Source organism: Platalea leucorodia (assembly GCF_965183815.1).
Source record: "Platalea leucorodia genome assembly, chromosome: 14".
NCBI classification, from domain to species: Eukaryota; Metazoa; Chordata; class Aves; order Pelecaniformes; family Threskiornithidae; genus Platalea; species Platalea leucorodia.
Genome location: NC_138836.1, coordinates 5,957,907 through 6,238,231, shown reverse-complemented (window position 1 = coordinate 6,238,231; position 280,325 = coordinate 5,957,907). Strand labels below are relative to the sequence as shown.

The 280,325-nt window shown below is 57.3% G+C and overlaps 8 protein-coding genes across 16 annotated transcripts; 3 read left to right on the top strand and 5 right to left on the bottom strand.

Annotated features, from left to right (window-relative positions):
* Nucleotides 1-47,953: 47,953 nt before the first annotated feature.
* Nucleotides 47,954-164,808, bottom strand: SLC39A11 (solute carrier family 39 member 11). 6 transcript variants are annotated; one of them, XM_082326882.1, is made up of 10 exons: nt 164,245-164,808; nt 144,833-144,946; nt 143,737-143,775; nt 135,750-135,908; nt 117,634-117,778; nt 92,201-92,371; nt 72,983-73,052; nt 50,918-51,016; nt 49,698-49,856; nt 47,954-49,526 (listed from the first exon to the last, which is right to left on the bottom strand). In XM_082326882.1, the coding sequence occupies exons 1-10, from the start codon at nt 164,476-164,478 to the stop codon at nt 49,448-49,450; spliced, it is 1,269 nt and encodes a 422-aa protein (XP_082183008.1). In that variant the 5' UTR covers nt 164,479-164,808; the 3' UTR covers nt 47,954-49,447. The 6 variants fall into 6 exon arrangements, with proteins under 6 accessions (XP_082183008.1, XP_082183012.1, XP_082183013.1 ...); XM_082326886.1 differs by having other exon boundaries at nt 164,737-164,806; XM_082326887.1 differs by lacking the exon at nt 164,245-164,808 and adding an exon at nt 153,157-153,223.
* Nucleotides 153,464-154,579, top strand: SSTR2 (somatostatin receptor 2; the record flags this gene model as incomplete). Its single annotated transcript, XM_082326656.1, has 1 exon — nt 153,464-154,579. One exon carries the CDS (start codon nt 153,464-153,466, stop codon nt 154,577-154,579), a length of 1,116 nt encoding a protein of 371 aa, XP_082182782.1.
* COG1 (component of oligomeric golgi complex 1) lies at nt 161,851-171,226 on the top strand. Of its 3 annotated transcripts, none has more exons than XM_082326881.1 (14): nt 161,851-162,192; nt 162,271-162,509; nt 162,957-163,138; nt 163,501-163,671; nt 163,777-163,930; nt 164,818-165,028; nt 165,190-165,978; nt 166,300-166,446; nt 167,426-167,587; nt 167,906-168,033; nt 168,627-168,735; nt 169,204-169,313; nt 169,404-169,479; nt 170,890-171,226. In XM_082326881.1, exons 1-14 carry the CDS (start codon nt 161,878-161,880, stop codon nt 171,028-171,030), a joined length of 2,934 nt encoding a protein of 977 aa, XP_082183007.1. In that variant the 5' UTR covers nt 161,851-161,877; the 3' UTR covers nt 171,031-171,226. The 3 variants fall into 3 exon arrangements, with proteins under 3 accessions (XP_082183007.1, XP_082183006.1, XP_082183005.1); XM_082326880.1 differs by adding an exon at nt 169,867-169,906 and having other exon boundaries at nt 161,895-162,509; nt 170,890-171,020; XM_082326879.1 differs by having other exon boundaries at nt 161,895-162,509.
* An 87-nt stretch (nt 171,227-171,313) lies between these two features.
* Nucleotides 171,314-180,174, bottom strand: VCF1 (VCP nuclear cofactor family member 1). 2 transcript variants are annotated; one of them, XM_082326888.1, is made up of 4 exons: nt 179,982-180,174; nt 178,243-178,339; nt 174,002-174,064; nt 171,314-172,317 (listed from the first exon to the last, which is right to left on the bottom strand). In XM_082326888.1, the coding sequence occupies exons 1-4, from the start codon at nt 180,026-180,028 to the stop codon at nt 172,075-172,077; spliced, it is 450 nt and encodes a 149-aa protein (XP_082183014.1). In that variant the 5' UTR covers nt 180,029-180,174; the 3' UTR covers nt 171,314-172,074. The 2 variants fall into 2 exon arrangements, with proteins under 2 accessions (XP_082183014.1, XP_082183015.1); XM_082326889.1 differs by lacking the exon at nt 174,002-174,064.
* Nucleotides 180,175-180,318: 144 nt separating this feature from the next.
* Nucleotides 180,319-184,087, top strand: MTNAP1 (mitochondrial nucleoid associated protein 1). The gene is made up of 4 exons (XM_082326817.1): nt 180,319-181,732; nt 182,145-182,252; nt 182,461-182,577; nt 183,090-184,087. The coding sequence occupies exons 1-4, from the start codon at nt 180,322-180,324 to the stop codon at nt 183,116-183,118; spliced, it is 1,665 nt and encodes a 554-aa protein (XP_082182943.1). The 5' UTR covers nt 180,319-180,321; the 3' UTR covers nt 183,119-184,087.
* Nucleotides 183,842-187,591, bottom strand: CPSF4L (cleavage and polyadenylation specific factor 4 like; the record flags this gene model as incomplete). Its single annotated transcript, XM_082326545.1, has 9 exons — nt 183,842-183,873; nt 184,541-184,565; nt 185,080-185,274; nt 185,374-185,473; nt 185,824-185,917; nt 186,174-186,269; nt 186,533-186,685; nt 187,120-187,170; nt 187,489-187,591. The coding sequence occupies 9 exons, from the start codon at nt 187,589-187,591 to the stop codon at nt 183,842-183,844; spliced, it is 849 nt and encodes a 282-aa protein (XP_082182671.1).
* A 2,782-nt stretch (nt 187,592-190,373) lies between these two features.
* On the bottom strand, nt 190,374-192,276 carry CDC42EP4 (CDC42 effector protein 4). The gene has a single exon (XM_082326628.1). It carries the CDS (start codon nt 192,158-192,160, stop codon nt 191,231-191,233), a length of 930 nt encoding a protein of 309 aa, XP_082182754.1. The 5' UTR covers nt 192,161-192,276; the 3' UTR covers nt 190,374-191,230.
* A 12,132-nt stretch (nt 192,277-204,408) lies between these two features.
* SDK2 (sidekick cell adhesion molecule 2) lies at nt 204,409-254,353 on the bottom strand (the record flags this gene model as incomplete). The annotated part of the gene is made up of 45 exons (XM_082326878.1): nt 204,409-204,762; nt 205,862-205,988; nt 206,377-206,515; nt 207,184-207,324; nt 207,666-207,830; nt 208,675-208,800; nt 208,942-209,103; nt 209,200-209,337; nt 209,823-210,009; nt 210,755-210,870; nt 211,105-211,206; nt 211,469-211,525; nt 212,244-212,379; nt 212,525-212,595; nt 212,726-212,829; nt 213,058-213,259; nt 213,352-213,546; nt 213,880-213,978; nt 214,218-214,407; nt 214,670-214,785; nt 214,867-215,104; nt 215,239-215,389; nt 215,478-215,587; nt 215,656-215,777; nt 215,867-216,058; nt 216,238-216,336; nt 216,599-216,794; nt 217,516-217,631; nt 217,944-218,125; nt 218,209-218,349; nt 218,419-218,566; nt 218,804-218,940; nt 219,027-219,203; nt 219,460-219,562; nt 219,828-219,995; nt 220,188-220,304; nt 220,509-220,703; nt 220,775-220,858; nt 221,025-221,215; nt 221,411-221,522; nt 222,600-222,733; nt 223,571-223,718; nt 225,127-225,233; nt 233,478-233,637; nt 254,275-254,353. The coding sequence occupies 45 exons, from the start codon at nt 254,351-254,353 to the stop codon at nt 204,409-204,411; spliced, it is 6,534 nt and encodes a 2,177-aa protein (XP_082183004.1).
* Nucleotides 254,354-280,325: the final 25,972 nt, after the last annotated feature.

Sequence of the window (280,325 nt, the reverse complement as noted above, 5' to 3'; positions counted from 1 at the left end):
CCCCGGCCACCGCTGCGGCTCAGGGAGAGGCGATGCACGCTCATGAGCTTCAGGAATGAGATGAAGAGAGAAAGACAAAAGGGACGCTTTGTGGAGAGGCTAAATTAATTCAATTTCATGCAAAAGGAAATTTGTTCCCTCTGCCAGAAAGAAAATAAAATGGAGCAAGCGGCACAAAGGAGCGGCTCGGCACGGCACGGCTGCCTGCAGCACCCCGATGGCAAATCAGTTCCCCATGTCAATGCAGCCAGCGCTGACCCAGTGCCGCACGCTGAAGCCACCCGGTGTCCCCCCGGACCACGGAGCAGCAGGGCTGGGCACAGCACCTCCAATTAGGATGCCAGGGGACAGGGAGTGAAAGGCAAGAGAAATTCTGCTTAATTGAGAAACTGCAGCCAGGCCATGCTTGCCTAAGATTATACAGAGGAATGCAAGTCTCCTTTACAGCGGGTTCATTCGCTTGAAACAAAAATGAATAGAGCGGACTCCAGGCGGGAGAGGAAAAGAAAAATAAAGATTCATATGACCTGGATTTAGGGCTGGGATGAGAGCTGGTGACTGCCTGGGGACCAGAGAGCCATTGCACACTCCTGCCCTGTTGCAGCCCCATTCGGTGTCTTCCTCCAAAAGCCTCAACCCCGGCCACAAAACCTGCTCAGTCGGCCACAAAACCTGCTCGGTCGGGAGCACCGAGCTCCTCGTGGCCCCCCGGGAATGTCATTAACGCTCCCCCTGGGCCTGCAGCAGCAGCCAATCTGCAGGGACCTCCCAGCCACCCAGAAGAAAGCCATCTAGTTTTCTCCCTGGCCCATAAGTCCAGACAGTCACCAGCTGGAAGGAGACAGCTCAGGCAGGAGCCAGCCCCAGCTGCAAAGGGACACATGCCTGTGCCTATCCCGTTGCAAAGGGAAGGCAAAAAGCACTGGCTTCCCCCTCTTCCAGGCAGTTTTACCCAGGTCCCATTCCAGTCGGAAAGCTGAAAGCCCTCAACCATCCTGCAGCTCCACGTCGTGCTCTGATAGCCCAGGAGGCACTCGCTTATTCCTGCATCCAAGTAATCTCTGCTGGTTTACTCCCACAGAGGAAAATTCATCCTTGGCATGGACAGGGCACACAGCATCTTCAGAACAGACCACTACTTCAACACTGGCCAACAGCCACCTCGCACCCATGAGCCCGATCCCCAAAATCGGAAAGCCTATTAGCTCCTCCTTCGGTGCTTGAGCTCCCAAGGAAATCAGTGAGCTGCAAAGAGCCCAAATCCTTCTGTGGATCTTGGCCGAAGGGACTATTATTCTAGCCCGGACTCAGCAGGCACAAGAAGGCCATTTTGTGTGCTCTGGCGGGGAGGGCAGCACCACGGCAGCATCCCTCCCCGGCAGCCCCTGGCCCCGCACCGCCCGCTGTCCCGGCCTCCCCGGCAGTGACCTCGCGCTGCGGCACGCCAGCGTGATTCGGGATTTGCACCAAATCACACCGGGTATTTGCACTTCCAAATACACCTTTTGGTCCTCGACCTCCCACCCCTAAACCAGGCAGGGCCAGCGAAGCTGCCTGCAGAGACACGCTCAGGGGGCCAGGGTGATGCTATGGAGGAGGCAGGGAGAGCACGCCAAGGGACTGCATTTTCACACCTTTTACCTGCCCTCTATGCTATTAAAAACCATTTTGTTTTGTGTAAGCAGGTCTGCAAATCTTCCCCTTCCCACAAACCTCATCATCATCCAGGGCCAAGGACAGCATCCATTATTATCTACAACCCTTCTGCACTTCCTCAGATTTCAAATCCACCAGATTTTTTTCCTTCAGAAAAAAAAAAAAAAACAGTCTTCAGAGAGAGGGAGCAGCGTGCAAAGAAAGAGCAGCACCAAAATCTTGCAAAACTGCATTTCAGAGAAACGTTTGGGGAAAGCTCTTTGGGTGCCAGGTTTGGAAACGCGATGCACAACAAGCCTGCATTACAGAAAAGCCCATGAGCATTTGGCACTTGCAGAGACTGGCTGTCTTGCGGTGAAAACAGACTTCTTTCTTTTTTTTGCACATCTTATCCTCCTTGGAGGGAGGAAGAAAGCGCACGTCACAACCATCCCCACCAGTACTACGTACACAGATGTCCCTGCTCAGGATGAGCCTGGTCTCCCCCATTCACCCATTTCCGTGATGCTTGTGGGGAACAGGAGCAAGATCACATTTCAGAGCGATTACCTGCGTGGCTTCAAACTTCCACTAATGATGCAGCAGCTTTTAGGGCTCTCGCTGGAGAACACTGAACTTGTTCTACACTTCTAGGTGTAACAGCAACATATTTCAAGAGTATCAGCAACTTTTGCTATGAAAAGTGGTCCCTCCTGTCTCCTCTCCTTAGCTCCTCTCCTCAGCTCTGCAAAAAAATGCAGAATCATCCTTAAAAATTGCTATTGCCCAGCCCCATCTCAGGGCATCGTACGCCTAAAGCAGAGGGAAGCCAACCCCGCGGAGCAGCCCTTGGCCGTACTGCACTGAAGCGCATCTCGTATTAATGCCATCTGCATCGGGATAAAGGCGCTTTGTGTAACGCACATCTCTCAACACATTCCCATATGGAATTTGATCAAATTGGACTTATCTCAGCAGAGCTTTGAAATCCCCCCAGCTCCTCCGCTCCTGACACAACCGCAGATGTCGGCTGTGACATTAAAGGGAGGCTGGCACACCGGCAGCCCCGGCATCGCCAGCCCAGCCGCAGGAGGCGAGCAACGCTCCTGTGTGAAAGATTAAGCCCAGTTTAAGCTCTTGGTTAGGGGCAAGGCAATGCAGCAGAAAACGAACAGGACCTCAGCTCGGGGAGGGCACGATCGGGGCTGCGGTGGCCTCATGGCTCCCGTCCCGCGGGGCTGGTGTGCACCGGGCTCCCCCCGATCCCCTCGTGCACCCACCCCCCTTCACCCAGCGCGGCTGGGGATCAGCAGACAGCCTCACACAGATAAGCATCTTCCCACCAAAGGATCTCAAAACATCACCCGCCTCACTGCCCCGTCCCAAAGCTCCTCCTATTCCTCCTCCTCCGCAGGGACTGGAAAATGGACCTGGTCTGCAGGGACCTTGAGGTGCTCACAATAAAAGCGGTGGCTTAAAGATTCACCAGGATCCAATTTAAAGAACTAGAAGGTTAAACGAGCAAAGAGAAAGCAATTGTGAGTCTATCCAAGAGCAACACCAATTGGCAACTTTGTTTGGAAAAATTAATAATTCTGTAACGTTTCAAGAGAAGGGAAGTGGATGGAGAGAGGGAGAGAAAAGGCAGTCTGGAAATCCAGAAACTCCCGTCAACTTTCTATCCACAATCAAAAGCAAGGCTGGGAAATAAAGAGAAACACAACATGTTGTTGATGACTTTTCCATTAAATACACAGGTTTAAACCCCTTCTTTGTATTCCAGCCTTTGCTTGCAGCCTCAGCAGGCCCCACTTCTTTTTTTCCTCCCCTCCCTCCTTTTTAATAATAATAAAAAAAGTTATATGACTTTAATTAAATGCACTTATTAAAAGGGTGAAATATTTGGAGAGGCTGTTTTTACGCTGGAGGCACATTTTCCAGCATGCTGCAGAGTGTCTGCATCCGCCCGCCCCAGGCAATTTTTAATGCACAAATAAATCCCCACCTGAAGTGCTGACAGGTTATTATGCAGTGTGGCAGCCAACTAAAGTAAACACAGGGGCAAAGTTTTAACCTCTTGCAGTCGCAGAGCCTCTCCCCCGCCGAGTCCGGCTCAGGTGTAAATGACCAGCAGCAAAAGCATCTTCCTCCAGGTCCTCCCCGCGCCCAGCTCCCCGCCAGCCCTTAGCAGGGACAAGGCAGGTCGGCGTTTGAGCATCGACCCGACCATCCAGCACACGCTAAACTCTCCAAGCATTTTCAGCTGATGCACCAACTGATAGTAATCAATAAATAATAGTAAACAAATATTAATAAAGTAATAGGAAAGGGCTGCCTGTCCCAGCCGGCATGCAACACTGGAGAGGTGGCAAGTGATGGAAAATATGGGGATGAGCAGCAGAGATGAATGTTTCCCGCTGAGCCCTGCTGTGCTGTTCCTGTGTCAGTGTCCAGAATGAAGAAACGCAGCTCACCCGAGCTCTCCCTGAACAGAGAAAATATTAAACAAACCAGAGCTCAGCAAGTGGCCGGGGCATTGCTGACTCCCAGCGATGCTGGGCAAGCTGCAGGGATTTGGGGACAGCAAAGGAAACTCCCACTGAACTGCTCTCTTTCTGTTCAGCACTGGATCGTCAGGGAGGAGAGGACGGGCAATTTCCACGGCTGCCTCCCACCGCCGGGCTGCCGGTGCCGCTGCCACCGGCCCCGCGCTCACCGCAGCGGGGCTCGAGCGCCCGGGATGCCAGGCTGCAGGAGGACCTGACCTCCTGCACGGTGGCGACAACATCTTCGAGTTAACAGTGTTCGATTTGCATCTGTGTTTCAAAAGCCAAGCCTGGGGTTTGCATATGCCTTTATCAGCAGTGAAGCAAAGATGGAGCAGATAATCGACAAACTACAAACAAATAACCTACAAACAAATACAGGGAGGAAAGGAACCAAACCTATGACAAGTTGCTGCTTTATTTCCAGAAGACACGGAGGGGGACACGGCAGCTCCCCCATTCCTGTGCTGGAAAGCATCCCGGCCAATCTGGGAAATACAGGAGTTTCACCAGGGCTCCCGCATTCGCAAACAGCAGCTTTTCATGCCACACGTCCACGTCCAGGCATCAAACGTGCTCAACTCCCAAACCTCCTACCGCAATTAACAGCAACTAATAACTCCGTGCGCTCAGGCCCTGCGAAAGCCAAACCATATGGGTGTCGTCACAGCTCAACTGCCAAAACCAGCAACTCCCAAAGCCAGTGGCCACCTTTTCCAGTTTGCAGTTGATGCATTAAGCTCTTCTTTCCTGGGGCTGAAAAGATGCTGCAGCAAGGAGAGAGAAGACCCTGGTACAAAAAGCAGCATCCCAATTTCTTGCACGCCGTCGTACCAGGAATTCTCTGCCAAATTAAGTTATTTACACAGAAGAGCTGGAGCTGGAGGAGGCAGCCCAGCCACCTGCGAGGCTGCCTTTCACCACGGTCACACACAGCCCAAGAGCAACAACTCGTCCTCCTCGGATGGGACAAGGGACCTCAGCCCCTTCCAGCCCACGGACCCTGCACGGGTCGCTTGGCCAGCAAGCGGCGAAGACAGGCTCGAACAGAAACATCTCTCTTGTCTTAAAAAATTAAGGCCTCCGCTTTGCTTCCACATCTGACAAGACGCCGCATGCTTTGCTAATCCTTGGAGAAGATTAACTTTTTATTTAGAATTCCTTCCTCTAAATGTGGCAATTATGAAGGGTGTTTTTTTTTTTTTTCTTTTTTAAGCTCTTGGCAAGGAGAACACTTTCTCCAAGTTGGCTGAAAAGGGTTAGTTAAAAGCAGATCTCGAGTCTTACTTTCCCTTGCTGATCAAACCCACGGGAGCCTCTTGCACAAGGGGATGCCCCTTGTCTCATAACCCCAGTCTGTCATCGTGCACGTGAAAATGGAAGCTACAGTCCATTTTTGAAAGAGGAAGGGAGAAGTTGTCCCAATCCCACTGGGAGAAAATTTGGTCCACAAACCTAACACTGCAGAACAGATGCGCTGCCAGCGGACCCTCATCAAAGGCATTTTAATTGTTCCTCCTTCACTGGGCTTGGGAACCAGCAAAGTGCCATGTTTCACCCCAAAATGGCTGCAGCTCCCCGGTGGAGAAAGCCAGGCCTGGAGCATCCACAGGGAGATGAAAGGCATCTTCTGCTTCAGGGAATCCCTAAAACCCGAGGCTTTCAGTTACCTCTCCCAACACGAGAAGGGACTGGCCCTGCCGAGCCGGCCCCTGGGCACAGCCCTCCCCTCGCCCACCTCTGCCCGCGGGCTCAGATGCCGGACGGCCGCTGCCGACTGATGCTAATTCCTGCCGCTTGGGCTTGACCATCTTGGGAGCTGCCGCTGGAGCTGTGTGACCATGAGCTTCACCTGGAAGGAAGAAGCAGCAACCTCCTCACCACTGGGGATGATGCAAGGATGAGCTGGGAAATGCACCTTTTATGACCCACATAGATATATATATAGCTAATCTCACTTCTCACGGCGGTTTTCAGGGCTTGACATCACAGCTGAAGGGCTGCCGGCACCAAATTAGAAGCCCCGATGCAACACCGCTAACGCAGACCCACAGTTATTACGTGATGTGAGCCGTGGCCAACCAGCCCCGTGCCCCGAGGACAAGCCCCATGCTAAGGAGACCTCTGGGTGCAGGGAGAGTGACCGATCTCGCTGCCCCACACTCAGCCAGCACATCATTTTCCCAAAACAAAAATTCAACCCAAACTAAGACATCTATATACGCATATAAATCTCAAAATACGAGGACACAGTATTTTTGCATGCAAGCGCCAAGCCCGCTCCCACGCAGACACTGGACCCTGCGCCCGCAGCCACGCTCCAGGGCAGCTGTTTCCACTCAACAGACAGAAAGCGACTCCAGCAGCGGTGGAGCAGTTTATATGAAACTCGAGGAAGGATGCCCCGAACAGAGCAACGGCAACCCTTGCTGTATACTAAGAAAAAAAAAAAAAAAAAAAAAAAAAAAACACACACACGTATCAAGTGCCTGTAGCTGTCAGAAAGCATTTCTGCAGCTTTGGCAAGACAGACACAACTAATTTAGCGCGGCCTCGCTGAGGTATATTAAGCTGTCAGTCTGGATGATACGAATTTAATCACTCGGAGCAGATCAAAGCTCCGCAGCACTATTGGTGGTGGGCCGGACACACAGGGATAAAGCAGAGGATGGATGTGCACAGAGTGCGAGGAGCAGGAAAAGCCCGTACGACGTGCAACAGCCCCGGCATGCTCCCGGGACGTCACCTGCCCACGGGGATCGTCTCTCTGCGGGATGCTAGATCTCTACTGTACAATAGGCCAAGGGGAGCTGGAGCTGAGCAGTCCCTGTCTGCGACCCAAAGCTGTCGGCAGGGCTTAGGGCTGGCCCCAAGCAATAAAATGCCAACAGAGAGGGAGGATGAGCCACTGCCGCTCCCAGTGGTGAAGGCTCAGGGCTGTAGAGACCTCCTCTGCACCCCGACTCTGCCATCACAGCACTGGCAGCATCAGCCTGACCGACCCACCCTTGCGAGGAGGTCCTGCTTCAGACCATCCCCTGCTTCCCAAGCCACCCCCGACACTGCAAGCTGCAGCAGGAGAGGTGCGTGCCACCAGCCTGAGCACTGCTCCCACCTACAACTCATGCATGCCATTAACAGGGGCCTCACCCACAGCCACCAGCCTCTGCTCCTGCTCAAGCCCATTCAGCTCCTCCAGGGGGTACAACCCATGGTGGGGGTGGCTGGATGCTGCCATGATTAAGCCCACCCCCAGATGAACCTTGCCTCTGCTGGGGAACGTGGAAAGCCCAGGCTCCAGGAGCACACGCTGCAAACGGGCAGCATTCGTCCCCACACAAGCATCCACCCAGAGGGGGGATGTTTTCCTGGAGGGCAGTTGTAACGTTCCCACCAGACCTGCTATTTCTAGACATGCCCTGATTTAAATCCCTGAGGTTCCCTCCAAGCCCCCCACCCCGACCCCAGGGGCTCGTAGGATGCCCGGGGGGACAGCGCGGCTCCCGAGGGGGTTGCACTGCAGCTCGGCTCTGCAATGTGCTGATGCCCGCAGACCCCTGCCCGCCGCACCGCGCTGTCGCAGGCTTGGCATGCAGGACATGCAGGACACGCCTCACTGCGTCCCCACCTCCACTTTCCCATTACGTCTTGCAAAAACTGCCAGCTGCACAAAGGTTTTTCTCCCCTGCCCCAGGGCCCCAGAAATATGCCCCGGCGAGCAATCCTCAGCCACAAGCTGATTGCAATCTCCATCCCACCTATGTGCAGGAGTGGCAGCTCAGCCTCTTGCTATAGATCCCACTGAGCTGTCACAGGGCCGGCTACCTTCCCCTGTCACCGCGATGCCAGCGATGTCCCTTTGTGCCACCCTCCCTCGCCACTGCCGGCAGACACGGTGGAATGGCAGCCAGGGAGGCAAAGGGAAAAAATTCACAATTCGATCACAGCTGGAAGGAAAGTCTCCTATTGCTGCAGGGATTTAATCTACATTTCCCTGGGATGGATTAGCCTTTGACTACTCCATTAATTTTTACTGAGGTTCGCTGGGCAATTTTTACTAGGGTTTGTCCAGCAGGAGGGAGCGGGCTGGCTGGGCCATCCAGATGCTGCACACTGCCTACCCAGCCGGGAAATTGTAACAGCATCAACAGACCCGGGAAACAAAGCATCTCCCGCAGGAATCTGCCCACATCTGGGATCCTGGCAAAGCCCAGACCTTGCTCGTGGCTGGGAGCTGGACCGCAGTCTGCCGTACGAGGGGTCCCGCCATGCCCAGCTGCTGCATGCACCCACGGGCAATGCAGCGCACTGCCATCGATGCAGTGCCCTGCTCACTTCAATTAACCCCGCAAAAGGAGGAGACACCGACCGGACAACCACCTCCCACCACTGCTTCACCTTCTAGGAGCACAGACACCTATTACTGCGAGATGGGCAGAGGTTGCTCGGCGATGGTGAGCAGGGCCAGGGAGCAGCAGCAGCCTCTGCTCTGCCAAGGTCCTGAGGAAAAGGCATCTGTGATACAAGACAAGAAGTCGGAGACGTCTCCGATCTCAGCAACAAGCAGCTAAGAACAGTAGCTTGATTGCACAGCACATATTTCTCGATACTGCTGGCAGCAACGCTTTGTAATGCTATTTTTTTTAATTTGCAGAAGTTCAGCCCTGACTTCAGCAGTTCCAGGGGCCACCAGGGACCCCAGCGTGCTTCCCAATTAACCAGCGCAGCCGTCCCGGCTCTCCCCCCGCGCCCCTCGCCGATTACAGAACGCCATGCGAGCCCGTTACATAAACCTAATTAGCAGGGCTCCACTTTCACCATGGCAAATGGCTATGCTAATCCGGGATTTGTTCTCCTAGAAACTAATTTAATCATACAGTGCCAGCCAGGCTGTTCACGTGGCTGAGGGCGAGAGCAAACCCAAAATCTCACTGCCCTCAGTAATGAGCCATTATAGGTAAGCCAGCCTCGCATGCTGCCTTCCCGCATTGCAGCAGAGCAACACGCACTTGGGGACCTTAATTCTCTAAAACAGCCCCAGACAGAATCTACTACTTAAAAAGAGAAATCTTGACAGATGTGGGGAGAAAGGCCCGGCCATGATTAGACGGGAGCGACCCTGCAGCCTGCCTCAACGCTGCCCGCGTCGGTGAGCAAGCAGCCAGGCTCCGACAGCTCCTGCTTGGGACGGTGAAGAGATTACGGCCACCTCTGACGTCAAGTTGTCACCTCTGATGGGACGTGTCACCTCATCCCAAAACGGGCAGCACCTCTGCTCCTTGCTTGCCTGGCGTGCAAGCTGGGGCATTAAAGCAACCAAAGCGGCTGCGGGTTCAGACGCAGCCACGCTCCCTGCCGGGGGTGGGCACGCGGGGGGCTAAGCCTGGGCACCCCCAAGGGCTACCACGATGCCCAGCCGCTGCAGCGACACCAGCCTAAGCAAGGCTGGGGTGTTGCCTCTTTGGCACGATGACAGCGCTCAGCCATAGAAGCATCCTTCAAAAGTCCTTCCAAACAACTTTTAAGCTTGTGGTGTATGAAAGGGAAGTTAATGTGCTGCCAACTTCAGTAGAAGCAGCTCTTATTTAAAACTAATCTTAATTAGGTATCTCCAGGATTACCCAACATCAATAGCAGGCTTCCCCAGGCACTAGAAGGTATCACCAGCACCAGCGTATGGTAATTGTATCACTCCTCGAGCTCATTTCTCTCTGAAAATCATGAGACGAGTTTAAAAAAAAAATCCTGAGATTTGAACGGATAGAAAATTTTGTTTACATTACTTTTGACTTGCTTTCTGGCTTTTGAAATTTCACGGTTGTGTTTTTAAACCTGACTTTACAAAGAGAAGAGCTATAAAGTTACTTAAAAAAAGTGAGATTACAGGGCACTCACCCGACATCAAATTTTAAGAAAACACAAATATTTCCAAACCTCTAATAAGCATGAAGTTCCAGAAATTGCCATCACTGCAGCGCTCGCTGCTCTGGCTCGGAAGGGTGCAGGGTACACGGACTGTCCGGGGCAGGACACCCCTGAGCCATGACGTGCTCCGAAGGATCCCCCAACTTGCCTGTGTTACCGAAGTCTCTGTGAAAGCCGGAGCGAGAGGAGGAAGCACCACATGACGCCAAGACCAAACTATTTTTAATATGAAGTTTCACGAGCACCAGGGGATGCGGTACCTACAATAGCGGGGGCCTGGACCCCGTCACCCCAAAGCATGCCAGCACCGAGATCTCATCCTAAATGAAAGAGGAGTTAATTCCTGCATTTTCTGCAGACCCGTCCTGCCCAAAGCACTTCAGCTATGAGAGCTCGGACCAGGCTGGCCCCTACACACATCGTCCCCAAGCGCAGGGGCAGTGATGCCTCCATCCCATCCCCTCTAGAGCACTGCTGGGGACCGGGCTCAGGGTCTGGCTGCATCTCACATCCCCAAGGCACAGCCTGGCCATCTGTCTGGGAAGCCTTCTGCTGTCTCTTGGGGGTTAAACGAAAGCCCTTTGCTCCCTGCACTCTGCTTCCTTCCCGGCTTCTTTCTTTCACCGACTTCTGAGCCACCGAGGAGCCCAGGGTCTTTGGCAGCCCGGTCACGGAGCAGCTTCCAGGGTGCTGGCCCAACACCCACCGTGTTTAATTTCCTCCCTCTCATTTCTCTGTAGTGTCTATTGAGCCTCCCTGAAGGAGAGCCTTTGAGCCAGCTCAAGAGGTAACACAAGCTTCAGGAAGGAAAGACAAAAGGGAGCCCATACAGTCAGCAACTTCATTTCAAGTGCACGGGCAGGGGGAGCCGGGGAAGGCTGCCAGAGCCCTTTGCAGGTACCAAACAGCGCGGGGGGGTTGGGGAAAACCGCTGGTGGGGCTCCTGCCTGTATCCCGAAGGGGTGGGATGCTGGGGGAGCCACTGGCCCCCTCCCAGGTGGCTCCTGGATGCACCGTGCCGAGCCAGGCTTTCGTCCCCCAGCACCCATGGGGCTGTCGCTCCCGCTTACCCAGGGCATTAATCTTGCCAGGAGCAGAGCTGTGCGAGCAAAGCCCCGCTACCCAGGCTCCAAAACACAATGCACATAATTATGGGCTTATCATCTTACAGGAGGAGGAAGAGGGCTGGTTAACCTCTGAATTCCTTGCAGCTGCAGAAGGGAGCATGGGGTCCGCATGCCTCGCTCGATCTGCTGCATGGCTCCTTTTGAAACCAGAGAGAAAACCTGCAGTCAGAGGCATCAAGGAAAGCCCCATAGACACAGCTCTGGGATCACAGGACAGACCTGAGTAACATAGCATAGAAATAGGCTTTAACTGAAAAAAATTAAGAGCTGGGGAGAGATGGGTGGTCTCGCTAACGGCAGAGGAAAGTAGAAGCCATACGGCGCTGCCTTCAATTTGCTCTTCAGCCTGCAGCATCCAGCACCGCAGGAGCAGCCAAGCACAGGCAGCTCCAGCCTGGGGCAAACCCCTCCACGGCAGATCCAGCATCGCCGTGTCTCAGGATCCGTCCCGGGTGCTGGGCCAAGTCAGGCACCAGCCGAGAGCCAGGTCTGCACTGGAAGAACGTCCCGGCACAAACAAGGCTCCTGGGCCAGCCCGGCTCCTTGCACTGAGCCCAGCCCGCGCGAGCAGAGCAGGGCCAGGCTGGGGGGCCCAGCTACGTGATGGGTTTCACAGGGCACCAGCTCAGTATTTTACTGTTTACACTCTCTTCTCTAGCCAAGTGTAAACGGTTTTTTCCCTCGACTGTGGAAAGGTGAAGCAAGGACATCTGCAGCCAAGCAGCATCCAAACTTCGAGAGCTCTGGCAGCAGCATTCAGTTCTGCAGCAATTTTAATTTATAACTGCGCTCATGGTAACCTTGGAGAAATGCAGAAACTGGACTCCTAATCCCTAAATTAAAGAGTATCCAGAAATCATAGTTTGGGAGTTTTCTTCCTTCTGAGCTTTCCACTAGAGGACTTTGTTTCTGGCTTAAGAAAGTTGGCTTTCACAGACTTAAATAAGTATTAAATAAGTATTAAATCCAACACTGACATATGGCTCATCATCCCAGAGGATCCCAAAGCCCTCTGGAAGGGAAACTCCGCCTCCTGGGCAGACCATGTGGACCAAGTTCAGAGCTCCCGGGATTTAAAACCTGACTTGCCTGTTCGCTTAGAAGTAGTAGCAGGTCTATAAACCTCTTCATGCTGTCCAAGCATGAAACTATCCAGCACCGAGGGGTTTAACACAGAGCCACCGGCACCTGAACCAGCGCTGCAAGGCAGCCACCCCTGGGCAGGGGGAAGGGACGATGCACAGGCAAAGCAGCCGTGCCACCAGCCCTCTGCCTTCCCCAAAGGTGAGTCTTATCACCCCGCGGCACAGCAAACAAGCAATAAACAGGGCCCGCGGTTTGCGTGTCTGGTAGGTGACAGCTGTAGTCCATCACCGCTGGTCTCCCCGGGTGTGCTCCAGATGGGGCGGCTCGCTTTCATCCCAAGGCACCGTGTGTAGCTTAAACCCTGGCAAAGACTTGAGCGCGACAGTAAAAAAACAGGATGGGCTTTCAGGCTGACGAGGTCCTTAAGAATTTTTTCTCCTCCCCAGCATCCACACATTGGGCAAGCTGGGCTCTTTGGCACACATGCCACGTCCCCTGCCCCATCCCAAGGCATTAAGGATGGCTCTGGCGAGAGCGCGCTCGGCTGCAAAAGCCCCATCACCATTTCACAAAGGAAGGACCTGGCCCATGTCTCCAGCACATGGCCCCTGCGGGGCACTGGGCAGGCGGGAGAGGGAGAGCCCAGCCCGGGCACTGGCTGTGGGACCATTTCACATGGGTGGAGAAACCACCGACCTTCCCCTCACGGCAGAGATACAGCTGGGATGGACCAGCCTCCACAAGGGAGCGTGGGTTCACCAGACATGGCAGCTTCCAGCTCGTCTGCTCCAACCCTGGCACACAGCTATAGGACATGCAGCAGAGCCCAGGACCCCCCGACCCTGCCCATGATGAACATTTGGTCTCTGCTTCCTCCATCCAGGACCAACTGCTGTCTCCACTCCCAGCCTACTGTGGGCAGGGGGACAGTGGGGACACCAGCGCTTGGTCAGCTCTCCTGTCCCAGACTTGGGTGAGCATCTACCAATAGCCTCAAGCTTCAGGAAAAAAAAAAAAAAAAAAAATTCAAACAGCAGCTTAGAATAAGCAAGGAAAAAAATTATAAAAAGTGGGAAATATAAAAATATAAGAAGTGGAACCTCCCTTCATGGCTAGACTTTTCCTCTGACCAAAGTTTCTGAAGACACAGCAACATTGGTATTTAACTAATCAGGCCATAGTAGAAGCATATCCAAAGGGCAAAGGTTGCTCCAGACACATCCCTTTCAAGCACCGGCCGCAGGTGCTGGCTGCGCCCCATGGGAAGAGCTCTGCCACCGCAGCCAGATGTCACATGCAAACGTCACCCCATGGCCTGGTGACTTGCCCTGTCTGGGCATGAGCTGCCCATGTCCTTGGTCTACAGCGAGCAAACATTCAGTTATCTCCCCTTGGCAAACAACTGGGCCATTAAGTGACGGGACTCAGACAATATTTAATTACCCCGATCGTGGGAAGGGGGCAGCAAGGGGGAGGCAGAAACTGCAGGGGAAATTCCACAACCAGAGATTAAACGGAGCTGCAAAACAGCGCTGACAGGTTAACAGACAGGTAATATCCCAGCAGTGTTTGCTTAACCAGGTGAGCTCCCCGGCAGCCCGGAGGAAAGGTGCACGCTGCATCCCAAACACCAGAAGGAGAGTGCACCAAAACCAGCACAGGAGAGCTGGATGTCTCTCCTCCGCCAGGCAGGGAGCTGCCTGGGGCCGGGACTCACCTCCTGGGAGGTGGGAGCTGACCCAGGGGGCAGCAGGGTCCGTTTCTACGTCAACTCGATAGATCCAGAAACCTTCAGTGCTGGATGCCCATCTGAGTGGGGCCAACCTAGACGACCTTCCTGGGACCTGCCCTTTGAGGTGTTTGTTGACACCCTAAAACCTCACCCAGCGACTCCTCCATCCCCAGCTCCTGGGGAAGAGCAGAGCATGGGGAGGGCGCAGCACGGAGCACGAGGGCTGCAGAGCCTCCCTGTTCTTCATGTGCCCTGTCGGGCCCTCCGCCAGCCCTCGCTGGGTCCCCCGGGGAGTCTGGAAATCCTGGCACAGCAGGTGAGGTCCACGGGCTGCTGAGCACCATCCAAGCCGCATTCGGCGGCAGGAGCTAACGAGTGACTAATAGAGGTTACAAGGCCGCATCAGACAGACAGGAATGTGTTATGAAGGGCAACGAGCACATCAGCGAAAGGTGTTAAAGAGCCCGACAGGTTGTTTATAACCCTCCATGAACAACCGATTAACCATTAATCCTCTGTTAGCTGCTCTTTATGAGCGAGGACTCCCCGCCACAGGGGAGCTCGCCAGCTCTGCAGAGAAGCAGAGGCACTTGGGCAAGAAAGCCTGAAGAACACAGAAACCCATCAGCCTCGTTGGGGCTGCCCTCTCCCACTGCCCAGCGGGGCTCAACAGCCATGTGCCGTTTTGAGGTCAGACCATAAGTAATCAGGGAGAGTTAAAAAAAAGCAAGCAGCCCCCGTGGTCAGATGTTTGTCATGTAGCTCCCACTCGGGGCTGGAGATGGACCGTGTCCAGGGGAGGAACTGACAGCAGGGCCCTGCTCTAAGGGGATTTCCTGGTGAAATCCCTTTTCAGATGCCCACGCTCCTGACCCTGAGCTTCCCAGCATCACCACTCCATGAACACCACACTCGTGCTCACCCAGCTTCTTCCCAGCAGCTGGACCTGGCCTGGCCTTGGGACCTACACAGCCCCTCTCCACCAGCATCCTAACAGGGATGCTCTTGGCAGGCCTCAACACATTTTAAGAATAAGGAGTCACTTGTTAGGTACATTCTAGAAATAGCTCCCTCTGCCCCCATTCTGGGCTCCAGGGAAGCAGCACACAGCTGAGCTCCCTTCTGCAACCAGGGACAGGGTTGAACAAGCAGGATTGCAGCTGAGGAGCGTGGCAAGGGCTTCACATGGAGGGTGGGAAGCCACCCTCCAGCTACCACCCTCCAGACGCTGCTCCCTGTTGTCTTGCAAATGCTCATGCCTCCCAAAACCAGCCAAAGCCTCTTAGAACAAGTTTCAGGAGTCGGAGAAAGCAGGTTTTATGAGCATCCGGATAAGTCCTGGCCAAGAAGGGGAAGTCAGCACAGATCTTGCTCTACCTGGACTGACATCACAGCATCCAAGTGCTGGAAGGGATGCCAAAAACCATCAAAACAAAATACAGCTCTTAGACAACTTTAGCCAAGTACTGGACCAGGAGATGCCCTGGCAGGAACACGCAATGCGGCTGCTCAGCATTGGCAGCATCGGTCTCTCGCCCTCCTGTCTGCAGGCTCCTCTGCCCCTTTGGGTTTTTAGCTGTATAAATTGGAGTTATTTTCCAGATATCCAGCTTCATTGCTGCCAGCAACAGCTGTTTCCTCTCACTCAGTCCCACCAAGAGACTACAAAAGAAAAGACCAAACCCTCCGTCCTCAGAAGCTGGACCATTCCCATCCTCAGCGCCCCAAGGCAAAGCACTTCCCAGGACCAAGGGGAGGCTATCACCACACAGCACTGCCCTTGCCAAGGGTGCCTGGCTCCATGGCCAGCTATTCCCATATCCCAGCTGGAAAAATAGCCAATGCTAAAAACTGATGTCAAGTTTACTTCGATAAAGTGGCACACACAGCTCTCATGCCTCGATTCAAGGGGGGCAGTCTGAACACAAACCAGCTGTAAAAAAATAGCGTACAACAGTCCTGAAGGTAAAAAGTTGCATTTGCACATGGAAAAAAGTACAGGGGGATACAAAAACAGCACCTACAAAAAGCAGGCCTTCCATGTGAAGAATTGAGCAGGAAGGCAATGGCTACAACACAGCAAGAAGCTGCGTCACCAGTAAGGGGAACCTGCTCTCCACTCAGACATATATTTACCTGAACTTTGTTTTCAAAGATTTGCTTATCACCCCCATCCCGTGACATCTCCGCCCCCCTCCTGCCAAGCCTCTCCCACCCTGTCCCAGCTCAGCCACAGGGTAAACATCAGGAAAGGAAAAAAAAAAATAATAAGCTCGAAACCTCGCCAGGTGAAAGTCAAGGGGAAAGAAGTTGTGCTCTGAAAACGTCCTAAGCGATTCGCAATCATTGTGGTGCCTGACTGCTTCTGCTGCTGAAGAGCTTGGATGTACTGGACCGTCACAGACCCGAGCTCAATATCGTGCTCCAGCCAGAAATTTTACACATGGGCTCTTGAGTAACTTAAGTGACTTGCAAGTCCCAGTCTTCTTAACCAGGAGGCTTTAGAAAATCCCAGCCCCTAATCCTTCTGTGCTGTATTAGCCGCCCTTCCCGTCTGTAAAAAGGGGATAATATCTTCCTGCCCCAGAGGAATATTGCTAACGCTGTTTTCGAGCTGCTCAGATGCTGCACTGATAAGAGCCTCGTAACAAGCTGAGCACAAAGCTCTGCGAGGAACTGCTCCCCAAACGCAGCTTCGGCAGTGCCCTTCCTTTGGCAAGAGGACCCCTCTGCCCCAGCAGCTACGGTGTTCACAGAAAGGAGAAAATTGCACCCAGAGATACCTGCATGTCTTGCTCAAGACCAGGAACAGCAAGCCCGGGTCATGGCTCTGCCCCTCTGTCCTAAATACAGCACGGGGAGGGCTGCAAGGAGCAAAGCCATCAGCTCAGCCATGCCAAGACCAAAGATGCAGTCTCCGTGGGGCTCTGTGCTTTGCCACCATTTCCCTACATGACTTTAGATAAGTTACTTCATCTTTCAGAGCCTCAGTTTCCCCTCTTGAAAAATGAAACAGAAGCAAATGCCGCTTCACCTGCCTGCCCAGAAGGGTTACCAGCCTGAGTCCGTCAGTGGTTTACAAAATGCTTGGAAACCATGGCAGGGAAAGCCTGAGAAAAGCCCAAGACACGATGGTTGGTTTTATGATGAAGAAATTCAGGCTGAGTCACGGAGTCAAAGCTGCGCGTTCCCAGAGGCAGGGAGCGTGCACCAGACACTCAACAAACTGGTTTCCAAGGAAGGGATTTCGGTGCTTGTCCCAGAAGGGGCTGCACAACGGCGCATGGCTAACGGGGACCCTGCATCTCGAGGGTCCCATCAGCACAGCTCTGGCCCCAGCAGGGCTGGAGGCAGCTGGAAGGAGACTTTGGGCCATCGCTTGCAGGGGAGGTGGGATGCTCAGGGGACGTGCACCACATCCACGCACGTGACAGCTTCACAGATGAGCATTCCCAACCACGCACTCAAAATGAGTTATTTTATCACAGGTGCCTCCTGCAAAAGAGGATATAAAAGCTCGACTCATCCCTGCAAAAGGAGTGTTGCCCATGGGGAACGCACAGTTTTCCTGCCCTTTAAATCACTCTTCTCCCTCCCTCCTGCCCACACCCACTCATTCAGCGATATTTATTATCGCTACCGATTTCCTAATCTCCAGCACATGATGCAAGCACCGAAGTCAGAACAATGTTACACATTAAAACCCAGCCACAAAAGAGAGATGTGGGAAAACTCTTCTCTGCACAATAAAGCAACTCGGAAAAGCGGCATCAGGGCAGCAGCTCGTCTCCCTGGGCAGGAGCACTGGCAACAGGCACAGCCCCAGCCTGGCTGCCTAGGGAAGGATGTCAGGGGTAAAAATATCCAAGTTGCTTTTCCCTGCTTCCCCTGGGAGCATCTCAAATGAGTCAGTGTCCCATGACAGAGGGCAGAGCGAGCAGCCCTGCAGGACTCCTGGCCAGGGACCTCCAAGGCAAGCTGGAGGTTTCCATCCCTTCACAGACAGGATTTTTACTGGTGAAAGAGTTAAGAGGATGCTGGGGCAGATAGAGGAGATCTCACCCTGTACAGGGGGGAACAGCTCTGCAGCAAACTCCATCTCAGACACCATCGCAGCACTGTGGGACACTGAGGCAGTTGCACCCTTTATTCTTTTATAGCATTTATAAGTTTGGTCCAAATCCCAACCTGCCCTTTCCTCCAGGGAAAGGTGAATCCCCCTGCAGCTGGCCCAGCCAAAGCTCCTTCCCAGGAGCAGAGAAAAGCCTTAAAGCAAAGGAACTGCAGAAGAGCAGGTCAATAAAAGCCTTTGGAGCCTTGATGCAGTTCCTGCAAATGCAGCGAAGCTTCAAAAGGAAAAGCAAGTGCCAGAGTTTGGTGGCCAAAAGACAGTACCACGAGCCCTGGAAGAAGCCAAATATGGCAGATGAAGGAAAACACAGCAGGAAGGACAGGGAGGGAGGGAGAGGGCGAGTGGGACAGACAAGGAGGGCAAGGGATGGAAAAAGAGGGTTAGGATCTGCTTGAAGCAAGATCTACAGCCAGTTCCTGAAACTTCCCGCTTGTGTGCCAGGCACTCCCGAATACTAATCAGAACAGAAAAAATATCAAACAATTAGGAAGGAAAGTCTCTTGGCAGGGTTTCTCCTGGAGACGTCAGGCTGGTTTTGTTTATGAGCTAGAGGAAGTGGTAACCGCTCCTGTTTGTTCTTCTGAAGAAAAGAGAAAGCTCCAGTGTTTTAATTTCTCTGCTGAAAACCCTGGAGATTTTGGCTTAAATGGATCAGAATGGCTGATCTAGATTCACCCTCAGCCTTTTGTTACAAGAAAATATTTTAGTCATTTTCTCCCTCCCCTTCTGCGTGGGGAAAGAAAGGGACAGTGGATACAAAGCAGGCATTTTTGTTCTCAGAAAATATCAATGAAAAGAGCATTCCAGAGGACAAGGGCGCAGCGCAGCTCCCGAGGCACAGGAGATGTCCTTGCAGAGCAGCTGGGCAGATGCAACCCCAAGGAAGGGCAAATACATAAACCCAAAACCTCCTTTGCATTATAAAGACATGCAAGGCAATGCACGGGAAGCCTAGATAAAGTTTTTAAATAAGTTTTTTTGCTTTGCAGATGATACACACAAGGCCGGGAGGGAGCCAGGACAGCAGTGCAGCACGAGGCTCCGGCCAGGGCTGTGCAGAGCAGTGGGGTGGGCACACACACTCCCACCCTTGCAGCTCATTCAATGCAAAGTCCCTGTATAAACAGTTCATTTGGTTTTAATGCAAGTCATGTCAGGAGGGCTTGAACTAGCACCTTAGCAAATTAAACCAGGTTTATTGCGGTTTATAACAACAAGTGGAAGGCGCAAGGCATGCATGGAAGGAGTGCGGTGCAGCAGGCAGATGCATTTGCAGGGACAGGTCCTGGCATGAGAAAAAACACAGATCCCAGGACAGACCCATACCTCAGCCTCACACCTCCCTCACGCAGCACCCCAGAGGCAGAGGGGTGTGTTGGAGTCCCCAGCAGCGTGAGAACAAAGCTCCTGAGCTTGTCCCCAAGGCATCGGCTGTCAGAGGCCTTTAAAGCATCTCTGCTGGGCAGGCAGCTCTCCCCCCAAAGGGAGCAGCCAGAGGACCTCCTCTGGCATAACAGGACAGACCGACAAGCAAACTGTGACCCTCGTGGCAAAAAACTTCCCAAAAGCTCCAGGCTTTTAGGTGCAAAGCCAAAATGCATTCACCATGGAAACCCAGCTCTAGGGCTGGTAGCACTGGTGGAATTTGCAATTGGCTCCAGCTATCAAGGAGGCAGCCTGGACAGTGAAACCTTTCAACGTGAATGGTGCCGACCAAGCAGTCTGTAACTGCTCTGGAAGTGCTTTTCAAGGCAGCCAAACATGCTGGTTTATCCAGCAATAATTCACCCGCTTCCAGAGTGATGTGGAAGTGGAGCCAGACAGCGCTCCCAATCCCTCTTTTCCCAGGGGAGTCGGAGAAGGGAGGGAAAGGACGATAAGAGCAGGAGGTTTCCAACACCTTTTCTTTGGGGGAAGGCAGCATGTTGAACCACCCCTGCATCAGCCACACAGCTCCAGGAATGCGGTGTAGGCGGCCTGCTCAGAGCGCGCTGCAGACAGGCGGGGACAGCAGATGCCTCTGCATCACCCCTCAGGCCACCATCACCCAGACATCAGCCTCTCGCTCTCCCGGTGTCCTCCTGCCCCTGCGCGCACCCGCCCCGATTCCCAAGGTGATGCCTGGGTATGGCCCAGAGTTACCATGCGAGGTGTCCCCAGGACCAGCCCTGCCCTCAGCACCCACATTTCCAGCTCACACTCTGGATCAGCAGCTTTTTAAATACAGCCTAGCAGCTTTCCTAAGTGCCAAGTGCTTTTGGCTAAACCCAGGTCGACAGGTATCACATTTATAGACCCAGATCTGCTCCCTCCTCATCCCTTACTGCCTTGACACCCTGGTCTCAGTGTACTTGCTTTTGGCTAGGTACCTCCACAAGCATCCCAGGACGTTAGGAACTGCTGGTAGCCCCAAAAGCTTGAAGAAATCAGGCACAGGCACACAGCCCGGGAGTGGCCTATTTGAGTGCCCACCATCATGGAGGATGCCCTCATAAGAGATTTAATTCGGGCCTCAAAGCACCAGCGAGTGCCCTCAGCAGCGGGTCAGCCGCCCCGGGAGCTACCGTGCTATATCCTCCACCCCAGCCGGCACAGGGATGTTCCTAATCCAGGATCACCCTCCCCTTCCCCTGCCCTCAAAAAGCCATTCCCCATCTCTCTCTGCAGCCACATCCAAAGGGAAACCAGACCCTAGGCACAGCTTTGCCAGCTACACCCTTGCAGGGATGCCACCACAGGGCAGCACTTTGGGGAGCAGAGGGGAGGACATCGCACCGCCTGCTTTGCACGGCTCCAGCCTGCCCTTCACCCGGCAGCAGCACCCACTCCCACCCATCTTCCTCCCCCAGGAGGGGTCGGAGCCCCCTCCCCCGCAGCCCAGCCATTTTGTGCGGGTGGCTGGGAAGAGGCAGGCGATAAAAGCCACCGGCGAAGCCGAGCGCGGCGGCGGGAGCGGGGCCGGGCGGGGATGCGGCGGGATGCGGCGGAGCTCCGCTGCCATCCAGCGGCCGCGGGCCGGGGCTCCGGGCAGCCCCCGCCTCCCGGGACGCCGAGAAGCGGCTGTCATTCCCCCCCCTCTCCCCGACTTTTCCCATAGCAGACACCAACTCGATTCCGCCCCCCATATCCCACTTCAGCTGTCTGCTGATGCAGCAGCCCTGCTGTTTAGTTTCTGCTCTCCAGAAAGCCGGTCGCTCCATGGCCTTCTCCACACTTTTTTCCCAGCTCAGAGAGGAACAAGGACAGCGTGTGGCATTTGCAGTGGGGATATGCGTAGAGACAGCAGCAGGAGGTTTGCTGCGATTTCTTTTCCTCTCCTATAATAACCCCCCCACCCTCCAGTTTGCCTCCTACTTGCCACCGAGAACAATCCAAGCAGCATTCAGGCTCCTTCTGAAGCGGCAGTTTCAGGCCCTCAGCGTGCCTGCGGCTGGGGTGAGCTTCTCTGCGCGAGAAGCAGCCTGGCCACGGGCTCCTCGGGCAGCCAGAACAAGGGCACCCACGAGTTCCTGCAGATACGTATGGGAGGGGCTGAGAAGCAAGAGGAAGGGTCAGGAGGGCTCCCGAGATGTTCTCCAGACACTCAGGTGCAGCACAGAGGCTGCCCAGGCTGTGGCCGCGGTCTCCAGCCCCTTGCCAGAACTGGTGCCATTCTGGCTGTTGGAAGGAGATACCAAGAGGAACGGAACACAGGGAGAATTTGTCCCACCTGTGAAAGCACCAATAAGCATCAAACACAAGCGCATGCTGTTCATCCTTTCTCTCAGCCTCATTTTTTGAGCTGAGATTCACCTTAGAAATCCACTGGATAAAAAAATAAATCTGTTCTGCCACCCCCTTGTGTTGACATTTGTAGTTTCCAAGCACAATGCGCTCCCCGCAGCCACCTTCTCTTCTCTCCTACTGTCCGAAATGCCTACGAGGCACTTTCAGCCTAAACTTGCTAAGAACCCCTCGGATAAATACCCGCCATCCGCAATCATCACCTCCCCTTCTCCATTCCCCTCCAGTCCCTCCCAGGAGCCCCACCACAGCGTGCAGCCGTTCCCTCGCTCCAGCCGCAGCAGCTCACGCCACGGAGGCACGGCTGAGAAGGGGCCCCACGCGGGGGGGGGACGGCCCAGAATTTGGGGCCGTTTACCCGGAGTGGGGGGCAGAACTGGGCTCTTCCCGGGCCGGGAACAGAGATGCTCTCCCGGGGTCTCCGCACCGCGCCCCCCGGCCGTGGTGCAGGCAGCGCTGCCTGCCCTTGCCCGCCCCCTGCCGGCGCTGCCTGGTGCTGCCCGTCCCCTGCCCGCCGCTGCCGGCAGATGTCAGCGCGCACCCAGGAGCGCTCCCGCCGGGGCCTGCCGAGCCCCGGGCCCGCACCCCCTGCTCGGGGGAGGCACCCCCTTCCCGAGCGCAGGGCAGGCCGCCCTCGGAGGGGCTGCACCCCCGCCAGAGGCTGAGCCCGGGGGGCTGCCACGGGCAAGGGGCCGGCCGGGGTGGAGGGCGAGCGGCTGAGCAGGGTCCCGGAGTCCCTAAAGCTTTTCGGCAATTTGCATGGGGGTTTCCCCGGGGCCCAAACCCCACCGGCCTCCCAGCAGCACTGGGCTTCCCTGGAGCATCCCTCAGGCCAGTTGTACCGGACACCAGGATCTCTGGCAGGGGACAGATTCTGCTCTGTGGTTGCCCAGGGGCAATTAAAGGTGAGCAAGTGCCTCTGACAAGGCACAGCTGACAGGCCAGAGTGCATCACAAGGGATTGCCACTTAAGGTCATGTTAAAAAGCTCTTGCTGCCTGCAACTAGAGGCAAGGATCTCTGCAGCCAGATTGCAGTTTATCCTTCCTACAGGATCCAGGAGGAAGCACAGTGCCAGAACAGGACTGTCTCAGCCACCCGAGCCTGCCTTGCCACGCAGCCACCATCAGCCACCTCTCAGGGGGGCTGAGGTCTGCACCGGGGACCCAGGCTCCCAGCAAGGTCCCCAGAGCAAGCAGGGCTCAGTACATCACTTACTACACATACACAGAGAGCAACCAAGCAGACAGCAAAGGCATCCATTCACAGGGCATCGCTCAGAAAAAGCTGAAGATGCAAAAAATAAAACCAAACTCCAAGTAGCAGCCTGGCCCCTTATCAGAGAAGCTGGTGCAGCGCCAAGCAGGCCTGAGCTGCGTTATGGTAGTTCGGGGTGGAAAGCCTCTGCCTTGCCTTAGCCCAGGATGCTCAGCACTCAAGAATCCACTGTATTACGAACAAAAGCCCATGTCCACAATCTCATCCCTCCTCCACCCTGCGTTTCAGAGGCAGGGACAGGACGCCAAGAGACTCATGTTGCAAAGGGATGAAGTCAAGTACTTGGTACATTCAGATGCTCATCAAGGAAAAACCACAATCCCAAAGATCTGGGAAGAGACTGAGCTATAACACCGCCAGTCAGACACTGACAAGGGAGGGAAATGAAAACACCCCAGCTCTGTTCAGATAGTTCAAGTTTGCAGTTCGGAAGAATAGAAATCAAGTGAGCTGCAGCCACTTGGCTCTTCAGGTTTGCATTTGCCATCTCCATCCATCCTGAAGAGCACCCAGCTGGCAGAGCTCTCTCTGGGGAGGGCAGACACCACTTCCTCCTGGATCTGCATTCCGTAGAAGGGAACAACAGCAGCTTTGCAGGTCTTCCCAGTTTCTCTTTAACCATACTGGCACAGTCCACTGCTCAGCTGCTGCAGAACACGTCCACAGCCGCACCGCTCCCAAATGGACACTGGTGTAGACCTCACATTCCTGCCAGCCTGCATCAGACTTCTTGGACTGACTGATCACCAGCAAACAAGAACAGATGAGCTCTAACCAAAAACAGAAATGTACTTCTAAAAACCAAGTCTTTCCCAGCAGCAGTTTTCCCTTTATTACCACATTTCTCAGCCTCGTTCTCCCAGAGGAAAGTTCACTACAAAAAAAAAAAACCACCACACATGAGAAAGCAGTCTGGGCAGGGTGAACTGCAGCACCTTCCCACGTGAGAGCATCAGTTCTGCTCCGTGCCCCAAACCCAAGCTGGACCCATCCCAGTTCAGAGCAAAGGGCGCCAGCAGTTGTACGCTTAGAGCCTGAACAGGGAACAGGGACTGACGGGGAATGTCCGCACCAAAACAATGAGGACCACGAAAGCCAGGTGTCACTAGCAGACCAGTCCAGCGGAAAGCTAGGACAGGACCACTGCAGACAGCACAAAGCGCTGGTGAGGGCAAACCCATCTTCACCAGCACAGAGTCACCAGCTCATTCTCCACCCAAGCAGAAATCCCCACATTTAATCCTCATTCTCCCAGGCCACGCACCCTCACACATCCACGGCTGCTCCTGCAAAGCCCCTTGGGCACATCTCCCAGCATCACGCCCCGGGATGTCAACGCTGATACAATTCCCTTTAAAATCCAAAGCCCTGGCATCATTTTCTAGCAGTCCCTCACCTTCTCCAGGAAAGTGGATTTTTCCATCCCAAGGAAGCTTACATCTCACTCCCCTCCGAAGGAGCCTTTCAGCTCATCCCCTGCATCCGTCCCGGCACCGGGAGCCCCGCGGTACCCTCAAGACAAGCCACACATTGTTCCCAGCCAGCCTAACAAGCGGCAGGCTCCCCATGCAGCCACCACCACTTGCTTCGACACGCTTTAAAGTGCGGAAAGCCAGCGGGGTTCCCCCTTGCCAGGGAAAGAAAGAAAAACCTGCTTGGGGGCTGCCTCGCTTTAACTCCTTTGTCCATTACTCGGCAATATAACCCCAGGAAGAAAGCTCTTATTAGGGATTTCAGGCTCAAATGGTACTAAAAATTTAGTGCTTTGATTAAAGCAGGAGGGGAAAGCTGCTTCAGCTTTCAGAAACAAGCCTATCTACTCTCCTATTCCCCTGGAGCAGCAGGTCACTAGATTTGGCATTTTCTTCAAGTGGGGGAAAATATAGCTTTCTAAGCAGCCAGCCCCACAGTAAGGTTTGTTGTTTGTTTGTTTATTTGTTTTAAAAAGGGAAGAAAAGTGCGTATTCTTGACTCACCTAAGACCAGCAGGATTTGTCCTACACGTGCACGTGGACTCCTTCCTCCTCCAGAGCCATGATGCTCGGAGTAAGTAGCCCAGAAAAAGAGGATTGTAGCATTGGGCTGTAACAGCTGCTTTTCCACATCTGTCAGTTGGGAGATTTCATGTAACGAAGCCAGTTCCACCAGATTAGTAAAAGCCACAGCGCAGAATAATGCCAAAAGTAGTAATCCACCAGATTTTGAGAGAAGGAGGTGTCTGCAGCCTTCTGGCCGTGACATTCCCAGCTACAGACAGAAGGGAGCATCCAAAACCCACACCAGTCCACGAGGGCTGATGACTCCAGCGATTGCAGTAGAGAGGAACCATCCAGAGACAAATCCTCTTGGCTCAGGACCATTTGCTTGGTGGAGGGGGAGAAGTCCCAAGCCTGCACATGGTCAGACTCTTGTCTCCTCACTTCTAGGTATGAGGACAGTCCAACAGCTATTGTGGCTGACGGCATCTGCCCCTTTCAGTAATGACAAGCTGTAGAGAAACGAGCGTCAGGATGAAGGAACAGCAGTGACCCTTGGCCACTGCAGCACAGCCAGAGTTGTTCTCCAGGTCTGCTGTCCACTGCAGGAACATCTGAGGGCATCTGAGCACATCCCACGGAGAACAGCTGCAAGATATTCCCAAATGCAGCATTAAGCAGCCAGGACTGCACCAAGATGAAGGACCACAAAGCAGGATCTTTCTTGCTGCTGCTGAGCAGAGGTACTGGCCATACTGGTGGACACAACCTCAGGGAGCAGGTAGCACTGGCCAATTCCTTGCTTAGATGTTACCATCCCAGTTGTCTGGTCAGTACTGGTCACACTGGTTTTCTGACACGTAGGACTACTGTTTTTAAATCCATCCACAGAAAAGAGACAATGATTTCTTCACAGGGCAGCACCTCTCCTTCTCACAGCAGCAGTGGCAAATGCAGCGAAGGCAGCCCCAAGGCTCACAAAACCGCAATGATTCGCACCGATAGCAGTGCACCAGCTGCAAGGGCGTGCAGCGTGGTCATCTCCCATGGCAAAGTGCCCCGCAGCAGGGCACAGAGCTGAGTTCCCCTCCTGCAAGAGTTTCCTGATGAAATCAGCACCTGCAGCAGAGCTCAGCTCTGCTGAGCCCTTCCCAAGGTCTGGTCAGAGCTCAAAGGGTCTGCTGAAGACACGGCTGACCACAGATCCCCGCTGTCCCTTACCTTTGGTGACAACCTCATCAGAGGACCCAGGACAGAACCAGCATCTTCCTCCCCGCACCCCTCTCCTAAAGCAAACCCACAGAATTCACCGACGTGCTGTCAGAGTCAGCGGTGACCGGCTCTGCCTAGAAAGCAGCGGGCACGCAGGATGGCCAGTACTTGCTTGGAGGGATTTTGATTTATTGCTCGTCTGCCAGGTCCGTGCACACACTATCACGTGTGCATGCACACACAATTTTATTAGAGATACATTAGTACGCGCACTACCCTGCTTCGTTAGGGCGCTGCTGCTCTCCAGCACAAAGTCCGTATTTGTTTCCCTGCAGGGGTGGAAATAAAGGGGGTTTTGTATTTTCTTCCTCTTCTCTTTGCAGGCTGGAGTGAGTTTATTTGACACTCCAGCACTCTTTGTGAGCTGAGTGCCCGAGGATAAATGCTACCCTTAAGAGTTACTTGGCGTTAGACAGAGGGACCCTCTTCAGAGGAGAATGGGGGCTTGTTGGGATGGGGTGGGAGGGGGCGCGGGGAGGGGGCCTCCGAAGAGCGCCTATGCAGCCCTCATAGAAGGGTCTCTGTCCTGGGCTCACAATAGAGCGAATTCTTAAAGATACCGGGAGCTGAAAGGAAGGAAGGAACTTTCCTCCTTTTAAAAAGGATTTTCAGGAACAATTGAAGAAGCTATAAAAAGGGATCATTATTTCCCATCCAGTCTGCTGGGCTGGGAAGCCCTCCCTCCCCCTCCCGCGTCCTCGGCTGGGAAGATTTGACATATACCATTCGGACAAACGTAAGAGGTAGGACAATGGTCACTGTCCACTTTGCCTTCGCCAAGGGAGCTGCCCAGATCCTGCGAGCAGGAGATGTCCTCCTCCCTCCCACAGACAGGTACCAGTTACATCAGCCACCTTCTCCTCCCCAGGACCAGCTGCTCTGCTGCCTCCAGGTCCTCCTGCCTCAGAAGCAATAAGCTGCAGAGAAGGGAATCTCCCAGGAACGAGGGTTGACTCAAATGTCTACTGATGGACCAGGTGGAGCAGGATGCCACCATCCTGCCAGTGATACAGGAGCAACTGTGTGTACCCCCGTGCCCCCAGAGATGCAAACCTGCACCATATCCATGCGGGAGAGGCTGGCACTTCCATGGCTAACACACAGCCTGCCTACCGCTCACACGGACGGAGAGACCTGCCAGCCAGCTCTAGGTGAGCAGCCATTCCTCCCCAAGCGTGATGGAGAGATTTCTGCAGACACACTCAGTCTTACACGGCCCAGAAAGAGGAGCTAAAGCCACAGCAGTTGGGCTGGTGAGCTTCAGCTCCAGCTTAGCACAAACACAGATCCCAACGACTTCTAGAGTGACTGGTATCAGCTCTTGCTACCCTCATGTCCACTGGTGACCGAGTCCCCTCCAAAGTGCAGCCAAGCAGGACACTCATGTCCGTGCACCCCCAAGGGCTGCATTGCAGCATTTCTGGCATCTCACACAGCAGCAACCACAGCCCAGAAGCTGACATTTCCCACCCCCAAACTGAGCCCTGCTCGTCACACTGTCACCCCAAAGGCTTGCTAACATCTCACCAGGACCTCGCTCCACCAGGCTCCCTCATTTCCTCCTCACCTCCAACTTGCTGAGGAGATGCTGGAACCACATGTGCAAAGTCAAGTCCATAGCAGAGCTCTAGCTCGCCATAAGAGAGCTGCTAGAGCTCACGCATCGCCCCTCCCCAGCAGACAAGGGGACCTGTTCTCCATAGTCTTGGAAGTATAGAGAAGCTCCTGTCAGCTTTAATTCCCAGAGTTTACTTCCAAGTTCATCACATCAGAGATAGGCATTTGGCCATCCAGCTACAGAAGGAGTCCGACTGCCTCTTGGTGTCACTGGCACCCCAGGTCCCAGATGCTGGCAGCAGGTTCCTGTCCCTCCAACAGCAGGACAGCCTGTCTGGACATGTGCCAGTCCTAGTGCTGAGCTTATCTGCAGAGAACAGAGATGGGCAGAGGAGAATGCCACCTGACAAAGAAACACCACGATCATTCAACCTACAAGTCCTAAAGGGACCTTCTCTGCACCTTCTGGCTGCCAGCGTGAGCCCAAGCACCAGAAATGTGTTTTCTCATATCAACTTAGGAAAAAACTTCCAAAATTCAGAAGCCACTCCTAAAACATGCTGGCCTGAAAGTGCAGTTTAAAGGACCACCAGCAGGAGCTGAAGTGAACTTGAATGACAGCAGCGCAGCCCCCATCCACCCCAGATGGAAGAAGTGTGACACTGAGGTCCCACAGCACCCTGCCTCCATCTGACCCAGTACAGGACACATTCAAGCAGTCCACAGCAGCACTTCAAAGCCAGTCTAAAGCGCCCGTACAGTACCATGAAAAACCTTTTGGCCCTTGTGACCAAGTCATGTTGCTTGAGAGGTTCAAGGTTGTCTTAGGCTGAGCTTTACTTAGAACAGAGCCATCGCTGCTCGTTTCCTCCTTCGCGAGGCAGAAGGTGTTGCTTCAGCTGTACCAGCCAGATGACAGCTCTGATCCCCTCCCAGGGAGAAAAGGCAAGAATAAAAAACCCCAGAGGAAGAAGCTTTAAAAGGAGCCTGACTAGATATCATTTGCTCCTGATATGAAACCCATTCTGGTTTGGGTTTTGTTTTTTTTCTTTTTTGCAGGAAAGCTGCACAACCACCCAGCGATCAAACACATTTATTTAAAGGCTTAGATTTTAGCCCTCAAAACACATCTGTGGCTTGGCAGAAAGAGCCAGCCAACCGAAGGAAAAAATGTTACCTTCTTAGGGCATGGGTGCAGCACAACCCTGGGGCCAAGGTCTTCGCACCTCATCAGCTCTGTTTGGGAGCAGACACACTTACAGATGAACCAGAAGTGAGAACAACCGCCCTAACCACGCTCATTCCAGTTTTCCTCTTGGGTGCTGGTCCAGGAAAGCGCTGCCTGCAATTCAGATGCTGCCACAGGGGGGAAAAACCCAAAAGTAAGAAAGGGGGAAACCTTGAAGCGCTGAAACCAGGCTGCAGAGCAGGACATGAAGCCGCGCTGAACGTGGGCTCTGTCTCCAGGGACTAATAAGGCAACGCACTGTAAACCCTAATCCTGCGTTAAGAGTTTTCATCAAAAAGAAACAGTATTTATTAGGGAGTTATAGGAGGTAATAAAAGTGTTTTCATGCAGTGTTTATACTAACATGGGAGACTTTATGCTAGCATTTGCCCCTTCATTTTTGTTTTAAATACATCTTTCTGATGAAATAAGCCATTCTGAACAAGGCCGCCCTTTGTAATGCAGTTATAACTTTCTGGCCGGCCTTGGTAACTGGCAAAACACTGTGCTTTTCTTGCCCTCTCTTTTGTTGCTTTGCTTTTCTGTTCAAAGTTCAAACAAACAAAAAACCCCCCAGCAAGCGGCATTGTGCTCTGGGCATTATCCCCCATTGTCCGGGGCTCCGGAGCCAGAGGGAGGGGAGCGGGTGTGGCCCAAGACATTTGATCTCCTAAAATTTAAGACACTCCAATCATTTCTTATACAGAAGAACCCCCAGATAGAAGAGCTTGAGTCCAAAACAGTCTAGATCTGAGCCAGTTGCTACTAAAAACCACCCATCGCCAAGGAGAAGTGATGCTACTATATCAAATAGATTTAAAACCAAGCACAAGAGGAATGCACACCAAAATCCAGCCCTCGGAAAAGCCGGGTGGGAGCCCAGGGCTTCCAGATTTCACAGCTGTGCCTCGCTGCAGGCAGGAGCATTCGCTTCGGAAAGAGTCAGGTCCCAGCCCCAGGTCACAACATCCCCGAAGTCCTCTCTGCTCTGCACCCTGTAACACACGGAGCCCCGAGCCAGGCAGGCCTAGACGAGCTGGCACCCAAGTCTGCTTTGGAGACTACCGAAACCCCCACAATATGTAGTTTCATTTCTAGCTGGTCCTCATATGATGCCCACTGCAAGTGACAGTGTGACCACCAATTTTCCCAGCCTGTTTTAGGGTATCCCTTCTCTTCCAGCCAAGAAGGGGCGAATCCACCTTCCCCGGGTCACACCTCCAGCACGGCCGTGGCAGAGGGCTCTGCCAGGGTCCTTTGCCAGGAGAAGCAGCACCAATTCAGCACCTCTGAACTGGGTCCTGACAAAGCCCAAGAGATTTGGGGTTGAGACCATTTGGGTTGTTTCCCCCCCAGCCCTTACAGCCCCATCGTTGCAGGCAGGAGGATCCATTCAGGACTCCACTGGCACTGATTTACCAGCTCAGCGGAGGCGGCTGGGCAGGGACACGCACCGCTGCTCCCAGCCCCTTGGGCAGGAGGAGCGGCTGCAGCACCAGCATCTCCAGCCGCTGTAATCGAATCCGCCAGAGCGCAGCACCCGAGCCCTGCGGAGAAACCCAACGACGACTGCTGCCTGCGGCGGCCAACATCTCACCCCTCCGGCTTCGGGCTTCCCCACGCTCCGCAGCGGGTTTCTGCCGTGCAAACGGAGCTCAAACTCCTGCAGCCCACAGCACAGCCCTCCTACCCCGCAGCTTGGGAGGCACCACGAAGAGAACGCTCCTGGCCATAAGTGCGAGTTTGCTTTCTCCTGCCAGCGCAAGAAACAGATTGTATTTCTCTTCACATGCGTTGTGCTTGCAAAGCACCTTCACACTTCAGTTAAGGACCCTCTTCCCATCAGAAAACTTTACATCCCCACTGTCGGGGGGGCTGCAGCAGGCAACCCTGCTGCCATTCAACAGTGCCCCAAGAAAAAGGTTATCACCAACACACCAAATCTCAGATTGGCTTTTGTTTGAGACACCTGCACATGGAAAGCAACCAGTAAACAAGCAGCTTTACAGAAGGAGCAAGTCTAAGCAGTTCTGGCTCTTTTTGCAGCAAAGCCTTTGAGAAAGGAGAGCACAAAAATATGGCAGCACCCTTCTGGCCCATGATGTCTCCCTGTCAGGGGGCTCCAACTCACCACACATGTTTGATCCCACACTGGTGGGAAGGATTGAGATGAACTGGGGAGACCTGGGAAGATTTCTCCGCCCATCCCTAGTTTTACAGGGAAATGAGAAGCTGATGTCCTGAAAACAGCACCTGCCAGACAGTAGAGAAGCAAAGCATCCTTGCGTACACCGCTCCAGCCTCCAAGCTGGAATCTCCCCTTCACGGTGCCGGGCAAACTGAGACTCAGCTTCTTCCCAAGGCCTGAGTCACGGCACACCAGCCCTCTCCCCCTGCTTTCATCCCACCAGCTGTGACCGTGATTATAAAAAGATGTCTCAATTAGCAAGAGAGCTGAGCAATTCCTCCAGTCTCAAAACCCTCCAGAGGAAACGCATTCCAAGCCAGCAGAGAGCAACACTAACAATGTCTGGGCAATAAAAGCTTCTCTTGTTTATATCAAAGTAACCTCAAACATCCTTTCCCCAAACAAGCATCCCTCGCCCTCCGTACGGATCAGCGGGCTCGCACGCTGGAAGGGCTGGTGTTGTCCTCAACACGCTGGGTCCCTCGGAGCAGACAGCACTAATTTTCATGTGTGTTATTGGTTGCAGGTCTAGACTGGTGTGGTCTTTTTGTTGTAGCGAGCAAAATAAGGGAGCCATTCATATTTTTCCAGAATTCACACAAAAGTGCTCTTGTGCATCACAGATACCTTGCATCCCCAACCCCAATCAAGTGTTCCTCGCTGCCGGGCTCAGGCCAGGCAGCACCAAAGGCTGGGGAGACCCCTGGGGCCCCCAGCAGAGCAGGGGAAGGGGCTGCCGAGGGGCTGCCGGCTCCCCAGGGCCATACCTCACCCACCACCTCGGCCGGGCACCTGCCCCTGGCACACGGAGCCGCTGCGAGCCTTTCGGACAAGGCTTTTCCCACGGGAGGAGAGGGGAAAAGCCGTGTCGTGTGTCCCGTCGTGTCCCCCCCTCCCCCGAAAAAAAAAAAAAAAAAAAAAAAAAACGAAGAAAAATAACATCCACACGGTTTTTCTTCGAGAGGACTCCTGCCCTTTCTCCGCTCGCCCTCCCCTCCGCGCTCGACCCCCGGGCGAGGAGCATCCCCGGGCCGGAGCCCCTCGCCCCCGGGGGGCGGCCCGGGCCCGGCGGGACACAAAGGCGGGCGGGACGGGGAGGCAGCCAGCACCGGGGGGCCCGCAGCCCGCCCAGCCCCGTGGGGCTCAGCCCCCCCCGTGCCGGCACCCCCGGGGCCCCCCCGAGTAACGGGACCAGGAAGGGCCGCGGCAGGGGCTGCCCCGGGGGGGCTCCCGCAGTCCAGCCGGGGGGGGCCGAGCCCCGGTACCCCCTTCTCCCCCTCTCCCCGGGCCGAGCAGGGCACCTACCTCGGGCGGGCCGCGCCGCTGCCGCCTCCCCCCGCATCCCCACGCTGCGCTGAAACGCTCCCGGGGCTCCGGGCCCCCCGGCGCGGGGAGCGCCATCCTCCTCATCCTCCACCTCCATATCCACATCCCCCTCCGGGGCTCCGGGCACGGCACGGCCCCGCTCCCAGCCCCCCAGGACGCCTCCAGGGCTGCCGGTGCAGCGGCCGGGGTCCGGGACGGGACCGGCGCCACCGCGGCCAGGGATGCTCCGACTGCGGCGGCCGGGCCATTCCCCCCTTATATCGCCCCGCTCCGGCGGGCGGGCGGCGCGGCTTCACGGGACTTGTAGTTCCTCCCCCCCGGGCCGGGAGCCGCCTCCCTCCGTCCTTCCGTCCCTCCCTCCGTCTGTCCGGCCCGGCCCGCCGCGGGGAGGGGACGGCGCGGGCGGTGGGCGAGGCCCCAGGGCGGTTTTGCTCCTCACCGGGCCCCCGCTGCTCTCCGCGGTCCCCGGGGGCGCGGGGAAAGCCGGTGGGTTTGCCTGGAAAAGCCCCGCAGTTCACGGGACTCCAGAAGTCACGTCCCACCGTGGCGGGGCAAAGCCAGCCCGACGCCAAACCGGCCGAGTGCAGAATCCGTCCCGTAAACTGCTGGGTAAATGAGTAACCCCGCCAAATACTTAGCACGAAGACCGATTACTTCAATTGTCCTGTGTATTGGTTATTGTTCAGTTTAATTATTGTCCCAATTATTAATTTAACTTAATTATTAACCCATCTGTGGCATGAATGAGCAATTAACTGTACTGTTGACTTAGGGGCTAATTTAAGGCCCATTCTTGCAGGCACGCTCGGGCCAGGCAAAGTCACCCGTACGTCCTGGCGGGACGGGGCCTCGTCCCACACGTTTCCCTGCTGCTCTGTGAACCCCCTGTGCTTCTGACTCCGTCCAGGGCTTTGTACAGGGAAACGCCCTAAAGGGGACACCGGGCACAAGGCAGGTGGCAACAGCAGGGCCAACGTCACCGTGCCTGGTGCCCTCTCCAGGCACAGCCCCTCTGCCAGAGGAACGACTGAATTTTGGGCAGGGGAGAGGGTGGAGGGTGCAGAAGGTGCTGGCCAGGGGGGATGATCCTGCATGCCCCTCATCTGGCTGGCCACTGGGCTCGGCTCCGGGTGGGCAATGTCCCACCCCATCGGCTGTGCAGGAGCAGGGACCCCGATCCAGCATCTTCCCACCTGCGTCGGGTGGGGATTTATCCTCACCCGCTCGGGAGAGCTGCCGGAGCAAAACCGCAGAAGTTTTCTAGGACGCGTGAGCAAGGGGGCTGGGGTAGAAAGAGGGAAAGCGAAGGGGAAGGGAAAAAAACCCTCCTGGCAGGTTTTCAGGGCCCGAAGCCGGAGTGGAAATGCTTCCCTTCCCTTAATTGCTTCGAGACCAGATGAATTTCTTGAAGAAACCGCAACTGAAATGCTGCACAAATCACATTGTTGTGCTTGTGTTGGCTGCCTTCTTAAGGAGGCAAAAGGTCATCATTTATGGTATATTAAAAAGAAAAAAAAAATACCTTTTAGCACTGTGGAGGAGTGGGTTGTGTTGCTTTTTCATACCCACGTTCTGGAAATTAAAACCTGTTTGGCAAGGGCCAGAGCGCGACTCGCAGCGAGGAGCAGAGCTGGGAAAACGCGCCGATGCGGGGCTCTGCCGCAGCCCCCGCGCGTCCCCCCGAGCCGCCCCGTCCCGGCTGGCGGGGCGATGCCGTGCAGAGGAGCGGGGCTCCGGGCCCTGCTCCCGCGGGGTTCGCCGGCCCCCGGGGGCTCCTGTGCCAGCCCGGCGCTGCGCCTCTGCAAGCCTCTGCAGCTTCAGGGCCCGAGAGAGCGCAGCACCGTCTGTCTGACGGTCCTTCACTGCTGGGAAGCGGCAGGAAAGTCCTGATCCCAGCCTCCGAGAGCTCCGCTGCTTTTAGTCAAGCACAGAAACTTGGCTGATCTCTTTTTCTCCCTCTTCTCGCCGGTCAGTAAAATGATGGAGCTTATTTTCCTCCAGCTGGCTGCTTGTGAGCAGATGCTCGCCGCTCTGCCTCTGAGTCACGGGCGGAGAAGCGTTGCCGGCTCCTCTCCCCTCCCCTCCAGAGCCCCGCTGGGCTCCGGCTTCCCTTGGCTTTTAGGAATCCTTCACCCGTAAGAGGCTGCACCTTCCCGACTGTGGCAGGACTTGAACCAGCAAATGAGAAACACAGGCAGGCAGCCTGCCCTGGGCACCAGGTGAGAAACCTCAGGAGCAGCTAACGAGCGTGGAAAATAATAGCATCGGTGCCAGAAACGGCAGATGCGAATTTGGTATTTATAGCAGGGAGGGAGGTGCTGGATGTGCCAAGGTCCGGCGTGCCGTCCCTCACCTGTCTCAGCCAGGAATGTCCCCCAAAGTGGCTCAAACCATAAACCCAGGAGTGGGTTGCAGACGAACAGACAGACACAGGGATGCAGAACTGGCCCAGGCGCTCTGCAGCAAAGCCCCATCATGCTGGGTGGGATGGGAGGACTTGCCCTTGTGATGCTGATGGGCAGGATGAGACCCAAAGCTCACCGAAGTCAATGGAAAGGCTCTTGTTGACACAACAAGACCTGAACTGGGTCTCCAGAGGGCTCCTATCGGCTGGGAGCACGGAGCTGGGTGGTTGGGTGGCCTGGGATTTTGGAAGGCAAATTACCATTTTTATACCTTAATTAAGAAGCTTTGCTCCCTTTTCTAGTGGCATTTTCTTCAGAGCCGTGCACCCACAGGGCACGGCGCTGTCAGACATCATCACCCGAAGCGACTCGCAGCGCTGTAAGGCTCTGCCGCAGCTCCACGGGCTTTTGCCGGCAACATCTGACCGGTGTAAAGGGCTGTGCAAAGTACCCAGGTGCCGGTGAGGTCCCTCTGCTCTGCGCGGAGACCCCCAGCCGGCCTCCGAGGACGGTCTGAGGAAGGAATTGAAATGGAAAGGTGAGCTACTCATTCACAGAGGAGCTTGGCATTGATTTATGGGATGCTCCCAGCCCTGGTTTTGCAAGAATATGACGTGATGGTAAAAGGGTTTGGAAGATGCTGAACTCTGCCGTGTCGGTGCCAGGTGAGGCAGCAGGCGAGCAGGCGCGGGGCGGGCGGCTGTGCACACCCCAACACGGCCTTGCGTGACTACAGCTGGAAACACAAAGACATTGTTTTTAAGTGATAGCCAACCCCCCCTTCCCGGGCTCCTTGGGAGAGGACAGCATTCCTGTGTCACATTCCTCAGCCACTGCTGAGATGGGGAGGGGAGACCTGAGCCAGAGGAAGAAAGCACAAAGTTTTAATTAGGAAAGTGGCCCGTGTGCTTGTGTGAGGGTGGTGGGTGGTGCGGGCAGGGAGGGAGAGCAGAATTGCCCATAAAATAAGATAAAGTGCATGCGAATCAGGTAATAAGGATAATTACACAAGAGCCTGTGGACATAAGAATGTCAACCAGATGTTTCCAAGTCATGGAAAATCAGCGGTTTCCCAACAGATCCGCTTAGAGCAGCTGAAAGCATCCTTTATCCCGCGAGGGCAGGGACCCGGGGCACCCCTTGGCGAGGAGGACAGGGCGGTTTGGTCCAAGGGCTGCAGAACACAGGGCAAAACTGCCTGCAGCCACTGGCCACGCTGGCTCTGAGTTGCTTTGTGAAAGCTTTTAAGCAGAGGAAATCCTCAGCGCAACGGCGAATAGAAAGGGAAGAGGGTTTTGCTGGAGAGGCAAGTTCTGCTCCTTGCACCAGGGCCGGCTTTGGGGTTAGGGTCTCTGCGTCACAGCTACGCTGCCGAATGGGGCTGAAATACCACCGGGAGGATGGACGGCACGGATTCTTCTCCAGCTGAGAATATCCTCGGGATACTGAATGCCAACGGTCAGTATTTGGCAAGGAGAAAAACTGGGTTGTTGGCTCCTCCAGATACAGGGAAAGCGCCACGAGGCGCTTGGAGCCCATCTGCCCTAACCTGCAGCTGCACCAGCCTTTCGTGGGAGGGTGGAGCCCCAAAACTGCTTATTCTTGTAAAAGTTTTGTTAGTACAAACACATTCTCGGTAGCACGGTTGGGTTCACAGCCCAAGGTTGTGTTACTTTTACCACGCGGGTTTGTGAATGGCACATCTATAAAGTTCACCGTGGACTTTGCTGTTGATATTTTTTTTTAAAAAAAAAAAGGTATTTAGTGATGGGCACCAGCATCGGCAAAATAAAAGAGATTTGGAAAGGGGGAGCTGGGAATGCGTTCCCACAGAATGGCTGTTCCCAGGGCCTGGCCAGCACGGTAACCTCTGAGAGTCCTCTGACCTTCAAATACCCTCCCCAAACCAGTTAAATATATATAAATACATTGAAATATGGAAACAAAAAGCTTTTTATTTCATGCACTGAGAGTGCCAAGTGTCTGCAAGAGCCAATAAAGAACCGTTGCTCCAGGGAACGGGGAGCTGCGTTTCAGGTAAAACACAAACAACCTGAATCTTCACCCAAAACTTGAACCAATCCCAAAGTTCAAAAAAAAAAAAAACAACCCCAAACCAAAACCCTGAGGTTTTGTAAAAGAGGAGGAAAAGTGTGGTTACATGTTTTCAGTTTTCTCCCGGGTGCTGGATCGCAGCCTGGCGCACAAGCGTGCGCCGATGCGTCCCTGGGAAGGACGGGCTGCTCCTGCACGGCACCGCTCCGCACGCTCCGGCTGCCTCGTCCGCCTGCGGGAGCGGTGGGAAACCTCGGAGGCAGCTGGAGCAAAGCCGTCCCTGCAAGCAGCCAGGAGGCCGCGGGGAGCAGCGAGGGAAGGATGGCTACGCCTGGGGAAACACTCCGTTCCCTGCTGGACAGCCCCTGATGGCGTGAGCGTGCTTTGCTCGTGGGCTGAGGTCTGCGAGGTGCAAAGCCACGCTGAGCGATGCAGGGGCTGCGGCGCACGGCGGGGTTTGCCCCAAGCAAGCGTGGAGCAGGGACGCGTGAAGGATCTTGCTACCGTCACTGGTCCTGATACGTAAGAGGTGCCGCAGCCGGGTGGGTGATGGGGCTTGGAGCACTCGCATCCCGTGATGGACAGGAGATGCGGGGCCAGGCTGCCCCGTCCTGCACCCCATGGCATGCCTGGGGGGCACGGGGGATGCCCAGGACCCCAGAGCGAGAGCACAGCACTGAGCTGCAAAGCAACGTCGTCTCAGTCCGGCTGTGGGGACCAGGAGCAGGGACTGGGACCTGAGCCACGTGGGGACATCGGCTGGGCGGTGTGATGCTCCCTAGCACACAGCAAGCCCTGCAAGCACACAACGGGCCCTGCGAGGTGCACAGCTGGCCACGAGAAGCTCAAAGGTTGACATGAGCCAAAGAATTACGGAGCCACAGAGAGAGGGAGAGACATTTCAAGACAACCAGGAGCAATTCGGTACCCTGCTCCCACGGCTTTCTGCCTGCTCACAACATCCCATCCACCCTCCACAAGCTCCCGCCACCCTAGGAAAGAAAAAGCTGCTGCCAGTACGAGCAAAGGCAGATCCGTCACCTGTTTGCATAGCAACAAAAGCAAAGCAGGGAAGAGAGGTGTAAATGCCATTGCCAAGGTCACACAGGAGATCTGGGGCACAGGACCCGCTCGCCCAGTCCGCTCGGCCCCATGGCTCGCGGGCCTCCGTCTCCTACCTGGCCCATCAGCCTGGCACCCTAGGGAAGGCAAAACAGCCTTTAGCCCAGAGGGCAAAGACCCCAAAACATCTCCATATAACAAAAGCAAAGGAAGGGAACAGGTAAAATTATGAACCGTAAGAGCAAAACCTGCTCTGCACTGGGACTGGGACAAAGAAAATCCACACTCCTGTGACGCTAACGCCATGGCAGTGTATGTATAGGCTGTGTGTTTTATACTTAAGTTACTTAAAAAGGACTTTAAAGCCGAAATGCTGTTAAAAAGCACAGTGTGCTCTGTTGTGAAGATAAATTCATTATTTAAACTTGAAAAGGTGACTCATCTAACATCTATTATAAAAAGGAATAAAAACACACACACACAGAGCGAGATTTTCAAGGAGTCCAGTGATTTAGTGTCTTTTTCTTTCTCTCCCCACACTTCTTGCCTCCCGCACAAGGATCTATTGAGAAGCTGCAGAACAAACGTTCCCTTATGCAGCTCCAAAAAAGTCTCCATCAGTTTGTGTGAGACAGCTGCCTCCAAGCACACTATGGTTACTCATTAACCGGGTCTCCCAGGGCAGGGGAAGAAGGAGTAAACTTAATAGACCTTAAACCAGAGGCAAAAAAAAATAAAAGAAAATAAATACATCAGGTGTCCTGGAAAATAAAGTGGGGAAAACAGGTGGCACCGTGAGCACCTCCAAGGCAGAGGGTCCGGCCACGATGGGCAGCCAGCTACCGGAGCAGAAGGGGACAATGACACGGAGAGTAAACGTATGGGGACAAAAGAGTAAGATTATTAAAGGGAACGAGAAGAAAGAGACGGGACAGAGAGGCACTTGTGCTCCGCCGTGCTTTATATGCTCAGGGTGCCGGGGGAGGATTACTTCATTGCGGCAAAGTTGCCCGGCTCTGCTCCCCAATGGAGGGATTCATTCCCTCCCCCTTTGCACGTTTTGCATGAGAATGAGGGGCTGCTTTGGCTGGGGAGCACTTTCCAGTGGGTCAGTCCACTCCCGAGGCCTCTCAGCTGCCAGGAGAGCCGGTCGCCCGCTCCACGGCCCCGCAGCGAAGCGTCCCTTCTGGCAGGCGAGAAGGACGGGCAGCTCTCCTCCTGCTCCCCAGCACACGCACACGCTTGGGTTTCCACCTCCACCACCGCAGACTGATCGCTCGTTCTCGCGCTGGATCTTAAAGATGAGATGCCTCATCCAGCCGAAGGGTGGGTTGGATTCTGCCCTGCCCACACGAGAGCAGACGCTCTCCTGGCCATCACCACCTCCTTCGCCTGCTCCCTCCACCATAGCCCTTTGCAAGAAAACACTTCCCCAGGGCACAGGGGACCCACAGCCCTGGGCTGGCTGCACCTTGCGCCTTCAATTGCTTCCCCGAAAGGGCTGTCAGGCCCTGGCCCAGGCTGCCCAGGGAAGGGGTTGAGTCCCCATCCCTGGAGGGATTTGAAAGACGAGCAGACGTGGTGCCTGAGGACATGGTTTAGTGGTGGGCTTTAGTATTAGCTTTATGGTTGGACTTGATGATCTTAAAGGTCTTTTCCAACCTCAGCAATTCTATGACTCATTTCTCACAGAGAGGAAGGCATCCCAGAAACATGCGCTCATCTGCATGGCAGCTCCCTGGCAAGGCAGGGGGTTGCTGCCTGCTGGGAGCCGGCGTGTCCCAAAACGCCTGGGGACACGGGGCAGCATCGCCTGCCCTCCTCCGCCAAGGTGGGACGTGCCGGGAGCAGCCCTGCCTGCCCAGCCCTCGGCCCACGGGAGTGGGGAGAGGCTGGTGCCAGCCTGACATCTCCGCAAGATCCTGACGGAGAACAATAATTATAGTTGCAATAAAATGCTGAATATAGCTGCGAACAACGGCAGTAAATCAGCCCTGCCTGCCGTTCAGAGCCTGGGCCACGGAGTCTCGGCCGCCGCCAGAATTAATTCTGTTTTCTATTTGCCCAACACGCTCTCCCCGGAGATAAGGGGGGGCAAGGGACTGTAATTATCTCCCTGCCTTTTGTCATGTGCTTTTTTTGAAACAATTAAGGGATTGCAGTCAAAGGAATGGGGTGGGGATGGAGCAGAGCCAGGCAACCACTCTCCTGCAGGACCGCAGCCCTCAGGACTTTGCAGGATCCGTCCCGAGCTGACAGCGGAGGCCTGGGGCCACCTTCTCGAGGAGGAGCCCCGCACCTCGGGCACTGCGGCAGCGCGGCGAGGGCAGGGGCACGGGGGTCCTTGCGCAGCCTCGGCACAGGGCCGTGCGCTCACCACGCAGAGCAGAGCCACGGAGCAGGCGGACGCCCAGGGCTGTGCCAGAGCCCCTGGGGACAACCCAGACCTGCAGACCGCTCTCCCCAGGGCCAACAAAACCCCTGGTATGGATCTTTCCAGCTCTCCTCCCTGGAGCCCCTTGCAGCACGTGCTGCTCTTGCTGAGGCAGCATCTCCCATCCTGGAGATGCCCATTTCCCATGGGTAGGGGCCACAGGTGGGAAACAGATATTCCTAGCTGTGGCCCTACCTGTAGGCACCCTCCAACAGAGCCGTCGGAGGCTGAGCCGCTGCAGAGAGTCCCTGCAAAAGGATTTAGCAAAAGGCAGCAGCCCCTGCAGCCGCTCCTGCCAAGCGCCTCAGGCAAAGCCGTGCAGCCCCTGCGCCCCGGACAAGCGCAGCACGAGCCGTGACTCCGAGTTGCCTGCGATGCCCCGGGTATTCTCGGCTCTCTCGAGGGCTGGGGTCTGCTGGCAGCTGCCTGTGGAAGGGAAGGCGAAGGCTGGAAGGCAGCTCTCCCTCCCCATCCAGGTCAGCTGGTGCTCCCATGAAACAGGTACCTTATGATTAAGTTTTTTGTGAAATGTTAAACATCTGGAGCTCAGCGGCACAAGGCAGCCTTTGTGCAGCTGGTAAATTATCTGCAATAAAACAGCACTTGTTTCAGAGCGCTTCAAGGAGAGGGGGAGGGAAAAAAAAAAAGACGAGAGAGAAGCCACCCCCACCAGAGGAGGAACCTCAGACCTTTTCCCGGGTCTCACCAGCGTTTTCCATGCTGTGTGGGGTGAGCGGGCAGCTCGCTGCGGTAACGGCAGCCCGAGACCCTGCAGAGACCCCCTCTGTGTTCACTGTGTCTCAACCCTTCGCAAAGGGGGGTCTCAGCCCAGCCCAGCCGTGCCCAGGCAGAGGCACATGGTGCTAAGCAGCCTCGTGGAGCTGGTCCTGGCCGTGTTAAAGAATTGTGATTAAATATTCTGCATTTGGCTCTGGAAGGGACATCGTCTGCTCCTGGCTCACAGCTTTGCAGCAGAAGGTGGTGTTTCCCGCTGGTATTTTCAGATTTCTTGATTTGAGAAGCACTGATCAAATAATAATTGAAAAGGACCTGAAAGGTTGATGTCCTTAAGAAATGAATGCCCAGCCTGCGCTGAGCACACAGGGCTTGGGGGAGCTGGAAGCAGGGGGTCCCCGTGCCTGGCGGAGGCTCCCGCGGCTCCCGAGCCGCAGCATCCCGCTCCTGCTCACCAAGGGAGACTGCAATGCTCCACCTTATCGGCTTGTCACCTTGCCTGAGCACAGCACGTGTCTAACCCTGGAAATGAAGGGGCAGCTGCGTTTGGGAATTTTGCATCTTTCCTTGGATGAAAGGAAAGAAAAGGCAGCACCTCCTCTCTTTCTTTCTGGTGAAGCTATACCATGCTGGCGGGTTGGTGTGGAGGTGGACTCTCAGCTCACCTTTGCACAAAGCAGAAGGGAAAAAGATTTACAGAAGGAAAAAAAAAATCCCTTTTGCTCACCAGCCTCTTCTGAGCCTCTGGAAGCAACAAGAGCAAGGAGCAGTCTCAGAGGCAACAAAACTCCTCAGGGGATTTGGAGCCAAGGGCCATTTAAAGAAATGAAGCACACTTGGGAGGGCTGGGGGGTCTCTCCCTCTGCCCCATCCCTAAGCCCAGGGACAGGACGGCACCTCGCTGGACCGCAGCATCACTTCAGGCGTCCCAGCCCGGTGCCAGGGTGGCCGAGTCCCCAAGCGTCCCATGAAGCCAAACCAGGCTGGAGCTGCTGCCGGCTGCGCCAGGGGAACCGGGCGAGAGGAAAAATCCCCCAAAGTCTCTTTGTCTCCTTTCCACCCACCAGTGCTGCCTTATACAGCAATTACCGAGGCCTCGGGGGCTTTCACACCCAGTCACCTGGGCCTCCTTGTTCTAAACAACTTAATTTGTTTAATGACTTGTGAGGCCCTGGGGCTCCCTTGTTGTCTGGATTTGTTTCCCTGGTCTCCGAAAGGTTTTTCTCCCTGGCGCAGGCAGCCACCACCCAGAACTGGAGGGCACTGGAGGGCTTTTGTGAAACCTGCACCAAGACAAGTTTTAAGACATCTCCCCCAAATTCCCGAGGGTCTCTGACCTCCAGGGACATGCCAGCGACTAAGGATTCAGGGAAAAGGACCTCCAAACCCCCCCCCGGAGGGTTTGTTCATCCTCCGGCAGAGCCGAGCCAGTCAGTAGGGATGGAGGCAGAGCAGCTCCAGGACAAATTATGGCCTGGAAAGGAAGGGGGAAAAGAAAGCACGTTGTGAGATGCTGCTTCGCACTCTAAGTCCCACCTCATGCCTGCCCCGGCTGCCAACCGAGCTGGGAAACAGCAGGTTGAAACACCAGGTTGGGAGAAACTGGGATGCTCCAGCCCTCGCTGTCGTTTTAACCTTGGGAAAAAAAGGGAAATACGAAGGGCTGGGAGCGCTGATGCTGTTTGCCTGTCCTGCCCGGAGCCGGGGGAGCAGCGCTGGGGCTCGGGGCTGGCGGAGGTGGGGGTCCCGGCAGAGCTGGGGTCCCAGAGGAGGTGGGGATCCCCAGGGGAAGCCCGGGGCGGTGGGGAGTCCCCCACCCTGGCCGTTACCGGCACCTCCCTCCATTGTTTCCCAACCAGCGTTTTTCCCGATGACCTAATCTTCCCTTGGCTCTCACTGGTAATTTTATGGCAGGGAAATTATTTTGCAGTAAAAGGAAAGCAGATCCAGGCCATCCTCTTCCATCCTATTTTCATAAGGGTTTTGGAGCAGCGGTTTTGTTTTCTGCTTCAGGCACGGCAGAAGGATTGTACGAGATGAGACGGGGAGCGAGTGTGCGTCAGGTCTGTAGTGCTTTTCTCGGTCCTGTAAGAACACGAGAAGGCAACTGCAAGAGACAGAATTAAACAATTCCCCCATGCAAACCAGCTCTGGACACAAAAGCTTTTTAGTTATCATCAGCATTTTGTAAGATGATATTAAAATAAACCTTCAGGCTCAGTTTCCTGCTCTCAAGAACCCCCTCATAGGATTACAAGGCATATAAGGCACATATCCCAGAAATCTCAACCAAGGATGTACTAAGAGCCTAGAGAATATTTCCTCCTCATCCTTGCAGAGACAGCTGCCCTCCACACTGTAAAAGTCTTAAGACAAGGAAAGAGGCGCCAAGATCAGAGCTGTGCAATATGGAGATCCCACAGTGTAATTTTCCCTCTTTTTCCATTAGGAACAACCCTCCAGACTGAAGAAGTTGCAGCAGAGCCGTTGCTGGACCGATGGCATTTCACCCTCCTGTCACCATTTCCCAGCTCACACAACACAGAAGAAACCGCGTGGAGAACGTCCCTCTGAGGCGGCAGAGAGGAGCCTTTCCCTTCTGTCGGTCAGCTGAAATGAAGTTTTTTAAGTAAAGCAACCAGGAGAAAGGCAACCAGGAGATCATCCATGAGCTACAGTCCCAGCAACCCAGCATGGACACGAGCTCATTGCTTTTCAAGGGCTGGTTGGCCATGCAAGGCTAAACACATGTACTTAGAGATATATACCTAAAAAGAGAGACCGGAATTAAATCTCCGCTAGAAACTCAATGACCCCACAATATCTGCCCTAGGAAAAGGGCACCCTGAGCCGTAATTTCTCTTCTTCCCTCCACTGCTGCAGAACCAGGCTTGTTCCTGGGGCTGGGGGGTCCGTGCGGGGGACGAAGCAAGGCGATGCGGCACGGCCAGGGCCAGCGCGATGGGCTTGCGGCACCTGAGCGAGCTCCAAGCAGGAGAGGAGCCGCTCGTTTGCTCCCGAGCTCAGAGCCGGGAGCCTGCGTGTGTGCGCACGAGAGCGAGCGTCTCAATTTTAATTGCGGCCTCGTTGCCAAGTACAACAAAGTCCGCGTACAAAGAATAGAAGTCATTTTGTCTGAAGGTTTGAATTGTTTCTTTCCTAAGGGGAGGGGAGGGAGGTGAAATCCATTCCTTTATAAGCAATGACTCAGGTGCCACGCTCTACCCTGGGCACGCATCTCGCAAGCCCGAGTAATGTTTTGTGCTGTGTTTTGTTTGACGGCATGGGCCCTAATAATGGGATTATTGTTCGGTTGCGTGCAAAGCCCTCGCTTGGGCTTTTTCTGTCCCCGCCCAGCCCTGCAAACTGCAGCCGCCTTTGGCTTCCCCAGCACCGCGGTGTGGACCGGCGAGCGCCCAGCACCTGCGGAGGGCCCATTCCTGCTCCCTGACTCACGGCACCGCGCACGGGGCGACGTGAGCCGTGTCATGCTGGCACGGGGAAGGGGGTGCTTTCCCTGCTCTGGTTGCACAACCATAACCACGGCCCTTCACCGCGCTCTCCCCAGCCGGGAGTGAGCTGAGCCGGGCAGGGGGAAGGAGCTGCCGGGGAGGGAAGGGCAGCAGCTGAGCAGGCGTCGTGCCGTGCTGCCAACCTCCATGCCCGCCACATGCCGCCCTGGCACCGGCCGGGAGCTGCCTGGCATCACACGGAGGCAGGGAGTAAGGTGGGATTTGCTCAGAGCAAAGGGGACAGCACTTTCTCCTTGCACCACAGCTCCGGGAGGGATGGCTCAGCCGCATCCCCAAAGGGAGACGCCCAACGCTTTGCATTACACACTCGTAGCCCCAGATAATCCCCTCTCCAAAGCCCTAATCCCCCGGCAAACACATGTACAGTACCACGCACCCGAGCTATCAGCAGCCTCTCCATCCACCACTTAGCCATAAGCACAACCCGACACTTGTCCCGGGCAGCTCTCCCGGTTGCAGAGGAGTTTTGCCATGGACTCCTCCACCGTTTTCTCACCAGCCATGAACTGCCCGATTGCATAGTGCGCCCATGGCCGTCCTACAGGAAAGCGTCTCGGTGGTTCAGCCTCTGAAAGGAAAAAAAGCACAAGAAAAGCAGCAAAATATACCCAGTGCTGCATTGCCGGGCTTTTTCGCAGGAGCTTGGCTTGGCGAAGCTCTCCAAGCACCAGCTGCGCACCTGGGACACGCGTGCTTGTACACGCAGTGCCAAACCGCCTCCGAGCTTCGCCCGCTGCCAAACGCAGCCACCTCCAGGGCTGCGAAGAATTGGGGGATTTTTCGAATTAGCTAAGCACTCAGGTCACCCTCCATCATTAGCAGGGCCTGCAAAACCCCAAAACAGCCACAAAAGCATCAGGAAGCAGGCCACGAACTTGTACCGGGTTTTGGGTTATTTTTAGGCTCTATGGCAAAAGCAAATATGCATGCTGTTTAGAAAAAGATCTTTCTCTTTACCTTTTGGGGTTTGAGGCTTTGGGATGGAGGAGAGTCACAGTTTAAGTTTTCCTCCAGCCAATGCAAAAAATTATTACCATTTTAAGATAAAACCCAAGAATCTAAAGTTTTTGTATATGTGAGATTTTACTGAAAAATGAGTAGCGGGCAGGGGAAATCACCAGCATTGATGCTACAATTTAATATTACACTTGTAAGGGGCTCAAAGGACACTGCAAACCGGGCCAGGCACCGCTGTGCCCCTCCGAAGGCTGGCTGCCACCCATCCAAAGGATGGAAAGACAGAACCCCCCGCTCCGTGCTCACCGGGAGCGTACACCCTTGCGTGCTGCGGGCCAGGGGTTCCTCCCCGTTTCACAGAGGCAGAGACACAGGACAGCGTCACCAAGGGGGCTCAGCGGCCGTCACCCGTGATGGGGAGGGACCACACCGCTGCCAGAGCCCCTGGGAGGGCAAAGCCCCAGCTGCATCCCGGCACCCACATCCAGGTAAGGGTTTGGGGCCAAGCACACCCCAGTCTCCTAAGACCCAGCTCCAACCACGGGATAACTTTCCTCTTTTCCCACCAGCTCGGTCTCTGCACGAGAGCCGGCTCCTCCCGGCCGATGAGCAGAGCCCGTCTCCATTTTGCAGGCTTAGCTGTGTGTTTATATTGCCTTTGCTCCGAACTCCACCTTTTCATTGACAGCTATTGTTTCCACAGGTAATTTCAGGCCTGGCCCCCAGCCAGCTTTTCAATCATACCAAGGAATAGATATATAATTTCATTCACCTCCAGGGTACAAACAGAAAAGAAGGATTTTCATATGGCGCTTTCGGCATCACCCTCCCCACTCGCTTCCTACGAGTCCAATGTATGTAATTATCTCAGCTGGCTACATCTAAGCAGGATTAAATGCTTTACGTGATATTATCTCACAGCAATCTGATTACAAGGCTGCCTTTAAATGCATAATGTGGTTTTTTGTACCAACTTACACCACACGCCAGAAATCAAATAAGAAAATATCACCAACAGTCTGCGAGAAATCCCGACCTGTGGACACCCCTGAGGTTAAGTTTCAGGTGAAGGCTTTTGGCTGAAAACAGAGGGGTAAAAGCTTTACGAACACTTCTAGTGTGTCTAGAAACAAGGTGAGGAGCGGTGGGAGCTCACCCAGCCTTTCCAGTGGTGGCACTGGGAAGGAGGCACCGGCCGCAGTGGCAAAGAGCTCTCGAAGGTCCCTTCCCTCTCCCTCTGCGTTCCTGCCCCAGGACGGCAGGGACAGCTCTCACCTGCTGGTTTGAAAAAGAGGGTCCTGACACCCCTCACTTTTCCAGCTGAGGGCCATAACCCCAAATTTCCCCTGTACCTGGAGAGACCCAGCTCATCTCCACAGCCCCACGGATCCCAGGGAAGGTCAGGTCCCCCTTCCCGTCCCCGTACCCCGGGACTGCAGTGCTCCGAGCTGCCCCAAATGAGCATCACCCCCAGGTCAGCGCAGGCAGAGCTGCTTCTTTTCCCCCAGGGATTTCTTGCGGTTGCTTTTTTCTGAGTCATAAGGCACGAACCAGTGTCAGGCGTTGGACCCGGGGGTGAGCTGCTCGGCTGCAGCAAACCCAGTGAACAGTAAAATGCACTCACGGGTGCGGCACTGCAAAGCTGCCTTGCTTCAGCTATTTTTTCCCTTTTTTCTCTTCCCCAAAGAGGCTGCCTTCCTGGCTGAGAGGCAGGACCTTTGACAAGCCAAGAACAATTACGCTGGAGAAAAGAAACGTTGCAGAACAGAGGGAGAAGAAGCAAAGCTACAGCTTTATGGCGTTAAAATAAATCAGTGCAAACTCTGAATTTCCCATTTATTGAAACCAATCACAGTTAAAAGGTCAAATCCATTGGCAAACAGTAGTTTTGTATCATCCAGAGTGACACACAAATGAAGTACAAATGAAATCCAACCAAAAAAAAATTAAAAAAAGAACCAGACAAAAATGCATGGCTCTAGCTTAGTTTGTTCAAGACTGTTCCCTTCGGCTGCCCTTCCTGCAGCTTCTCCGGCAGGACCGAGTGATGGTCCGTGACCCCCGCACTCGCAGCCCTGCTCCCCCGAGAGCCCCGTGGCTGCGGGGGGACGGAGATGCAGGCAGCAGCCAGGCGATCCAGTTATTCCTGCTGAAGGGGCTAATAAACCCCTTCGTATTGAAGACAGAAGCATCTTTAGCGAAGAGGGAGGTGCGGTTTGTGATATCTTTCCAGCTTCGGTGTTTTGCTCCTTGCTCGAGCGTGCACCAGGCACAGGCTCAATCCTCAGCCTGGAAGGGACTAATCCTGCCTGCTCAGAACAGCCATTCAACAAGAGACGCTTGAAAAGCAGAGGGTGAAGAGGCAGGTACATACAGTGCATGCTTCTGGCTCTTCAGGTAGGTTAATTAATTCACCCTGATGAATTATTTTATCCTGACGCTGCTCAGGAAGACGAGAGCTCCCGGCACGCTCAGGTCCTGACTCAGCTCCGAGCTCTTCTGCAGGGTGAAGCGCGACCAGGACCACCACCGGGAAAAACCTGCGTCAGCTCTTCGTGGAGTTACGAACCAGTGGAACCAGCAGCTGTAACGCAGCAATCGCTCGGTAAGGCCAGACACAGTCACGGGCCCACGTGGAAACATACCCTGCTGTATGCCAGGCGGGCAGCACACCATCGACGTGGATGACCACACCTTGCCTTTTCAAAGAGTACATGCTAGAAAACACAAAAATTCTTCTTTCCTGTTTTTTTTTTTTTCCAGAGAAAAACTCGGGGTATTGGACACAATGCATTGGATCAATGCCCCACTTAGGAGATAAATTTAGGAAAAAATGACATTTCCCTCTTACAGAGATCCCAGGAAAATTCATTTTTATTTGCCTGGACTATTTGCATCCATCAAAACACCCTAAAACATTCCCAAGGACCAGCAGGATACACGAGACCTGCGATCCTGCAGAGTGCCGTACGTGTTATCTTAGCCCTAACGCCTTCCACCTGCCTTTCAAAAGCAGCGTGGAAATCGAGACTTCATAAGTTTACTCCATTCAAATGCCTTGGTACTTAACCACAGACCAGCTTAAACACGCAACTGAATTTCTAATCTTCTACAGAACAAAGATGATCAAAACCCAGAGTGACCCGACTCAGAGAAACCAGCCCAGCGCGGAAGGGAAAGGACAGGGTGACCCGCAGCCCGGCCGACGCATCGTCCGACGACCCTCCCGAGAGGAAAAGAAAATCTGGTGGTGAAAAGAAACCAGGACCTGCGAGGAACCACCTGTCTTTGTGCTTTGAAAACCATCGACATGACGTTGGAGGGGAGGAAAAGATATAAAATTATAGGAAATCAACACCAAACCAGATCCAAAAAAATATATATACAAAAACAGTCTAGAGGATAACGCGTGTCCAGTTCCAAATGCCGCCGCACATTTTGCTCTGAAGTCTTCTCCTGGGGAGCGGCACGCTGCCCTACCCGAGCCCAACGTCCAGGGACATCATCACCACAAATCCTAATATCGAGGTCCAGGACGCCAGCTTCCCGTTGCCACTGCAGGGAGAAAAGGGGAGGGCGTGAGTCCCTAGGAGCCGGGACTGCCTTTTCGGATGAGGGAAGTGCTGCTTTGTATCTCATCCGGGCAAGGGAAGGGATCTTCCAGGGTCCTCTGCGCTTCCCCCCGTGTCTACCTGCCTTTAGTGGTGGTCACCACGGGGGTCTCACCTGGTCTGTGCCTCGGGGATGATATCGTCCATCACCACGTAGACCATTGCTCCGGCAGCAAAGCCCAAGGCGTAGGGGAGGAGAGGCTCTGCCACCACCACGGCGAAGGCACCAAAGACACCGGCTAAGGGCTCCACCATGCCGCTCAGCTGCCCGTACCTGCAAAGGACCGAGACTAAAAGCCACCGGGGACGTGGCGTGAAGGGCGGCACAGCCCTCCCGCGGGGCTGCCGGGGCTCTGCAGCTCCCCATCCCCACGGTCCTCCCTAATGCCGCCGTGCCCAGGAGGAGGTTGGCCGCCCGGCCACACCAAGCCAAGTCACCTAGATTATTTTACACAGGCGATGAAGGTGATTTGACCTAACCTAGCTGATTTTTCCAGGAAAGGAATTAAGGCACAATCAAATTCCTTCCCCTGAGAGCTCTGTGGGATTTGGGGACCCAGCTCATGGGCAGGGATGGGTCAGAGAGGAAACCGTTCCAACCAGCATAGCTCAATCCCGAAGAGGAAATCTGGCCACGGCCTCAACCAGGATGAAATTGTACTCTTCCCCCTCATTTTTTTTCCCCTCTAGGACTGTTTTAACTCTCCGGACCATGGGAACTCCCTTCCCGGCAGCAGCAATCCCGGTGCAAGTCCCAGCACCGGCTGCGCTTACTGAATTGGAGGTGGGTGGGAGGAAAAGAAAACAAAGCTTTGGCGGGAGCAGTTTCCAAGCCACCCCCCTGCCCTCCCATCCATCACCCGGCCGAGCACACGTGCACGGGCAGGAACGCAGCCCTGCGCTCGCAGGGTTCATGCCCTTGGCTTTTTTACCTCAGGGAAAAGGGAAAAGAAAAAATAAAGTGCGTTTGAAATCCAGCCCAGAGAGAAGTGAAAGAAAAAAATGAAACAAAACTAAAAGAAAAAAAATTAAGAAAAAAACAACTTTCTAGTGCAGAATCTGGGAGCACACCACAGGCGCTCAGCAGGCAGCTGACGTGGGATGGGGTGACCCACTGGGATCACCGATGGATGCCCCGGGAGCCAGGGGCTCGGACCTGAGCTTGGGCACTGCAGAGGGAGCAGGACAGCACTCACCGCCCTTCCTCAAAGCTGGAAACCAGCAGCAGCTCTCCACTGGGAGAAACAGATATGGGGAGGGACGCTATAGGCACCCGCTTGTCAGGAGCTGCTGGCAGAGGTCTCGTTTCCACGAGCAAAGAGAAGCTCGGCTTACCAGAACGCTTTCCACGTTGAAAATCCAGCGCCGCGCAAAGGCAGGCTGACGGCCAGGCCCTCGGGGAAATTCTGAATCCCAATCCCGATTGCTAAGTTCCTATCCACACAAAAAAGCACAAATATATATACATTTATTAGGTGGAAAGCACAGGCTGGGATAGGCTGCTAGGAGCTGGGGGAAAAAGAGAGACGTTATTAGAGATATGCCTTTCAAATGGAAGTGCAGCTAGCCCTGGGGCTAGTCATGCTAATATTTAACATGAACACAGCAAATTTCATCTTCAAAGAGCTCCACAGCATTTAATCAGCTTCAGCATCACCCCTGGGAGCAACAGAGACCAGATGGAGGAGAAGAGACCTCTCCAGGGAGGCCCCACAAGGCATTTCCAACCTGAGGCTTCCCGGGAGCTGCAGCATCCCTGGGCCCCGGTGCCTGGGGCAGCCCCGGGCTCGCGGGTCCCCCAGAGGGTCGGGGTTCCTCCCTCCCAGGGGGGCTTTGCCAGAGGGGCCCCAACGCAGCCCGCGGTCCCTCTCCCGTAACCTGCCCCAGCTCTCACCCCTGCACGAGCCTTACAGCCGTGGGGCTCGTCAGAAGAGAAGTAGTATATTTTAGCCACAGGATTTCACTTTCTTTCTCTCTATTTTCCCCCTCTTGCATCCCATGGAAAGGCGGCACTTGGACTTCCAGAGCCGAAACCAGCCAGAGGGGAGAGCTGGTCTGTCCATCAGTAAAGTAGCAGAGGAGGAGGCAGGCTGCTGTGAGGACCATTTCTCCAGGCACAAGAGATAAAAAGCCTGATAAAGGGGGTTAGGCAGGCAGACACGGTGAACTTGAACTGCTCCAAGTATAGCCCCATGTCCCCAGTGGCAGAAAACACAGCTCTGAAGGACAGACAGGAGAGGTTTGAAGGGATGTTCAAGGGTAGAGAATTAGCTGAGGCTTCTCCTCACTTTCCCTCTCCCCTTCGATACTTAGACCCAATACCTGTTTCAGCAACCACCTTCAGAGCACCCTGTGCCCGCCCGCTGCGCTCCTGCCCAAGCCTCTCCCGTGCAGCAGCCCCATCGTGGGACCACCCCATCACCCAGAGCTTATCCAGAGGAAAATTTTTCACAATGAGAACAGTCAATCATTGGAATAATCTCCCCAGGGAAGTGGTTGACTCCGCTACACTGAACACTTCTAAGACTCAGCTGGACATGGTGCTGGGCCATCTCATCTAGACTGTGCTCTTGCCTAGAAAGGTTGGACCAGATGATCCTTGAGGTCCTTTCCAACCTGGTATTCTATAACTCTGTGATTATCCAAAATGGAAATAGCTCTGCAAACAGCTGGCAGTCACAAAAGCTGGATTTGCAGTGGGAGGGTTTGTCGGATCGTCTATGCGGGAGGCAGCTGCACCCCAGCCCCGTGCACCAGCACCTCATTGAGCAGAGGCTGCCCCTGGTACCCCCCACCCACACCGTCACCCATCCTCAGCTGGGATTTGCTCCAGCCTTGGGAACGGTCCTTCCCCTATGCTCCAGGGTCCCTTCCAGCTCAGCGGGAGTTTTGGATTTTTGGTGAAAACCAGGAAATCGGGATATGGAGTTTTCTCCTTCACTCAAGGAACAAAACTGTTGCAAGCACCAAACCAAATGGGGCTCCTTTTTTATGGCGTGAGCTCCTTAGGCTGAGCGGCTCCACGAGAGCGAACAAGAACTTGTTCCACGGTTGGAGCATTTCTCCCCTCGTGGCTTCGCTGGTGTGTGTCGGTGGAGCTGGCCGTGGCCTGTCCCAGGGGCCACCGAGAGCGCAACCATCCCCGGGGGGCTCCAGGCTCCAGCAGTGAGGTACCAGGCTGCAACCTGCCCCAGCCCATGGCTCCGAGCGGGACCCCAGCACCTCTCTGCAAGGTCAGTTATTCCTTTGCCAGCAGCTGAAAGCTCCCTTTGCTGCTTTAAACACTTGTTTCCTATTAGTAAAATAAGACTGGTGAGAAAAATCTCTCTAGGTTGTTTAAACTTCTACCAGGGTTTACAGAAGAGGGGAGGGGAAGGGGGAGAGGCTGTGGGTTTCCCTAACCAGGACAGGCTATTACAATCAAAAACATTATTCAAGGGAAAGAGAGAGAGAACGGAGGGGGAAAAACATCCCTTTTAGAAAACACTGGAGCCGCTGTCTGTGCGCTGGGTTTTTTTTCCTCCTTCCCTCGCCTTCGCACAAAGCAGCTATTACTGGCCCCGACCACAACAAATTAATGGGGTGGGAGAGGGAGGTGTGAATGGAGGGGTCTGTACGGGAAGGGCAGCAAGCCCCCCCTCGCCCCCAGGAGGAGGGAACCCCGCGCTGACCCCTCGCCCTGCAGCAGCCCCAGGAGAGAGAAAGCCCCAAGGGGCAGGAGGAAAGGGATTTTAACCTGGGGAAAGACCCAGCAGGAGAAGCCCAGACGGGTGGGTTTGTCCCTGCTCTCCTCCTCGCACACACCCCTAGCAAAAGCCATCAGGGGGCCCCGAAACAAGAACCTGCCCCAGCCCTACAGCTTCGGCCACCTCCACGGCAGCGGCGGATGGCCAGCGGGTCCGGCATGTGCCGGGGATGGGGCTGCAGCCAGCTCGGCAAGCACAGCAAGCAATAGGCTGCAGTGAGCAACGTGCCACGTGCCACAGCATGCACACACTACGGCAAGCAACGTGCCATGGTGTGCAATGGGTCACAGCATGCTCCCGCACCGACAGGGACCCTCTGGGGTCAGGCCACCCAAGCCCCCCAGCCCTCAGCACGGAGGCAGCAATGCGTTCCCCGTCCCACGTCAACATTTTAACCTCTTTTCCCAAGAAATGCAGGTGTGCGCATCACGCCGCGTGGGTGCCAGCAGTCAGGGCAGGCACGCAAAGCTTCAGCGTGTGGCAGGGCAAGAGGCAAAGGCCACCAGAGACCCAGTGCCTGGCTGCAGGAGTCCCTGTGTGTGTGGTTTCTCACACCTGCCTTGGGACATCCACAGGGCAGAACGGACCTTCTGGGCTCAGCGTCAAGCTGAGAAGGTCCCCATGTCATCTCCTGGACTCCGCAAAGGTCTTCTGCTCACCCAGACCATGCTCCCCCGCCCCTAGGACCACTCGTTCCTTCAACGCTTCCTCCCACCACAGCTCTGCCTGAACACTTCTTGGACTTTGGGGCCTTCTGAGCGTTTCCCAAGGACACTAATCTCATCAGGATGAGGATAACTCCGTGACAACATGGAGGCCAGGAACACATAAGCTTTCCTATTTGCTTTGCCTTGGTTCACTGCACGAAGGGTACCTCCACTCGCTGCTCAGGGGCCACCTCTGTTTGCCCAGCGCAGCATCTCAGGAGATGTCCGGGTGCTAAGGCAAAGCAGATTTACCTCCGATGCCCTAAACGTGAAATAAAACCATCCCGCGGGACATTCCTCTCCCCCTTCGCCACGGAGCCGTGCACACCTCACACCTTCTCCGTAGCTCCCGTGTCGAGCTGACGGCAACGCGGTTGGTGAGAAAGCAACTGAATCAAAGCTGCATTGTGTACGAGGAAAACAAAGGCGTCCTTATTACGGAAATAGGTGGGGATTCTTGGAAGGCTTCCCCCGACTGCAAAGAAACACATTGTAAAACAGATGCACAAAGACAAACTGGAGCAGCCTGGCCAGGGGAGCCAAACCTCTGGGTGCCCACGGCGAGCTACGGCACACAGAGGAGACAACGGGGCGATGAGCTAACATAGACAGAGGGACAATGACCCGAATGAAATGTTTAGAGACATTAAGGTCTCTAAAGTGAGGAAGGTGAGGAATAACTGATAGAGAGGTGTTAGAAGCAGATCCCATCTGGTCTGATGGGTCACCGGTGTCCAGCTAAAAGACATTTTGTAGCCAAGGAGGATAACCCGTGGCTCATCCCCAACGTACAAACACGCGTTGGCCTAAAGTAATAGCAGCCCAGGGGAAACCACACCAAACGCTGCCTGGGGATGCGTGTGCCCCGTTAGCGGCTCTACCACTGGCGCCCTGGCCAACGCGGGAATGTCCCTTGGGTGTCTCCTCCATTTGGGCACGATGGACTCAGGTGTCTTAGGAAGCATCGAGGATGAAGAAGCCAACATGCATTGGGCATGTTACCTTTCCCAGCTCTCTGCCTCAGCTCCCCCATCTGTAAAATGGCAGTGATGACAGTGATGTCCTCCATAACCTTCTCCATCTGGGAACAGAAACGCCACTAGGACATGTGCCATCTACACGTGAGCTCTGCAAAGAGCCAGCGATGCTGGGACGGGTCTGCCCTTGCGTTGGCTGATCCTCTTCTGCAGCAGAGCCCAGTGCTGCGGTTTTAAGGAAGAAAAGGTAAAACCATGGCATCCTGGTGGAGCTCCACCAAGGACCAGCTCCTCGTGGCAAGAGGGAAAGACTCTGTGTCCCCCAGGAACATACCAGGGCTGGACCTCCTACCCCCAAGCTCGCCTGCCAACTGCTGTGGCACCACGCTGGGAGACTCCAAGTTCACTTTCAAAAAAAGTTGGCATCTCTGCATATTTGCAAGGTCAAGGCACAGAAAGCCTTCTATAAGCCTAAACCCTTGTTTTCAAGGGCCTATTCTTTTACAAACTGATTATGAAAGCAGGCTACATATTCTTAACAAGCCCCTTTTCACTACGGCTTTCAATTCCCTCCAGTGTATAATGTGCATGTGTATTCTTGCATGGCAGGCCCTTACATACTGTTTTGATTGTTATCGTCTTGCCATGAAAGGGCCGATTGTTTTGGGTTCCCAAGATTACATCATGGCTCCCACTCGGGCCGCCCGTCGAGGTGTTTGATCAGGGCTCGCAGGTGGGAAGGAGCTCTGCGGTGAGCGCAGGGCCCTGAGCGTTTCCCCATACCTGCCCTACCTGTTAAACACAGCTGCCGGCACGCTCTGCCCGCTGTTACGGGAGGCTCTCACGCGAGGAGGCGGACAGGGAGCTGCGGGGGGGAGAAGGGTGGCAGCGGTCCCCCCCATCAGCCCCAGTGCCCACCGGACCAGGCTCCCACCCTGAGTAGCAGCCTGACCCATCCACGGGCACACGGGCTCCTGGCGACTCCGTTGCTTTAGGTGCTTGGCCTTTTAAAGGCCAAATCTGCAAAAGCAGGCAGGAGGATGTTATTCCCACAGATCTGTCCTTTGATAATACAGTATCTTTCATCTCAAACACTCAAAACCATTTAAAAAAAAAAAGTGGATGCAAACCTACCATGCCTCCTCCTCCTCTTGAGCACAGCCACCAGCCTCATCGCCCACCGGAACACAGAAATGCAGGGAGCAATGAGTGAACCCACCCCACTCAGGGCACGCGGCGTGTGCCCCCGTCCCGGGCAGGGGATGCAGCGTGTGCCCCCGTCCCGGGCAGGGGATGCAGCGTGTGCCCCCATCCCGGGCAGGGGATGCAGCGTGTGCCCCCGTCCCGGGCAGGGGATGCAGCGTGTGCCCCCGTCCCGGGCAGGGGATGCAGCGTGTGCCCCCGTCCCGGGCAGGGGATGCAGCGTGTGCTGCCCATCGCACGATGCCTCGAGCCTGAAAGCCCTCAGGTCTCCTCCTTACTGGCAAAGAAACAACCAGGCTGGTAGCCACTACACGATTTCCCAGTTGTGCAGACATACAGACAGATTGTCAACAGCAGGGCCTCCACCCAAACCATGCCATGAGCAAGGTACTTTCCAAATGGCACCAAAGACAGCCAGTACATCTGAAAGGAAGCAAAGGGAAGAGGAGAAGCGGCAGGGAAGAATTTGGGGCACAAACCAGGGGAAGAGCTGCAGAGATCAGGAGGCAGGAACAGGCTGGAGGGTCGCATGGACACCCATCTCCAAGGAGAACCGCAAAAGCACAAGATGAAAGGGGCATGGTTTTGAGTGGCCATGTAGCCAGGGCACAAGCTGCTCCACCAGCCTGCTCCCGGGAATAGAGAAGCTCACGTCGGGTCTCTGCTAGAGCCGTGCGTGGTAGGCACACCCCAATGGAAACAATGCCTGCTCCCCCGGTGCTTGGCCCTTTCGGCGCTGCTCCTCGGTAGCCACTTCCATACCTCTTCCTACCCCTTCCCTCCCTCTTCCCATTCAATCGCGCGGCTCTTAAGCAGCACGCCGCCTGGTCTGTGTCACATCTGCTTGCCTGGCCCTCCGCCAGCCTTAAATATACGCCACTCTGGATCCACATGCAATAAACATTTACAATTTTAGGAAATTTTACCCTTAATTTATCCCAAAGGTGCGTAAACTAAGTTCAAAGTCATAAAACCTGCTCTCCCCTCTGACTGCGGCAGCCGGGACGTGAACTTTAGCTGAAGAGCAAGAAATTCTCCAGCTTTCCCAACACAAATCCCCATCGGTGCCAGGCCAGCCCGGGACGGGGCTGCCACCCACCTCCCCTCTCTGGGGAGAGCTCTGGGGAAACCTCAGCTCAGGCAGGGCTTGGGTGGGCAGGATGGGGAAGCCCCTGAGTCGCCCAACCGGCCGCATCTTGTGCGTCAAGGCAACGGGGATGGGTCTGTGCATGAAGCATCCCAACACATTCACGTGCCTGAGCTGGTTCCATCTTCAGGTTACATCACTTAGCTAAAACACACAAGACTTTGGTTTTGTGCTCTCCTTTCCCCCAACCTGCTGCGTGCTGGTGCGCTCTGCGTCCTGCCCGCGGCACACGTGTCTTTGCTAGGCTCGCACGAGCACTCAGGCTCTTTCCTACCTCCCTTCCCGAATCCTACTTCAAGCGACAGCAAACACAAAGCTCAGCTCCCCCTGCATCTCTTGGTCACTTCATCCTCCTGCGCTCCCCTGGGAGGACTGACCCCCCAAACCCTTCCTGCCTGAAGGACCAAGTCATTATCATTACAGCTTAATTGGCCAGGGAAACAGGACTGGCACGTGAAGGTGGGCAAGCCCTCAGATGCAGCTGGCCACGGGTGCAAGAACATCCCACAAGATACACGGTGCAAACAAGGGTCATCGCTCTGGGTACCAGGGTGCTGCCAGCCCGGGCTCGGATGCCCCATGGGGCTGGAGCATCTCCTCCCCATCCCAGCAAAGCCAGGGGGGGCTCAGCCAAAAGGACACGAGTCCGGACACCCTGCTCCAGCTGTGCCCGGACACAAGCGGCTACCAGCAAGAGCAAGTTCAAACCCTCGACGGCGGCCGGGGCGGGCGATAAGTGATAGAAACTGCGGCTGTGCGCGGCTGGCCGGCGGTCATTGTTCTGTTCCGGCAGGCGCGTATCTACCGCTGGATCGCACGGAGGGGTCCCATTGTCTAGGGGCTATTCATTCCTCTGGGGTTTTAAAATCTTTATTCTTATCTGCCCGGTTATTTATGTAACTGATTTATGAGTCAGACTCACGCACAGGGTAAAAGTTCACAGCTCCCCCGATCTGGGAAGCACAAAGACACGTTTCATGAGCTCTGCGCGTTCCTGCTCTCTTCTCTCTTTCGCCATGTTTTGACCTCGGCTGCGCAGCAGGAAAGGCTCAGGGAGCCTCGGCGCTTTCTCCTGCTGCCAGATAAGAGCGTGAACGCGACCTGCGAGCGCAGGATCCAGCCAGCGTCGGCCGAGCCTCGGCTGGCTCCAGCTCTCCAAGGCTGGTATCTGCAAAACGAGCAGGAGGCGTGACCGAGCCTTGGACTCGCTCCCTGCAAAACCACCTTTGCAGGAGTCACAAGCCGGGAGCGATTGCTCTTGTCCTGCCGCTTGCTCTCGCGGCGCGTAATGAAAAGCAGAATCCATCGCACAGACAAATTTCCGTTTGCACAGTTATGGTCTACCTAGCTAAAAAGTTAACAGATACTTGTAAATGGATGAAAACGTTACTTCCCATTCCCAGCATCACTTCCCTGTTGTATTTACTGGGGTTAAATTCATGCCCAAGAAAAGGGACCAGCGCAGGACCTGGCTATTCCCGGGTCTGACGCCGGTGACATCACCCGCGCACAAATCGGCTCCCGACAGCCGGCGGGCAGACCCCGGCTCTGCCCAGCCAGGTGGGGAGGTGGGGACCCGGCCCGAGGTGGGACGATGCTCTGGCTGCAGACGGGTGGGTGAGTCCCGGGAGAGGCTCAACCCCTGCGACAGGCACCCGCCTCTGCCTCAGTTTCCCCATTCATAAGATAATGATATGAAGGCAGCATTAAAAAGCAGCGTGCAGAGCTGCAGGACCCCCACCGTTGCTGTTATTCACAGCATCTTTCCTTTCTCAGAGTGGTATTGAGAGAAAAGCTCTGCATCATTAGGGGCCACCCCAAGCCCTGCGGACACCCAGCTCCGAGGCACCCTGTCAATCCCACCAAACTGTTACAAGCACAACAGCAATGACCATAAAAACAAGAGTCTGCAGGGACGGTGAGGGCTCGCACCTCGTCAGAGCCGGCTCCCGAAGGCGATGGCTCGGACACAAATCTCTATTTTTGAGCAGAAACCAAGATCACCCTTCCCCGGCAGCCACCAAGGAGCCCCAGGCAGCACCTTCCACTCCAACCATCACCAGGAGGTTTTGGTTAAGACCCTACGAGTCAGAAGCACCTATTTTTGAATACCTTAAAACAACCCTCATGTGAGACCTCGTTAACTCTATTTTAAACAGCGTCAGGCTGCAGAAATTTAAATTTTTACATATTCATATAGGCACACCCATAAATAAAGCCAGATTTAACGATGTGGCTGCACTGATCTCGGGTAGGGCTAGAGCTGGAGGGAGATACAGAACCTTATAAAGGTTATTAAAATATTTTTTAAAAAATTAAACACACAGAGAAGCTGGGTGGTCTAAAAGCAGGGCTGGGATTATGGCCCACCTATAAAAATTCCCAATAATACCTGCCAATTAATGTTTATAGCTTCATGCAAAAACGCCAACCCTCTCCCCTTTGTACGAATCTTCAAATCATAAGCACATTTCACATAGAAAATTATTTTACATGCCACGGAAATCTCGGTGCAAACAACACGCTGGGCCAGGGGAATGGTTTAGGGGAGTATTTTTAGGGCTTTTTTGCCTCGTCCTCCAGAGCCGGGCAGCCACCGGCACGCACGGGCCCCATCGCTTACAGAAAACAAAAGCCTGGAGCAAGGCAAGGGAAGAAGGATGAGTGTAGTTAGTAAAGACACTATTCTTCTTCCTGCTAGGGGCTGAAAAGAACCTGAAAGGACTCAAAGCCCAGCTATACGTATAGATAAATACACACGCGTATTTCACTCATCCTCTGAGCCGCCTGCAATAACATCGTGCTGGAGCTCAGCATCCCGCTTGCTCCCACCCCACGGCCGGCAGCTCGCCGGCCACACGAGCAGAGCTCGCTGCCGTGCCAGGGTGGCATGGAGGGGCTCAGGAACGATTCCTGTCTGTCTGCATTTGCATCCTGATGGGGATCATTAGCTAAGAGCAAAATTAAAAGTACTAAAACGGTTTCTCCTCTTCCCTCTCCTGCAGCATCGCTGCTAAAATGTGCCGGGGTAGAGTGTGAAAGTGCCAGAGCGGCTCCTTTATGCAGCCTGAAAACCTGGAACTAAACAATTTACTAACAGCTGTAGCTATAAAAGGCCCTATTATCGCATCGTGTATGGTAACAATGTCTTCATTCAAATTGCTTCCCCTCCTTGGAGGGTTTATTTTTAAACCAGGCTGCTAAAGAGAGGAACAGGCCACTGGGGCTGCAAAGACTGAACCTGGTGTTCAAAGTGAGCCTTGTTTGGCATTATCTTGATAAGATAAACACGGATAATGGCTTTTTCTTTCTCTGTTTTTTTCTTTGTCCTCTTTCTTTTATTTTAAGGTGAACAGGAACTGAAGGTGCACTTTGCAGATCAAAGCTGGGGCAGGAGAGACCTTTGCAATAAGGTCCTGGAGAACATGTGATTGCCAGGTTTTGGCTTTTGGGGCCCGGGAGGGAGTGGCGCCCGAGGCTTTGTCCTGTGCGAGCGGGGACCAGGTTCAAGGGCAGGCGCTTGCACAGCCTGGCCCCACCAGCCCCAGCTCACCTCCCGGCTAACCCATCCTCTACAGCACCCGCCGCGACTGCATCGCTATCCGTCCTCTGGCCGGAGCATCACGCACAGCCTGGACCACCATGGAGAGTCGGCCCTGGGAACCCTCCATGGTCCTCCCCAGCTCTGGGCAGCCTCCCCAGCCGCTCTCCTGCAAAACGTCAGAGGATGATGCAGACACCCAATGTGGTTGCATTGAAAACCATGAGTGCCTCACCTCCAACACGGGGTGCGGGGCGAGCTGTGCCCCACGGAAGTATTACAACGCATTCAGCAGCTGCTGCTCACAGGTTCTTGCAAACGCAGAGCTGAAGCCTTCTCCTCTTGCAAGGCCACCATGGGCTGCTTGGCCATTGCAGCACCCAGCTGTAGCGTGGCCAGAAACCATTCACTTGGCCAACAGTACACTCGGGGAAAGGGCTGGGCAGCTCCCCGTGAAGCCCTCTCCCAGGGAGCTGAGAAGCCAAAGAGCTTCATGTGGGAGCTGCTCCGGGCATCCCCTGTCCCTTCATGCTGTACCTGCAGACGCAGTGACCACCACAGAAAGAGAAGAAAGCAACCATTACACAGACTTTCCATGGAGCCAGATGTTGTTTGGGAGGCCAGCTGTGTCTCATAAGTATTACAAATCAACCAAAAACCCTCCTCGGTCTAGACACTTGAGTAAGGGAGAAGGAAGAAGTGAGAGAGAAGAGAAGGGGAGACTATTTATACAAACGGTGATGTAAATGCCGACAGCCAGCAAGGGATTCACAGCCAGCAGCCCGGCTCCCAGCCAGGCTTTGGAGACCTCCCGGCTGACTTGGGAGGTCTTCTCCTCCAAGCCAGAGCAATGAATAAAGGCTGCAGCACCCATCCAGCCCCAGGAGCTGGGGCCCAATGGAGGCTGGGCTGCCACGGGCTTTCAACCAGCCCATTTTGGATAAGGGACAGGCGAAGGAAGAACAAGTGTTGCCATCAAACCTGCCAGCACCAACGCAGTGAAGGAGCCTCTGACACACAGGCACAAGCCACAGAGCCCAAGGGATTCTGCTCAGCCTGGCTCCACCACGGGCTGCACCACTTCGGGCAGGTTTTCCCTGCTGAGGCACTGACTTCGAGTGCCTGCAATTCTCATTTCTGAATTTCAGGAAAACACAAAGCACCTGTTTTCTCTAGCAGCCCTCCGCCTTCTGCAATTTGGCTGCTTTTGGAAGATGCTCCCCATCTCCCTCACCCCCTGTCCGGCACCTCTATGGGACCCAGCAGCTGGTGCACAGCTCTGCTCCGCGATTCCCTCCTCGGCATCTCCAGGTGCTCCTCAGCAGCATTGCTAGCTGAGAGCGACCTCTGACAGTCGGCTGCCTCAAAAAGAGCAGCTGCCCCTAAACACAGCCGTGCAAAGGAAAACCACCCTCGGCCAGCCAAGCGCCTGTTTGCAAGACTCAAAGAGCAAAAAAAAAGCATCCTCCAAAAAGGGCAGCTGCCTGCCGCTCCCCAGCCCCGGAGCTGAGCCCTAACCCCATGCGGGTGCACAGGGATGGGGGGAACGGACCCACCCCGACCTCCCCAGCCTGGCAGGAGGCAGGACCAGCATCGCGAGGCCAAGGTAAACCACTCAAGACGCAGTTTGCTGCCAAGAACTACCGAGGAGCCGCTCTCCCAGCTGGAGCCCTGCCTGATGGCAGCTGTGGATCCAAAATAGCAAGGGGGGCTCAGCATGGCTCCCCCCGTGTCTGCTTGATGGTGGGACACAAGCACCTTCCCACCACCCGTCCATTACCCGGGGGACCTGCAGCGCTGCAGGCAGGCAAGGGTCCTTGCTGGGGTCCAGAGACCTGGTTTGCATTAGGGAAGTCTCCCCCACAAATTTAAATTCACCCTGAACCCAGTCTCCAGCAACCTGGATCGCTGTGACCAAACCGAGCTACTACATTTTTTGAGAACCAGAAAAATGTTTGCACTCTGCTCCCGATTCCAGGATGGGAAAACAAGGTCTCTGCTCCCTGCCCGTGTCTCTCCGCATCAGGGATTGAGCAGCAAAGCACTGTAAGACCCCAGATTTAGTCCCCAGCATTGCACCAACATGGGAAGCAGGTCCGTCTGCGGGACGATAGACTATCCAGGCACTGCAGAACAAATGTTTTCCTGGTGTGGAAAACATCTGGTAGCTTTGAAGGCAGCTCAATAAAAACACTGCAGGCCACACAGCTTTCCCACCACATTTTTTTTGCCCATCCCGCAGACCTGGCCACGCAAGATGACGGGAGCTGTCGGTAATTCTGGAGCTGCTCCGGGAGAGGCTGGACACGCTGTTTTGTTTGGTGTCATGCTGATTTAATTATTCACACAGATAATTAATAATTTTTCTTGGACACAGGATGAAGCCAAGACATTGTGGTCAGTCTGGCTTCTGTCTGTCGGTGGTGTACGTTTGTTTATCCAGGGTAAGAGGCGGGAAGGAAGGCTACGCCACTCCGCGGGCCTCGGCCATCCTCCGTTCAGCCTTGCACCAGGGGCTGCTTTGTGAGATCTCACCTACACCGCAAACCAAGCACGTCAAAGCAGTCCTGCAGCATCTGCTAAGGCTTCAAACAGGATCCGGGGAACTCCATCCAAGATAACAGAGATGCTGGGAAAGGCCTCGGGAGGGGGAAGCGCAGGCAGAGGTGCTGCCTGATACTGCGCAGCCCTGCAAACATCTCCGGGGGGAGAAGCGGCTTGAGCCCACCTCACCTTGCTTCCCAGGCACCCACTTCCTTTTCCTAACGGCCAAGAAGAGCTGTAAGATCTGTTTACAATAAAACACTGTTTTCTGATGGGCAAAGAGAGAATCACAAGGCTTCGGCAGGAGGAGCGCACGTGCATCAGCTCTGCTGCTGCAGCAGGGTGAGCGCAGGGTGTCCCCCATCGCAGCCAAACCGTAGCCCCGGCTCTCCCGGCGAGTGATGGAGGAAAGCGCTTTTCGAACATCCACACAGCCTCATTTCTTCTGGCACCAGGACCCGCTCTTCTGCCCAAATTGTGCATTTCTTCTTAAAGCCAATCTGCATGTTTGTACATGGGGGCTGGGACATCTGCATCTGAGACTTCTGTTGGGAAGATGTCGCCACCACTGGCAGGAGCCTCCTCTCCTCTCCATCTCTTCAGCCATCGCTGCTGAGGTTCATTAGCTGCGATGAGAAATGCAGCAGGGTTTTGCAGCTCACCAAACCCTCCCAGACCATGTTCTTCTCCAGAGCACCAACCGTGGTGAAAACGCACCTTGGTACCATCTCCACCATTCACAAAAGAAAAGCCCTCGAGAAACCTACCCAGCTCGTTAACTCTCACTTAGTAATAAACATCTACCTCCAGGAGAGGCTAATTAAAAGGTGCTTAATAAGCATCTTCCAACAGTTTTGTTTTGTAACCGGGCTTTGCCCTGCGCCCCAGGCAGGAGCAGCCTGGCTGCAGGAGCAGCATTTATCCGGGATCCTGGGGAAACGTGGAAATCCCCGTCCAGCCCCACCTCCCTGACCATCCAGAGGTGGGTTTTTTCCATTAGGTGTTTCTGTGCACAGCCTTGATCTGATTGATAAAGAGGTCGGGATCCGACCCCACATTTTGATCCTACCCTAGCAAGCTCTTTATTAGCTCCACTGTGGATCTATTCATGAGCAAGAGACAGAGATTGCATGTGTGCGAATGAGAGAAAAACCCAGTGTGTCTTCTGCTGTCTCTCAGACCACAATGATTTCCATTCATTCAAAGAAAACACAGTATAAAATTTTTGCCTGGTTTCAATCTCCGTACATTAATCAAGCTTTTTTTTTTTTTTTTTCCAGCCTGAGAGACACAGCGTGGGAGGCACAGGCTGTCCCATGAAATAATATTTTCCAAGCCATAGTCAAAGTCTGCCTGTCAACTCGAAGCCTCTTTTCTGTCTGTTTTACCAAAGCTGGACAGGAAACAATCTGTGGGCACAACAGATCAAAACAAGGCCAGCATTCCCAGCAAAAGGGCCGATGAATGGGAACCATTGTGCTGCAGTGGAGGAAACATCACCATCATCATTGGGGGGGGGGAAAAACCCAACTATCTGTTTACATCGCTGCCACACTCACACCCACTCTCCCGCTGCCCTAAATAGGAGCTTTCATTCAGGAGATAGCCAGGGCAGGTGGGCTGCTGGTGGGAGCCCCGCTGCCATGATACCATGGTCCGTCAGCACCAAAACCGCTTTGCAAGTTGAGCCGTGCTGGGGAAGGGCAAGCCCAAGTTAAACATTACACCCACAAAAACGCACACTTTTCCCCTTCCTTGCATCTGCGGCGAGCAGGGCTCAGGCCCCGGACAAAACATTACCTGCAGCTTGCAGAAGAGGATGCAACAAACTCTTTGGTGGGATTTGATTGCCCCAGTGCTGCTGAAGGGGAGAAGGAATCCATCCCTGCCCCGAGGAGCTTGGGGTTTAAGTCAGAAAAGCTCCGGGGTGCAGGTCCACCTCACCCAGGAGGGCCCCTGCCCTGGCAGTGCTGTGCCCAGGAAAAGAGGGTGCTGGAGGGGTTCCCCTGCCACCCGCTCACCCTCCGACTGCTACGGCTGCTGAAGGGGATCCATGTGAACCCCGAGAATCGCTCCCCAGCCACGCAGGGAAAGCTGCCATCAGCACCGGGAACACAGCCCCCACCACTCCCTCTGCTTTAAACCAGAGGCAGCACCCGACAGCCCGCGGCCCCCCACCCCGAACGGACTCAGCTTCATCCAAAGGCAGAGGTTTGCCAAAAATTTGCCTCCACCATTTTTAACCTCTCTAAATTATTTGCATCCGTGGTATCCTATGAGGACCCGGTGCCCAGACCACCCAAGGCTTAACAAAACATTTCACTTTATTTTTCAGACTTTTAGTCCTTTATATATATCATCTGCTCAAAGTAATTTACGGCATTTCACTCGATATTGGTTTCACTTATTTGAACATTCTCTCGCATCTGAAAGAGCAGCCCTCTGCTAGGCGTTTTGCCAGCAAAAAAGCCACATTTGGGAGTTCCATCAGCTCCAGGGCTTGCCCTACAGCGGTGCGAGACCACGCACCAGCCCCAAATCCGCCACGAACAGGCTAATAGGAACATGGATGTTACCACCTAGTGTCAGACGGGAGAGGAGCAGCGACCAGGGATGGGGACAGCTCGGCCGCAGCTCTTGATCTGCAGAAACCGCCGGCGTCGGACTGCGAGCCCAGCGACTGCAAGTCATCCCGACGCCTCTGCTTTCCTGGCCATCAGTAGGGACACGAGCTTTCTACCCCTGTAACAGGGATGGATTTAAAAATAAAAATGCACGATACGCTTTTGGGGAGGAAGAGTGCAGAAAAAGCCCATCTCTGTTTTATTCTGTCTTTTCAGCTCGAGTTGGACTTGCACATATTTCTTGCCTGCAACCAGCCAAGTTATTCACTGTAACAGTCGGGTCCACACTGTCCTAATTCATCTCCTATTTTTGATGGAAGAAGCAGCTCTGCCCCATCCATGTCAAGAGCACAGGGAAGGTGCCCAGAGCAGCCGGCACAGAGACAAGCCAGCAACAAAAATGCAGAACATAACAGATAGGTGGGGATGGGGCATCGGGCTCGGCTGTTCAAACCATCGCATAGGGAGGTATTTAGTGAAACAAGCACAGCAAACGTACGCCAAAGGAGATGAATGGTTTTTCAGACAAGGCAGGAGTCACTCGGCATCCCAGCACAGTTAGCCTGGTGCTGTGGGAATCCCACGGCAAAGCCGACAGGCTGTGGGCGCACCCGCGTGGGCAGGAGCTCCGGCCCCAGCACTGACTGAAATTAAAATTAAATGATCCCTCTGCCAAACCTAGACCTCACCAGTTACCCAGGACCTCAAAACACTGCCACAGCTGAAATTATCTTTTTTTTTATATTTTATTTTCTGGCACATACTGTCCCTTGTGACCGGGCTTAGCCTCATGCTGTGACAAAGGCTGCTTTCTTACAGAGTTAACGCTGCAGCAAACCATGGCCCCGCGGCTCCTGTGCTGTGTCCTGTGAGAGCAGACAGCAGCTCCGGTCCCCGGGGACCCCCGCTCCCCCGGGACCCCCATCCTCGGAGGATGCTCTGTCCCTGCAGATCGCCCGGGGCTGCAGCCAGGCACCGTGGTGCTCACATCCTCTCCGTCACGGGGAGGAAGCCTGAACCAAACCCCAAAGGACCGAGAGATGGACAGTGAGGGCAGGGGAGCTGGAGGGGGGAGAAGAAAGGGCAACTGGGCAAAGAGCACAGTTTGCAACATGTGCTTACAAACATCCTAGCAAAAAGCGCACTGGCGATCCTGTTTCCAGCATCTCCCAGTAGCTATGGGCTTGATTTTCCAGCCTTAATAATAAGCGTTTATCAAATTTTTAAAATTATACACACAAACAACATTAAAATAATAAATACTGAGGCTGCAAAATGAAACACTTGGAGGTTACCCCCACGCAGACGCCATACACTACACGTAGCAAGGAGATGGGGGAGGAGAGCCCCCGCGCACCCGCGCTCGAGGGGGAACCGGCACGCAGAGATTATTTCCACTGGAAGAGCATCCCTAGTGCACAGGCTTCACATCCCAGCGGGAAAGCAGCTTGGCCAGGGGAAAACCGTGAATATCAGCCGGTGAATCGCCCGTTGCCTGTACTGCCAGCCAGTGATGCAGTGAATACCCTAACTGCTGGAAACACGGCGCTGTGATTCCTTACAGAGGAGCAGATCGACCAGAGAGGGATTGGCAGAGAAAATCCAGACAATTCAGAGTTAATTGTGCAACAGATTCCCTCTTCCTCCCCAAATTAAGCAGCCAAGGAAGGCATCCAAGCCCAGGCACCGCTCACCGCACAGATGAGACCGGTCACACAAACTGTCCTGCTTTCACCACTCGCCCCCGTCTTTCCCCGCCGCTGCCATCCAGAGGCAAAGCCCTCGCCCTCCATCTGCCTCCTCGGGGTGGGGGGTCCGCATCCTAAAGACATTTCCAAACCTTCCTCCCGTTAAAAGCAGAATTGCTGGCACAGGGTTTTTATGGTAGTTTTCTGTTCACTCTGCAGTATAGCGCAGGTATATTCAGGAGTTCTCACAATCCTGACCGAGGAAATTAATTTTATGGTGAATTCCTCTTTGACAGAAAAAAGATCCACAGGAAGAAGCAACATTCCGTAAGAAAATGGATTTGGCTTTTGTGTGCTTGCACACAGCGCGATTACAAGCTGCCTCCTGCGTTCAGAAGGCAAACAGCACAGGGAGGAGTTGTAAGGGGCACGAAGCAGAAGCAGGCTCCCGTGTCCCCGGCACCACCGGGCTCCCCCCACGCCCGAGCATCGTGCCAAGGCACCAGCACGCTGCCAGGTGGAATGGGGAGGGGATAACCAGCCCCTTGTGCTGATTCTCAAAGGTAGAGCCTCCGATGGGGGCGAAAGAAAAAGAGAGGTCCCCAGGGACCCCACCTCCCCCTCCACTCTTGTGTTTCCAGCCAAGGCACGAGCTCCCGCCGCGTGGGCAGGGGATGCAGGAGTGGAGATGCTGCAGGGTCCTGGGTGCCAACGCAGCGGCATCGAGGTGGGTGCCGAGGGAAGGGATGTGGTCCAGAGGGGACGGCAGAGCGGGCACACGGGATCTCCTCCCTGCCAGCCCTGGACCCCAGCTCGCAGCTGCCCAGCATCGCAGGCATAACCCCCGTGGGATGAGGGGCTCAGGGTTGCCCCAGGGTTCACTGATGGGTGCTTTTGTCCTCTAAGACACAGCAGGGACTTGGGGAGAGAGCGACCACCCCGACACACGCCACTCCCCTGCACCACAGCCCCAGCGGAGGGAGATGTGCAGAGTGCGGCCAGCAGCAGGGACCTGCCCCAGCCCCTCTCTTCCTACACCCAGCCCCGGGGAAGGCACTGACAAAGTGCACCAGCATTGGACAGCCCTGCCTGCATCCCTGCCTGCACTCCTGCCCATTCTGCATCCCCAGAGCAGCCAGGGGGAGTGCAAATTCAGCCCGTCTTGACCTCAGCAGCTCCAGCCCCATCTGGTTCCTGTTAAATCAGCCACACAAGGTGGAGAGGGTTTCCTCCCCCCACGCTATAGCGTGCAAAGAAGGGGAGGTAAAACAGCTTTTTTAAGACATGGCTGCCCTTCTTTTTACCTTCCTGCCTGGAAGGCAGCCAGGAGCAGCTCATGCCTCCCCGCTCACATCTGGAGGGGACCTTCCCCTCCTGGGGCTCCCTGCGTGCCCCACACCGGGCACTGCTCCTCTGCACGCACTCGCTCGGGGTCTCACTCCTCTTCTGTCACCACGGCAGCTTTGTCCTGAGCTGCTATTTCCACAGCCCATGGGACTTTTTGATGTTTTCAGCCTTGTGAGGAACTGGGCAGGCAAACCACAGTCCCGCAGCAGGGAGGGAGGTATGCTCCACAGCAGGGAGGGATGCTCCGCAGCAGCCTGCTCCTGCCCGAGGACAAGCAGCGGCTCAGCCCCCCATGGGAAACACCCCGAAAGCAGACATTAGCTCATCCTAAGCCCTGTCTAAACTGCCATAAATCTTGCATCACCTTTCCGATAAAGGCTCGAGTGTGCTGCCCAGCTGAAGGAGCACCAATACCCACCCGCACACGAAAGTGAAGATCCAGCCCTGCTGCTGAGACCCCACCTTCCTCGGGCACAGGACCGCGTTTCGCCGGCATCCCCTGACAGGCCAAAGAAAGTGGGTTCCCCCCACGCCGCAAACCATAAATGAAACAACCGGCAAGGCGAGGGGCTGGAATCCAAGGGCGAGCCCTGGCACTGGCAGAGAGGAGCCGCAGAGGAGCGAGATCGCAGGAATGGAGGCTGCACACCCGGTGGCAGCAAAGAAACGCGGACGAGCATGGGCAGGGGCCTGGCAGGCAGCACCAAGATGCTCTGGGGAGATGCGGTGGATGGAGGAGCCCAAAGGGCCGGATCCTGCAAGCACAGAGGTAAGGGGTAGGACCGTACCAGAGCCCAGAGAGTCAGGGAATGACAGAGGTGACGCCAGCACATGCAAAGCATCAGGTGTTTTAAAAGGTGAGAATCCCACCCTGCTTCCTAATCATTCTTTTTTGGTTTTTAACCAAACCCCAAAGCGTCCCCCTGACTTGGACCATCAGCGGCGGGTCTACACGTGCAGTGCTCTGCTCACGCCACCCATGCCAGTGATTACCAACCACTGCGGCTCCCAACCAGCCCCATCTCTGCAGCACACCCAGCCCCACTGTGCTTTAAAACCCCAAAATGGTCCCTCGCCATGCTCAGCCAGGGCCGAGCTCTGCACCGGCACAGCCCCAAGCGCGTGGCTGGGGCGGGAGCCCCGCAGCACCCCTCCTGCCGCGGGCAGGCAAGCAGGCAGCGGGCAGCACCGAGAAACTTTCAAACCATGAGCACAGAGGAAAGTCCTCAGCCTAGGAAAAGCCTCACAGGATCCCTGCAGGGTATCGGGAACAGGGTGTTAACCCTCATCCAAACAAAGCTGGGGAGCATCGCTGTGCTACGTGAAAAAATCAAAGCACTCGGGACCGTGATGGACAGCAGAGGCAGGCAGGGACCCTGTTGCAACACCCACCCTTGAGCTGCTCCAGTGCACAGGGGTTCACCCGGAGAGCGTGCTTGACAGCAAACCAGGCCAGAGCAGCACCTGGCTGCTTGCAACGCCCAGACGTCACTGCTGCGGCACCGCTGCAGTTTGCAGAGCAGCTGGTGCTCTCCCCTCCTTCCTAATTGTCTCTCTGCAAACACACTGCTTCTCTGCAAAGGCCGTGGCTCTGAAAACAGCCCTTCAGGATACAGCACAGCTCTGTCTCACCAGGGCCCTACAGCAAGCCGGAGTGAATTCAGGCTCCTGCCAAGATTTCACCCCTCTAGGAGCAATGCAATCAGGCAGCGCTTCCCCAAGCAAGCCAGCATTGATTCATCAAGTCAGCAAGGAAGGTCCTCTGGTTAGCGTGGGCAAGTCACAGCCAACCCTGGAAACATCTACCAGCCACTGCAAGCATCCCCAGGCATCTGCATCCCTAGCTCGGGCTCTGAGCGCGTTGGAGCGTTCATAAATACTTTTGCACAATTCAAGGTTTGAAGGAATAAGCCTTCCTGAGAGCTCACCCCAGCTTCAGCTCAGCACTAACGTGGTTAGTCACACCCAGGGGGAAGCAGAAGCAGAATGGAGGAGGTAAACCGAGTCACGCAGCTGTTTCATTAAAACACTATTTCAAAATAATGGACACGAGGGGGATCACGACTGTCGTGCCTCCTCAGAGCTGGGGTTGGCCAAGGAGCAATTTCCCCTTCGGATGTGTCAAAAGATTTAGCTCTATTTCTCGAGTTAGCTCACATCAAGTATAATTCCACTGCTGTTTTTTAAGCCTACATAACACAAATTAGCCACCTAAAATTTTACTCTTGGATATTTCCAAATGGCTTTATGGTGGAGCGGCTACACCGAGGGATTTTTGGGCTGCCCGCAGATGACAGTGACTGACAGATTGATGGCAATGAAGTTATTTTGTCTCCTTTTGCAGCTGACTGAATTTGCATTGGTATTTTCATGGTACAGACTCCACCTTTCATCTAACATGATTAATGCTGTTGTAAATACAGAGAAAGAACCAGCTGCTTCTGGCTTCTTAGCTTCTACTGAGCAGCTGATGAAAAAAAGTCCTTTTGTTCAAGCATCTCTAGAGCCTCTGCAGACTTTATGAAGAGCCTTTTATTTCAAAAGGTTAGAGAAGCACGGGGTGTAAAGCTGGTGTATCCTGCTTTTCTCACCACAAATCTGGACGGTATCTGCTGCAATCAAAGTGCCAGCCCGTGCTGTAAGGATGGGTCCCCCATCAGCCAGGGACTTAACAGGGCATCGGGTACAGAAGGTTTTGCTCGTGTCTTTGCAGGGTCCTCGTGAGCACAGCTTGTGCCCGGCCAGAGAAAGGGCTGGACAACCAGGAGGGCTCCAAAACCAGCCCTGGGGCCCCACAGATCCTCTGGCAGGAACAAGGTGGCTGAGACATACCGGCGCTTTCACCCACGAGCTGTAAGGGCCGGGCAGGTTCTTCACAGACTGAACACACTGTGTGTCCCCAAACCACATAAAGGACGGCGTGGGTCTGGTAAACAAAGGGCGAAGAGAACATGGTGTGCCACGGGCCTCGGGTGTAAAATCCAAACAGAAAAAGAAAAGCATTTGGTAACAGCACATCGAGGAGCCTCGGCAGGAGGGTGCCGTTTGCGAGCCAGCCGCCAAGAGGTGCCAGCAGCTCTTCCAGAGCCTCGGCAGCTCCTGCGGCTCCCGCTTCACACCAGACTTCTTCACAGAATCATAGAATCTTCCTTTCTCCCACTTCTTTAGCAATGCCCCCAGTCAGCCCAGTTTCAGCTCTGCTGGGTGAGGCTGGGCATGGCGAAGCAGCGGGGTAACCAGCCGTTACCCACCCTCTATGCCCAGGTTTTGCTCCCGCTTCGTACGAAAATGCACCCGAAGCCCAAACCCACCCCAGGCAGTTTGGAGGAGCTGAATTAACCCCCATGTTCACACCAGTCCCGGAGAGAAGCACAAAAGGTTTTGCCTGGTAACGCAGGGGCAATGCTGGCACTGCCAAAACCAGAGCCAGGTGAGAGCAGCTGCTGGTGAGGCTGGAGCAGGCGAGCAGGGATGCTGGGAGCAGGCGAGCAGGGATGCTGGGAGGATTGCGAGTCTTTATTGCCACAAATGGCAGAGTCTAGTGGCCCTGTTTGGCAGGAATGGAAAACAAAGCCACTGCACACTTTCCAACAGCTCCGGCAGCTGCTCCTACCCATTGGGGATGCTGCTTTTGTGGAAAATCTCAGCATTTCTCTGTCACGGCTGCCAAGCACAACCACTAGGAAAATGCAACAGCACTAGGAATTTCTTCTGCTCCTCCTGCCCACTCTTGTGCTTCCAGACAAGTTTCAGTCAATCAACGCATCTCCAACCCCCCCAGCACAGGAGCAATCTGGGACAGACAGACAACCTCCAAGAAGCAAAGGTGTGCACAAAACCCGATGCACGCAGAGCAGAAGCGGCATTGTGGCTTACCTGGCGCTTTGGAAGGTCGCAGATGTGGATTTTCCAATAGCCCCGAATCCAACTCCTACTGCCAGACCCTCTGAAACAGGAAGGAAAACCAAAAAAGTAAGGTCAAACCCTACAACAGCCCTGAGACCATCCCTCCTCCTGCGCTCCAACAGAGCAAAGACCAGCACGAGCAGGAAAGCCGGGCTCCGGGCCGGGTCGTTACCCTTCTCATTTTAATCTAAGTGCACTTAATCTAAGCTCGATGCAAGAGCCTGCCACGCTGTCCGGGGTACTTCCCCACCATGAACTCAAACCAGCAGTTTGTCATGAAGCCAACACAGAGAAGAGAGATTTCTGTATTTATGAGTGCACTGGAGGGGAAAAGATCACAATCCCCACCAGCTGAAAAGCTATTTTAGTAAGGAGCATAGCAGTGCAAAACACCAAAGTCTGCTCAGAAGGATTCTGGCTTCGCAAACCTCTCTGCAGAGAGCCGCCTCTGCAAGGTGCAGACGAGCTGGTGCCACGGGGGCTTGCAGAAGACCCAAACACCGACTTCTCCCATAAACTCTCTGCGAGCTGCACTAAGCCGGGACCAGGCTCCCAGCAATGCCATCTCCCTGGTTTCTGGTCTCCCTGTGCCCAAATACCAGCACAATGCCTGTACAGTCACTCTCCAAAGCAGAAGGAAACCCAAACTCCACAAGAAAATTCCCACCTTGCAGATTATTTTAGCTTACAGTTAAACCCATTAACCCTAAATAAAATCAGCCGAGGAGCCTTCCCAGGAGGGCAGCGGGTGGGGGAGACCTGCGATCCGCCACTGCCTCCTCCGTGCAGCTCCTTGGGGATAACTGCTCCATCCTTCCCCGCTCCCCTCCTGCCCTTTCTCAAACTTTTCTTACTCTCCCACCACTGCCACAGCTGCCTCGTCCCTCCCAGAAAAAAAAGATCTTATTTTCAGAAAGCATCAAACCACTGCTACTTTTTTCCCTTTGTTCAAAATCCCCATTTTTGTTTTTGCAGCCTTTCTGGTATCGCTCCCCTCCCAGCAAGGTGGGGGGGGAAAACATTCAAAGAACAAAAGCAAACCTGTTTGTGTGGCTGGATGGGTTTTACAGCCTTCAAAGGAGGCAATTACCCGCTCGGCTGCCAGGGCTGCCACCAGCGGGGACAGCGGGGACTATTCAGATGAGCATTCAAACAGGTTGAAAATGTCACTGCAAGTGTTTACCTGTGTACTGGAGGATAAGGTCTCAGAAGAAGAGGACCATGTATGTGTTTGTGGTCTTCTGAATTTCCAGTTGCCTTGGAAACACACCATAAAGAGCAGCGCTAACTCGGATAATCACAGCATTTGCATCCTCGAGTCCAGGCTGAGCATGGAGAACTGACACATGCGCCAACTCCTCAGAGCCCTGATCCACGGCTTGTGCCAAGGCTCAGGATGGAGACAGGGAAAACGACAGCAGCAATCGACCCTACGTACAGGATTACGGGGCAAGGAGACTCCAAACTGTCCGTAAAATACCATGACTGGGGGATAACTCCATCTAGTAAAACAGCCAGAGGAACCGAGGCACACGGGGCACGCGCCAGACCTGGGAGGGATCACGCACTCGTGCAAAGCTCTTGTGAAAAGCTCTCACACCGCCCCAACCCCACCTGCCCGGGAGATGTGCGGGCGCCCGGGGCAGGAGCAGAGCCGTGGAGGGCTGCGATGGCCAAAGGGGCTGCACCTGCAGATGGGATGGCTTCGAAGGCCTCTGCTCCGCAGGCAGTTAAGCGGACTTTGGGAGGCAGATCTTTTTAAAGACATTTAATGGCTGTGCTCAGTACAGCTATGAGGCTCAGTACGGCTATGAGGACGTAACGAAGCTCCACACAAATGGGTCTGGCACTGCTGTTCCGAAAGATTTCTTTTTAAGCGAGACTTACCCAGAGAGCAAAATTCAAAGGACAAAAGCGTTCATTTGTGTGAATAACGAAAACAGCTTTGACAGAGGGGAAAAACCACAACGATTTCCCCGCTGCAAAACACGTCTCATGGAATAAGAAACTCAGCAGCACAATTAATGAAAGTACAAATTACATATACATGGAAACAAATTATGGGAAATTAAAATCAACAGATGGTGCGTAGTGAACTGCTTATTTGGAGAGGGAGAAGCAGGCGATGGTGGAAGCTGCAGCACGGTGGAGATGCTCACCAGCCCGGCGAGGAGGAGGTGACAGAGCAGCCTCTGGCCACGGGCTCGTCGGGTCCCCGCTTCCCACGAGAGGACACGAGAGCTGGGGCATGGCAAGTACGACCACGAATCGGCCAACGAGCTGGTGACCCCAGAGCATCCGATGGGAACTCACAGCCGAGCAAATCTGGTGTCACGTGTGATCCAGAAACAGCAGGGACCCCAGCACATCCCATGGTCACTGCTGATGCTTGGGAAGCCTCTAATCATATATAGTAGATATTATGTGACGTACTCAACCCATTGCTGTGATTTGTTTCAAATATTTCATTTAGAAAAGCCTGCCAAGATCACACAATAACTTCACCACTTCAATAATACAGGTTCAGCCTCTTTCAAAGCAGATGTCAAACCTCAAAACGACTCTGTTTTGCAGGTAAGCGAGCAGATACACCAAGATTTACATGGAAAACAAACAGATCTTTCTGCCAGTTTGCCCACACTCAAAGCTCACAGCCAGCTCAGCCCTCCGGTTGCAGCCCCTCTCCTGGCTATTCTGCACACAGTCAAATTATAAATAGCCCAAGCAATTTCTTCAGGTGGGAAAAGACACAAAAAGAGAAAGGTTAATGTTTCTATGTCAACCACTTACAGATACGCTGCACTGAAGGCTGTGCAAATGGATGACGAGGACATTAGGTCACTTAAGATGGGTACGGGAGAGCAGATCTTGGTACCCACCGAAGGCTCAGACATCAGCTTGAAAAATAAACAGCCCTGTGCGATTTCTGGTTCCTGGCACCATCACGGGCAAAGGCAAAGAGGAGGACAGGCCCGGGCAGCCCTGAACAACTGAAGGATTTGCGGTGGGCCACCACTCTGCGGAGGGCAAGGCAAAAGCCCCGCAGCTTGGGATGCGAAAGAGGGTGGAAGGCAGGCGTGCATGTCCCAGAGGAAGCAGGGTTTTTCCAAGGATTTCGGTGGCTGAAGCAGTTGTCAGCCCCTCTTGCAACCGGTGATGGAGCTGGAAGAGCTGAAGGGTCTGCACAACCCTGTTAGCTGGAGAGCTCGCATGGTGAAGGCACCAGGCTGGGGTGTTAATTCAGCTTCTCTTTGCAGAGTTGCAGAACAAAAAGAAAAATATGACCAATCTCAGCCACTGTCAAGAAAATGCTTCTATTTAACCTAAACAAAGGGATTTTGCCTCTCTTGGGGCTTCTTTGGCTTTACAATTCAAGACGCTTGATCCTGATAAGGCATTACCCGGGGATCAGACTAATCCTACGCTAACTTAAGGATCAGCTACAAGCCTCTCAGCCGGCAGCGCTTGTTGCAAAGGCACGTTGTCCTCTCTCCTTGTTTTCTGAGAAAAGAAAAAAAAGCTTCAAAACTTCAACCTGCAAAGCAATAACCGTGCTGGAAGGTCACTGCAGAGACTCCTGTTGTTAATGCCGGACGGTTACGGGATATGTTATGGCAGCCTGCTGATCGCGGTGGCGAGGGCAAAAAGTATGATATCCATGGGTCTCCTTACATACTACCTCTGGTATGCAAGAGCTGGGGAGCAAGGATCTAAACCAGGGCACCTTCATAGCACCACGGACAATCTATCAGCCCCAAAGCCAAGGGGAACCCATCTTCCCTGCTCTGGGAGCTCATACCATCTCTGGGGCCAAGCCCTGCCATCCTCCTCCACTCTCCCTTAGCTTCTGGCTGCGGCTGTGCGCAGGATCAGCTCCCTCCTCCGCAGCCTCAGAGGGCACATTCAGAGCAATGTGGATGGTAGCCATGGGCACAGCAGGAGAGGACCACATGGGAGCGGGGACAGCACGCAGGTCTAGCAAGAGCATTGCTCCGAGCCCAAAAGGCGTCTTCACAGGGAAGGCAGCCAGCCCAAAATTTGGAAAGGAAAAGCCAAGAGGGAACACCACAGCAAGGAGGAGTCGGTGCAAAGGGAAGGACCGTGGAAAGGGGAGCAGAGCAAAGCTAGATGAGCACAGTCACGTCAAGGCACCACGGGCAGGCAGAAGGTGATGGTGCGGTACGACACAACAGCCGCAGCACTGAGCAGAGCAGCCGAGGAGAGATCTACACAGAGCGTGAAAAGCTGGCAAGGAGGACGTCAGCCAAGGGAGCAAAGCAAGGGCCACGCTGCTCCCAACGCACCTCTGACACCTTCACGCTTGGCCAGAGGTCCCCAGCTCCCTCAACGCTCATCCCCCAGCATTCAAGCACAGGCGAGCAGAGGGGACTCGGATGTGTGCAGCATGTTGTTACAGCTCTGGTTTTATTTTTACTTTAATTTCACTTCAGTGCCCCACTGGCAGAGCCGCAAAACAGCACAAGTTGTTCCATCTCATTGAGCCAGGAGGACAGTGACAATGTTCCCGTCTGCTCTAATCCACAGGAGCACACAAATTGGCTGGGATGGACTTTGGGATGAGGCCCAGCACTGATCCATCTCCTCCCTCTTGGAGTGGAAAGCACTCCACGCTCCCACCCCATGCTGGGATGCTCCTGGGGAGGCCAAAGTTCTCCAGCCTCCCCGGGACCGTGCTGCAGCCCTGAGGGGACCATGTGGGCTCCTGAGATGGTGCATCACCGCGGTGCTCTGGGCTACAGGAGGGTGTCTTGCCTTTGGACTATCCCCCAAAAAAGTACCTAGTGCTGCACTTCCCAGGGAACTCTTCTCCTGGGCAGGGATGAGAGGAAGGTTTGCTCAGCAGGAGCAAGGTGCTGGCATCGAGACAGCCCAGCCCCACCGAAATGAGCCGTGGTAGAGGTGAGATGGTCCTGCGGCACTTGGACGCAGCTCTGTGCTGCCAGTTCCTAGCCAGCCCTGATACCAAAGTCCTGGACAAGGACAATGTACAAAATACACAAGTAACTTTAAAAAGGAGAGATTTACTGAAGAGATACTTCTACTTGGAAAGCAGAAGGCTCAGTCATTAATAGAGATGGCTCCGGACAGCCCAGACCCGCTGCTCAGGTACGCGCTGACGGTGCCGTACGTGCCTGTTCAATCAACGGGGAGGGAACCCCAAACTATGCAGAAGTCGGGAAACTATGAGATTGAACTCACCTGGGAAGCTGCTTCACTTCCCCTGGTCTGAAGTCTAGTTTTGTCCACTTTCCCTGGTCTGAAATCACCTTCTGCCACTGCCCACAGCGTCGAACGCTGTTTCTTTGCTCTCACGTTCTCCAGTATCTATTTTCCGAGAAGCACCGGCCCCAGCCCTGCCCGGAGCGGCCGGCCGTGCGGAGAGCGCCCGCTTCCAGGCTGACAGCGCAGGGCTCGTCCCCCAGCGCCTCCGGCTGCAAATGCCACGCGAGCCTTAAGCTCAAAGGATCAACTTGAAAGTGGAATGGCTGATTCCATCCCATCAAACCTCTCCCTTATCACCCACCGCCCGAGTCCACAAGTGCTTGGCAAGCTGAAAGAACCAGGTGAAATTAAGCAGGCTGCGATTTTAAATCCTATTCAGGGCAGCTTATGCAGCCAGGCAGGGATCACAGCCCTCCACCACTCGCTCTCCATCTCGATCAGCAACCAGAAAAACCCTCCTGCCAACCCACGGTCCGGGTTTCGCGGGGCTCGCAGGGACGCTGCCCTCGTCAGCTCCGTTGGAGAGCTTTGCATAAAGCTTTGCATAAAGCTTTTGCTTTATGTTACCCTTATATGCCGTAAAGAGCAAGAAAATGAGCATGGGCTGTGGATAGAGGACAATATCCTACAGGAATGTTAAAAAAAAAAAAAAAACACTACACAAAATTCACTTTTCTCTCCAAATCAGTTTGTAATTGCATAGACAGGATTTCAGGAATAAAGAAAATGATGTCGCAGCATCCCGGAGCTCACGCCTTGTCCAGGCAGGGCAAGGAGGGATCGCCGCTATAACACACGGCTGTTTTGCAGGCAGCAATGCCGCTCGCCTGCCCTCTGCTCGGTCTCGGCTCATGGACGAACGCAGCAGCAGGCAGAGCCGTGCCGGGAGGTTACAGGCAGACCTGACAGCCCGCTCTTGTGGAACAGCATCAGAGGTGCTTGGGATTTTTTTCCCCCCCGCCTTCTCTTGATGTACAAACAGGTTAGGATGGCAGTGACAGGGGAACGCAGACCTGCCCGTTATCGGTTAGTTTATCCCATGCCTCCTGCCCTCCCAGAGGATGCGCTCGGCAGGGTGCCGGCAGCACAGCCCACCCGTCGCCCACCCATGGGTGTCTTTGCCTAAAAAATACCCTTGCGGGAGTCTGCTCTGGGGATGCAGCACGGCCCTCCCGGGCAGGCAAGGGAGGAGGAGGAGGATCCGCAGTGACGATAACACAAGGAGCAACTCAGAGATCCCGCAGTCCGAGCAGAGGCAAAATCTTGGGCTTGGAGGGAGGGCAAAGATTAGAAGAAAAGTAAGGTTTGTAAATAACTTCTACCTACAGCAGAAATACCACAGCTCTGCCTGCCAAGGACACCAGATTTCTGGGGCAGATAAGGAGAGCACGGCTCAGCAGAGACTTACGCCTGCAGAGCTTTGAAAGAAATGGAAAGAATTACAGATTTAACAGCAGTAAATGCCTTTCTTCGTGAGCAAAGAGTATGCGATGCTGAGAATACCCTTTGCAGGAGCTAACGCAGACCCGATGCAACACAGGACTGTGGGCGCCAAGACGGATGCGGGGCCAGAGACACGCTTGCAGGGTTCATTGCAAAAGCATCCTCTGATTAAACGAAGCAAACGCTGCTGGGCTCGTAAACGGCTGCCCAAGTCTTTCTCCTCGGTAACACCAAGTGTTGCAGTAGCTACACGTACCTTAGTGCTTGACACCCACTGACCCATGCTCCACCTGCAAGCTGGGACCGTGCGTCCCCCACCAGCACCTCGAGCCTGGCAGCAGCGTTAACGGAGCCAGGAGTGATGTTATCTCCTCCTGTGAGGATTTATGAAGCTAATTCTCCTGGGTCAGCAAATGAACACACTTCCTTTAGGAAGACACTACGGATGCCAATGTGTCATCAATTATTCATCCTGCTCTTTGAAGAACTGTTAAGTTCTTAGTGGGAAATTAATCTTTCTATAATGAGGTTTATGTTTCTATGAGAGTTTAAGCATGTCTCTGTCACTACTATTCAAACTCTAAGTTTTTTTCCCCCAAGATCGAGCTCCAGTTCCCTCTAGGTAACATCATTTTGCCATTACCGCACAAGAAAGTGCAGAGATTACCAGGTTTCAGTGATTTTCATGTTTCTAGGTATCCACCATTATATGACCAGCAAGCAGGAGGTTAAAGTCATTTTAGAAAGACTTTTTTTTTCTTTTTTAACTTAACTAAGCCAGAAAGCAGCAGATCTCACTTTGCATGTGAAACACGAATCCTACCGCTGCTCGGGAGGTGGCCTGGCTTAGCCCCCATCCGCACACACGCCCGGGAGTACATCCCGCCAGCTCCAGTCCCGGGAAGCGGCGTTTCCCCAAAGCCCCGGCTGCTCCCGCAGGCACCTCTGGCACAAGACCAGAGGTCCTGGCACGCCAGTCCGAGTGCTCTTACTCTTGACCCGCTGCTTGACGCAGGCGACCCAGCCACTCTCCGCACTGCATTTCTCTCCCACGTCCATAACCGCAGGCTCTTCCGAGCGAGAGCACCTGGATCTCTGGCACACGACTTCCCAGTAAGAAGCTCTTTGGCTGCATTTCCACCTCCCTGTGCAGTGCAGGAACCCTGGGACCCCCTTCGCCTCCTGCTTCAGCCCACGCGGCTGCTCCTCGGGATGCCAGCAGCACGCTCCCGGCTCCCCAGGATTTCCAGCAAACTGCACAAGAGCACGGTGATGCTAACCCCCCCGAAAGCCCACAGCCCCAGCTCCCCAGCCCCAATTCCCTCAAAGGCAGTAAGAAGAAAGGCGCCTTTTCCAGACCTGCATGAATTTTCCACCCCCGTGCTAGAAACCACTGCCGCCCATGCATGCATGTGTAAGACACCTACATCTTCTGGTTATACACTTATGGCACCCATCACGGCTGCCGTGCTACTTAATGAAAACAAACCAAGCTGCAGTTTGTTATAAAAGGTTGCTGCTTGTTAGGGTTTGGCTTTGATTCAGCTCACCCAGGTGGGACGCAGCTCCCCGGGCTCAGGCAGGTTTGCCGTGGTGGGAGATAACCGTGGAGAAGTCCTCGTCCTCTAAACGCGCACGTGAAGAGGATCCGGGGAGCAGCAACAGACCGTGGTGGGGACGGAGCAAACGCGCAGGACTCCCTCGAGCATTACATTGTCGTGAATTATTATTAAGCGGTGACAGCGTGCTTGACCTGAAGGCAGCCCTTCAGCCACACGTACAAGCTGTCCGCGGAGATCTCAACACCAACAGGAGCTGTGCTAAAGTCACGTTGGCCAAGCAGGATTTCAACGCGTTTTATGCCTTCTCTGCAGCCCTGCAGAAGCCAAGTAACAAGGCCAGATCACGCCTAATTATTACCCTAACCAAAAATCCTTTCAGCAGAACACAAAGACAAAATTTAAATGATTAATTTGCAGTTTATAGCAGCATGTATTATTATTTGCGGTATGAATTATTCACTCATCCCCTCTCCTCCCCCGGGTTCCCGACGAACAAGAGCTTTTGTTTGAGGGACGTATGGTGGGACGGGGAAGTGGCCTGGTCCCCTTTCCCCTGCGGATTCGCACGCCGCAGCCCACGCAGCGCTCGCATCCTGACCCTGCCAACAGATGGTGACAGGACAGAGAAAACAAAACCCAAGGCACCAGCTGGATTAATCTGCTCAGACAAAGCAGTCCTGGGCAATCATTATTCTCACGACTATTTGCAACCACAGGCAGATGCAGGCAGCGAGCAGGCAGAGCCATGAAGCCTTGTGGATCCCGCCCAGCAGAGCCCCACCGCGCCACCCCTGCAAAATGCTGGCTGTGAAAAAAGCAATAAGAGAAATAAACCCATTTTGGTGGTATCTTACACCGTAATGCCCCAGAGGGAGCAAACAAATAAAACGTGTGAGCATGGCTGGGCACATCGTGCAGAGAGCTGCCAGCTCCGCCATGGCGGGTACCGACGGGAAGCCCTGCAGTGCCTGCTCGAGTAATCCCACGTTCATGGGGGAAAAAAGGTGTATGGGGGCGAAACTCGATAAAGGCTTGTGGGGACAGCGGCAGTAGGAAAGCACAGCAAAGCCAGGCAGTTTGAAAATGGAGAGAAATTGCCTTTCTGGGTAGGGAATTGCAGGCAAGGCACCACAGACCTGCTTCAGCATCGCACGTTAGCTCAGTTCCTCGCTCCTGCTCTATAAATGACTCAGGAGTTTACCCATTAGAGGCATTAATAAAGCACCGATTCAGCAGTGGCTGAGGCCCGTGACGTGCATACACTAAGCTGAAAGAAGGTGAAACATCTCAAAAGCTTCTGACATGCCCAGACAGCTCAACTCCGCCGCTTTGATTTTGAGAGATAAAAACTAATGGCACAGCTTTGCCTCCACGTTTTCCAGAGATTCGCGGATGGGTCCCATCAAGGTTACGCAAGAGGCGATGAAAAACAGCAGACGATGACGGGGTCGAGCCAGCCATCACCTGGAAAAGCAAACAGCCGAAATCCCCAGCTCACTGGTGCTTAACCGCAGAACAGACACAAAGAAAGCCAAACCATACTGCTGTGTACAACGCCATAGAGTTAAAATGCCATTAAAAGCGGATTTTAAGCCCCAATGGGCTGCCAAATGCCTTACCCTGGGGGGGTCCCAGGCAATTTCACAGGAGCTTTGTCTGAAAAAAGCCTCCAGAATTGGACGCTCACACCAGCGAACCCACCTGTGCGCAGCCAGCCGAGCTGAAGGGGTTTGCTTGGGTTTGAAACAAGGAGGGGATCAGCAAGCCTGAGCTGCTCAGAGCAAACCTGGTAGGATGAGAGACAAGGTGACCCTGGGCAACAGATAGGGGGAAAAAATAGCTCAAGAGAAGCCCCCATGGCTTTGCTCAAGGGTTTGAGTCCATTAAACAAGGTGGAATTTGGGTAGCACAAGGCAATTCCCCTAATGCCACCTCCTGGTTTACCCCGCAGGAGCCAGACCATCTACATCCCATCCTGTTCCGCTTTTCTCCCCCTTTCACCAAAGCACAACGACGTGGAGCAAATCGTCATTTCAATCCATCGAGCTGCAACGGCTAAACAGGAGCTGATGAGGCAGCACACGGCCACTGCTTACACTGGAGGTACCTGATTTTAAAGAATTAAAGTAACTGCCCAATATCCCAAAGCTCCTTCATCACGGAAATGCTTCTCTGGAAGAAGAAAACTCCTTCCCAAATTAACAAACCAGAACTACCCTAAAAGCAGGGACCGACCCGTGCTGGAAACGGGCTCTCCCCGACCCCACACAACCTGAATCCAGCACAGATATTCAATGTTTCAGTGCTAGCACGCAAATGATTTCTCAGGCCACTGCTCACCGATGTTTAATGCAACAGACCTGCGAGATCTGATGGGGATAAGAAAGAAAAGGAGCTTCCACATGCATATTTCAGCAGACTTTCATTCCAGCTGGTGAAAATACTGTATTTAATTGGCTTTTGTCACCTTTGTGGCTGTTACCACTTACAAAACACCGATCACCAACTCAAAACGATGCCGCAGAGATAAATGTACATTATCAGTTCTCTGCTGGCTTTCCAGGTGTCTGCCTACAAATTAGTTTTTGAAATATGAGCTGCCTTCAGTGGGGCATTAGAGACCCCGCGACTCTCGCCCCCCTGCCCACGCTCTCCCCCCCTTTAACGGTGCCAGCGTGATGGGCTGCGACACCCCAGGGCTGCAGAGGAAAACTTCCCAACTGTGCCCACGTAATACATGAAATTACATTTACATCGGGCTGTTATTCACACACCATTTCCCAAGGCACCCCGGACCCAAAGCCTCAGCCTCCGTCTGCCCAGGAGGAGCAAGGGGAAGTCTCGAGGGAGCCGAGCCGGTGGCCATGGAGCCGAAAGCAGCCCAGAGCCCAGGGCCAGAGCCCTTCCCATCCCCGGCAGTGACACAGCCCTGCTCTGCAGAGGGGCACCCACACCTTGGGTGCATGCAGAGGACAGGGAAATGGCGATGCACAGCGTGCACAGGCACCCAGGAGAGCCCTGTTGTGCCCACGGGAGGATTTCTTTTTAGCCTCCGCCTTTACAGGACCAGGTTTTTGCTGGTGGCATCTTGCCTTGAGCAGAGGAGCGGGGCAGAGCCGCCCCGCGCCTGTGAGAGCATCACCTGCGGCTGGGGCTGCCGCCTGCATCCTTCGCCCGGTGCCGGCACCTCGCCCGGCCGCCTCCCCACACTTTCCACCCCCTCGCACAGAAGCTTAACGACTTTGAGGAAGTCGTTTCAATCCATCGAGGTGCTTAATAGATGAAAATGTCAAAACATGTGCTGATGAGGCGACAGTTAATGGGAGGTTTAATGAAAGGTTAAAGCAACCTTTCCCAGAGCGAGCGCGTGCGTGTGGCCGTGCTCCTCCTGATCCCACATGAGTCAGCGCCGTGTGAAACACTCCGGTTAGCACCGAACACCCAGCTCTGCCTTCATGGGCTGCATCCGATCTGACCTTTCTCCTCTCCCCCCGGCCACTCGCAGGGCCATCACATCGCAGCACCACTGCAAACAACAACCGCTCGATCCCTGACGCATCTGCACCCGAAGGGTCCCTCTAGAAATCAAATTGGAGATGCGATGGGCAGCAGCCTCAGAAAGACACGTCCCACGCTGCTTTTTCTCCCTGGAGCAGAAAACGCTGTGAAAAATTCATGACTGTTCAAACGAGCGTCTTTCCATCCTTCTGAGTCGCGAGCGCAGGCTGAGCCGGTCACAGGGCCAGCGCTCTCCTCTGCTCCCCTTGACCCTCTGCAGCACTTGAACTCCACCAAATTGCTGCACGGCGTGGTCACCGCACACACGGACACCCTCCCTTACCCGCGCCTTCCTTTTCATCTTCTTCTCTGAAATGCAAGCTGCAGAGAAATCTTCTCCTCCTTTTTCTTACTAAAAATAATGCCTTTCCGTAGAAATCAAAGGTGCTCCAAGAGTGCCCAAGAATAACCATTAAGAGCAATGCAACCAGCAGAAGTGACAGTGGAAGGAGGTCTGCTGTAATTTCAGAAAGAGGCATCACACAGATGAGAGACAGATTAATCGGCGCAGCTAAACAGCTGCCAAACCCCAGTGGGTACCAAACGCATATTAAAGTCAGCAATTGTAAAATAGTCTCAATTTCAATAGGCCAACAACAAAAAAAAAAGCCATCATTCAAAATGAATGTTACCAACCTTTAATGGATCTCTGAGAATATTCATATAAATAATCCCTTTTCTTTATAATTGAGATGCAATATCCCGCTCATTGCCCCAGCCTTCTCTCAGGAGGCTGAGTGCATGGGAGCGCCTGTCCAGGAGAGGGAATTCAATCAATTTTTTTCTAATGACAAAGTAACCAGCCTGGAACGCTCCCCCTCCCAAGGAACACCGACTGACAGCACAGCATGCAACCTCTGTGCTGCTGCAGCCATCCACAAACCCCTCTCTCCACACCCTCCTCTTCAGCAACAGGCAATCTCTGCATCCTCAAATTCACCATCATCTGAGGACCAGCTCCACCACAGAAAACACCAGCTCTGCTTTGGATCTGATGGACAAGCTCTGGCTGAACCTTGCTGCCTTGGTTTAAGGTTTAAAAAGCTGCAGCCTGCAGCATCCCCCTCGCACCCGCCGGCGGAGCGCGTCAAACCTGGACTCACCCTCAGCCACGCAGTGGCAAGACACCACCACTGCAGGGTGCTCACCTGGGAGGTGTCAAAACACCCCATGGTTTAGCTACAAACCTCACTGTGAAGCTCCCTCCTCACCAGTGGGAAGATATCCTTTTGTTTTGGACACGTCTCCACCAGCTGACAACCGAGCAGCACATTGTACACCTACACCGCACGCCTACATCACACACCAACAGCCCTCGATGTCAGGAGCTGGTTTTGGCGGACACACAGGCAGGCCAGCCAAGGAGCGATGGATGGGACTCAATCGCTGTCCACCACTGGAGATGTCCACAGCAGGGGACTGGGCCACGGGGAGACAACTCTAGGGTCTCCACCAGCTTCCTCCGCCGGCGGTGCGGGGTGACGGCAGCTCGGGGATTCAGCTCCCACTTGCAGTGCAAGCTGCCTGCACAAAAACACCCATCAGCCAACAAGCAGAAGCGAAACCCACCGTCTGCTCCTCTCCCCGAGACAGTCATAAAGCAGGAGACACGTAAAAGGACATTAAAACTGGTTAAAGCTGTAAGAAGCCATAAAGAAAAGCAAGCGTCCAGGCAGCTCCCACATCTAAGCGGGCAGTTCTCACTCCTGGGGCCATCCCCAGCCAAATCCCACCGTGCAGAGGGCAGCAGGCAGGTCTCACGCGATCTGGCCCAAGGGCACTCAGCTGAACCATTCTCCTTCCGAGGCAAAGCTGCAAACAAGCGTGTTTCGAATCAATTTGACATTTGCCATCCTTTGGCACAGACTTCCCTTCTACCCCTGTTTCCTTGGGATAAAACGAAGTGGCAGCAGCACTTGCTGCCAGCCTGCGCCTTCCTTAGGGATGGAGAGGTGCCGCAGAGCCGCCACGGGGACGGGCAGGAGGTGCCTGGCTTAAACCGATCACCAACACGAGGAACTGCCACCGTACACGAAGGACTCTCTTGTGCTTTGATGTGAGGACACCCAGAGACATTGATGCCAGCCTGGTGACAGGGGGACACAAGCAGGGTGCCAGCACCATAAATCTTGCACCCTCTCCTCTGCACCGGCCCCGGGCTATATCTTCCCCCAGGCATCGCCTCACCCCCACTCTAAGCATTGGCCAGGACCCGACCCACAAGTTTTGGGGCTAAATCTCTCCCTCCTGGGCAAGCAGAGAAGGAGGGTCCCCAAAAACACTGCTGCATGCCAAAGCACGGTGCAGCCGGGTGCCTCTTGCTGCCACCTCCAAGTGCAGTCCCAAGGGGGATGAACTTGGATGCTGTCACCTGGGGGTGCGGGGACCTTCCCCCCAACCCAGTGCAGCTTCCCAGGAGACTCATTTGTTCTTCCCATAGACATCACCATCTAAAAGTTTCTCCATTTAAAATCTTTTCCCTCCTGCCCACAGCGATACCCCACCATCCCTCCCTCCTCCCCTCAGCACTTTCGCCACCGAGGGTAAATTTGTTCCATATTTGGCTCACGCACTCTGTCCTGCTCCTTGCTTTTTTCGTTCTCTTATAAGAAAGAAAAAAAAAAAAAATCCAGCTTGTTAATGGGTTTCTGGCAATGGGAGCTGGAGAGAAAGCCTCAGGTGGAGCCATGTGAGATTTGGGGGGCGAGCAGGGGACGTCAGTGCCACCTCGCACCATGACCCGGCGGCTCTGTGCACGCCGCGGCGCCGCTGCCGCATCCCATTTGCTCCCTCCCAGACACCTCTGCTTAACGGTGACTCCTGAGGCAGAAACGTCACAGAAATCGAATCGGGGAGCAAACACGGGGTGATAGAACTGAATATGGAAAAGCAAGATATTTTCTTGCAGAAAGGAAAGGGCTCGAGCAAAGCGGATGACTCCTGCTCTGCATGCAGCTCTTGGGGATGGGCTCGTGGCGTGTGCTGGGGTCTGGGGTTGCCCCGCTCTGCCCACCACATTGCAAAGAAAAAGGAAAATTCAGGTTTCCTTGGCAACGTTAGGGTGGCTGGAAGCATCACCGCGTGCCTGCCAGCAACCGGCCCCAGCAGCAGCCCCGCTGCCTCCCCAGGGAGCAAGCAGCAGCAGAGGAGGGTGCACCGGCGGGGATGTTCCTCGGGGTGACGGAGGGATGGGGCATCGTGGTCCCTGCAGCGAGCAGGATCCCAGCCAGTTGAGCTGTTTTTCGTGAAAGAGAAACCCGTGTTTCCCAACAGCCAGAGGAAAGCAAGGCAGGGCATCGCCACAACCAGACAGAGGAAACATTTGCAACTCCTTCCCTATCCAGCACACAAGCGTGCCCACTGCCACGTATGGACACCCACAGGGATGTGACTCAGGCTCTGGTTAAGCCACCGAGGGTCCCAGGCAAGCACAGACACCCGCGACCCCCCTGTGAGCACCATGACTCCAGGGAGAGCCCCAGGGCATGAAGACGGTTGCAGAACATGACCTTGGTCCTGTCCTCCATCTCGCCTAGAGCGGTGTGAGCGTTAGGGGCTCCTGCAGCATCTCCATGCCAGAAGACCCCCCGGATCTCACGCACCAAGGACGTCCCTGCCTGCACACCACCACGGCTCGGCTCAGAGCAGAGCAGACCCCTCCAGGGCCTCCCCGGGGAGCCGGCAGCGGCCCCACGGCCCCACGAACTCCATCCTACCAGGCTCTCCTCCTCCCTTCTAAATTAGCGCAAAGAGAAAGGCGGTTCAACTCACACCTCGCTAATTGTTATTTGTGATACACCAGTAACATTTTAATTAATGTGAAGTCTTCAGCATAACAGCCACCCAAGGTACAAAGATAAACCAGAATAAACAGGGCTTGATTAAATACATAATTAATGTTCCACTAAAACCCAGCATATATGAATATTAATTAGCAGGAACAGTCTGCAGTTTGGCATCTCCTGTCATTATCAATTTATTCTTTACATTGCCAGTCCCAGCTTTGGAACAAATTAACAAACCTTTTGCTTGCCGGCAGAGCCCACTAAATACAAACTGAATGCGAGAGGCTGGTCTTTACATTCAATTATCTCACCCGCACATTAACTGGCTTCTAGCACATTTGCCTGAAACCAAAGATAGATGCATTGCCAAGACTGAAACATGTTCATCCCTAAATGGGGCTCAAAGTAAATAAAGCTGTTTTCTGCTGGCAATAATAAGAGGGAGCCCATTCCCCAGGAGCGGCAGGGCAGAACAGGGCCAGACACGGTCCTTGCAAGGGTTTTAACCACCGGACGGAGGGACTTGGTAAGAGTTTGGGCTCAGCTGTAAAACACTGCAGGTTTCAGAGGTCCAAGACTACCTCCAGGCCATCAGAGGCACTTGGCCAGACCAGAGGTCCAGCAAGGTGAGCATGGACAGGAGCAGTCCCCTCCTGGCTGCATCCTCACTGCTGCAGCGGCCCCCCCCAAGGGATGTGAAGTTTTATGAAGCGTTACGAAGACAAGGGTAGGAGATAAAACCCTTGGGAACCACCCGGACACCCTCCGGTGACAGGGTCCCTGCAAGTGCATTGGGCTCACGGGGAAACAGAGCAAGCACCAGACGCGGTAACGGAGCCGCGTGCTGCTGCCGAAGCGAGCACCGAATGATTTTGCAAACCCAGGGGCTGGGAGAGCCGGCAGCCCGCGTCTGGCGGCTGTGCCGAGGCGCCGAACATCCCCAACTTCTCGGCGCAGCACCTCCCGCCTCCTCCCCCAGCACAGGCGCTGCCGCCCCACACGCTAACCGAGGTGTCATTACGCCGCAGGAGTCTGCGCTAATTATAGTGTCAGCCTTTCCGCTCGCAGGGATGATAATTGAGGTAGAGCATTACAGTGTTTCCAAACCCTGCGCCGCAGGCAGGGGCCGCAGCAGATCGGAGAAGCGCCACCGGCGCTGCTGAGACTTTGCCGGGAAAGCAAAAGGACTTTGGGAAAAGCCAAGCCGAGCCCCGTCCCGATGCTCACCAAGAGGCTGGACCAGCATCTGCTTCATGCAAGAAAGACCAGAGACCCTGGTAATGAGCAGGGCAGGTCACAAGCTCCCTTTTTAATCACAATCTGAATTATTTATTAGGGCAAAATTGGTGCTGGCATGCCGTGACCTGCAGGCAGGGCTCTGGGGAGCACAACGGCAGACGCGGGCTCAAGTCCAGCTTCTGCGACTTGAAACGTCTGGATGACTTTGGGCAAATCCCCGTTGAAAGGAGGACATTGGTACAGGGCTTTGCCATCGGTGAGCGGCCCCACCGAGCACAAACAGCCACTGTCACCCACCCAGCCCCATAACAGCGCTGTGGGGCTGCTGGAAAGGCACCACCAGCTGGAAAAGAGCAGAAGGGGGACTTTGGGGATGGGGCTTGGCAGGGACAGACACCCCCACCGCGACCCAGAGACCTCCACTGAGCTGAGCCGAGCCTCCGGGCAGGGGCCAAGCAGCAGAACCATCCGCAGGCCACCGCTCGCACACACCTCTCTGGAGACTAAGCTTTAATATTGTGACCTTTAAGATGCAAGACAGAATTTCTGAGCCTCTAACCATCCGAGGGTGGCTTTGTGCTCTTGCAGAAGCAATGAAAGGTTAGACCAGCGTCTCTGCAGCAGCCAGGGCCACGTTGCCATTAACCTATTGCTACAGGTGATGCTTTGTTCACTCCTCTACAAAACTCTCTTTTTTTGCCAGTGACAGAGACAGGAATCCCCAGCCGACACGGCCCGAGGCTGCGAGATCCACACACCGCCCAGCTCTTCACCCGGGCTCCCTGACACTCGTTTGAAGGATGAAATCCAATTACAGTTTGCTCCATGCAAGCACTTCCCCTTTTTTTTGCGTGTGTGGCTAATTTAAAGCTCCCTACTTGCCTCGTCTGCCAGGCATCTGCCTCCCCCAGCAATACATAGAGCTGAACTAAGGCATTTGAGCTAGCTACCTATAATTAAAAAAAAAAAGGGGATGAAAAGAGGAAAATCCATAGGAGCAGGAGCACCCAAAGGCGCTGGGAACCAATGACCGGCTGGAAGGAAGCAATTACTGCCCAGAGACAAGCAAGTAGCAGCAAGGCTGGAAAGGACGGCAGCTCACGAGAGCTCAAGGAGAAGAACGCCCACGCACAGCCCGGCTCCAACACCGAGACAGCCTGCTGTGCATTTGCTTTGGTTTTTTTTTTCCTGCCATTCAATCCTGGGGTGCCCTTGCAGGGAGAGAAATAGAGGATCTGTGATTACAGACCCATAACGGTGCCTTCTCACCTGGGAAGCCCATCCAGTGATGGAATTTAAGACAGATGCCCTGGCATTGGATAAAAGTCGCTCTCGAAAGCTTAAAGCACACGTGCCGACACAAGGCAGCTCCCCCCTCGCCGGCTCTGACGGTTAAAGCAAGCCCCGTGCTGCAGCAGCTCTCACGGCTGACAATAGCCGCCTCCTTGCCAACAAGCCACGCGTTCACGCCAGCTCGGAAACCACGGCTCTTCCAAAGGCACTCATCATTTTTCCCCCAAGTTTACAGATCCAAGTCATGCAGAAAAGCCTTTTCCTGTTCCCCCTGCACCCCCCCCATCCAGGCTACAACCTGAGACAGGCAGAGACTGAGCTGGGAAGGGAAGAAGAGGAGGAGGGAGGGAAGAGGAGGAAAGCAAGCATTTGAAAAGGTTGCCTTCTATTACTTTCAACATCACCAAGAGTTACAAAGCAGCTGAGTGTCCTCAGCTGTTACAAATTCATCTATTTTTTTTTTTTATCACATCTTTTTTTGTAGTCTCAAAGCTCAGTCCCTGGAAGGACACAGCCCTCTGAGACTCAGGGCTCTCCAGTTTTCCATCTATTGGCAAACTCCATCCCTTGAAGAAGAAAACCCCAACTGTACAAGCTCCCACAAAGAAGCGGTGCTTTAAAATGCACCTCTTGCTGGTACACAGACCAGAAGAGAAACGAAGAGAGACCAGAATTTGCTGTCTACAGTGTCATCTTTCTCAATATACTCTCAGATTTATAATTTTTGCTCACAACAGGCTGGCAATAGCGAGCGGGGCTGCAGATGTTCAAGATGCAGCAGCAAGCCCGAGCCCGCAGCCCCCCCCCCCCAAGCCCTCCCCTCATAGGGGGTTTTGCTGCCAAGACCTTACATGGTTCAGCCCTACCAAGAGAGCAAGATTTGACGTGACAGACCTTCTCAAAAGGCACCCAGGCACCCACTCGGTGAGTGCCACCTGCAAGCAGCAAGAAAAAGAAGGGAGGGAAGGCGGCAGCCCTGTACGATCCTCCCAGGATGGCACCGACCCTGGGAAGAGGCTGCCCGCGAGCAGCGATAGATGGACAGACAGACAGACAGGACTTACCTGGGATGTTGTGGATGGTTATAGCAAGGATCATCAGCATAATCCGCCTCCAGCTGCTGCTGCCGGCTGTTGGGGCACCGTCCCGGGCCGCAGGGAACACTGGGGGGCCGTCTGGCAGGCTGGCCCCCGCACCCTTCCTCCTCTGGTAGGGCTCCCCGTTCTCACCTTTGTCTGGGGGTACAGAAAACAGCCGGGTCAGCCGAGAGGGTGACAGACGGACAGCTGGACATCTACTGCCTCCTCTCCCAGAAGGAAAAAGCAGAGAGAAGAAAAAACACTGACCAAAGCAGGGCTGAAGGTGTGTGCATTGCCCCCCCTTCCCCTTCATTTCAGGTTAGGGTCGGGGGTTTCCCCCCACGCAGACCACAGAGCCCACGGGCCAGGGAGACCCTGAGGCAAAGCAGAAGTTCATCCTCTGCCTCCTCCTCCTCTGGGGACCCGCTCCCGGCCCTGCACAGCTCCCCAGCATCACCCCCGGGCTCACGCCCGCCTGCAAACCCCAAGTCTGGATCTGGCGGGGACGAGCGCTGGGGCCGGTGGCTGACGGGGATGATGAGCACAGAGCTGCCGAGCAGCAGCCGCAGCGACCCGCGGCGAGACCAGGCTGTTCCCCCCCGCCAACCCCAAACCTGGCAGGTCTGCGTTTCCACTGCCTTCGCTGACGAAGGAAAACCCTGTAACACTTCATTTTGATTTCACCCCTGTCATGAAACGAGTGCCCTGAGCTGTATTTAGTGACTATTTGTTCCTCTACCAAAAGATTTGCCGCTGCCGTTTGCTAAGACGTCACCGGATAACCCTGGGCTCCCCCGGACCTCTGCTCCTAGCAGGATCATTACTATCAATCAGCTCTATTTCAACAGGTTATTTAAAACCACACCACTAAAACCCAAGCCCCAATTAGGGCTGTGAAGGGTGGAACGAGCACCAGGCAGCACCGTAATAAAGCCCACGCACACCGAGCCCCTCGCTGTTCACCTTCAGCGTGAAAAGGCGAAGGGAAGCCAAGAAACAAGGAGCACAAATTCCTTAACTTCACACAGCAACAGCTACAGCTTCATATTAAAAAAGATTTGACATTTAAACAATATAATTCTCTCGCCCTGGATTTATATCATTCTCTCTCCTCTCCCTTGACCCACCCACCCCAAGATTTTTTTCGCAGACACAGTGTAAGGAGCCTCCTGAAACAGTTTTGACCGAACGCCAGTGGCTTCCCCTGCTGTTCGGAGGCAGGACGATGCCTGACCGCCGCGCTGCACGCCGCGCAGCGTGCGTTTTCAGCGCCGGTTCAGAACCTCGGCGTAAGAGGGCTCACGCAAATTGACACAAGGGGTCACCTTGGGAAAGCAGGGGTGTCAGCAACACTTCGCATCTTGCCATCTGTAACACAAAAACGGACACATAAAGGCATCCTGAAATGGTCCTCAACAACACAGAAAATAAAACCAAGAATTTAATGTATTTTGGTACCAAAAAAGCAGGGCAAAAACTAAAACCCCACTTGTCTGCAGTGGGACCAGACGCCTCTCCGGCAGATTCCCTCCTGCCACCTCTTGTGCTACAGGAGCGTCCCTGCAGGGCATCGCCAGGGCCGCAAACCACAACGCCCGCGACTCTCGCGCTTTCCCCCAAAAGGCCATCGCCGCTGCCGCTCTGCAAACAGAGCAAGATGCTGCGCAGATAAACACAGTCACTGTCATTAGCCATACGGAGCCAGACACTTTCTGTCCCCAAATCCTAGCCCAGTCAATAATGCGCAGTAACATTTGATGGCAGAGCTTCATTCCAGCCTGCAGGGACAAAAATAAATATTTTTTTTTTAAGCAATAGCAAGGACAACCAGATCCAGCAGAGCGGCTTGTCCAACTCACCGCAGGAACGCTGGCGCAGCAGACCCCTGGCAAAGGGGCAGCCAAGGCTAAAGCCACTTACAGATGAAATTCCCTTCTTCTGCCAGACCAATGGATTACTTTAATTGCTTGGCACATGTCCCCCTAGCCCCTCAGTGTTATCCTCAGCTGACCCTGCCCCAGCCACCAACGCTGACCCGCGGACCTACACCCAGCACGCTGCCGGCAGCCCCATCACCGCAGCACAACGGGCATGGGTTTGCACCCCGGCACCGGCCCCGTGCTGCCCCGGGGCTCCCGGCATCGCTCACGCTGCAGGACCACCTACACAAAACCCAGGATGATGCGAGGATGCAGAGAGGTGCAGGAATCCCGGTCAAGGGCTTTCCAGGGAGGAGGAAAAACGGTTTACACGACCTTTAGAGAAGAGCGCTTACATTCAAGTGACAAAACACCAGCATTTCTCCCTTTACAGAAAGCAACAAGCGTTCAATAAAAGCACAAGCGACCGCAACGCCGCGACAGCCAGGGCAGCCTAGGCTCTTGAGGCAGTTTTGGCGAGGTACAAATGCAGGATGAATGCTGAAAGCGGAGGTTTCGGTGGCTGCTGGGGAAGCTTTGCATTTTGCAGACTTCTGGTATCTGCTGGGGGAATGCAGGGAGAACGCAGAATGTAATATCAGTGACCTGGTTTTTCTTAAATCAGGCCAAAAAAGCTGCCTGCTGACAGTGTGGTAGCACCTCTGCTGCGCTCTCATCTCTCACAGCACCAGCTAAGAACGGCATGACCAACACCAGGCGAGCTACTCCATCACTGGCAATTTTCTTCTATTTTTTTTTCCTTTTTCTTTTCACTCATCTCATGATGTGACCTGGTCCAGTCCACCCTTAGCGTTTCTGACTTTAAGACTGCTTAAAAACAAACGCACCTGTTTGACTCAAAAGAAGCACGTGCCATCCAAACAAGCACAAGCCTGCGTCCAACACATCTTTTGCAATCTTAGCTCTTCTCTTACCTCCTTCTCATCTACCCCCGCTCTGCACTGGGACCAGGCTCAGGCTGGAGCATCGATCCAGCCTCTCCTTCCAGCCGCAGCAGCGCACGTAACAACACGCCAAGTCAAGGAGCCGGCCATCGCTCCACGTTGCTGCTCCGGCCAAGTCCTTGACCACATCACCCTCATCTTCTCCGGGATAAGCTAAACAAAATGAGTAAATCCAGGGATTTACTTTATCAGGGACAATCTGATCATTACAGCATGGCCGATGCCCATGTGCTCCCAGGTAGGGGACGGGCCCAGGAGGCAGGACTACCTCACCCAGCGCCACGGAGCAAATCCACAGCAGAGCCACGGGTGAAAACCCCAGGTGTCTCAGTTCCTGCCCCCATGGTTTAGGCAGAACAAGCCAAAAATTCAAAACCTCCCAGCTGCCTTTCACTTGGCACTTAACAGAACCGATAAACCAAATGTCATCAGAGCCTCCAAAAACTTAACTTTCAAGCTCTGAACAGAACCACTCTGCCTTGGCATCTGCTCTGCTTGCAAAGACCTTGGTTTGTCCCCCTGCTATTACGCTCCCATCTCCCTTTCGGCTATTTCTCGTGCACCGTTACCTGGGGAATGGCAGCAATCCCCGGACTGATGGCGGGGGGGGACTGCCCGTGCTGGCACGACGCCCAGGATCGCTCGCTGTCCCCTCGGGACACCGACGGAGCGCCCAGGGAGGGAAGAGCCACCTCCCGCTCCAGTCTGGCCCAGCTGCCCGAACCGATCCCGGCAAGCACAAAGATGCACTGACGCACGGAAGCTCCCACTGCTTGGAGCTGCTGGTTTATAAGGCTTTTTGTTGCCTTATTCCAGCCGTCCTTTCTCCTTATTTCCCTTGTCCCTGGATTTGATGGGGTCACCGCGAAACAGCACCGTCCCCAAGGACTCCTGCAGCAAGGCAAAGCAAAGGTTTTGCCGGCATTTAAACACCAAAGCAAAGCCTTGCCAGCTCTCTCTTCCAGGCTTTGATCTCAGCTCCCCCGAGCTTCATTTGTGGGTGAATTTTCATTGAGAAAAAGTGTGCTTTGCTGAACGCCTGGCCACGAGCACAGGGGAAAGCCCCGGAGAGGACCTGTGAATGCCGCAGAGGGACCTCTGAGCCTCGGAGCTGCCCGTACCTGCGGAAACCAGATGCCCGAGAGCATCAGACACCGATATCCACGCTCCCCTCGCAGGCATTCAGCTGCCCCAGCTCCACGAAGGAGCAGAGCAAGGGATGCAACGGCCGACGTTCATCTCCTCGCGTGGCGTAGCTGGGGAGGTTTCAGCTCTCCCCATTCTGTTGAGAATTACCATGGCGTTTGGGCAGCACTCTCTCCCCGTTATCAAATTACCAGAAAAGATCCATTTCACGGCTCTCACTAATGAAAGCAAATGCCCAGACCAGCTCTGTTGCTTAACATGAGCCTGCCACCTGCTAAGGTATCCATTCAGCCCCAGCACACAGGTATCACTTCTGTTAGATACCTTTTTTTTTAATTATTTTATTTACAAGTAGTCTGCTTGTTACTATTGAAAAAAATTCTGATGAAAATTAGACTTTTTACGAGCATATCTGCAGCACCTCCAAGGACGGCGGTGAGAAAGGACGGGGGATGCCACGGTGCCCGTGGGGGCGAGGAGCTCCGCTCCCGCCAGCGGCAAATGGGGGAGATCTGTGGGAAATGAACAGAATAGATGCAGCTTTTCCAGGGGAAGCGCAGAGGGTGGTTTAGATGGACAATTTGAACACAAAATTGCCTCCCATACAAATTATTGGTGCATTAGCAGAGCATAAAGGCAGCAACACCAAAACCAGGGAGACGACCCCAGCATGATTTTCCCAGTAGTGTCACATATAACAGTGAGACTACAAACCGCACATGGGTCAAAAGAGATGCGTTTTGCTTCCAATTGCTGTGGGGAAAGGAAAAAAAAAAAAAGATAATTACAGGGGACTGATGATACCAGCTCACGGTGTTGGACACAGCATGGGAGGGGACTTGCGCGGCTGTCATACAAAATGCAGCACCCAAAGTGCTCCCATCTTGAAACGCTGCAGGCTAAGGGGAACAAAACAATAATTACGGCTAAACACGGACTTGGCTGGAAATCAGGAAAGCCTCAATAGCAAATTGGAGTAGTGATAAGAGCAGAACGAAGGGGTGGTTTTTAAAGAATAGCTGACACAATCAGACAAGGGTACGCGCAAGAACGTTGCCAAGACAATTATGTGGCAAATAATTATCTGTGCCACATACATTATTTTAAATCTTGTTCACAAAAAATCCTCTACATATTCTACTCGATTTATCATTATTGAATTTCTTAGTAAAGCTGCAGGGCAAAGATTCTGCCAAAAGTTTAATTACATATGTGCAGCCTGCTACATTTTTCATATCCTCTGCAGCCAGCACTGGAAAAAGATAAATGGCTTTGAGTATGGCTTAAACTGCTGGTGAAATATAAAACCCAACTGGTTTCTTATCAGCATGTGAAATGGCTTTTTATTTTTGATTATTTCTTAATGAAAACTGTTTGCATTAGCCATGAGCTCAGCTTTATTGCACTCGCAAGCAGTACACAAACAGACGAATCCGCTATTTACTCTGTGCTCAAAAAAACCCCTCTTTACTGCACTACTTTAGCTCCCGAATTCAAACCAAAGTCTGTGGAGCTCTCTAGCTTTTCACATCTGCTTTAGAGCGCTTCTCCTCCACTCCAATTAGGCCTGGCTTTAGCCCTGCCTCTCTCCTCCTATAACTTTCAAAGGCTTGAAGTTAAATGTGCTCAGCCAGGCTGCTGAGCCGGGTCTGTTCAAATCCCTGTCGGCAAAGCCTCTGTGCAAGGAGCCCGTGCAACCCCTCTTAGGCAGCCTGAGACCCATTTTAGTCTCGATTCAGCTGCAAACCTCCCCTTCCAGCCGTCCCCACGGCACGGAGCGGGGCTGGAGGGAGCCAGTACCCGCCGGCGGAGCATCCCTGCATCTCCTCCTTTCTCCATGCCGGAGCAAACACGCTCATGGGAACCTGGAACCTCCCTTAGCTGAAGATGCTGGAAGGAAAATCATTTACAGCTCCAAAATCCTCCTCCAACTTTTCCCCATTGATTTCCCCATCAAATTCTTGCAATAAGACTCTGCCTCACCAAGAAGGGATCCGGACCTGCCAGCGGCTGAGGGAGGGATCTCCGGGCTCTCACAGCAACGCGAGTCCCGCACCAGGGGCGCCGGGGTTTCTTCCTTCAGATTAGACTTGCAAGCGATGAATTTATGAAAATTCAATTATAAAAATTTGTCAGCTCCCATCTCTACAGTGTGGGAGAAGGGAAGGAGAGAGAGTGCCAAGCACAGATGCACAATAGACTTATTAAAATCTATGATTAACTGCCACTCTCTGGTTATTTGTAAAGGTTGTTTGGTGTTGATGCGCACGGGAACAAGGCAAAGAAAGAAAAGCATCAAATACTCTTACTTTGAAAGCCTCCACCCAGCGATGTCTGGCTTTCTCATCTGTTTCTATGATATCCATTCCAACCGCACCCCCTAAGCGCAGGTAGCAGCAAAGCAGCAGCCGCACGCGAGGCCGACGGCCGGCCCGGCTCCAGCAAACGTGCTGCCAAATTCCTCTCGGCTCCTCCGAGCCCCACACCACACACTGCTCTCGTTATTGCCAACACCTGCTTCATTTGCAGCTGGAAATCTGTATTATGCATTATAGCTGCTCTGTTAGAACGAGGAGAGCTGAGCAAGCTTGGTCTGACTCCTTGTCCGGGGGTGGGGTAGGGAAGAGAGAAGCATTTGCTAAAGAAAATGATAACACAAGTAGTTGACATCCCCTCCCAAGGTGCAGAAAATAATTGCATGTTAAATTCTCTCCCCTAATGGCTGAGATAAATCAAAATTACTTGGAAAATTTCTAAGATTCCCAAAGGCCCGATAGTCAATGCAAGCCTCTTACAGAAATGCTTGCCTGTGCAGCAAGCATGACGCTATTAATGTCTCTCACTCTGCAAACCCAAGCCCTTTCCCTGCTCCGCTCGTCTCCATAAACCTTCAATACTCCATTAACTTTAAGCAGATGTAACAAATGCTTCACGGCAGTTGGGCTTCATCCCTGTGGCACACGGGTCCCATCGGTGCTTCCACGCTGCAAAATCCACCCTGGACTCCACCTCTTGCTGCAACACGAAGGCATCGCCGCTCGCGTGCGGTGCCACGGCCGCGGCCAGACAGCGCAAGCATCTCCGTGGGTCTACAGAGACCCCGGGCAGGGGGGCAGAGGGAGGACCACCCCGGTACGGAGCATCCCTCCTTCGTCTGAAGGCTACAGAAGGCAGCCGGTACTGCCTGTGGGAGGGCAGGCAGCACCGTTCCCCAGCACACCCCTCCACACGTGGACCGGTGTGCACCATCCCCTTCTCCCCAGCCTCTCGTTTTCCTTCATTTTTTGACCATGAGGAAACCCCAGAAGAGAAACTGCAGCAAAATCAACAGCCACAGCCCTCGGGAAGCGGAGCCAGACACACGCACGCTCCCAGGGGCACCCACGCATCGCTCTGCATTACAACAGCGTGCTCTGCCTTCTGAGGACACCACCGTTCTCTTTCTTTATCTTCTTTTTTTTTTTTTTAAAGGCTTTTTTCAAGGATTACCGGCAGCACCTGGGTCTGAAGCCATCAGTCCAACTGCTCGCCCCAGCACTGAGTGCCCATCCCATAGTGCATACAAATAATCACATAGATCCCACACACGTAATCAAAGCTATTCCTCGCACATGCTGGCAGCGAGCGATGGGAGCTCATCCCCCTCCTAAACTTCTCTACATCCCTGTTTTCCTTGTCCTCCTTGTGCTGCTGCAGCAGGAATTTCAGGGAGCACAGAAGGGCCTCGATGCTAAAGAGCAGATGGGTGTTAGCAAGCATCTGCTCCCTGCCGCCGCACAGGCACGCTGCTCTTATCCAACACCTCCATAAGAGGTTTTAATTACTATAAGTAATTAAGCACAGCACCTCTTATGGGATAACTGCTATTCCCTTCGCAGACAGGTACGGGGAGAGGCAGCGAGTGCCGGAGGCTCTGAGCCAGGCAGAGGGGAGCAGGCGGGAGTCCCAGGTCGCACACCTCTGCTCTGATCAGCTCTGACAGCCCGGATCACAGAAGAGCTGAAAAAAAAAACTGCCAAGGGAAAAGGTTTTCTTTTAAGGAATGAGTCCTCTAAGCAGGGAAAATCCAGCTCCTGGAAAGTCTGCATGCAGAGAACAAAGCTGCTGAACACGGAGCTCCTCACAGTTGTCCAACTGTGGTCAAAATAAGGGTGTTTTTAAAAAAATAGCATTTATTTACTGTTAGCAAAAGCTCGGTCTACTCGAGCAGAGAGCGCAGGCTGCCCAGGCTCCAGGTGCCCAAGCAGAGCCCAGTGCCATCAACGCCGCCGCCATGCCGGGTGTTGTGGCAGGGACGGGAGCAGGACACCCGTGACACCCATTTGCACATTGCAGTGACTGCAGCCCCCGCCTGCTGGCATGATCTCACCCCTGCAGCCCCCTGTACATAACAAATTCATTTTCCAGTGTTTCTGGCAGATAAAAGAGGTCCCTGCATCTGCCCAGGCTTTCAGCAAGGAAGATAAATAGAGTGTCATGACTCACTGTCTATTAGGCACCTTCATTTATTCAAGCGTGCACAGGAGCTTTCATAAAAGGTTGTTTAATTCAGCATGACTGACTACCACTTGCTCTCAGACCCGTGATTATTGCCGGGATCCGTCTGAAGTTTGGAGTCAGGAGGACGCCGGAGCACGCCAGCCTGCCCTGCGCCGGCACCAGCCCCGCCGGGTCCCTCCTCCACCCCATTTCCAGAGAGCATCAGCTACCGAGCAAAGGGGAGCCTGACACCCAAACCCCAGCTCAAACATCACGTTGGTAACAACCCAGCCTGAAACCCAGCACGCTTCCAGCGCTCCCCCGCTGCTCCCTCGGGACCCAGGGCACCTCCTCCTTGCAACGCTCCCAGCTATTGCTCCGGAGCATCCTTGCTGGTGCTGCACCACTTCGCCTCCCTTCCCAGCCTCCCCCTACTTTGTAAGCACCACCTTTGTCCCCCCAAACCTCAGTCCTAATGCACAAACTTCTCCCTCGCTGCTCCAGCAATCCATCATCGAGTCTCACATGAAATTACTGCGCCAGCCCTCTGCATGCCATCATTTATCCACAGCGGCCTGAGAAACCACGTACAGGCAGACAGGCAATGCACGGATCTTTCTTGCTGCCCTGCTTTATCTCCTGCAACTGGTGATCCTTCAAGCTGCCATGTAATTCCTGCACCCGGGAAAGCTCCCATCATCCCAGAGAGCTGCCAGTGTGCATTTGGGTGCACTTCTGTATGGGAAAATGAATCTGTAATGCAGTTCTTCAATCAGAGGGAAAGGCGATAGAGAAATGTAATAAAGGGAAGGAACAGCACAGCTTGGCCAAAGTTGGCCCAGGCAAACCAGCCCTCTGGAAATTTCAATTGGAAGCATTAAGCCAGCACCTTATTCCTCCAGAGCCGCAGGGATTCACTCCTGCGGCCACCAAACCCCCATTCACAGCAATGTCGATGCCGTGGCAGCCTCTTCCATGAGGATGTGGAGGACGACGGCCATGGCACAGGCTTTGAAGCGGGGTCTGCCAGAGGAGAATCCTTCACTGCACCCGCTGTGCGAGGGGGGATGCTCAGGAGGGAGACCCCAGCCCTGGGAACCACCTGAACCCCATCACCGCACGCTCCTGCCCCAGAAATCATTGGGAAATCTCCCTGATAAGGCACGGGGCCTTGCGGTGAGCTGTGCCACCAAGGCTGCTTCCCGGTGAAGGACCAAAACCCGCGTGGCAGAGGTGACGTGGCATCAGCCAAGCACATGGTGGCAACCCGCAGTAAGGGCAAGGCCAAGGCGCTGCTCGCCCCTCGGGTGACACAGATTGCCTAATGTCAGAAAACAGGAGGAATGCCAAAAACCTCAGCGCTCGATGTTTGCGGTGTTTAAAGATTAATTTCTTGGGGAAGAGTGACAGCACGATGTTAAATGTAATTACATGCACCAGGTCCTTTTAAGCAAACTAATTCATACTAACTTCCAAGAGCTCTTTAAAGAGTTCCCAGTAGATAAAGTGCATCGCTGAATCATTTTATGCTGAAATTTTACACATTCGAGTTAATTTAATCACTTCAGAGGGCTGAGCTATGTTCGGATCTCTGATCCTTGGCAGGGAACTGCTTCTGATCTGAGCAAGATCAGATGCAGCAAATCTCTGAAGGAAGAAAAAAAAATAATCAATCTCATTACCTGCTTAAAAAGAAAACAGGAATTTTTATCAGGAGGTATTCTATCAGGGCTCAGATGATAATCTCAGAGCGACGGGGGAAGCTGGGAGGACGGGGCTCAGGCTGACGCTCCTCCAAGCAGCCCCAAGGCAGCCCGGCACGGCGGCACGCGACCACGGGCTCAGCGGAGCCGTCTGCTGCCGTCACCGTCCCCGTCCCCGCAGGGTCCCACCACCGCCCCGGCAGGCCCGGGCCCCACCTGCAAACAAGCCAACTCTGCCTCCCGCCCAAGGATGCTCTGGCTTCGTCTCCCCTCCGCGCACACCTGCATTTCAATCCACATCTCATTGCCACGTTATACCCCAGCCCGTCTTCCGAGGGCACTTCTCTCCTGCCTATGGTTTTTTTTTTTTATTTTCTTTAATAAGAGCTGAATGAAAGTATGGAAATCCACAGAGCAGAAGCTAAGGCCAGCCCAGTCTCCAGGAGCAGCTATTAGTACAAACACAACCCCACCGTAGCCACTGGCATCCCAGAGAGCAGAACACAACAGCGGTTATTGCCGTCTGCTTTTTACCACGACATCCCTTTACAGCGCTTTCAAGACGCCAAACTAGAGACAAGCAAGAATTGCTGCTCAATTCTGGCTCTCCGTTATTTCTCTTATTCTCTCACTCTAGCTTACCCATTATTCAAAGTCGCCTACTCCTCTTTTTTATTCAGAAAGGACACGGTGGCTTCGGCTAGAGAAATTCTCTTTGCAAATTAATTAAATTTGTTTGAAAATAAAAATCAGTGAATAAATGCATTAAAGCCCAGAGGTTTAACTAGAGCTGGAAGCAGCAGAATGGAGCTGTGCCTGTAATGACAGCCGAGCGACACTGCCGGCACCAAGACAGAGGCAGGAACTGCCCTGCTCCAAACCCAACGCTTCTCCAAGCAGCATCTTTCCCCAATTATCGCCTTGCTTTTGCAGATGAGGGGCAGGGGATACTTAAGAGAAACTACAAAGCAACAACTTATCAAATCCAGGGGTGCACAGGCCAGTTGCAGCCTCTGTAATGGTCTGAGTGAGGCCTCCCCCAAAAGGGAAGGGGGCTCCGGCCGCCCCTTGCCCTCCCTCACCCTCTCGGTGCCGTGGGGTCCGGTACCCATGGACCCCTCCGCGGCCGGGCACGCATCTCAGGGGACTCCACCGCCAGCCCCTGCCGAGCGGCTTTGGCGGGCTCTGGTGCTCGGGATGCCATCCTCCGCGCCTCTGCAGGGGGATTTACCCATCCGGAAAAGCAGGCAGGATCCGGCCTCCTCTCAGCCCCATCCCCTCGAGCTGCAGAGCCACGTACCAACCTCAGGCTGCCCCCAAGCTTAACGGGTGGCACCAGACATCGCCCTTTACACCGGTGAGCCGCAGACGGTGACGTTTCCCCAGTGCACGCCAGCTCCTCGCAAGACAGCTCCTAGAGTTTCCCAAGGCACAGGCTGCATTCGCTGTTCAGTGGCTTCACACATGCTCTGGGATAAAACCACATCTGGAGGGACACATCTGGGGTCCCCATCCTCATCCCCTGCTAGCCACAGCCCAGCACGAGGGAAAGGCACCGATCCCTCCGGATCTGTCACTGTCATGGCCGGGCAGACAGAACGGACACTTGGGAAAAGGGACTATTCTCATAATCTGAAAAATAAAGTGAATAAATAATCGATTTCTGAGGAAAATAAATAAAGTGCTCCTTTGTTCTCAGCAGCTCAGCCCTCGGACTTACAAAATCAATCCTGGCTCCCCCCAAAGGGACAAGCAAATTGGATTTTTGCCCACTCTCCTGGCAAAACCAGACCATCAGGCTGCTTTCAGGAGCACAATCCATCATCCCCCGCTCGCCCGCGCTGCGGAGACGGATGAGTTTCAGAGTGTGATATCCTGATGGTATCGCACGCACGCAAGCTACCCCCTTGATCCACAGAAACAAATTCCAGCAGAACGATAATATTTTTGCAAACAAAGCAGATGTCAAACGGATTGCGGGATGGAAAGAGGCCTGGCCGGCAGCCTGGAGAGGAGCAGCGCTGCCACGGCTGGCGTGGGGCTCGGGTGGTGGGACCCCCCGCGCCGTCCCTCCCATGGGACCTCCCTGCAGTCGCATCCCCTCCCCGAACCCCGCAGTGATGCCGGCACAGAGGGGTTGGATCCCAATGGCACCCACGGGCATGTTCCCACCCCAACGGCCGCTCCGTGACCAAGGGATGCTCATTAGCTGGTGTGTAACGAGCACCTGGGAAGGAGAGCAGGAGATTTCACTTCTCCCACTTCAGAGGAACCCATCCACTGCAGCAGGGCAATGCCCAAGGGGAAGAAAACAGATTTAAGCTGAGCCCTGCCAGAGGAGCAGGAGACACCTTCCCACGTTAACGAAAGGATCTCAGTGTTTTTCTTCTCTGTGACAGCACTACCTAGCCTACTATTAAATTTTTAATTTTCCTATTTTAGGGAGTCCTTCGGGTAAAACCAGAAAAGCAAAACCAGGGCTCAACTTGCAGCATTATGTTGTGAAACGGAGGATTCAGCAACAGCCTCAGCTGCAAGATGAGACTCTTCGCTTTGGGTCTGGGCTTTTTTCCTTCAGTACATTCTGATTTATGGATCTAGGATGAACGTCTCAGAAATGAAAACTCCTGTCTCTAGCAGAGTTTAAGTAGAGACAGGCCGCGTGGCTACAGCCTTCGGCTCCAGCCCAGCCACCCAGGACAGCCCAACTGGCACCAGGATTCCCTTGCGCTGACTCCAAGCCCTGCAGCAAGGACATGCTAATTTTCCAGGAGCCTGACCACATCTGCCCCCGCAGAGGGTTATCACACAGCCCCGGCCATGCAGAGCACAAAACTGTGCCCATCATCCTCCTCACCAGGCTCGAGCTCACTGCAGTCGGTAGGGACAGGGCAGAGGGGATGTTCTGGTGGGTCTCTGGTCCTCAACATTTAGAAGATCCAAGGGACCCCATCTCCTGGGGACTGCTCCCCGCTTGTATGGAGATCTGGAGCTGGGGGAGGGCAGCAAATACCTCTCAAAAATCAATTTCAAAAAAAAGGGATCTGAACCACCACTGGTGTTTATGACAGGAGGAGCTGGGTTCTTTTTTCTCTCCTTTGAATCCAAAGCAAATCGATCTCTCTCAGCCCGGGGTGGGAAGACGGGGATGACTCAGCCAGCAGAATGGCGCTAAGCTCTCCTTCCTCCACCGCGGCACAGGAATTCAGCTGGGAAGCACACACACATACATGAAAAAAAAAAAAAAATCCATTTCTTAGATTTTCCTCTAGTATTTCAATAAAGGATTATTTTAAACTGCCTTTATCTGCCTTTTCATGGAAAAGCCTTCAGCACTAAGTCTCCCAGGCAACTCCTGTTTCCAGTTGAAGGTATTCCTGATCCCTACACAGTGGGACCCCGATGCCTACGACACGCGGAGACACGGTGCCGGGGCCGGTGTTGCTCTCCCCAAAGACCAACCCCAGAAACAAACCAGCAAAAAAACCTGACAGTGCGTAAAATGACGGATGTTTCGCAGGGCTCTCGCACCCGGCAGCGATGCACCTTCCCAGGCACGGCCAACACCCCCGAGCCCGGTGCGGCTGCGACTCTGAGCAGGCCAAGGTCTCCTCTGAGGCTAATGAAATGTTAAGAGTCAAGTGTGTCAGCCACCTCGCCGTGCTCTGGGAAAGCTGCAGAGATCCACCTGGAAAAGGATGTGCAACTTCAAAAAAAAAAGTTATTCTACAAATTGCATCTTCCTAGGATGGGATACCGGGGGACAGTTCCCATTTGCACACTGGAGAGAGACTCCGGGGCAGAAAGAGCCTAACAAATATTTTACTGATTATTTTTAAATCTGAGCATCATCTGTGAATGTCGTAAACTCCTGCCGCCCACTTGCAGGGAAAGCACCATGCTTCAGCCTGCGGCCGGAGCCTCTCATATGAAGAGGAGAGCCACCCATTGGCAGTAAAATAAATAAATAAGCACCATTTTAATTATATGTAATTGGGAATTCAGTGCTATTTCGTACTGACTTTAAGGCGGTTCGCACCATCTGCTGCCACAGATACATCTCAGGGCTTTGAAGAGAATCAATCTCAGCTTTGCTTCCTCTCTCCGGATGCCCTTGGGGCTGGCGTTATCGTTGAGCAGCACGTGCCACGGAGGGCATCACCCGCTCGGCTCACACCCGGGAGGGCAAAACTGGGGCCCGGGGCAAGTACCCTGCTGTTAGGTAGAGACACACAGATGGCAATGAATATGCCTGAGCTTTAGGACTTGCAGATAACACAGTTTAAAAAATAGAGAGACTTAGTTTAAGCTTACAACAAATACAGATGAGAAACCACCAAGTCTTTAAGAAGAAAAAATAAAAGCCCTCTTTCTGCGGAGCTCCCAAGAAGCTGAGTGCCAAACCCCGCTGCCGCCTCCGTCCCTGCAGTGGCTGCGATGCCTTCACAGCCAGCAGCGGGTCCTGCCCTGCTCCCATCGGTCCCCACCACCCCAGCCCAGGCCCTGGTGACGGGGACGTTCGGGGGAGCGCGTTCTCGTCACACCTCCCTCGCAGGCAGCTGCCAGGCTTGGCTCCTGCTCTGGGTGCTGGGGCTGTTCCAGTCCCACCAACCCTCCTGCTTCCACAGCCTACTGAAAAATAAGAGAGAAAAAGCCCAGTTTGAGATCTCTGCTCATATGCTGCAGCTATTCTGCATCCAAACCCAGATGAAGTAACTCCCGGTGCAGCCTCCGAAGGGGAGGACAGCACCGCTTCTCCGGATCCTGCTCGAGCCAGGAACAGCCTATTTCTGTGCCGAGCAGCCAAGGGAAAAAACAACCACGAGCCCAACAATAACCCACCCGGCTAGGCTGAATGCTGTTTGCCTCCCAATATCGGGATGAAATAAAGCCCTCATTTACAACAGCCCACTGAGGGGGACGTTATGATGGACAGGATGTCTAAGCAGCTAACCCATTACACGGGCTCAGCTTGAAACCAAAAATCATTTCGGTCCAGTGGTGACTATGTGAAAGGCAGAAAGATCTCAGAAAGGCAGAAAGGCTCTCTAATTGGGGTTATTTATCCAGCACCTCTCCCGGCAGCCACGCAGACCAGGATCACTGGTGCATGGACTTGCCCCAGCCCAGGTGAGGGTCGCCCACCCAGCGCCACATCCCCCCTCCCCTTGTCCCAGCCACAAAGCACATTTTCAACCGGGTCCCCTGGGCATCGCTGAATGGCTTTGGGATGCAGCAGGCAGCATCAGGCAGATTGGAGGCAGGGCAGCTGCTTCAAAGCTATTCTCCCTTTCAAGAAAACAGGCAGATGAAGTGGGGGGATGCTCTACAGTTAGGGCTCCCTCCTTGGGAATGGCACCAGCAGGAGCTCCCTTTCTTTAGATGCTGAAAAATTCAAATTAAATACAGCCATTGCAAAAATTCAGGCACCAACAAAGCTTCAATCACAGCCGGTGTCTTACTGGGCAGCAGGGACTCGGCGCGAGGCAGGAGCCACAGGAGCACAGCCCTCATTACCTCTGCCCCTTGCAGAGCTTTTTCCTTCAAATATGTAAAAGTTGCTCTGTAACCATGCGGCATCTCCCATTCCAACCCTGGGCACCGTCTCTCCAGCTGGCCTGGGCTGGCAGGCCCCCGGCACTGGTCCCCAGGGAGCAGTTTGAACCCATGGTGACCCCAGTTCCAGGAGCAAAGGACCAGTTCCTGGCGCCCCTGGGTCTCCCAGTGCCCCTGGGTGGTGGCACAGAGCCAGAATCGGGGTGCACTGGGGGGAAATGCAGGCTGGGTTGGTTCGGGAAGAGGCAGAGCTGCGAGTGGGTGCACACACACCGCTGACAGGGGCAGGCATCGCCTTTCCCAGAGGCAGGCTCAGCACCACCATCCTGCACACCCATGGGCAGGAGCCATCCTCCCGTATCCCATGGGGAGTGGGGCAGAGAGGACCCCCGCCGGCTCCCCGCCGGCTAGGTGCCACCTCCCGGCACAGGGACCCCGGGAAGGCGCCTGCCTCTGCTGCGGAGCACCGCCGGCTATTTGCCATTTCACACAGCAGTGCATCCCTGCCGCCCAGCTGTCCTCTCGGGAGCCTGTCGGGATCTGCATGCACTGAAAAGAACATTGAAAACATTGATAGTGCTGAAGTCCCCCCGATGGCACCGAAGCCCGAGGTGCAGGAGGTGACGGCTGCGCCGCAGCAGCTCCGTGTTGTGCATAACCTGGCCGAGAGCAGAGGCTTCATCAAAACGTTATCTAAGCACTCCAGACGACCAACACTTGGCACATCTCTAAACATCTTTGTCCAAGGAGCAGCTCCATCCCACAGCACCCACCCAGCACCCACCAGCTCCGCACTGGTTTAAAGAGCAATTATAGCGTAAACCCACCAGCCCCCCTGATTTAAAGAGCAATTATAGCGTAAATGTGTCTTTTATCCAAACAATCAATACTCATATCTGGGAAAGCTTCCTTGCGGAGGGGGGTGGAATAAAACATTGATTTTCAGTGAAAAGGCATATTCCATCATCCTGTGCCATATACCACGTGGAAAAGGATAAAAGAGAGGCCTGGACATGAACAACCGTCTCAGGACACAGTGAACTGAAATGAAAATGTGTTGAAATTGAAATCAGATCGGAAAGAAATCAGCAGCACAAATCACACCAGAACCAGTGATTAGGGAAAACGAACCCGCTGCCTTCAGAAGGACAAAAGGTTCCCAACCCTCTGCTCCTGAGGAGGACAAGCGATTTACACTGGAGCCGAACTGGTGTGCAAGAGCAAAACCCACCGGGCACAGCCTCCTGCAGCAGCAGCGGTGCAGGAGACCTCACCGAGAGCTTCCAGCCACAACTCATCAGCTCCAAATCACAAACAAGATCAAAATCTTAATTTATCAATCTTTTTGGGGAGCAGGCTCAGTTCCACAAATGCATTTGAGCACCCAAACACCCACCAGCCAGGGCACGGGGTGCCAGCCCACCAATTTCTTGCCATCTCTCAGCAGCTCAGGAACAATTTGCGCAGCCTTGCAAAGACAGAAAGCTCTGCACAAGCGCTTCATGCTTTTAGGCAATAAAAATACGGTTCTCGGTGTTCCCCCGTGCTCCTCCTTGCACCCGGAGAACAGCTGCAGTTTCGCTGCGGAGGTTTGCGCTTGCTCAGAGCCGACCCGAAGCAGAGGCAGGATGCTCCCAGCACGCCCCAACCACCGCCGCGCGCCAGGCACAGGACGACAATTAAAAATCCCAAAGCAGCACAGGCTTTTACCTAAATAGATCCCTTGACGGCCACACTGCAGAGAAGAGAACACCTGAAAGCATGACCAGAACCACACAGCAAATTACCATATATATATATGGATATACACACACACACACACGTCTCCATAATGTGGTCAAACTGCTCTGCGCAGATCCACTTCAGTGCCCTCCCCTAACTCCGTCTGGGGATTGCTCCAATCCCTGGCCCATCCATTGCAAACCCCATTACATGCACCTTTACGCTCTTGAAGCCATGGTCAATCCCCGATGACACAGCTGGGTTATGGCTTTTTATATACGCTTCGTTATCCTTAAAATGTTTGTTTAGTTGGAATGTGGGGAATAGCCCTTTTTTTTTTTTTGATGCAGTTTATTCCCTTTCCTTCAAAGCAATGATGATGGCCTTCCTACACTTCATGGTACATGCCCTGGCATCACTCCTCGGCTAATATTGCTGCCGTAATGCAGAGTGACTGTTAGAGCTCCTGATTTTCATTTCACTCCTCCAAAGCATCCTTAGGGTGACTAAAAATTATTCCCATCCCCATTCAACTAAAGAACCATCGCTAGAAAATAAATGAATTACTGTGCTTATTGAATGAAGCCAAAACAACATCCACTCCAGAGGCAATGATACTGATTGTTAGTTCAGTTTAATAAACCTTGAAATTTAAGGGTTTCCTGAATGCAGCTGCAGTGGAGTGGTGTTTCTCCCAAGCTTCACTTGTGCTAATCCCCTTCCAGCCTGGAACTGGGCTGAGATGGGATTTCAGCCCTCCAGCCAGCTCCCAAGCCGCAGGACAACCACTCCATGAAGACACAGGTTTGATGCAACACACATCTCTGGAGATGTTCCTCAGGGCATGTTTCAATGCCCTGTTACTTTGCTAAGTCAGCAGAATTATTACTAGAGGACTAATGACAGCACCAGTGCCTCCCCCTGCACACACGCGTGCACACACTCGTCTGACCCCCGCAGCATCGCCGGCCCCCGAGCACCGCGCTGAAGCCATCGGAGCTGCCTGCATCAACAGGCTGAGGATGGAAATGAGTTTCTGAGTAACCTGTTTTATACAGCTGCAGAATTAAAAAGACTTAACAGATTGTCAGGTGTAGCCAGGAAATTAAAGCTCCTTGATAATATTGCAGAGAGTTAACAAGGCTCAATTTGGGAAATGACTCCTCTGATTAATGGCCATAAGCACCACAGAAAGCCTCTCTGCAACTTCCACGCTTGCCAGCAGAGCTGATTTCGGAGCATGGGTCCTAACCAGCATGTCACTCAACAGACTTTAATCTATGAGGCTTATTAACAAATCACCCTGAAATAAAAGGAGCGCAGAGTAGAGCAGCAAGCACACGTAGCACGATGCTACCTGCATCCCCGGCACCCACGGTCCTGCGGGCTGGGTGTGCAGGTCACGGTGCCAGCTGAGAAGGTCTCCCAAGGAGCTGCCCCTCCTGCACCACCACACACAGCAGGCATGAAGACACTTGCTCATCTGCCACCAAGCACTTCAGAAGAGGAACCCAGCTGCCTTTACAGACCTACCTAGCCCTCTTTGCTTGCTACCTTCATTTTTAGAGTCAAAAGACACAGCTAGATCCTACAGCAAACAGCTTCCAGTTCCCAGGTAGTGTCCGTCCCCTCTGCGCCCCATGCACAGCATGAGGCACTGCTGCACAGCGCACCCTCCATGGCAATACCTGCAGGGCACAACTCAACCCTCCAGCGATGCCACCAGCGCTGGTGTACACCGAATCCCTAGCAAGCTAATTTTGCGTTGTCCTCTTCCACTTGCACCGTCTCCCTTGGAAAGCTCAAGTGCCACCTGCAGGTCCCACTGAAGGGTCCTTGTCTTGAAAGGGAGATGATGGAAATAATGCTGTAGCTCTCCTGCAACTCTAATAGTTGAGCAGAATTAAACAGAAAAGCCTGTAGCTAGGCTAAGCCCTTCTGGCCACATTTCATTTAGGAGGACACTGGACGAAGCCCAGGGAAGAAGGATGCATTAACAAGAAGCCATGAAAGACAACACTTGCAAAGAACAGCAGGAAGCGGTACGAGATGCCAAGAGCACATTTCACAGGAGCAGATGTCGTCTGCGGAGAGGGACGTTGTTTCCTTTCGGCACGGCGCTTCTCCCTGTCCAAGCGGTCGTGAAAGCGGCAAATGTGGAGGCAGCTCATGCCTCTGAGGGCAGATAAAGCAGCTGTCCACGCTTGCCAGCAGCTCTCACGCTCATTACAGCGCTGTTCAACTGAGAATGAAGCAAAGGACAAAGCAACCAAATGTTATGCCAGGCTTATCCTGAGGAGCCGTTCCTCAAGTGCCCCCAACCTCTGACGGCCTTCCAACTCGAGACTTCTCCCTCCTCTTCAAAGGGTCTGACAACCTTCCAACTCCAACTCAAGATTTCTCCTCTTTTTCAAAGGGCAGCTGAACTCCTTTAAAGACCTACCGCTAACTGAAGAGTATCTTGGGAAAAAAAAAAAAAAAAAAAAATACCAAAACCCAACAAACAAACCCAAAAAACAAGCCACCCAAGGAATTTGGAAGTCATTTTGCCGGTGCTGCTGCAGCCTGGTTCTCCTCCTCCTCCCTCTTAGTAATAACGCAAGCACCATGATGTGTCAAAACAGGCTCTGCTCCCCCAGCAAGGTGGAAATGAGCAACCACAAACTGATGCAACACAAAGACCCCCATCTCGAGAGCCCTCGGAGATGGAGAAGGGCAGTCCTGACACAGCACAGGTCACCCAGAGCCAGGGCTCTCCCGGTAGGTCCCAGGTTGACATCTCCTCAGGGATCAGGCTGTTTGGAGTCGGAAATCCCAACAACTTACACCCAGAGCAGCCTGCTGAACTGAGTGGTTTATTTACTGCAGGCTGTGATAAGTGGAGGAGTGCAGAAGTGGGTCCTCTGCAAATATATCCAAAACATTTTTACGTGCGTCTCGGAAAGCAGAACAAAAGACGACATTTACGCCCAGTGACAGTGCTGACCAAGAGCAAAGGAGAACACACCACCAGGCTGCATTCAAGCCCATAAAGTCAAAATTCCTAATCCAAGGAGCAAGGCTGCGACCAGAATAACGGGGGTACAGACCTATGTGTGAAGAAGGCATTTCATCCGTTTATGAGGGATTATGTGCTCTGATTTTATTTATTTTTTTGAAGCTCTGCGTATATAAATTCACATTTAGTCATGACTATAAACACCAACCACAGAACCCAGCCTGACAAGGATGGTCAATAAACATTTGAAACACTCCAGAAAGGGGCATTAGGATGTTTTTAAATCAATACAGACATTGCCAGAGGTGTTCATCATCAAGACTGGCTATTAAAACTCAAAATGAATTGATGCCTTTTGAAAGCAGCAGTTTTCCGGACCAAGCACAGCATGAACATGTCAACGTTATTACAAATACAGTTGGAACCATCTAAAACTGGTGAACATCCCATTTTGCAGAAGGAGCCTCGCGTTATATAAGTTGCAATGACTTAAGGAACCTTTCAGATGCACACGCGAGGCTTCAGCTGAATATTACCCCAATGAATCACGACGGGTTTCGTGGCTGGAGAGGCTTTATATATCATCCCTCCTCCACGGCCTCTGCTTCTGCTCAGGGAAGGAGGGAACAAGGAGAAAATTTACAGGGTAAGTGTCAGCAAACCACTCATGCTCTTATGATGGAAACTGGCCATTTCTATGGAGTTTTCCCCTTGGCACCGGGAGACAACTGCAGATCAGGGCAGCCTGAAAAGCTGGGACAAAGCTGGGCTTTCTGAAACCAGCAGTAACAGAGCAAAAAGTGAATTTTCTGGCTGCAAGGACACAACCAGAGACAGAAGCAAGCCATACCCATACGCTGCCTGAAGCATCAGTATCAATCCCGCAACACAGCTCGCCCCCTCTCTTTGTATTGGTCCCTAAGGGGTTTCACCTCCTCTTTTATCTCCCCAGCTCCCTTCCTCCCTTTCATCAGAAGTTTACTACATCATTACAGGACTTGAACTGCCTGGGCACTGATGAAAGAGATGCTACGTGAGCAGGGTCTGCTTGTTCTGGTGTGCAGTCCACTCCAGCAGCCCTGGTACACGATAACTTCCTTTGAAGGGGAAAAATAAAGCAAAAATGGAAAAAAAAAAAAAAACGACAGCCTTAGGAAGGAGGTAGAAAATTAGAGCAGAGGCTGGGTGATGCTACCGAAATGGGCACAGCGGGTCTTGGGGCCGCACAGCAGGATGGACCCACGCCGGGTCTGGTGGTGCCCCCAGCCCACCCGCCTCCCCTGCTCCAGGGCTTCCCCAGCTGAAACACCGCCTAAGCCTCTGCGACATCGCAGCTGGTTTGATGCAGCAGCTCAAATTTAAGGAAAAAGATACAAATTCTATGTAATGAGGTTGCTCTACAATGCCCTCAAACCTCACGGCTCATTTAAGTAACAAGTTTAATGAAATTTCATTTCTTAAGTACACTATTTCAAACATCAGTATCTTTTTCCAATTACTAAACCCATCTGGATTTACTTACTGAACATCTATGCAGGAATGCCACAGTACCATTTCCTAAATCACACCCCACCAAAAGCCAATTAAGTCATTAAAACAAACCCTGATTCCCCTTAATAATATTAGTGACTTAACAGCGTTGACAGGACGATGCCAGAAGCACATCACATCCCCTTGGCATAAACGTCCGCGTGTCTAGGACGGACGATGAGCGAGCAGAGATGCTGCTGGTTAGCCAGGTACTTCAGTAGACATTTATTTGTGGCTTGGGTCAGCAGCCGGCTCAGAGACTAATACTCTTAACTCCCCAGGGCTGTGCCAACCACTGAGGATGCTCCCAGCTGAGCACCAAAATGATATTTGGTATTCTACTCCGAGCGCTTTACAGCCACGTTGCTGTGAACCCCTCAGCACACCTAGAAAGCATCTCCTCGGACATAAGATCTCCCACCTGCAATACGGTAGCGAGGATGTTAAAGCGAGAGCGGAGGAGGCTGATGGGGAACATCGTTGCCCTCCCACTCTGCTCCGTGATCTGATTTGGAGCGACATGAATCATTCGGCACCAGGACACGACAAAGAATCAACATGCCTCGCTGTTAAATATACAGTTTGTAGGAGCATGAGTCACAGCTCAGGTTTCAAGGTGCGATGCTGTATGTAAATCCTTTCTGAGAACTACCCAAGAACACTGCGCACGTAGCTATGATTTAAGCCTGGGGTCAAACCTGGCCTTCCAGTCCCACAGCCTGCGCTGACCCTGCCAAAACTACTTCCCCTGGTTTTAATGTCTGCAAACTCAAGCAGGCTGAGCTGCCCCGAGCCCTGGGGTGGCAGGGGGAGCTTTAGGGACCAGGGCAGCCCGGAGCCCCCGCGGCAGGGAGGGCACAGCCCGCCGGGTCCCTCCACGGCACCGGAGGGGACTTCACCTGCACCCAGAGGAATGAACAAACCCTCCTCAGCTTTATCCCAATCTGTTCCAAGGCAGGCAGAGAAATACAGATTACATCCCTTGCCTACCCAGATACATTAAAGACAAGGCTGGGTTCTCTTTTGTAGTAATTAAAGCCTAGTGATTATCCCACACGTCAAATACCAAGTCTAGACACAGACTTTTCACTGCAATTCATACCAAATCCACCCATACTCCATTTCACGTGGATACGTGTGCCTTACTTCACGCATCCACAAGGCAGCCAGCTGTTAGCAATCCCAGTAAAAATCTCATCTCGATTCAGCATCGATGCCTGTGATGGCATGGCAGCAGCGGGCTGGAGAGGAGCCGGAGGACGAGGGGAGCAGAGGAAAGCTGTGGAGGGAGAGAGGGGGCTCCCAGACCCGTCCGGATGGTACCGTGCTTCCTCACTCCCTACAAACAACTTGCAAGTGATGGGAAACCAAGGGATTTGGGATGCTGGGGAAGAACAGAGGCATCCCAAACACACTGCTGACTGGGGGGAAAAAAGCAGAATAAGAATTTTTTCTCCCAACAGAGGGGGTGAGGGATAGGTCCAACTATTGCATTTCATCCATCTGCCTTTCTATAGGTCTAAAAGAAATCTTCTCGCTTGCTTAGTGCGGCTACAAAGATCCCACCACCCAAGCGTGACCACGCAGTCGCTTCTGCTCCCAGCCTCTCACGCAGCCACGTTAAATACGCGTTTACATCTCTAACAGCAAAGACCTCAGATATGCAGGGCCCTGGAGAGCTGCATGTTTACACGTTCTCCAGCCATCTCCATACCAGCTCCCCTGCTCCTCACCACCATCCCCAGGCAGTAAAGACAACTGCAAAACAAGGCAGCGGTGTGCTTTGGGATTTTTTTTTTTGTTGTTTTCACAGCTTTAGCGATTCTAAAACATGTAAATATGAAGGAAAGGTCAATGATTCAACAGTGATTAAGTCTGAAATATTCCACTTAGTACCCATTAGACTTGGAAAATACCCGTTATGTTCCCAGAGCGTTCCCCAGAGCACAGCCAAGCAGTACCCAGAGCTGGGGAAAGCTGCTTTCTTGGAAGGCTTGAGGTATCTTGTGAAAATACAGAGTTCATTTCAGTAAGCAAAAGAAAAAAAAAAAATAGCAAGAGACAGTAAAAGAATTAACGTATTGTAGATTCTTAATACCATTTCCCCAGAGAGAGGAAAAACAACGAAGTCTAATGGAAATTTTCTATTCTCAAAACCATTTGCACTGTTATTGTTTGCAGCTAAAAGAAGATGAAAACATAAAACCCCAGCAGCTTAAGTTTCTGAAAATTGCAGGGCTGCCTACTTTTTTTTCTTGAAGAATAAAATTAAACTGCACCTGGGATGTAAAGTTTCCACCTTACAAAAATATCGAAAACCTTGGAACAGCCTTACAGCCTGCAGGGCGAGAGCAGTGTTCAAGCTTGCGCTTGCCTCAGGAGCCAAAAGACATCCAGGACCCAAAGCCCATTGAGTCTAGCACAAAACTTCCTTCCATCCCTTTGGAAGAACCCAAGCCGGTATTTCAATTCCTGAAAAATCCCATGGATTTGAAACGCTTTATGAAACATGCAATTAAGCAATGCAGTTAAATAACAGAGCCTGATTTAACAGGCTAGCGCTACTCTTTGCAAAAAGAAGGATCATTTCTTCATCTCAGTCTGCTCCCAATTGTACTCAAGATATTGTAAACGGCTGTTTCAGTTTCTCTCCAAGCAAGAAAAAGCAGAGGAGCAATAAGATTAATTCGCTAAATTACACTTTCTTTGTCTACTGAAAAGCTGCTGTTAAGTAGAGGAATAGAAAATTGTGTTGCCTCAGAGGACGTATCCCCAACCAGCCGGGTGTAAGGGTGACCACCACCCATCCCATCTACACACCCCGGACCTGGGGAAGCCTGATGAGGTTCCACCACCTTGACTAAAAGGTTCCTTCTTTAAAATCTATTTAAGGAGGAAATAGCTGCCAACAAGACATTTTATTCCACACTTCAGCAGCTACAATTCTATTACCCTCCAAAATAAGGAGTGACAGCACGACTACCCGTCCTAGTCTATAATTAGGGAGGGCCACCGAGGGACAGTGTCGCAGGGCACCTTCAACGTGGCATAACTTGGCAAGGGCAGGGCTAGTGCTCGCTGCGCCCACGCTGAAAATAAACTTATCTCAAGCTAAACCGATGACTTCATTTCCCTGGTGAATGAGATACCTAATTATCAATAATTCATAGGCACAGACAGACGTGCAAGTGGTTTTGAGAACTGAAGTAGAAACAGGAGTAATGATTCTTGGAATAAGAGCCAGCAGAGACACAGATCCAGACAGGGAAGAGAAGGTGCACTTTGCATGCACATGTCAAAACCAATCTAATTTCAATCACATACGTGACAGTCTAGGTGCCAGTTTAACAGGGGTATTTTCCCCGTACACTCTGCAGTTGGTATATGACAGGATGCTTGCCTGGATGGAGCCCAGCTCTACCTATCCGGATGGACAACTCGCTCTCGTAGTCCAGGTGATGGGCAGGTTCATGCTCATATTTTTCTTTCACCGCTCGTTGGTCACAGCTCAAGGCAAACGCTGCGTGGGGAGGCCCGCTGAAACCCTGCAAGGCAAGAGAGAAATTTAAGGTTTTTCCCACATCTCCCCATCAGCCTTCTCCCAGCCCCATCCTCGGGGAACGCTCTGGCATCCGTGTGGTTAGGAAGCCAATCGGGGCATGTGTCACAGCAGCTTCTCACAGCCGCATGGAGACGTGTCTTTTGGGTGAAGAGGTGCAATTCCATAAATGCAACTCCCTCCATAGTCAACCTGGAGGAGACCAGCAGACAAGGAGGGACATTCACTGCTGTCAGCACTGCCGAACCACTCACAGAGGGTCGCGCCGCTGGGTTGACCTCTGCAGATGTTTAGTTTGCAGTAGGGTGCCATTTCTTCAACGTGGATTGAGCTTGCAAGGGAAACAGTTTGTTCAAAATTGAACCCATTTGAGCATCAAATGAGACACTATGTTCACAACCACCCAGTGTTAGTTCACTGGGACTCATCCAGATGGCTCGATGAAACTTCAAACTCACTTGGAATATATTCCTACACCATTTGTAACCTCCAGAAAGCAGAGAGGGACAGCCAAAATCAATACCGTCCAGCTATGTGTAAAGTCTGCAGGGAATCAGAGCAGACGCCCCGCGGCAAGAGGGACTGCACTGCTCCCATGAGCGATTCCTGCCAACCCGGACACGGCTCGCAAAAACCAGACGCGACTCAAGGATGAGCCAGAGTCTTTATCTGCATCGGCCAAAAGAAAAACTGGCAGACACCGTTTCTGCCTTTCCCCCACAGTGCTAGACATGCAGCAGGAATGTCTGCGTCCCTGGGTGTCCCCGGGCTGCCCAAACCCACCCAGAGACGGCTACAAAACTGATAGGAAACACGGGGTTAGAGCCGCAACTGGACAGCCGAGAGAAGGGAACGTGTCCCACGGCAGAGGCTGCACGACCTGGTGTAACCAGCTCTACCCAAAACATGGGGAGCGGGACCCAGAGTGCCCAAATCCTTGCAGGGCTGGGAACCAGCCCCCGGGAGCATCCGCAAGGAAGGGTGTCCAGGCTGCACCCGGCGTCACCGGCTGGGAACACGGGTGTAGCTGTTGGGTTGATGGCAGCAGAATAAACGAACATACGCTGAACAGCCAGAGATGGTAATGAGAGACTTGATGGGTAAGGTCACATTAAACAAAAATAAAGGTTAAAGATGAATAACTAAATCGTCTAGGCTCCCATCATTTGCATAATATAGTCTGACCAGTACTATTAATACTAATCACATATTTGCTATCTGCTCTCTATTGCAGTTTAATCAGAGTGCTTTCACCTCCACTAACCCAACAATTACAAGATGCACCGATGAGGTGCTGGCGTTTAAATCCCCCTGGGAGAAGGGAGACCCACCCCACCCCACCGCGCGTGCCCACGGGAGACACCAGCAGCTCTGCACCTCACCTCACGAGCAGTAGCTGGAAGAGCAGGTAGAAATACAAGCATTTTCCAGCAAAACCTGGATGGTATGACATAGTGAGGAAAGAGGGGAACTACAGCATCGTGACCCTACTTGGATAAGGTGGGAAGAGACCAAGAATGGAAACTCATGGGCTCGCCCTGCTGCTGGCACCTTGGCAGCGTGGTCTCCCTATATCCAGGAGAGAGTCCAGTCCTACTGAAGCTAAAGGGGTTTTCACCTCTGGAAAGTGAGTAGCATCACTTTCTGGAAAACGCCACCCCGAGGAAAAGCAAGGATGGGAATTTGGAGCCGCAGAAGTCAAGTCTCAACTTTAAGCACGCAGGAAGAATTTGCAAGCGTTGCACGGGGCTCTCCAGCCTTGCTCCAGCCGCCGGCTGCCTCCCGCTTGCCATTGCTCTTGCTTCGGACCTTGAGAACGCCAGGTTTTACAGAGCTCTCCTTCCACATGGCTCCCACCAGCATTTTGTTAAATGAGCTACAAACACTGGAACAGCAGCTTTGTAGGCTTTATCACCACCAGATTTGTGGCTTCCCCCCAGCTCAAAGACAGCTGCTTCTCAACTGCAGCTTGTCCGCACAGGCAGGGAAGCAAGTCCAGGGCACGGCCAGAGCCCACAGGACTCCGCAAGTTACAATAACCCAACCAAGGGGAAAAGAAATCACTTGCACGAGCACGAGCAGGCGGGTAACATTCAGCATGTGCCCTCTATTCCCACTGCACAGCTACAGATAAAAACAAGCAAGGTCCTTGCAAGGTCAAGACCACTTGCCTCAAGGTCTGCAGTCCTGATGAGAAGCCTCCCACGGCTATTTTCTGTGCCACCGTTCCCAGCACATCAAACGCGTATCGACATGGTACCCGCGAATCTGCTTGCACTGAAATGGAGGCAAACTTGAAGATATCTCAGATGCTTATCGTGAGGTCAGGTCATCTCCCTGTCGGCAGGCGCAAATACGCAACACTGGCAATTTGAAAAAATATTAGTGACCTTCAGTAAAGCACACGATTTATTCCAACTGTGATTGCTCTGAGTCATTTCAGTCCGGTCCCTGCATGAGTCCCTTAATTGGAATGTGTCAGTGGGTTAAAAAAGCATTAGAAAGAGAAGAGGAAAGTCAACCCACATTAATTAGTTCATGACAGTAATTAGCGTTAACTGAAATAACCACGGGGGCTGATTATTTGAAAAAGCAAGACGCAATGAGAGACTTGGATGGGAAGATCTTGAAGGAAAACTATTCTGGGACACGGGAGTCCCCGCCGCACTCGTCTCTGTTCGCAGAGCTACAATGAAAAGGTCATTAGATTGTCGTGGCACCGCGTGCAAAAGCGGACAAGAAAAAAATAGGTATCTTTGCAGAGAGCAGAGAAGAACCCCACTCCACGCAGCACCCGCCTAGATGGGCAGATCCCGCTTTTGTTACCCAAAAGCTGCAGCAATCCCAAATTAATCTGTATGGAAATGTGCCCCTCTCCTGCTAGCACCCAGGTGACGCGGCCGTCACCCCAGTACCGATGGCATCGCCCTGGTATCGCAGGGCGAAGGGATGGGACGGGGAGGAGGTGGCAGCTGCTTGCTTTTAGATGAAGCGAGGGTTTCGGATTGCATCCTGCTGCCCAGCCAGCCTCTTGCACAAAGTTGCTAACTGAACCGAAGCCAACTTTAAAAAGAAATGAAGAGTGACACCTTTAAGAAATAATCTGCTCTTCTCCGCCTGACCAACGAAGGAGAATAAATTAATAAAGAAACAGCGATGACAAAAGCTGATGGTCTGGCTTTGGGTAGATCACTCGGTACCAAATCTGGAGGTGCCGCTTGTCGGGGAAGCTCGGTGACGCGGCGCTTCCCGTGCAATATCTTACCGGCTTTAACCCAGCACACGCCCTGGAACAGGCTCCGCAAAGCCACAGGAAACAAAGACCACAAGGCGTCAACTAACAGCAGAAAGCACCTCAACAGCGAACAGAAATAGAATAAGTTTTACTACCTTATTAAAAAAAATAATCTAAAATGTTCCTAACTTGTCCAGGAGCTAACACAGAGACAATAACAAGCCATGCTTTGATGGTGCCCAGAGGCTCCCATTTCACACTTATTAAGAGAGAGACGGTGATAACAGATCAGAGACCAGAAAGCAGCAAGAGAAAGAAAAGAGGGGTGGGGAGCAAGGAGAGGAAGGGAGATGCTGCACATCCCCAGCCCGGGTCAGTGGCTGCCCCGCGCACGGGGAGGGACGCGGCACGTCTCTGCGGCCCCCGGCGAGCTCACGGCGAGCTCTGGGCATCAGCCGCTCGCTCGGCTTCGCTGCTTCTGCACGTCTGCACAGAGGCCAACACCTCTGGGGATGGAGACAAAGGCTGTGCAGCAACAAAGCAGCGAGCACCCAGCTTTTCTGAGGCAGATACACAGATTTATGTTAAAAACATGAAATAGGATCGGATAGGAAGAGAGCTCCCTTAGAAAGCACTTAGTTATCAGAGCGCGCCCATTTGCACGTAAAACAACAGGTTGGTATTTTGTTATTTGAAACAACATAGCAAGGGCTCAACGCTCCTAAGTGACCTGCGCCAGCACAGCGCAGGTTGTGAATCCCTGTGCCAGCAGCGCTCGTTTGTAACCCACGGAGAGCCAAGGCAGGCATGAGCAATGGTGAGCCACCCCACGTCTCCCTCACCCTCCCTTGGCACCCTTCGGTTTCATCTCTTGAGACCTCGGCCGGTCATGCTGCTCCCAAAGTCCCCCGGAGGGGTGCTCGAGGACATCACCAGCACTCCCCGGGGAAGCTGGTGTCCCACGGGACACGCCAAGCCCCCGCGCAGCCCCGCTCCCCCGGAGCAGCCCCCTGCACCAGCCCTGCCGCCCAGGGTGCAGAAGGGAGGTCCTCCTGCTCACGCCCACGCTTCTCCAAAGCCCTCCTCATTTCAAACTACATTTATTAAAATATCATAATAATAATAAAAAAAGCCAAACACCACCTGGCCACATCGCTTCCCGTCCCAGCACCGTGCTGGAGCAAACGCCGGGCGGGGGCTCCTTACAAAGGCTCCGCGTTGCTCTGCGGGGACCCGAAGCCAGCGCTCGTAGGAAGAGCACGAACAGTCGGGAGGGTGAGGATGTGCCTGGGACGGGGTTTAAAGGCTGCAGCATCCCTCTGAAAACCAGTCAGCCAGCTCAGCGTTTCCCCAGCACAGCATCCCCAAAAACAACGTGTGTGTCCCCCCGTTCTGGGGGAAAAAAAAGCATGGTTTTGGTCAATATTGACCTGGCACAGAGGGATGGGTTAAGGGAAAGGGCTAGCAGGCACGCATTTAAGAGGACTTGAATTGCTGCTCCTCTCAAAGCCAAGATCACTGGCAATCCCCCACTCGAAATACTAAAATCAACAACTCAAGTGCAACCTTAAATACTCCACGCAATAAAAAAGGCCCTTCTCAACACTGAAGTGGGTGCAGTCATATTTATGATTAATAGCACCCAATATGCAGCTCTGGGACACAAGCAGATCTCCCTCATTTCTATTCCCGCGGTGCCTGGCAGCCCCGTGCCGCAGCACAGCCTGGTCCAGCTGCTCGGGGTCGCAACTGGGTCCCACCAGCAGCACCCAAACCCCTTTGATCAGCAGAGTGTGCCCCTGTAAATTGGGAATAAGCCTGGGGGCACCCAGCATGGCCCGGATCACCACTACAGCTCCGGCTGCCAGAATAACAGCGAGCAACCTCAACCCCACGTCAACAAAACCCCACGTAATGAAGATGGAAAGCCGAATTTATTTTCATATGAAAGTTTAAGGGTTTCCAAGTGTTTCAGGTACATCTTGGTTTGCATTTTAATTCGGAGATTGCTAACAATGGAGCAGCAGTAATGGGCAGGGCAGACAGAAAGGCACCTCAGTGGCAATTCTTTTGGGGCTTGCTAACGAGAGCTGGCTCAGCGCTGTCTATCATGTTGCAAAACGGATTTCTTCCATTTTCCCTCTAGAGTTCAACTGCCTGAAGTTTCATAAAACCTAAACCACAGCATGTGCAACCACAGGCCGTGATCAGAACCGTCCTCTGAAGCCTCAAAGTGCTGCCAGATACAGTGGCAGGAAAAGACAAAACTGCACCAGAGAAGGCAAATGGAGAAGGTGAGCACGTGAGAAGCATCGCACAATCGCTCGTGCTGCTGGTGGACAGCCCAAGCCCTCATCCCAACAGCCAGGTCCCAAATACATCCTTGTCCCCCCACAATGCCAGCAGCAGAAGCAGCTCCAGAGCAGAGAGCTGTGTCACCGGCGGGTCGGGATCGCTTCCCCCACCAGCAAGGGGGCTGGAAGGGAATCGCTCCTCAGCGATGGCCGCAGCCCCTATGGAAATCCGCCGGCACCGGGGCTTGTTCAGCGCCAGGTGGGAGCGGGGCGACCCTGAGCAGAGGCCTAGGAGCCAAATGATCAATCCGGTAACAGCTTAACACGAGAGCATCCTCATGAAACCCAAATTCCCAAGGAGGAACAGACCCTGAGGGCCTGATCCTGCAACACGCCGAGCACCGCAGCCCTCCCGGCGGCGCGGCAGTGCACACCCCCCATGCCAGCCCCGCTGCCTGCGCCGGGACCACCGACATTTTTCCGGAGCCACGGCAGCAGGCACGGGGGGAGGCCCGGGAGCTCCCCGCTTCCCACGCCGAGCATCTTCCATCTGGCTCCTCCAGCCCCGCATCCTCCCCCGGCCCAGCAGGCAGCCCTGCCTGCAGCAGGCAGGCAGGCAGGAGGCTTGTAGCTATGGCAGCGCTGCCACGGGAATTGGGAAGGAAAGGTTCATCCATAGACAAAAATTTCAGCGTTTTCATGGCAGATCTACTCGGGCAGTGTCTCGTGAGCAGATCACATCAGGCTGGGAAGCCTTTCTCATCCTGGCAGCACAGCTGGCAGCAACACGACACCAGAGCCTTCCCCTAATAACTGCAAACAGGGAAGCTTAAGTGAATATTAAGGAAGGCTGGTATCAGTTTATCTGTAACTAATGTAATATTATTGCAAGTACATTTTATTCACTGCTAATTATCAGCCACTTTGATAACTCATAATTCTTGAAAATTGCAAACAGCAGCTTTAATCACCGGCCTCTGCTGACAAGCAGTGGGGGCAGGAGGAATAAATCACCTCCCTTCTGTGTCACCAGGAGCATGGGGACAGCCGGGGTGTCCTGTGAGGTGACCCCGGAGCAGCCCCGGCCATGGGGGCTCCCCTGGGAGCTGCCTCATCCGACAGCAGCCAATGGGAGACCCTTGGCAGTGCCAAAACCCACAGTGCTCTCATGAGCTGCCAGCACCGAGGACACCCAGAAACACTAAGCCTGGCAACCCCAGGCAGGGAGGAAGGCAAATTTATCAAAACCCACCCCAAATCCTCAAATAAATCAAATCTATCCTCCAACAGGAATGAGGCGAATGTATCCCGCAGCCCATGGCAGGCAAACGCAGCCCTACTGATCAGAGGATGCTGGGGTACTCGCTCCCAGCCGGCGCGGCACGGCTGGACCCCCGAGAGCATCGCTGCCAGGGAGCAGGCACACACCGCCAGCACCAGCCCCGGAGAGCGACGGCTGCCACCAAGAGACACGCGAGAGGCTCCAAGGGGAGCCAGGCACAGGCAAATCCATCTTTTTGGCCAAAGCAATGTTCATATTAAGAACAAATGTACAGATTTTTCTCATTGGCACGTCTGGGGCTTTGGCCTTCCTAGGAGGGAGGACAAACACAGCAGGAATGTTGCTGGCACCCGGTCTGGGAAGGCGGTGGCCCCTATGGCGCGGGGCCGGGGCGAGCGCTGCCCGGGAAGAGGGAACACACACGCGTGCAATTCCCAGGCTCCTCGGGAAACCCAGCAGGTTTATTACAAAACGTGATGTTTTGCAACAGTGATGTTTTACGTGGTAGAAAGGAGGTCGTTTTTGTAACCTTTGTCATTACAAAATCAAAAGCACAGGAATATTTTTACTGCTTTTGTCATGCAACCTAGAAAAAAAACCCAAACAACCAACTTGTTAAACAAACAAAACCCACCTCTGCAACAGCAGGAGACAGGTTTCGTGGCACCAACCTCCTGTCCACCAGGAAAAACCTCGAAACACAACCAGTAAATTTATTTTTCAAAGGACCAGTTGCTCCAGGCAGAGTTTTTGAGCACACAAGCGCTGCCCACCAAAACCAGTTAGGATGCATATACACTTCCAGGTGTTTGCTGGGAGGAAACTTGCCTGTTACAGCCAAGCTCACAGCCAGATCCTAAGGGATATTTTCCTCAGGACTGCCCCACACATTACCACCACCCCGAGGCCCGCGGCTTGCTCAGCAGGACACGGCAGAGAGGTTTGTGGCATTGAGTCAGCACTACAAGATGAGATTTTAATTGTTAGCAATAAACCTTTAAGCCTCAGATGGGATTTACAAGAGCTTTTTCTCCACATGCTTATTAAAACCTAACGGAGACCAGCTTCGCCTCTTGCCTCTCTCCCTGCCCCCTTCCCACCTTGTATATTTGTAGCGTGGCAACGTGTATTTTTACAGTCCTTTATTATGCAAGGCTTTTTGCAAGGGTGAGAGAAAAAGCAAACAAAACTTCAATTAACAGCTCATTTTTACACAATATACTCCTCGGTAATGATTTGCTATCAGTGCAGATTGAATTAATGGGAAAGGGCGAACAAAGCGGGCGGCTGCTGCTGCGGGGTGGGAAGTCGGGAGCCCTGGAAGGGGGACGGCGAGGGCTCCTCGGAGGGCTGGCGGGATGCAGCAGGGCTCAGCTAGTGATCCATCACCCCTCAAATGAAGAGCCACACCATGCCAGTGCTGCCTAATTACATTACATTAAAAGACAACTTCCTTTCGACCCGCAATTAGCGATGCAGACACGCACCCATCCCTGGCAGATGGATGGAGAAGCAGCGCTGCTGGGGCGCAGCCCCTTCGCCCCGCATCCCCCCGAGCGCCAGCGCATTCCCAAGGCCATGGTTTCTGCTCTTTTTCTCCTCTCCACTTCTTGCACATCCCATAATTACCAAAATAGCACCAAAGCCCGAGAGACGCCAACTCCTCTGCTCGTCTGCAGGAGCCGCGGCAGAGCCAGGGCAGCCTGAAACACCTTCCTGAAGCACAGCGCAACGAACCCACAGGAAAGGCCCTTCATTCTCATCAGCTAGTGCAATTAATTTGTTAATTCATTACAGAAGAGAGGTGTAATAAGGGACAAGGCACTTCCTGATTACCACCACCGAGAAGCTAACCAATTTCCCTTCCTTTGGAAGCCCAGGACAGTAAATCTGGGACTGTCCCATGGGGCACGGCTGAATTTCAAGCTGGGGAATGGGCTGGTTCCCCCCCAACCAGCCCCAGGGGCAGGGCTTGTCCTAAGCTTTCAAGGCTAACTCATTCGGGTGCTGGACTCCAACCAAGACAACCTAAAGCCCAGAAATCAAGCTCTGAAATCAGCCCTCATAGCATTTATTTGTACGTGTAGTATGTACCTCACCTATAAAGTCTTGACGGGCCTTAAAAAACATGTACAAAACGCAAACCAACAGCAAGACGCCTTCCCGAGCCTGCAAACAGCCTGAAACTCGAAGGAGAGACTCATCCAGTCACTTTTTCAGTTTGCATTAGCGCTGAAGCCTGCGGACACCAGATTAAAGTCACATCACTTTCACTACCTCGTTGATAACGAGGGCGCGATGAGGGGAGACAGGAGAAGACACCACGAAGATTTTCACACCCTGAGCGTAGCGCACCCCAAACGCACCCCCCGGGGGACGCACCACCCCACGGCCACGTGCCCAGAGCTTCGAGTGGGTGCAAAAGCAGAGACGCGCACAGGGTCCAAACGCCAGCAGAGGAGCCTCAGCCAGGCTGAGCAGAAAGGAACAAACAAGCTGGTTCCCCCCCTAATTCCCCAGTGGCGTGCCCCTCTCTGGCAGGGTTGTCAGCCTATTAATAATATAATACAATATATAATCCAATATTCCATTGGATTAAATGTCTTTTTTACACCACTCACCAGCAGCCACCCAGGGCACCTACAAGTGGGAGGCAGTGCGCGGCCAGCACCACGCGGAGCCGTTTGCACCGAAGGGGGGTCACCGAGCACCGAAGGGGGGTCACCGAGCCCCGCAAGGCAGCGACTGACCCATCCCCACGGACAGCGGGGAGCCGTCCTCCCTGGGGACACGTGCACACACGAGGCACAAAACTGACTCTTTACAGCTCGCTTTCAAGCAGACAGCATGTCAAGTCAGTCTGGGTGAGTCAGAGTTTACCCTGAGAGCAAGTTAGCATTGTGCTGCAGTTACAGAGCTGTGCATATATATTTCCCGTGCTCTCCATGAAAGCAGCCTTCCTCTCCCTGACATTCACCACCCAACCAATTGCAACCTCACTCGCTGCTTCTCTGTCATTTTAATGGCAGGTTTACTTTTCACAGTGGAGGCATTAATTTGGGGTTATGCTATGAGCCAATTCAAAGGCAGATTTTAAGATCAAAGCACAGCCAAGGAACCATCCATAGCATTCGGCGTGCCTGCGGATAAACAGGGCCTCGTTCACGTGTTGAGAGTAAGAGCGTGGATGCTACGGGAGCGAGTCCTACAGCCGATGCCACCGCAGGGCAGCAGGCTCTTCACCATGAACCCGCGCCGCCGTCGCAGGAAAGGGAGGCAGAGGACTCCAGACTCTTTCCCTGAGCACACCTCGATACGGGCAGGGTGCAGAGCATCACTGCAGCAAGGACGGGGGCTTGAAGTTTCTCTGGCATCACCATCAGCTTTTAGAGCCCAGGAGGCTCCCACCAACATAGCCCATCCAACCTGAAGCATGGGTGCAACCCCGGGGCACTCCGAGCACCCACATCTCCTCTGGTCCACACTCAGCTGCGAGCAGTGGGTCAGCACCCACACCCTGCTCTCCCCCCTGGGAGCTTGCTGCCTGCTTGCATCTTATTTCAGGACTAAAGCTTAACGTAACAACAAGAGTGCTCAAATTCAATCAGCAAAAAGGTCAGACACTGTCCAGGATCCAGCAGAACCCCCCATCAGCGATGCATCCCTCCCCGCAGTGCCAGCCAGACTCTTCTGGCAGATACGGAGGAGATCTGGTATGCGTGTGCTCTTCCTTTCAGAAAATTTATCCTCTTTTACAATTCTGAGCCAGGCCCCAAACAGTAATTGAAATTCAATCAGCAAAGGCTGAGCCACGGAGGAGAGAAAAGCCCCATGTTACATTACCAGCCTTATCAGTCGGTAATACCCACTCCAGGTAGCCAGTGGGGAAAAAGGTGCTTTATCACAGGCACAGGTACATAACGGAGAAGGGAATGGCGGAGAAACGTGTACCCAGTGCGGGAGCCCATTGAATGAAGAATTAAGCCAGGTTTTCTCAGTCTTTGCTTTTTTACAGTGGGATTTTTGTCACCTCCTCGCTCCCCGTGCAACCCTGCTGCCAGCCCGCAGAGCCACGCTGCGGCAAGCGGCGTCAGACCGCTCCGGATTTCATCTGCTGTCAGCGCAGTCAGCGACTGTCCCCATCCACCTAATGAGGGTGGGAGGGGAATTTAACCCTGACTTGGATTCAAAGCACCTCTGCTCTTTAGCTCTAGCTTCGGGGCTTCAAATGTAATGGTTTTTTTTGAAACACTTAATGCATAATAAGAGAGAGAATTATAATTAAGAGCAGCTGACAAATTGCACTCTGGAAGTAAATAACCCTTTACCTCCATTACGAAAACAAAATGCTTTTCTAAAAATTAGTATAATTACAACTTTGTGCTTTTTTTGCAAATAATTTCACCCTATCTAGCAACAACTGGATTTCAATCACTAAAACCACTGCACGTGGGCGGGGAAGGGGTGGGAGGCAGGCAGGCTTTCCACAGATCACATGGGCAAACAGACTTTAAGTAAACCTTTAGGGGTTTCTGGGTGCCAGCTTAGAGAAGTGGGACCACTAAAAGGGACTTTCAGAGGATCCCATGGGTGGGCTTTGTGGTCAGCGCCAGGGATCATGTCTGAAATCCTGCCCTTGCCACCTGCCTGGGAGAGGACATGGGGGAGCCAGTCCCAGGCATCAGTCCCACATAGATCCATAACCTTCCGCAGCTGGCCTCGGGGAAGAGTTGGGTTGGGTTTATTTGATAAGTTAATAAAACTCATGCCCAGGTACTCCTATTTATTTAGAGCTAGAAAGGGAAGGACCTTTCTTAATGGAAGGCTTTGCTGCGTTCCCTGATGAGGCTCCCAAAAAAGGTTTCCTTTCCTTCCTCAGTCATCAGAGCTGGATCCTTCCTTCTTTCCAGAGCCAGTGGAAAAGGGCCAGAATGCCACAAAACAAAACAAACAGAAGGGCTGCTATTTATTTTCCCCTAAGCAAAGGAAATCGGAGCAAACCAGGAATGCACAAGTCAAGCTGCAGCTCATGCACGCCCACGTCAACCGAGTCCCTCTGGTCCATCCTCACCCGCTCTGCGAGGCAAAGGCTCGTCTCCTGCAGCCCCTGCGCAAGCAAAATCCCGATCCCGGCTGGGCTCGGTGCAATGTCGACCTGGCCGAGGGGTACGAAAGCGCAGCGATGGCAGCGGGGCTGTCTGGCTCCTGGGGGGCTGCACGGCCCCTGCTTGGAGGGGGGCTAAGCCCCTGGCGCGGGGCAGCACGAGCACGGCGCAGACATAGCTTTGCAATCGTGCATTCGCGTGTCCGCCCGTTCCCACTTTCTGCATCCAGGCATCCCCATGCCAGCGCAGCTCTCTCTGGGAGGGCAATGCCGAGATGCGGGAAGGCTTTGCAGGAAGCAGGAGCCAGCAGGCAGGGCTACTGGGAGCACAGATCAGGAGAGACAGAACACAGTCTGCATGTAAAAAAGAGTAGAATCACTTTGCACGCTCCAGACCACCAAAACCACCTCACTGGAACCCCTTTATTTGATCATTTTCCCCAGATTATGTGACCCAAGACATGCAGCTGCCAGGCTGAGCTCGGCGAGATGTCACCCAAGCCACCGCGCCTGCATCCCCGGGCTGCTCTGGGCAGCGTTTCAGTCCCACGCTCAAAAAATTTAACAAGCCAAAAAATACACATGCCCCACACACAGGCATGTCCCTTGGTGAATGCTCGAACTGAAAAAGCCTCTACCTACTATGGCAATGAGGATGTGCAGCTAATTAACTTTCTAGGAGTCACAGATTAACAGGAAAAAGCACATTAAGAATAGGAACTTGTGATGGGCAAGTCTCGGAGGAATTAGCAAATTGCACAAGAGGAACTTTTATTCCGATTATAAATTAACACCAGCGACAAGACCCAGCACATTTTTACTGCCTCATGAAATAATTAACCCATCAAATCCAGCTCCGTGCAAATCAGAAGAGAAAGCAGTATTAAAAGCTTTCTGTCTTCGCCGGGTGGAAACACGTACGCTGCCGGGGCCGAGCCAGGAGGATCATCGACATCCTCGAACTGCACCCATGGCACTAACAATTGCCCTGCCTCGTTACCCTGCTACACCAGGTATGTGCTAGCAATCACTACCTAGTGCCTCCTCAAAAAAAAAAAAACATGCTTCCCATGATCTAATCCAGCTGTGGTTTAGCCCTGAGAAAGAAATTGCAATTTTAAGTAAGATGCAACTATGCCTGAGTGGGTGTGATGGTTTCTCCTCCCCCTCCTGCCGCTTCACCATCCACGCACTCATCTCAGCTTTTCCCCCCCGATACATGACTTGCACAGATTTAGAAAGCAAAATATACATCCTCGAGGCACATTCTGAGCCAAACAACAGACAGCATCATTATTAAACGAGAAAGTATCCCTCGGATATCTGTTTATCAAGTTCTCAAATCCTTCCCAAGGGTGCTCACCAAAAATAGCCTAAAATTCGCTGTACAAAATGCCCAATCCCAGATGATATTCCAAAAAAGCTTGCAAGCCTTGATTTGCAAAAATAGAAGAGGGCAGGAGTAAAACACAATTACGTTTTGAGAGGATTAACGGGATCCAGCCTCCCACCACAAACATACACACATTGGCACTCGCTCTACTCTCATCCATCCCACGTGAAGATCCTCAGCCTGCTCATGAAAACCATTATGCAGCTGCAAATCACAGCCCAAAATATTTCAAAACAGGTATGAAACACAAGCCCCGGACCCCCAGGAAGGGGTTTCGGCCGCGCTGGTCCTTCCTGCGGCACAAGGGGCCAGCGCTGGCACCCACAGAGCACACACCAACCCTGCGAAAGGCTTTTAAAAGGCACTTTAGTTACTATTTGTTTTAAATCTAAGGAATGGTCCACCCATCACGTGTGGCTTTATTGATTTACAGGAAAAAAAAAAAAAAAACAAAAAAAAAAAACAACAAACCCTGTATCTAGCTGACAAGAAAAAAAAAGCATCCAATTGAGATGGTATTTCCAGGACAGAATTACAGCCCTGGCTCCCCATCCTCCCGTCCCCGATCATCTTTTACACGAGAAGTATTGGCAGGCTCCTAGTTATAACTGAGTAATGGCCCATCAGCTCTCTCCCTCGATTATATATTAACTCCTGGTTCTCCTGCAACATCTGCCCTCCTCTCCCTCCCCCAAAGCCACCTTCAGCACTCATCAGTGCTCCCAGGGGAGACCCCGGGGCTGCCCCAGACCCCCACATACTGCAGCACCCATCCAGGTCCTGGACCAAGCTCAGCTCCAGCTGCAGACCTGCACCCACCACGCTGGGAGTGAAAGAGCAGCTTTCTGTATGCGGACAGATGTTTCTGAGCAAAATGCAGCCTCGAGGTAGAGGAGGTGAAGCTGATTAAGCCTCATTATCCTATTTAGCATAATGATCGTGGAGCCAAGAGGACATCATGCAGCTGGGGAGTGGAAAGAACAAGGCGGATGATAGAAGCGCGTACGCACGTGGGCAGGCAGGTACGGCCGAGCTGACGTGCAGCCCGCGAGGGGTTTATTATCTCCCGCTATGGCCAGCTTGCTTTCTCCTCTTCCCTGCCCATGCCACCTTCCCAATCCCACCAGTACCCCATCTGTGCATTCCCGCTTGCTCAAAGCATCATTTAAGGGCAGCGATCTGGAAAAGGCATGAGCAAGGGAGCTACTGGAAGCCACAGCTTCAACACGGGCGCTCTGCTGCTCCCGGACCCAGCATCCCACCCAAAGCCCACCCGCGTGGGCACGGGAACACTCGTGGGAGCTCCAACAGCCTGCAGCACCGCTGGGTGAGGTCTTGGGGATCCGGCAGCTCAAAGACAAAGGCAACACACGTGCACGTGAAAATTCAGGAGCAAAAGCAGCCAGGGACTGTCTGAAAACCAGAGTCAGGGCTGGATGCGTCCTCTGGACTCTTGCAGGATTCCTCTGGGAAGAGGGAAGCCAGAGCAAGAAACCCATCATGGAAACCCAATAAAACATCACACCCTGAACAAAACCCAGCCAACTCAGCAGAGCTGCAAGACAGATTTGAAGGATAAGAATAATAATACTTAATTCCAGCTTTCTTATGTGTTACAGTAGACCCAAAATAGCTACTCAGCCATCAGGGACCTACTGCGCCGAGTGGTATTTTTAAGTAAACTCTCCCTCAAAGGCTTCGGGTCTTGGTATCAAAGACCCTCAGCCCCAACCCTTTCTAGTAAAGGCAATAGTGTCTCATACACCCCCATCACCTGCCCCTCTCCATCCAGAAGCTGCCTCAAATATCAGCTGAAAGCCAAGTTCTTATTTAAGAAGTAGTCATAAGGTTAAATGAGAGTGAAGGAAGGAGAGAAACCTGTTGCAGCATCACCAGGGCCAGGGAGGGAAGACAGACAGGCCACTCATTAGTGATTTAAGATATTCCAGAAACTATAGCAACATCCCGCTGCAGAACCAGCTCTGCAACTGCCTCCCCAGCCGCCGAACCCAGCGCAGCTGGTAAAGACGCTTTGGCTGAACACAACATGCAAGCAGACGGTTGCTGAAATCAGGGAGAGGCCTTCTTATAAAGCTCCTGAGGTCTGTTTCTGCAATGGTCTCGCTCTCCAAGCGCACCCGAACGCCCCGCTGTGATTTACTGTCCTCCACCAGCCGAGCCGAGCGCTCCCAGGCCAGCATCTCCTCCTCCATAAACTCAGCGAAAGGATGATGAACAAACACGTTAAAGACTTCACATGGGGAAACAGCAAAAGATAAAGATGTAATAGATTAGATCTGTCTTTTGTAAGGAATTTAATGACTACAGCTGTTCGGCATCATTAACCAGTTTGTCTTGGAGGTTTAACCCTCCCGCCGGCCCCAGCTCTGCCGTTGAGCAAACACTTGGGTACCACTGGAGCCGCCCAGCTCCCAGTGGGGCTGCAGCAGGAGCGAAGCCTTGCTCCCTCCCTGGGGAGCAGGGCTGGGGTGATAAGGAGTCATTAAAAGCTTTTACTACCTGTTGCTATCCAGCAAACCAATTATGGAGGAGTGCCAGGCAGAGAGAGAGCTCTCTGTGCAAAGAGCAGCCTGCTAAAAACGGATCCCTCGTCCTGCCCTCCCAGGGACAGCATGCCCCACGGTCTCACCAGCATCCCTTCCTCGCCTGACTTTAAGCGGTGGGGGGGAAACAACCCTGAGATTTTAACAGATTTAGAAAGAAGCAAGACTTGTTGGAAGTGAAGTGCAATGGCTTAACCCTTGTCTGAGCAGCACTGGCTCCTGAGAAGTCTGGGCTCAAAGTGAAGGGAGGTGCATCTTGAGCCAAATTCCCCTGCCAGCACAGCCCCAAGGGCAGCTCAGGACTGACCAGGCACTTGCTCATTTTCTTTTCAACACATTCAGCTTTAACCTCCACCTGTGCTCCTTCCACAGCATCCCTCATAACCTCGCCAAGTCTCTGGGTACCCTGTCCCCTTCCTAAAGCATCCCAAAAGTCCCATCCCCTGCCCACCGCAGAGTCTCTGACCAGCCCCCCATCACAGCTGCCTCTGGGCAGGGAGCACGGGAGCCCCGCACCCACCGCCAGCTCTCCTGGCCCTGCCCAAGTTATCCGGGGGAAGGACAAGCAGCGTTTTGCATTTGCACAAACTCTAACGAGGTGGGTCCTGCCTGCTATCCGGCTGGAGGAGACACCCCAGCGCAGGGCCACCTGCTTTTGCAGGAAGCAAAACACACAGGCAGCAGCGTTAGCCACGGGCTGTAAACCCCCGAGCTCAGCGTTACCAGCTACCAGAAGTCCCGTGGGACAAGCGTGTGGTGGCACACACTCTCCCGCACGGTGCGCACAGCCACGTCGAGCCAGAGGAGGCAACAGCTCCTCTCCTGTCGGTATTTGAAATGGATTTAAAGCACGATATAATTATATTTTTTTATATATATTGCGCTGCTCCCTACAAGACCATCGCCTCATCACCATACGCGCTGGCCACCCTCATCACCGCTCCACCCTGCTCTTTGCAACGCAGGAATTTCACTCCCTCGATGTTCTTCCCCCTCCACGTGTTCCCATTTCAAAACGCAGCAGAGACAAACGCCAGCCATCAGGAAGAAGCGGGTTTTGTGGTGCAACTGTTTATCTACCCTGTTGGGAAACATCAGCTTCGGGCAGCTGATCAAATACATCCCGCGCCCCATCCAGCACCTTGTAACACAGGCGATCACTGCGATGGCCAACGCAGGCAAGAGACCTCAGGTTACTGAGAGCAGAAGAAAAAAAAAAAGCAGGGTTTGATGGCAAATGGCTTCCAAGGGCTCCGGCTGCCCAGCAGCAACCCCCGGCCCCATCCTGCAAAGGGTTCAGGAGCCCCGGGAAGAGCCAGGACACGGCAGGCAGAGAGCGCGGCGGGGGCCAGGCTTTCAGCTGTCTGACGCCGCTGTTGTTTCATTTATTTGTTCTTTACTCTAATGCATCCATTTGCACTGGAAGCGACACACCATAATATCGAGTAATTTTCTTCATAGCTGAGGATGCGTTTGACCGTACCTGTTATGAGAGGCTCAAAAAGCAAGGGAGCGGGGAAGGCTGATGCTGCGTGCTCCCCTGGACACCGGGGATACCAGCCATACTCATCTTCAAATGGAAAGCCTCACGCTCCTTACTCGTAACCACAGATAATCCCCGCTTCCACTAAAATAAATAAAAAATTTAAAAAGCTCTTTGGAAGTTTTTGAAAAGATCTTTCCCGACTAAGCCATTCTTGTGTTTTCAGCTGTAAAAATCCAACAGCTTCCAATTTATTTATTTAATAATACTCTTAGATGATAGGATGGTTCATTCAATTTTGAAATGCTTAGAAGGTTGGCAGCTTTGCAAATTAAACCCCTGGGCTGAAACAGAAGGTCACACCTGAACTGTTTGCAGTGTTGCCAGTAAAAAGAACAAAAGCAGAAGCGTAAAAAAAAAAAAAAGGAAGAAGAACACAGACAGCCTAAAGCTGCATTCAGCACTGGCAGAGCCACCCAGGGTCTCAGAGAAAACACATGGTTTCATTAAAACCTGCGATGGAAACCAATCTGTATCTGGCTTCTGTCACAGCAGAGCCGACGGAAGAGCAGAAGCCCCCCGGCCCAGGAATGCCTACTTACCAGCGCCGGGATGAGCAGGTCGGCGAAGTACACGAAAGCTGCTCCCAGGGAAAAGCCCACGGCCACTGGGAAGAAAGCGAAGGCTCCGAAGCTGCCGGACTCCTCGGCCATGTCGATAGCCGGGGCCAGGAGGGACCAGTAGGAAGCGGCCAGCATGACCTGGGAGACAGAAGGGGAGTGGTGAGAACCACATATGGATCAATGCTGCGAGGATCTGACACCGGCTGCCGCACGGCAGCGCCGCTGGTACCTCTGCCAGCAGCCCACCCTCCAGCTAAGGAAACCCCTGTGCCCAGCCCCACGAGCTGCGTGGCCATTGCAACCCAGCAGAGCCATCAAAACCCGCTTCCCATCACTGAAGGATGGAGAAGTGAGGTTTTTCCCCATTTTCACCAAGAGTGGTTTTCTTGGCTCAAAAGTCTAAGGCAGCAAATGAACGACGGAAGCTCATCAGGCCGATTTTCTGTGGGATTAGCACAGCCACGGCAGTCTTTCAAACTGGAATGGCAGCAGCACAGGAGCAGGAAAACCACCCTCCCCTCGGGTGTTTTGCAGCAACAGGAGTGGGTCCATGACCCCACCGGCCACCGCACTCCTGCCAAAGCCGGGGTGAACCACATCCATCCCACACCCAGCCCTGGGCTTCTCCGCAGAGCAGGCAGGGGAGGAAGGAAACACAGCCTTGGTCTCACACAGAAAAAGAACAAATATTGGATAACACCTGAGGCCAAAGAGCCATCTCCAAGCTAGCTGAGCGCACACCAAGGCTTTGCTATGCAGATTTAAGCCCGCTGCGGTTTAGCTGCCAAGGTCCCTGCCTCGCTACCCCAGCCCAAGGCAACTGCAGCACCAGGGCTTTGCAACCCCTCTGCTTCTGCACAGGCCAGCGCTTGGGCTGCTCCTGTCCCAGCGCCCGAGCCAGAGCACCCAGTCTGGGAGGAGAACAAGTTCCCATCCCAAACAGCAACATGCCTGCTCCCAGCACAGACCAGCACTGCTGAAGTCCTACTGGGGTGTGTCACCAACACGGTTTGCACCAGGAAAATAAACCTTTCCAGCAGCAGAGTGCTTTTTTTTTTTTCCCTTGCTTGCTGCTTAGCAGGGAGAGAGAAGGAACAGCCACCCAAAAGACCATAGAAAAACAGGATTTGGGACTTGTGGGCATCTCCAATCCAGCCCCGCTCAGAGCTGGTTGCTCAGGGCGTTACCCAGTATAGAGAACAGAAAGCCAAGCAAGGCACCAGTTCCATAAGCTTATAAAGAACACAGTATTAACATGCATTTTATCACCTTATCTCTTCCTCTCCTCTGCTGCCTGACGTACTGGGCTGGGTTAATTAAATAGTCATCAGCCCAGCGCAATGCCCTCAGCAGCAGCTTTGGCCCTGGTTTCTCTCCCCGCAGCCGTTCAGCTCCGCAGGAGCTCAGCTGCGACCAGCTCTGGGGACCGGTCCCATCACACACCGGGAGGAAGCAGCTCAGCGAGACAAGCACAGATGGGCTTCAAAATCACACTGGGATCTGTGTTAGGCTTTGGGAACCACTCTGTACCAGCAAGGGCAGAGAAGCGGTGGCACCCGCTGCCCCACCATGGGCGGGCAGGGTCCGCGTTGCCTCCGGGTGGACAAGGCGATGCTCCGAGCTCTCTCCCAGCCCTGCCTGCAAGCAGGGAAGCCCATGAAAGGGAAGCTTTCAACAGAGAAAGGAGTGCGGGATCAGGATCCAGCAGGAAGGAGCAAAGCAAGCCTGGAGACGGCAGCGGAGGGATGCTGCGAGGAAAGGTGACCCCACCTCTCCATCCAGCAGCCCCCCTGAGCACCCCACGAAGTCCCGTTCGCAAGATGCTCAGAAGAGATGCTGCTCAGCTTGCTCTCACGGCACGAGCATTCGCCCGCAGAAGAGAAGTGCGTAATGAACTATTACATTTTAAATCACTTTTAACGAAGGAACGAGATGCCTATTGCTGTAGACACCGGTCCCTGCGGGATTGTGTAAATCTCAGCTCGCTATGAGTAAGAAAAAAGCAGGCTGTCATGTCAGGCTTAACCATGGCTGTCAAACTTCATATTTCAAATGCCACCTCCTTTAAAAAACAACCACACACCCCAACATGGAAACACAAGCAACAGGGAAAGGCTTTGCAGAATTATATTGTCATCTTATGTTAAGATATCATTTCCCCATGGAAAACAGCGGCCTGACACTGCTCAGCCTCCAGATCCCGTCATCACCAAAGTCAGCAGCGGAGCTCCCACCGGCTTCGCTGTACATGGGCTCCGGGGGAAGACGATGACAGAGCCGCCCCGGCCTCACCAGCTGAAGGAGCAAAGTGCTGGGCTGCACCAACCACCTTCACTTGTTTGGGAAGGAAAAGTGATTTATTCCTCCACCCTTTTATGCAGAGAAACCCCTTAACCCCACTCGGTGGGGGAGCTGGAAGTCATTGCCCTGCAGCAGCCAGCAGAAGTGACCACGTCCCCTCAGCCCAAATCTGCACTCGGGTGTGGGTTTAGGGACGCGGGCTTGCCTGGGAGCCGCCAAGGTCCTGCTCAAGGGTGCTAGCTCCTGCCCACCCCCTTCAGCGTCAGAGCTGGCATCTACCCCTCTGCTTCAGCAGCATCCCTTACCAGATGATGCTCATGAACTAACTAAAGGGTGAGAATTTCTGCCAGCGATCTGATTTAAGTAACAACAACAAAACAAACAAACAAAAAAAACCCACCACCAAAACCCAACGCCTTCTATTTCAAATCTTTGTAATTGTCCGGGCAGGGACAGGAACCCAAACCCCACCAATGCCACCAGGCAGGCTGGCATCAAAGGCAGGAATAAAAGAGAAAAAGCCTGCCTGGGCTCTCCTCAGATCAATAAAACACGAAGCCACTTCAGCAGAGGGTACGATTTTCTGCACAAAGCCTTTCCCTCGCACCAGCCCCGCTCTGCTCAGCCCAGCCAAGATGGGGAGCAGGGACCCACAGCGTGCCGGCTCGCTGGCACCGGGACACACGCCTCCTGCCAAACTGGATTTGGACATTTTTGCAAAGAGACTTCATGCTCCAGAGCCAAGATGCAACAACGCCGTAATTCCACCCGCTCTTGGGAAAACAAGCTGCAGTTGATGGGGGAGGAGAAAGCACACAGAAAGCATGAGATGCTTTACGCACACAGAAAGCATGAGATTAGATGCATATCTAAAGCATCCCCAGGTTGCAGGGAGCACAAACCCTTCCCTGGGATACATCAGCATAACTAGAGACAAAATCCAGGCTCAAAACCCGACTGGCTTGCACCACGGAGAATGACTGAACCCAGGTCTGTGTCCTCGCGCTAATGGGAAACCCTCAAAATGCGCCAGGCAGCAGGATCGATAACCACACTGTGCCCCAGCACCGCTCCCGGGGCTTGACGGGTCTCCATCGCCAACCCCCGGGCACCAGCATCTCCTTCCAGGCAGGGACTCGATGTGGGTGCCCGATCCAGGCTCTCCCAAACGCTGCGGTGCCAACACTCCTCCCCACCTGGACCGCAGAGCCAGCACCGCCCCAGCTCAGCCCGTGCAGCTTCAGAGCCACACAGGGGCTTTTTTTTCTGCAAATACAGAATAAACAGGACAATGATCTCCATCCCCAACCACAGCTGGCCCTGCTGGACCCCAGGGCGAGGGGGAGAGTCCCTGCACACCTGAGTCTGGTATCACACTGCTGCGTTAAAATTAAAGCCCTCTCATCTCATCCGCTGAAAGCGGCAACGTCTCGGCGCACTCCTGCGGGATCATTGAGATAAGAACGGCAGCTTCAAGGGGAACCACCACATTAACGGCATGTCGATCAGAAAACCCAAGCCGCTTACAAGCGAAGGAGATTCCCTTGGCAGGACGGGAAAGAAAAGTGAAGATGAGAGACTGGCAAGACACTTTCCATGTCAAACTTTTTAGCTTGACTTCATTAAGGCTCCAACAACGAGAACCAGCCTCAGTAGACCCGTGTAAATTACTGATGTTGTTTTAAGCAACACTTAAAGGGAATATTCAATACCAGATGTGCCTGGTGCAGTTTAAAGAGCGGGTCTTTACGACTTTCTGCTTCATCTGGGACAGAAGAAATCAAACCGTGTCCCAGTAAGAGGAATAGCCATGCGAGGCTGCAGGGAAGGAGGACCACAAGTGTTTACGTAGTGTTTATGATGTCTGAGAGCACAGCACCTCCAGGGTAACACCGAGATAACAGAGGACATCTGGAAAAAAGGTCTTATTTAAGAATATCAAGATTTAAGAGATCCCACAATTCCATATCAGATGCCCAAGCAAACGAAGCCTTGTCTCCATGGAAACACGGAGGCTTTTGCATACAAACCCTCTATTATCCGTGATTTCCAGAAAGGGAACTGAGGCAGAGAGATGCTAAATGCTCAGACACCCGAGTGGAGGTAGCGGGCTGGAAGAAGCTGAGCTCCTCCGCGCCGCAGCAACCAGCCGCACGGCTCCCCTTCACCCGAGAGGACGCTTGTGCCATCAGACGTGGTCAGCTTGAGCCGTGCCAAAAGGGGATTTCCCTTTGCAGTCGGATGCTCCCAGCGCAAGCAGGCGGCTCTCCCAGCGTGCAGCAATTTGACCACGTGCCCAAGGTTACACCGGCTCCCCCCAGCTCAGATGGCACATCTGTGGTGAAGGCAGCACCAAGCCACGGCTTTCCGGATCCCAAACTAACACTCTGCATCCCAGACCATCATCCTCAAGGTCTCCTGAACATCCTTGTCTCACGTCCTCCTCCTGGTTCAGCAATGGTAGAGAAGTTTTTAGTTAATTCTGGTTTTATTTTGCTTTACAAGCTCCCAGAAGACAAGCAGGCAAATCATTACCAACAGGAGAGAGAACCAACCATTATAACCTGTTTTACCAGCGATCCTGGTCTCGGAGAGCATCGTGCACACTCCCTGGAACCCAGATGACTATCGGGGATCCTGAGCTAAGCACCAAAACAGCAAGATCTGAAGCAACTACCTGCCTCCAACAGTGCAGGAGGAGGAGGAGGTTTGCTGGCTCTGACAGAGCACAAGGGAAGTTTAATTAAACCCAGCAGCCAATTTCAGAGCAGAAATAGAGGAAGTTAAGTTCTGCCTCTCTATCCCCATGCTCAGAGAAGCAGCCCGTCCGTATCTGTGAGAGATCTACATCAAAGACACGGTGTTTTAAACAGAAATCCCTTAGAGCAAGGGAAGTATTCCATGATCAGAGCAACGTCGCTGTCTGAAGAAACAGTTCTTACAGGGAGGAAGAGAGAGAAAACAGTACAAATAATAGGTTTCAAAACCAACTGCTCCACAGCCTACTTTTTCCCCTATGCAAAGCCAGCCTGCTCAAACACAGACAGCCCGCGCTGCTCCTGAGGTTCCCCGGACACTGGTTTTGCAGCACAAAGCTGGATGAGGCAGGAACGGCCTCTCGTCCCAGCCAGCCAGGAGGATTTCACAGCCTATCTGGGTTCCCCCTCCATTGCTCCCCCCTCGGACACAGCCAGCCTCAAGCTTGCAGCCTGCTTAGCTCCAGCATCGCGTCCCACCTCCACCATCCCACATCCACCTGCGTGCACAGAGCCGCGAGTGGGCCACGGTCCCTCCTGCCGAAGGGCTGTCCTGAAGGGCCAGGTCAGGAGGTGGTTTCCCCTCCAGCTTCTCCATGGAGTCTTTGCAAAGCCACCAAGTACACACATCACTAGCACTTGCCCTGTCTGCAGAGGGAGGAAAACCCTTCTCACATTATTAAACCCTTCTGGGTAAGGATGAGATAGAGACACTGCTGGTGGAGTGATTACATGACTGTGCAGCTGGGAAAAGAAAAACTCTGCTAAAAACTCCGGGGGATCCTGTTGCCTGGGGGTAACACCCAGCAAACCCCTCCTCGGCCCCAGGCAGCTGCACAGGGGAAGCATCAAGGTGCAGGGTCGAGCGCAGCCCTTGCACGCACAAAGCAGAGCTATGGGCACATCTAGAGCAAACCGAGCAAAAAGGAAGATAAAAGTTCCAACCTCTGCTGCTTTTGCTGCATCACTGCCACCCAAAGACTCGACCACCGAGCAAGGACCTGCTCCCAGCGGCCCTAGAAGCAATGGTGGCACAATCACCTGTGAATCTCTGGCATCTTCCTCTGGAAGAGCTGGCCCCGGCCACGCAGCATCAGGGCAGGGCTGCAGTGACCCTAGGTGACACAGACAGCTCACCCCAACCAGCACCAGCTTTGGCAGCTCAGGTCCATAAACACAACATAGAAACTTTCACAAAATTGCAGGTCGTGGGTGGTTTACGTGGCAGCACCTTCTGCCAGCGGGACCTGCCACCACCAGCCTCCTCGACGACATTCGCCTCCAGACACTGCAGCAACCCCAGAAAAACTTCCCCTTTCCTGCTCCGAGCACAGCAAATTGAAAGAAGCTGGGGGGAAAGCAAATGTTTGTAGGACTTCTGCTTTACCAGCTGAGCCGCACCTCTGCCGCGCAGGGATGACTCAGTTCTCCTGGCAGGGCGACACAGTGGCCACGGCAAGGACGGCATCATGCTGTGCCGGGGCAGCACCCGAGCCAGCCCTCAGCCGGGGCAAACACCCCGCCGTGCCCCAGTACCTAGGGTACAGTCGCACCAGCCACTTCGGGAGACAGTGATGCCACAGCGAGGGGACAGCCCAGCCCACGCTGTCCCCAGCAGCATCTCCCCGACACCACTGAAGTGGCTTCGACTTGGCTTGCAGGGACGAGGGTGCGTCTGCCAGAGACAAACAGCTCAGAAACAAAACCACAGAGGAAAGCTCCAGAACGGGCAATTCCTAACGCAAGTGATTCATTTATAAATGATGGCCCGAGAATCCGCTACAACAGACGAGCTGGATTATTCACATCATTAGCAGGTCGCAGGCACGTTCCAGGAAAGCTTGCTAGGGAGCAAACCGAGCTTTGTAGCATTTCACATCACCCACCACAGCAAGCTCTTGCTTGGTGCAGCTGGGGGAACCGGCTTGGCGAACTGCAGAAGACCTGTGATCTCCAGAGCTGCAAACAGATTTCACCTTGATCAGCGGTACCGCAGTGTCTGGGGGTGCACAGGGGGGAAGGAGCCCCACTCCACGCACAACCTCAGCATGAGCGGCGTTACCACACGCTGCAGGACAGACCGCCCGCGCTGCCGGGCTCGTGGTTCACCCCGAAACCTGGCAGCGTCGCCCACGCTCCGGGTGCCAGCTACACAGCCGGGATGCAGCGAGCAGGACCTGGCAGAGCCCTGCACCCCAGCCTCACACCCTGGGAAGACGCACCTTCCACCCAGAGCACATCCCCCAGCCTCTCAGGCACGTTCTAGCACCTGAAGGAAAACAAACGTGATTTAACGAGTCTGAGTGAGCCTCCACCTGCTCCCCACCACCCCAGCAGCTGGGCAGCAGGAGATGGTCTACGTTCGCAAGCCCCAAGACAATTTCAAGCCACACAGTTTCATGTCTTCCTTCAAGAAAGAGGCAATAAGGCCCACATTCAGTGTGCACCCTTGATGCAGAGCTGCGGTGCCTTTATTCCCCCTTCTCCCAAGGGCTTAAAGCACCCAGGCTCTGCAGGAGAGCGAGAAGCACAAAGCAAGCTATGCGCACTAGCCTCCAGGACAAGGGCTCTCCTGCCCATCTTCATCGCACCAGTGCTCCAGGAGGAAGGATTCAGAAGCCCAAGGAAATGAGAAGAGCTTAACTCAAGAGAGCCAAATCCGGCGTGGGCAGCTCGACGTCCTCGTGACCCTCCTCGGGCCACCTCCACCCTCACTGAAGAGGCGCTGAGACATGACAAGACGTGACCAGCGCCGCACCGTGCTCTCCCCTGCCCCACCTGCACCTCAGGCAATTATCCAAGAAACGCTAACGTGAGCGGGCAACCAAACAAAGCGTGGTAGGGCTTCAGAGGTGCCAGCAGGAGAACACAGGCAGAGACGATGAGTAGAAGGATGCTTCTGTACTTACCCCTGCGGCGAAGCCTAAGCTCCCATCTAGGATCCGCCTCTGAAAAAAAAAAAAGAAAAAAAAAAAACCACACAACACAAACACACAATTTAGTCCTGGCAGAAGCAGTGGAACGCAACCGCGCCACAAACCGTGCAAAGCGGGGAAGCCAGCTGCGCCGCTGCCGCACTGAGATAATTTTTCTTCTCCCCATTTCCGCAACCCAAGTGATTTCTGTGCTTTGAGGCGAGAGCCATGCTCCTCACCATCACCATGCCCACCATCACCAAGAGCCTACAGCGCATCCTGGCTCCCTCAGCCCACCGACACTGCCCGGACTGGGCTCAGCCCATCCAGTGCCCACACCAAAATGCCCTGAGGATATGGAAAGGTAAACCAGAAACTCTCGTGCCCATCTGTGCACACTGCCCTGCACTTCCCCCCCTTCAAGATTTTGATTCCTCTAATAACAGGCTGCTATAAACAAAGCCATTAGTCTTCCAGTAACCCAGCACGTATCCTGCCCACTTAACTCCCAGTGCAGTTTTTCTTCTTTAGCACATTGCCCTCCCCCAGGAAGAAAATCGACGTGCTACTGCAATGGGAATCGTGCTTTGCAACAAACTCCTGAATAAATCATCACAAGAGAGAAGCATAAATAATAAATTCATCCGGGCAATTTTGAACACAACAGCAAGGGGGGCCTCTAATTTTGGAATATAAGATGACTTAGCGATCAGCACTTTGCTTGGTCTGAGCACAGGCTGACCTGAATCCTGTACCGGAGAAACCAGGTTACAGGAGGAGAACCTGCTGTTCCGAACACAGAGCCCTGCCTGCGGCTCTGCCCCATCTCCCGAACGCTGTGAGCCGCGCTACAGCGCATACCACAGCCGGGGGTCAGGAATTTGATTTGCTTCTTCCCTTTTCTGTGTTGACACACGGGAGAGAAATGAGCTGGATTTTTTTCTCCTCCCACCCCAGGACCTCCCAGGGTCAATGTCAAGTCCCTCACGCTTAGGACCAGGCTGCCAAACCCACCTGGGAGCACAGCGCGGCTCTCCGCCCCGGACCCCGCTCACCTCCCGGGGACAGAGGAGGCGATCCCAGCACCCACCTGCCCGCTGGAAAACACGAACACCAGCGCCGAGCCAGCCGCCGTCAGCCCCCAGGTCAGGAAGGTTCCCAGCACCGACTGGATCACCGGCCCGTGCCCCGGGATCATGCTGACCTAGGAGAGATGAGGTGCGTCAGGAGAAGCGCCTGGTGTTTCAAGGCAGAGAATAATCCCCAAATTCCTCCCTGGTTAACAGGGGAGCGTGCCCCAAACCCCTCCTCACCAAAGGGGACAGAGTGAGCTTAACCGTCCTCCCTGCACCACCTCTCTCAGCTTCTCTCTTCCCCTTAAGTAAGGCTTTGTGATTTAACCCGAGCTCAGAGGAGCAGGAGGGGCCAAGGCGGGACAGGATGCACCACATCCCATCCAGTGCATGACCCGATGCTGATCTGGGGCTCAGCCCCCCAAGCTGGCACCAGGATAGAGCCGCTCCGGGGAAACGCAAAGAAACAGTGCTCGACCCTCGCCGAGCGAGGGGACACCTCGTCCCACATCCCTGGGTGGTTCCCAGGCACGTGCATCATGTCCCACTTCTTGGTGGCACTTATTTGTGCCAAAAAAAACAACTGTACTGGCGCTGAAGGCGAACGCCCTCGCAGCACCCGGCTGCAGGTGCCCCGGGACCAAGGGAAAAGGGGGACGAGTCCCGGGACGGGGCACCCAAACGGGGCTCAGCGCCGAGGGGCTGCCCAGGACCAGGGGAGCGTTATCCGGGCACGCCGTGCTCCGCGCACGGCCCAGGGAGCAGCACTGCTGAGAAAAGACACGCGTGTGCGTAAATATAGACATATAAAGATAGCAGAATGCACATGTCGTTATACAGTTATATCGAAGTACACCGAAGCACACAGGTATATTTATACGTGCATATATAAATATATAGGAAATACACATGCTATTGCCTTCTCCCCCCTAAAAGGCCCTCCCAGGCCCCCGGCGTGGCCCCGGGGCCGCTGCCGAGCCCCGCGGGGTGGGTGCCCGGGTCGGACCCCCCCGGCTGCCGGGCCCCGACCCCCTCCCCCGGTGAGAGGGAGACCCCCCCCGTCCTACAGCCCGCGCCCCCAGCACCCCGGGCCCCCCCCAGTCCCCAAGGGGGGGACCCCAACACCCTACCGGGCTCCCCCCAAGCCCTACCGCGGGCACCCCGCGCCGCCCGGGCCCGGAGCCCCCGGCCCCGCTCACCGCCCGGCGCTCCCCGCCGCGGCCCCGCCGCCACTTCCTGGTACCGGCACACGTGTCGCCGCCCCGCCCACTACCGCGGTTCTCGCCAATGGGAGCGCGGCGGGGGCGGGCCGCCCGCGGTTTTCTGCGTTTCGGGAAGGAGAGGCGGCGGGAGAGCGGCGCGGGCGGGCGGCGCGGGCGGGCGCGGCAAGGCGCGGAGGGGAGCTGTCACCGCCACTGTCACCGCCACCGCCACCGCCGGGCACGGCGCAGCATCCCCCCGCTGCAAGGCGAACCCGGGCAGGGCTGCCCTCTAGGCTCCTGGTCTTTGGATTGGGGCGTCCTGAGAGCGTCCCCTCCTGCCACCCAGCAGCTTGCGAGCGTGGCCCCGACGTCGGCGTGGTGAGCTGTGCCCGTGCAGCGCAAGCAGCCGTGCTCATTAACAACTGCTGCACCCTAATGATCAGCACATGGCAGCCTGCTGGCAACAACCCGGCACCGCTGGCATCGTCCCCGGCACGGCCTTTGGAGGGTGCGTCGGGCACCACCGCCATCCTCTCCCACCCGTTGACGTCCCCTCAAAGCACCGTCACGGGGCACACGGCGGCCAGGCCCCGGGTGGGCTGGGGGCAGAAACGGCTCCGGCAGCGATTCCTCCCTAGCCGCTCACCGGCCTTGGCAGGAGGGAGAGGGGCTTACGCCGATGGCCACGGGGCAGAGGGAGCCAGGCCAGGCCCGGGGCTTGCTGGTGCTTCCTGCTTGTGCCATGCCGGAGGGTGCAGGGGATGGCAGAAGGACACATTCAACTCTTCTGCAACATAACACTTCTTTATTAGAGTGGTTGTCTTTTAACAGCCTTTGATCAGCCTCCCCTGACAGCTGGGAAAGGTCAAGGCCATTTGAAACCTCTCTGATTTAGGATTTCATCAATCTCTGCCTATAGTCGCCTGCATCCTTCATTAGCCCCCGTAACAAGGCAGGTGCCAGCTGGGAGGGATGTGGGGACGGAGCAAACGGAGCTCCCCCCGCCGCCCGGGGGTTCCCCAGCCAGCCGTGACGGAGAGGCTGGCAGGGCTGGGGACAGCTGGTGAGCCGGCAGGGCTGGCCGTGGGGACACTGCTGCCACAGGAGCCCTGCACGCTGCCACGGTCTGGGGGCGGCTGGCAGGGACAGCCTTGCCTGGGGACGTGTGGGCAGCCCTGGGCAATGGGGACAGTCGTGATGGCAGCGAGAGTCCATGCAGAAGCATCAGCAAAATCAACTCCCACCTCCCGTCCCCGGTGTCATTTCCCCCACGTCACCTTTCCCAGGATAACAGGGCTGCCCTCGCACCAGCCGCTCCACCTCCCGCCTGCCTGCACGGTCCTGCCCGTCCTCCACAGCTCAGCCCCGGCGAGGGACGGGGACAGGGTCCAGTCCAGCCCCTTCCCCACGCCAGGCAGATGGGCAGTCACCCCTCCCGCTGCACCCGGTGCAGGCAGGCAAAGGCAGCGCCAGGGAGGGCTCATTTGGAAGGATGACCACGGTCACAACCATGCATCCCCTGGAGTCCCTAAAATGCATTTTAAACAACAAAAGGGGCATAAAATCTTGTGCAATCTCTCATTACGGTGCGTGAGATACTGCAAGGGGCAGCACCGCAGTCCCGGCTCCGGGAGCCCTGGGGCCGCTGGGCAGCCAGGACCCAAATCTCTCTGTTTTTTTGCAATAAAACTCCTTAGCAATGTGTGGGGTAGCTGCAGCAGGCAGAAGGTGCAGAGATACACATCCCAGCACAGCGATGGCCTGGGGCACCGTGGGCTGAGGCAGGTTTGGCGATGCCCCAGCTGTGCCTCTCACCAGGCATGGCAAGTGGGTTCCCTCTGTCCTGCCCTGTGTCCCCTTTGCGCAGGCTGGGCTCATGGCCGGGCTCTTTCCCAACCCAAATCCATCCGTGTCACGCTGGGGCGGTGAACGGAGCCAGCCTGGACCCGCACCAAGGCGGTTGCCAAGCCGAGGGAACGAGGACATCCAGAGACATCCCAGAGGACGGAGCACGGGAGCAGCACAGCACGGCAGGCAGCGCCAGGCAGGGCCAGGCAGGGCACACCATCTCCATCCCACCAGCTAATGGCACCTATTAGTCACAGGGCACAAAGTGACAGCTTTACGCTTCTCTGCCAGCTTTAGGCTCCCCGTGAGAGACGCGATGGATGCGGTGCAAGGCTGGGGGAGCGCAGAGTCCCACCGGCACTGAGCTGCAACCCGCGGCTGCTTTGAACAGGAGGGGATGCGAATACCAGCAGATCGGCGCGTGCTGTAACTAACCCCGACATTTCAAGCTGGTGCAGGAAGCCTGACTGCCAAATGCGGAGTACTCTTAAGTCCCGATTTAACGCGCACGACCCTCCAACAAGCCAGGCACAGCGGGGAGAGACACAGGCAGGAGCAGAGATTTCGGTCCATGGTTGCCAAAGGCTCATTAGCATCAGGGGTTTAGCAATATGATTCACAGGGAATGTGTGCAGCAGCTTTCACCGCAGCCCAGTCCCGGTACCCTCAGTAGAGATCAATAAACTAATTACGGAGGCAAATAACGGCAGGGTGAGAATGGGAGAGGCGGGAGCAGGAGGAAGGAACCGTCTGCAGGGAGGTCTGGCGGGAGCGGGAGGCAGCTCTGGGGAAGGAGCCGTATGCGGAGGGTGCGGGGCTCCCCAGGGAGAGCCTCCGACCCGCCAGGGGCGCGGAGAAACCTGCATCCCGCAAGGTCTGGATGCTGCGGGGCGTGCGGGGATGCTACCGCCTGCCATGGCCCCAGGTGAAGGCGCCAGCGCCTCTCCCGCCCCATCAATCACCGCTGCAGACGCTGCCCGATTAGATCACATCGTCCGGCAGCCACCAGCCTGCTTCTGCCCTGCCTCAGGGGTGCGGGGAGATGGTCCAGGCCTGTTTGTCTGGCTAATTAGCAGATAGCAAAGCCTTCCCCCATCCCAGGCATCCCTGTAATTGAGCCAGGCAGCCTCCAGCCCGGCGTCAGCAGAGCCACCAAAGCCGCCTGTGGCTGTTGGCTGGAGATGGGAAGGGAAAGGGCAGGGAAAGGGCAGTGTCACCCAAAGCGCCCATGGGAGAGGAAACGCCCCAGTCATCCCCGCCTGTGCTGGCCCTGTCCCTGCGGCCGCGGGGGACAGCGGGGTCCCTCCGAGGGCAGTGTGCTGGGGAGGAGCGGGCTTGGGCATGGCTTCTCCGTGCAGGGAGGCAGAGCCGCTCGGGGCCGGCTCGCCACGCTGCAAAGGCGATGATGAGCCCCGGGGCTCCTCGGGCTGGCCCCGCGCGCTGGGAGCGGGGACAGTGCCGGGGGCAGCGAGGCCCCGTGGCATCACTTCGCTCCCTGCAAAGGTCCTTCCCACCACGCCATGGGACACTGCAGCTGGGCACCCCGAGGAAAGGAGATGAGAGGAAGCTTTAACCCCCGGGGACCCATCCCCCAGCACAAACAGGGCCCAGAGCGATGACCCGGCATTTTTGCCATCAGTCATTAACAGACGTAACGGGAGAGACCGGCAGAAGGGCTGTGGGCAGGGACACTCCTGAGGACAGCAATGGACAGGGCTGAGACAGGCAGGGCATGCGCGGGGACCCCGTGGCACCCACTCGGGACCCAAAAGTGGGTGACTGGCCCCACGCACCCCCATCTCTCCCCCAGCAGCGTGGGGCGGCTGCAGGCAAGCGGAGCACAGGAGGAGCAAGCTGCGGAGCGAGCTGCGCTCGGGAGCAAATCCCTCCCCTCCTGACTGCTGGGGAACGGCAGCTGCCTCCCAGTTCCTCCAGTTCTCCTCCACCATCAGAGAGCCCCACCAGTCCAACACAACCTCCTTCATTCCTGCAAAATGCAATCTCGCTGCCTCCCCTCCACGTATTGGGGAGAAAGGCCGGCTCACCCTACCCCTCCATTGGCAACCAAAGCCCCAGCTCCTTACAACACTCATTTCCAGGACAGGGGTCGAAAGCACCGTTTTCCATGGGGACTCTTGCAGAACAGCTGGGAATGGATGGCAGGAAACTTGGAAGGACTTTAAAAACCACTTTGTGGTCACGTAATCCCCATGCCCCTCTCCCATGGGTTATATCGGCCATCAAAGCCGTGTGGGAAGAGGCTGTGCATTTCTCCTATATCCAGCCCTGCCAGTAAATTGCTTTTCAGCAGAGTGGATGCTTCCCAGGCTAAGGGACAAAGAGGAGTTTATCTGCCAGCACCAAACCAGCTGCTGGGGTAAGACAACGTCTCTCCAAACCAGAGACCACCCAGAGGTATGGATCAGACCCTACACTAGGCTATAATGCAACCCTAAATCTAAGCAGAATAAAAAAAATCTCTTCAAAAGGCTCAAACACAGCTTCCCGATTCAGCTAGCTGCTGCAGCACTCCTCGCTGGATGGATATCAGCTCAGATCAGCCCCTTAATACACACCGACCCACCATTACATTAGTTTTGGGGTTTTTTTAATGAAGATCAGATCTGGTTTTAGCCAAACGAGCTTGCTGGCTGAATTCACACAGCTCCCTGGCCCCTGCATCCAACACCAGCTTCCCACAGAGGTGAAAGTGAAGGGCAGAGGGCGGCCGAAGCCCTGACGCTCCGCCAGCAGCCCCAAGCAGCCCCACAGCTGGTGGACGGCACCCCGGGATCCCCACGCTCGCCCTGCCCCAGCCGCCCGCCGCTCCAGCCCCCCGGCACAGCGGGAAAACCATGCTCAGCACCATGCGGAGCACTGGGAGAAACCGCTGCGAGCCCAGGCTGGGCGCTGGTCTTGGTGCCGGGGCGAGGGGGGACTGCGGCACGCCGACCTGCCACGAGCAAGGCTTGCGGACCTCAGGTGCTGCGCCCCAAGGGACCCAAGGGAGGGATGTGGCAGCGTCACCCATTCAGGGGAGAAATTCAAGGAGGCAGCACTGGAAATGCGCACAGCAAGGCTTTACGCTGCCCTTCCCGCTGCCGGCGACGGCTGTCCTTGTGGCTTTGAGGGAAGGGTACGGTCAGGACATCCCTCCTGGGCACAGGAACCAGCCGAGAGAGGGTAAAACAACCATGAAAAGGTCACAAGGCATCAGAACCCCTCCTGTGCCACGCTGGTGTGCTGCACTCCCTCCTCCCCGGGGTCGGGGAACATCGCTGCTCTGCCTGCACCTCTGCCTGCGTTTCCAGCAGGCAGAGCACGGCGGTGGTCCCAGGGGCCACGTGCAGCCACCCTGCCCAGAGCAGCAGCCCAGGGAGCTGCCCGCTGGGCTCGCGCAGGTGATGCGCCGTGGGACACGCCAACCCCAGTGGGCAGCACCCTGCCGAGACCCGATCCTCCATCCGCATCAGCCAGACCGTCTTCTTCCCTATCCTCCTTCCTCACGCACTTTTACTGGGATAATAATTTCCACATCATTTATTTCAGAAGAAGCTTTTTCCAGCCTCCTAAAGATTTATGAGGCCAATCGTGATTCTCACTCATGCTCCAGGACCCTGTGTCTTCAGATCCACCTTGGGAAGTGGATGGCTAAGTGCAAATGAGAACCTCCCAGCCCCTCTTGCCGCAATCAGCAGCCTTGCTCCGGGCTCTTTGTTCCAAGTCACTCTTAATTTCCTGCTTTCTATTGTCTCTTTGATAAGTGATGGAAAGGGGCGGGGGGGAGAGGAATAGCTATTATTTAATTGCTTTCAAGATCTCAAACAAACCAGAGCAGAGGTTATCTCTCCCAAACCTCTCGTTTTTGGTCTTCCTCCTCCAGTCATCGTTACTGGGTAACTGCAGAGGGAGAGGCTGCGGCAGTAGCCACCTGTATTGCGCAAGTCTCCAGAGACCCCAAAGCTGTGGGCAATCGCCGCATCCCCTTCCCAGCTCTCCCAGGCTGTGCCGAGCCAGCGAGGACCTGCCTAGCCTTGCCTTTGGTGGCAAGGTGCAAAATCCCGGGGCCAAGGTATTCCCAGCTTCCGGGCAGACTTTGCACCATTGCTGGAACCAGAATGTTGCTTCTGCAGCAAGAGCCAGGCAGCAAGGCCAAGGTCGTGCGAGGAAGAGGAAGGAGCTGAGAGGTGCGTGGCCCTGGGAGGTCTCTTCTGCTGGAAGCCCTGAGGAGCCAGGCAGGTCCCGCCACGCGCTGGGGGGAGCCAGGGTCCCTGCACGTGCCCCTGGGACCCCCCGAGCCCCTGGGTTTGGTCACCCTTTGCCGTGCACCAACAGCCTCTGCGAGCGGGAGAGGCTCCGCTCCCAGGCGCAAAGCCTGGCACCGCACGGCCGGCCCGACCTCTAGGAGCAGCACCCAGGGCCACGGGCAGCCGAGGTGCCCCGCCTGGCTGGCAGGGTGCTGGCAGGGCAGTGGGCACAGCAGGGCGGGCAGGGAGGGCAGAGGAGGGCAGGCAGGGCGGGCAGGGAGGGCAGGCAGGGAGGGAGAGCAGAGGAAGGCAGAGGAGGGCAGAGGAGGGCAGGCAGGGAGGGCGAGCAGGGCAGAGCCGGGCAGGCAGGATGGACAGAGGGCAGGGGAGGGCAGAGCAGGGCAGGCAGAGGAGGGCAGGCAGGGAGGGAGAGCAGAGGAGGGCAGGCAGGGAGGGTGGGCAGAGGGCAGAGGAGGGCAGGGTGGGCAGGGGAGGGCAGGCAGGGCGGGCGGGCAGGCAGGGTGGGCAGAGGGCAGGGTGGGTGGGCAGGGGAGGGCAGGCAGGGCGGGCAGGGCGGGCAGAGCCGCGCTGTCCCCGCCCCGGCCCCGCAGAGCCGCCCCACGCGGGGCGGGGCGCAGCCCGTGCGCTGGGTCCGGCGGCGGAGCCGCGCCGGCAGCGGCGGGTGCGCGGAGCCGAGCGGTGCGGTGCGGTGCGGAGCGGTGCGGAGCGGTGCGGAGCCGAGCCGCCGGTGCCTCCCCGCTGCCCCCCGGGCCGGGCCGGGGCGGGGCGGGGCGCGGCGGCGGGAGCAGGTGAGCGGCGGGGCCGCACCGGGTGCCCCCGGGGGGCTGCAGCGGCGGGGAGCGGAGGGATGGGGACCCGAGCTCATCGTCCACGGGAGCCGTCCGGGCTCGGGGTGCCCGTCCCGGCTCGGGTCGTGGCCGGGACGGAGAGGGGCTGGCACCCCGCCGGCAGGCAAGGCAAGGGAAAAGGTTTTCCCCCTGCGCTCAGTGCTCCGAGCATCAGTCGCACCCACCGGGGACTCACCGGTTGGATTTGGGGAGTCTCAAGGACTCCGGTATCGCCGGAGCTGGGAGGAGCTGTGGTGTGTCCAGGGCAGCCTGCTCCGCACCGCACGGGCTCCGGAGGGGAGAGTGGGAGGTGGTTTGGGGAAAGCCCCTCCAGGGAGCATCTCCCCCACGGAGCTTGGTAGCAGGATGGGCAAATCCTCCCCAGGAATCCCTTCATTTCTATTTATTCTCTGATTTCTAGAATCTTCTGCTCTATCCCCAGAGCAAGGGAAGATGACATCTCGGCTCCTCTGAACCAGCAGTGCCCAGGGACCAGCAGAGCAATGGAGCTGGAATACGAGCTGCCCAACGCCACGGCGTTCTGGTTCTCCCCGGCTTCCCCCTTCGACAACTTCTCCTTGGAGGCGCCCACCAACGCATCGCAGAACGCCACAGGCCAGCACTTCGACCTGACCAGCAACGCCATCCTCACCTTCATCTACTTCGTGGTCTGCATCATAGGGCTGTGTGGCAACACGCTGGTGATATACGTCATCCTTCGGTATGCCAAGATGAAGACCATCACCAACATCTATATCCTCAACCTGGCCATCGCAGACGAGCTATTCATGCTCGGTCTGCCATTCCTGGCCATGCAGGTCGCCCTGGTTCACTGGCCCTTTGGCAAAGCCATCTGCAGAATTGTCATGACGGTGGATGGGATCAACCAGTTCACCAGTATCTTCTGCTTGACGGTTATGAGCGTTGACCGATACCTGGCTGTTGTCCATCCCATTAAATCTGCCAAGTGGAGGCGGCCCAGGACAGCCAAAATGATCAATGTGGCCGTTTGGGGCGTCTCCCTGTTGGTGATCATGCCCATCATGATTTATGCTGGGGTGCAGCATAATCACGGCAGGAGTAGCTGCACCATCATCTGGCCGGGAGAGTCAGGCGCCTGGTACACGGGCTTCATCATCTACGCCTTCATCTTGGGCTTCCTGGTGCCTCTCACCATTATCTGCCTTTGCTACTTGTTCATCATTATCAAAGTCAAGTCCTCGGGCATCAGAGTGGGCTCCTCCAAGAGGAAAAAGTCTGAGAAGAAAGTCACCAGGATGGTCTCCATCGTGGTCGCTGTCTTCATCTTCTGCTGGCTCCCCTTCTACATCTTTAACGTCTCCTCGGTCTCCGTCCTGATCGTGCCCACGCCTGTCCTCAAAGGCATGTTCGACTTCGTGGTGGTCCTCAGTTACGCCAACAGCTGCGCCAACCCCATCCTTTATGCCTTCTTGTCCGACAACTTCAAGAAGAGCTTTCAGAACGTCCTCTGCCTGGTGAAGGTCAGCGGCATGGATGAGGCGGACCGGAGCGACAGCAAGCAGGACAAATCCAGGCTCAACGAGACCACAGAAACCCAAAGGACCCTGCTCAATGGTGACCTGCAGACGAGCATCTGAGATGACAGCGGGGTTGTCCTTCCTTCGCTCTCCTCTCCCCACTTGCTCCCAACTGGCAGTGGCACGTACGGAGTCGGGGCGGGAGAGCCAGCTTAGGGGATGGCGGTGCTCACACCGATGGGCAGCAGGGGTCCTCGGCTGGGCTCCTCCTGAGCTGCTGGCGGGTTGGCTTTCAAGCGCTGGGAAGGATACGGTTCAAGAGGAGCTGCCTCGCCAGGAAAACAAAGACAACTTGTAGCAATGAAGCGCATTTAAACACCAAAGTGCCACCGTGGGCCACAGCCGTTGCTGGGGCGGCTCCGCTGGCTTCCCCGGTGTTACCTTCGGGGATGGTTGGCTTTGGGTGCTGTGCCCCAGAACGGGCGCTCGCATGCAGACAGACGTGCGGTGGGGTGACCTCAGGAGGAGCCGAGGCCACGGGCGTGTGCCAAGACGTGTGCCACTGCGGAGATGCGCTGTCTTATAGCCAAGACCCGGAGGGAGCTCTCCAGAGAGTCCAAGCACGCTCCCGCAGTCACCCTCCCCGAGGAGACAAGGATATTTGGGGTTGCATTTTGCCCGGCTTATAAGTTACTCCGTCGCCTCCCTGCTGCTGTTTGACTGCATCATTTGCAACAGCTGCCCTGCCCCGAGGTGGCATGCCAGGACCAGGACGGAGGCATCCGTCCCGCGGGAAGCAGCTCTGCCTCGGCAGCCCCTCTGGTCCCACCACCCTCCTACCCTGCCTCCTCCAGCCCCACCATCTCCCGCTGCAGGAGAGCCCCTTCCCTCCTCCCGCCGTGACGTCACCTGCCCGCAGGTTTCTCCTCGGGTGGGGGATTTCCCCCTTTTCCCTCCCCAGTAGCCGCTGCCCCTCCTGCCGCCCGCGTCTGCTCACGGTCCATCCCGGGCTGCGCTGGCAGCCGACACCACTGCTCTCCCCGGCGAGCCGCGGCCGGGCTGGCTGAGCAGCCACAGCACCATCGCCCGGCACCGGTCCCTGGTGGGAAATCCTTGGAAGCATTTAAACAGCAGCAAATCAGCGGGGGTTTGGAGCACCCTGGCACAGGCTGCGGCACATCCCGCTGCCGACGGCTCCTGCACCTGGGTGAGACCTGGGCTTGTCCTGGCCCGGCCGCGGCTCCGAGGATGGCTGGGGCTGGGGCTGCCGGCCCCACGGCACATGGTGAGCGAGCATCGACCGAACACCAGTGACGCCTGCCCTGCTCCTTCCAGGCAAGTCACGCCGGAGGAAGGGGTGATGGAGAGGATGGGGGACGGGAGGTGGGGGGGGGCTGGGGACTTGGCCCTGACCCTCGTCCGAGCCAAAGGGTCCGGGCAGAGCAGGCGACAGGGCTTCCAGCACCAAGCCGTGAGGACGAGCAGGGCAGCACGCGTCCAGCTCCCCCCGTCCCTCTCCTGCACCGCAGCGCGGGAAAGGGGGGGACACGGGGTGTAGTCCACGGTGCGGGGGGGTGGCCTGTCTAAGACCACCCTGGAGTGATGGGCTCTGCCCCAGACCCTCCAGCTCAGCGCACAGACCCAGGGCTCGGGAGCCCTGACCGCCTGCTCCTGCCCCGCCGAAGCCGCCCTCCTCGGCCAGCGCAGCCGGAGCAGAGGGAAAGCCCAGGGGAGAGGGGGAAGTGTGGTCTTCCTGCCAGAGCACCCGGAGCAGTTTCTGTGCCAGAGGCCAGACTCTGCTCACAGGCTCTTGCTCCAGAGCTGAGCCGTGGGAACGCAGTGGTTTAGGTGGAGAAAACAGCCCAGTTTCATTCACCCTCCCCTTCCCCATCCCACCCTGGCATCCCCGCACCAGACACGGAGCCTTCACCTTGCGCTACAAGCGATGCGGGAGGCGAGGATGAGCGTTGCCCACAAGGTGCCACCCACTTTGGGGTGCTGCCTTGCTCAACCACGCACCCCCGCTCGATTCTCCGGGAGCACCAGCTCTAGGAGAAGTTTTCCCCTGGCTCTGCCTGGCCCCTGCAGTGAGTCCCTGCCCGGGGCATCACACACATTCAGCTGTGCCACCCCAGCACCCCGCCAGCCCCCCAAAAAGACCTCAGAGCCAGGCTCGATGTCTGCTCCCTGGCACAGCTCCGTCGGACACTGGCTCCAGCACGGCAGTGCCGGCACTGGGGACACCGCGACGCAGGGCTCAGGGGCTTTCTGCAGGGCAAAGCAGAGCATTGTCAGCATTTATTTGCTTTTAACCATTTACCGCTCCCCCGAGGAACCCGTGTCTGCCTTCAAAGCACTCAGAGGCACCACATGGGCTCGGCGCTGAGCTGCCTGTGCCGGGCTGTGCGGGCAGCCACTCGCCGAGCGCATCCCTGCACCGGCTTCGTTAAGTAAACCCAAACCCGGGCTCTGAGACAGCGCTGGCTGCCCTGCTGATGCTGCAGGAATTAAAGCACGAGCAGCATGTCACACGACAGTGAAATATTGGGTGGTGATTGCTGGGCCCTCTGTTAGGATAAGACTTCGGTGTCATAGCTGGAGCGATGCGTCAGTGGGGCTTTGGATATTTCATATTTGGTGGGTGGTGAAGGAGTTATTTGTGTGGAAAGCCGGGGAGGCGGTGGGGAGGGGGGTGCGCTGAGCCCCCTGCCCGTCACAGGAGCTGATGCTCGCATCCCCCAGCACTCACCCGCAGCGGGGCCAGACCCAGCCCTGCCAGCGGCCGGCTGCGCCCTGGTCCTGTCCGTGCAAGCCCTGCCGCCAACACCCTGACCGATGGTGGGGCAGGATGCCTGTTCCTGGCTGCACGCCCACGGGAGTCTCCAGCAGGAGCATCTCCTCTCTGTGCTGGTTTAATGTTGAAAATACAGAAAGCCTGGCTTTCTAGCCGTGGGAAGGAGCCGTGCCCAGCACTGCATGTGCCCAGGTCAGCTTTGTCCTGGCAAAACCCCCCAGACAGTGAGGTTTCGGGCAGCTCAGAGCTGTGCAAGGGGGCTGTGATAGGGTATTTCAACCCCATTCCCCTGCTTTGCACCCAGGGGCTCTCGGGCTGGAGACAGCAGGGCTGCAGGTGAGGAGCGAGGGGCGCGGGGTGCTGCCACTGGCATCCCTAAGGCCACCAAGGTGGGATGCTGCAGGGCAGGAGCACGAGGCGGCTCCCGGGGGCTGCCGGGGCACCCCAGGGCCGCCCTGCCGCAGCTCACCCCGCGGGAAGGCGAAATGTGCCACCTCGGTGGAGCAAGCAGGGGAGGGAGCCGCAGCCGCAGCCCAACGCTTGCAGTAAACCCAGCAAAATAAAACCTTCTGCTGGTTCACTGATGACTAATAAACAGCAGCACCATTGCTGCTGCGAGTAACAAAGTTTTCCTTCCCAGCCACTTGATTTTAGTGGGAACTTGACCTCATATTGGATCTGCTCTGAAAAGCCTCGCAGGGCTGCTGGCAGCATAATGAGAAATCTCTCCCGGTTATTGCAGAGCGAATAGGCTGATCCTGCAAGTGCCCGAGTGGCTCCACTGCTACTTCACACGCAGCCTGTCCCCGGGCCGGCGAGATGAATTACAGCTCCCGCCTGCCCGGCTGGAGCAGCAGGAGCAGGTTTGTCACAAATCGGAGGCGATGGGAGCAGAGACCTGTGTCTCCCATGGAGCTCCCCTGTACTCCAGGAGCACGGATCTGGCCTCGTGCTCCTCAGAGCGGGGCTGGGGCTGGTGGCTTTGCTGCGGGGCTGCAGGTGTGACGGTGCTGCCTCGGCTGGGGCTGTCACCAGCAGCGGGGCTGTCACTGGGGGTGTTTGCAGTGCAAACACTCTCTCTCTCTCAAGAGACTGCCAGTCCCAGCACCCGTGTGGTTCCCCCAAAGCCTGTGAGAAACCAACTCCCCTTCCCCACCCTGCCACTGGCCTCCCCCCGCGCAGACGAGGAACCCCAGCAAAGCCGAGGGGCGGCTCCGCAGCTCTCCCGAGCCCCCATGGGATTGACCTGCACGGAAGCATCCTCGCTGTCCCCGCTTCCTCAGCCCTCAGGGGCCGGGGGCACAAAGCCTGGCGCTGTGGCTGGGCATCGCCCCGGGGCACGCTTCCGACCGTGGCCACCTCGGACCAAGCCTGGCTCCTGGTGCTCGATAGCCAAACCCCGCTCTGATGGGCAGCAAGAGGCTGGGTTTGGACCTGAAGCCTTCCTGTTGCATCTCTACAGCTCCTCATATCGGCACCAGAGCTGCCTTGGACTTCTTTAAAATAACGATCTCCTAATGAACCACACTGTCGTGTCTCTGGAGGGCTTCGTGACTCTCCATCCCAACGGGAAGAGCCTCGTCTTTGATGGAGACTCCACGGAGAGGTCCCTTCCCTCCCAGACCTGCACAGATGCAGGCAGCCTCACGGGCAGCCGTGCAGCCAGCAACCCCCAGCCAGCTCCATCCCCTGCAACGAGAGCTCCCAGGCTCTGGATCCCTGCGGCTGCTTTAGAGCAGGGCTCGGCTCTCCCATCGCTGGGGGTTGTTTCAGCCCTTGCTGTGAACGAGCTGATTTCAAACCGCTCAGGGAGAGTCTCCATCACCCATCCCCTCTGCCGGGGCTGCACCGGCCGCACGCCCTGCCCAGGGCTGCTCAAAGGGGGAATCGCCAGCAAGGCACGAGCAAAGGGCACAGCAGACCCCAAACCAGCCTTCCCGCTACTGGGTCTGAAACGAGAGCTGCCGCTTCCCAACCCAAGGACACCTCTGCCCTTCCCCGCCAGCCTCTGGCCCCCAGCCACGCACCCATGCCTCGTGACGGATTTCAGCCTGCTCCCTGCTTGCTCCAGGACCCGGACTGCAAAAAAACAGGGCAGAAGGACAGCCAGGCTCCAGCTGAGATTCGGGGGAAACTGCCTCGAGCCATGTCCTGACCAGAAGGAGACGAAGGATGCCCCAGCCATCCCGCCCCACGCTGCGCGGCCAGGAGGAGGGAAGGGCTGGGTAATTGTACATATGTGTATATACTGGACATTCCAGCAAGGGGTTTTGTTATACTGACACTGTAGAGACACTCTGCAGCCTCTGTTTTGCTGTGGCTGCTGCAGCAGCTCCTCCCTGTGCACGCAGGAGCAAGTCGGACCGAGCCCCTCGGGGTCCCTTGGCTCCCCCTCGCCCTCCCCGCGTGCCATGGGGCTGGTGGCACCGTGCACAAGCCGGGAGAGACCGCGGAGGCTGCTCCCACATTGACAGGCGACTTCTGCAGGGCAGGGGAAGGCGAACTTTAGTCTCTACTAAACGCAAGAGCCCTTCCCTGCCAAGCCGGGGCTGTAGCAATCCGCGGGTCGTCCCCGCCGGCAGCACCGCACCGCGCTGCCCACCTCCTGTACATACACTCCCTGTATCTATAGCTGTGCTCTGTATAGTGTGCGTGGGTCTGCCGTACGGCACATTGTGACCGGAACGCGCCAGAGAGCGTTTCTCTGCTTTAAGTCTTGCTTTCCTTCGTAGCAATTGTGTCTCGGTGTCTCGGTGTGGAACTAAGCCTTCCCACGGCAAAGGCTCCCGACTGCCGTGGTCTGTGCCACGGGGAGGGAGTCGCGGATGGGGGTGGGAGGGAAGTAAAAGAGTTTTCCTACAGTTCCTGACTCTGTGTGCGTGTGTCAGAGCCGGGTGGGAGCAGTGGGGTATAACCGGCTTGGATTCTTCCCCGGGAGGAGAAGAGGCACCAACCCTGGTGTCCCACCAAGGGCTGACTCGCACTCAGGCCTTCTCCAAAAACCAGTTCTTCCCCACATCCATCTCCCCGTTGGCGAGCAACACACCCAGTTCTTCACCCGCGGGGTGGTCTCAGCTTTGGAGGGTGCATGCGTTTGCCCAATAAACCCGCCAGATCGCTCCCTGGGCGGCACAAAGCGGGGCCCTCAGGTACAGGCATGTCTGTGCCAGCATCAGCCCCTAGACTAGATGGGTCACAGATGAAGCACGACCACAAATAGCTCTTCAAGTACAAAGGGTCGCAGAAACTCAGTCTGAAGAGCTGGACGGGAGAAGCTTCTCTTGCCAAGATGGCAACACCTCCGGGTGGGTTTCGATGAGATCAGGGCATGGAAAGCGCGGGAGGTTCAATCTGCTGGAGAAACCAGCGCGGGGAGGGGGTGTGCAGGCACGGGTGCCCGTGCGTGGAGAAGAGGTACATTACCGGGGAGGCACACGGCTGTAAAGAAACTGGCTCTGCTATAAACTGAAAGCTCGGCTCTGACCAGCAGCACAGGCCAGCTTTGCCACCCCCAGCTTCCATGCAAATAAAGCCCCAAAACACCTACGATTTTTTCCTTTTTCCCCGCAATTTGCAGCACAAACGGGGCTTATAGGATTTGAATACCACCTCTCCCAGCAAAGCCCCAACAGCCTCTCCCCCGAGACCCCGCGCTCTCGTTACGCCAGCGCCCACCGCGGAGCTGGATGCCCTCCCGAGGCGAGCGGCCCCGCGGGCGGCCCGGAGATCTGCCCCTGGCAGGGGAGCAGCGGAGCTGGGGCAGGATTTTCCTCTGGGAACGAGCCTGGGAAGGAAAGCCATCGCCACGCTTGTCGCTACACCGCGCCGTCGCCGGCTGAGTCAGCGTTAGGTGCTGAAGAGGAACCTCAGCTCCGGGGAGCTCTTCTGGTCAGATTTATATATAACTATATGTACGCACAAGTACGTACGCAGAGAGTACGTACTCTGGGTTTCCGTCAGAAAATATTAAGTCTTTGCACGAAGGCTGGTACGAAAAAAGCAATAACCGCCCGGGGAAGGTTTTGCAAACAAAAACCAGAGCGTGCTGATTGCATTCTGCCTCCGCAGGCTGGAAATACGCGAGGTGAGGGAAAGTGTAGGAGCTCCGTAAAAGAAGACAGGGAGAAATAAAACGTTATTCCACGGGGCCTTTTTGTTCCCAGTGGGTGCATTCCAGCCGCCCCCCCGACCCGCTTCCACCCAGCGTGGTTTTGTGAAACCTGAGCAAAAGGTGCACTACTTTTTTCTTTTTTTTTTTTATTAAAGCCACATCAGAGGGTGGTTTTTGCTGAAAGCATTTTTTGAGGGGGGGAAAAAAATCTTGGTGCGCAGAGCAGGGCTGTGGGAGGGGAACCTCGGCGCACCCCGACCGCAGCCTCCCGGGGTGTGTGGAGCGAGAGCGGCACCCGCAGGACGCGCTAACCGGCCCATTTCCCCGGGAAACGGACACAAAAAAAAAATTAAAAAAATAAATCAAAAAGAAATCGGTGTTTTCTCCACCCCCGCAGCGCCGGGCCGCGTCGCCACGGCAACGGCGCCCGGGGCGCGGCTCTGCCCTGCACAAAGATGGCGGCGCCCCGCCCCGCCGCCAGCCCGGAAGCGCCCTCCCCTTCCCGTCGCAAAGATGGCGGCGGCGGCGTCATCCACGTCAGCGCCGTCCCGGTTGCGGGCAGGGGCGGCCATGGCGGCGCGGGGCGCGGAGGCCGAGGCGCTCTTCGAGGCGCACACGGCGGCCGAGCTGCGGGCGGTGGAGCGGCGGCTGCGGGCCGGCATCGAGCAGAAGCGGGAGGAACTGCGACAGATGGTGGGCGAGCGATACCGCGACCTGATCGAAGCGGCCGACACCATCGCCGAGATGCGCCTCAGCGCCGAGCGCCTCCTGGGCGCCGTGCGCGGCCTGCAGCGGGGCGGCGCGGCGCGGCCCGGCCCCGCGGCGCCGGTGAGGGGGGCGAGGGGCTGCGGCGGGGCGGGGGGCGGCCCCGGAGCCCCCCCCGAATCCCTGTTTTCCCCCTTCCAGGCTCGGCCGCCGGCTCAGGAGAGCTTCTACCGGGCGGCGGCGCAGCTGAAGCTGCTGCTGGACGTGCCCGAGAAGGTGTGGGGGGCCGTGGAGGCCGGCCGCTACCTGCCCGCCGCCCGGCTCCACCTGCTCGGCGGCCACCTCCGCCGCCAGCTGCAGCTCGACGCGCCCCGCGCCAGCCCCATCCTCGCCCGCTTCCCCATCCTCCTGCGGCAAGTGGCCGCCGCCAGCCACCTCAGGTGGGCTAGCGTGTGGCCGCGGCGGGCTCCTCGGTGGCCGCTGGGAAGAAATGTTGTACGAGGAGGGTGGTGGGACGCTTTCGCAGGGATGCCGCATCGTTGGGAGCGGTCGGGGTCAGGTTGGATGGGCTTCGAGCAAGCTGGACTAGTGGAAGATGGCCCTGCCGGTGGCAGTGGGGTTGGACTGGATGATCTTTGAAGGTCCCTTCCAACCCAAACCATTCTGTGAGCCTGTGACCCGAGGCCCCAGTGCTGGCCCGAGGCTCTCGCTGCCAGCCACCCTGCCCCGTGGAGCGAGAACGCCTCACCCAGTCCCATAGCACCCAGACAGCCCTGCTTCTGCCTGAGGAAAATAACATCCTTGCTTGGTGGGTTATCACATAACCACACCTGAATATCTCTGTCAAGCACCAAGACCGGTGACTGTCCACCTCATTCCCTTGCCAGATCCACCATCCTGCAGGAGAGCAAGGCCCTGCTGAAGAGCCAGACCGTGTCGGACCAGGCGGTGGCAGAAGCCCTGTGTGCCATCATGCTCCTGGAGGACAGCTCTCCACGCCAGGCCCTCGCCGACTTCCTTCTGGCCAGGAAGCTGGCCATTCAGCAGCTTCTCAACCAGCCACACCACGGTCAGTATGATGGACTGCCTCTTTTTTTAAAGTCAGGGTAGCCCCCTTCGCTTCATTCTCTCTTGCCCCACAGAAGAGCTAGTGAGTGAGTCCCATAAAGCTCGCGATGGTGGGGACGCAACCGCATTGCGCTACCGCTGGCAGCGTTTTGCCACAGCAGCAAAATGCTGCAAAAATTTAACAGTGCTCAGGGTCTTAAGCCAAGCGCATCTGTAATGGGGAAGCAAGTGGTGCCTGGGGCTGAGTCCTTTGCCCTCCAGCCCTTCCCTAGAAGGTTTAACTAGAACCACAGGTCTTGAAATGCAGGGCTGCTCACACCTCTGTTGAAGGGGCTGCCTCGGCTGAAAGGCTTTTCTCTGCAGGTGCAGGTATAAAAGCTCAGGTGTGTTCACTGATGGAGCTGCTGACCACTACCCTGTACCAGGCTCATGCTCTCTTCTATACCATGCCTGAAGGGATGCCTCCAGATCCAGCCCTGCCCTGCGGCTTGCTCTTCTCGACCCTGGAGAGCACCACAGGCCAGCACCCCACAGGTGAGCGCCCAGGCAGCTCCACATTTGGCCACTGCCTGCCCAGGTTTGCGGGCAGGAGGCCACCCCCGTGCTGGGCTGATTCCTCCCAACCCCATGTGCTTCCAGGGAAAGGTGGGGTCCTGGAGGATGAGGTGAAGCTGAGCAGCTGGTTCAGGTACCTCCCGGAGTCCGTGGTGGAGTTCCGGCCAGCCCTGCGCACCCTGGCACACCCCATCAGCCAGGACTACCTCAGAGACACGCTGCAGAAGTGGATCGCCATGTGAGTGTGACAGCGTCCCCCTTTGCAAGACTCTCGCAGGCACCACACGGCCTCTGTGCCAAGGCAGCAGCACAAACCAAACCCGAGCTCGCCTACATCCTCACTCGCTCCAGCCAGGCTGTGCCTTCTGCTGGCCTCTTGCCCAGCATCCCCTCTCCCCAGCAGTAAAGCAGCCAGAGACAGCACAGCACCGTCCTAACAGCCAGGCTGTAACAGACCACCTGGGCTGCACAGCGATATTTGTCTAGAGCTGCTTTACGCTGCTCTAACCACCAGCAAACGAGCACAGAGTAAATGAGAAGAAAACCCCTTACCTGGCTCATCCAGCTCCTGCTCCAGCACCTCTTTCCTCCTCGCTGCCCTTCCCTGAGCCGTGTGGGGGCAGCCAGACCCCCTTTATAGAGTTGCCAGCTCCACCCCTTCCCACCACGCCTTGCCCTGCAGATGGGGGCGGCCTGGCAGCCCTGCCTGCCCCTTAGCAGCCTCCTCAGTCCTCTGTCCTTATCCGATGGAGCCCGCTGGCCCTGCTGCCAGCTGCAGCCCCCCATGGCTCGCTGGCCATGAGATGTTTCCACAGCAGCCCTTCCCAGAGCCCCGCCAGCCTGCTGGCGTTCTTGGGGTGCAGTGCTCCTGGCTTCCACACCCGCCAGAGCCCAGGGTTCCAGCCGGTGGGCACACAGCCTTCCTGTGGGGCCCCAGTGTGGGATCCAGGGCCCAGCTGCCTCAGCGAGAGGCAGAGGTACTCTCAGCCCCGCAGGTGATTCTGCAGGCAAGGCCTCTTACCGACAGGTTAAGAATTCCCCCACCTTGATGTAGCCGATGTTCTCTCCTGCCTTCCCCGGGGCTGTGTCTGAGCAAGTCAGACTGAAGTGAAACATTTCCTTCAGGTGCAGTGACGACATCAGGGCCGGGGTCAGCAACCTGCTCGTCTACGTGAAGAGCATGAAAGGCCTCGCGGGGATTCGCGACGCCGTGTGGGAGCTGCTCACGAGCGAGTCCATAAGCCAGAACTGGGAGGCGGTGTGCCGTCGCCTTTTGGACAAGCCTGCTTCCTTCTGGGAGGACCTGCTGCAGCAGCTGTTCCTGGACAGGCTAGAGGTGGGCGCTCTGCCGCGGCGATTCACGGGGAGCCTTGCTCTGTGCCCCCTCTTCTTGTCTCAAACAGTGGTGCCTGTTAGCAGCACTAACTGTGTATTTTAAGTGCTAGGTGGCAAGAGGCACATGTAAAAGGTGCTTTTTTCTTCCTGGTTCTATTCCAGACACTGACCAAAGAAGGGTTTGACTCCATCTCAAGCAGCTCCAAACAGCTTCTCACGTTAGCCCTGCAGGAACTTGAAGTCAAATCCGGCACCTCTGCCCTGAGCAAGCAGATCCAGTTTGAACACAACGTGGCCCTGTTCCTGTGGTCAGAGAGCTCCGGCGACCTGCCTTCCGACGCCGCTTGGGTCAACGTGGCAAACCGCGGCCAGTTCGCTAAGAGCGGCCTGTCCATGAAGGCCCAGGCGCTGACGCCGTGCGTGCAGAGCTTCTGCTCGGCTCTGGACTCCAAGCTGAAGGCCAGGTTGGACGATCTCCTGTCCTACCTTCCCACGGACTCCTCGGCCGCCAAGGAGGCCGCTCCCACCGTGCAGCCGCGCTCTGCCTTCGGCCGCTACGCTGACGCCGGCACGGTGGAGGGGCTGCTCCGCGATCACTGCGTCGCCTGCATCCACCATGTGCTGGGCTGCGTGCGTGAAGAGCTCCAGAGTGCCCAGAGCCTGCTGGGGGGGCAGGCGGACGCTCCCAGCGATGCCAGACTCAATGCTGTCCTCTTCATGGCGAGACTCTGCCAGTCCCTGTCCGAGCTCTGCCCTCACCTGAAGCAGTGTATCCTGGGCCAGTCAGGCAGCGCCGAGACGGCGCTGAAGGAAACACGCTCCACCAAGAAGCTGGGGAAGGGGAAAGCCCAGGAAGTGTCCCCCATGCAGGCCAAGTGGCAGGGGGTGAAGGCAGAGCTCCTGCAGCAGAGCCTGTTTGCTTACCAGATCTGGAGCTCAGCTGTCACCAAAGTAAGGAGCTGCTTCTCTCGTCACAGCTGCTTCCTGCGTGGGTTTCGCTCACTCAGCTCCTTGCGGTCAGCGCTGCTGCTCCTGAGCTGGCTGCTGAGTGCTCGCCGCGCTGCTGCCGCGCTGCTCAGTCAGCCGGCAGGGAGAGGAGGCAGCGGCAGCTCGGAGGTGGCATCCAGCGGGATGGTCTCCATAAGATTCCCTTTGGGAGGAGCGGGGGGACGCGGGAGGTTGGTCTCTCCGCAGGCAGGAGCAGGCTGCCCATCCTTCGGTGCTCCCATTAGAGCTGTCTGTGACTGGGTGCTTTTGTATTTTGTGCTCTAGGGTCTGGTTCAGTGCTTTACCCGCACGTTGCTGCTAGACACAGCTGGCTCTGTCTTGGCCACAGCCACTAACTGGGATGAAATTGAAATTCAGGAGGAGACGGAGTCTGGAAACAGCGTAACATCAAAGATCCGGCTGCCTGTGCAGGTACGAGAAACGTTCTCTCGGTAAACGCAGAGAAACAGTCTGCTGGGAGGAGAAAAGTGCTGGTTTCCAAAACCACTGCTTTGTCAAATGGTGCTGACCTGCTGTGGAGTTTGCTTGGTGTTATGAGCAGAGGGAAAACTCTCCAGTACTCTTATTTGCTCTTTGAGATACTCACCTCCTAAAGATAGAGTTCAGAGGAAGGAAATTAGATAGTTGCTGCTGTATATTCAAATGAATAAGATTGGCCCAGATCCTGTAAAACCAAGCCAAAGAAGGACTTATGCCTGGTTTATACACAGAGGCACCCAGGAGAGAGATGTCATGGAAACTGGATGCACTGAAGGACAGGGCTGCAACAGCGGGACTGTGCAAAGCCTAAGAGAACCGAGGCTTGCAGCTTTCCTTAGGCGTGGTGGTGGTGCAGGAGTGACACGCGGTGACAAAGCATGTGGCGATCGCATGGAGGGAGGGGAGCCAGGGTGAGATTGAGTTCCGTGTTTGCACGGTATGGGAGGGGCTGGACAGGGCAATAGTCTTTTGTAGTGAACTTTATAAGGTGAATTTTGTTGATGCTGAAGGAAAAAGCAGCTGGATGAGAGCTCAGGATAGCTGGGAGGCCCGGGAGAAGAGCGAGGGAGTAAATAACGAGCCCAGGTAGCGGATGGTGAGAGCAGGGTCAGTGGTGGCAGAAGAGGCACAACAAGCAGTTCTGTTCTGACTACAGTCAGGTGAATACCTCTGGTAAAAGTACTTGTGGGATTTTGAGGACTGCTATAACCAAAAGTCTGGTGCGCCAGTAAATAAAAACCCGTGAGATACTCGAGCCATGCTACAGGGGCAGGTAGGTCTCAGCAGCAGAGCTTTGTGGTTGCTGAGGAAGTAGGAAGCCCACATCATGAGAAGTGAAGCAATGTTGTGCCGCTGATAAAGCTAATGTAGCTTACAGACCACGTGAAAATAACACTGTTTTCTTAAACAGCCGTCCTGGTACGTGCAGTGCCTCCTCTTCAGCCTGTGCCAAGAGGTGAACCGGGTCGGTGGTCACACTCTTCCGAAAGTCACCTTGCAGGAGCTGCTGAGGACCTGCATGGCAGAAGTGCTTGCTGCCTATGAAAAGCTCATGGAAGAGAAGCAGGAGAAGGTACGTGAGTAGGATCCGCCCCTGCCCCAGCTGGCGTGGGACGGGAGGGTCACTGGGCATACGGCGATGCGTACGCTCCTGTCCCTTGGAACAGAAAATGTCCGCCTGTAAGAGGCGGAAAGGGTGAGTACATTCTTCCCCTGCCTCCCCCAAAAATGAGGCAAAAAGGGATCAGACACCAGACTGCATGCTCAGAACAGTTCAGTTCAGTTGGTCATTTCTTGGTGCTGGTGTTTTTAAATGTTTCCCCCGAAGCAGTCCTTTGACAGCCCTCCCAGTGTGAGTGAAGAGCCCTCTTCCTGACTGTCCTCTTTGCAGAGAGCAGGCACCTTCCCCATGACCCAGAACAGAGCTCTGCAGTTACTCTACGATCTGCGGTACCTGAGTATCATCTTGACAGTGAAGAGCGAGGAAGCAAAAACCAGCAGGATCAAGCACGACTCCAGGTGCGGTGCAGTTCCAGGGTTCAGATACTGGTGGTAGTTTGTGGGGCCCTAAAATGGTTTAAACCGACGTCGTTAGCGGCTGTCAGGAGAATGCCTGCAGGAGTGGTGCCTGTGGGCCTCACGAGAGAAGGGCAGCGCGGCCTCTAAGCTCTGACATCTTCACCTACGCTAAGCTCATCCTCAAAACATAGGAGGGGTGGGATTCTGCAGCTCAGAGCTCGGCGACAGCGGGCTGGTCCCACCTGCTTGCACGCACAGCGTGTCCGTACGGCAGCAGGGATACCGTCCCAGGGTGCCCCTGGAGAGAACAGTTAAGCTCCCACCCAAGAGTTAAAACCTTGTCTTGAGAACTGAGGCATCTCTCTGAGAAGTACCGCAGGGAGAAGGTTCCTCTGCAACAGCAGATGTTGTAGACTGTGTAATAGCTGGAAACCCTTTAGGCAGCTGCTGTTCTGCTGAGCAATTCCCGTTTTGCTCAGTCACCTCTTAGGGGAAAGTCCCTCGCTGTTTCAGAGGGACTGGTGAAACCGCCCGGTTGGCATCAGCAGCCGTCGCGAGGATGGGACCCTGACGGGACTCTGCTCTGCTTGTAGGCTTGAGAAGGTGACCGACTTCCTGGAGGGACACATAGATCCCTTTGACTTGGACGTTTTTACTCCGCACTTGAACAGCAACCTTAATCGCCTGGTTCAGCGAACCTCCGTAAGTTCAAGGAAAAAGAAAGGGATGGATCAGGAAGCAGGGCTGCAAAACACGTTTTGAAGGGCAGCCGGGGTGGCTTTATAAACTGCTTAATGCCTGAAGATAACTACCCGCACTTACTCAGAAATGGGAAGAGGGTTTAATGCCAGCTGAAGATAAGAGGAGCTTGCTGAGCTGGCTGCACAGCACATAATCATGCATGGAGTTGGCTGAACTTTATCTACCAGGATTCACTGGAGCCTGTGTAATGCTAATTGGGTTAAGTGGTGCTGAAGGAGGCCTAGAACTCAACTACAGTAATAACGAGCAGCGCCAATTAAAAGCAAGAGTTAGAGGAGGAAGGGAGACACTTCGTGTTCAAAGTTAAAACCAATCACAAGTGGCGTGCCAGTAGACTCACCAGCAATGTATTGCGCGGTCAGCTCTGCAGCTGACCCCAAATACAAACAGCTCCTTCGTGCCTTCTAGGTTCTCTTCGGCTTGCTGACCGGGACAGAAAACCAGTACACGAGCAGGAGCGGCGCTCTGAGCTCCCAGGAGCTCCACAACATCTTGCCGTTAGCGTCCAGCCAGATCAGGTAAGGGACTCAGCTCTTCGGTGCGTTCTCATGGGTCTGGAATTGCTGCTCCCCTGTGACCGGCCGCATTTCTTTCTTCCGTCTCTTAAGATTTGGACTTCTGCCGCTGAGTATGTCGAGCTCACGAAAGAGCAAGTCTGCTACCAGGAGCACAGAAAGAGTTCAGGTTGGTAAAACTGAGCCGTACTAACTTTTTGCCAGTGCTTGTTCTCCCACCAACACTTAGAGCTTGTGGGGAAAGAAGAAAGTAGCCAAACAGTTAATATTTAACCTGATTTTTATTTTCGGTAAAATGAGAGAACCATTATGGCAACACAGCATGAGATGGTTTGGATTTCCCCTTGACCCTCAAAAAAACCCAAACCCTGATGGCCCCTGTATTTTTGGGGCCCACTGCTCTGTGGTAAAACATAGGCAATAACCACTGTGAGAACGCAGTGAGGACTTAACACAGATGAGGCATTTTGAGATCAATGCATAAAAGACAATTCATTTAAAGATGGCTGCAAGAAACGTTGAAGGATACTAGCTAATTATTTGAACTCCTTTCCAGTGCGATGCTGACCCTTAACTCCCGACGAAGCCTGGCTTGGGTATTTAAGCCTGTGTGAACAGAGTGGCTTGCTTCTCTTGCAAAGGCTCTGTGTTGTCCTGTTTCTGAGTTTTATCAGTAGACAACCATTATGTTGCTACACTTCCCCAAGTTTAAAACATCTGCTTAAATGGAATTCTCGATGCTGAGGATTGAGAGAGCCAAAGAATACCTCACCGCTACAGGAAGCGGCAATTAGTAATCTGTTTCCTTTAGCTATTAACCCAATAATCCGTCTGCGGTGACGTCTTTTCAACTGGGACAGAAGAGTAAAGGTCTGGTTTTATCAGAGCAGAGAGTGTTACTTGAGACGCTGATGTTTACTCTGCAACTCCTGTTCTTCATTTGTCAGAAGCATTAAGGACCAGACATAGCATAAGGGTTGTTTAAAAGCCCAAAGCTTCGCAATAAAGGTGTTCTTTACCTCTTACACCTCGGCTGTAGTAGAGCGTAGAAGTGTGCAGTGATGTTTGGCTCGCTCCTACCACTCCCCTCGCCTGCTGTGGTGGCACACCTATGTCCTGTGCTAGCCACACTTCTCGGAATCCCCGACAGATGCTCGCTCCTTTCATGCTAAAACAGTTCAGGAGAGGTTAAAATCCATAGTTACTCTACGAAGAACGGCTCTCTGCAAGGGCAACAGCTGTACTTCTACCATGCTGTTGTTATCCCCTTGCTCTGAGAGCAACAACCCCTTCCCTGCAGTTCAGAATGATTTTTTTGAGCATTGAATGACACCTGAAACGTTACCCGTTGCTAACAACAAGAAGGCACTGTGCTTCTGCCACTCAGAACTGCCTCTGTCTGCCTGTCACTAACCGCTAGGAGTGACACCACTTAGGTTGTAGTTCAAGCTCAAGTTGCCTGGGAAGAGCTGTTCTGCTGTAGTCTACGCCTCCTTGCAGCTACTATAGACGAGGGTATGGAGTAAGTCAAAGGTACGCTGTAATAGTTACTGACGCTTTTGTTTTTAAAAACTAACAGGTTCCACCTCCTGTACTCACGAGAGCAGATGATGAGGCATCGCGCCCTGGCTCTTTGTTCAGGCAGTTTGTAACCGAGGAGGAAGACACAGCTGCACCGTCTCTCTTCAAGCTGGGATGGCTTTCTGGCATGACCAAGTGACGCAATAAAAAAATGAAAAGTTTGCCTGTGTATTCGTCTTCACCGAGATCGCGCTCTCCCCTTGGCAGGAAGCGGTGACACCTCCGCTGGTATTGTCAGAAGAGAAGTACTTTTCCATCCTTTGCCAGATCATAGCATGCCCCTTGAACCAGGCACAGGTCAGGATTGTCCTTGCCATCTGGCTGCTGGAACAGAGGTGTAGCTACTCTTTCACCTCCTGTTCTTCAGAAGTCGTTAACATTAAGGTCAAATTAAAGAAAAAACAAAAAACTACACACTGTAACAGAAAAGAAAACATTCACAGCTAGAAATGGGTATTGGAGCAGTGCAAGACTCCTCTCCTTCTCAAAAGCCCCTCCCCAGGCTACTCTCTACTTGTCTCCGTAGGCACCACGAAAAACTGTCCAAGCGAACCCAGCGGGCACCTGACATTTCGGCTACAGCTGCCTATGCTTTCCTGGTTCAGTTTCACATTTTTCAGTACTGCAGCAGTAAAGATCAAGAGAGATAAGGCTCATCGCACACAGGGCCGGGTGGAAAGTTTGCAGCTGGGGCAGCCCTAAGGGATTCCAGAGATGGCACCTATTCTTACTGTCTTCTTAACTCTTAATGCTCAAAAGAATTATGTTGCCAAATAAATTTTTTACTAGTTTATTGAAATTAAAAAAGACTTATAAAACTGAAGATGAACGTTTGAGAGAACTTTACATAAAGCAACAAATTGCTAACAAACAGATTAGGCAGTCGATTGGAATTGGACATTTTGCAATCCTAGAACACAGATGTGGATTCCTCAGTCTCCTCTTGACACGTACTTTATAACCACCCCAAAAAGAATCCTATAAAAATTGCTTCAAAGCCCCTTTTGCATTGCAATAGTGCAGCAAACCACAAGTAAACAATTTCCTGTTAACCTGTTATTTCAAATATAGACTGAAAAGGCAACAGGCGTTTTGTGCAATTCCATTTTAACAAACTTTTAAGTTGAAATATCAAATCTACACAGTGCTGTCCCTTCACAGAAGGCGGGGAACTGCTGGTTCATCATGTAGGAAGGCGTCCCCGGCTCTGTAAGCTGTGAAAGTGTGCCTCCTTCAGGATCTGGTTGATGTGGAAGTAAGGACCTTGGCTTAGTGCAGACTGCTCATGGAAGGACTGAGAGGAGACAGGACTGGATCCCGCAATTATCGGGTTTAGGCTGGTTTCTGCACTGCACGCTCTGTCAGGGCTGTTGATGCTACTGCTACTACAGCTGCTGCTGCTGCTGCCGCTATCGCTGCTGGAGGACTGAGACAAAGAGAAGGTTAACAGCAAAATCACACAGTCTTCTCTCCTGTCCATAATGAAACACCTCAGTTAAGCAAACAATCTTTACAGTAAGTCCCTCCCTTCCAGATTTTCAGGCTCACGTTCAGCCTGATGGACTAACGTAAATCCACCAAGTGCTTTCTTGGCGTTCATAGCTTCCGTTATCGCCAACACATGAAAAGCGTCAGAGCTGCAGGGACGAGCAAGCCTTCGCCCAGAGGTTCGCTGACCTCCGGTACATTGGATTTCAATCTTTCGGTTTTAGGCCCACCAGCTCTGCCCCCATGACCCACGTTAGCACTAGTGAAGTTTGCTGAATTCATCCGAGAATTGGAAAATAAAGAACGTTCCCACTGAACTGCATGTGTCAGTAAAGGCAGGCAGGGCATGAGGAGAAGTTTATCACTTCTGTTCTAGCAGACATTTTCGGTAAGCACCATGCAAAGCATTTTCCTACAAGTCAATCTTTCTAAAATGAGATCTGAAGCATCCAAAGCAACAGGCTGTTAAAAACAAACGCAACATGATACCCATTTTAAGTCTTTGAACACCTTGACATACATACAACTACTCTTCTCCCAGTTAAGTACTGGGGCGGCAATGTTAACTGGTAGTTTTCCATAACAATTTACTTGACACGACAGTGATATAGCGACAGGCATCAAAGACTTCCACATGCAGAAAAGAGAACTCATGATTCAGGTCGCATAGAGGACAGGGCTCATTTGCCAGCATTTAGAATAAACACATTTCATGGTAATGATTGGAAGAGCATTAGCCATCATTTTCAGTGTTTCAAAGACATAAAACTGTTTGGTTTACACCATTTTAAGGGCTGCTAATGAAAGGTTCCATTAGTTACAGCTGAAATATTTCATTACTGTGATATGCTGTTCAGGACAACACTGCAAATATTTACGTGCTTAAGAATCAGAGAATGGCTACTTTGCCATCCCATAAGAAATAAATTCACAAAAGCAGCCAGTGTAAGCAGCTACAACTAAAAAGAAAAAAAACCTACATTTTTCTAAGTATTAAACTAAAACCATAGAAGTCAAAGCTTGGTGGCCACAGCAGAGGAAGACAAATTTAAAGAAGTCCACAGTAATTTAAGTCAGCACCACATCCAGAAGGCCTCGCTTTGGAGTAAATCTGAAGAATGGTGCAAACTGCACTCGACATGTCTGTCAGCGAGCAGTGAGAAAGGCCCAGGAAGGCACTGTGTGAGTATTTGAGGTGGACCACGTCTCAATGCCAACTGGAAACGCCATGGCACTGATTCCACAATCGATCGTGACAATTCAACCATATACATTGCCTTGTTTTGCTAAGCACCAAAAATGCTTCAGTTCTGTTGTAGTACAGCAAGCAAGACAATGGCACCGAGGCTGCACCCGTGCTGGCGCGTTAGGTTCAGCTAGCAAGGAGAAAACAACAGAACACGTGTGAAGTCATTCTTGAGGAAGCAGCAGATGTATCTACATGAGCAACCAGCTCCTCTTCCTAATGCTGCTAACGCTAGAGAGGGAGACAACACCAGAAGGACAGAGAGGAGCCACGAAATGGTGCCTGCTAGCCCATCTCGTTTTGCATAGAAGCACAAATATTGAAATGCAATGCTGTTACGCTGAACAAGTCACAGCAGCCTTGGAGAGAAACCCACCGCACAGGACACTTTGTTTCCTTTTAGTCTGTGTTCCTTACTGTTTTTCGTTACAGCCACCTTCTGAAAATCAAGGCAAAAATCAAAATGAGAACCTAGTATTACTTACTGCTAAAGTTTCACATCTTAAACATTTTAGAGCTGTTAGTAATGATTATTTTATGCATGTCTTATTTTTTTAAAACTGAGATAGTGTCCTGGGACGTGCTTCCTACATCTAAGGCTGTTGACAGATCTGGTTTGTCAGACCCTCTTTATTTCCATTTCTCTAATGCAAAAATTCACTAGCACGTGAAGCCCGTTTATTGCCCAAATCATGTCAAAGACCTACCATTTCCCCAGGCTGTGGTGCACATTCTGTTACGCATTTGGACTACAATTAGACAAAAAAAGAATCCTTAAAGTCATCATGTCAGCAATGACAGGCATCTACACAATGCAACAAAGTTTTAAGCGAAAGGGCAAAGGAAAGTAGCCCCATGAAAGTTTATGAGCACTTTAAGTATCAAAAGGACATCGTCATGGTTTACCTGACTCATTAGCCCCTCTTAACATCACACTGAGTAGCTACAGAAGTTTTAAATAATTTTCAAACAAATGTCCTGTTAAATGTATTAGTCTTCCGATCTGTAATGTAGCATCTCAATCATTCATGACAGCCATTCAGGCGCTGCTGCTCTCAAAATCTTTCAAGATGAGTTTAACAGAGGCATAATCTGGTTTTAATTAGAATTTAAGACCAGCCCTTCCTCAACAGTGTAATACTGTAGAGTGGCATAGCTGTAACGCTAGACAAAAACTTTGATTAGAGAGAAGCAACTGCTGCTGTGCGTCAGCAATCTCCACAGATAAAACAGTGGTATTTCTAAGCTCTGGGGAATCCTGTCATCGATCAGAACAACAAAGAGGAACCACAAGATGAGGTTTTACAGAAGAAAGCTGTTCAGGAAGGAAAAGAGCTAGTCAGAACACTGCAGACTCCCTTCCTTCCCAGGGAAAATCAGAGCAAAGGGCTTTGCGTTGGTGATTCCCCAGGTTGCAGAGCACAATTGCAGATTCTCAGAATTCCCGTGAGCGGCTGCTTGCAGCCAGGCCTCTCAGAGGATCCACTGCAACGCTGCCTAACTTCACGTACGGGACAGCAACGACAGGAGAGTAGGAAGGGCTTTTGCTGAATTTATAAGCAAGTACGAGGGAAAACAACACAGCTAACCTCCTGGGAAACGGAGGACAGGCTGATCAGGAAGTGAAATGCAGTGGGAAATGCTCTGCTTTGCTAATGTTTAACGTTCGCTGTAGTTCTAGTCTAGCGTTTTCGTCATGTGCCTGTTCACGGACTGAACTGCAAAGCAGAAGTTTACTGTCGTCCTCAGGGTGGCTGTCACCTGGGAGCGTGGGAGTGGTTTGTTCCAGGAGCAGGAATTGCACATCGGTATAGCAATTTGCCGAGAAGTAGTGCTGACAGAGATTGAAGAGAATCTGTTTCCCTCCTGTAAAAGTCAGTTGGAGTCAAGGATGCTGTCTACCCTGAATGAAAGGACAATCTAGTGGGAGAAAACAGCGATATCCTTTTGCATCAAATCTAGCTCGTGAGCAGGATTCAAACTGAGGGACAACATCACAGAACAGCCCACGTTTGACCTGCCTCTAAGAAAAAAAATCTCCCTTCATCTTACACATGTTGCTGCCAGCTATGAAGAGTAAGCCAAAAAAAATTTGAGAGAGATCCTGACAGAGGCCAAGTTCAGGTTTAGTCGTACGGCTGCCTGATTTTCATACTGAGGTTATGTTCTCAAGTAAAGCACAGTCTGTAAGAGAAAACGGTCAACTTTCAACTGAAGGAAGGCAAAAGGAATCAGTACTTTAGCTAATGTTTCACAAAAAGCAGGTGTGCGTATGCCCTCAGATGAAAAGCCATTCTCTCCTCATGTACTCTTTGAAGTTACAAATTGCCCTCACACATACAGCTTCTCTCCTAGTTCAGTATCCTAAAGCTAGTGAGGATTTGTCATCAGCCAGAGCTGCCTTTGCAAACGGCGAAGTATCAGGAAACTAAATAAAAGTATTACAAATGGCCAAGAATTTCAAAGTGACATCAATCGGAAGCACTTGTGCACTATAAGCACAAGAATGTCTCCATTTGGCACAGGAAGTCCTTAAAGAAACATTCAAATAATACTGATTTAATCTCATGGCTTGAATTTCTGGGCATGTTTAATTCAGTGGTCCAACATTACAAGAAAACAAGTGAAGAAAAAAAAAAAAGCTCTATTCATCAGTAGACGACATTGTGGATTTTGTTCCCTCGAGAAAGAGAACATTGATTTTTGTAAAACTGTGTCCAGCAGGCGCATTCCTCCACTTCAGTGTCAACAGTAAGAGATTCTCCTTGCCTGCACATCAGGGTTTAATGTGTTAAAAACATACTTTTACAACACAAGTGCATGCATGAAGCAAGAGTCTTAATGTTAGCTTCAGCAACTGAACTCTGCGCTGATTTCGCTGGTGGCGGGACAGGCAGTTCATGCCCATGCTGTTCACTTGCAGGCACCCCAAACAAAACAGCCGTTAAGGACAGAGTTAAGGTCATCCACTCTCGTGTGGCTACTACAAGACTATTTCCATTTCTGCATTTTAGCGGCTTTGCCCAAACACCAAGTGTTTATACGACAAGCAAAGGTGCTTCTGCCACTCACCATGAAGGTTTTTCCTGATATTCTTAATTTCATTACTCCTACTTCAATCCCTCGTTCCACACTAAATTCTTCCTCCTCCCGCCACAAAGCTCGTTTAGCCATTAACTACTCTACAAACGAAGAGATGTTTAACCTGTTGGACAAGTGATTCAGTGTCAGATGGCAAGCAACTATTTATGGTTCTACCCGTTATACCCGAGAAGCAAAAACTACTTCATCCCAGCAAGTCTTACTTCTGGCCACACAGCAATACAGGAACATTTTTTGTCACAGCGAGTTCCTTTGTGATGAACACCTCGGCTGTTACAGCATTTTCCAGACAATATCACTGACTATCGCATCAGCTACGTGTCAAGGTGTACTGGTCGAAAGAAAGTCTCCCTCCCAGAAGGATCGGGGGGATACAGAGCTTTGTATCATTTTAAATGTAAGTATACGTTTGAAGCCATTACCATATGATAAAAGATATGTTGCTCCAAGTTACATAGCACAAAACATTTTCTGTAGTCAAAGTACAGTTAATAGTTCAATATAACTGCAGTAGTTTGTAATTACTCATTACAGCCAATCTTCGGAGTGAGAGGGCTGTACAAAAACCAACAAGGATATTTCAAAAACCTTAAAAGAAATCCATTTCATTAACTTCCAGGGACACAAACCAGGAGGGAGCCTCTGCTCTGCACGCTCTTTTCCATGAACATTTTGCAACGGAACTACATTGCTAATTAGAAATGCATACAGTGAATTTTCAGATGATTAATACAGGCAACAATTCAGGAGATCTGGCAGCAGTTTGGAAATCAGCATTTTTTAAAAAAAGAAATCTCATAGCTAGCAAATTGCACCATCCTCAAACACCTGTCATGTGAGCGATGAGAGAAAAAGAGACAGTTTATCCCACGCCCAGCAAAAGATCATGGCAAATACGTGCAGAAACCCAATAGTTTGAGTTCAAGTATTTTAGCTGTGAACGAGCAAGTCTGGCTTAAACTGACGAGCTCTATCAGAGCATTTTTTAAACATCAGATAAGCACTGCTGCTTGCAACAGGCACTTTGCGTATCACGCTAGTTGGAATGCTTTTTTGACTTTCTACCACAAATAATCACGTTACTGTAAGTAAATGCAAAGTTGAAAAAGTAGATGGCCAGGGAAAGTGACCACGCGCACTTGTAATCCACCCTAGTCATCTCCTCGGTTCTGGATACGTTACACCTCATTTCGGACAGCAAAAGTCGAAGTGGCAGCAAATGCTTTTCTGGATCTTCACGTGGGTGCTACACATCAGTATTTGAAATATATTAACAGAAATATTCAAGCCAAAGATAAGCAGGTTCACTGGAAAACATGCTGATTTCCAAACCATGTTTTACAGATTTCAATCTCTGAAGTACGTAACAGAGTCAAGCCTCATGACCTCGGACACAAAGCAAAAAAAAAAGTGTTTTCATTAACTACTCTCCATGAATAAAATTTCACAGAATATTCCAACCGTTATTTAAATTCAGCATTAAAGGAGACTGAATTTGCCCAAGAAGGCTCTCACCTCAGTGTCCCAAGAGTCCTGAAGGACAGTATTCCTGGTGCTACGTTTTGTCTGGGGAACGTGACCATCATCTTCATTGCCATTCCGTCTCCTCTTCCTGAAGAAAGTTCAGGGAGAAAGGAGGAGAAAAAAATATTATCAGCTTACTGGTATACCTTCTGTTTTGCTCTCTAAAGGCAACTCTACAAAAAAAGTGGGAAAACTTGATAAATTAATGGAGAATGGATCTAAACCTCTGATGGGCTGTGGACTTTCATATTCTCTTTTTAGCTGTTCTCTACAGAATAGAGAGGAAACTATCACGTTTCTCACAAAGTAGCCAAGCTGACGTTTTCATATCAGTTTAATGGACATGGACTCACACCTGCCATTAAACCCAGCACTGAGCATCTTTCTAAATAAACTCGTTTGACGATTCTCAGCCTTGCAACTGCTCTCAGTACTCAGGCACGTCTAAAAATAAGCCTGGGACTTTGAATGACATCTGACAGGCTGAGAAAAGCACCCAGGAAGAGTGGCAGTGACCACACTTTCAATAAATACCCAATTACGTCCACCTTGCTTACATGAGTCTGCAGTTAGTACCTATGATGACTTTCTTTAGTCTCTCCTGAGCAACATTATTTTCCATGCGGAAAGTTTTGTCAGAAAACACCTCACGGAAAACAAATCCTTCCCTGTTTCTGATGTATTTGCCATCCTCTTATGACATCAATGCTGCTTCGTGGCAGCTGACCAACAACAGCAACCTAGAATCCCTGCGAACCGACACCTCTCACTGTCCGCAGAATTTTAATACTAATATAATTTTTCCAACCATACAAATGCCAGAGGTCAACCAGGTCCTCAGCGTGCTGGGCACTATCCAAAATATAGGATGGAGCTGTTTTGGTGGCTAAAAATTCACACATACTCAAATGAGTCAAAACAGACTCAAGTGAGGTATTTCGAACTGAATCTTTTCTTACAGACAAGCTTCAGCAGCAGACTCAGCTGCCAGTATTTGGTCCACGCCTACAGACCCAGGCGCTGCCTCCCAGCTCTCCCATCGCTGGGATACCCGCAGCACTCTCAACCGTTGTCCGCCACCGTCCCTCTCCTAGGACCACTCTTCTCAGAAGAGGCGTTCCCCGCCTCGCTCCACATCTGTGTTGCCTCTAGATCCCTCCTTTTCCTAATGCCTACAGCCCACAAGCAAACTTAACACCTCCACCCCCCACGGCCTACCCTGCCCCCAGGCATGCACAGCCCAGCTCCTACCCGCTTCACAGTCCCTCCTGTTTCTCCCCCATCCAGGCAGGACCTGCCTGCTCCCCTTCCCCACCAAGCCGAGAAATTCCCCCCCAGCACACCGGAGACCCCCATATTTTCTGCATTCCCTACGCCCCTTTGATCTCCCCCCCTCAGCTACACCTTTAACGTTCACCGCCGCCACAAACTCCAGTTTAACCCCTTCCAGAGACGAGGGGGCCGCTCCTCCCCTCTCCCCCCATCCCTCCGCCTCGCAGCTCCCCCCTCCCGCGCACTCTCCTGCTCAAGCCAACCCCTCCGGGGCAGTGTGAGCCACCCCCGCTCCCCCGGTCGCCACATACCCCCCTACACCCCAAAACCTCTCCTCTCCGGTGCCCGAGGGGCTGTCCCCAGGAGGCCGAGCCCCTGCCCCTCGCCCCGGGCCCCCTCCCCAACCACCGCCTCCCCTCAGGCCGCGCTCCCCTCCCCCACCCCGGTTCGTCCCCTACCTCTGTCTCGCTCCCCGCTCGCTCGGCAGCGGCTGCCGGCAGCTCATGGCGGGCTGGGCTGAGCTCTGCGAGGCGGGAAGGGGCAAGGCGAGAGGCTGCTGGCCGGGGCGGTGCGGCCTGGCCCGGCGCGGCCCGCCGCCCACCGCTGAGGAGAGGCGTCCCCCGCTCGGCTCCAACCGCCGCTTCCGGCGTCCCCGCCTCCTGCGCATGCGCAACGCCCTCCCCACGCCGGCCACGCCCCTCACGCCGACCACGCCCCCTCGGTTCGTCACAGCGTGCGCCGGGGCGGGGAGGCCGCGCATGCGCCCTGCGCGGGGCCGAGCCCCCGCCGCGGCCTGTCATGGCCGCCGCGCCGCCGGGGCGGGAGCTGTGCCCGCACTGCCACAGGCCCTTCAAGCGGCTCCGCTCCCACCTCCCGCACTGCAAGGCCGCGCCGAGATCGGCCCCCGGCAGCGCCCCGCGCCCAAGCCCAGACCTAGGCCCCGGCCCGGCCGCCAGCAGCGCCCCAGGCCTAGGCCCCGGCCCGGCCGCCAGCAGCGCCCCAGGCCTAGGCCCCAGCCCGGCCGCCGGGCCCCCCGCGCCCGGCTCTGGCTCGGACGGAGCCGGCCCCGCCGCTGGGCCGGGGGCAGGCAGCAGGCCGCGGGTGGCAGCGGCCGGTAAGAGCAGCAAGCGGCCGCCCAGCCCCGGCGTGGGACAGGGGCTGCCCGGCACGGCTACCCGGGAGGCGGCGGCGGGAGGCACAGAGCCGGCTGCGGCGGCCCAGAAGGGGAAGAAGGCCGCGGCCGAGGAGGGTGGAGGGTCCGGCCCCGGGCTTCGCCGCCAGCCCGACGGACGCCACGCAGAGCAGAAGGTGGAGCCCACGGTACAGGACGTAGCCAAGTCCCTTGATTTGCTCCCCGAGGAGGTTAAAGATATACCCGAAAAGCTGAGGAATGGAGTGAAAATAGTAATAGAGAAGCACCGTGCCAGGGTGGTCAGGGAGAAGAGCGGTTCCAGGAGCAGGGACGTTTCAGCAGGAAGCCACAGCGCACACAGGTTGCCTGTGGAAGGGCCGGATCCAGGCAGTGCTGCTGACCACGCTGACACAGCCCAGCCTGACCCGCAGGAGGGAATAACTGTTCCAGAAACCGCAAACACAGAGACGTGCGGCCTTGGAGCTGTGGAGGATGCATCTGTGAGCTCAGAGGGAGAAAAAGGCAGTAGCTTAAAGGCAATAAAAGTACCTGTACTTAGGGATTCCCCTGAAGCTGCCTGCAGAAGTAGCCCTGGTGACCTCGTTCAGCAGGAGGGAATAGACAAAACTGTGACGGAAGAGAAGCAGATGTACCTAGAAGCTGGTGTGGAATATAAAGTCCCTGTTTCTGCTTTGCATACCAAGAACCTCCATCTGTCAGTGATGGAGGGTTTCAGAGGTCACAACGAAGGGACATCCAAAAATTACCTAACCAGCATACAAAAGCTTCGAGAGCACAAGAAGCAGATGGCTGTAGTTTCTGAGCCCATCCTGAATGCGGGGAGGGACACCGAGCTGGCGCTACACCAGTTCTCACTCCACACCTCCAAAAGCCAACCCATCTGTCTATCCCAGGCCTCTGGCAGGAGCACGCCCGCAGGTGCCATGGGCTTGGAGTGGTTTCCAGACTTGTATCCTAATTATGATGGGCTGAGTTTTTTTCCAGGGAAGCCTTTCCAAGAAGACAGGGGGATCACAATGAAGACACCAAAGGGCAATTTCTCAGAGGGACAGCGAGGTAACATGAGACTCGGTCATCTCTGCTGCTGAGATTTACTGCACTGTCAGGCTAAACTATCTGACATGAATGGGAGAGCAGGGGTAGGAAACGCTAAGCTGCTGGGCTCATCCAGAAAGTGATCCAGGAAGGATCCAAGGCAGTTAACTGTCCAACTCTCCGGCCTGGAAAACTAATGGTTTACATTTCTATTTAGGTTTAAGACTGGCTCTTGCATGTTTGGGCTGGTGGAGCCAACTCACTTTGTGGGAGAGACAATTCGCTCTTGCTTTCTGAGTGGTCAGGCCCAAGTCTCTTGCGGCTGTACCAGATACCAGCTCCGTGCTCACCGCCCAGCGCAGGGAACGCGAGAGCACCACCCACATTGCCCTCGCTTTCCTGCCTTTGACCGCCCTGACTTCTCTTTGCACAGGTCCCCTCTCAGAGAGGCGTCTGATGGACGTAAGGCTGGGGGAGCTGCCTGCGTGGCTGGCCACCTGCGACTTATCTCCCCAGGGGCTGCTTGGAGGAGTGCGGAAAGGTAAGGCTAAATTCCCAGCTCTTGGGGCAGAATTGCCCCACTTACCTGATCTACTTGCTGCAGCCTGGTCCAAGTGGCCAGTCTGGGTCTTTATAAAAGAAAAAGTAAATAAATAGACCCAACCATTTGGCTTTGGAAAGTTACATGGAAACCAGTGAATGCCGTAAGACCTGCACATGATTTGACCCTTGTGTTTCTGTTCCAACAGCCTGGAGCAGCTATTACGACAAATACATCAACGTGAAGAGGGGCGGACCAGCTGGGATCTCCATGCTGCTGGCTGGATACTGCCTCCTCAGCTATGGCTGGAACTACCAGCACATCAGTAAGATTTCCTCCTTGGTATCTGTCTTATTTCAGGCAGTTCCCCCTTGCGCAACAGGTGGAAAGTCTATTTGCCATTCATGTAAATTCAAGCTCTGAAATAGTTGAAATACTTCACAGTTAAGACTAAGAGCTCAGAGAACAGTATTCGGACCTGGCTTAGGTAGACAGAGGAATTTAGTTAAAGTTGATAACAGTTGCTGATTCACAGCTTCTCCCTGGAGAGCGCCAGGAACATCAGGAGCACTTTTAAGCCCTGCACAAAGCGTAGGGAGGAGATGTTCCAACGCTAAGCACCCATTCCCTGCATTTACTCATAACTGACAAGGGATTTACTGCTGTTTGTGTAGTTTCCCCAGCAGGACTCGCTCTCATGTGCGGCTCCACAGCACATAAACACAGAAGGCTGCAGTCAGTCTCCTGCTCATCGCTGCTGGGCAAAGCACACTCCGGTAGCCCCTGAGCATAGCACTGTGCTAACGCTCTTCTGGTTTTCTCCCCCCATTTTTCTAGAGTGTCATCGCTGGCGTAAGTACCACTGAAGAAGCTGGAACAGCACCCAAGGAACAGTCACGAGTATTTGACTGGGAATCAGCAGAAGTGCTCAGGACCAGTGTCCCAACAGGGATTCCAATCAGCAGGGGCCCATTTACTGTCAGAAACAGGGTCTTTAATTGTCGAGAGGGCTGCTTTTCAGTTACCCTCCTGCAGACAGAGGGGTGATGCTGACAGTAACAGCCTGCGGTCACTGCTCTGTGGTTCAGGCGGTATTTAGTACTGAAAGAAGAAAGTGTTTGAGCCACGCCTCAGAGGTCTGCACGCAATAGAGCTCCTGTAGTCTGCAGCAGCCCAGATCTCTCGCTTTGGGACACCAGACACAGGACAACTCCTTCGCTTGGACTGTTAATATAGATTAATTGACATATATGTTGTAGTCGGTGTTTGGCAGTAAGGTTTGTGGTGGATTGTGGCAGGGTAGGGTTAGGCCAGAATAACCATTCTCTCCAAGTTGGCAGAGTTGTGCCCGGCACAGCCCGTCTGGTACTTACCCCTCTCCACAGCGAGCACCATGGGGTTCGCTACCGGCTGGCAGAAGGGTGGTCCCTGCAGGGCCCTTCCACAAACGGCCGCCAGCCCCTGCTTCGCTGTCAGCGCGGCGCTGGTGCGACTGCCCAGGCTGCGAGGGAAGGACCTTTGTGAAGGCATTAAAGCAGCAGCGCTCAGACCGCAGCGCCCTATTTCTGGAGGAAAAAAAATCCATTGGATTAGCTGTTGTGCCCAAAGGGCAAACCAATGTCTGCATCAGACGAATGAGGACAGTTATGAGAGTGCTAGTTGTAGCCTGCCGTCACCAAACATGTCTGGAAAAGGGTTGGTCATGTTACAGGCATGAAGGGTAAAACAAACAAAAAAAAAACCAAGAAAAAGAAATCTGAACTCTTTATTCGAAGAGCAGTGCAGTAGTACTGTGTCAGAGGTGTTTCACCAAAAACTCCCTCTTCCCAGCAATAAAAGCCTTTGTGAATTTTCCTTTTCTGCTTGGTACTGTGTGTTCTCAAACATGGTGCTTCTTGGCCCCCCTTCACAGGGGTCTCGCACACCCTCATGTGCCCAGGACCCTGGCACAAGCTGGTCCCACACCCCTTCAAACCTGTGACTGCGTAGTGACGGCTCCTGCTGCCCCGGTCCGTGCGCAGCCAGCTGCACGGGAGGGAACAGAGGCAGCTGTGAAGAGTCTGGTTCCAGTTGCATTTAGGGAAGCTGTGATTTCTCTGCTGCTTGTGCAAAAAAGCTGTGAGAGCTGGTGCTGAGCAAAACCAACTGGCTTTTCTAGTCTGGCAACTGCCCTGGTAGCCGTCTCGCTGGCTCCATCGCGCTTTGCGGTGTCCTCCTTGCAGGGTCTGTGCAGGAGCGCTCAAGTCCCTTCCCCAGCAGGATTTAAAGCTGAGTCTTCCCACACTTACTGGCGTAGTGACCCTTCTGTCCGCACTGGGGGGACAGGGAGAGGCAGGCATCAGTTTTCTGCTGGATCAACCCACTGCCATGTTACCACGCGTTCATTTTCATACCATTTCCCAGCACCTGGGCTAGCGGAGCCGTGCCTTGCTCCAGCGCAGCTCTCGCCTGCGAGCTGCATCCCGAGACCTCCAACTACGACAAACCTGCGACCCAGAGGGACACGAGGGGCTCGCTGCTCCCCAGGGCTGTTCCCCTGCATGCCAAGTGGTTATTACCACAGAAGTCCCTCCACTTGCAGTCAGATTATTCCAATCCAAGTACAGCCTCCTTCCCGCTGGTTCACACCCCAGCTGCCTGGGGGGAGGCAGGCTCCAGGGCCAACAAACAGAGCCCAGGGAGAAGACAGGCATCTCCAGTCAAGGAAGCTGTTTTGAGAGCGCTATGGGAGTCCCCATGCCGCATGCTACCCCTTGCCATAGCGCTTCACCCTCCCCTCCGAGGTGAGGCCATTGCTCCCAGGCCTCCCAGCCCCAAAAACACTCACCTTGAAGCAGGCGCCCCGTTCAAGCAGGCTCTGGGGGCCCTGGGGGCCACTGTTGGTGTCCCACAGCAGCGCTGTCAGGTGCTGGGTAGCGCCAGTGACTGGTAGAGGTGGCTCCACGGGTGGCACGTCCTTGCATCCACTCTCCCCGCCGGCAGCCAGATCCAGCCGTGCCAGCGCCCAAGGACAGCCAGCTCCCTGGGGGGACATGGGGCAGGAGGGGCGGTTGGCAGCTGCCGTCCCACAAGAGCTGGGGCAGAAGCAAGAGCTGTGGGGCAGGGGCAGCGGGTGCATCACCCTGATGGGCAGAGGCACAGAGCAAAAGGGCTTCGGCTCAAGAGGGAATGGCATCACCTTGGATGGATCCGTGCTGCTCGTCATCAGCCCGGCCTTGAGGCTGGAGGGGGACACAGAGGACAGGCAGTTACTCCCTGGGACATGGCAAGCGGTATCCCCAGATCCCCTCCACAGCCTCTCAGGGCTCAGGTAGCCGGCACAGGCATCCCCAGGGGGACCAGGGCTGTTCCCTGCCCACCTGCTGCAAACCCTGCAGTCACCAGCTCAGGTTGGACATGAGGAGACACCAGAGGGGTCCAGTTAGTTCAGACAAGGACCTAAAGTGCCCTTGTCCTTGACCCAGACACTGAAGGGCCACATCCACTTCTGCAGCCTCGGAGAGGGGCTGTCCCCTGCTGTCCCAGGCCAGCTGTGTGCGCTGGGCTCCCCCCCAGCCTGCCCCGTACGTACTGCATGAATTTGCACTTGGGTCCCTCTGGGCAGAAGCCGACGAGGTAGTTGGCACACATCACCCTCCGCGTGTGCTTGTACTTGCACAGGGGACCTGCCACGCAGAGGAAAGGTTCCTGTTTGCGGGGACACAGTACCACACCCCCTGCCCCCCAGGGATTTGGGAGCCCAGATTTCCTGCCACAACCCCATTCCCCTTCAGCTAGTCCCCAGACAACCCACTGTGGTTTACCCCACTCTGGCTTGGTCACCTTGGAGGTGTCAGGAGTGGGGTCCGGACCCCCCCATCACTGGTGGGTAAGGAACACAGGCAGCCCCTGCTCACCCCGGCACCCATCCCAGCAGCTCACCGTGCCTGCAGAAACCACGGTCATACCAGGGACAGCCCATGGTACTGGTGGTGGCATCAATGTGCAGGAAGGGACAGTCCTTGTTGCTGCACTCGCCTGCAGGAGTAAGGGGTGGGACAACGGTCGCTCAAGCCAAATGCAGTGGAAAGTGCTCAAGGATGGGCTGGATGGGAGGAACAGAGGGGCCCCGGGAGCACCCAGGCTTGGCCCAGGGAATGGTGACCCTGGGTGGGCACCAGTGGCGTTTCTTCCCGCAGACAGGAGGTGGCATCAGGCACTTGCTTGAGGCCAGACCCGAGGGACATGGGTGCTGGGGTGGGAGAGGCTGGCTGGGGTCCCCGGCCCAGTCCCACACCTACCGAACTTGGAGTAGAAATAGCACTCGGGCATCTTGGTCACGTCGTACTCGTGCAGGAAGTCACACCCGTCGCCCTTCTTGCAGAGCCCACGCAGCCAGTGCTTGCACACCACCGTCTTCTCCCCGCCGACGTGCCGGAAGGGGCACCGCACGCCTGGCCCCGGCACACACCCACCGTCGGAGCCTGCCTGTGCTCCGCAGCCCCCACCATCGCAGCCCCCCAGCACCCCCCAGCTCCTTGGCTTGGGACATGCCAGCATGAGCGTTCTGGGATGGGGAGATTTGCAGCACCCACTGGGTGCATGGGGCTCAGTTCCCCAGGCACTGCCAAGGTCTGGTTGCCCTGGAGGTGTTCAAGCCCTCCCTGGTGCAGGAGTAGGAGCACTCATCCAAAGGGCCAGGGAGAATGATGGACTCTGAGCAGTGTTAGCTTTTTGGGTCAAAACCAGCCAACCCACTTGCCACAAGGCAATCTGCCAAGGATATGGGCTGGTCACAGAGCAGAGAGGGGCCCTGTCTGGCTCCCTGGTGGCCCCAGGATCTTGCAGGATGGTGTCAGTCCCATCCCCGTCCCTTCCCAGCACTCACCCTTGGTGCACAGCCCTCGATGGAAGAACTCGCAGACGGCCGCCCCCAGCTCTGCAGGGAAAAGCAGGGCAAGGAGAGCTTCACCCACCAGTCCCAGTGCCTGGACCACCATGCCATTGAGGGCAAAAGCATCTCAGCCCGCTCCACCGGCAGCCCCCACAGAGCTGTGCCAGATGCACCTCCAAGGGAGCAATGCCCGGAGCCAGCCTGACCTTGGGCAGCAGCCCAGGGAGGAGGCAGGACCAGAGGCACCAAGGCACCATGGTGGGTGCAGCAAGAGCCAGGAGCACCAGCAATGAGGAGAACCCCAACGCCTCCTGCAGCCCCATCACCCTCCAAGGATGCCACAGGATCCTGTCCCCAACTTACTGTCCATACCCGGGAAGGGCAGGGGCTGAGCTCCTCGCTGCTGCTCCACATCAGCCTCCAAGTCAAACCTGATCTTCTCCACACCAGCCACCAGCTCCTGCATCACCCCCGCTCTGGCAAGAGGCACCTCCAGCCCAGCACAGGCAGGGTGCAGGCAGGGAGCGCAGCTGCAAAGGGGCTGCTTGAGGAAAGCACAGGTCTCCCAAGGGAGGACCACGCTCTGCAGGTCACCACAGCCAACCCGGGCCCCAGCAGCACTCAGAAACCCTCCTCCTTTCCAAGCCAGAGCAAAACCAACCCAGGCAACAGCCCCGAGCCCTCCATTTAGAGAGAGAAGCTGCCCACATCTGATCTCAATTTGCAGCCGTGATTGCCTGGTGCTGCAGCCCAGCTGCAGGGAGCTCAGCCCCAGGCCCCCATCCATCCCCCATAATTGCCTCTCTCCACCGACATCTGCTTTTCCTCCAGCCCCGGCTCTGGGGCAGAGCAGCTGGCCCTCATCTCCCCAGGAGCAGCAGGGGCTGCCCATGAGCTGGGTTAACCCTCTCACACCGGGGCTGCTGCTCAGCCTTAAACAGAGCCAAATGTGGCCTGAGTGCTGTAACTAAACACTCAGATAGCAAGGGACGGATCCTGCGTGGGTTTTGTTGCACTCTGAGTGCTTTGAGCATTGCTGGGTGCACAGTTGCACTGTCCCCAGCCCCACTCTCCAGCACCTGGTGCCCAGCAGGACAGATGCATGTCCCCGAGCTCCTGGAGGGGACGGCCAGGTCACACCTCGTGCCTTGATGAGAAGCCCCTTCTGTCCCCGCTGCCAGGCTGGGGGCTTGCATGCATGCCAGGCTGCAGCCACACATGCTGGGCATGACCACGGTGCCACGCTGCTTCCTGGGGCTGCTGGGAGCCCACCCAGAAAAGACCACACAGCCCCCGGGTTTAACCTAACGCTCCGTCCCTCCTCCATCACGCGGCTCCTGCAGCCACGCGCGTCCCCGGCACACGCCCGGAGCGATGTGGCCTGACACATCGAGGATGGAGACCTGCTCCCATTCTGTCACTAGCTATAAATGCACTGGACCAGTGCTGCCCGCCTGCCGGAGCGCTGCCTGCGGGCGCAGCGGCTGCAGCCCTGCGCCGGGTGCTGTGCACCCACCCGGCACCGAGCGGTCGTGCTGGCCACATCCCATGCACATACCGGGTCTCACACTGAGATGCCCACCCCGTGCTGTCCACATGGAGGGTTTTTGAGGAGGCCGCGAGTGCAGCACAGCCGACCTGCCCTCCCCTGGCATTGCAGCACTGCTGGCATTACTCCCCACTAGCCCGGGATCCATTGCGCTGGCCCCATGCTCACTTGCTCACGGTGTGCTGGAGCCACCATCCCATCCCGTCGAGCAGGGCCATGTCCCGTGTGTGCTCAGCACGCTTTCTGCCCCGTCGGCTTGCAGCAGCGCAGTGCTGCCGAGCGGGAGGCTGGAGCTGACAGGCATCACAAAGATCGCGATTGCCAAGTGACGGTCGCAGGCAGCCAGTCCCGGGTCACCCCAGGGCCTCTCCCCTCCCCACGGCACCAGTGAGGCCCTGGGGAGCGAGTGGGTCCCAGGAGGGGGTGCAAACCCCAGTGACCTGCCCTGCCCCGCTGCTCCACGTCAGAGCATCAGTAAGGGACAAGAGGAACCAGGTCCCTGCGGCAGCCTGGTGACCTCCCAGGAGGCAGAGACCAGGACCATCGTTTCAGGAGATGGGTGCTCAGAGCAGGGGCAGGGGGCAGTGGCCCTGGGACCCTGGCACGGGGCGGGGGGGCTGTGCTGCAGCGAGCGGGGCAGAGGCAGCCCGGTGAGCTCAGAGCCACCAGCTGCAGCTGCTGTTGTTCTCCCCGACCCGGACAATAGCCCAATGTCCCACGCCGCGGGGCTTTGTGTCGGCCCTGGCGCGCACACAGGACCCCATTGTGTCCCCACCGCAGCACAGCACTCACCCGCTCCCACCGGCTTCACCAGGGGAGATCCCTCCGGCATGACAGGGGCACCCAGCCTCTCCTAGAGCTAGGAGGTGTTGGAAGGGCCGTATCCTTTCCTCCCCATCCAGCACCCATGAGGAGAGCCTGGCTGGTGCTCCCAGCAGAGCCGTGCTCTCCACCCGCTTAGGGAAGGGCTCCAGGGCCGCTCCCAGCACTTCGCCCCATCTCAGCCCAGCTCCATCAGCGGGGCTGGGGAGCAAAGGCACCCTCCATGCTGGCAGAGCCCCGCTTACACCAGGGGCTGAGCTGTGGGAAGCCAGCCATGGGATGGGAGCAACCCACCCTGCGCGCAGTGCCAGATTCAGCCCCTCCATCCACCCTCACTGGGGTCGGCAGGGTCCACGGCAGCCCCATGGGGCTAGGAGCACCCAGGGCAACCCCAGCCCTGGCCCCCCGCCCGTAGGAGCAGGGACAGCCAGTCCTGCCCTGCCATCACCCTCCCCTCCTCTCTGGTTGGCAGGGAGCAGAACGGCGTCTTGGCAGAGCCGTCCCTTGGCAGGAACCGGCCTGGCCGGAGGGTCCCAGCCCGGAGCCAGATCCGGCCAGCGGGAGCTCACCCGCTTCCTCCCGCCGCAGGCAGCCCCGCACGATGGGCAGATAAAGCACGGCCACTGCAGGTGCCGAAACGCCGGCCAGGGGACCAGCCGCCAGGCAGGACTCCAGCCAGGGACAGGCAGCGAAGGTAGAGCCGGCGACAGGGTCTGGAGACCATGGCAGCACAGAGAAAGCCGGTCCCCACTTGTGCAGCAGGTTGCAAACACCCATGTACCCATGCATCTCATCCCCCAGGAACTCAAGCCACTGCCGTAACTACCATTTCCTTTTATTCTTTGCATTTGTACATACATGGTATAAAACCCTCCTCTTCCACCCACCTGCACCAGGCCAGCGTCGGCACGGCCCATCCAGACCGGCCCTGCGATGGCCACCGCCTGGCACGCAGGACACTGGGGCTCACCCTGGCTCACGGGGGGTCCCAGGCATTCCTCCCGCAGGGGACGGACCCACGCTCCCGTCAGCATCCCCAGGAGCAGCCAGTGCCAGGGCTGGCCAGGGGGCATCCCTGCGACCCCCAGGCTGTTTGGAGGGTCGGGCATCCGGGATGGATCCATCCATCAGAGGGATGGGGAGCGAGTCCCTGCCGCGACACGAGGCCAGAGGCTCTCGGTCTGCAGAAAGTCCCCAAGAAACCTGGAGAGCTGGAGCCACCCGCAGTCCCGGGCGCCCTCTGAGCTCCAGAGCCAAGTCCTTCCTCATGAGAAATCTCCCCTCCGTTAAAACCAAAAGCGAGAGTAAAGAAAGTTAAGTACAAATCAGAGAGCAGTAAAAACCATATGGCGGAAAAAAAAAAATATATATATTACTAAAGGGGCTAAAACTTTGAAGCCTCATCTTGTTTGATCCTATATTGCTTTACATGGGCAAGGGGGAAAAAAGAGAAGAGCTAATATCCAAAGTCCAACAGAAAGAATTGAAATCGAGTCTGCTTTTCCCTCCCGGGATGTGCTGGAGCTCTCCGGGAGCCGAGAGGCATTGAGGCTGCCCTGGCGCCGGGACGCAGAGTGCTGTCCTGCCGCAGCATGTCCGCCACCGGACGGGGAGAGGGAACGAGCGAGGAGTTGAGTCTTCCCCGGTGCCACCCATTGCAGCACCGGGGTATTTGGCCCCGTGTCCAAGCAACCGCAAATGAGAACCAGACTCCTTGGTTTGGCCGCCCGCCTTTTATACTCTGATCTCGTCGTCATCTTCGTCAGCAAACGAGAATTCCTTGTCGGGGCGTTTTGGGGGGCCTCGGTGGCTCGGTGGCCCGGGGATGGGGCTGCGCTCCTCCGGCCCCGAGGTGCAGCTGGACGCCGAACTGCTGTCCCTGGGGTAGCGGCCACTGGCGCCGCGGGACGGGCTCTGGCTCAGCGGGGCTGCCGCCGCCACCGGGGAGCCGGGCAGGGCGGCATCCACCTCCTCCTCACGGCTCTCCTCCGCCTCGGGGTCTTCGTCCTGCTCCCACTGCTCCTTATCCATGATGCTCAGGACATCCCCAAGCATGGAGGGCCCCAGGTCAATGTGGAAGGACATGATGGACTCGGCGTGCTTCATGCCAGCCCCGCTCTTGGCCACCACAACGGGCAGCTCTGTGATGTCCCCGAAGTCGCGCTCGTCCAAGCCGGGGCTCAGTGGCCCAGCGGTTGCCCCATTCGGGCGCTGCTGCTCTTCGGGGCTCACCTCCTCGGGCAGCTTCTTGACGGGGCTGGAGGAGAGGCTCTTGGGCAGCTGCCCCGCGCTCCTGTCCACCTCCTTCTCGTTGAGCTGGGGCAGGGAGACAGCGTTCTTCACAAAGAGGGCCGAGTCCCGCAGGGAACCCAGCATGTCCCGCCGGTCACCTCGTGTCACCGACTGCGAGCGCTTGCTGCTACGGAAGCGGCGAGAGAGCAGGCTGGGTTTGGAGGCACCTGGCTCCTCGCCCGCCTCCAGCCCCGGCTCTCCGGCCTTGCTGGTGAGGAAGGAGGTGTCCCCGAAGGCATCGCCCGCCCGCCCCACGTGCATGGTGTGGCGGAAGTCCCCCAGCGGCGCGCTGATCATCTCGGCCGTCAGGTCGGCCCGCGAGCGCCGCTTGGAGTGGGCAGAGTTGGAGACGAGTTGCTTGAGGATCGGCATTGCCGCGGCGGGGAGGGGCTGCACCACGCTGCACCAGAGCGGCCGAGACGGAGCCACGCGTCCCACGGACCCGGCCGGTGCTCACACCTGGTGCTCTGCGGCTGGGCTCCCACTGCCGTCACGGACGGGTCACTCCTAGGAGACAGGAGAGAGAGACACAGTCAGGCTTTGAGGACACGGATGGGCACAGCCCTGCCGACACCAGCCCTCACCCCACCAGGCTGCAAAACGTAACCCCATGCCCGCCAGCTGCTCCGCTCCCCCGTGAACAGCCTCCACACAGGGCATGGCTCCATGGGGAATGGGTCCCCAGACACCCCAAGCTCCCCACACCCCCTAAACGAGTGGGTCCCAGACCCTGTCCACAGAGCAGACGTGCAGAAAGGACCACAAGACAAAGACCTGGGCACGGGGTGCTGCAGGATGGTTCCCGAGCCTGTGCCCCACGTGAACAGGCATAAAGAGGGACATGGGACGCCTCGGGTTCCCACCGTCCCCTCCCCGCGCAGCCCCAGCCTGCTGGAGCGGGGCACGGCAGCGCTCGAGCCTCTGGGAGCCGCACGCCGAGAAGATGCCTGGGATTTTTTTTTTTAATTGGAAGAAAGCGGGGAGGAGCAGACGCCAGGAGGAATTGGAAACAGACGGCAGGAAGTGTGCGAGGAGGGCGTAGAGCCCCCGGGAGGCACCGTCAGCCAAATGGCGTGCCGGGGGGAGCCGGGACGGGCAGGCACCCCATGGGTACCCCTCTGCACCCACACTTGGCAGGATGGGGACATGGGGACGCAGCCTTGCTGCTGCTCTTGAGCACTCCAAAGCCCTCCAATGCTGCTCCGCACTGCACCACGGCGCTGAGCCCACGCGTGGCCGTGCCCACCCTCCCCAGCCACCTCACCGTCACCACTGTGACTCAGGGGTGGCAGCCGGCGGCAGAGATGACGAGGGCCCTGGCTGACAGGGATGCAGAGAGGCACATTCCTCTTTCCCGTGGCCACCTTGGTGCCACCGGTCCAGCCCAGCGCCCGTGGCCCTACAGGAGGGGACGAGGACAGGGACTGCGTCACCGCATCCTGCGCTTCCCCTGGCGCCAGGCAGCCCCAGGTGGTCCTGGGAGAGGCTGACGGGGAGGAAGGGCTCGCAGCCGCCCGCTTCCTCCCTCTGGGCACCGCCGGCAACACCGCAGCCCCATGACATGCACAGGGAAGAGACGGACGTCTTTCCTCTGAGCGAGCTTCAGGGTGGGGGCTGTGTCCCCCGTTCCGTTGCCCGCCCAGCCCCAGGGTGCAGCTGAATGGCTCCACAGCGTTGGCTGGAAGCAAGCCCTGGCCCCACAGCCCATGGCCAGCGATGGCAGCATGGTGGTCCCAACACAAGCCAGCCCCGTACCTGCTCAGCCAGACACCGTGGGGGGCTGCAGCGTCCACCCCACAGCTCCCAGCGCAGCTGGGGAAGGGCTGCCGCCTCCCATCCCTTCCCAAACCTGCCCGGTGACGCCCGTCCGTCCCCCGCCGCGGCAGTGGGGCCTCAGGCAGGCTGCAGCCGGGCCAGTCCTGTGCAGGCAGGACGGACTCTGACCCCACGTGGGTGCAAAGTCTCGGTGCCCAGCCCTCCCACGTACAGCTTCCGTATGGGGCCGGCCAGGGCGGGCATGCCCCACGGCACGGCGGCAGTACGCGGCCATGCTCCCCATCCATCCCCGTGCAGGATCCCACCACCCTTCTCGGCAGGGCGACCGCCCGACTCTGCCGCAGCAGAGCCCCGGGGATGGCACACAGGGGCTCCAGCTGAGGGAGCCCCTGGTTTATCCCCAAGTAGCCCAGGGAAGAGATGGAGCAGCCGCGCCGCCATCTCCACACCCTCAAACCTGGAGCCAAGTGGACTTCTTCCCCACCTCGCCCCATCCGAATGCAGACAAGCAGCTCGCTGGAGCCCTGCTCCCCGTGCCAGGATCTCACACATGCCCAGCTGTGCATGGCACAAACATTTTCCCCTTGCAAGGTCTCCTTTCAGGCCGGCATTCCTCCAGCCTTTGGTTTTACATAAAGCAAACACTCCCGGCAAGCTCCCCAGCTAGGCCAGGCAACCGTGCTGCTGATTTAGGCCATCTGGGGACTGTCCCTCCCTCGTATTTAGATTTCGGGGCCAAGTTCAGCATTTGTGAGATACTTTGCAAGCCTCGGCAAAGGGGCCACTGGGAGGTTGAAGCGTTACCGGCGCGCCGCAGCAGCCTCTCCGGCCAGCAGCTCTCCATCACCGTCACAGCCTCCAAACAAGCCGCTGCTACGTCTCCCCTCAATGCTCCTGCCCACGAAGCCTTTTCATAGCAGCCAAAATCTCCCCGTCCCTTAACGCTTTGCTCCCAGCCTGCCCCGAGAGGTGACAGCAGCGTGGCGGGACGCTGCTGCCCGCACAGCCCGGCTACCCGGCTACCAGCCCTGTCCTGCCCGGGGGGGAGCGGGACACAGAGCCCTTTTCTCCTCCTCTCGCTTGGGGAGAGGAGAACGGATCCTGTGACATTCCCACTGCTGGTGCTTTCACAAAGGAAACCAGGCCAGGGCGGCTTCGCCACCGCCTCTCCAGCTACCTACCAGGGAAAGCTGCTCTGTAACCCGAGAGATTATGCAGGCAGGCAGGCTGGCAGGCAGCGCTGCCCATCCTGGGGCAGGGAGCCCAGAGCACTGCCAAGTCCCAGCAGGGCTTCGGGGAAAGGGGAGGGGACGGGACCTGCAAACTCAAGTCGAGGACAAGAGGGATAAAGTGAACCAACAGACCACGCGCTGCTTCCCACCTGCCCTCTCAGCCCTTCGGGACAGCCAGCTCCGAGGAGCAGGAGCCCCAGGTCCCCGGGGACATGATTTCCCCTGCGAATAGGTGGCTGTTTGCAGGACAGAGGGGTCCTGCAGCCAGCGTTGAGGGTGGGACAGCCCTGGCCAGGCGCAGGGCAGCAGGAGACTGCGTGCCCTGACAGTGCAGGCTTCCCACAAGACCCCCCCCACCCTCCCCACCTCATCCCGCTCAGCACCAGTCACCCACAGGGACCAGAGGGCACCAGTGGCTTCAAGAAAGAAGCCAGTGCATGGATGTGCACGAGGGAAACGCCAAATCCAGCCATGCTCCCATGCATCCTGTTCCCGGCTTGTCCCGCTCACGGGCTGGGAGAGCCAAACCCACGGAGGGGGAAAGCATCCCGGGCTGGCCCGGCCGGCTCCAAACAAGCCTCCCCGGCTTTGCCATGCGGAGCGCCCCAGGCAGCACCCTCCAGCCCAGAGATCAGAGGATGCTCTCCCCACCCTGCCGGGCGCTGGGGCAGGGGCTGTGCTGGACCGGTCGGGCCCCCCGCGTTGCCCGGGGCCAGGGAGAACCCACACACCACGCAGGGAGGACATGCTGGCTGCTCAGCCCCACTTTCTGGTGTGCTGCCCCTTAGGGATCGGGCTCAGGCGGCCTCTTTGATGTTGCTGCCTGGCAGACAGCTGCCGGAGACAGGGCACAGATCACACCCTGCCACCGCCGGCCCCGGCAGGGGACCAGCCCACTGTCACACCCTGGCATCGGGCTCCCCGGCGAGTCTTCCCGAGGCCTGGGGGCAGACGGTCCTGTTAGTGCGGGCAGCCCAGGCGCCCCGGTGACCGCCTCCTCCCAGGCACGGGTGACAGGTCTGGTCCTGTCCCTGGCACCAGGACCCTGCTGCAGTTCAGCCCTGGGATGCGTGGAGCAGCCCCGGCAGCGCCTCTGGAAGCGGAAAGGGAGCCGGCAGCGAGCGTCTGAGCCGGGGCCAGCGAGACGGCTCGCCGGGGCGGGAGGCAAAGCTCGGCTCTCGCCAGGGCTATCAGCACGGCCGATCGGAGCCAAGCCGGGGAACTCACCGCCCCAGCGCCGGCATGCTGGTGCCAAAAATGGAGCAGTGCTTCCCGAGGGACTGCCGACGACCAGGAGCTAGCCAGAGTTCAGCAAGGAACTATTAGCAGGACACGCCAGAACACGCACAGGACCATAAATCCTGCTGCTACGGGGCCGCGAACCAGCCCGCAGCTCTCCAGGGCGAGGAGGGGACATTTCCAGGGGGAAAGGTTATCTCCTCGCTGGCCCTTGCTCCGTCTCTCACAACAACAGGGGCTGGCCAGGGTCCGACAGGATACCGGGGCTAAACAGACCTCCCGACCTCGGCCGGGCTCTGAATTCCTGCAGTTTTGCTGGGGTGGACGGGAAGTAAACAGACAGGCTTCCCACAGCTTGGACCGCAGCACTCTATCTGCCGGCAGGGCCTGGCACCCCGCAGCCAGCCGGCTCGGGGGGCCCGTGACCGCGGCGGCTGTTTGCGCTCACGACAAAACCCGGGGAACAAAGGGAGAGACCGCCGCGGTCAGCACAACGCTGCCGGCAGCGGGGCTGCCTGCGGGCAGCGGCGTATGGCTGCCTGTCGGGGCCGCGGAAGGAGCCCCAGCACCCCGTCAGCCCCTGGCACAGAGTCGGGCGGCTGGCCCCGGCGATGGGGATTCAGGCCAGCCTTGCTCTTCCCCCGCCCCAGGACCTAAACCCACCAAACCTCCTCGGTGCTAAACCTCAGCTGGATTCACTCCATGGTCTCCGAGGGAGCTGTGTCCAAAACAGACTTGTTTACTGCACGCCCAGCTAGGGAGAGAGCCCCGTCCCGGGGTGCAGAGACATGCGCTGCCTCGCTCCGTGCCTCAGTTTCTCCCCCAGACTGCTAACGATCCCGGCTCCCTTTAGAGCAGCCTCCCTGATCTATAGATTTGGCACTCGGAAACATCTATACTTAACGCCGCTACTGCCGGGGTCAAACCAGGGCGGCGCAGGCTGTGTCCAGCTCCCCACGAGCGGTCGCTGCCCACCAGCCCCCAGCTCTCCAGGCACCGGAGCGGGTTTGGGAGCCAGCCCCGTGCCCAGGCTTGCAGAACTGGGCAGGTCCCCGCTCTCCAGGGCACCCATGGGAGCCGGCGTGTGCTCCCCAGGGACGGCGAGAGGTGTGGGAGGGCAGGCTGGGGGCCGGCCGGGAAGGCTGGAGAGCCTGTCGGGAAGCCCTGACCCCATCCCAGGCTGCAGGAGGATGAGCTGGAGGGGGATTTCGGGCGGCTCTGACTCAGCACCCTCCCGCGCCCAGCCCCGGCCAGCCCAGGGGTGCTGCTGGACCCGCTCCAGCGTGGGGAGGATCAGCCTTTCCGAGAAGGGCCGCGGGGCAGCCACCGCCCCGGCTGCGGCCACCGCCGGCTCCGGGCACGGCGAACCCCGCCGTCGGGCTCGGCGGAGCGTGGCGAACCGCGGGCGAGCGGCCACCGGTCGCCGCCGGGCCGGGGTGAACCGGGCCGGTGCCCCACGCTGGGCAAACCGGGCTCCGCATCCTGTTAACCCCTTCGCCCACCCGCGCCGCGGACCGGCCCCACGCCCCCGTGGGTGGGTGTGAGGGTGCGGGGGGGGGGTCACCACCGCCGCCCCCGGCCCGCTACCGGAGCGGGGCTCGGGGCAGCCCCGGGGACCCCGCCCGCCGCCGGACAATGGCCGAGCCGGGGCCCGGCCGCCTCCCCCCGCGCCGGGCCGAGCCGCGCCGAGCCGCGCCGAGCCGGGCCCCGGCGTGCCCCGGCCCCCCCTTACCTGCGCCGCCGGGACCCGCCGCCGGCCCATGGCCGTGCCGAGCCGCGCCGAGCCGAGCCGGAGCCAAACCGCACCCCCCACTACCGCGGCGGCGGGCATGATGTCATCGCCCCGCCCGGGCCAATGGCGCCGCGCCACGTCACGGGGCAGCCCCACACCCTCCATTCAAACCCGAGTGGGGCGGAGGGGGGGAACCCTTGTCCCAGGCCCGTGGGGGGTCCCGGGTGTGTCCCGGGGGGGGGGTGTCCCTGAGTGGGGTCACGAGTGGGGTCCCGGGCCCCTCCGTGGGAGGGGTGCGGCGATCCGCGGGGCTGAGGGGTCCCAGATCCCCTCCCTCGGGGGGGCGCGGTCCCGAGTGGGGTCCCCGGGGCAGAGCAGGGGGTGGCTGCACCCCTGGCAGACCGGCCGGGGGCTGGCGAGGCGGGGAGCGACCGACTCTAATTAATTAAAGGGATTTAAGGGCTGAACTGAGCCGCCGGGAGGAGGCGTGTTCAGCCCCCGGGCAGCACCAGTGTCCCCGTTCCACTCGTGACCGTGACACCCACGAGGCTGCAGCACCCACACTCGCCCTCCACCGTCCCCCAGCCCTCTGTCCCCAGCCAGCCCCGCTGCTCCGTCCCCCTCGGGGGGCCGCAGGACCCCTCCAGGCCGGGGGGCGGTTGGGTGGTCCGTGGCCAGGACACGATGGCGGGGCCACCCCGGCCACCCCAGCGCTGGCGATGTGCTGAAAGGGAGAGTGCAGGGCTGCACAGCCGCTCTCGGGGATTAAGGCGAGACCTTTGTGGGAGAAAAGGGGCGGGAGAGACGAGATTATCCCAAATCTGCCTAATGCAGCGTTTCTTGCATATTCCAGGGCGTCTGGCGCCTCTGTGGAGGAAGCCAGGCTGGGGCGTAGGGCGGTGGCGAGTGGGGTCCCGGGATGCCCCGGCCGTGCGATGCTGGGGGCTCAGGTACTGGGACACGATGCTGGGGGGGGGGCGAAGATTTCTCATGTCACTGGTGCAAGGAGCTCCGTTCCCCGAGCTCAGCGGCACCAATCTGGGGACCATGGCTGTGGCGGCAGCCAGGGTTGGGCCGCGCTGGGTGCTTTGATGGCTCCTCTGGTGCAGACACTTCCATCGGTGGGAAGGGCAGGCGGTCGCTCGTGGCATAACCCCAGAGCCGTCGCTCCTGTGGGCAGTGGGGCGAGCGTGGCACTGCAGAGATACCGGGGTTGGCACCGTGGAGATGCTCCGCCAGACTGAGCACCATGGCCAAACCAGCCAGGACATGGCCTCTGCCCGCAGCCCGGGTGTCCAGCACCACCCTGCCTCCGCCGGTGCCTGTAGTCTGCTTCCCAGGCCGTGCTGCTTCCTCGGCTCACACCAGTGCCATTTTCATAGCCGCTTTGTTTGGCAAATTTTATTTTCCTTGCTTTCCATATGGGGAAACTGAGGCAGGAGGCAAAGCCCCGTGCCCACAGTTGAGCAGGGGTCTCCTGGAAGCTGCCACTGGACGCAGTGGTGGTTTGTCGGTGGGTGAGGAAGAGGAGGAGGGTTTCCCATAGCCCCTGCCGGCAGCTCTGTCCACTCGTGTGGGGCCAGCACATGTTAATTGAAGGCTGGTGCTGCTTGTCTCACCTGACGCTGTCACAGGAGCACGGTGCGGGCTGAGACAGCGCAGTCAGGAGGGATTAAAATCAGCCGGCTGGTGGGAGCCACCGGGGAAGGCTCCCGCGGGCTGGCCTAACTCCAGCTGGGAAAAGCAAGCACCCACTCAACTTGAAAAACTGCCTGGGAGAGACAGGCTCCCTCCCCTCTTCTCCACAGCAGCTCAGGCCACGCAGGGCCCCGGGGCTGGATCTGGCCCTGGGGAGACAGCAGCGAGGTTGGGGTGCTGGGAGGCTCGGGAGCGTGGAGAGGGTGGCTGCATCGCTCTCAGCCTTCCTGAACCTGTCGCTGGTTTCTTTTACTGCTTCTCAGCAGCTTTTGAAAGCACAGAAGAAAAAAGAAAAGGATTGAAAAGCACTTTGAAAAGCAAGGCAGGGAGAAGCGCCCAAGTTTCCCAGCAGCCCCATCCCCTCCTCCTGCTGCCAGCGCCTGCCAGCTTTGTCTGCCAACGCTGCCTCGGCAGCGCAGGAGATGCTGCCGAGCAAGCCGGGTGCTTTCCCCAAGCCCCAGTACTGCAGCAGGGTGTGGGGATCGCCGTCCGGACACCCCAGGGTGCTGGGAATGGGACATTGCCCCCACAGCCCCCCCAGATCCCTCCAGCCCCAGGGCCCAGCACTGGCCACTGCCAGAAACCTCCCCAATAGCCCCCGCCTACCTCACAGCTTGCACCCACAGACGTGGGGGTTCACCCCTTCCCCGTGCCATTCACCCAGGGGTGAGTGGTTACCCAGCTAACCAGCACACTCGGGCAGGACCGCACCGCCTGCTCACCGCTGGCACGTCGGCACCCATGGGTGCACCGATGAACACCAGGACAAGCTGTGCACAGGTCGGAGCCTGCCACGGGCAGGCTGTCCGTGCAGCCGCCCACCCTTCCCACCCGGCACGCTGACACAGTCACCGGCAGTGCTCGCACGGAACAGGCTCGCACAACCCACCGCCTGCCCAGGAACCCATCGCCCGGCCGCGGCACAGCCACCCCGGCTTCCCCCAGGGGATCCCACCTGCAGCGTGGCTGCTGCGGGGACCCACCGCAGCCAGCAGCACCCATGGAAACCCCCTGCCCTGGCACAGTTTTGGCACAGGGACCCCTTTGGCCAGGGTGTCATGGCATGCACCATGCACCCACGCCTGCAGGACAGGGTGCACAGACCTGGGTCCGTCCTCTCCGTCGCTCTCCTCTCCCCGCCACCCTGGGAGGGCTCTGCTGCCATCCCTGCCACCGGCAGCTCTGCCCGTGCCGCGAGCCTCGCAGCCTGGCACGGCGCAGGAGGCGGCAGGGCCCGGGGCACATGGGGCTCTGAGGATGCGCCGAGTCCTGTCTAGCCCCTGGCATGGCAGGAGGGGCTGTCCCTGTCCCCGCGGCCCAAGGCAAGGGAACGGTGGGGACACTCGGCTCTGCCCCGGGAGCTGGCGGGGAATCAGAGAAATCTGAAGGAAAGGGACAGCCCAGGCTGCAGGGCTGCTTCTCCTCCACCGCACACCGAGCCTTTCTTTTTGCTCTGATTACTCCTTGCTTGATCTAATCTCAACCTGGAAAATAAACTGTTACTACCTGACTCCTCCAATACCAACATGGCTTCAGCTAAAATAAATAAAGAAAAATAAATCACACAATTCAGCCCAGCTTTACAGGTCACAACCCCCATTTCTGGCACATAAACATCTCCCCATTGCATCTGGGGCAGCGAGCGGGTACCGCTCCAGTGCTGCCCCGTCCGCACAGCGACGTCTGGGGGTGCAGCTTCTCCCCTCTGCCCCGCTTTGGCTCGCCCAGCCCTGATAAGCGAGCGGTGCTCTGCCCTTGGGAGAACCGCAGGCCACCGCCGAGCAGCAGTCGGGAGATACGTCAAGGCCAATTCGGTCCCCAGGGACTGATTGTTGCTGACAGCTCGCCCTGCGCGTCTGCAGCGCAGGCAGCAGCGGGGCTGGGCGCAGGCAGCCCAGACCTGCCTGGAGGGGCCGGGGCAGCGGCAGGGACTTTTGGAAAGAGCCGGTTGTGGCAGCAGCATGGTGAAAGCTGAGGTGGGAGAGAGGTGGCTGTGCTTAGCAGGGAGCATGGTGTCTTCCCCCACGAGACCAGCCGGTCCAGTTGCATCTGTGCCATGGGGAAACTGAGGCAGAACAGGTGAGCGAGAGCTCCTGCTAGTGCCACTGGCACTCAGCCCATCTCTGCTGTGCCCACACTGGGCTTTGTGCCCTGCGCAGCTCCCGGACCATCCCAGGGAGGATCCCCGGGGAGCAGAGGGCAAACCCGCTGCCGCAGTGGGATGTGGGATCCGCCACTTCCTCGGGTGCTGCATCCATCAGCCGTGGGAAACCACAAGTAGAAAGGGCTCGCCTTGGCTTCGCTGCCACCGCTGCCACAGGGCCCCGGGTGCTCCGGCCACAGCCGCACCGGTGGCTTCACCTTCCGGCATGCCACCAGCTCCAAACCTGCTGCAGATGTTGCTGCACCCTCCAGCTTCTCCTTGTCATGGCCAGGGATGAGCCAGGCCAGGGTGGGCAAGCGGGGCCTGGGCTCTGCACTGCTCCGGCTGCCGGGGCTGTGGCACGCCGCCGTGCCGGGGAGCACAAGCAAACCCCACGCAGGCACCTCCCAGGACCTCCATCCCACTGTCCCTGCAATGGGGGACGTGTCCAAGGACCCGCTGGTGCTCGCAGGGTCGTTGTGGCTCACAGGGGCTGGCACGTGCCCTGCGTGGGAGGGGAGCGTGCCTCGCATGGGGAGCGTCCTTTGCACCGGGAGCTCGCCTGTGTTGCTCCACTCCCCAGACCTGCTCTGCCCTGTGTCTCTGGTGGCTCGGCATCCCAGCCCCGGTGGGAGGAAAGTCTCTCTTGCACAAGCCGGGATGCCTGGGGCTGGAGCCGGGCTGCAAACAAGGCGCAGGATTTGTCCAGCCAAACGCAGACCCCCCCGCTCTGCTCCTGTGCAAATGCCTCCACTCGAGTGGGGCATCGGGGCTCCCTTTGCTGCCCAGGGAGGGGATGGGCACCCCTGGGTGCTGTGCTCCCTTCGGCACCAGCTCCCAAATAGGTCAGATGAGTCACCTGCCAGAAACGCCCTCTGCTCTTTGCCGGCTCCAGGGCCACAGCGATACGCCAAGGCAGGGACGGCGCTTCTGCTGGTGGCTGCGGGTCGGGAGCAATGCCACCACAGCATCCCTGGTTTCTCCCCAGCCCAGGGGCTGGGCGAAGGGTGGGGGGGGGTGCAGCACTGGGTCAGTCACCCCCAGTTCCAAGTGGTCCCCAAACGCAGTGCCTGCAAAATGCTTCCTCTGGCAGCCCCAGACCCTTGCTCACGCCGGGGTGAGGAGCCGCGCATGTGCCTGCAAGGGGCTCCGAGCCCCTGCCCTGCCGGCAAGGAGCTGTGCAGACCCCAGAGCCCCCAGTTCTGGTAGCCCCAGGCGAGAGAACAGCCCCTGGCCAAGGAAGCGGGTGCGGGTGCTTTGCTGGCGCTGTCGGCAGGCTGAGCCTTCCCCAGCCCTCGGCTCCAGACCCACGCTCTTTGCAGCCGGAGGGGTGACAGGCGATGAAACCCAAGCACGTCACCCAGATTTTCTTGCCAGGCCTGTAGGGCAGAGCAGGCAGCGAGGGCAGCTGCAAACCGCCCCAGGAGAAATCCCCGGTGCCGGCGATGCCAAAAGCACGTGGTGCAGTGGGGTCACCTCCGTCCTCCCCTATCGCACCACTGGGTCCCCTTTCCCTCCAACCACAGACCCCACTGCTCGGGGATGGAAACACATGGCGATACGGCCAGCATGACTCCCACCACTGTTCTGGGCCCTATCCTGGCACCGCAGCCTCTGCCACCCTCTGCCTGGCTCCTTCCCCGGTGCTGCCCAGCCAGGGCAGCAGGACAGACGGACACATCCTGTGAGCCCCTTCTCTGCCGCAGCAGGGTGACAGAGAGGCAAGACAGGCTGATCCTCAGGCTGTTTATTGGCATCTCCCTCGGCTCAGCCCGGGTGCCGCGGCGCTGCCGGGCCGGTGCCTGGCTCAGCGGTAGGCACTGCAAGGGTTTTGCTATGCAGAGACCACCAAAATGGCCTCGGAGGCACCCTGGGCATTGCTGCCCCCACACATCCCTCGTGCTCCCAGACCTCTGCAAAAACCCCATTAAAAAAAACCCCAAACCACCAGAAATGCAGAGGGGTGGCTATGGTCACCGCATCGCCCCGGCTGAGCCCTCGCCAGAGCCCCTGTGCAACCCTGGGGTGCAAAAATCAGGGGGGACATCAGCACCGCTTGCACCCCAGTGGGGCTGTCCTGGGGTTTGAGTCCTGGGTTCTGCTGGGGGAGGCAAATGGGGGGAGGAATTAATTGCCCCCTGGGTTCCTGGCACGGTGGCTGCCCCCTTCTCCCCAGGGCTGGGGGGGTCTGGGTTTGGGGTTTCACATCCAGAGGGTTTACATCAGCAGAGCCCCTCTTTCCCTGCAGTTGGCAGTCTCTCTGTCACTATTTGTCCCTGTGTCCCAGGGGAGCCACAAGCAGAGGCTGGTGGAGGGGCTGGAGTTTGGCACGGCGAGAACCCCTGCACCCAGCCCAGCAGCACCCATGAGACCGTGGCGAGGCCGGCAGCAGCCCGGGGCAGCTGCAGAAGGTGCCAAGGGCAAAGTCCGGAGCAACCCTGCTGGCGCTCCAAGCCCTCCCGCCCCACCGCGGCCAAGGAGTCCGTAATGCAGAAAGCTTTGGCCAAAAAGAGGACCTGGGTTTTGCTCCCCAGCCCCAGGGAAGGCGCTCGGCGTTCTGCTCCGGCGCTGCTGAGAAAGCGAAACACCCATCGCGGCGCCGAGCCTGAGCCTGGGGCCGCTGCCCTCCATGGCACTGCTGCCATCCCCGGGGCCCTTCGGCCTCTCCGCTTCTTCCTCCTCTTCTCCCCCTTGCCACTTTTTTCTTTTTTCTTAACTTCTTGGGGCTTTTCTTTTTTTTTTCTTTTTTTTTTTTTTTATAATTTTTTTTCTCCTGTTTGTTTTCGCTTCTGTTTAAATATCAAACGAAAGAAGAAAATCCAGCGATGGGGGCTCTGGAGCCGGGGGCCAGGCTGCTGGGCGGGCGGTAGAGGGTACCGGGCTGGCTGGGGGGATTGCCAGGGGTCTGGGGGGTGGGAGTCCTGCTGGCTTTGGGGCGAAAGAGGCTGCCCTGCTGCGTGGAGGTGCTGTTGGAGAGGGGCACGTGGTCGGGCTCCCCCGAGTCGCTCTCGGTGTAGCTGTACGCCTGCGCCCGCGAGATGCCCTTCTGCTGCCGCCGCCATGAGTTGTAGTAGGTGGGGTCGCTGATGTAGTGGTTGACGAAGGAGTGGGCTTTCTGGTGGCCAGGGTCCACCTCGTACTCGCTGTCACTGCCCTAAAGAACAAGATGGGGGGGTGAGCATGGAGTGGGGGGCATCACCCCCCCAGCTCCAAAAATAGGGTGACCTTTCCCAGTGATTTTTTGGGGATGCTGGTGAGCACATCCCAAAAGATTTTTGGGATGCAGCACTGCTGGGGTGTTTCTGCCTCTTGCTAAAGCAAAACAAAACCTCGTACAAAAGGGTTGCAAGGTCCTGGGGCCCTGCAGGGGGGTCCCCGAGGCCGGGATGCCCCCGGGGCTGACGGGGAGGGTGTTTTTGGGAGGCGGGTGCTGGCGGCTCTGCCTCCCCGCTGGTGGTAATTGGATTCAGCTTCCCCTCGCCGTGCACAAAGGGCCCATTGAGGGCGGTGGGGAAGCTGCTCTGCGCCAGCTCCTGCTGCTCTTCACAGCTCCTCAAAAGCCACTTGAGCCCCGCTCCGGCAAGAGGGAGCGGAGACGGCATCCGCCGCACGGAGGCAAAAGAAACAGCCGGTGCAGGCAGCGGGCGGGGGGGCCACCAGGGCTGGTCCCTCTCCTGCTCGGGGACGGCCATGGGGACCCCCAGGACCTTCTCTGGGCTTCAGCTTCTTTTCAGATGCCACCCAGCATCCATCCCGGGGGCAATGCTCCTGTGGCCTCCCCGGAGGCTGCCTGCCCGGGGAGCTGCCCGCGGCTGCCCTCCTGCCCAGCCACAGCTGCCCGTTTCTTTGGGAGGAGACAAAGGTGCCATTTTGTGGGGTTGGCAGAGCCACAGCCGTTGCCACCAGCGACCGGGCAGCGGGACAGTCCCTGACCCCGCTGCCCTCCCATCCCCTGTCCCCAGCAGCCCTGGGGGCCCCCCGTGGTGCCACATCCCCAGCACACGGGCCGGGGGCTGTGCCAGCTTCATGCTGGCTCCGTGCCGTGAAGCCACGGGGGATGCCGCTGCCTAAAAAGCAGGATGGGGCAGGGGAGCGGGACCAGCATTGCTTTTCCCAAATGTGCACCAGGACCTGCATCTTTGGTGGGTAGAGAGAAGGGCTGATGCCCAGGGAGGGCTCCCAGCACCGTCCATCCTGCCCCTGCATCCCCCTGCCCCGGGTCCCCATCCCCACAGGCAGCCCCAGGCCGTCACCTGAGAGTCGGAGACCTCGGAGGGCTTCTCTGTCAGGCTGCTGCTCTCGGCGGGGATCAGGTCGTTGTACTTGGTCACGTCCTCGTCCGAGTAGTGGAGGCTGCCGGGGCTGGGCCGTGGTGGGGACCTCGGGGAGAGGCGAGTGCTCAGCACAGGTCCCCCCTTGGGGCCATGTCATGCAGGGATGAGCCCAGCCAACCCCCAGGGTAGGCTCAGGGACCACCTCTAAGCTGTGCGAGCTTCCCCCAAGGATCCTGCCCATGGTCCATAGGCTTTCAGGGATTCCCAGCGTTTCAGGCTGTTCAGCATCCTGGCAGATCAGGGCTGGTGGGGGGAGGCAGCGGCTGCAGCTCATGGCAGGGGGGACATCAGGCAGAACAGGGTCACCCCCCCTGAGGTACCAGCTCTCCCCAGCCCCATGCCCATCCCATAGCAAGTACACGATGGAGGGACAGGCACGACATCTGAAAAACTTCCCCCTGCCCGGGGAGGGGGCTGCGGCAAGGCGTCCCTACCGGGTATAGATGCCATTCTTCCGGCAGAAGGAGTTCTTGACGGAGAGACGCCGGTTGTTGAGCTCCAGAGCGGGGAAGCTGCCCTCATCCAGGCTCACCATCTCACCGTGGCTCAGGGCGGTCGCCTTGGAGCCGTTCCCTGCGGGACGGGATGCTCAGCCTCCCCCAAACCCTCCCCGGGCAGCACAGCGTGGTGGGGCCCGGACCCTGCACAGGGGGGCTGGGGAATGGCCCAGGGAGGGCTGTGCCGGCTCTGGCATTGGAGAGACCAAAGCCTGGGGACGCCTGCGAGGAGCCAGTCCCGGGGCAGCAGCCGTGCATCAGCCCCGTGCCCAGCACCGCCAGCTGTGCAGAGCTTGCCTGCTTTGGCTCGCACCCTGACCTGCCCCATCATCTCTGGCTCCCGGCTCAGTGGCTCTGTTTTCTTAGCGAGGAGGTCTGGATTTTCCCCACAATTTGAGCCCTTGATACAGCTAATAAAACAGAGCTGTGTTTGACTAATCCCAATGACCTCTGCCGAGCCCCCAGGCTGTCCTGCCTCCACAGCTGACAGCAGGACAAGTCACTTATTTAATCTTTAGCTCCCAGCGCTCTCCAGGAAGCCCACAGCACCTTTATTGGATGTCACTGGGTCTCTGGAGGAGCCATGCCCTGAGGCAGGCGGGCAGGCAGGCTCCCACTGCCCCCCTCAGACCCCAAAGGCAGGCAGGGAGGCCCTGGAGAGGCTCCTATGGAGTCAAGGCTCTGCACCCCCCGGCTGCCACCCCGGAGGGTCCCGTCACCCCCCACCACACCCTTGGTGCTCACCTGAGTCTGACTTCTTGGCGTACTTCTTGCTCTGCCCACGGATGATGAGCACAAAGACGAGCAGGAGGATGAAGATGAGCCCTACCAGGGCGATGACCACCAGGAACCACCACTCCTCGTAGAACGGGTTGGCTTTCTGGGCTGGGGCACAGCAGGGAGGATCAGAGGGGAATGGGCATGGGGGGCACACCCGTATGTATGGGGAGACCCCGCTGCAGCGCATGAGGTCACCCTGGGGGAACTTTGTGAGACCTGGATCCACATGAGGGAGTGGGTTAAAGGGGAATAACAGGAGGTCTTGCAAGGGGAGTGCTGGCAGATGCTGCTGGCAGCAGGATTTGGGGCTCTGTAGGAGCCAGGCAGGGTCAGGGAGATGGGTTTTGGCATCGGCCGTGGGAGCAGAGCAACACTGGGACTCTCCCTCTGACACAGGGGTGACAGCATCCCCCCAGGGATGCCCGCATGCTGCCCCCGCTGGCTACCTGACACGGAGGGGGAAGGCGTGCTGGGGGTCCCGTAGCCATAGTCGTTCACGGCGATGACGCGGAAGTCGTAGCTGACCCCCTGCTTGAGGATGTCCATGCTGAAGGTGTAGGAGGTCACCTCCTTGGGGATGTCTTTGATGAGGATGTCCCAGAGCCCCTCGTCTAGAAGAGAGAGGGGGCCTGGGAGGGGGGGACCGGCTCTGCGGGACTCCCCGGAACGAGAGGCTGATCTCCCTCCATCCAGGAGCGTGTGCCCTCCGCCATCTGTGCAGCTCTCCTGGCCCCAGCAGGCACCGAGCTTGCTCGCTGCAGCATCATTAAAAAGCCGTAGTGATGTGTGCGGCTGATCGATCGCCTGCCCCGGCCAAGGGCAAGGCAGCTGCCTGGGGACCCGCTGCCACCGCAGCCCCAGAGCACCCCCAGCAGCCCCACAGGCTCACGGGAGCGAGGTGGTTTCCCTCCCGGGTGCTGCCCCACCATGCAGGGAGCGGTACCGACCCCCGTCAGCGATCAATCGGGTCGTCTGAGCTGCGGTCTCTGCAGCAGGGAGAAGTCATTAACTCGGGGCTGCAGGAGAGAGCGTGGCCATGCCTGCTGGCTCCCTGCCGTGGGGATGGGGAGTCCTGGCTGCCAGCCCTGCCTGCCCCTGCCTGCACAGGAGCAGGGTCCTCCTGTTTTGGGATAGCCTTGGTACCTCTCAGAACCCCCTTGCCTGGCTGATGGAGTGTCAGGACCTCCATGCCCACAAAAGCAGCAGCACTGCTGCGTGCTGCTCCGTGGCTCACCAGCCCCTTTCCATCAGCCCCAGCCCGGACCCGCTCGGCAGCATGGTCCTCACGGATCGGTACGTGGCCAACACCCCAGACACCCGGGTCCTAAACCCCAGCCCAGCCTGTTGGGTGGCCTGGGAGAGGTCAGCACTCCCTGCCTCAGTTTCCCTTTCTCCTGAACCCATGGCACCACCAGTAAGAAGGTGGGGATGGAAAGCAGAGAGGACCCGCAGTACCTGAAGGACGGGCTTCGATGACATATCTGGTGATGGGCCCTTGGCCAGGGTCCCCACTTGACCAGTGGATGGTGATAGCTGAGCCGTAGCGGGAGATGAAGGGCTCACCGGGGGGACCGGGGGCACCTGGGGACCCAGAGCAGAGCTGGAGGCATGGGGGTATGAACTGTGGCACGCAGCCATGCCAGTCCCGGTGGGACCAGCGGAACTGTCCCCACCACATCTCCTCCCTCAGCCCAGCACGGCATCCCGCATGTCCCCCCGTACCTTCCCCAGGCCCCGTGGTGATGTTCGCCTCAACGTCCGGCCCATAGGCAAAGGTTTTGGCCCGGATCCGGAACCGGTATGTCACGCCCTCGGCCAGGTCCTTTACCTTCATCCACAGCGGGCTGTTCCCCTTCACATCCACCGTCACGATCTTACTGACGCCTGTGGGGACGGAGGCTGAGCCGGGTCTTCCCCAGAGCCCTCCCAGCTCCCCCCAATGCCCCCGGCCTCCCTCCAGTACCCCCCCTGTGCCCTCACCGTCCACGGGCATGCAGGGCTCGTAGACCAGCCTGTAGCCCTCGAGGATGCCGTTGGGCAGTGGTGGTGGCTCCCAGGACACGTTCACCGATGTGGTGGTCAGCTCGCTGAATCGGATGGAGCCAGGGGCACTGGGGGCTGCAAGGGAGCAGGGTGGCCAGGGCCAGCTCAGAGCTCCCAGGGGACACCCCCAGCACCAAGCCAGCCCCTCTCCACCCTAATGGGGCTGGGGCAGCCGCCATCACCATCTCCACACCACCCTGGTGCCACCCCCTGTGCCTGCATCTCCACTGCAGCAAAGACCCTGCCAGGCCACCACATGTGGCTGGGGGAATAAGTCTCCTTCTCCTTGTCTCTCTCCCTGAGACCTTCATTTTTCTTAAGTCTCAGCCACAACCTTCATCTCCATGTGCCCCCAACCCACAAACCCTCTGGGGTGAGCCCAGGGCTGGTCTCTGCTCGCGATTGCAGGAGCAGGAGCCAGGGTGCAGCTGGGATGAAGGGGCATCAGCCGGACATCACTGGACCCACGGAGACACCTCCCCACGGAGCCCAGGGGCAGGATGGTGCGGATGCAACCGTGCTGAGCGAAGGGCTGCAAGGAGCCGTGCCACGGGCCCCACCTGCCTGCTGCGTCCGCCCCTTGACAGGGGTGCTGTGGGGTCCATCTCCTGCAGCATTGAAGGCGGCGACACTGACCCAGTACGAGGTGTACCCCGTCAGGTTCTTCAGCTTCACCCCGTTCTCGGGCAGGAAGAGTGTCTTCACCCGCAAGCTCTCATTCTGGCGCTGTGCCTCCCAGAAGTGGATCTGCAGGAGGAGGAGGGGGCATGGGTGATGCACAGATCCAGCCCATGCCACCCCCGCCCCAGGCCCTTTGCTGTGCCCAAACACCCCGTGCAGCCCTGCCTGGGCTACTAAGCCCCCGTCCCAGGGTGGCTGGGGGCTCTGAGCATGCCGGAGGGAAGGGAACGGCCTCTCCTCCAGGATGGCTCCGGGCTGTGCCGGGCATCAGACGTGACCCCTGTGTGCAGTTGGCGCAGGGACCAACACCGCTGTGCTGCAAACACACGCGCTGAGATCACCTTTGAGCTGTGTCTAAACCTTAAAGGACTGGGATGAGCAGGAGGAACCGCAATGGATGTAGCCAAGGAGGTGCCTAGAGCATGGGGCTGGTTAGCCCGGCTGCATCCCGGCTGCATCCCGGCTGCATCCCGGCTGCATCCCGGCTGCATCCGAGGGCCGACGACGCCACCTGCCGCCCCGCGGCAGCTCGGCACCGGGGTGGGACACCCGGCTTCTCCCCGGGACACCCGGCATCTCCCCAGAATCCCTTCCCCAACGGCACGCATAGCATCTCCCAGGGCACCCAGCACTTCCCAGGCACCCAACAGCACACATAGCATCTCCCTGGGGAGCTCAGCATCCCCCAATGACACCCAGCATCTCCCCAGGGCACCCTATGCACCCTCAGAAAGCCAGGACCTTCCCAGGGCACCCAGTGTCCCTGAGCCCTGGCTTGGTGCCAGCTCCCAGGTGACACGAGGTGCGGTACCTTGTAGCCCTGGATGTCCCCGTTCTGGCTCTCAGCGGGTGGCGGTTCCCAGGTGACATCCAGCTGGGTGGCCGTGGCTGCCTGCACCGCCACGTTCTGTGGCGCGCCGGTGGGCACTGTGCCGAAGGAGGGGACAGTGTCACAGCCTGGCCAGGACCAGGGTGGGGGAAAGCCCCCCTCGATGCAGGGGGATGCGCTGCCTTGTCTGGGCACATCAGAGGTGTGCCGATGGGACTGGGGCCATGGGGCTGCTGCGCCATGGCACATAGGAGCATGAGGTACCAGGGCAGCGGAGCCCCCTCCCCGCAGCTCCCAGTGCCTCGCAAGGAAGGGCCGTGCCACGGACTCACCCGCTTCGCCCACGAAGACCTCGTGCGGGGGGCTGGGGGGGCCCTCGCCCACGGCGTTGTACACGCTCATGCGGATCTCGTAGCGCCGGTGCTTGCTCAGGTCTGTGGGGGGAAAAGGGAGAAGGGGTGAGCGGGGCCCTGCCTGTGGCCAGCGGTGTGGGGGTCCTGCTGCCCCCAGGGGACCCAGTAGAGCCCCACTCGCTGGGGGGTTCCCAAGAAGCAACTGGAGCACACAGGCAGAGGAGTCCCTGGGCACAGGACGTGGGGTTCACCCCACGGCACAGGCAGGCGGAGAGGAGGGACAGACAGGGGGTGGCAGTGGGGAGGAGGCGCACAGGGAGGGGCAGGGGGAGCAGTGACTTACTGTCCAGCTCGTACTGGGTGAGGGAGACCTCGCTGAGGTTGTGCACGGCGTAGACGGCTGGGCAGCACAGGGCAGGGAGAGCAGGCAGCCGGTTAGTCCCGCAGATGGCACGGGTGGGCTCCCGCCTGTGAGCACCCACCCCAGCACAGCTACCCACCCCAGGGCAGGCCAGGGGTCCCCTGCAAGGGGCCTGTCACCCCCAGGTGCCAACGGGGCTGTCACAGCACCAAGGAGCCTTTCCATCCTCCAGACCCATCCCCTGAGTGGCACAAGCAGGGTCTGGGCACCGGGGTCTCCACAGGGGTCTGACCGCGGCTGAGAGCAGTGGATGGGGCAAGGTCTGGTCTTGGGCTCTACCCGTGTCACTCGTGTCCCTGCTGCCCCCAGAGTGGATGTGACCCCATTTCCTTCGGGGTCTGAGGATGGCAGCACACCCGGACACACACACAGCGAGACGTCACGCAGACACTCATGTTAGGTGCAGACACCCGTTAGGTGCAGACACGCGGACACCTGCACTACAGGGACGCGGGGGGCTGAGCACAGCGGGACTGAACCAGCAACATCGCAGACAAGTGTGTTAGGGACCGTGGACCTGGTGGCACGAGGTGGCCCGTGACAGCACCGTGGCGCACAACCCGACCCTGACAGCTCCAGGCTGGTACCGGGAGGCTGTGGAGCGCAGGATGCTGCCCTGCGCTGTCCTTCACCCACCACCACTGCATCACCCCCCCAGCCATGCATCCCTGGGCTCGGCAGAGCCACGAGCACTCACGGGTGAGCTCGGCCCACGTGGCGCCGGGGTTGCCGATGCCGCGCAGGGTGAAGCCGCGCAGGCTGTCGTACACCAGCTCGCGGTAGCGAAGGCGGAAACCCAGCAGGATCCCGTTGATCTTGTCCTCGGCCGGGGGCTGCGCGGGGAGGACAGTGAGGGGCTGCTCTGACCCGGGGCTCCCTGGCACCCCGAGATGGCTGTCCCCAGTACGCCTCGGTGCCACCTCCCAAGGGGGTGGGTGGCTGGTCCCACAACACCCCGCAAGGCAGAGGGGACAGTACCTGCCAGCGGATGAGCACCGATGTGGTGGTGTGCGGGGTGACGGAGAGGATGGTGGGGGCTTCCTCGGGGGCTGCAGAGGAGAAGTGGGCAGTGAGGCTCCGGAGATGCCCTGGGCACAGGGAGGTGCCCAGGCAGGGGGGGATGCCCTGGGCAGGGCGGGATGGTCTCTCCCTGCCCCTGGAGCCGCAGCCTGTGCTGACCCGCCTGCAGGGTGGTGAGCGACTCTGACTCCTCGCTGTACTCGCTGTCCCCGATGTCATTCGTTGCCTTCACGCGGAACTTGTAGGAGGTGAAGGGCTTCAGCCTGGATGGAAGCAGAGCAGGACAGGGACAGTGAGGCCGGCGGGTGACCACGTGAGCCACCCTCCCTTCCTCCCACGCGGCACATCGGCTGGTGCTTCCCAACCTTGGTGCAAGCACTTCTGATCGGATGGGGAAACTGAGGAACAGGGTAACTGCCCAAGTCAGAGCCCATCATCTCCCTGGCTCCCCATCACCCCACAGCACCGCTCAGGGCCGGCCTGTGCCTCACCTGTCCACGATGAAAGCGGTGGCATTGCGGCTGATGGAGGCAGAGTGCAGCGCCCACTCACCGTCGGGCAGCTCACGGGTCTGCACTGTGTAGTAGCGGACGGGGGAGAGCCCATCGCTGCCTGGCTCCCAGGAGAGCAGCACGCTGCGGGCTCGCACCTCCTCCTGCTGCGCCAGCGGCTTCCCAGGGGGCTGCGGGCGGTCTGGGAGAGGCGAGGGGCTGGGAGCACCGCGGGCACGCCGTGGGCACGCACAGCCCCCCACCATGGGCTGGACAGTCCCCCCTCCCCATTACCTCTCTTCTCTGTGGTCACCACGAGGGCTTCGGCCGCCTCGCCCCAGCCCTTGCGGGTCTGCGCCGCGATGCAGAAGAGGTAGGTGGCCTCAGGCTGGAGGCCGGTGGCCGTGTACTGCCGGGCGCTGGGCTCCAGCACCTCTACAGCAGCCGCGTTGGCCGTGGTGGTGTTGAGGCGGTGGGTGACCTGGTACCCTGCGGGGAAGGGAGCAGCACAGTGGGGCTGGTGGAGGGGACACCATCCTGGTCCCCCTGTGCATGCCTCCCTCCTCCATCCCTGCCCACACACAGGGCCAGCAACGAGGAGGTTTTGGCTCCCTGCATAGGGGAGCTCACACACAGCCAGGGACCCAGCACAGCCTGCCCAGTGGGGAGGCCCCAGCCCCAAGGGCAAGGGGCTCCGAGACGCTCGGGAGATCTCAGGGAGCTGGTCTCTGCCTCCCCGTGCTGATCCCTGCTCCCACGGGACCTCTGCACCCCTCTGCAGAGCATCCTGGCACAGCACAATCAGGATGGCTCCCCACCTACCCAGGATGATGCCATTGGGTGCCACGGGTGGCTGCCAGACGAGCCGCACTGAGGTGGTCCTGACTTCGGGGAACAGGATCCCCACGGGAGGCCCAGGCACTGGAGGGGGGAGAGATGGGGTTCACCAGGGGGTGCACAAGCGTGTGCTAAGTACCAGGCCCCATGCAAGCAGGGCTCAACCCCGTGCACTGGGAATGAGAGTCCTGGGTGTCCCAGTCAGGGGGGACAGGGTTCACCCCAGGGAACAAGGATGGGATGGGATAGGGAGGTCTTAGGCACCCAAGGGACCCCCCCCAGCCCATTCAGGTCTCTCTGCCCATCCAGATGCTGTTACCCACCATCATCCAGTGTCCGCTCAAGGACGGGGGGCTGGCTGGGCACACCATCGCCGATCCTGGTGAAGGCCAGCACGCGAATCTCATACAGCGTATACTTGCCCAGCCCGCTCAGCTGGGCGCTGCGGGAGGCATTGCCCTCTGCTAGCCAGAACTGGGCCTGGGCATCTGAGTCTTTCTCCTTGTACATCACCTGCAACAGACCCCCTGTGACACAGCCCGGCAGGGCCACAGCCCCTGGGACCCCCCTGGACCCCCTGGGATGGAGCAGCGTGGCCAGGGTTGGCACAGATGGGCACCATCTCAGACGTGGCACAACTGGGGACCTGGCAGTCTGCAGGGTGATTCCCCCCAGGGAAAGCCGTGCTTCCCAGGTCTGTGGGTGAGGCTGGTAGGGCACAGGCAGCGCTGCAGGCAAGCAGAGCCACAGCACTGGGGCTCGGGTTGGTGCTCACCTTGTAGCCCAGGATGAGGCCGTTGCAGTCTGCCTCAGGGATGTCACTCCATCGGACCAGCATGCTGCTGGAGGTGGTGGCCAGCGCCGACACATTGCTGGGGCCAGAGGAGGGCACTGGTGGAAGGACGAGAGTCAGGGTCAGTGGCTGGATCTGGCCAGGGTGGGTGCCCAGTGCCGGGGGGTGGGCAGCGGTACCTGACTCTCGGGTGCGTCCCACCACCGAGTGGCTCCAGGGCCCCGAGCCGATGGCGTTGAAGGCTTGGACCTGCACCCGGTACTCAGTCCACTCCTCCAGGTCCTCGATGGTGTACGCCCGCTCCACACGGTCATGGATGATGTGCACCGCCGGCTGCCCTCGCCCATCCGAGCGCGCGTACCGGATCTTGTAGCCCACCAAGTCGGGGTTGCCGTTGTACTCCTGCTCCAGGAGGGGCTGACCCCAGCCAGCAGAGATGGGCACCATCACTCCCAAGCTCCCACAGCCACCCCAGCTCCACCCCCCCTCAGCTCCCCACCCTCCCGTCTGCCCCCATGAGCCCCGTGCCTGTGGGCACAGACCCCCCTCACCATCCAGCGCAGCCACAGGCTGGTCTCACTGGCCGTCCGCAGGGTGACATTGGCGGGTGCCACGTCCGGGGGTGCCTGCAGGGTCTGGATCCTCCGGGAGGGCAGGCTGGGGGGGCTGGTGCCCACAATATTCACCTGCCGCATGCGGAAACTGAGAGAGGAGACGGGGGGTCATGGCGGGGGGCGAGAGGGCTCCGGTCCCCTGAGGAGGATGCCGTGGCACCATTCTGGCCACTCGCCTGTAGTAGGTGTAGGGCTTCAGGTTGGGCACCTCCATGGAGCGGGCATCGGGCTCATTAGCCAGCTGGTGGATGAGCCCCCACTCTTCAGCCTCGCCGCTCTGACCCACCTGTGGGATGGGAGTGGGGTAAGCTGCCCCCCGGCACCCCATCACCCCTGCCCCAAGCCGCCCCATACCTGTGCCTCCACCTGCCAACGGGAGATGGAGGTCTTGCCGTCATAGCCCGGGCGAAACTGGAGGGTGACGGAGCGGGGTCCAATGTTGGAGATGCCCAGGTTAGTGGGGGCACCGGGGAGCTCTGCGGGGAGAGGGCAGGGTGGGTGGCACCGGCTGCTCGCCCCCAGCACTGGCCGCAGCCCGCCAGCATCCCCGCGCTGCCGCACTCACCTGGCGGCACCCCCGAGGAGATGGTGGAGGAGGAGACGTGGCCCTGGCCCTTGGAGGTCATGGCAGCCACCTCAATGGTGTAGGTGGTGAGGGCGGTGAGGCCGGTGACGCGGTACTCCAGGGTGACGTTGGGCAGGTAATGGGTCACCCGCGTGTTGGTGCGGTTGTACTCCTCCCAGGAGATCCGGTAGCCTGAAACGTGCCCCGGGCCGTCAGCCCCCATCATTGCCCACCCCGAGGAGCTGAGTGGGGCCAGGGGGAGTTGCTGTAGAGTGGGAAGAGGACCAGTGGGAGATGCTATGGGGTGGGAGATGCTGCAGGGTGGGAAGGGGGCCAACACAGGAGCAGGGTACCCGTTGGTGCTCCCTTACCCATCAGGATGCCGTTCTTCTCCAGCGGTTCCTGCCAGCTGACCTTCAGGGACGTGTCCAGGATGTCACTGAAGCTAAGATGTCCCACGGGGCCAGGCACTGTCCAAAGACACCCAGGCTCAGCAGGAAGCCACGGACCTGAGGGCAGGAGCCCTCGGCACCCACGGGACCCCCGCAAGGAAAGAGCACGGATGGGGCTCCCCTTGGATGGGGCGTCCCGAGGCTCGGTGGCACCCCCATTCCACGACCCCACCGGCAGCACCAGTGGGACTGAGTCCCCCATCTCGGGGCTGCTCCCGCCCACCCCAGGAGCCGCACACGGGCAGGGTCCGTCCCGCGGGAACGCAGAGCCTCCCCGTACCATCCTCGTGGGTGCGCACCAGCTGGGGGGGGCTGCGCGGGCCGTCCCCCGGCGTGGTGAAGCACAGCACCGAGGTGAAGTACTCGGCGAATTTCCGCAGCCCCGCCACGTAGCCCACGTGGACGCTGTCCTGGAAGTTGGGCCGCACCGTCACCACCGTCGCCTCCTCCTCGTGCTCCGGCTCCCAGGCAATGAGCTGCGGGAAGAAGGAGCTGGGATGCCAACGCCAGGCAGCGATGTCCCCACCGTGCACATCGGTACCACATCAGTACCACAAACACCATCCTCCGGGCACCTCCAGCCTCCTCTTATTTATTCAGAGTTGATTAAATATCAATTAACAGTGCAGGGAACACTTGATGCCTTTTAACAGCGTGTGTTTACCCATACGAGCCGATACAGAGCGCACGCTTTGTGATTAACTCCCATTGATAACGGCATGTAATCACCCATTCGCCTGTGTTTAGGAGGGATGTTTGGGCATTTAATTGGTATTGTTCAAGATAGCCTATAGCAACTTAATTAAATACTAATTAGGCCCTAAAAATACTAATCAAAAATACTAAGTGGCATTTAATAAGAATGTTAAATATCCTACTTGCTCTGGTTATCTCATTCAGCGGCAATTAAATTCCAGAACTTCTTTTGAGTGGATTAAGAAACAAGTTTAATGTTTTAATTCAATTCAATTAACGTAAATTTGAATTAATTGCAATTTGGAATTAATTACAGAGCATGGGAGACTCCGAGCCCATGCAAGTGTTAAATCTCAGTAAATATTATTTTAACAGTCAGGCCGGAATCATTAAAATCTGGGGTTTCAGCGAGGAGTCGAGCCAGTTTGTGAAGGTTGTCTGAGGAGTTTCCTCACCCCAGCTGCCCCATTTTCGGGGAGACCCGCGGGAATCGCCCCTCACCTTGTACCCCTGGTTGATGCCGTTGATGAACTGGGGGCTGGGGGGGTTCCAGGTGAAGCGAATGGTGGTGGAGTTGGTGGCCTCGGTCTGCACGTTCCCCGGGGGCACCGTGGGGACTGCCGAGACGAAGGGATGGCTCGCAGCGGCTCCAACTGCGCAAGGTCCCCTCCATCGGCCGGGCGTCAGCCCCTCGGGAGCACGGGCACCCGCAGCGGGGAGGACCCCGGGCACCCAGGGTGGTGCCCCAAGACACCCTTGGCTGGGCCAGCCCTGCTGTGGCTCTGCAGCCCCCCGTCACCCCTCCCCAGCAGGTCTCAGTCCCCCTGGGACCCCCAAACCTGCCACCCATCCCCAACACCCCCATGGCACAGCCTGTCACCACTGGGGCGAACGCCAAGCCCCTGCCCGTCCCCCCCATCCCTGCCTACCTCCCTGCAGCGTCCACTCGGTCACCTTCATGCTGTACACCCCCAGGCCGGCGCTGTTGTACGCCGCCACCTCGATCTCGTAGTTGGTCCAGATGATGAGGTCCTCCAGAAGCAGGTTGTTGACATCGGCATTGGTGATGTTCTTGAACTGGTAGCCCACAGGCAGCCCAGCCAGGCAGTACCTGGGGACCAGGGGACGTCAGAGCTGCTGGTGTCCCCACCAGCGCCCTGGAATGCCAGGGATGGGGCACCCGTGCTCGCCTACCGGATGATGTAGCCCTTGAGGATGCCGTTCTGGTGGCTCTCGGGGGGAGGCTGCCACTGGATCATGATGGACTGGTTGGTGCGGCCACTGGCGATGACATTCTGGGGGGGCGCGGAGGGGGGCTCCTCAGGCAGCGACACCCTGCAGGGGACAAGTCTGGGATGAGCACCCAGGGCCACCAGCCCCCCAGGACCCCCAGCTGCAGCTCACCTCTCCGTGTCCTTGCTGAACTGCCCCCTGCCCACGTCATTCACGGCACAGAGACGGAACTGGTAGGAGCGAGCGGGGACCAAGCCCCGCACCACCACCGACGTCAACTCGGGGTCCACACTGGCCAGCAGCACAGTCCAGGGCGCATCTGTGGAGGCAGAGGGGGGTGGCAGGGTGGAGGACCCGACCTGCAGGACACCAGGGTCCTCTGCCCGGTGGCAGGCTGGCTAATGAGTCCCGTCATCCCCAAGCTCCCTGCAGCATCCCCTTTCCCTACTCCTCACCCCCCTGGCCTCCACCCCAGGGTGATGCCGGAGAGCGGACTTTGCCCAGTGCCAGCCTAGCCAGGGTCAGCAGCGCTGGGGAGGTGGGAGCAGCCCCTTACTGTTCTCGGAGACCTCCACGACGTAGCGGAGCAGGGGGCTGTTGCCGTCGAAGGGCTTGGCCCAGGTGAGGTTGATGGCCCGTTTCTCCAGGGGGCTGAGGGCGGCTACGGGGCTCTCGGGGGCGTGGGGGAGCTGCCTGGACAGGGGGGTTGGGGAGGGGGCAGTTAGGGAGGGGGCACAACCTGGGGCGCGGGGTGCTGGCGTGGGCGAGGGGGGTCTCACCGGACACGGAGGTGGGCGCTGCGCGAGTCGTTGCCCCCGGCTGAGATCACCTTGCAGGTGTAGGTGCCGATGTCGCCCGACCAGGTCTGGGAGATGTGGAGGGTGCCCATCTCATCCAGGCGCACCCGCGGGCCGCTCTCCAGGCTCAGTGGCACCCCGTCCTTCTCCCAGACGTACCTGTGCCGGGGGGGACCCAGGAGTCCTGGCACCCTGCAGCCCCCCACAAGGAGAGGGGACCAGGGGTCCCACCAGTGTGGCGGGCTCCCCGTGTGCAGGGCACCAGGTGGCACTGCAGGACAACCAGCACAGGGCTGGGGATGGTGGCACCCACCATCTGCCTGCTCCCTCCCCAGCCAGGCAGGCAGCGGTGATGGCAGGCAGGCAGCCTGGGGGTGCCCGGACCCCCCAACCCTCCCAGTCCCGTCGCACGTACCTGACATCCATGCTGGGGTCATGGGTGACCCCACAGCTCATGACAGCCTTGGTCCCCTTGATGACGCTCTGGTCCTGCGGCGGGTCGGTGATGCGTGTCCTTGCTGCAGGGGGACGGGGTGAGCCACCAGCACTGCCCAGAGGACTGCGGGGGGTGGCATCGACAGGGGACAGCCCAAGTTTGCACCCATCCAAACCCACCAGCCACGTGCCGGTACCCATCCTTGGCATTCCCAGAGAGCTCCATCCCGCACCGTGCACGCTGGGAGGCAGCACCCAGCTGCCCATGGAGCCGGGCAGGGTCTATCCTGCACCATGCACACAGGCAGGGCGGCAGGCAGAGCCCGGCTGTGCTGGTGCACGCCTTACCCCAGACGACCAAGTCGGCAGAGGCTTCATCCACGCCGCGGGAGTTGGTGGCCAGGCAGGTGTAGGTGCCAGCGTCGGCGAGGTGCGCGGGGCTGACGAGCAGGCTGCCCGACTCCAGCAGGGTGAAGCGCGGGAGCTGCACCGAGCCGCTGGCCAGGATCCGCTCCCCTGGGTGACACAGGGGAGCCCCATCAGCTCCCAGTGCCCCGGCCATCGGCCAGCCTGGTGGCCACTCAGCCTGGTGGCCGCGGAGCTCACAGAGGATGCCCTGGAGCCATGCAGGCAGGCAGGGATGAGCAGGGCAGACACAGGGCTTAGAGGGCAGGCTTGCCTGCACCCCAGTGCCCCCAGCCCTTTTACCTTTCTGCCACGTGATGGCTGGGCGCGGAGCCCCCGACGTCTCGCAGTTGAGGATTACGGACATGCCGTCAATCACCGTGCTGTCCTGGGGACCCCTGGTGATGTTGGGGGCGATGCCTGTGGGGCAGAGAGACAAGCAGCCACCCCTGAAGCCCTTCCTGGTGCCCAGCCTGGAGCTGCCTGCTCCAGGGCAAGTCCCATCCCCATGGCAGGGTTTCCCAGGGTCCCCAAGCCACCCATGGAGCCCAGCCAGAGGGTCCCAGGCACATCCCACCCAGGCAGGGCACCCCAGGCTCTGGGGGCAGGGGGACTGGCACCTACTGGTCACGGCCAGGTACGTGGTGGTCTGCACCTCGCCAGCCGCATTGCGGGCGAAGCACTGGAACATGCCGGTGTCGTCGGGGACCAGCCCGCTGATTTGCAGGCTGCCATCTGCCAGGAGCTGGAAGCGAGACAGCTTCTCCAGGTGGATGAGGGCAGCGTCCTTGTACCAGGCCATCTCGGGGGGGGGCACACCTGCAAACGCCGGGGACATGTCAGGCATGGGGCCACGGTGGCATGGGGAGGGCGGCTGGGGAGCGGCTCACCTTTGGCTTGGCAGGGGATGGCCACCACTTTCTCCATCTCGGCTGTGATGTGCCTCTCTGGCTCCTTGACGAACTGCGGTGGCTCTGCAAAGGGAAGCACGGGGACAGGCGTTAGAGCTGGGGTCCGCCGGACCCACCACCAAACCACCCCCAGTGACTCCCGCCTGTTGCTTCCCATCTCAGCCCTGGGGCTGAGACCACCCCAACTCATTGAACGTGTGGTTTGGGCTGCCTGCACCCAGGCCCTCACCCAGGACGGAGAGGTAGGCGCCCTCGGCCACAGCGGGCACGCTGCTGCTGCGGAGCACGGCCTCACACTCGTAGTAGCCGCTGTCACTCAGCACGGGGTTGAGGATGGTGAGCCGGCGGCTGTAGTCACTGATGCCGCTGGAGAGGGGCACCCCGTCCTTCTTCCAGATGATGTGCAGCTTGATCAGAGGCCTGGGGGGGCCAGGAGAACGTCAAGAGCCAGCTCCAGCCCCCCTGGACCCCACCAAATCCCCACCTCCCTCCATGCCACAGGACCTAGGAGCCCTGGTGGGAAGGGACCTGTGGAGAGCTGGGGGCACCCAGCCCTGGGGCCAGGCAATGCCAACAGGAAGATGCCCCATCCCCGTCCACCCCGCCGCTACTCGCCTGGCGTTGGCCACGCACTCCATGGTCACCTCCGAGGTCCCAGCCACCACGCTGGTGTTCCTGGGTGGGACAATGATGGTGGGTGCAATGGGATCAGCCGGACCACCCACGTCTGGGGAGAAGGAGGCCAGAGGGACAGCCATCAGCACCCCCTGCCCCCTGCTCACCCCAGGGTGCCCCAGCCCCCCGTGAGGCTGATGGAGCACCCAAAGCCCCGTGCCCGCTCTGTCTGGTACGGAGAAGACAAAGGTGGCAGGGGCCAAAGGGCCATGGGCTCTGCTCTCCCGTGGGAAGGACGGGCAGGTCCAGCCCATCACCTTGGCATCAGGGTGCCTTCACAGCTCTCCCTAAACCCTCTCCTCCCGTGGGACCCCGTGGCACCCCATGGCACCAGCCATGGTGGCTGTGTGGCAGCGCCGGCTGGCAGGGAGGAGGGAGACGGGGAGTATATAAAGCAAAATGATTGCAACAATAAAAAATCCTCATGTAGGCGCTGTAAAAATGCGATCGGCTTGAAAGCTGCTGATATAGCTGAATCCATAAACATGGGCTCCAGGTTGTTTATTGTGCACCGGGACGCCGAGGTACAGAAAAACAGATTAATGGGGCAGGAGGTGACGGGGGACAGGCAGAGCCCTCCGCAGAAAGGGATAAACCTCTCCGTGGAGCAGTGAGAGGAGAGATGGGATGAGAGTACTAGGACTGATGCCACTTTGGGGCATCTTCCCTGAGATGGGCTGTCACCACCTGAACAGGGGCCGGGGGACCCTCGGCCAGGTCCTGCAGGGTCCAAGGGGACTGGAGGGATGGGGCCACAGGGGTCCCTTCCAGGCAGGGGCTGATCGGGAGCAGCGTGGGCTGAGATGAGAACCCAGGCAGGAGCGGGGCAGGGCGTCCGGCAGCAAAGCTGCTCCCGTTGGGGCTACATTGCACCAGCCCATCCCACAGCCCAGCCTGGGGGCACGGCCGGATCCAGCTCCGGTGGCGGGGATGGAGGGGGAGGCTCTGCCCGTGATACAATTAGCGCCTGCAGCACAGCCCAAAGTGCCTAAATAAATTTTGAGGCAGCTGAACTGTTAAGTCAGCAGAAGCCGGAGCCTCTGAAGAGATTTACTGCAAATTAAACTTGGGGGCGAGCCAGGCAGCGCAGGGGGAGCGGGGCCGGGGGGGCAATGGCCCCCGCACTCACTGGCCACGGTCAGCGTGATGGGCTGGCTCGTCTTGTTGTCCCCGTTCTTGTCGTTCACCGCCTGCACGTAGTAACGTCCCGCGTCCGGGGCCACCGTGGAGAGGATGACGAGGGTGTTCTCCAGCGTGATGGCTCTGCGGGGACAAGCGGGCGGTGCAAGATGGGGATGCAAACCCAATGGGGACACCGATGCAGAGAGCTGGGACCTGCGTTCCCCCACCCAGCACCCACCCTGCCCATGGGGCACCCACATGGGATGGACACGACCCCCAGCCTTCGTCCCACCTGCCCCAGGGGGCTCTGCTCAGCCACTGGCCCCAGGCAAGAGCCGGGACCATGCCGGGACTGAGCCCCACACCCCCCTGCGCCAAGCAGAGCACGTCGGATGGTGCAGATTAATAGGACTTTTTTATTTTTTTATTTATTTTTTTATGGAACTATCTAATCTGCTGGAAACATAAAATGGTTTGGGGAATATATTTTTACCATTAAATATGAGATAAAGCAGTTTTATCTCCTCAATCCTGCTTTGCAAATAGAAAGGAGACCGGTTCAATTCCTGCATAATATGGGTTACAAATTCAATTCCCGTACTCTGCATCTGCCATCACCAGGCTTGCCACTCCGGCGGCACCGGGGCCTGCCGCAGCCCCACGGGGATGCTTGGCACGTGCGCATGTGCCGTGCCCGGCTCCATCACGCCGGCTGCCGCCCCAGTGCGTACCGCACCCCTTTTGCCTGCCTTCCTCCCTCTTATTTTCATTTTTTTTTTAAATTAATTTCCCCAATGACAAACAGAGCCATTAGTCACCCAGCCTGTCTCCGGGTTTTAGCACGATGTGCTCGAGGCGTCTGTTAAACATCCTTATTGCAAGGGCAAAGGCAGCCGAGGGAAACGCAGTCCCTCCGGATGCCGGGGGGATGCCGGGGGGATGCCGGGGGGATTCTGGGGGGATGCCGGGGGTACTCACATGCGGCTGCTGGGGGAGATCTTCCGGCCATCGCGAAACCAGGTGACCTGGGGCTGGGGGAAGCTGGCGATGCGGGGCGCATGGATGACGGCCGCCTCCCCGTGGGACACGCTCTGCTGCGTCTCGCTGTCCTCAAAGCTCCCCATGTCTGCAAAACGTGCGGGAGAACCATGTCAGGGGCTGGGGAGGGGCTGGCAACGTGCCCGGGGACCCAGCAGGGTCCAGCGGGGAGCAGGCTGGAGGCTACGGGGATGGGCTCCCCCAGGGGATGCAGAGGGGCTGTCCTGGGGTCTGCTCTCTGCTTCCCTCCTCGGCTGGCACAGGGCATGGGATGGTGATGGGGTAGCTCAGACGCCACGGGCTGCTCCTGCACGCTCGGGGCTGTGCTCGTACCAGGATCCGTCCCTGCAGTACCTGGAGCTGCGCAGCCCCGTTGCCTGCACGCCAGACCAGGGACCCCTGCCCATGTGTCCCCCACCAAGGATGGGGTGCAGCCGCAGCGAGGAGGGCTCAGCCCCAGTGCTCCCTGGCATCTCTCCCTGCCCCAAGCCATGGCCCGGCGTCGGGAGCATCCCGGCACGACCTTGGCTGCGCAGGCAAGGTTGGGGCATCCACTGCCTCCGTCCTGCCTGGCCGTTCGCAGGCTGGAAGCGCACAGCAGTTGAGGAAAGCAGAGTGAAACAGGATGGATGGAGAAGGGGGGCAGGGGATTTTTATTGACTTCCCTTAATTGCTGTAATTAAAAACATGTAAAGAATCTTTTTTTAACGACTTTGCCATTATCATTAGTTGTTAGCACAGCTGCCTTATTAATTTCTCATTAGCTTCCTGATTTGTCATTGCTCCTCAGGAAGGGGTTTAAGGAGACGGGATTGGGGGCACCCTGGAGGAAAGGGGTGACAGAGAGGTGCAAGTCTCCCAGGGCACAGAGCCAGCGTCCCGGGCCCCAGCACCCTCCTCTCCACCAAACCCCCGGTGGTGCCTCTGCATCCCCCCCAGTGCAGACCCCCGAGGTCTGGCCCATCCCGTTCAGGTCCGCTCGTTTGCAGGATCCGTGCCGAGCCACGGCAGCGGCACCCGGGCCTCAGCCACCAGCCCGGCCGCCCCAGCTCCTGCGCTGACAGATGCGGCCGCCCAGCCCTGTGTGCTCCTGTTTGCTTTCAGTAACGATTATAAACGGTGTTTGCTTTCAGCTCTTCATGCAGCCGGGGAAGAGCGGGGCTGCTTTCACACTGCAAAGTGTTTCACCCCTCCAGCAAGCTGGAGCCGCCTGCCCAGATGCCGTGCTGCGAGTTTCCCGGCCCTGGCACTCTCTGCCTGCACCCCGTGCTCTGCCCTGCCCGTGGGGTGCCCCCCTGCACCCCCAACCACCATGGCCCGATGGGGCAGTGGGAGCAGCAGAGGCAGCAACAGCCCCGTCCCTGCCAGCATCGCCCCAGGGATGCTCCGGACTCGCGTGCTGGCCATGGGCTGCACCAATGCCCGAGCTGTCCCGCAGCACTGGGGAGAGCTGGGTGTCCCCGGCCGGTCCCCCGCCAAGCAGGGCTGTCACTTACAGGCCACCTGCACCTCGGTCTGGCGCTGCAGCAGGGCTCCCATCCGGTTGCGGACAATGCAGCGGTAGAAGCCGGCGTGCGTGCGGTCCAGCGATGTGATCATGTACCTGCGGGAGAGAGGAGCCACCTCAGCGGTGCGGGGGACAACCAAGTGACCGTCACAGCCCCCAGGAGAGGCTGCAGGTCCTACACGAGCCCCCCGTTTACTGCTGGGCAGCAACCCCTGCGCCAGGTGCCGGCTCCTTCCCGAAGGAGCAGCTGATGGAGGTGTATGTACATGCATGTATGTGCATGTCTGTGCAAGCATGTACGTGCGTGCACACACACGCACACTGGGAAGACAACACAGTGTCCTTCACTGCCACAGAGGGGCTTGTGGCCACGCACACAGGAGGTGCTTTCACCACGCCATGCATGTGGCATGAGCCGGCAGTGGACGGTGACTCACTGCGGCGAGCGGGAAGCGCTGGCCAAGTGGCTTCGAGCTGTCAAGAGCGGAGGCGGCTGCCGGGGACCTGGCACCCGCTGTCCTGACCCCTGCACTGAGCCCCCACGGTGCACGGCAGAGGCACACTGGGGTCTGCCGGTGTCGCTTCACCTCTGCCCGGCATGCGGCTGAGCCCAGCACTGCTCCGATTAGCTAGGGCTGAGCTGCCTTATCATCCCCAGTGCACAGCGGCTGCTCTTATCAGCCGCCAGCGCCAGCAGCTGATAAGCAGATAAAGGAAATAACCACGTCTCGACTTGCCCACCATCCCCGAGCATCGCCCCTGGTCCCCAAGCCGGACCCCGCTGCCACCAGACCTCCCCGAGCAGTCCTCCCCCAGGAGGGATGCAGGAGCTCCTGCTCCATCACCCCCCAAAATGGGCTAGACCTCCCCCAAATCGGCCTCACAGGCTGGTGACCCTGGGGGGGACAGGCAGGCACCGCAGCATTGCCTTCCCCGATGGGGAGCGCTCCAAGATAAAGCAGCAAGGGAATAAATAAGCAAGCTCAACTCGCCTTGCCCAAAATCTAATCTTGCATTAAAACATGCCGCAGGCTGTTTCAGCAGAGCTTTGTTTGTTCTTTTGATAACTGAGCGTAAATTAAACTTTCATAAGACACGAGGAGCATGTCCCCTCTGCCGCGAAGTGCGGCGGGCCCCTGTGCCCACCCTCTCCGGTGCGGGAGATGGTGCTGGGGACACAGGGCTCCCGCCTCCCCCGGTGGCATCACCGAGCTGGGATGGACACAGCAGGGCTGGCATCAAACACGCTGACACCCACCCACCCACGGAGGCGTGCCGGGGGTCGCCCATCCCCGCGGGAGAAAGGAGGATGCCCTTTGGGAACGAGTCCTTGAGTGTCATGGCTGATATTTAAAAATGATCCCCAGAGGCTTTAAATAAGATATTTCAATTCCACGGAGCTGTCAGGAACTGATGCGGACACCAGGAATAATGGGCCCGCTCTCCTTGTGGTGTCCTCGTTAATAAATCACATGCACACAGCGTGGTTCCTAAACACAGACATGCACACAGATGGACGGATGGACGGACACTTGCTGATGCTCACCTGCCCGCTCAGCAGCAGAGGCGCACACGTGGTCCCCACGCAGACCTCCTGCGCACCCCCCTGCCACGTCCTCGCTGCCACGTCCCCTCCAAACCCTCATGCCGGGAAGGGGCCAGTGCAAAGCCCCCGGTGCAGCCCAGGAGCCGCCCTGCGGGACCCAAACCGCCCCCACCCTTGGGGCTCACACGCACCCACGCACGAAGCACCCACTGATGCACAGCCCCACTGCAGCGCCGTGTCCCCGTGCGTTGGGAGCCGGGGGCTGGGACACCTCTGTGGGCACGGGGAGCCTTCACCTCCCCGATGGGGGACACCCCTGCAGCCCCAGTTAACGGGGCCTGGTCCCCAGTCCCCGTGACACTGGAGCTGGAGGAGCTATTAAGGAGCCGAGCTTTTGCGCACACCTAAGCGGCTGAAAATAGCCCACAGAAAGGAAATCAATTACCAGGCGCAGCCTGGCCCGCAGTCATCAACCAAATACGAGCAGAGACTTTGTTCTCTGCCGCTCAGCTTCCACAGCGGCTTTTAGCCAAGATCGCTCTGATTTGATTTCCTTCCCCACCATGCCTGGCTGGAAGGGGACAGTAACCGATTTCACGCCCTCGCAGGGGGATGTGCTGCGGGCAGGAGGAGGGGTGAAGCGTGCAGCCCCAGCACCCCACGCAGCCCCCCAGTTTGAGCAAGCAGGAACGGCCACGAGCCATGGCCACGGCTGCTCCTCCATGGCCAGGAGCTCCCGGCTCCTCCGTGCAAGCAAGCAGCTCCTCTGCTTGTGGTCGATCCTGCTACCCAGTGCCCGCGGGCACTGCCCCAACCGGGTCGCTTTGCCCATCCACCAGTCCAGAGGCACATTTTGCACTGCTCGAGGCGGGACGGAGGTCTGGCCGTGCTCCCGGCACAGCCCTTGCTGCTGATTCAGCTGTTTCAGGGGCTTGTTTGGTTTGTTTTTAAAGACGGAGGTTGACAGGGTATTGTCTGTGGGGAAAAGCACTTCCGAAGCGAGGAGTGACCCATGCTTCAAAAAAAAATGCACTGATGGAAAACAGCGGCAGTCTCCAGGCTCGGTCATGGAGCGGCTGTGCCACGCTCGGCCCCGGGGTCAGGAGGGGGCTCCGGAGCCAGAAGCCCCGTGCCGGGGGACCGGCGGGTTTGCAGAAGCAGCTGGCCGGCGGAAGGCTTTGGCACCGGATCGATCTAACAGATGGATGGGCTGCACATCGGGAACGACGACCTCCCCATCCATCTACCCAGCAGCTCCACAGTGGTGAGGTAGGGCAGGGCACAGCACCGCAATCAGCCATAACCCCCCTCACCGTGCAACTCTGGCAAGGCACCGGTAGCACCGATACGCTCAGCACGCCGGGCTGCACACGCTGCCTTGTTATTGTAGGGTTGCTCACGGCGCCGTGAGGCCCCTGCGCTCCGGCAGAGCGATGCCCCAGCCTTGGCTGATGCTCGCGGCTCTATTATTGTAGGGTTGCTGAGAAGCGTGGGGCTGACGCTGCCGAATTATTATTAGATTGAGGGGGTGGAGAGGGGCCGGGAAAAGCATCAGCCAAAGGATTTGATCCATCAAATTGAAAGCCAGAAGAGTGCAGAAATCTGTGTGGCTCTTCCAATGCCGCCCAGTAACAGCAACAGCTGGATTGGATTTTGGATATAAGCACATTGACACAGTCCCCTTTGATTAATATCCTGTATAACGACTAATTAATTCTAGAGGGGACATGTATTTGAATAGTTACTGTGCGATAATGAAATGTCAAGTGAGCATTAAAACACACTTAGCAAAGGTTTAACGACTCCCAGCATCCGAGCCACGCGCCCCAGCACCTCCGCCCGCGCCCAGCCACGGCGCTGGGCTTCCGCTCAGCGTGTTTTTAAATAAGCCCCCTGGTATTTCATCAGCCCCTGTTAACTGTATTATTGGATCTCAATTAGCTCCTGATTGGAAAGGGCTCTGTTTTGACACACATGGCCAGAGCCGTCACCTCTCCACTTGCCAGAAGCATTTTCCTTTGGTCAGGGGAATTTGGCAGGCACTGGCAGCCCTGTAAATCGCCGCCTCAATTGGCCCTGCCAGAAAAACGAGCCATTTAATAATTAATGCCCACTTATTAATCTGCTGCCTTCCTGTGACACAGGGAGGGCAGCGAGCGCACAAGCCTCAATCCGCGTTGCAGCATCCGGAGGGCTCCAGCGCGTCCCTCACCAGGAGCTCGGCCACCGTCACTGCGCGTCCCTCACCGCATCTTCAGGCGCAAGAGCCCTCTGCAGGTCTCCTTCCCATGGCTGCCTGAGCCCGCGCAAGGTCCCAGCAAGGGGATCCCCTCCATCACCTTCCTCCCATGTGCCTCCTGCCAGCCCCGATGCCTGCGCGGCTGCCAGGCGCCGCTGCCCTGCGCCCGGCAATCGCTGGCACTTGCTCACGCCAACCTCCCCGTGTCCCCCTCAAAGCCAAACAAAGCGCAGGGAAAGGCAGGAGGCTTCACAGCACAAACATCACCAGCAAAGCCCACCCCATGCTGCCCCTTACCCACCCGGTGCTACCTCACTGGCACTCCTGGGGGCTTTGCCAGGAGCAACCCATGCTGCCACGCAGCAATGCCAAACGTGAAGCCAGCCAGGCTGGAGCCACAGGCACCAGGAGCTCGCTGCTGGGCTCCCACTCAGCCAGGCTTCAACCCTTCTGATGTTCATCAGCTTCCATTAATTATATTATTGAATGGCAATTAGCTCCCCAGGGGAAAGGGCTGTGCTTCACACCTGGGCTGGCAAAGAGCCGGGCCAGCCGGAGCAGGGACATGCTCCCAGTGAGCAGCGTCACAGGTTGGGGTCCCAGCAGGGAGCTGGGGGTGAACCACCCTGTTTGCCCCCAGGTCTGTGTTTTTGAGAGGGTCCTGGCTCCATGTTTTACATAATTTGGGGACAAAGTACAGGTATCAAACATCTGGGGTCCTCAAAAGGCCATAAAGGCTTGGTGGGGTCCCGTGTGTGCAGCATGCCGTGTTCCTGGCATCCCTGGGGGACACGCACCCCAAAACACCCCAACCCAGCGAGGGGGGATGAAAACAGCCCCAAATCTGCCTCTCTTCAGTGAGCCCCCACAGGGCGGCTCCTGCCAACCCTCCCCACGCACCGCAGCAGGCAGGGACGCCACGGGCTGGAAGCCAGCCCCAGGGCTCGCAGGGTCTTGGGGCTGCAGTTTGCCCGAGAAACCCAGGGCAGGGCCGAGAGGATCAGTCGTGCCAACGCTGTTTTGTTGCGGTGAGCACCGTGGCGGTGAAGCCAGCAAGTGTCGTAGATGTAATTACATTTTCCCGGGCTCTGAGCTCCCAGCAAAGGGGATCTGGGCTCTTGGGAAGAGGCGGGGGATCCTTTAGTAGCTGCTGGGCTCCCGCACCAGCTGCGGAGGGACGTGGGGGGAAGAAAGAGGGCTGATTTAGTAGATAGAAGATGCATCTCTATGGATGGGAGTCTGTCCAGAGGTAATCTATGTGTAAGGTAATTTCCGAAGGCAGCAGGACTCGATGCAACCCTTAATAGGACAATCTCATGTGATAAATTACCAGACCCAACTAATCTGCATGTTAAATTTCTTGCATGAGAAATAAATATCCTCAATTCACCAGAGAAGTGCTTTCCTTCCGAGGATTTCATTAAAGACATCAAGCTGCCTGATTTGCATGTTATGATTCCTCGTATGAGAAGAAGTCAGGCTCTGGAGAGCTCGCAGGAGAGCCCGGCACCGGTGAGATTATGCAGGGAAAAACAGAGCTGGCCCTGGAGAGCGTAGTGCCAGCGTGCCAGGGCACGAGAGCGGAGAGTGCTGGCAAGCCTCCACCACCCGCCCTGCCGTCACCTTAACGAAGGTCACGATGGGCATCGGGAGGGGACGGGGTTTTGCTGTGGGGTCCCCAGGTGCGGGAGGTGGCTGGGGTCCCATGGGAGAGCTGTCGCCACGCACCCCACACCAGCGGCAGGCAATGGAGGCAGCGAGTGGGTGAAGGCAGGCTGGTCCCTGATCCCCCGCGGTCCCCAGGGATGCTTCCAGCGGAGGGAACGGGTCCATGTGCACATACAGAGCCAGGCTGGTCCCCAATTCCCCGCAGTCCCCAGGGATGCTCCCAAGGGGGGATGGCTCCATGCACACACAGCCAGGCTGGTCCCCAATCCCTCTGTGGTCACACTTGATCCCCAGGGATGCTCCTGAGGGAGGATGGCTCTGCATGCACACGGAGCCAAGCTTGTCCACGATCCCTGCATGGTCCCCAGGGATGCTCCACCTGCACACAGAGGCACTGCATCGGCCCTCGCCGGCTCGGGGCCAGGGACCTGCCGAGCCCATTCCCCACCTGCCCTCCGCCATACACCAACATCACTTCGGTGGCAAGCTGGCGGCTGAATTGCTGTGGGAAGGAAAGGGCGGTCGTCATGGAAACACGCTGCCAAACTGGGAAAGTGGCTCCTTCCCTTAAAACGCGGCGTGAGCTTGGCTGACCAACAGATGAGGACGAACCAGAGCAGCTCACGGGGATTGCGGGGCCGAGGGGGCGTGAGCCCCAGCCCCCAGAAAAATGGGTATCGCACAAGGGCGACAGCAGCCGATGGTGCCGGCAGGATGCCCTGCTGCAGGAGAGGATTTGGGGAGGAGCAGTGAGGATGCCGAGGACAAAATGCTCGGTGACACGCCGTCCTGGCCAGGAACCGCGAGGTGATGCCACAAAGCCCAGCCAGCTCCCTGGCATGGCCCCCCTGCAGCACGTGGCCCTGCTGCAAAGCATGGTGCATCCTGGCACGGGCATGGCCAGGCCCTGGGGAAGGTCCCTCCTGTCCCCGGAGTGGGGACACACCAGGGGGACACGTGCCAGTCCCGAGCTGGGGGGGACTGGCTGCACCCCGCATCCCTCGCCCACGCTGCCGATGCACCCACAGCCATTCCTGGCCCCCACACGGACAGGAGCATCCCTGAGCCTCCCCGGCCATCAGCACCAGCCCTCCCCTCTCCAAGGATTACTCTGTTTCTAAACTCGTTAACTTTTAATTACTACCTTCCCACTGCCTGAGCAGGCTGGCTCCGTGCCACTGACATCTCTATTAAAATTCAATTTCTGCCCATCATAACTAATTTTGGTACTTCGCCTTCCTCACCGGCAGCGTTCAATTCCAGGCAAGGCATCCAAACTCTCATCTCGACACATTAAATCCCCGCAGGGACCTGGGGACAGGCAGCGGGCGCCGGGCAGAACGAAGCTGATGCTGGCAGGTTGCATCTTCACCACGGAGAGGACGGGTTAAAGCCAGGCAGTGATTTGCATAGAGGCTGTTTGCTTCATTAGCTGTGGCTGGGTTTGTTTGGGTTTTCCCCACATGTTTGTTTATTTTCTCGCTTCCTTCCTTAATCCTTTCTGGCTGGATGCTGGAGCCAGAGCCGGAGGCGGGGGCCAGGAGCTCCGGGGAAAGGGAGTCACCTTGGCGCAGGGACACAGGGACGCAGGGCTCCAGAGCTGCCGGGCATCCCAGAGCGGAGGCACGAGTACTGGCCTCTTTCCTACAGAAGGGTAAACTGAGGCACGGAGCAAACCCAGGAGCAGGCCCAGGGAAGGAAGCCAGGAGTCCCCCTTCTGGGTTTGGAGGTGGCCCCCAGGCACCCTGACCCACTCCGAGGACAGGGCAGAGCCCAGCGTCGGGGTCCTGATGTCTTTCTCCTGCCTGGGGCTGGTGGCTCTGCCCCAGCACTGTGCAGCTGCCCTGGAGGAGCCCCTGCACGGGCTCTGCGTCCCGTCCCCCCCGCTGTCGCCACCGTCCCCACAATCCCATTTAAGCTCTGACATTTTGCATTGTTCCCGCTACAGCCAACGTGACTCCTGACAGTGCGAGCTGTGGGAATTGCAGGGCTCAACAGGTCTCTGAGCTTCAACACCAGGGCTAGGGACAAGGCACCCATCCCACGGGGCACCCGGCACTGGTGCAAACACCCAGCACCAAACCTGGGGCATCACGGGCATCGCAGAGCTGCAGCCACCACGGCTCAGTGGGGGACAGCCCCCAGGATCCCCAAGGATGGCCCCTGCTCCAGCACCCAGCATGGCACCGTGCTGGGGAGGGGACCCAGCACCCAGCACGGCACACGGTGCCGGGGAGGGGACCCAGCACGGCACAGGGTGCTGGGGAGGGGACGTCACCCAGCCACATTGTCTGCATTCCTGGCATCCCGGAGCAGCCCCGCGTTGCTACAGCAACACGAAGCCTTTGGATTCAATGCCTTTAAACGGGGAACGGCTTGTCTCGGGCTGAATTATTGATTAAAACAGAGAGGATGACACACGCAGACAGAAGAGATGGCGAGAGGTGCCCGGCTTGATTTAAAGGCGAGCTCCAAGCGGGCAGTGATGCGGGGCCGGCCGCTCTGTGCCAGGATTAGTCGGCGCACAGGGCTGGATGCCCGAACCCGGGGCAATCTCTCGTGCTGCCCTTTCTTGCTCCTTCCCCTGGTCGGGCTGTTCTCGGGGAGCCACGAGCCGGCCGTGATCTGCGGCCCGGTGTTAATCCCACTCTGTGCAAACACCTCCTCCCCAGTGTTGACCTGCTTAAATCCACCGTTTGCTCTTCAAACAGAGGCGGCAGCTCCCGGCATGCTAACGACCGCCTCCGTGCCGCCTGCCTCCCCAGGACGGCATCCCCTCGCAGGGGGACCAGTGGTGCCCGCTGTGACACAACAGCTGCCGGCAGGGACCGGCGTGCCGGGCGGGATTCGCCCTGGATGCTCGGTGGCCAACGTGGCCGGTACTCACCGGTACTCCAGGGAGAACTTGGTCAGCTCCCGGCTGTTGTGCAGCCACTTGAACTCGAGGGGCCAGCTGCCCTCCGCCATGCACGTCAGGACCAGGCGGTTCCCCTCCAGGTGGACCTGGCTCCGCACTGGCTCCGTCTTAAAGTATGGGGAGACATCATCTGCAGAGAGAGGAGGGAGAGGGGGTGAGAACCATGAGCTGCCCCACACCAGCCCCGTGAACAACATGCCCAGCCCCAAAGCCTGCCAGCCCCACAGCGTCAGGACCACTTCATCATGGGCGTCATAACTCAGCAGCGCGTGGGCAGGGGGATGCTGGCAGCCACCTCCCTGTCCCCCTGTCCCAGTCGGGGCCCCCAGACCCCTCCACTGGCCATTTTCCCTCCCTGAGCCATTTCACAAGCCTATCGACAACAGCTTAGCCCATCTAGGGTTTATCTAAGCTGCTTGCTTTGCTTTATTCCCGGCTGCCTTTGTAGTGTTTCAGAAGCACTGAGCTTTTAACTCGGGGGGTGAAGGGGGTGGAGGGGCTGGGAGCGGAGCAAGACATAAACACTTACTCCTCTCCTGGTTTATTTGCTAAGTAAAACTATAAATCGAAGCACACAGCTCCATTTTCTGCTTAACAAATGGAAGCCCTTTTACTTCAAAGACACATTCATATTCCCCAGCAGCTTTCAAGTGCGCTTTCAATCACGGCTTTGGGTTTTTTCTTTGGGGTAGGGCTTTGCTTTCTTGTCTGTGCGAGCTGAATTCCTGCCACGGCTCTCCGCACCGTGAGCCGGCACCAAAGCACTGCCTATGCCCGCTGGCTCAGCCTGCTCTGGTGCCCCACCGCCTTGGGGGGGGGTGTCACGAGTTTGCAGGAGCTCAGAGGCACCCAGACACCACCAGCCCTGTACTGGGGGTCCCTCTCCTCTCCTTGCTGGCAGGGCCCAGCTCCTGCACACCCCAGGGTGCCCGCTTGCTGCACCCATGTGGAAATGCCCATCTGATTTACACCCAGCTGCCCTGTCCTGCCTCTCCCTAGGGTGGGCACAGTGGTGCTAAATGCCAGGCAAGTCATTAGGCAGGGAAGGAGCAGCTCGCAGCTCCTTAATTTAATCCTCCTTTCTGACCTTCAGCAGCACTGGCTGCCACGGGCAGCCCTTATCCCAGTGCCCCTGCCCCAGGTCCAGGCTGGATCCGGGCATCGGGGCACCTCACAAAGCAGACGTGGGGCACCAGGGCCAAACCCTGCAGCAGCTCAGCTCCCCAGCAAGCCCCCGATGCCGTGGGGGCAGAGGGGCACCCGTGGACACCACGGCAGCTCAGTGCCCCGGTGGTGGGGCTTGGCACCAAGGCCAGCTGGCTGCGAGCCCGGCCTGTGGCTCCATGGCTCCCTGGTCCAGAGGGCTCGTGGCAGCCCTGTGGCGGCCAGGCTGAGGCTTTTGGGATGCCCAAGGAGTGAGGCACACACGTGCCGTGGGGCTAACCGGGACGGGCTCACGGGAACATCCAGGCACAGGATCTGTGCTGTGCACGGCGTGTGCCACCTCTGCACACGTGTGCGCGGGGGTGTGCACACGTGTCCCCACCACGGCATGGCAGGAGCTTGACCTGCAACACCCATGCTTCGCCCACGTTGGGCTGGAGACTTGTGGGATTACTGCAGACCCCGGCTGGGGCCGTGGCATAGCCAGACACCAGCTGCGAGGCCAAACACCTCCTACATGAAACCAGTAAACGAGCCATGGACCAGACTGGGGGTCCGGCTGGGCTAGATGCAGCAGATGCATCACTGCAGCAAGGACCCGTGGCAAAACGGGCTGATCCCCAGGCACCAGCGGTGGTCACGCATGCACGGGCCACCAGAAACGCGGGACCACAGGGCTGTGCTGCCAGGGCCTGGCTGAGCACCCCGGCGGCACAGTGGGACTGAGACCTGGCGTGTTCAGTGCACCCGCCTACTGAGCCCAGCACCCAGCGACTGGGAGGCGTTTGGGAGGCAGGGTGCTCCTGGTGCACCTTCCCCTGGGCCCGCACGCCGTTTGCATACATCCTAATTTGATTTTAAGCAGCTAAGGCTCATCTTGCTTTGAAGCGCCCAAGCCATCTGTTCTGCATTAAGGGGTGAAAAACAGCGTAGAGGAGGAGAGGCAGCTCCTAATTCCACTATTGATTGTGCGATCATTATCCACCCGCGAAGGTCATGGCAGCCACCTCGGACCAAGCGGCTCCCCTCTCCCCTTCGCCCTGGCTCCTCTGCTCCCTTGGGAAAGCTGAAACCACCCCAGCTGCGGGCAGGGGACAGCAGGGCTGGGGGTCCCGGGTGCACCAGGCGTCCTTTGCGGGGGGCGAAGGTGGCATCAAGCTCTGGCCATGCTCCCCCAGGGCGGTCGCATGTGAAATCCTCGTCATCCTCTCGGCTGGCCAGTGCCTGGCAGGGCAGCCACCTGGGAGCCCCGCGTCCCACCAAGGACCCCAGCCCAGCGCCAGGGCCGGCAGGAGGAGAGGAGCAACCCAGGGAGGGGAACACGGCTGGTTTAGTGCCGACATCTCCGGAGAGGCCTCCAGGAACGAGACAGGCTGTTCCTGGTGTTCACCTGCCCACCAGCTCCCCGGCGGCCGCCCGCGCCAGCTCCCACCTCCAGCACAATGTGCCGCAGCTCGGAGGGGAGAAGGGCGGGGGGCCCTGATGCTGAGCAGCGCCGCAGCCCCTCGCACCCCAGCCCCTCCTGCAGCCCTCCCTGCCTCGGTTTCCCTCTGCTCCCCAGCACACCGGCAGCACATGGCATCTCAGCTCTGCTCCCAGCAGGCCAGGGGGAACTCCTCTCTCCCACCATCCTGGCAGCAGGACAGGCCACAGCACCACCAAATTCAGGGTGCACAGGGGTGCCCACCACCTCACTGCCCCACCGCAGAGCCGGCATGGATGGGGGCTCTGATTCCCCAGGCCTGGACTCAGCGGGAGGTTTCCCGGTGCATGACAGCCACATCCCCCCCAAACGAAGGGTCATTACTGCTAATTCCGCCTCTCCCCCATCTGTTGTGACTGTTTACACTCCACTTGCTAATTAGAGACTAATTAGTTGGTGCAGAAATTCATCACTTTCCAAACACAGGCGGCAGCGAGAGGCGTCCCCGGGAACATCTGCACATCTGCCGGCGGCGTGGGCCAGTGCTGAGCTCTCCGGGGCCGCCGGCCGGGTGCCATGCCATGCCGTGCCAGCTATGCCAGCCCAGCGCGGTCCCCTCCATGCAGAAAGGTGCCACCAAACTGTGCCGTCCCCATCCTGCCTGCACCGGCCCCTGCAGCACCGGTGACCCCGGGGCTGAGCCCCACTGGGGAGCGGTGCAGGGGATGCTGCCTCCAGGCTGAGCTGCTCCAGCCGAGCTGCCGGCGGCGATGGATGGGATAAATGGGATGCCGAGCACTGGCAACAGGGAAGGGGGACAAGAATGGGGATGACCCCAGTTCTCTCCCTCCACCACCAATAACGTTTTAATGCCAGGGCCTAGCAAGGCACTAATCCTGCCTAATGGGATCAAAATCTTTGTCCCTGCACTTTATTTACAGAAGGGCTGCCAGGAGCTGGGTCTGAGCCCGGTGCATTAGTGCCGGGGAGGGGGTGCAGATGTAGGGCAGGGGGCCCCAGTCTCGCCGAAAGAGCAGTAATGGAACCTAATTCCTGGGCGTAATGGGCAAGCTAGGAACTAAGCCCCCCTCTCCCCGGCTTCAAATCCCTCTTGATGGGAAGGGACGGGGAGTTTTAAGCCCGGAGGAATCCCGGAATGCCTGCCAAGGGTAGGGCTCTGCTGGGCAGCTGCTGGCGGCGAGGAGGAGGGCGAGATCCCCCGGCACTCGGCAAACCCCAGCAAGCAGAAACGAGATGGGAATGGGGGCACGGGGTCCCCATGGCTCTGTGCCACTGTTGCATGCCCTCAGTCACCCAGAAAGGACCAGCAGCTCGTGGGACACCCAGGTCCTTCTCCCATCTTTGCTGTGGATGCCTTGCACAAGCACTGGCACAGTGACAGCAGGGGGGGACCATGGCCCCCCACCACGCCTGGGTTCAGCCCTCATTCAGCACAGGGTCACCACCCCGCTCGCCCCTCAGGGACAGGGGGTGACACCCAGCCTCTCCCCTCCCCAGCTCACTAATCGGAAGCTGATCAGCCCAGCACCCATTCCTGCTAACTGACACGAATCAGGGTGAGAAACAGCAGGATGCTCCGACCGAACCGGTGCCTGCCAGCGCCGGTGGGATGCCCTGAATCTGGCCTGCCTGCCCCTGTGGGCTCCAAGCACCCAATAGAGCCCAACCAACACCAGGTACCAGTACCCAGCGCCGTGCCTGCTGCCTCGGCCACCCTGCACCAACACCCAACTCGGAGGAAATAACAGGATCGCCTCCCTCCCTTCCCACCGGCCCCTCGTTGGTCCGGCCAGGATGCAGCCGGTGCAAAGGCACAGCCCTGGGAAGGGACCGCTCCACTGTCTGCACCCCACCTTGACCATGGGAGGGGGAACAGAGCTGTGTCCCCGGTCCCCCAGGCTTTGCAGGGCTCTCCCAGCCCTCCCAGGGCATCACTGCCCAGAAAGCAGGATGGCAGCCTGCCGGGAGCGCTGGCACGGCCGCCTGGCACTGCCACCGAGCAGCCCCACGCTCCCGCTTCAGCCCCCGCTGCCCCCCCCAGCACGGGGAGATGGAACTAAATCTCTTCTGCATCAGACTATCGCTGGCGCTCCGCAGCACGAAGAGATTAAAAAACAATAAAGAGAAAGTGAAACCCTCTGCTATAATTACCAGCCTTTAGCCGCCAGCGGAGGCAGGGAGGGAGGGAGGAAGGAAAAAGGGGGAAAAAGAAACAGAGAAGAAGAAATCCACTAAAATTTTAATAGGAACCACTGCATTTAATTTAACGACACATTTTTTCAATTACCAGAATAATTGTTTTATTCATAAAACGAGTTTCAATAAAGAGGGTAATTTTCCTTTGTTTTTATTATTCATTTGTGTAACATATTCGCGGCGCAGTTCCCCGGCACCGCAGCAGCCGCTTCGCATCTGGGGGCTGGGGGGAGGCAGGGGTGCCTGCGCCGGCATGGCAGGGAAGGGGTTAATACCACCAGGGTGCCCCATGGCCCCCTGACACAGCACCCATGGGGGATCGCAACGTCCCCCAGCGCCCCGGTGGGGTCACAGCCCTGGTTGGGTGCAATGAGAGATCCCCCCGGGGGACCCATCCTGACCAAGGTGCACCGGCTCCGGGGACAAACCATGTCCCCTCCGTGGCCACCTCGGCTGGGTGGCCCCATGCCCAGGGACCTGGCCAGGGACAGGTGAAGCCCCGGGGCTGTGCCGTAGCCCTAGGAGCCGTCCCTTGGCTAAGTTACATTTACTGCTTGTCAGATGCCAGCGTGCGGTTGGGAGGCATCAATTTTTCAGCGGCTGTTGGTAAAGTCACGGGGCTGATGAAATGGCAGATGTCCCTGTGGGTACCGAGGGCATGGCCCCGCCGTGGGGACGGGAGCCACTGCAGGTGCCCCCCAGTGTCCCCACCACGGTCCCCTCCCAGGGTGGTGGCAGGGGCCACGCAGGGCAGGTGGCCAGCAGGTGCTGGGGGATTAGCAGTGCTCTCCACCACTGCCTGAGCCATTAGTATTCCTGAGACAAGGCTTCATCCCCTTAATAAAAAGCAAACACAGAATTGAAATGCCGAATGCTCCCGGCACCTGGGGAGCTGCAGAGCACGACATGCTGCCGAGCAGGGACCCAGGCGTCCAGCGGGACCCAGGTGTCCAGGAGGTGCCAAGGACGAAGCCGAGCGCAGGGTCAAGGTGGTGTGGGCATCCTCGCTGAGCCCCGCTCGCCCTCCTCCCAACACGCACGCAGGCATGAAACAACCTGAGCCACTACCCACCAAGCACAGCCCCCCAAAACTCGCTGCACATGTGGCCCCCCGCTTGCCAGCACCCATCTGCTCTGCTGGCAGCCCCCAGCCACACCAGCCTCATCTGGCACGGCAGGGCCAGCGCTGGAGCCATGCCCTGCTCCGGCAGAACACGTCCCCTTCGGTTCATCCCCTCTCCCGCAATGAGTCAATGTCAGCTTCAGATCTGGGGAAGGGGCAGGGGAGAAGCATCAAACCCAGCTGCATGGTGATGGAGAAGCACCAGCAGCAGCGGGGATTGCGGCGTGCATCCTGCGCTCACACAGCACCGTTCACCCACAGGGACATCAGAGCCCCAAGTGTGGCCATGCCATGACACCCTCCCCAGCACGGGGCTCTCGGCAGAGCCCAGCTTTCATCTCACTGCCCAGCAAATGCAGGTTTGTCAGCAAAACCCACCAGCAAAGGGTTTTGGTGCCCCGCGGCAGCGTGCCGAGACGCTCTGCCAAAGTGCCTTCAGTCCTCTCTAATCTGCCTGGCTCACGCAAACGCCCCCGGCAAAGCGTGGCCCCACGGGAGGAGTCGTGCATGGCAGGAGGGAGGCATGGCACGGCACGGCCTTCAGCATGGCTTGCCCAAACGGGCGATGAAAGGCAGGGCTGCTGTGCCAGTCACGATGGCAGAAGACACCCTTCATGTGGCACCAGCCCTGCTTTGCCAGGACCCCCAGTCCCACATCCAAAGCGGGGTCCCTCTGCATACCCCAAAGCAGCACAGCTACGAGCCGCAGAGCAGGGACCCAGCTGAGGGACTCCCCTTCCCACTTGCACCAGGACTGGGTGGTCCCGGGGGCATGAGCGTCCCCACCTCCCCTGGTGCCATGGGGAAGGGGGCAGCCGGGGGGGCTCCAGCCCCAGCCGCAGCCTCCCTGGGGCTCGCATGGGGCTGGCAGCAGGGCAGGATGAAGCCATCCTCCCCAGCCCATCAGCCACCAAAGCCAATATCCATCCCAGCATCGGCCCTCGGTCCTGACCCCGGTGGAAAGGGCTGGCCTGGGAGCACAAGGTCAGCCGCAGGGGACACCCCAGCCATCCCTTGCTCCCCCCAGGCTGGGCTGGTGGCATTGGGGTGCCACGGGGTGGCCTCGGTCCCCACTGGCACACGGAGCGGTGCCAAAGGCAGCGGGAACAATCCTGCCCATCTCAGCCCCACGGATCAGCCAGGCCACCCTGCATGCCCCCACCCATGGTGTGTCTTTTAAAGTGTTTTTTGGTTTTTTTTATCTTTTTACTAAGAAAAAGACTTATAATTGCAGATGTGTCCATTAATCCTCACAACTTACTTTCTTCCCTTCCTTCCCTGCTTTTCCCCTCCCTCCCCTTCTCCCCCCACTGAGACCAACAGCTTTAAAACCCTCCTTCTGGCTATTAATTAAAAGAACCTCTCCACTATCATGAGTGTACTTGCCGTAAATTAATAGCGGCCTTCTTAATCAAATCTTATCTCCTCTCTGCGCACCCAGCACGCGGTGCTGGGGTTGGTATCCCGGTCCGCCCGGCCGTGAAATGCAATTTCCAATGCTCCGGTGGACTTGGCAGCTCTGCTCCATCTCCTCCTCCCCACCCACGCCTGTACCTGTGCCGGCCCGGCAGCACCGCCTCGGCCGAGAGGGAGGGAGAGGGGCCCGGCACGCTAACCATGGAGGTGGCTCCCAAAAGACACGCTCCATTTTTCAGCTATTTACCGTGTTTATCTGCAGCCCCCACGGGCGGCACTCGCCTTCTTGCATTATTTAGAGGGCGCAGCCCAAGCTGAGGGGTTTGGTGCTTGCCGGCGGCAAGATGCTGTGAGAGCAATCACGGGAAATCCTCCTGCCAGGGCTCGGGGCACAGGAAGGCAGCACGGCCACAGCACAGCTTCTCAGGGGGTCAGCCAAGAGCGATGCTCCTGGACCTGCAAGCTCTTGGTGCTTCACTCGCCACGGCACACGGGAGAACATCATCCCCCTGGTTCCCACAGCACGGTCCCCCAGCCTGGCCCCCCATCCCTGTCTCACCCAGTTTCCCTTCTCCCCATCCACATGGCGCCTTCCTACCGCAACCCCAGGATGACGATGAGGACCCACACATGCGTCCCGGGCGATGCCACCCCAGGGCAGCTCCTTCCCCACGCACATCACCATCCATCCCAGCCACAGCTCTGATCTGTCCCCGAGAGACCAGCGGGGCTGCAGCGGTACCCAAACCCCAGACCTCCCCTCCAGCCTCATCCGAGCTGCAGCCGTTCCCCAGTCCTATGGGGTTCCCAGGCAGCAAACGTGAGCTGGGACAGAGGGGGACCTGAAAATAGTGCCCTGCGGCTGCTGCTTCTCCACACTGGGGCTGCTAATTACAGCCCTCTCCTTTGCCACTCAGAAAATCCTGCGCTGGCTGTGATATTCCTGCTTGGAAGAGGTGGCCCTGCCTCCCTGATGGTCTGAGACAGGAATGGGGGGCTTCAGCTCGGTCCCTCCTGCAGCATCACAGTCCAAGCCAAGCCCCGAGCACTGGGGAAATGATGGGGCCTGCAGCCGGGAGCCACACCGAAACAGAGCTGCTTCTCGTAAAGAGATTGCAGAGCATAGCTAAGAGGGTTTTTAACTAAAGGCAGAATAGCCTGGAGAGTCTCCCTTGCTCGGCCCCAATCACACCGAGATCACAGGAATAAAACCATCTTTGTTGCACGTCAGGAGGGCCGCAGCCCCGAGCCGTCGGCAGGTCAGAGCAGGGCTGCGCTGCCCGCGTTCAGAGGACATGGGAGCATCTCACAGTGGCTGCATCCCTCCAGCAGCAAACCCCAGAGCCATGCCTGTCCTGCCTGCAACCAGGCATGGGTGCAGCCCTTGGGGGAAGAGCCGGAGCAGGATGGTGCAGCCCACAGGCTCCCAGGCTGCACAGGCACCCAGTACCCTCCAGCCATCCGCCATCGGCACACACCCTGCAATGACCTTGCTGCCGAAACGCATCCGTCTTTGCTCCGATGCCTCACGCTGAGCCTGTCAGACTGCTCACAGCACAGGGATCTGCTGCTCTGCCACGGCGAAGGGGCATGGGCAGCGCGGGGGGCTGGCAGCCAAGGGCACGCTGCCCCTTGGACTTGGGCCACGGCTCCTGCCCACCCAGAGAGTCACAGCTGGAGCCGGGCACCTCTTCATCTCCATCCGACCCTCTGCGTGTTTGTGCAATTGCTTTAGCAATTTCCTCACAGAGGAAAAGATCTCAGTGGTGGGGGAGCCCTCGGGAAATGGGGCGACTCCCCGGTGAGCGTGCCAGCGTGCATGCACATCACCTGCACAGCAGGAGGGGTCCAGAGAAGGAGGGGACCCGGACCTGGCGCTGCCGCCCCAGCAAGGAGCTGAGCTGGACCCAGCAGAGCCCACAGCTCCAGTGCTGCTGCCCCACTCCCCTGCGCCTCCCACAGAGGAGATTTGGGGTTTCTTACATGCTGTAAGCCGATTGCAGAGGTGTGTTAACTGGATTAGGTGGGAGGCTGAGAGACACAGACCTGGAGGAGCTGCTCAGCAGAGCACAGCTCCTGCCCGTGTGACACTGGCAGGATTTGCAGAGTCGCCTTTTAAACTGATTTTCTTCCCTTAAGCCTTCGGAAAGGTGAAGCTGAGGGAGGAACGTGAGCTCTGCCACCTCCTCACTCCATGCAAAAATCCCACAGGGCCCCTGCGTGGGCTGGCAGCAGGGTCACACATCCCCTCAGCAGTCCATACAGACACCCCTGCCCCTGGCGCCAGCACCAAGACGGACAGGGTGACACTGCACTGCCTCGGGCAGCGGCAGCCCAGCTGGGCACCCACAGGGCCTCGGGGAGCAGCACAGTGATCCTGAGCCCCCGCGCAGCCCCATCAGCACCCACCCGCAGCGATAATCCCCGCTGGCAGCAGGCACCGGCTCAGGGCTCTCGGTGACAGCCCTGCAGTTAATGCAAGCTGACCACTGCAGCGCATGGCCAGGGGGGCCACGGCCTCAGCACCCCCTCCCCGGCTGCACCCAGCCCCGGGGAGCTGCCCAAACCTCCCTGCACAGAGCCAGCCCGTGGCAAAGGAGACGCCAATAGGGACCGCAGCAATCCCTGCCTCCAAGGATGCACGGAGCAGCCCAGCGAGCAATGTCCCCCACCTCTTCGTGCGGTCCCCAGCACGGCACCGGTGTCACCTACAAACTGCACAGCAGTTTTGCCGGTGTCACACTTCATCCATCTCCGCCGGAGCTCTGCCGCAGTGCTTCCTGGCTTCGGGGCGGGGGAAGAGGTAGTGGGTGCGATTTCCACGGCCAGCGGCACTTGGCAATGCCCAGGCAGAGACCGGGAGCCCCAAACCCAGCCAAGGTGGCCCCAGCATGGTACGTGGCCGGATCTGCTGTGGCACAGCCAGCACGCAGCAGGATCCAGCCCCTTGCACCCAGTGGCTCCGAGTGAGGTTGGTGCTGCCCGCTGGGGCCATGGCATCCCCCAGGATGGACAGATGGATAGATGGACGTCCTCCTTCCACCAGGCTGGTGGGACACCCTGACTGCGCTGACATCTCCCCTTCCTCCTCCCACATCTGTCTCCAGGCCCATACTTATTTATTTATTTGTTAATTAACTGCTGTTTCCATAACAAACGCTCCAGCTTCTCCCAGCCTCCAACAGCCCTGGGGCTGGATTGTTAACTAGGATTTTAATTTGTTAATTAAGAGCAGGATGGCTCCATAACAAGCTCCTCTTCTGCAGTCGGGCTCTCGGAGGGCTCAGCGGGCCATCGGCTCAGCCGGCAGCCTCGCTGTGCCTGGCAGAACCCCCCAGGGACGGGGAGCATGGGGAGGGGGGAGCATGGCTCCCCCGGGACAAGGGGTGTTTGCAAAAGGGACATCGAGCCTGGCAACACCACGGTGCCTGCTCAGGACCTCCTTTCTCCCCACAGTGATGCTGGAGATGAAGCCACCTCCCTTTGCGGTCTCATCCTGGCAATCCCTTCCCCAAACACGGTGCAACCCCTGGCACATGTCCCCGGCCATCGGAGAGTCCCAAACCTGGAGACCGATCCCCCTCTGCCCGTTGTGGCAGAGCCGGGGCCATGCCACCATCGTCCCTTCTCAGCACCCTGCTTCTGCCCAGGGACCCAGCCCAGGTGCACCCCAGTGCCGACGTGGGCCAGGTAAGGCTTGAGGCGCTCCTGGAGCCAAGGGAGAGACGTCAGCCCTGGCCAGGGAACAGCGTCTCATTCAGCCCCGTGGTGAGGCCGCAGCTGGGAACAGAGCGGGGCTGTGTGCCTGCCCGTCCCTGCCTGCCCTCGCACACCCAGCCCCTCTGCCTGCCCGGCCGCGCCGGCTGGAAAAAATAACATTTCCCCTCGCGGGAAATCCCAAACAGACACACGCACATGGCACCGTTGTGTGTTCCCAGCCCGCGAGCCCGGGAGGGCCGACAAGCGGAGCTTTGTGCTCTGAAGCACGGCACGGCCCCTACGGACCCCCACGCCTGGCCCCAAGCACGCGGACCCTGGGAGCCTGGCCCCAAAGGCACAGACCCCAGTGTGGGGCTCCAAACCCAGCCCCAAATGCATGGAGCTGCGGGGAGCTGCAAGGGACCCCCAGCAAAAAGGCCATGCATGGATGCTCCCGCGGGGACAGGAGACCCCCAGCCCGGGTGGCTGCGGGTGGCACAGCTGGGCATCACCATGGGCTGCAGCAAGCCTGTCCTCCTGCCGAGCATGTCCCCAAGCAAGACAGCCCCATCCCCAGCTGGGGATGTTTAACAAGCTCCAGGCTCCAGCCGAAACTCCTTCCCCAGCAAACTTCTTCTGATGCCACAAATCCTCCCAACCCCGCGATTACGCAGCTCCGCCGTATCTGGGTCACTGCTGTGAGTCACGGACACCCGGAGAGTGACTCAATGCAATTAGAGGGGCCGGATCCCGCAGCCGATTTCCCCGGGAGAGATTCCAAAACGGCGAGGAGGGGAAGGACGGATGGACATCACCTCCGGAGCCCGCACAGCCGCCAGCCAGACACTCTCCGGGCAGGAGAGGGGGTGAACACGCATCCCCCTCCCAGCAGCCTCGGAGGGGCCCTTCCCAGCCCCAGCCCCAAAGGCTTCACAGCCAGGACAGGCACTTCCCCACGAGGGTTTGGCAGGAACAGGCCCCACACCCAGCTGCCAAGCAAGGCGGGGGTCCCGACAGCCCTGGACCCCAACCCCAGGGTGGTCCCAGGGTGAGATGGATGGCACACAAGCCCGGTGCAGCCCAGCACAGCTCCGGGCTGGATTTGACCCCGTGGGGCACATCGAGTGTATCTTCCAGGTATTCCTGGAGGGCGACCACAGCCCTGGGCTGTGGTGGCTCCCAGGGCCACTGTGGCCGAGGAGGGGTGGGAAAGCAAAGCCACCACCAGACCCACCCCATGGGAGCCCCGACAGCACCTGGGACATCGCTTCTGCAAGGGGTATCCGTCCCCCCCCCTCGCCATCCCCAAGCTCCTGCCGTCCCCTGCATCCCCCAGCCACGCAGGATGCTCAGCACAGCCCTCGCCCTGCAACCGCCCTCGCAGACAGACAGCCAGCCGCTTTCCAGGCTTGCCACGAGAATCTCAACAAGGCAGCATTTCCCAACCGAAAAAATACGGCAGGGAAAGAAAAACAGAAGACAGAAACCACAAGAAAAACCCCACTCAGCCTTTCCCATGGTGCTGACGCAACTAAGTCGCCAGCCCCGCGGGATGGAAAACACTTTGCCAGCTCCCCGCCCCCCCGTGCCGAGCGGGACGAAGGCGCTGGCAGCACCGTCCCCCTCCCCGTGGCACAGCCCCCAGCCAGCGGGCACCGGGCACTCACCGATTCACTGGGGTGTTGCCCAGACATCCTTTTACCAAAGTATTAATTAGTCATAGCATTGCTCACTTGAAACATAAATAGCTGTAGCATTACAGCAAACACGAGTTTTCCTTAGAAAAAGCCTTTTCCAAAGCTTTTCCTTGTTCACAGACGGGAATAACTCACAGCCTGGCAATCCCCCCCCAGCCATCCACGGCAGCCCTGTATTTCCAGGGCAGAGAAGCAAACTCCGGTCATTGCACTTATTTACACTTGTGGCTCTCCCGGCCAGAGGGGCTTTTCCAGCCAATGCCACGACGCCGGGCCAGCAATTCCAGCGGCAAAGCCAGCGCCGCTGCCCAGCCTGACGTGAAGCTTATGGGGAGAAGCCAAGCGAGCGAGACTCCACCATCGCCCCAGGTGAAGCGCTCCAGCAGCTCATTGCCCCTGCTCGCAGCACGTGCCTTGTTTCTACCCTCCACTGCACAGCTCAGCTCCCCACCGCTGCCCTCCCAGTCCTTCTCTCCACCGCACAAGCAAGAAAAATGGAGAAAACGGGGAGATGAAGGCACCCATCACCTTCCTCCCCTTGCACCCCATGCGTGCAGGGAGAGGCCGGGTGCTCAGCGCTTCCCACTGCTCAGCCGGCAGGGAGGGCTCTCCCGACGGCAGAGCTCTGAATTAAACATACCACCCTAATGAGTTGATTTTATTAGTTTGCGAATGCATTGAGAACTCATTATCAAAATAAACATCAATTCACTCCACCGAGCGCGGTGCTGCACACACTCACGCCCCGGCAGCGCTGCAGCTGAGGCTGCACGCGGCTCCTGCCCCGAGACGTGCTGCTGGTCCCCCCCGCACCCCATCTCCGGCACCCACTGCAGGCCAGCTCCGGGGGGGTGCAGTGCAGCAGCCACCCACCCTGCAAAGCACCTCGCACCATGAGGTTTGCTTCTCCATTTCGGCTGTGGGGCTTCAGGCTGGGCACCCAGCATTGCTGCTTGCTGGGGTGGGACAGCCCCGAGCTCCTGCCACCCCACATGGGCTGTGCGAGGTCCCCTGGGACCCGTTCGGTGCTGCCACAGGGCGAGGAGCTGAGCCATGGCCGCTCAGGGCTGCTGCAAGGCAGGTAGAAGCCCCCCACCCTGCCCCAGGGTCTCACAGCCCCCTGCAAGCACCCCTCGGAGCCTGTGCTGCACCCAGCACCGGAGCACTGGGGACTTGGCAGACCCCAGGGGCCCCCGGGAACAGCCAGGGCAGGAGGCACCACCCTGGCCCCGGGGAGCCAGCACCGAGCCCCTCTCTGCCAGGGCTGGCGCACCGAGGCATGAAGCAGGGGCACAGGGGGCGCATTGTCCAGCTCGACAGGACGCATTCCCTTTGGAAACGGCAGCTAATCCCATTTCATCCCCCTTCACGGCCATCAGCTGTTTTTCAAGCATTCAGGAGGCGGGTTGCTGAAACCAGAGCTATTGTGTCCGCTGTGCCCCAGCCCCCTCCATCCGTCCATCCATCCCAGCCGCGCTGGGCCGGGAATCGGCGGCATGTCCGCACCCAGCTCCTGCCCCGGCACCGTTCCCAGCCGGACCCTTGTGAACTGCCCAGAGATGGGGATGCCAGACCCAGGCAGGACCCGCTCCCCTTCACCTTCCCCCAAGCTCTCGGTCTAATCCTGTGGTCCAAGCCCAGGCAAGGAGGAAGAGGAGGGGAAGCACTGAGCATCCCCGCATGTCAAGACCCATGGGCACAGCCACCTGCATGGCCCAGCACTCGATTGCTCCCCGCCAGGGAGACGCAGGCTCCCGGAAGGAGGGTGATGAATAAGAAACATAAATGACCCCATAAAACCCCAGTTAATGCCCAGCCCCTGCCCTAGGTTCAGCCTGGTTTCCTCACCCAGCTGTGGCTCACAGCCAGTGAACCGGGATGTGCTGGGGGCAATGGCCCTGCAGGATGGGGACAGAGGGGGACAGGCTCCTCCAACCATCTTGGCAAACACGCCCCAGCCCTGCAGATACAGGACAGGGGAGCAAACAGGTCCCCAGCTCTGCTCTCACCCCAGGGAAATGCCCTCTGGTGATTCACACAACCAGGAGTGGGCACACACACCCTGATCAACGAAGAGACCCTAAAAACAGCATTTCCCTTCATCAACTTCTTGTCAGCCATGAACACAGGCATGCTGCTGAGTGTGGGGGGCTCCACCCCACCGCCTGGGGCAACCTGCTGGCCTCAGGGGACAGCCAGAGCCTCCCCCCATGCCACACATGTCCCCACTCCCCAAGAGGCACAAGGGACACCTACCCTTGCAAGCCAGGGCAGCAGGACCCTGCCAGGCACCCCAACCCATGCTGGCTTCCCACATGGACCCCCGTGTCCTGGAGAAACCCCTCCAGGGACCAGCACTCCCACCAATGAATCCACATCCCACTCCTCGCCCCAGCAGGACCCGGGCATCGCTGCTGCACAGAGCCAGGAGGGCTCAAGGTTACAGCCGAGGACTTGCAGGTTGTCGTCTCACCCAGCAGAGCAAAAAGCAATTAGCTATCACAGCTAAAATTAGCTCAGCGGTTTCTTTCTGCTAATGGTCAAACTCATCCAGGTTTCCCTACACCGGGAGCCTCGGTACCTCCGCATGGGCAGGCAGTGATTGATGAGAGCCACCGCAGCCGCTCACGCGTGCCTGCGTCCACATGGCAGCGGGACCCCAGCCGGTACCGCACCGCGGTCCCCCTCCCACCATACCCACTGCCACCTCCGCCCAGTGCCTCAGTTTCCCCCCGGCTGCCCAGGGGCAGAGGGAGAGCTCCCGGCGTGCTCAGGACAGCCGGCCCGGAGTTGCCATGCTCCGAGGTGGACAATGGGGCTGATGACTGCTGGCAGGGAGGGGAGGGAGTGTGGCTTCGGCACGGGGGCCCCAGCATTCCTGAAATTGCCACCGCACTGTCCCCGCTGCCGGCCGGGATACCCAGCTGCTGGCACGCAGCAGCAGCTGGTCCCAGGGCCTTCCCCAGCCCACGGTGGCTGCTGGCCAGGAGGTGACACTGATCCACGCGGGGAGGTAACAACCCAGAGCACCCGGCAGCTGCCAGTCACAGCATCCCCAGGGATGGTCCTGCCTGAGAGCCCCCCGCACCCCAAGTCTCCGCTCCTGGGGGACCGAAGGTGGGGGTGCAGCCACCCCATCAGAGTGGGGAGACAAAGGGGACCGGGGACCAGCTGCAGCCTGGGAATGTCCCCTGCCCTCGGCCCCGTTCCCAGGGATCAAGTTACCCAGTTCCCAGGCAACCCGAGCCAGGCACGGCTTTCCAGGCGCAGGCATTCCTGCACCCCGCGGGGCTGGGGGCAAGGGGAGGGGGCCGCCGAGGGGGCCCCTGCCTTCCCCGGGCGCAGGCAGGTGGTCGGCATCGGGCAGGGGAGAAAGGGAGGAAGGTGAAGCATCGCTGGGAGTGAGGTGCGGGATGCACCCCAAAGCATCGCTGGGAGCAGGGGTGGGGGATGCACCCCGACAGCCGGTCCCCAGCCCCACAGAGGGGTGCTAAGGGCAGTGCCCATGCAGGCGGCATTGCCGGCGTGCCCAGGGTGTGAGGGATGCCAGGCGGGACCGGCACAGGGCCAGCAAGGCGGGGAGCCTCTGCCAGCACATTCCTGCCTGCCGGCAGGGCAAAGGATGGCAGGAATACACCCCGAGTCCGGACCGACCTCCAGGGATGGCTCTGGGGATGCAGAGGGGAGGAACCCCAAAACAGAGCAGCAGCCCAGGGTTGGGGGAGGTCCCTGACATTGCCACCATGCCACCAGCTGCTCCAAGTCACCCTGGCCCCGTGTCCTCTCCAGCAGCTCCATGCAATGCTAGCCCGCTCAGGAGGGCAACACCTCCCTTCCCTGGGAGCTCCTGGGACATCCCTTTGCCCCAGCACTCACCCCCCCGAGACGGCCCCACAAGGGTGCTGGATCCCCACGGGCACTTTGGAAAGCCAAAGCCCGGTGCCATGCGCAGAAGCCAAGCAGCACCCGGCAAAGCACCATGGCCACCAGCCCCTCCACACCACCCCGTGCCCACGCACCAGCCCCGGCACAACCACAGGGGCTCAGATCGCCCTTCGTTAGCACGATCACATCACCACTGACAGCAGCATATTTAGTCCTGGCCTGGCACTGACCATTTTTCACCCAGAGACACGCGACTTACTTACTAACAAGCTTGGGGAGGTAACGAGGGCTCAGAGGCGAGGGGACCCAGCACCCAAAGGGTGGTGCTCCCACACAGATCTGCACCCCAGTCTGAGCAGGGCCTTATTCACCCCAGGCAACAGCCTACGCTGCTGCTGCAAAACATCAATGCACCCCCAACCAGTTTATGTAGGGCCTGCAGTAATGTGTGTTGTGGCTAGAGCTCACCTCCATGCAGGAACCAGCTACATCAGGGATCAGCTCCAGGCACGGGCTGGAGACAAGGACACGGTTTGTAAAGACGCACAAAGGCAGACGCAGGGTCATTCTTCATCACATCGCCCTGCCAGCACCCTGCAAGCCAGCCTCCCTCCTCCCAGGTTTAATTATCAGCATCTTCCCAGGTTCACAAGCAACGTGCATCCACCTGCCTCCCTGCTTCCTCCTCTCCTCCAGCCCCTTCATTTGCTCCCACTGAGCAGAAATGCCACCACAGCCTAATCTCCATCACTAAGGGACGAGCAGCACTCGGCACTGCCACCCTGGCCGGCACCGGGGTAGGAGCCGCCCAGCCAGCCCCAGCCATCCCAGCCCACCCGTGTGTGCCCAACCGTGACGGCAGCTCCAGCCCCGCCGGGCAGCGGAGGTGGGTATGAGCCCGCAGCCGCCCTCCTTCCCGCTGGCAGCCCTGGCCCTGCCTGTTCTCCCCCAGGCAGCCGGCTCCCAGCCCACGGGCGCGGTGGCATACCCCAGCACTGCTGTGGCTCGGATCACTGGCACCCCAAACCTTTGGGGACCAGCCAGAGCACCAAGCACAGCGATGGGGCTTGGTGACACAGGCTACCCAGGATCGGACCGTATCCCCCTCCCCCTTATGGTTATCAGGTCATCAAAATTTCATTGCAGTGCCTGGTCACTAATGGCTTCCAAAGAAGCATCAAATTTTAATCTTCCCTTCCTCTCCTCTAAAAGCCACTTTCCTCCCTGAGCCGGAGCTTTGCACAAGGCCACCAGCTAACGTGCCGGCCGCGCTCACAGAGAAGGGGGAGCCAGGGCAGGAGATACCCACGCTCAGCCATCCCTTCCCCGCTGCGTGGGCACAGAGGGCACCGGCAGCACCCTTCACCAAAGTCCCGGCGTGAGCTTGTCACCAGCGTCACGTCCCCAGGAAGGAGCAGGGGCTCGTCCCCCTCCTGCTCAGCCCCACAGGGCTCCATGCATGCGGACGTGCCCAGGCACCACGCATGGGTGCCAGAAGATGCCGGCACACCCCCACTCCAGCCTCTAATAAGCCTCTTTGGTGGAAGCTGCCCGTCTCAGGCCCCTGCCCCAAATCCCATCTGGAACCTTAAGCCTCCCAAATCCCTCCTGGGACTGGCCACAGACTCCTCAATCCCATTAGAGGTGCTGTGCCAGCGCGGAGGGTCCTGGGCTGTGCCCCCAGCCCTGGGTGGTGGGAAACCGCATCCCTGGGGGGGTCACAATCTACAAAAAGTGGGGAGGAGAGAGCTTGGACATCCCAGACACCCAGCACCCCCAGCTCTTGGGGAGCCCTTTATTGTCTTGCTTAATCAGCTGAAGGCACCTTTGCCGCCGGTGTGGGCTGCCCATGCCCCCCCCCGACCATGGCACAGCCCCCCAGCCCTGGCACCGGTGCTCGGCCCCGGCACAGGTCGCACTGCGACACAGCTCCCACCCGGGCAGCGCTGACTGATTAGCCTTCCACCCAGCACTGCATTCGGCTCCGGTTAATTAGCGCGAGGCCCCTAATCAATAAGTTATTTTTTGCCATGGGTAATTAATAATTACACAGCACAGACGGCTTATAATTAAACTTCCATCCCCTCTCTCCCCAGCAGCGAGCGGCCTTTGTTTTACCAACTGCAGGCATTAAAGTGTTTCATCCTGTGCCCAGGGAGCCCCCGCGCCCTGGCCAGGGAGGTCTCGCCCCATCCCCTCCTCCTCCTTCTCTATTGATCCCATTTTCTTTGGCTGCCTGAATCAATAGCACCGGCACAAAGCGCTGCCTGCCTCCGCTCCCGCTGCCCCTCGCTGCCAGCCCTGCAGGGCTGCCCACGCAGGGCTGCCCTGCCTGCCCCACCGCAGCAGGGCTGAGCCGGAGGCCGAAGCCGGGCACCCTGCCCGCACGCCTGCTCCTTCTCCAGCTCACCCCAGCGCCCAGTCCGCCCCAAGGGGCTGCAGCGGTGAGCGTTGGCAGCCCACACACGCCAGGCACCGCAGCCGGGGAGGTGACCCTGTCGGTGCGTCCCCAGTGCCACCTGCGGTAGGGGAGACGGGCACGTGCCAGGCTTTGGCAATGCTCCCCCACCGCGACTCCGGCACGGGCAGCCACTGCTCGCGCTCGCCCGTGGCTGCTGCTTGCCACGCAGCGCCGGGGCCGGGCACCGAGCAATGTCACACTGCCCGCGAGGACGTGACACACGCCGCAGAGAGCCGAAGCCACAAAGCTCGGATCCTGCACCAGGAGAGGGGAGCAAAGCCCCTTCCCCAGCCCTCAACAGGGCTGAAGCCCAGACAGCCCCACATCTTCCACCTCACGGCGAGACCCCAGAGCCCCACGGACAAATGGAAGGAGATTCAGTCACAACAGAAGCCTGTCCCACAGGCAGGGAAGAAACGGACCACGGGGGACCCGCCAGCCGGAGACGAGAAACTCGGCAAGGGAGTGAATCAATCAAAGAGACCTTCACAGCTCCCCACACAGGGCCTGCCCGGATAATATACTGCTGCTTTAGATGTTATGTTCTGAACTTAATTACTGAGAAATTATAGCAGTGCTGGGGGAGGCTCAGGGGGAGCGGGAGGACGGGAGCACACAGGGACTTCTGGCTCCACTTGCTGCCACAAACAAGGGCAAGAAATGTCGCGGGCGAGGACCCCGGGCGCTGTGCCCTGCTGTGCCCCCCTGTTTCACAGCCTGGATCCGCTCGGTCCAAGTGGGGGGGACGGAGGCGGCCGTGCTGCAGCCCTGCCAGGCAGAAGCCTCCTCTGTGGCCCCGCAGGGAGCCTCGCTGCTGGGGAGGGGACAGGACCCCAGGGCCCCCCAGCATCTCTGAACCCCAGCTGCACCCTGAAGGGCCACAAACTATTTCTACATCCCTCTTGGGTAGCGGAGCAGTTAAGAACAGGCTGTGCCATGCCAGAGCCCTGGAGGCGAGGAGCAGAATGGGGCTCACCCTGCCAAGCGGTACTGCCTCACCCCAAGGGCCGGCTGGGTGCACAGGGAGCCCCGGGCACCCACGGGGGCTCAGGGCTGCAGACCCCCTCCAGCCCCAGCCCCCTGCCCAGTCTGACCAGCCGGCTGGAGGTCGATGGGACCAACACCAGGGCAAGAGCTGCTCCCTGGGAGCTCCCCAAACTTGCACCCCAGGTCTTGTGGTGCCATGGGGGTCCCCCGGGAGGGGGTGAAATGGGTGCCTTCACCCCCTGCCATCCCTGGGGGATGCTCAGCCTCCCGAGACTGGTCCAGGGCAGTCTCTACCCCATGCTCAGGGCAACATTTCCCCCCCTCCATCCCCAGCCTGGGGGCAGTTATGGGGCAGGGGGAAGGAGGCAGCAGAGCAGAGCCATGCTGCTCGCCCCCGCCGAGCCCTCCCGGACACAGCGCTGCGCTCGGCACATGCGGGCCCCGGGCCCCAGCTCCGGGGGGGATTCTTGACCACCACCGATGCTGTGTCCCCCCCCACCCCCCCCCCGGCAGGAGCTCCGGGGCCGCCTCGGTCCCCACCCCCCCCGGCTGGCACAAAGCTTCCCCGGCCTCGGAGGGTTGGAGCTCGGCTGAGGGGAGTAGCGCTGGGACCCCCCCCAAACCCTCCGCGGTCCATCTCCAGCATCAAAGTCGAAGCTGGAGGGTGCCCCCCCCCCCCCCCCGCACCGCCTTACCTTGGGCACCGGCTCCCGGGGAGCCGGGCAGGGCGAGCACCGCGAAGCACAGCAGCCCCCAGCTCCCCAGCCGGGCCATGGCTCCACCGAGATGGGAGCGAGGGGGCAACTTCCCCGACTTTATAATCCGGGCGGTTGCGGTGCCGGTCCCCGCTGCTGGCCGGGCACCGGGGCGTCCGCCGGGCTCCGGCGCAGGGACCCCCGCAGCAGCGCTGCTCCGGGGGAGGCGAAGACGATGGGATGAAAGGCTCCTCCTGGGGCGGGAGGGGGGTCCGCAGGCAGCTCCCCACCATGTGCAACTTCCCCAGGGACGTGAGGCGCCGGGACCCCCAAATCTGGAGCGGGGCCAGCAGCCGAGCCCCTCCCCAAGCGTTCCGCCCCGCGTCAGGGAAAGGGACGGGAAGCGCAGGGCTGCGCGCCCCCGGCCCCTCCTGCCCGCCCGGGCACCATGGGGACCGGGCCCCCACCGCCCGCCGCTCCCGGAGCCGAGCGCACCGCAGCCGCTGAAAAAGTTTGGGGTCCGGGGGCGGGGGGCGGCCCCTCCCCAGCGCTCAGCTCCTGCCTGGGGACATCCCCGCCTCGGTGGCTCCGGGCGACGGGGGGGGGGGGGGGGCCTCTGTCCCCCCGTTGCCTCCCGCTGCGCCCCGGCACCCGCGGGGAACGGGGAAAGTGCGGCGGCGACGAGCAGCGGCGCGGCGTCCCGCTCGGAGCCGCCGGCCCTGCGCGGCGGGCGGGTTGGTAGCGCCGCGCCGTCCCCTCTCGGCGCTCCGGCCGGCTGCCTGCTCCTCCTGCGCGGCTCGGCGGCGGAGTGAACCGCGGCGGCGAGGCTCGGCGGAGCCGGGGGCAGCCCGAGCCGGGGAGGCGGGGAGACGGCGCAGCTCCGAGCGCTACCCAGCGGCCGCGGCCGGGCGAGCACGGAGCCGCGGGGGGAGCGGGCGCGGCCCCCCGGCCGCCCCTGGTTCGTGCGGAGCGGGCAGCTCCGTGTGTCGTCCCCCCCCCCCCCCCCCGTCCCGTCCCGTCCCCCCCCGATGCCCCCGGCTGTGGAAGCAGCAGCTCCCCTGTGCTGCTTTCGCCTCTCCAAGCGCCTGGAGCCGCCCCCTACCCCACGCTGCCCCCAGCCCCTCCAACAGCACTCGGAGCATCAGCACCCGGTCCCTGGGAAGGGGACACAGCATGTGAACAGCAGAACTCAACTCACTGCCACAGGATTATCAAAGCAAAAATTTTAGGGTTCTCAAAAAAATAAAAGCTCTAACCCCAGAGATGTGCCCACAGCACCTCCCAGATAACATACCACCTCTTCAGGCCTGATTCTGCAACTCCTCAAGCCCAGATCTCCCATCAGGATCAGGCCTTGAATGCACATCCTTCAAAGATGTCTGTGCTTTATGCCAGTACAGTGCCTTGCATTTGGTGGGGGAAGAGCGGCTCAGTCACGGCTGCTACCGAGCATTAACACCCAAGGACCTACACCATCTGCACAGAAGGAAATATCCACCCTGAATGCTGGATCAGCCTCCTGAACACACACAGGAGCTTTGAGCCAAGGGACCTACAAGGATCAAGGTGAAATGAAAGCATGAGCAGATTAGCCTGAAGCCAGGCCCAGCACTGCCGGGTCAAATCAGGGCAGGGACAGAGGGAGCACTCTCCCACAAGCATCGATAACAACTGTGTGCCTTAGTGCCCAGGCACCGGTGTGCATTTCCACTACGTTATACACACTCACGTGTAAACCATGCACCGTCCTCAGGGGGGACAATGCCCATGTGCACGTTGCGTATTTGGAAAGCTACTGCCAAATTTCCCATCGACCTCTTGAAGAGAGACTGAACAATAACCCAGCACTTGCCCACCCCAGCATTAATCAGCTCCGTGGCTGGCATTCTCAACCGAGATGACGGGGATCGATGTGCTGTGGGAGGCTGCAATCCTGGCTCGCCCCTTGAGGAGGTGTTTCCCAGTGCAGGCTGGAACAAGCAGGGAGAGAGGCTGCCCTGCCAGGGGTGAGCTCAGCTTGGACCCCACTCCCCAGGCACTGACACGTGCTACAGCAGGGAGCAGCCGTAATAATGCTCAGCACGCTCCCAAGCCCCTGCGGGATCAGGGCTTTGTTCCTTAAAGAACAGGAATTCCTGTCTCCAGGGCCATAAATTCAGCGCCTGCCCCTGGTGCCTACACTGATTTATGGTTATTACAATTAATCTTGCCAAGGTGCAAGCCGTTTATTACCCACTTGCACAGGTACCTGGTTCCCCACGGTCACCCGGGCAGACTGGTTGAGTTTTGATCTCACAGCAACACTCCCACCAGAGCACGTCCTCCCTCCCAGCCCCAGCAGCACAGCCCTGCCCGCTCCATACCAGCTCTCCTCTGCCCAAATCCATCCAAGCAGGAGCAAGTTCCAGCACGCAACGCCACAGCTGTCTCCAGGAATGGGTGGAAAAGCCGAGAGCTGCCCTGTACAACACTGGCACATCCCAGGGATCAGGGAGGGCAGCAGGCTCTGGTGACACCCACATTGCCACCTACCTGGTGACACTGAGGACATGCCAGGCGATGCCTGGGTGGGAGGCTGCGGCCCCCCGTGCTGCTGGGTCACCCCTGCCCCACACGGGGCATCTCTCCATCTCCCATGAGTTTTGGCCCAATCCTCCAACAACATCACACAGCATACTGAGTACCCCAAATTCTGAGCCACAATTTGGAGCAGCATCACTTGCAATTACACTGGGAATCATGACAACACACACACAGACCAGCCATGAGCCACACTGCAAGACTCTTGCCTCTGCGAGACTCTTCTGGAAGGGGCGAAGACGCACAAGTCTCCAAGCACACATCAGGGTTTGTGCTTTTGAGTTCCTTCCTAGAAATCCCCGACCCCCAGCACAGGGGTCTCAGGCCCCCAAGAGCAGCAGCACATCCACCAGCTGCTGCTGGAGACCTCGGCTAATGAGGGGTTCGCCTTGCGCAGCCGCCGCACCGGCCCCGCGGGCAGCAGAAAGCAGCGGAAAGCCACCTCGGGCCTATTTGTAGATTTGAAAGCTGTTATTTTGCCTCCTGCTTGAAGAGGGCGCATCAAAGTCAAACCCAAAATACGTCGCTAGGCTTGAATTAAAAACTCTTGTTTGAAACCAAGGCAAGTTCCAAAAAAAGATCAAGGCTTTACTTGAAATGTGTAAGTCTTTGCTGGGATGTCAGGCGCTTTGGGGACTGGGAGTCAATGCTATCCAAAGGCTAAAGGACAACAGCCAAGATCTTCCTTCAGCTGTCCTCAGCATCCCTCGTCTTCCTTGGACAAGGCACCGGCTCTCTCTCAGCAGCATCGCTGTTCCCTGAGCACAAGAGCAGCATCCCATGGGGAGCACCGTGCCGCCTCCGAGCTCCCTGCTCTAGGAAGGGGCTGAGAATTGCAAGGAGAGGCAAGGTCAGAAGCGCTGCCTGTGAGTGAGAGACTCCAGGAGCTCAGTCCTTTTCCGCTATCAAAGGGGAGAGGAGGTAGATGTAACCACAGGCTGTCAGCACCGACATTGGGAAGAGAAATTGGATAATGGAGACTCTGCAGCCTCACAGACAGAGGTATAACAAGCTCCCACGGGCAGAAGCTGAAGCCAGACCTATTCAGACTAGCAATAAGGTGCACGTTTCTAACAGTGAGGATAACTGACTGGCTGCAGCAAGGCTCCCCGGTACTTTTTTTTGTAATTAAGATTGGAAGTGGCTTTTTAATTTCTCCAGAAGCATCTGCTCTCCTGGAAGAGTTAATTCAAGGTAGTGCTGCAGGCCACAAGCACTCTCTGTGATCTGTTAACTCCTCTCTTTAAACCTGGGCTTAGGACAGGTTCCTTCTCCCCAGGAGAACTGCAGCATGGGGCAAGACGCAGCCATCACACACCCCTGGGCCATGGGGACACTTCCCAGCCCCCAGGCAGGGCCACACACGGGCAGACGCTCTGGTTTTGGCAGGACTGAAGCTGCCTCCACTTGAAGGGCATCAAACAGGGCTCCACACTACCCTCGGATGCTGTGCAAGGAGCCTCCAAACCAGCTCAGAACAGAAACATCTTAAATATTTGATGTCTTAAAAAAAATACCAAGAGAAGAAAGAGCAACAGGAGCAAGTCCTCTCCTTCCTGCCAGCACTGCTCCTCTTCCCAGCCCGGAGCTCTCTCCCAGCATCAGCTTCTTGGGGCACCTCAACCCAATTAAGATCTTCCTTCAAGCCCAGAGCAAGACCATGCTCAGACCTGGGGCTGCAGAGCCGGGGCTCTCCAAGCTGGCAGAGAGCAGAGCAACAGCATCTCCCCAGCAGTGGTTACCAGAGTCCCATTTCTGAGCAGGATCTGGCGCTCTTCTTGGAGAGCAGCTGTCTGGGACAAGCCAAGAAGGGCCAGAAACTTCCCAGGGAGACCTGCCCACAGCTGCAATGACTCTGCTCCACCTCTGCACCCACCGGTCCCCACCATCAGACAGGTCCATGTACTCAGTGAGCCACTGGGGCAGAGGGGGGGCCCGGGGAGCCCTGACCCTCCCCAGACCCCCTCACTGGGGCCTATCATGCTGCTGATCCCACCAGCAGCATCACGAGCATCTCCCCAGGAGCAACACGCACCGAGCCCAAGGGGCTTCCCCAGCGCTGCCCACAGCACAGGAGTAGCCCTGCCCAGTGCTCCCACCTGCCTGGGGTGGGACATGGGGACCGGGGGGGGGGGGCTCAGCCCCATCTCCACTGAGCCCAACCCTCCCTCATTCCCCCCAAACACGAGGGTTTGGCACACGCAGCACCACCAGGCTGGGGACTCCCAAACCCACCACGATGCAGAGACAGTGCTGGCATTAAAGCTCTTTCTCCTGCTCTAAACCACCTCTAATTGAGCACCCCGAGACAGGCTGCACACCTTCCCCTCACCAGCAAGCGGGAGATGCAGGTGGAGAAGAGGCATTAATCCCAGCAGCCATCCTCTGCCAGGGAAGCCAGCACGAACAGGAGCCTTTGCTCCCGCACAAAGCTTTTATCAGCCTTCCCGCAGCGCAGCCAGCTCTGCGGAGGAGCTCAGGGCAGCGCGGCAAGAGCCGCTCACACCAGCGGTGGGGGGGCCTCTCCCCATGCAAAAAGCAGGAGGCTGGGGATCCCAGCTGGATTCCCACATACTGCTCCAGGCGAGAGGGTCCACAAACCCCACCGTGGGGGGAAATACTGTTCCTGCTGCTCCAGACCCACAGCCCCTTCCTCAGCTAGGGGTTCACGCTAGCAAATCCTCCCCCACAGCATCTTCTCAAGGCTGCGGGTACTGGGGAGCAGAAGCATTTCTAAATGTAAAACAACCCACAGCACAGGACCAGGAGCCCCACAGCTCTCAGACACATCAGTTGCTCCTCCATCACTGCTGCAAAGCTGAGTTTTGCTTTTTCTGCTGGCTGGAAAGAGCCAAGAGGAGCCCCTGGGATGGGCCACGGGGAAACCTGGCTCTGCTTTGTACTGGCAGGGTAAAGGTGCAACTGCCGGCTTCGTGGCGGCGAGCTCGGCACTGGCCCTGCGCCCACCGGCACAGAAACGCCTCCTCAGCAGCACCAGCCCCCCCACCAACAGCCCAGACCTCAAGGCTTATTTTTAAATCAGGAGATTAAAAATTTAAACTAAGGCTTTGGCTCATTTTAACATGATTTCTTAACATTTAAAGGCCACCTTCCTGAGCATTTCTCAAGAGCAGCAGCTGGGGAGCAGCCGGGTTTGCTAGGGGCTGGATCCAAGACTCTCACTTAATCACATGCTTCCAGGAGTTCAGGTTTTAAAGGCGCTCGCTGCTGAACCCCACGCACCAGCCAGGGCCAGGCTGGGGCTGCCAGGAGCCCCCCAGCTCCGCTCCCCTTGGCCAGAGCATTTACAATAAACACATTTCTGATCCCCAGCTCCCCACATTACCCAGCATCTGATGCCCAGAGAAGGGGTTTTTTTTGCTAGGCACTCCAGACCCAAAAGCAAAGGACTTGGGAAGACAACAGCTCACTTTTTAGGAGCACATATCACATCTGCTCATGCTCCCCCAGACCTCTGCCTTTGCAATCATCACACTTAAGCACATACAGATACACGTGTACCCACTGCAACCCCGGGCACTGCTACACCCCATGGCTCAGGGTGCCTGCAAACAGAAGCTCACAAAAGCAGCAGAAGCAGAAAAGCAGCAGAGTCCAAAGCCCATCTTACCAGTCCCCGCCAGGCACTGCTCATGGCTCATCCCTCGTGGAAAGGGCCAGTTCGCTCCTGCTCCTTCCCAGCTGGCTCCAGCACCTCCTTGCCCTGGTACAGGGCTGGGCACCCCCAGCCTCAGCAGCATTTCAGAGCAGCAACACAGAGCCCAAAGACCCAGCTCTGCTGGGTCAGGCTCATTTAACTCTTCTGCATTAAGCCAGCAGATTTAATCCACCTGTGGGTTAAACCCCTCCAGGTGTGTGCAGGGAGCGACCGCAGCCCCCAGCCCATGGCTTCCCCACTTACTACACTGTTACCGAGGGAAGGGGGAAGCCCCCTCCCCGATAGTGGGACAGGACCCTTGCTGGGGGCTGCCATCCCTCCCTGTGGGATCAGGAACAAGGGGAGGCGGCTGCCGGCTCCTTCCCCGCATGCCTGCGGTGGGCTGCAGCACACATTGTTCCCTGATGTGATATAATTAGGAAGCCACAGAGATGCCCCCAAAGTGGCCGGCTGCTCCCCAGGGCCACCAGGAGGGTGGCAGGAGGCTGACCCCCCCACGTCCTTGCCCCACGCACTCCAGCCTCGCCATGCCCACTCGGCTCAGCCCTGGCCTCGGTGCTCCAGCCCGGCCCATTGCAGGGGCTCTCCATCATCCTGCGGGCAGTTTCCCAGCACAGGGTGCTTCAGGTGCTTCACTGATTTCCAGCACTACAGGATTAGGTGATAAATAATGGATAATAATAGGAGAAATAGTAAATAATATATTTACAGATTTGCATAATGAATAACACTGAACACAGGCTGCTCGGGCGATTGCCGGTGCCTGGCATCGCCGGCTGCCGCAGAGCTACCAAACCGGCAAAGGGGAGTGGGCGCAAGGGGGGACCCAGGCAGGGGAATGCGAGGCTCTGCGGGGCTCCCAGAGCCTGTTCCCCCCCAAACATCAGCCATACACTCCCCTGCTTGTGTTCCCACAAAGCCCCAGGGGCATTTTAGGGAGATGTAATTACCAGCTCCTCAGTCAATCCTGTTAGCAGCAGCAAAACCTCCCAGTGAATTACTCCGCGCTTGTGGGCAAAAGGCCTGGTTGGGATCGGGACAGTGGGGGAACCCGGGCAGGAGGGTCCCTGCCCAGCCCCCTCCCTGTGCTGAGCCCACTGGACCTACTGGGTTCGCTGCTCCAGCTGCCTCTGCTCCGCTCCCCTCCGGGGCTCCGGCTGGGATGGGGGGCAGCGCCAGGGATCGCTGCCCCCTGAGCATCGCCCCACGTTACCCCGAGGAGAGACGGTGACCGGGGAGCGTAGAGACACCTGGGAAATGGATTCCGGCTGGTTCCTGCCAAGTAATTACATTCAATAAGGGGCTGTTGATGGGATTTGCTGTCAATTGTCACCCCGTGTGGCACGGGGGACGGCTGCGCGAGAGCTGCTGACTCATTAAAAATTAGCGAAGGAAGCGGAGGCCGTTCGGCGGCGGGGCGATGGGGGTAGGTCTGTGCTGCAGGGCTGCTCCACCAACACATTTCTTCCTGCACCAAGCAGCCTCATGAAACACAACCAGAGACACCCAACTGCTGGGTCCAATTCCCAGCCCAGCCTTGCGGGCAAAGGTTGACTTCAGGGAACCACCCCCTGTGCCTCAGTTTCCCCATGCCCGGCAGCTGGGAGAGCTCAGCCCGGTGAGGTCCAGCATGGCGGTGCCGGCTGCTGCCACGTGCCGTGGGTGAGACAGGGACCGGCGCAGCATCGCGTGGAGCCCTTCGCAAACAGCTTGTGCCATCATGCTGGCCGGGAGCAAGGCGGGGAGAGATCCATCCTCCTGCCTGCCAGATAAAACGGCTACATTTCAGATAATTCCAGATAGTAAATTTTTTGAGTCCCTATAAGCTAAAATCAATATTGGCACAACTGTGCGTCATTAAAAACTAAATGAACATGACAAAGCCAAACTGCTGCCTATTAAACAAATGAGTTTTCTATCCACACAGGCACAGCGGGTTATTAAATTCTTTATTACAGGAGCATTGCTTTTTACAAAGGGGGTGGGAATGCGTCGCTCTGTGAGGTGCGCTGCTGTGATGGATCCGGCGTGCGCCTGCCCTTCCCGTGACACCAGGGACATTCTGTACTGGGAGCAGAGCAATGTCTTGGGCAGCCCTCGGCTTTCCGAGCTCAATGCATGGGCTGCTGTGGAGCAGCCCAGCCCCGGCCCCACACTCAGTCCCATGGGCCCTCCTCCTCGACCGGCTTTGCTGCAACAAGGAAAAGCCACCAGGATAAGAGACCTCTGTGGCCTTCAGCCCTTGGAGAAAGGCTTGGGGGGAGTTCCTAGCAAACCAGCGTGCTCCCAGGGCTGTGCTGGATGTAGGGCCGTGCAACGCCAACGTGATGGCAACGATACGGTAACGCAATGAAAATGCTCCAGTGATGTTACAGCAATGCAATGGCAATGCAACATCAACGCAACGGCAACACAACATCAACGCAATGGCAACGCAATGGCCCCAGAATGGCAACGCAATGGCAATGCAGCAGCTGCGCTCCCATGCAGGGCGGTGGGTAACCTCCCTCTCTTGCTCTTGAAAGCCGGTAGCAAGGTAAGAAGGCTGCACCGTGCCTTTTCATCCCAAATCTTGGAACCCCTGGGAGTGCCCTTCAATCTCTCCAGGCAGCAGAAGGACCAAACTCTGTCACCATCGCTCCCTGGTCACAGGTACTGCCATGCTGGACACACTGCCAGCAACCCGCTATTTGTCCCCATGTAATTTCAGTGTCCTGATTGTGTCCAAGTCCTCACCGCACACCAGGAGGTATAAATATTAATAGGTGCTGGATGAGTGCTGGGGAGGAGAGGGCTGGGAGGAGAGCGGAGCGGGGGGAAGGGGCCAGGGCTGCTTGTCTGCAGCGGCTCCCCCCAGCCTCCCTCCTGCACCGGAGCTGGCAGCCGGCAGGAGCAGCGGCTGGGGGCTGAGCCGCGAAGCGCTGGGAAAGGTCAGCGTGCTCAGCCATGGAAAGGAGAGCGCTGGCGGGCAGCTGCTGGCTGAGTCGCTCCGACAAGTGCCAGCAACTCTGGGGATGCTGGGGAAGGTCTTCCCATCACCTTCCTCCAGGACAGACTCCCCACCCCAAACACAGACACAGGGCCAGCACAGTGCAACGGGTGCTGGGTCAGCACCCACTGAATGAGTCCCACAGGCTGTGCCAAGCTCTGCACCCATCCGCGGGTGATTCGCACTACTATTGCATGATTCCTGGTGACACACAGTGACCTGCACCGGCCCCCTGCCAATGCTCTCCCCAGGGACAGACACCGATCCCGCCTGCTCCGTGCCGGTGCTGTCCGCACAGCTAAGGGGGATCTCTGTAGCTGCGCGCATCGCATGGTACAGCGGGCTGGCTTGCCTGCGTCCTGCCCTTGGTGAGACCCACAGCCCCCGGGACTTCCCAAAAGCAGGGACCAGCCCTGCTGCAGGCACGGGGGGAGCAGAGCCCCATGTCCCCGTTCCGTTCCCAGGCGGCCAGGATGCATTGCCAGCTCCCAGAGACTCGCTCGGGTTTGGTGGTGCTGAACTGTGCCGACACAGAGATTTGTGCCTTTCCCAAGCCACCGGCTGCCCGTGGCGCAGGAGGGCAGCTGCAGTGAATAACACTGACGAGCCAGAGGCAAGACCTTCCCCGTCCCTCTGGCACACACCCCCGGCCTCACCGCGGCCCTGTGCTGCTCCACCGCTCTCCACCTCGACCCCCTGGCACGGCAGCATCCTCACCGCTCGGCGTGGGGAGCTGTGCCGCATGGCACCGGCGCAGGATGCGGGCCAGCGCCAAGATGGATCGTCCCACTGGGGACAGCGTGAACCAACCGCGCAGCTCCTGCCTTGAATGGACCGGTGGCACCGAGGGCTGTCACTTGGAAACTGTCAGCAGAGTGTGAAGTTCACCTCTGCAAGGAGAAAAAAGTGACTCGGAAGGGAAAGCTGTGGCGGGCGGCTGAGTGCAGGATCCAGCCGCGGCCCCCGGCCCGACCGATGCTCTGACAGCGTGATGGATGGCACAGCAGCACACACACCGCATCCCTTATCTGGAGCGGCTCTGGCAGGGAGATGGCAAGAAGCTGCACATCCAGGGATGCAGGATACAATCCCGCTGCAGGCAGAAGAGACAATCTATTGAACAGAGGCAGAGCCGGCCGGGAGGGGTGGGAGCTGCTGCGGGAAGTTTTATGGGGCCTGAATCAATCAGTGGGAATCTCATAAAAGTCGGTGGGTATAAATGGGCTCCTCGGATAGGTTTTGACATCCAATTGTCTTTTCCATTTCAGTTGTCATAAAGCTATGCACACCCATATATACAGCAAGAGTGAGTATACACACTCAGCAACACTGATGCGCAGCCACGTGTACAGCAAAGCTCGACACGTGTGCACGCAGGCACGGAGGGGCTCTGGACACACGTGTTGCACATGGGAGAGCCCCAGCTCCTGCCCAGGACCCAGGGATCCATTTACCTGCCATTAACCATGGCAGGGGAATCGATTTGTGAGGCTGTTTACAAAAAACCTGATTTAAAGAAAAAAATTAAAAGACCCCTCCAGCACCCAAGCATCGCTGCCGTGTCCCAGCCATGTCCCAAGTGGCACGATCCAGTGGCCAGCGCAAGAGCGAGCCTGGGACGAACCCCGCTCCTCCCAGCCAGCACCGCTCTCTGCGGAGACATCTTAGCTACAGGATTAGCTGCAAACTTAGATGAGCAAGCAGGTCGTACATCATCTCTACGTAAATCATTTGCCGGGCTCGGGTACGTGAGCATCAGGGCCCAGGGATGGAGGGTGGCTCGTCTGCTTCAATAAAGCGATGGGAAATTTGCACTGCTGAAGGCAAGCGGAGAAATGCAAACCCAGAGCGATGGGGGAAAGCGATGCCCCAGCCACAGCACCAAGGCAGCACGTGGCTCCCAGCCTGCTCACAGACTTTATATTGCTTTTATTTTGCCAGTGATTAATTGTCCCTGAGAGCGCCATAGCCTCTCCATGGCCAAGGACCTGTTTGGAGGATGAGGAACAGCATCGGCAGCATCAGACATGGGAGAGAGGGGAAAGGAGCCGGAGGGGGGTTGCTGCCTACTGGTCCTGGCTCTGGGGCAGGGGGACGGGGACGGGGGGCCCAGGAGCAGGGGTACCTGCTCCTGGGCCCCCCGTCCCCATCCCCCTGCCTCAGAGCTGGGACTGCCGGGGGAAGGTGACTCTGTCGCATCGTGTCTCAGAATCACTTCTGGATAAACAATTATGAATGATTTCCCTCTGCCCATCTGGCGCATGGGAAGAGGTGTGCGTGAATGAAACACCCGGCTCTGGTGCCTCCTCTTCCTCCCCCTTCCCCATCTTGGGCTACAGCCCATTCGTAAGTGAGAGCTAAAGATGGAAGGGCTGGGGGGGAAGGGGGGGGGCTGCATGGTGCAGCTGCAAGGTGTCACAGTGTGACACCGCCATGGGACAGGAGGGGATTGGGAAGCGCAGAGTCCCCTGCATGTCTTCATTGCAGCCATCCCCCCCATCACAGTCCGTGCCAGAGACCCAACATCCCTGGGGTCCCACACCAGAGACCCAGCATCCCTGGGGTCCCACACCAGAGTTCTGGCATCCCTGGGGTCCCACACCAGAGACCCAGCATCCCTGGCGTCCCCCACCAGAGTTCTGGCATCCCTGGGGTCCCACGCCGGCCAGCATGAGTGCTCCCCAGCCAGTAACTCACGGCTGAGCCACTGCCTTCTTTCAAAATCCATCTCATCTGAGCGCATAGCCATGGCAGGGGGGATTTATCACTTCCCTGGGTGCTGGATCCCCTCTGCGGATAAGGTAGTTTATGCAAACAGACGCCAGCCTGTGTCGCCTTTTTATTTCTCTCTCCTCGACTCGCAGCTCATCATCGGTTACGGCGGTGACCAGTCACCTAAATCACCCGGCTTTGCTCTTGCTCCCCGCTCTGATTGATGCTGCAATTTTTCTTCTCTCCAAACAGCCACTCACCGGCTGCGGCTCTGCGGGGACCCTGGGGAGGGGGAGGCTGGGACCGAGGGGCTCCGAGGTGGCACCTAATCCACAGGGCACTTTGAACCTGCAGATGAGTGCCCAGAAACCCAGCCCCTGGCACTAATCCTGCTTGTTCAGAGCAGGCACGTTCCCGCTGAACATGGCCCGACAGATTAGCAGGGCCTTGTTCACCGCCGCAGCTCCCTGGCTTGGCACGGGCTGCGGCACGGCTACCCGCTGCCAGGCTCTGCCTCTCTGGCAAACAGCTGCTTCCTTCTGGCTGCCGTCAGGGCGGAGGGCTTGGAATTGCTGAGAGCAACCAGGCTGCTGGCAGGGCTGGGGCAGCAGCGCTGGGAGCTCTGCGGCCACAAGAGGTACGGGCTGCTTTGGCACAAGGGCCCTAAATAAACTCACATCAGAGTTTTCTTGATGTGCTGGGACAGGCAGTGGCTCTCGCAGCGGAGCTTAGCCAGGGTGGGATGCTCTGCTCTACCCAGCTTCAGCAGCGGATGCTGCTCAGCATGCCCACGCCACGCTCGCATTTGCTTTCTTAAGATTAAGTGTTCAAGCGGAGGATGCCAGCATCCCACCGGGGCTCAGGCGGGGTCTGCTCCTGCACCGCCACGCACCCCTCCCACAGAGCTGCAGGGGAAGGGAAGGACGCAGGGACCGTGGGCTGTGCCAGACCCGAGCATCCCGACTCGAGCCTCTGCCTGAGCCCTGGCACTCGCCGGCTTGCAGCCAAAGGAGGCTGGAGGGGAATAAAACACGTTGCCTCGCAGCATATGCAAGCTAAGAGCGAGCGGTCCCCAGGCAGCACGGTGAGCAGCCGGGCGTGCGCGGAGAGCTGGCTGCTGGAGCCCACATCCCCTGCCAGCGCCTGCCCGCGTTTACATGCTCTTGTCCCCTGCCAGGGTTCGTCACCGCCGGCTGCATGAGGAAGGGTGATGCGCACTGATCCGTGGTGCTGGGCTCGGCCCCTGGCATCCACGGCCAAGGACGTGGCACAGCCCCACGGCCCCGGGGGAGGGCAGTGGTGGGGAGGCAGCACTGGCTACTGTGCAGGATGGAATTGGAGGTCCCATAGCCACCGTGACCCCTAAAGGGCGGAATAGACCCGTCCGAGCCCCCAGCTTGCTGCTGCCCACAGAGGGGAACCCAGCAGAGGCAGCGAGGACAGGCAGCCGGTGCCCCTTGTCCCCTGTCCCATGCAGACATGACCGTGACCACACCACAGGGACACATGTCCCTGGGCGCTGGGAACAGTGGGACTGACTTAAATCAATTTTAAATGCACGTCTCCCTCCGTGAGGTCTGGTCCTGACTCGTGTGACATTAAATTCTGGCATCACCAGGGCTGGATCAGCCGTCCTGCACCATGGCTCCCAGCCGAGCAGGATCAGGCCCCGCGCCGTGTTCAGCCACCAGCAATTCAGCCACGCAAAAGGGGGTTTTGCAGGGTGGCGAGCTCCTGCCGAGTCCATTTGCACCTCCCTAGCAGGGCACTGCCAGCCCAAGCGAGGTGCGAATAAATCCCTCCCGCTCCCCTGACGCACTTCCCAGCCACACGCCAGCGCTGCCCCCGCGCTGCCCGCGCTGCCTGCCCTCGCCCAGCCACCGGCTCCTGCAGACGCCCACCCTGCGTGTCCCTGTCCCCTGTGGGCGGCTCTCAACCCGGCTGAGCTGCGGTCCCCAACGTCCCACAGGGCACCCCGGGATGCCCCGCGCCTCCCCCCGCCGGAGCCTGGGGCCGCACTGGCACGGGCTCCCCAGTGCATACCAGTAACAAGCTTCTGTTAAATAATTGAATTCCTCAAATCGTTCCCTTTTCCCTCCGGTTTTGGTACACATTTGTCATCGTGCCATTAGGCAGACGCTTTGCTCGCACTTCATTTATTCATAAGCGCGGCCGTGGCTCAGGCAGCGGCAATGACAGCAGAGCTGAGCGTGACCACTGACACGGGACACGGCTGTCCCCAGTGCTCCTGGCTCTCACGGTGGCACCGGGACAGTGCTGAGACCAGGGTGACGGTGGACAGAGCTCTGTGCATCCCCCATCACCCCAGCTCGTCACGTGCTCCCCCGTGTTGGGTACACATCGGCTCTGCGCCCACTGCACCCCGTCTCCCCGCAGAGGCTCTGGGTGCTGGCAGGGAGAGGGAGCCCCGTTCGGCAGTGCGGAGGCAGCACCCACCCACGGCTCGTGTCACCATAAGCGATTCCCATATCGAGCAGCCTGTGACAAAGCAAAGCAAATAGGCCCATTATGGGACAGCATCCCGTCAGCCAGCCAGCCCCCCCGCCAGCACAGCGGCATGCACCAGGCAAGCCGAGCCGAGCCAGAGCGACGCGTGCCGCCACGCCGCTGCAGCACGTCCCAATTACACACTCCGTCGTGACAGTGCGCGTCAGCAGATGAAAGGGCTCAAAAGCAGCCACTCCACAGCGTGTAACCCCCCGCCGACACCCCATCCTGCAGGGTCCCGTGTGCTGCCCAGCCCCGCGGGACCCATCCTGTCTCTGCCCAGACTGGGCTCCCTTTCCCGCTGAGCAGAGCAGCTTTGCAAGGCCAGTCCAAAGGCAAAGGGTGAATATGCCCATCGCCATGGCTTCTGGGCTGCTTGGCCCTGCCAGGGCCAGCGCAGCTCCTGGTGCTGCTGTGTGCAGGAGAGGAGCCATCCTGGGGCCTCTGGAGTCCCTGGGGCAGGAGCCATCTCTGTTTCTCATCTCTCATACAGGAGAAGGCCCAGGGGAGGAATTAAAGCTAAAACATGGGCGAGCAGCGGGCAAGAGCAGGGCCTCCCCGTGTGGAACCATTTCCATAATAACGAACCACTGAACAGCAGCTTCCCCACCTGCTCTAATTGAAATGGATGGCCCTGCACCGGGCTGCTGCCGCCGGCACCTCCCCGGCCCCGCTCCCACTCGGCAGAGCCACGGAGCCACCAGGAGCTCCTGCCACGGCGCCGGGAGTTGCAGCAGATGAAAAAAAGCCATTAAAAGTCAGCAGGGAACAGCAGCCCTTTGGTGTTGAATGTCACCGACCCCATCGCGGAGCCGGGCACCAGAGCCACGCGGTGCCGCAGGGCATCGGCGCATGCCTGTCCCACAGCAAACTGCTGGGTGCCTGTCCTGGACAGGCAGTGCAGGATGGGGATGGGGATGGCTGAGGTGGCTCCAGGGCGGCCAGCAAACCCACACACCTGGCCTGTGGTCCCCAAGTGACTGAGCACCCTTCAGGGTGCTGAGCTCGAGCCCCTTGAGCCATGTGGAGCATCCTCAGGTCCATCCGGGCCACGCTTGGTGGTGCCACCACCACGGGCTGCGGGGCTGGAGGGGACACGGCTCGCCGTGCACAGGCCAGCAGGCACTTGCAGGAGCACTGCTCAGCTAATTGCAGTAATTAGCCTGTAATGAAGCAATTATTTGAGGACGTGGTACCATGTGTTCCTGCAGGGGAGGAGGACAGGGGGACACAACCTGCACATCTCGGAGTGGCACAGAGGGCAGCAGGCACAGGCAGCGTGCCGAGCCAGGGAGATGGAGGGGACAAGGGCATCGCCCCAGTCCATGCGTCCCCCAAGGTGACCGAGGGGACGTGGGGGTCCCCTGTGCCACTGTGGGGCACAAAAATGGGAACTGGGGAGAACAAGACAGCCAGGGCTGGTGCCCCCCCAGCTCCTCGCTGGCTGTGTGAGGAGGCGTCCTCCCACTCCACCCATTTTTCCATGAGACGGCAGTAAATCTCCGAACGAAGCCTCATTGCCGAGCGGGAGCGGCTGCGGCTGGCAGACGCCAGCACGGCATGCAGGCTGTGCCCGGCAGAGCTTGCTTCTCCTGGAAACCACTCAGCAAACCCAAACGCCAGCCGTTCGCGCTGCCGTGCCACGGTCCTGCCTGGATGCACTGCCCAGGGTGGCACTAGGGTCACACACGTGGTGACAAAGGGACATCCAGCTGCAATGGCGATTTACAACGCTGAAAAATTGCTGAGATGGGACGGATGCAACGCCCGGCCACCGTGCCACTCTTCCCTTGTGACGGACCCTGGCTGGGTCCGGGTGCCGTGCTGTGGTGTCCCCATGCACAGAGCAGGGGCAGGCTGCATTTTCCCCATGAGCTTTTGCCCCAGGTTGCCTGCACCTCCGTGGCTCCCCGGCCCAAGGGAGACACCAGATCCCCGCGGTGGGATCCTGTGGTGCTGGTGGGGAGGCGGCAGGAGGGATGGAGCCGAGCCCCGAGCGGCCCGGGCGGCTGCGCTGGCGGGCGCTGTGCGGACACGTTGCTCCGGAGGCATGCGCTGGTGCTGGAGCCAGGCGAGGGGCTGCAGCCAGCTGGCCCGCTCCTGCCTGCGCTGCCTGGCTCAGCGCCGGGCCTCCGTGTCTCCGCTTGTGCGGCGGTGGCCAAGTTAACCCCCTGTGCACAGAGAGGGGCCGGGGCTGGCTGCAGCCTGCGGTGCAGAGGCATCGGCAGCCCCAGTGAGCTGCCTGGGGCCATGGGTGCCCACCCCGGAGGTACCCCCGCCGGCAAGCCCTGCAGTGCCAGAGCCATGTGGCCGGGGCACGGCCAGGGCATCTCCTCTCCTTAGGGCTCCCGGAGCAGCGGAGGCACAGCCAGGGGTGTGGGGGCACCAGAGCTGCCATCCCCCAACCTCTCCCCGCTCATGCCAACCCTGCCGGAGCAGTCAGCAGCCAGCAGCCGGGATTTCTCTGATTTCCCCACAGCACCCATGCTGCTGGAGAAATCAGGGCTTGTCCCGGCTCTGGGGAGGGACACAAGGAACTTCTGTTGGCATCACAACCACTGGAGCACCGGGACCCTCCCAGACCCTCCACAGCGGGGCCAGCCCCAGAGAGCACCACTGCACCAGGAGCCGGCATTCAGCAGTGCCCTGGCCGTGCCGGCACAGGCCGGGCTCACAGAAGCAAAGCCCCCGGCACAGAGCGCTGCTGACAAGTGAATCGTGGCTCCAGCGGGGAAGGAGAGGACGGGAGGGAAATAAAAGCAAATGACATCAGTGCTGGCATGGGAGCCCACCCCAGCGAGCTATTTCGGGAAGGGCTGGGCCGGCTGCGTGGTTAAGCGTTTGCAGATGTTGCTTTGTGCGCCTCGCGGGGCTCCTTCCGCCGGCGCTGCCGGGCAGGGATGCTGCCAGCGCCGGGGATGAGGCGGCGGGGCGGGGCGGGGCTCCCTCCGCCACCCCATGGTGCCGGCTCACATCCCCAGGGACAAGGGGAGCCCCGGGAGCCCCAGCACAGCCTGGGTGGTGTTGGACGCCCTTGCACCGGCGGGGGGGGACGGTGATCCCCGGCACAGCCCTGCTGCCACCGCGTCCCTCCGCCACACACCAGGGCAGCCCAGGGACCAGCAGTGGGAGCTGCGTGGGGGGGACGTGGGGTGCCCGGCTGGTGACCGGGACATGGTGACATCTCAAGGTGACTGGCAAGGGCAAGGAAACAGAAACCTGGCAGTTGCCATGGTTACCGCCTAGCATCCACCAGCGCTGGCTCCAAGCACATGTAACACCCGCCCGTGTTTAATCGCTGGGGTGGGTTGCAGGAGTGAAGGAAGGGCTGGATGGCTCCCAGCTGCTGCGACCGCAGCACTGTTAGGTGTTGGGGAAACTGAGGCGCGGCCCTGTCCCGCTGTCCCCACAGTCAGGACCAGTAGGAGCTCAGGCACCCTTCGCCGCATGTTTGGGCACTAACCCAGTCCCCCTTCCTTCAAGGGCAATTAGGACGCCACAGATTTGGACAGTGAACTCCTTCTGTTGGGTTTTTTGCAAGGCACAATTTGGGGGTGAAGGGATCCAGCCTGGCGAGAGCTCAGCCCCGGCCAGGCCGGGGGGGCTTCGGTGCACATCACCCCCCAACGCCGCTGCTGCTCAGCCCTCTGGGGGGGATCTGAGCCCCTGGCGGGGATCTGGACTCAGCTCCAGCTGCCAAGGGCTGGAGACCATCTCAGAGCCGGGATCTGATCCCGGGTCTCCTTCAGCCTCAGCGTTACCCTTAAACCAAAAGAAAAAGCAGCTCAGGGTGGAACGAAGTCAAACAAAAGACGTGGCAGATGTTTCTCCTCTTCCCAGCTCCTGGTTTGCTACGTGGGGCGTGATGCTGGCGGGTCCCTGTCCTCACTGCCGCCCGTGTCACCCAGCAGTGCGGGATGACAGGCACGGCAGTGACAGGTGGCATTTGCCAGCTGCCCCCGGCCACTGCGGGGAAATCAGCATCTCTGCCACGACAGGCAGGAATAGCCTGTTTGTTAGCTGCTGCCAGATGTTCCTCTGCAGAATAATTTAATGGAAAAACAGGGAAGGGAGTGTGAGATTCGCCAGCAACATCTTGCTTTAATAAAAAACCAGGAAATAATGTTGGAGGAAGGAAAGATGTGCCCAAGTTTATCCCCCTCCTGCGCAGAAATATGTTCTGTTCAGGGAGGGTCCGCGAAGCTGGGCTGCACTACTTGCCCCAAAGGGATGCTTGTATGAAATCCCATTTCCAGGCTTCGCAGCCCGTCCCACCCCTGAGGACCCTCCCAGCACCCCAAGGAGCCTGAGGGTGTTTATGCAGGCGCTGCACAGGCTGGCGATGCTCCATGGTCCCTGGCCACGCAGGGGTTTCAGACCGACCCGCGCCGCATCTGACACTCGGGATTTATAGCCTGGCCAGGCAGCCAAGCACCTCCGCAGCCTCCGAGGACGAGCCAAAGACAACATGGTCCCTGTCTGACCCACCAGCAGCCTCCCCCAGGCCCTGGCTCCTGGTCCCGCCGGCTCATGGTGGCCCTGTCGCAGTGCGGGGAGCAGGGGTGCCCCTGCCCCAGCCGGCACCCGGGAGCACCCAGGTGACACCCATCCCCATGGGGACCCAGTCCTCTCTGCACCCCCCCAGCCCTGAAACACCTCGGGACATCCAAGGGAAGGCAGAAAGCCCTAAAATCAGGGCAAGGCAAGGAGCAGGGGGTCACCCATGGGGCTCGACGTTCGCGGCCACTGTCCTGCCTCCGCACAGCCGGCTGCCAGCAGGCTGCAGGGACAGGATGGGGAAAGGAGCAATTAATAATGCAGGCGGCCAGCTCCAGCCACAGGGCCATGTCCCGCATCCCCATCTCCCTCCCCTCCCCTTCCCCACCCCCTTCCCCAACCCCATCCCTTTCCCCATCCCCTTCCCCAAGCCCATCCCCATCTCCATCCCTTTCCCCAACCCCATCCCCAACCCCTTCCCCATTCCATCCTCATTTCCATCCCCTTCTCCATCCCCATCCCTATCCTCATCCCCATCCCTTTCCCCTTCCCCAACCATGTCTCCATCCCTAACCCCATCCCCATCCCATCCCCATCGGTCGCCCTGCCATGGTCCAGGTTTGCTGTTGTGTCGCTCCCGCCATCGAACGACTGCAAACAGGGACTGGGGGGTCAGGCTGGAGAAGGAGCGGGGTTGGGACACAGACAGCAAAAGGCATCGTGGTCCCCAAGGAGAAAAAAAGTCCCCTGGGAGAGGAGGGGGAAGGAAAAGAAAAGGGGACTAGCAGGGAAAAAAAAGTTCAATCAGATTTGTAAAGGGCACAATTTACAAAATCCATCGCATATTTTACTAGGCTGGGATTTACGGATTAGCCTGTAATACTTAGGTGGCTTTTTGTAATAAAACCCTGAGCTGCAGCAGCCTTGGGAAAGCAAGAAGGTGGAAGAAGTCTCCTCTACATCCCGCGCTCATTTTCCCAGCATTTCCTCCTTTTTTTCTTTTTTTTTCTTGATCTAGGCAGCCCCGTTAATCTGGGCTTTATCTGCCTATGGAGAAGGACTGAGCTCTTTATTGGATTTTTGTCAAGAATAAATGATTTAGTTTGGGATATTGTGGAAACGGTTTCTGTGGTATTACACCATCTAATAAATGAAACAGCAGGGATCAATTCCTCCCTTGCAATGCGCTCAACAGGCTGCGGGAAATGCGCCCCACGCCTATGTGCCGCTGCCGCAGGAGCCCAGGTACGGCAGGTACAGCGATGGCGCGGTGCCTATGGCGCAGGCATGGTGGGTATGGCGCGGGTACAGCGGGTACGGTGCATGTACAGCAGGTACGGCACAGGGACAGCGGGTGCGGTGCTGGTACAGTGGGTACGGCATGGGTATGGCAGGTATGGTGCAGGTACAGTGGGTATGGTGCGGGTACGGCGGGTACAGCACAGGTATGGCAGGTATGGCACAGGTGTGGTGGGTACAGTGCAGGTACGGCGCAGGCACGGCGGGTACGGCGCAGGTGCAGTGGGTCTGGTGTAGGTACAGCGCAGGCACAGTGGGTACACGCGATGCTCACCCAACGCCAGCAGGCACCTTCGTTGACCTTCCCTGCATCACCCCTGCCGTGCCGCAGCCGGCTCCTGGCAACCTGGACGGTTTGAAACCCATCCGGAGGAGGATGTACGCGGGCTCGCTGCTACGCCGGGGCAGCAGCTGAACCATGTCTTCCCTTCCCAGCGCATCCAGACACTGCCAGCATCAGCCTCGCTCACCCACGGCCGTCCAGCCCCAGTGCCATGGGCAGCACCGGGACCAAATCCAACCGATGAACGAGCAAAACCTGCCCGGAGGTGCCAGGGAGGACGTCGGCACGAGGTGACCAGGCAGGAACGTCCCCACTGCGGACAGGAGGGACAGGGCAGGGGGAAGGAAAGCGAAGGCGCGTTTCCCTTTCAGGCAGGATTATAAAACCCATCACTAAAGTTCTTCTTAATCGTCTTAGCACAGACCTCATTAGGGAAGTGAACTTCAGGGGCCAGGAACGCTCCCCGTCCTTTCTTCCTCGGGCTCAGCCCTGGGGGGAGCAGGGTCCCTGCACCGGGGCCAGGGAGAGGGACCGAGCCCCCTCCTTGCCACGATGCCACCGCGATGCCCCTGCACCGGTCCAGCCCCAGCGCCCACCCACGGCACCGCAGCAGTGTGGGTGGGCAGAGCCTTTGAAGAGATGGAGATGAGTGGGTGTGCGTGTGTGCGCGATAGCGAGTTATGAAGTCTCCTAATTAAGAAAATCCTTTGGGGAATGAAAATCCCTCGGCTGTCAGGTTTGTGTGAGAACGCGAACAAGTTGAGCCAAGGACCTTGGGGACGGAGGTTCCACGGCCAGCGCCAGCAGCCCCTGCGAAGCCACCCCTGTCCCCGTCCCCATCCTTGTCCCTGTCCCATCAGTGATGCAGGCAGGGGTCCACAGCCCCCATCCCTGCCCGCAGGCAGGAGACCCGGCTGTTCATTGGCATTGCATCAGGGAAAAGGCAATGCTGCAGGACGGGGTCCCAGGGGCACCCCTTGCCCGTGAGCACCCAGGCCTGGGGGTGAGGAGGTGCCCTGTCTCTGCCGGGGTGCCAAGGGCCTGCTCCAGGGTGCGGAGAAGCCCCGCTGCCCGCCCCGGGGAGCGTGGTGAGTTATTGCTGCAGGAAATGAAACTGCTAATAAATCCCCAGGCAGAAGCTGGGAAGGTTAAAACTCCATCTATAAAGAGAGGCAATGATTTATAAAGTAGCATCCAACTCCTCTTCCCTGCTGCAGGGCTCTCAGCCTGTCGGCTGCCCAGGGAGGGAGAGCCGGGGCCGGTGCCCGCCTGGGCTGGAGCTCGCCGGGGCATGGGACTGCAGTCTCACCCTGGGCTGGTGCTGCTGTGCGATGGAGGGGAGGGAAGGTCCCATGCTGCAGCCACCGTCCCATCCCATCCCGTCCCATCCCATCCCATCCTGTCCCGTCCCGTCCCGTCCCGTCCCGTCCCATCCCATCCCATCCCATCCCATCCCATCCCATCCCATCCCATCATCTATCCTGTGTCTCCCAGGGATGGAGAAGCACCTTGGGCAGTCCTGGGTGTCAGACGGGACCTGCAGCACCCCAGGGTGGGAACACTGTGGTTGATGCTGCCCGGCCCTGCGGGGAGATGCAGGCAGCGACGGGGCTGGCTGCTTCACCCACCCCGCTCCCACCACCACCATCCCAGCATCTCTTCTCCCACCGCGCCGCAGCCGGCAGCGGGTCCAGCCGGGCATGTACCAACGCACGGCAACTCAGAGGGAGAAAACCAAGGCAAAATGCAAGGCAGCGAGCAGAGCAGGAGAGCCCATAAGTCACCATCGCCTCAAGACGGTGTTCATAAATAATGTACATGGCACGGGGCTGAGAAGCTTTTTACCCAGTTAATTAATAATATGTACGGTGAGCGCGCGCGCGCTCGACACGACGGCAGGGCTCCCCCCTCGCTCCCAGTAAAAATACTTCTCGCAGGACTGACACATTTATTATTTCTCCCATAATTACCTTATTGTAAGCGTTTGTTAGAAAGCACCCTGGGAACCCCGGCCCCATGCAGGGCTCCCAGGCGGGAGCCGGCTTTGCAACACTGGCGGAGGCTTTTTTGCTCTGGAAATTGGGTCAGGATCAGACCCGAGGCCTCTGCGCCATGATGCCGTGCGTGGCCCAGTGCCGGGCTCCGCTCGAGCTGGCACCATCTCCCAGGTGGAGCAGTGAGGATGGGCAGGGGCTGCACCGGGGCCGGAGCTGCTGCTCCTGCCCTCAGGCAGTGGCTCAGGCAGCTGCCTGGATGGGCAGCAGCGGGGATGTGTGCTGTGGGTGGGGGTCTTGCCACCCCAGCACTTGCCAGGCTGTGCAGGGATGGGGGTGGGATGGGATGGGGATGGGAATGGGATGGGGATGGGGATGGGATGGGATGGGCATGGGGATGGGGAAGGGAAAGGGGATAAGGATGGGATGGGGATGGGGATGGGGATGGGGATGGGAATGGGGATGGGATGGGGACGGGATGGGCATGGGCATGGGCATGGGCATGGGATGGGATGGGATGGGATGGGATGGCATAGGATGGCATGGGATGGGGATGGGATGGGGATGAGGATGGGGATGGGCTGGGGGGGGGGGGATGGGGATGAGGATGGGAATGGGGATGGGAACAGGGCTGAGCAACTGCAGTGTGAGCCGTGAAAGTGGATATTAAAGGCTTTATTACAGGATGACGCTTGCTAATTGCAGAGCTCCTTTCAGGGAGCCGGCAGTGGATGAGCTCGGGCGACAGCACCCAATTATTGCAGCTCAGCGGGGGAAAAAGGGAAAGAAAGGAAGAAAAGAAAGTGCAATTATCGGGACCTCGTCTGCGGCACGGCACAGGGCTGCAATTTCCAAGCAGGCTCACTTTGCCCAGCCCCACTCTTGCTCCCAATACCAAGCACATGACAGCTTGCATTTATTTTTAAACGGACAGTTGCCTGTCTCTGCCTCCCATCCTTCATCCCTGCCCTGCCAGGACAGGCTCCTGCATCCCACCAATGCTCCCTCGAGTATCCCTGCCGCCGGCTCAGCCCCAGCCCTTGGTGGGTACCGAAACACCGCCCGGCCGACCCTGCTGGGAGGCTGCGACGCTTCTTCTCTCCCCCCATCTCGCTCGCTCCCACCTTTTCCTCCCAGAGCTGCTCCCGGCTCCGAAATCGCAGCCTTGTATATTAAAAAAGGTCAGATTTCAGCTCTTGTGAAGTAGCAAAAACCAGAGCAGCGTGAACAGGCACAGACGCCTGTTTCTTGGGGGATTGAGAAGCTGGGGCACGGGGGGGGTCCCGGTGCTGGGACCCGCTCGCCTCTGCTGTGGCGGGCTGGGGGCGGACGCCGCCATTTGTGCCTATTCCACATCACCACTTAGTAATTGACAATTGAATTTAATTACGCCTTTGAGAAATAATAGTGTACGTTGGTTTAATGGACCTGTCTGGAGCGGGACGGGTTTTCTCCTGCGCCTTCTGCTCAATAAGGGGGATCACGGGGTGACATTCATGGCGCGGTGATGCCGTTTGCTGGGATGGGGTGCCAGGAGATGCCAGCGCTGTCCCCCGGCAGCACGTTTGCTGCCGTCTCTGCCGGCATGGCAGGGCTGAGCAGCGGCTCTGGGGATCCCGCCACCCCGGCATCACCGGAGCTGGCCTCGGCAAAGCGAGCCCAGCCTGAGCCGCGTCCTGGCCGCTTCGGCCAGGGGCACCCAGCAGCATCCCAAGGAAGCAATGCCATCGGCTTCATTCAGGCCTCGTGCTGGGGAATGCTTTCAGAAAGCTGGAGATCCCCCAGAATGACTTAATTATTTATCTCCGTAGGAAAGACAGGGCATGAAGCCACCCTGCTGGGTTTAGCCGTTTCCATCTCTCCTCTTTTTGCCTTTTTTTTAAATTTTCTTTGAAACAATATCACAGAGATCTCCCATTATTTGCTGCCTGATTTATGAATCCTTCAGAGGCAATCACCAGCAGCTCTCAAGGTTTCTGCTGCAATTAGGGAGGTTTTCTAGAGAGAGGAGGCAGGTGTTCGGTGGGAGCCAAGGCGGCCGGGGGGCTCGGTGATTCCGGGACTCCACAGCCGGGGCTAACCAGGACCTCAGCATCTCCCTGAGCCTGGCAGCCTCCACCTTCCCCATCCCCCTGATTCACAATCCTCCCTTTCTCTAATTAAAGATAATCACCTGCAATTACCTAATTAGTTACCTGATTTTTGCCCTCTGATCTCCTGCACGTCACAGTCCCTTGGGATGGGATGCTGCTCGGTGTTGTCAGCACCCGCGAGCACCCGCACCCACGCTGGGGCACGGCATGGGGTGACGAGCTCAGTGTCATACAGCACCCAGGCATCCCCAGGCAGGGGACAGGCTGGGTGGCCAACCCTCCAAGTCCCCCATGCACCTGGGTGCTTGCAGAGCGGGGAGGCTGGGGGCAAGCAGCCAGCACTGGTGCTGGTCCAGGGGAGATGTGCCGGCGCGGTGCGTGTGCATGAATCCAGCACCCCCCCGCAGCTGCCCAGCCCCCGGGCACCCCATGTCACCCTCCGACGCGGTAGGCGACACGTGCCGGGGCTGCACCGGCACAGGGCTGGGCTGCGGTGCTGCGGGGGCACCAGAGACCAAGGACACCTCGCTGGGGAGCGGAGCGATGCCCCAAGGGATGTGGGGAGAGTTTGGCCAGAAGCAGGTGGGAAGGACAGAAGGAGCCTGGGGAGGCAGCGGGGACACACGGCGCCCCGGAGTGCAGGGGCTCATTCCTGGGATCCCCGGGGCCACCGTGCTCCCGAGAAATGCAAACGTGCCGGCAAGAGGTGACCACGCAGAGATGTCCTTGATATCCAAACATTCCCGCTGGTGAAAGCCGGTACCCGGGCAGGGACCATGGCGCTTGGCGTGGCATCGCAGCCTTGCTCCAAGGGATGGGCACAGAGCTGGCAGGGCCACTGTCACCGGCTGGGGGACAGGGATAACCCAGGCTCTTGGATGCATGGAAGAAAAATTAGGCCAAAGTGGGGCCCGGCTCTCTCTCTCCCTCCGAGTGATCATCGCCCTCATTAAAAAACAGCTAATTATTATTCTGGCTCATTAGCAATTATAAATCTCCAGCTCCGGTACTTCATTAAAAAAAATGACAAGTTAGCACTTAATTATGTTCCCCAGCAGCCCGACGGGTGGAAGCGTTAACCCTCCCCACCCTGCCGCCCGCCAGCGCCCGCCAGCGCCAGCACCCACACCAGCACCTGTGCTGGAGCCACCATCCGCACCAGTGCCAGCACCTGCACCAGCACCCGCACCAGTGCCAGCACCCACACCGGTGCCAACATCCGCACCAGTGCCAGCACCTGCACCAGCACCCGCACCAGTGCCAACATCCGCACCAGTGCCAGCACCTGCACCAGCACCCGCACCAGTGCCAGCACCCACACCGGTGCCAACATCCGTACCAGTGCCAGCACCTGCACCAGCACCCGCACCAGTGCCAGCACCCACGCCGGTGCCAACATCCGCACCAGTGCCAGCAC

Coding starts and splice junctions, on each gene's coding strand:
- COG1 (XM_082326879.1), top strand. CDS start 161,935: ATGGCGGCGCGGGGCGCGGAGGCCGAGGCGCTCTTCGAGGCGCACACG. Junction 163,139..163,500: donor TCTCAACCAGCCACACCACG/GTCAGTATGATG, acceptor TTTTCTCTGCAG/GTGCAGGTATAAAAGCTCAG. Junction 166,447..167,425: donor AGATCCGGCTGCCTGTGCAG/GTACGAGAAACG, acceptor TTTCTTAAACAG/CCGTCCTGGTACGTGCAGTG.
- SLC39A11 (XM_082326882.1), bottom strand. CDS start 164,478: ATGGGGGGCTGCAGCTGGCAGCAGGGCCAGCGGGCTCCATCGGATAAG. Junction 117,779..135,749: donor ACCTGCTCATCCCGGCGCTG/GTAAGTAGGCAT, acceptor CTTGCCTTGCAG/GGTTTCAGCGGGCCTCCCCA. Junction 51,017..72,982: donor GCGACCTTCCAAAGCGCCAG/GTAAGCCACAAT, acceptor TTGTGTGGATAG/GAACTTAGCAATCGGGATTG.
- VCF1 (XM_082326888.1), bottom strand. CDS start 180,028: ATGAGCTGCCGGCAGCCGCTGCCGAGCGAGCGGGGAGCGAGACAGAG. Junction 178,340..179,981: donor GAGCGGGGAGCGAGACAGAG/GTAGGGGACGAA, acceptor AACTTTCTTCAG/GAAGAGGAGACGGAATGGCA. Junction 174,065..178,242: donor AGGACTCTTGGGACACTGAG/GTGAGAGCCTTC, acceptor CTTGATTTTCAG/AAGGTGGCTGTAACGAAAAA.
- MTNAP1 (XM_082326817.1), top strand. CDS start 180,322: ATGGCCGCCGCGCCGCCGGGGCGGGAGCTGTGCCCGCACTGCCACAGG. Junction 181,733..182,144: donor TTTCTCAGAGGGACAGCGAG/GTAACATGAGAC, acceptor CTCTTTGCACAG/GTCCCCTCTCAGAGAGGCGT. Junction 182,253..182,460: donor GCTTGGAGGAGTGCGGAAAG/GTAAGGCTAAAT, acceptor CTGTTCCAACAG/CCTGGAGCAGCTATTACGAC.
- CDC42EP4 (XM_082326628.1), bottom strand. CDS start 192,160: ATGCCGATCCTCAAGCAACTCGTCTCCAACTCTGCCCACTCCAAGCGG.